This window comes from Apus apus, chromosome 1 (genome assembly GCF_020740795.1).
Source record: "Apus apus isolate bApuApu2 chromosome 1, bApuApu2.pri.cur, whole genome shotgun sequence".
NCBI lineage: Eukaryota > Metazoa > Chordata > Aves > Apodiformes > Apodidae > Apus > Apus apus.
In genome coordinates this window covers 198,480,558-198,696,040 of record NC_067282.1, presented here as the reverse complement: position 1 = coordinate 198,696,040, position 215,483 = coordinate 198,480,558, and the positions used below count along the sequence as shown (strand labels likewise).

At 42.8% G+C, this 215,483-nt stretch overlaps 5 protein-coding genes across 17 annotated transcripts; 3 read left to right on the top strand and 2 right to left on the bottom strand.

Annotated features, from left to right (window-relative positions):
* Positions 1-1,626: 1,626 nt before the first annotated feature.
* Positions 1,627-130,123, bottom strand: FAM107B (family with sequence similarity 107 member B). 4 transcript variants are annotated; one of them, XM_051644092.1, is made up of 5 exons: positions 130,079-130,123; positions 94,673-94,745; positions 9,842-10,025; positions 5,729-5,882; positions 1,627-3,106 (listed from the first exon to the last, which is right to left on the bottom strand). In XM_051644092.1, exons 3-5 carry the CDS (start codon positions 9,967-9,969, stop codon positions 2,990-2,992), a joined length of 399 nt encoding a protein of 132 aa, XP_051500052.1. In that variant the 5' UTR covers positions 9,970-10,025; positions 94,673-94,745; positions 130,079-130,123; the 3' UTR covers positions 1,627-2,989. The 4 variants fall into 4 exon arrangements, with proteins under 4 accessions (XP_051500052.1, XP_051500050.1, XP_051500049.1 ...); XM_051644090.1 differs by lacking the exons at positions 94,673-94,745; positions 130,079-130,123 and adding an exon at positions 61,651-61,809; XM_051644089.1 differs by lacking the exons at positions 94,673-94,745; positions 130,079-130,123 and adding an exon at positions 47,210-47,229.
* A 23,344-nt stretch (positions 130,124-153,467) lies between these two features.
* Positions 153,468-167,709, top strand: HSPA14 (heat shock protein family A (Hsp70) member 14). Of its 4 annotated transcripts, XM_051630214.1 has the most exons (14): positions 153,468-153,537; positions 153,705-153,785; positions 153,890-153,972; positions 154,985-155,033; positions 155,873-155,966; positions 156,080-156,170; positions 157,313-157,417; positions 158,215-158,376; positions 159,282-159,437; positions 160,696-160,798; positions 163,023-163,238; positions 163,597-163,770; positions 165,424-165,494; positions 167,025-167,709. In XM_051630214.1, the coding sequence occupies exons 1-14, from the start codon at positions 153,481-153,483 to the stop codon at positions 167,101-167,103; spliced, it is 1,521 nt and encodes a 506-aa protein (XP_051486174.1). In that variant the 5' UTR covers positions 153,468-153,480; the 3' UTR covers positions 167,104-167,709. The 4 variants fall into 4 exon arrangements, with proteins under 4 accessions (XP_051486174.1, XP_051486193.1, XP_051486183.1 ...); XM_051630233.1 differs by lacking the exon at positions 156,080-156,170 and having other exon boundaries at positions 157,372-157,417; XM_051630223.1 differs by lacking the exon at positions 157,313-157,417.
* A 1,078-nt stretch (positions 167,710-168,787) lies between these two features.
* SUV39H2 (SUV39H2 histone lysine methyltransferase) lies at positions 168,788-179,362 on the top strand. Its single transcript, XM_051639875.1, has 6 exons — positions 168,788-168,828; positions 170,002-170,147; positions 171,034-171,705; positions 173,134-173,280; positions 174,764-174,893; positions 176,249-179,362. The coding sequence occupies exons 1-6, from the start codon at positions 168,810-168,812 to the stop codon at positions 176,356-176,358; spliced, it is 1,224 nt and encodes a 407-aa protein (XP_051495835.1). The 5' UTR covers positions 168,788-168,809; the 3' UTR covers positions 176,359-179,362.
* Positions 179,363-179,655: 293 nt separating this feature from the next.
* Positions 179,656-196,559, bottom strand: DCLRE1C (DNA cross-link repair 1C). 7 transcript variants are annotated; one of them, XM_051634524.1, is made up of 14 exons: positions 196,425-196,559; positions 194,759-194,810; positions 192,746-192,830; positions 189,845-189,904; positions 189,155-189,210; positions 188,418-188,519; positions 188,099-188,171; positions 187,797-187,937; positions 186,833-186,934; positions 186,082-186,218; positions 185,845-185,899; positions 184,353-184,441; positions 183,468-183,568; positions 179,656-182,677 (listed from the first exon to the last, which is right to left on the bottom strand). In XM_051634524.1, the coding sequence occupies exons 2-14, from the start codon at positions 194,803-194,805 to the stop codon at positions 181,707-181,709; spliced, it is 2,019 nt and encodes a 672-aa protein (XP_051490484.1). In that variant the 5' UTR covers positions 194,806-194,810; positions 196,425-196,559; the 3' UTR covers positions 179,656-181,706. The 7 variants fall into 7 exon arrangements, with proteins under 7 accessions (XP_051490484.1, XP_051490457.1, XP_051490460.1 ...); XM_051634497.1 differs by lacking the exon at positions 196,425-196,559 and adding an exon at positions 194,916-195,032; XM_051634500.1 differs by lacking the exon at positions 196,425-196,559 and adding an exon at positions 194,916-195,032 and having other exon boundaries at positions 179,656-182,653.
* On the top strand, positions 195,320-203,278 carry MEIG1 (meiosis/spermiogenesis associated 1). Its single transcript, XM_051634557.1, has 3 exons — positions 195,320-195,339; positions 199,640-199,802; positions 202,832-203,278. The coding sequence occupies exons 2-3, from the start codon at positions 199,665-199,667 to the stop codon at positions 202,958-202,960; spliced, it is 267 nt and encodes an 88-aa protein (XP_051490517.1). The 5' UTR covers positions 195,320-195,339; positions 199,640-199,664; the 3' UTR covers positions 202,961-203,278.
* The last annotated feature ends 12,205 nt before the right edge of the window (positions 203,279-215,483 follow it).

Genomic DNA, 215,483 nt, shown 5'->3' with positions numbered 1-215,483 from the left:
ATACAAAAAATATTAAATTATGAAAACAAATCCATTAAGGCTCCCTTTTTATATTTATATATATTTATATATGTACACTCAAACAAGTGCAGATATTAACAGAAGGTTAAAGCCACAAAAATGCTAAAAAATTTCCAACTATACTATCAAAAGCAAGAGTTTTAAAAAAGTACAAAGTGGTAAGTGAGCCATTTTCAAATCACTGAAGTATTTGCCAGACTGCTTCAAAACCCATCTAGCCAAAGAGCAGACCAGGAATTGCTTATGCTTACTGGCAAGCAGTTTCTTACTGGAGTAGCCTCACAGGACACTTGTGGTGTTACTAGCTGGTCACCCATTGAAGGGTTACCCATTCTAGCCCAATCCTGACTTGAAAGACAAGCTTTTGCCTGTCAAATTGACATGAAGGTGGCTTGGATTCCTAGACTAAATCATCAGTAGAATTCAAAGATGTTCTAACACACACATTGATGGTCTGTTCACACAGAATGAATTCCAACTGAAAACAAAAAAACTGCTTCATGCTGTATGTACAAGGGATTTTTCTGGCCTGTGAAAGAGAAACTCTACCCTGAATCACAAACTAACATGGAGAGAAAGCAGAATGCCTTCAGCCTTGAACGGCCCAATCCATCACACTCACTGAAGTCAAAGAGTGGTCCTCATCCCCCACCAACTCCAGTACCATCTGGATTACACCAACTTCATTTCACTTTCCATTTCTTACTAACTATAGTATTACCTAGAAAGATTGGACCAGATGATCCCTGAGGTCCCTTCCAACCTGGCATTCTATGATTCACTGTGCATGTGTGGAAGCATTGCCATGCTCACTGAGGGGAAATGGCTGAGAAGAAATTGTCTGCTCAACCCAGGGGAGGGTTTCCTCACCAGGTTCTAGACATTTCCATACTGAGCAGGTTAATTGTGGAGTGGAAACCAAGAGGCATGAAATTTAGTGGGCTGGGAGCCACTAAGAAAGAACATGAGTGTGGTGTGGAAGGCTTGTATCTAGTGCTGTCTCAACACCATGAAACAAACTCAGACAGTGCAACTATTTGAATTACGTGCTGCCAGAAAGGAAGATCTCCTTCCAGAAGAAGGGAAGGAGAGAGGGAAGAACCTGCAGCATTCAGGGTGTACCTTTGTTGAGAAAATATAGGGAAGAGTCTTTATTTGGCTTTTGTCTTTAGCATGTCCATAATCTGAACAGTCTGGTAGCCATCTTCACATTTAATCTTCTAGACATGAGTCACACTGCAAGTCTAAATCAATAGCAATACACTTCTCGCAATTCAATTTACTCTCAATCTGATTATGTTCTCATAAAAATGCCTGGATCTTGACAAACTGAAGCCTGTATCTAGGAAACATTTCTAAATGTGAGCATTTTGTCCCAAGCACTATGCTGAAACTGTATTTCAATACTTACAGGAAAGGCAAAAGGAAGTAAAAAAACCCAACAAACCCTCCCCCGCCACCTTACAATTCAAACATGCCACTGTCGATATTAATAAAAAGTATTCTCAAACAGTTATGTCCAAAGTAATTACAAAGTAGAAATTATTTTGTTTAGCATCCTAAGGCAAAGACTAGGGTTAGATCCTCAGCTGATACAGATGCCAACCAAGGAGGAAGAGGATTTCTCCCCCAGCTTCGGAAGGGAAGATATCTGCACCCATTCACACCAAGTCAGAATCCAAATCTAGAATCCTACATGAGTAATCTGTTCCCCTCTCCTCATCCCAGGCTTTCCTGGATAAGTAGTAGTCATAAGCATGAAGGACCAAATTCTGTCATCCCTGTGCAAGCTGAGCATATTTTATTTAATGGCAAGTCATTGGAGCAACTTGTGGAAAGGCAGAATGTGACAGAACTGGACCCTAAGACTCAGTGGTAACACACTTCCTTCCTTTCTTGAGGCTAAAGGAAGGATGGGACAAAAATTAATTTCATTTTATGCCTCACTTTAGCAAAATAACCAAATGCATTTCAGTAGTTTGGAATGATCAGTTTGGTCTGCCTTAAACACTGCAACAAGTTCCTACAAGCAAAGAGCAGGAACTGATGGCAGATCAGACTCCTGATTTCAGTCCCAGCAAATAAGTTTAAACACTACCAAGCAATGTGTTAACACTGTACTCAGATGAGCATGTCCTTGGAGGAAAAAGGCCACAACAGCAAAGTAAGTAGGATTTCAAAAGACAAAAACTAGAAGACACGTCATTTTGCATTGAGGAGTAGATTCACAGGTAGCACTGCACAGGCCAGTACACAACAGTGGAAGTTCAGACAGAGATAAATCAGCTTTTCGACTCTCCCTGGTGAGAGGATCATCAGATTTCTACTCTTTCCATAGCCCAAATTCTGCCAAACAGGCAGAACTGGGCTTTAAGGCTGCTTACCTGTTCACTGCTGGTGAAATTTAAGCATTTTCAGTTTGCCCACACCTGCCTACCCTAGTGGGGATGGGCAGCAGTGATCAACAAAGCTTGTATCCTTCCAGATTTGCTAAAAATTCCAACATAAATTATTGTAGGATATACACAGGCTGTAGGTCTAGATGGAGGAAATTTACCTGCACAGCAAAGCTTCCTAAGAAAGCACAGGAGAATTTTTGTTCTGGTTTAAAGCAAAATATAATCTGTGTATCTCCACTAAACTAGGATCACAAGAGAGAAGAAAGCAGTGCAACAGTGAAGGAGTTTCTCTAGTATCCCTGGTTAAAATCTCTGAGTAAGCACGTCAGACTGGTCCATGACACTGAACTGACAAACAGACTCCTTAGCCATTGATCTCAGGACTGCATTTGGCAAGTCGATCACTTTAAGGTACTGTCTTTTTAATCCACACGTCCCAGGAGTTAAAAATGTCATCTTCATTAAGTGTCAGCTGGATGCTGCTGTCTTTCCTCTTGAGGGGCAAATCTGAGACAACTTGCAAAAGCCACTCTCTGCAAAAAAGCTGGGAGTCTTAGCAGGCACTGGCTCTAGGAGTCTGGTGCTTCTGTTGTTTCCTGGACCGTCCTCCTCAGGTTGCCCTTGACTTTGACAAATTCAGGTGCATTTTCCTGTTCTTCCTGTATCTTCTGTTGCTCCAGCTCCAGCTTAGAAGGGAATGACACATTTTAAAAAGTCTATGAAACAGTTTATTGAAATACAAGACAAAACAACTGCAGGTTTGAATAACTGGGCATGCAAATCTCTTTAAAGTTTCCTTTCTTTCTCTGGTGAAAAAGATAAAGTTGCATTTCTTTGGGAGTATTTGTTCCCATAAACAATACACCTTTTCAAATCCTTGGCTCTAGCTTGTTCCACACACCCACCTTTGCCAGATGGACAAGAACTCTGCAAGCCCAACTCAAGAACAACATGAAACATCTTTGTAGAAATTCCTGGACATCTTCATAAAAGGAACAAACTATTTCCCTTCACTGGCTTTTACAACAGGACAAGAACGAATGTGCCCTGTGGGAGCACACATGCAAACTACTGAGCACACTCACAGAATTCATTTCTGAGTGTCTGGGCATGGATTATTGCAAAGAACTTGAGCAGCTTTTGGTGTATCTGTTTCGTCTATCAGGGGGGAAAAAAAAAATAAACAATTTTCCTCCTTAGCCCTTATTTGTTAATTTTTTGACAGCCCATTCACTGACACATTTCATAGAATCATGGAATGGTTTGGGTTGGAAGTGACCTTAAAGATCATCAGGTTCCAACTCCCCTGTACCAGCAGGGACACCTCACACTAGACCAGGTTGCTCCAAGCCCCATCCAACCTGCCATTGAACACTTCCAGGAAGGAGGCAGCCACCACTTCCCCGGGCAACCTGTGCCAGTGTCTCACCACCCTCACTACTAAAGAATTTCATCCTGATGTCTAACCTAAATCACCCCTCTTCCAGCTTAAAACCACTCCCCCTCACCCTATCACTCTACCCCCTTGTAAAAAGTCCCTCCCCAGCTTTCCTCTAGCCCCTTCAGGTACTGGAAGGCCACTGTAAGGTCTCCTTGGAGCCTTTCCTTCTCAGATTGAACAACCCCAACTCTCTCAGCCTGTTACCACAGCAGAGATGCTCCAGCCCTCTGATCATCTTTGTGGCTTCCTCTGGACTTGCTCCAAGAGCTCTATGTCCTTCCTGTTTTGGGAGCTCCAGAACTGGACACAGTGTTCCAGGTGGGGTCTCACAAGAGTGGAGCAGATTTTTAACGTAGTATATATATTAATATTATTATTATATATATTATATATTATTTGTTGTATGTTATTAATAATTATTAATTATTAATTTTTAAACCCAGGATATCTAACCCAGATGGAGCTTCTGCCCATGCAGACACTCAGAATTACCACATGAGGTTTGATCTCTGCTCCAGGGAGCAAGGCTCTGCAGTGCCCATCCAGCACATGGGTTACACATTGCTCAGGACACAGATTGCTTAGCAGACCCCAGTAAAGGCAGGTAAGTCAGCAGAAAGGAAGAAACAACACTTCAGGAAACTAAGAAAAACTCCTGAAATGAGCTTTTTTGCTTTTTTTTTTTTTAAAAAAAAAAACAGATCAAGGTCTCCCTGATTAATGGGGGACCATGTATGGCTCTCCTAAATAACCACTCCTTTGTCTCTGGATCACTGGCAAGGGACATGCCTTGTTACAGTAAATCACGACAACATTCCTCCAGGAGTCATATTGTCAATTCATGCCATCCTGTGATGTTTACAGAGTCAGAACATTGTTTATGATGAGCAGGCTTTTCCTCTTCTAACAGAATTTTCTATTCTACATACAACCCTGTATGGCTCAGTGTCCAACATATTCCCACAAGCTGAACCATTTGAAGCTAGACCCTTAAGAGCAGAAAGGAAAAGTGACAGGATTATGCAAGTTAAAAATAAAACTGCTTTCTCCCTCCAAAAATATTTCTAAGCCTAATAAAAAACAAACAAAACTATAATAACCCCTCCAAAACCTAGATTATTATTGCATATACCTCATTTTCAATAGAATAGTTATTTGGCTTAATTGATTTCCATCAAGAAAAAAAGGAAATTCTGTTTTAAAGCATTCATTTATTTAAGAAAAAAAACCATAATGCTTGATGCACAGTGACTTGTTTGATGAGGTGCTTAACTGCAGAAGTGCCTTAAGAGGCACAGAGAAATTTGCTTGGCCCTGTGCCTAGCAGTAACCTTCACCACAATAAACTCCACCTCCAGATCACCTCCATGCTCAGGCTCTGAGGATCCTTCCTTCACTTGAAAACATCAATGGGTTTTAAGGCTACACAAGATCTTTTTAAAGTCACCTAGTTTCTTACATAACCCAGAAGAAAGAATCAATTGATTTTTTTTATTCATTAAGCATCAAGTTTTGGTGTAGTGCAGTCCAGCCATTCTTAGTGGATCATCTTTTAATAGTTCAACTAAAGAAACTGACCAATTCACCACAGTTTCAATGGTTAAATAAGGTCAGTGCTCCACACACATTCCTGCTGTCTGGTGCAGGATTCATTTGACCAAAGGCAGGCACCACAAACAGTTCCTCTACAGTAAATGACAACAAACACATAATTGTAGAGTGTGATTTAATTCATCCTAAAAAAGATGCCTGCATTTGATCAGATGAAATGTGCCAAAAAACATCTGCTGCTCTTTCCTGTCTACAAAGGGAGCCTCAGGTGAGTAGCTCAGATGTAGATGTGTAAAGGTGTTATTCCCCATCATACCTGCTCCAGCTTCTGCTGCCGTTTCAGTAGCTCTATTTCCAGGTCTGATTTCTTCTTTTGTGCTTCCTCTTCTTTTTGTTGTTTAATTACTTGATCTCGTTTCCTTTTTTCCATCACCTTCTGTAGCTCTGGTTTGTTCTGAGGTGCAAGACCCCTTTTACATCAAATGGGAGAAGGGGTTGTGGGGGAAACAGGGGAGAAAGAGATCAATTATAATTAGCAGAAATTCATACAGAATTGTAGGCAGGTTTTCTAAAGCCAAGCAGTTGTCTATTTAGACACACTGGAATATTAATAATTAAATAAAAAGCAAAAGGATGCAGACATTTTCCTGGTTTCTAACCAAAACCCTAAATTAGCATTTAAGCCGTATGATTACTGAGGATATTTCCCTTTAACATGCATGCTAAGATTTCTCCTGGATAATACAGTATCTTTACTTTCATCATTAGTCTTCCCTCTATTCTTTCAATTATCCATGAATGAATTAAAAAAAAAAAAAGAGTCACAAATCAAGACTTTAGCAGAGGTAGAAACAAATTTTGCAGAGACTTCCCTTGCCGGCTGATAACTGGGAGAGATTGTGTTCAGACCATCCTATGCAGGGTATGATGCCCAGAGAATTTTACATGGACAGAACTCAAAAGTAGCTTCCCTCTGGTTTTTGACACATTGCTGCTGGAAATTGTGGATTCTGTTCTTCCTTGAAAATGTGAGAGCTTTACCCACACTTGGCTGTGAAACTATTTTCAGGGAGAGCTCCCAGGCTACACTCAAAACTACCAAGAGGCTCAGACAACAAAAATCCAGAAAAAAAAAAAGGTTGCAGTCACCTTGGAGACCAGACAAAGGCTGGAGGATTCTCCCTCTTGTGTGACTTTAGGTACTATATTGACTGAATGTTTCAAGTCTGTTCAGAACAAATTGCTTTCCAAGCCAACTACTCTTAAGTGAGAATGCTTACTCTTTGGGAAGATGCATGATTTTATTTATACAGGTTCACAGATGCACACTCACTCCTCCTTGTCTCTGTGACACCAGGTATTTCTTTTATCTCTGTCACGCTACTTTCAAGATTTGTTATGATGAGATTCAAAGCTCCCTCCGTTATTCAGGCATTAGTGTCTTGTAAGTCAGAGCAGAAAGAGCCAAAAATTACCTTTTTTTGTTGTTTCTGTTGTCTTCAGTAACATTAACCATTTTTTTTTCTCAACTTGAAGAAATTCAATAATGTGAATAAGCTTCAGAGAGTGTGTTTCTACCCTCCCCTGCTTACTATATATCTGCAGTTGCGTAATTCTTCCATAATATACATATCTGACAGCATGTCCAATAATACATTAAAATGCCACTTTATGGTGACATCTATGAATGACTCCATATATTATGCAACACTCTAGGCCTGCATATACCCTGACAGCAAAATCAAATATTTAGCAACACCAAGTGCTGTTCTCTAGTTCTCATAATAGATCTCATGGCCTGAATGCAACAGAAGCTACAAGACTGTGTTAATATTTTATGTTTAATGCTATTTTAATTACATTTTAACACATAAAACTTAGGTCAGGCAGAGAAAAGCTGGAGTGATTTTTTTACTACTACTGTTACTGGGTCAGTGAGAGATGAATGAATGGAAACTTTGCATTGGCAATTAGCAATCCAGGCAGCCATGAACCAGAAGCAAGCTCCTAATTAACATTACTTGTTCCTGCTTTTTTAAGCAAGGTTGCACAGTTACAAAGCAGAAGCACAGGAGTTATTTGGATGTGCTGTAACTATAATAAAGGGGACCTGCAGAAGATACAAGTAAATAAAACCTCTCAGTCTAATCAAGTCGGGTTGGTAGCCAGATCTGTAACAGAACAACTGTAAAGTCAATCCTATTTTCACTCTTTTATGTAAGAAGGAAAAGCAACAAACAGGTGGCTACTGGATTCACTGGGAGTCTTGTCTCACCTCCCGGTAATTGTTCTGGTTAAATAAAAATCTTAAAAGCTCTGACACAGAGCAAGCAAAGTGTGATGTAACACAAGTTAGAGCTAATAAGGTTAAAAACTCTGTAAGGGACAGGACCTGTGCAGAACTGAGGCTGAGTCCTAGTAGACAAAACCAGTTTAATACAAATGACCAGTGCCTTGAGGTACCACTACTTGGATCTTTGTTTGCAACAAACAACTGCCATTTCTGCAAGTAAATAACTACATCAGTTCAAGACCCAACAGACACTGCTCACAGCAGGTATGGAGAGTGATCAGACCAGCACTGGCTGATACCTGCTAAGACCCAGAAAAGGTTGTTCAGAGTTGACTGGTCAAAAATTGAAGCTGCTGGTGCCTACAATGAGTCTTCACAATAAATAAGGTGCATGCTAAGCAGACTTTTGTAAGAGCACTAAAATTCCTCCATCAATATGGCAATGTGCAGTAACCAAGCAGAACACAAGCCTAGCATCCACATCACTGAAAAGCCTCATATCAGAGGCAGTACAGTGGCATGAAGCACAGAAGACTAACCCTGTTTTAAAAAAATACCAGATTTTCTGCTGGTGAAAACCCTCAAAGTATTTCATTTCTGCACCAATAAATAAGAATCTAAAATTAACAGCTGCAGCTAATCAAAATCACAATAAGAGAAGAGTGGGTATTGAGGGCTGCACAACTCCTCTGTGTAATAGGATATTCTCCTAGAAGAAAAGAACTCCATACTATTTAAAAGTGCTTTATGCTTTCAGAAACTTAAAAGAAAAAATAGCCTTAATTTATTGCAGCCTCCACATCCTTTAGAATAAGAACATAAGTCGGGAAACTTCAACTATCTTTTTTCAATTCCTATAAACTTCTTGGTGCTAGGAACTGTCTTTGATGTTTAATCCCATTAACAAAAAATGGGACAAACACCTATTTAGGCCAGTTTCTTCCAATTCACTTGGCATTCTGTAAAACATTTCTACTTCTTCATCACTAAGGAAATGCTGTATTGTGTATGTGGCTCATTTAGAATTAAGTATTTCAGCCTAGCATTTGAGAGGATTTTGCTATTACACATAGGAAAGACCCCTTCTCCCCTCAAAATACTACCCTGAAAGAGGGAAGGAAAAATAGAGAAACTTTCAGAATATAATTCTTTCTGCCAAATAGGCAAATCCAGTTGTGCTGGAGTAACCAAAACAATAGCTCCCTCCTCTAGTTTATCAAGGTCTTGGGTCTCAATAACTCTGAATGGCTGCTACCAGTGACTTTATTCTCAAATGCACTCTGAAACACTGCTCTTCTGTTTGGTGGGTGCCCACACCCTTGCCTTTGGAAAGCTCATTTTGGGTGGCTTCAACACACCAAATCACTAATTCATAGAATAATTAGTTTCTGTTTGTTTAAATGGAGAAGCCTCAACAGTCTTAATGGTTTTTCCTCAACCGTGTGGCCTGGTGGCGATCTTCTTACTATGTTTTCTAAATGCCTGTGTCTCTGAAGTTGATGAAATCAAGTTCCAGTTATTTACATCTTTAAAAACAATGTATAGAGCAACAGCTGTGCATCCTATCCCAGAACAGAGGAAGTAGCATTTGCATATTGTACAAAGAAACACTTGTGCAGCAGCAGAGCAGGCACCAGCCTATCACACTGCACTGCAAGAAAGGTCAAGTAAGCAGAGAACAGCTTCATATGAAATAAAATGTATGATTGATTTGATTTAAAAGTGACCCCATAAACTCAGTGCACTGGGAATGGTGAAAAGCCACAGATTTTATCATCCTGCTGGCAACAGTAGAATTTTGTCAAATACTTGATAAAGTTAAGAGCTGAATACATATCACAGTGCCCAGGTAACCAATATGAAATGTGATAGGGGAGAACTGAACTGCTTCCTCTTGAAATGGAACCTCTGAGTATTAACAAAGACAAAATTAGAAACCTTGTACAGCAAGCTTTTGTAGAGCAACTGAAATTCAAATAGAAATAAATGCCATGGTTAAGAATCAAGAGTTTTTTCATCTACAAGATCTGAATCAACAAAAAGAGTCTCCTGGGTTTCGGGTAAAACGTAATTTTGATGAAATTAAAGCTGTGTGCTTGTGGGGGAAGAGTGGCACAGTGATTTTTAGACTCTTACCTTTTCTGATTCATAAGTAGCTCTCTATGGAGATCTTGATGATTGCGGGATGATTTCACAGGATTAATTAATTTCTGAGGTCTAATTAATTCAGGATTGTCATCATCTATATAGTCTGGTTCCGCCATAATCTTTCTTGGAAGGGGATATGGATCTTTGGGTTCAGTGTCTTTATTAACAGTATCTGTAAAAGAGGGGAAAACCTGCAGTAAATCTATATTGAAAGGCCTTTTACAGATGTATTAAAACATAAAGGCAGTATATTACATTACATTGGTAATACTGAAGCTTTTCCTAGATTAGTTTTGTCTGTAGTAAGCAAAGGCTCTCAGAGCATCAGTAGCATCTTTTTAAACAGTCAGCAATTTCACAATAACATCCTCTCCAACATCCTTCATCCACTGACTTGAAGACACAGATTCCCATTCCTTTTAAGAACAACTAGACAAATAATAATAATTTAGGTTAAAGAGCACTGTTGATTTCAATAAGACTACTCAGATGAAGTGTTTTTAGATCAGCAATATGGAGAACCTAAAGACATTCTAAATACTAACTATATTAAATACTACAAATGTGCTCCAAACTTATGCAGAGCCTCATTTTCTGCCATCAGTATCAAGCCAGCTATGAGGAAAACACAGAGCAAAAGCTTCCATGTGGACACTGTCAGATCTGCAGTTGTTGGGATGGGGACAGATTTCTGAGTGGAAAGGTAGAGGAGGAAAAGTTGGGTGAGGTTGCTTCTTAAAGGTCATATTTCACTCAGTGAAATTCCAAAAAAATCCACTGATCTCAAGTCTTGATGATTTATAGCATCTGGAAATGTGGCATTTTCCTATCTTGCTATAGAAAACCTATCTATACACCAAATCACAACACTTTTAATCAACAGTTGACAAATAAATGACAGTTTACAAATAATTTATTTGTGGCAATTTATGCCCCCTTCCATTAAAATGCCTCAGCCACAAAGTTCAGCATCCACAACAAAGCACATTCAGAGCAGTTCTGCCTCCATTCACTGTTGTGGAAACCAACCCACAGTATCTGCAATTACCCGTTTGCTGGAGCACAGGCCCCTCAAACAGACCCCCAAAAAATAATCTCACAGCATGTGGGTTTACAGAAATGAATCAATGGGACATGAAAGAAAAGACCAGAGACCTCCCATTAGCCTGACTGGCAGAACAGCTGAATGCTGCACACTGCATGGTCTGGGGCTGGGAGACAAATCAGAGAATCACTGGGATTTGCTGCGAACTTTCCAGTAAAAGCTGAACATGTGCTTTAATTTAAATGCCACTGTTACCAGCCCTTTCCTCCCTCTCTCACTCCACAGGCTGTAAAACCTATCTGAATTCAGTCTCAGTTTAACCCCTAAACCACTTTCTTTCATTAGGAATCCCACCCTGTTGCTGAGGTCTGACTCAAAATCCACTTGATACAGTGGAGATTTCCACTAACACTTCAGTAGGTTACTATTGAACAGTGCCACCACCACCCTGCTTGGGCTGCATGTGCACTTACAGATGAAGATGTAACAAGACAGCACGAAGTTTTCAGCAGATGTAGGGAAGCCACTCTGGATTTGAATGTGTCCAGTGGATCTGGCACAACCCTTTCAACTTCTATGTTTGAACGGATGATGTGAATCGTGTTTTAATAGTATTACATCTCACACAGCAAGTTTCTGTGGAGCAAATCCAATGAGAAACAGCTTGCCAGAGTGAGCCACTCACACAGTGGCCCCTGCATTAGTTTTTCAAGGCAAGTTTACGTGCAGCATTTTTAAACTCTGTGGGGGTGCTAGTTCTCAAAGGGACCTCTGAAACTAATACAAAAATTGCCCACAGTTCACAACTATGTAAGTATATTGCTGTACATAAACCTGTTGATCATGCAACAGAAATACCTCTCCCAACACCCCTTCATAGTCCTTCTTGCTTCAATCAAGCAACCAGGTATTATCACATGTGTGAAATACACAGGACTATTGGAAAATTGAGGTCAGGAGAAACCTGGAAAATTTCCATTCCAATCTTCTGTTGAGAACAGATGTAACTCAAGTTAGTTGCTCAGGACTTTACCCAGTCTTCCAGTGCTGCACAGCCTCTCTGGGCAACCCTGCTCACCTGCCTTTATGGTGAAGTTTTCCCTTACACCCATACAAACCTCTTGTTTCAACTCACACCCATTGCCTCTCACCCTCCAGCCATGCACCATGGTGAAGAGCCTGGCTCCATCTTCTCAGTAAGTTGCTCCAGGCATGGGGGGCTGCTGTTAGGTTCCCCCAATCCTGCCTCTGCTCCAGGCTAACCCAGCCCAGATCCCTCAGCCTCCATCACAGCACCTGTGCCCCAGCCCCCAGTTCATCTTGGTGGCCCTTTGCTGAGATCTTATCTCAAATCCCTTGCTGTCTAATTGAACACCATTTAAAAAAAAACTCAAGCCCCATAAAAACCCAAACTGCACATACCAATTAGCACCTCACTGTGGATAAAAAGTATGTACAAGTCTATTCTCTTTACCATAGACAATGAATAAACTAGCTACAGTTATTGTGGGTTTGTTTTGTTTTGTTTTGTTTTTTTTATGAGGTCATAGAAATCCATTATTCCTCAGTGTTCACATCAGGCTTATCACAACTAAAACAACTCAAACACATCCAGCCTCCACCCAAAATAAACCTGCTCTGTCAATATTTGTTTTTCTGTAGTTCTCTATCAATTCTCTTGGTCTGCCAGGGCTGAGAGTCTTCTAGAAGGCATTTATCACTGGCAGCTCTCCATTAAAGTAAACCTGAAAAAATTACCTGCTGCTTCTTCAAGACAAGTCTTCTGTATGCTTAGGTGAAAATTTAAACCACAGAATTACCCTTCAACTGTCTGTCATAAACAATGTACAGTTTTTCTAACATGAACCCCTTAAAAACAATTAAATAATTTCTCAGAAAGTTTGATGTCATATTTGCAGCATGCAGGTTTGCTTCCAGCAAGCCCTTAAAATTAAGTCTATTTATTCTTCTTTCTTTTGTCCCATCTCTTATTTTAAAAGACCTATTCAACTCAAGAGGTCAGGAATCATGGTTTCCTAATGTAACATGAACTCTACTACCATCAAACTTGAATGAATAAAACTCCCTTGGGAACTGAAGACACTTTAGGTGGGTGATTAAGCAGTAAATTACTTCAGCTAGGATTTCCAAATGGAACCAGCAAAACAAGGCACCCAGTTTCCACTCAGTGAACCCTCTCACACCTTTTGCAAACCTCAGTCTGGCTGGAGGCCACCAACCCAGTCCTGCAAATTCATTGCATAATGCTAGCCACAAACAATACAATTGAGATAGTGTGATTTTTACCCACTCCCTTTCAAAGCAAACATTTACAAAAGCACAGGCAAGTTTCACACAAAAAGTAAACTGAGACACAAAAGGATCACCATGCAACGGCAGACAAAAACAGAGCTGGCAGTGTAGCCCCAGAGTTTCATTCTACGATTCAGGCTCACACCAATAAACCAGTCAAGCTCAATGATAGAATCCTTTAAAAGTCCTTAACCAAAGTTTAATCAATGTTCAAGCAGTAACAATTAAAACAATATTAATTCCACGAGTCTCTAGTGCTCATCACCACAAAAATTACAGCCCATAAAGCTGCTTTCAGATCATCACTAGGTGCAACAATGTGAAATGAATAATCCAAATAATCACTTAGCAGAAATGTGCTGCCTTAAGAGCATCTAAGAGGCTCCTTTCAACCATCTGCTGTTACATGAGCAACTGAGAATGCACAATCCATTTTTGTGTTACCCTGTTACCTTGCTCCAAAACAGGAAAGAGATTCAGATTTGGGGGATGTTTTAGCTGAGCTTGGCTCAAATTTAATACACCTACTAATTGGGCAGGTGTGTCCCCTGTGCATTTGCTGCACAGGCAACCCAGAAGCATTTATCTCCCCTATCTTGTCCTGCCTCAGTAACTTTCACAGACTTTGTCCATGACTTCTTATGTACATGCAGATTTCCATCCAAAAGAATAAATTTGGGATCCTGCACAGGAGAGGAAATTTATCTCCTCAAACAGAAAGGCAAAGCAATTTCAGTATCCCACTAGTCAAAGAAAATGCTTCTCTACAAAAATAAGTAAAGACCAAATAATAATAAAAATAAATAACAATTAAAAAGTATCCTCCCAGAAACAAGTTTAATGTTTTCAGATACAAAGATGCTCTTAAAGCAATCAAGGAGTACCATACTGGTACCTCAGCCTTGGAGAGCCAAGACGAAATGGTGACTTGCAAATACTTGCAGTTCTCCCATTTATTTTCCTTGGAGCACAAGTAAATTCAGGGAGAAAAGGAAAGACCCTGCAAGTTGACCACGCTGAACAGATACAATCAAACAGGGGTGTGGCAGAAACATAATAGTTACATTTGGGGGAACATTTCCAACAGACACATTTACTTCTAATGTTAATGTTAAGGGTTTTTTTTCAGCAAAAGTCCCTTAATGGTAGTAACACTGGAAACACGTGTGCAAAGAGGGCTACACAAAGCTACTAGTGTTTTTAACAGATTCAAAGTAGATCTTAACGTCAGGTTAAGGATTCAGCAGCTGGCAGAGCTTTTGCTACAACAGGGCTCCCATGGCTTCCTCAAGGGAGGGAAGTTCATGTGAAAAACCCCCTCATGTTTCTATGGTATTCAGGGAATTGCATTTATTTTCTATCTGGTATTCCTCATACCAAAAATCACCCTCTACACATGGAATCTGAATATAAAAATCAAATTCTGTGAGACACCATGTATTTATATTATTATACATATATACGGCATTTTCATCCTTCAAATGTTTCCCACAATTATTTCCAGCTGTGCAAGCAGAGGTAGAGTTGAAACCCCTTAAAAAGTAGATAAATAAATGCCTAAAAATACTGATGAACATAAACATAACAGACTAGCTCAGGATCCAAAAGATAAATTAGGGCTAAATTCACATTATTTCCCTTTTGCTTTAATAAATTCTTGAATTAATATCTTCCACAGAAGCATTACTCAAACACTGCATACCACTGCATGCTTCAACATCTGTTCTGAGCTGTTCCATAAACCATCAAAAGCTATTTTTTAAGACTTACATTTTCAGCTCTTTAAACTACTACGTAGAGTTGCAGTTTGTTACAAGTAACCCAGAGGCATTCTTGGAGAAGAAATATGGTTTTACTCTCCCCCTTTGGATTGTGAGAGGAATTGGAATAAGAATTCTTCAGCATGTTTCTGCTCAGATGTTACACGACCAGCACTGCCTCGTTCGGGTGGAAAGCTAAAGAGCTACTTAAATGCAGACTGTGCTTTCCAAGCACCATCTCAGCACTGTTTGCACATGAAAGCTCACCACTGCTATCATTTTTTATCTATATGCTCCTCAGTGCAAGAAGAGGCACTTGATGAGAAAAGTTTACTTGATTAATCCATTATTTCAGCCATCATTAACACCTTCCCTCAGTTCACCCTTTAATTCAAAGTAAGAGTACCTGAAAACAGAATACAAAATACTCTTCCCAACCAAGATGCTCAAGCCAGGTCCTGTCCGAGGAGTTTGGCTCTTACTCACACCACCTTTCATGGCTGAAAGGGATGATGGGGTTTGTATCATGACAAAATACGGTCAGACTGTCTGCAGAGGGAAAGGGAAGGACTGGAGGGGTCCTGGTGGATGCAGTTCCTCCCAGCTCCTCACACTTTGATCAAAAAGGCTGTCGCTTCCCAGCTATAAGTGTTTTGCTTCTAGGTGGAGAGTGTCTACACCTGCCTCAAAATCAAACATGTTTAAGGCAGGGTGTACCTCCTGTGCCATGGGGATCGCTCATCAAATATCATCCTCTTACCAGATTACTTACTACATTGCTACTCTTCAAACAAAATTAAGACCACTGGACTTTTAAACCCTTTGGCAGGCATCTGGCTTTTTTTATGGCTCCAGCCTTGCCTTGATTACCTAGGCAAGTTATTTCATCCCTGTGTGCCCCAGTCCATGCACATACAAGAGAAGAGCATCTTAGAAACCACCATGAGCTTCTGCAAGGCCAAGCTCCCTGCTTCTTGCCATGCACGTTAAAATCTTCAGATCCCAGCAGAAAAAAGAAAAAAAAATAGTAAGGATGAAAAACTTTTGTTCATTCTATGCCAGAACAGTTTAACTCACAGCACCTCCCTTACAACTGCGTATCATCAGTTCATGGCCTCATTTAGTTGCATGGCTGCCAAAAGACTGACAGACCATGTCGATTGCTACTGGAAACAAGGGTGATGCTCACCTACTGGAAACAAGGGTGTTACATCCCAGAGCTACCTCAGGGATGTCAAGGATCTGGAAAGAAGCAGGGCTTTCAGGCTACTGAACCTGCTCCTGTTGTCACTTCAGAGGATACTAAAATGAACTAAACCACTCAAAATCTCAAGGAAATACAGTTAATGCTCATTTTCTTCCCTTAAGTATTGCTGATAGCATAAAGTCAACAATGCACAGACAAAAGATCCACTAGATGTGAAACCAGAAGAAAAACAATAATTTTAAAGATGTTTGCATTGGCACTGGCACCTAAAGGGAGACAGAAAACCAGATCTGGGGCAGTGCTCCACACTGATACAATCCTCTCAAATGCAAAGAGCTGCTTACGGCTCTCATGCAATTCAAACACCACCAGGCAGCCTTTGTTCCTCTGCTTTGAAGTTCAATTTTTGGGTGCTAAGGGAAGAGCCTAGATCTCCCCCAGAGGCTGAGGGCTCAAGAGCAATGCTGATGAGGACAGAATGGCTGGTCTCTCTTGGTCTCTAAGCCTACTTGGAAAAGAGATGCAGAAAGATATAAATCTTGAGATAGCCTCATCTTCCACTAAAATCGCTAGGCCAAATGAACAGGACTTTGTATTAATCCAAAGGAATTTTCCCTCAGGTTGCAAGATCTGCAACGAAGCTCTCTGCTATCAGCTTTGAAAGCACCAGCTCTACATAGTTGCATTTCTTTTCCTGCTCACTTAAAATGCTGAAGAGGTATCAATGCAACTGTGCAATTATTAGAAGTGGAAGAAAAGAGAAAGACAATGCCTCTCCTTTCCTACTGAAACAGGAGGTCGCCACACAAGTGGTGGTGTAAGGGTACTGGGAGAGAAGGAGTAGATGGAGACCTTCATTCACCAACATAGGCAGTAATTAGACCCCCTTTTTGTCACATGCAGGAAAAACTCAGATACAGACTTTCCCTGCAACAGACTCCCTAGCATTTAAATTTTAATACAGGCACAGGAATAGACAGAATGACACAGGATGAAGAGTAGCTCACTGTGAACAGTGCCCATCCTCCCTCAAACCTGGTTGATGCTCAGCCCACTACGGATTCCAGTCTGAGACTAACAGCAAATACACCAGACTATGCATCTTACATAATTTCTCATCCCAGAAAGTCCTGCATGTTTATTAAGGACTCCATATTTTCCATACTAATTTTGCTCAGGACCTTGTGAATACTGAAATCCCTAGATAATGTTTGGGATGTGGAAAGCCATTCTGATGGCAAGGAGAAGACCCAGTGTTTTGGACACCTCTCATTGAAAAGGCCCACAGTAACTATATTGCTTTCTTCCTGCAGAACAAGAGCATGTGGTGTTCACACTCTCTCTCCCCTTCATCTCATTTAATAACATTGATTTGAAAGGAATAAATTGTGACTGGCAAAGGCATGCAACTGAATATATTCATGGCTTTCACCAATACATTACACAGATAATTATTACATTGCAGTAAACATGACTTTCAGGAGAAGATAACTGAAATTATGCCTCCTAGGAAATGCACTCCACAGCACAGTTTGAAACTAGATTAATCCCAAAAGGTAATTAGCAATTTATTAATACATGGGTCAACATGTGATTCTGAAATTGTGTGGGTTTTAAAGAGATTTTATGATTAGAAAAGGAAGTAAGATCAGTTTATACACCCTGAAGCTATAGTGCAGAAGTAGTGTTATAGACCAGTCAGTTTTGACCACTAAATTAAAAATCATGTCAGGTTTGGTTCAATCAAATTTAACTACAGGAAAATATGGGACTTCCTACAAAAACCCAGCCTCGATTCGAAATCAGAAGTCCAAAGAGCCAGAGGACAGTGTCTTCAGGGCTTCACTGTTGTAAATGTTAAGAACTATCAAACAGTGTCACCCAGTGGTAAAGGAGTTCATACAGACAGGAACAACAGAGTAGAAGGGATGAAGGAGGAAGACTGACCCAAATCTACGTTTATATACGAAACCACTAAACTTAAGAGCAAACAAACTAAATCCCACAACATTTTAGCAGAAAGTCTTACTTCTAAGTCATCCTATTTCTGAAAACATCAGCATTAGAGGATAGTGATTCTTCAAATACAAAAGGTTTAACACTAAAGAGGTGCATTTCTGAGGGAGAGGGGAAAATGCAGAACAGCCAGCAACACCTTACAAATCTGGAGAGTAAAAACAGAGCAAGAGCTTGACTTGAGATGCTTAAGAGGAGACAGGAGAACCCTGAACACTTTTAAACTCTAGTTTCTAAGACTTCACCAAGATTCTTCCAGGCAAGACAGAAATATGTCGATAGTGGTTCTTTCTGCACTTGTTTTGTATTTTGTTACCAAGATCAGGTGAGCAAGGTGAGAGAGTAAAGTGTGTCCCAGTGAGGCCAAGCAAGATCCAGGAACCAGAGTGCAGGTCACACTCCCTGAACAGAAATACGCTTCTGGATGCTATAATGCTAATAATGATGATGAAGGACTCTGGTAAATATTTAACCAGGCAGAAGTCTATGCCAGATACAAGCCAAAAAAGGGTAAAATTTCCTTTGATACATTTGACAAAATTTTAGAGCAAAAGAAGAGGCAGGTTACTTGGCATCCATATAAACATGACTGGCACAGCAAACACTGTTTTCCTATTTCTAAATAAAATAGGATGTGAAAAAGCAAATGGAAAGCAGTAACATCTAAGTACTGGAGAACATGCTCTATATTGAGACAGTCATAGAAGCTCAGTCCATTTTTAATTTTTTTTAAATGAGCAGCCTTACTGTCCTGTGAACAACAAACTTGACAATGATATGACAAGTTTCAGTTCCTAAAATAAGGTATATACTTTTAAAGCAAGGGGAAAACTAGATTTACTAAAAATATTTGTGGTAGGAAATCAGGAATGGTTCGATTGCACAGAGACCAAATTACAGGGTCATAATTATCCCTCTAATTTAAAAATGTATACCTCTATAAATGCAATTAGTAAGTGTTAAGGATTAAAACCTTTGCACCAATCAGGTAACTATGCATTCAGTAGCTAGAGAAAGCAAAGCTAGAGAAGCAAAAATACGGCCATGTGAGCTAAGCACTTCACATGCTGTCTAAGTTATACCATAGAATCACAGAATGGTTTGAGTTGGAAGGGACCTTAAAGATCATCTAGTTTCAAACCCCCTGCATGAGCAGGGACACCTTCCACTGGACCGGGTTGCTCAGGGCCCCATCCAACTTGAACACTCCCAGGGATGAGCCCTGTAACACCTCGAGTCTTGCCAAGCAGAGAATAGTGGGGCTGCTGAACCTTCAGATTTCACTTCTGCCTGTTCCTTAGGGCACAGCAGCATCCTGCCTGGAGTTCCTGCACAGCACGATCTGCTGAGCTGTCACGCCTCCCCTCCCCTCTGGGTGTAGCTGAATGACAACTTAAAAGGAATTCTACCACCCTTAAAAGCAGCCCATTTTCAGCAAATTTAACAACACAGACATAATGAAAAACACACAGTCCTGCAGCTTGCCAGCTTCCTAAATACATTCATAGGTAGATATGTAAAAGCTTCTTCAGACCAAGCAGACATGTATCAATTACCTGCCAACAACTCAAGTTCCCTTCATTTGTTAAGAAGAAACCCCTGCCCCTAGGCAGGAGGGGGAAAAAACACAAAACAAAACAAAACCAAAACACACACAGACAAAAAAATAACAACTACAAGAAAAAAATCTGTGCTAATAAAGATTGCTTTTTTGGTCTCTCTTTTGCAGCAAACAGCTCAGATCAAGCATCCAGCCTCTATTTTGATTTTTTAACACAAGGAGTATCTTAGGAACAGCGGGAAGGAAACAAAAATAAATAAGTTTCTTTAAAATATTGCTATAGCAAGCTAACACACTCCCAGCTTAGTCACACGAAAAATAAAACTTCACCTCAACGAGTTAGCCTTGGCTCGGGCAACTACATCCACATTCCAGCCTGCACTGTGTCCACAAAAAGACACCTTTCCTTGCCCAGACCTGTTTCATCCACTCTCAGCTGGCAGAGAGGTATTTTAGGTATGTGGCTCCTCATTGCAACTCAGTGGAAAAGGACACTACTACAAAGGCAAGGAAACGAGACCTGAAGGAAAAGGTAAAAATAAGGACACCAGTAACACTGACAACCTGATCTTCCAAAAGTGAGGTAGAGTAAAATTAAAGAGAAGGCTGTACCACACCCTACTCATGACCTTAACCAAAGGCACAATGGCCTAATGAGCTTAAAAGGAACAAGTGGGTGTAAGAATGTATGTCAGCCAAAACAAGCCTCCTGGAGATGTATGCTTACACGCAGGGCACATACCACATGGGTTTAGGAGAGGCAAGCTTGATATAAACGAAGCTTTTAAACTGCAACAGTGATTAACAAGAGCACTGCAAAGAACATGACGTCACAGGGTATTTAAAGGAACATCTTATTCTCACTGTTTGATGGAAGAAATGCTAGTACTGAAAAACAAGAATTTATAGAAAACAATATATTTTTGAAAGTTGGCATCAGGTCACACCTATCAAAGCTGGTGACTTTTTACATGCTCTTTATGAGCAGCTACAATCAGCAGCTTCTACGGCAACCTCATAAATCAGGAAGCTCTGACACCAGGGCAGGGCTGAGTATCAGTCAGTGCAGTGCACATAAAAGGGTAGCACAGCCTGCCTCGCTTCTCAGACGGAAGGGCATTGTTTTGTAAAGAAATATGCCTCCATCTGAACAGTATATTGATGTGTTGCTCACACAACCAAGTTGCCTTTGGCTTTTAGCCTCCCTGGAATTAAGAACTCAGAATGTCAACACCTAAAACAAAAGAAGTCACACAAGCTGAGCATGTATATAAGGGAAGTTTTAGCTTATACTCTGGCAGAACAAATTAAGGTGTGCATGGTGACACCAGACTGCTGCTGCTATGTTTTCTATGTCATCTTCTATTCTGGTTTTCTTAGAAAAGCTTGAAGAAGTTCAGGAAGGGAGAAACAGATCACCACTCCCTAGTCCCTCCAGAAAGGAACTGCTCAACAAATTCCAAGTAGTTAACAAAGAAAAATAAGAAACTAGAGGGATGACCCCAGTCTCTTCACAAAGGGATTGTTTGTTGAGCTTGTGAGCTGGTGGCAGGAAAGGAATTTCCTACAATTGTTACCTTTCTGCCTGACAGAGAACCTGGAGAAAAGTCTCAGACTGCCCTCCTCACAAGCACTCATGAAGGCCAGCCATGCCACCAGAGTGAGGAGGACCTCTCAGCTCTGCTCCTTGTATCCTTCTCTGGAGCTTTTGAGAGGACAGTTCACTTGCTTTTTATCATATAGAACTGAAACTGAACTGGACTTCAACTTGAAGAATTAAGTTGAACATGCAAAAATACGTCAGTATTCCTAAAAGATATTACAGGGATCTCCACCAAAACTGTTAAAACAAGCCACCTGCATCCCAAGCCACAGCTTGGCTGCTGCCAGTCAAGGTCCAAGAAAGCAACATGCAGAGCTTCCAGAAGAAAACACCATTTGTCATTCATATATTGACAACCAGAAAGCCACATCTTTGACAGAAGGTGCTGACAGTCTGAAGAGAAAAGAGTGAAAAAAAGCCTCCTTAGAAGCCCTGGAGACCTCTTATTGGCACCACTTCACAGGTGACTCAGCATACTTTACAACAGGCAGACTGAAAAGCTGTCCCCTAGCTCTGGTTTTAAAAACAGCAGCCTAATTAATACGATCACAGTATCATAGAATTATTAAGGTTAGAAGGGACCTTAAAGATCATCAAGTTCCAACCCTCCTGCCATGAACAGGAAACCCTACCACAAGACCAGGTGGCACAAAACCTCATCCAACCTGGCCTTAAAAACCTCCAGGGATGGGGCATCAACAACCTCCTCGGGCAACCCATTCCAGTTCCTCACCACCCTTATAGTGAAGAATTTCTTCCTAATATCTAACCTGAATCTCCTCTCTCTCAGTTTAAAACCATGACCCCTTGTCCTATCAATATCTTCTCTGATGAAAAGCCCCTCCCCAGCTTTCCTGTAGCCCCTTCAAGTACTGGAAGGTGCTGTAAGGTCTCCCTGGAGCCTTCTCTTCTCTAGGCTGAACAGCCCCAACTCTCTCAGCCTGTTTCCAGAGCAGAGCTGCTCCAGGCCTTTAATCATCTTGGTGGCCCTTCTCTGGACCCTCTTCAACAGGTCTGTATCTTTCTTGTGCTGAGGACACCAGAACTGTACAGAGTACTCCAGGTGGGGTCTCACCAGAGCAGAGTAGAGGGGCAGAATCACCTCCTTGGCCCTGCTGGCCACACTTCTTTTGATGCAGCCCAGGATGCAGTTGCTCTCTGGGCTCCAGCTCACACCAGTGGCTCATGTCAAGCTTCTCATCAACTATCACTCCCAAGTCCTTCTCCTCAGGACTGCTCTCCAGCCATTCTTCCCCCAGCCTGTATTTGTGCCTGGGGTTGCACCGACCCAGGTGCAGGACCCTGCACTTGGTCCTGTTGAACTTCATGAGGCTGGCATGGGCCCACCTCTCCAGCCTGTCAAGGTCCCTCTGGAGAGCATCCCTTCCCTCTTGGGTGTCAACCACACCACACAGCTTGGTATCATCAGCAGACCTGCTGAGAATACACTCAGTCCCACTGTCCATGTCTCCACAAAGATGTTAAACAGCACTGGTCCCAATACTGACCCCTGAGGGACACCACTCCTCACCTGTCTCCATTTGGACATTGAACCATTGACCACAACTCTCTGGGTGTGGCCATCCAGCCAATCTCTTATCCACTGAGTGGTCCATCTGTCAAATCCATGCCTTGTCAGTTTGGAGACCAGGATGTCACGTGGGACAGTGTCAAATGCCTTGCACAAATCCAGGTGAACAGGTGAATACCTATTGATACAGAACCATAACTGCCAATTGCCAGCTGCACCTCCTCACACCTGAAGCCAGCCCTGTCCTTTGTGCCTTTGCTGAACACAACTCGGGGGACTCACAGCACCTGCTGGGCCTTGTAACCAAAGAGGAAAACTTTCAGGCCAACAAACTTTATATGTTGACAATAAAGGACTCCTTAAAAATGTCACCATACTCTGTCCCTAACAGGATATCATCTTACTATCTCAGATGTTTGTAGAAGGAAGAAATGGCAAGTGGTGTTTCTACAAGCCCCTCTTCCTGATCTCCTTCAATAACTACATGGGCTATTGAAAAAAAAAACAACCCACAAATCCAGAAATATTGTAATTAAAATTCCAACAAGACTTCATGACCTCCATGCTTTTTAAGAAGCATACTTCTGGTTTACAATCAGAAGACACTACAAGTAACGGTCACAGGTGAATACTTGGCACTCCAGTGAACACAATGCACTGTGTCACATCCCAGTGAGCACTGCTCATTTTGTTTCCTATTAACTACATTAATTACTAGTTTTCTAACTAGTTTTCTCCATGACTGTGTAAACTACAAAGACGTTATGGACTTACTAGAAGGAAAGGAACTGTTTTTGCAATGAGGGTGAAAGGGAAATAGGTATCTGTGTAAGCATCTCATGCATTCTTGATTCCTCGGGTTGTGCCTCACTACAGGAATGTGGTGCCCAATTGTAAGCACCATTTTTATCAATAAAGAGAGACAGAAGCTCCTTTCCTTTAGTGTAAATTCTTGACCTGTTACTAGTCTTATAAATCTGTGTAAAACAAACCAGCCTTCCATAACACTTTCAAACATTTTAACCCAAATTGTTCAAGTTCCTACATCCATCACAGCTTGTCCATCATCTTACAACACAATCACTTTCTCAACCTGCTTACTTAACAAGTAGTGGAGAACTCTAGATTGTCAAAGCTGAAAATTAACATCTGCTTTTTTTTGTTTAATTAGACAGTACTGCTTTGCCGTATTTCCCAACTGATTATGTCTTAAAATTGCAAAATAAAAATGACTGAGTAAGGGGAATTCAGGAAAACATAAAGTGGGACCTGTTCATTATAAGGGGTTTGGTCACAACAGAGACTCATTCGTTCACTCAGCAGGAAAGCTGCTCAGTAATTACAGTGAGGAACTGAGTCACGACATAAGAGAGAGTCTGTATTCTTAGCTCTACCAAAAATTGAACTTGTGATGCTGAGCAAGTCACTGAGGCTTAAATTAATCTGGAATATGCTGTGGTTGTCAGCGCAAGACAACATGTAGGATACCAAATGCTGAGAGAGCAAGTCAAGCGTTTTTGGGTGAGCAGATCAGTAAGAAACATCATAAATTACAACAACACTCTGCTTTGTTCTATCATGGGCAGTGTTTTGTCAAAAGTTTCTGAGCTATTTCATGTTAAGCACTCTTTTCTTAGGACTGAACAAACGCTTGGTTTAGAATCAAGATGCAAAATCCAAATAGGCAATTTGCTGAATGAAGTTTAGAAAATTAAATTGAAATTGATTATGTTTAAAATAAGCTAAAAAGTTCCAGATTAACAGATATACCAAAGAAAACGTTGAAAAGATGTTAAGAGTTAGTAACACAGAGGCTGTGACTTCTTGATGTTATAAAAGAAATGCCACAGATTTACGAGTCTTATGCCTGAAGGACAGACACCAATTTCTCTCCAAGGGCCTATTTTTATTAATTTCTTCCTTCCCAAGTTTTTACCAAGGTCCCTAGTGTTTTCTTTTTTCTATTTGTCTATGGATTTATCATTTCAACAACAACAAAAAAGACACATTAAACACATGCTTTTGTAAGCTGCACTAGTAAACATGTTCTCAGCAATGACTTCAAGACTAAGATCCACACTGAAAAGCTCAAAATAAGAGCTGGGAGCCTGAGGGCTTTCCCATCCCACTGGTGAATACAGCACGTTCTGGAGCATGTTAGTAATAAGACAGAGACCCATTTATCAAAATCTATCCTCTTGAAAACAGCATGTACTCCTTAACAGTTTCAGTGCTCAGCAGGGTGCAAACACTGCATCTTCAGCCACTACATCAGCCTGAGTTTAGCATATACATTAGTGTTTAAGATTACAGCAAATGTTGGCTACAGTTAAGTTGGGTTTCATCAAGAGGATGTTAAGTCATCCTTTCATGTGAATGTTAACAAGTCAGCTATAGCTTTTTTTCATATCATTGACATATATGAGGTTATAGACACAGGATTTGTACCAACTACACTGAACCCAGCAGCCGGCGTGCACAGAGGATATTGGCCCACCTGCTTTAACAGTAATCCCAAAAAAGCAATTGGAAAAACTGCACAGAAGCACAACAAACACAACATTTCTACTGCCAGACAACAACCTTGAAAGCAAACAGGCTATCAAAAGTAATCCAGGAGCCTTCCCCTGCACAGATTTGTCATTAAAACTTCTTGTTCTCTCACCTATACCTTTCTGGCACTGCTGAGAGCAGCAACATCACAAGTACCAATGGCACAAAGCTACAATTGGTAAATGCTTTAACATGGTTCGAACATGATGTTAGCTCAACCACATGGTGTGTCTTAAGGATCTTCCCAGCAGACAATAGCTTGCTCCAGTCCCAAAACCAGCCATACTTGAGAAACTTTATAGCAGTGTTCAGCTCGTCCTGCCTCTGCCTGAGCAAAAGGGCCCTCCAAGGAAGTAAAACCCCCAGAAGAGACAGACAGAGTCAGCTGGGATCATGCCACTTGTGTCCGTGCAACATACTAGTGAAAATCAGCACACAACTCTATCTATGTCAGTTATCCAGCAATGTTATTCCAGAGTGGGAACAGCTGTGCCAGCATAAACATTGTAAGCCAGTGCAGAGAATCGTACCACTCCAACCCTACAGACTAAGCAGTAGAGCTTGTAGGAAAAGGTTAGAAACCTTAAAAACATTTTAAGATAAGACTAAAAAGTGCAGGTGGAAAAGTGAAATATCTCTATTGGGGATATATACTCTCAGAAAGAAAACCCCAGCTCCTTCATCTTTGTTAATATATGCAGACAATGGGGAAGGAGTTACAAAGGGCTGAAATTACAAGATTTTAATCATTATTATTTGAGTTTCATTAGACCTCATGCTATACATTTGTTTTACCAAAATAAGAGCAATGTCACTATCCACACACACTTGAGAGAGTCATTATGTGCCACAGGCTTGCAGTCTATGCAGCGGGCTGAATCATTATCCCCATGTAATATCCTATATCTTCCTTGGGGCTTACAGAATAGGAGAACTTTATGAAATTTTACCTTTTACCTCAGTCAATGCTGCATCCCTTCAAAGAGACATGATCCTCAGCTTGTCTTTCACACAAAGGTAGCATCCCACTTGTGTTTTAGGTAACTGTTTAGAACTTCCAGATAAAAAATATGGGAGTTGCCATCTTCATCTCCATCCTTACCAGCACTACTAACCTGTGTGCTGTAAAGTTGGGCTGCATGAGACGCAATATTGTGTGTCTTTGAGCAGGGTGACAAGTCAGGGAGTCCACCAACATGGCAGCATCTTGTGCAGAGCTAAGCTAACAACTCCACAGTTTTGGGTTAAACACCTCCTTTCAAGAGATATTTCCCTCTCACAAACACACCTAATTAAACACACATCTCAGGGTCTGGTTAAACAAACAATAAGTCTTTGTGGTTGTACAGGGGTGCAGACTTTTTTTCAGGAAGTATATGTCTGCAAATTAAGTTTTATCCGCATCCTACTGTGCTTGGTGTTTTCCTATGGCTGCTATTCAAAATAAACATTTACTACCACTCAAAACCCCAGGCTTCCAGGAAAACAATGTTTAGTTAAATTCACACAGCGATTAAAAAAAAAGACAATAAAACCATTAAAAGTTTGAAGGCAATGGATGAACTTTGCAAGTCAGCAGCAGTGGGTTTACAAGAGTGCATGCCAGCAAATGTGCCTGTCCACCATTAGAAAGTACCAGTCTCACGAGTAGGGAGATGAACAAATTTGTTAGTTGCTTCCAGTAGAGTAAAAATGGAAAAGTTTGTACAGGCTACAGCACAGGATCTTATTGGGGGGAAAGAGATTTATGTACCATTTTGGAGTTCTTTATCTCCTCCAGGGGGTATTTCTATGGCTAGAGGGTGCTGATATCCATTGTAGAGAAAGCCTTGAAATGTGTCTTTTAAATATCCCTTCCCAAGAAACTCCCATGGGACAGCTGCTTTACTTCAGCAAGTGACTTGAGAGGCAGAAGGAGGCAGTATGTTAAATTAGTATGGCAGACACATGGAAGGCCAAGGGAACAAGAACTTCATCCAGATTCTCAAGTCTTATTTTTCCCTTCTTTACATCAGATAAATCAATGTAGCTCAGCCATAAACACCTGCTATTAATCTTACTCAAGACCCCAGCCAAAACTGAAGACATCAGCCACTTGTCTCTGTCTCACTTAAGACTTTTATATATCCCACTCTAACTCTTGTTTATACCATTGTGATTATTATCTAATTATAAACAATGGCTTGATTTAAAATATATATTTATAGAAGCATTCATCTCACTTACCTTTAGGCTTTTAATTGCTGTAGCTAAAACGGGAAAGCAAGCTCGTTATAGCAGTAGCATGGTTACCCTGAGGGCAAATTGAAGCACCTATGCTGAACACTAATGTCAAATATCATAATTCTCAAACAGCTTCTAGAAACACTTGTCTTCTTCCAGTGGGGTTATCCAGGGAGCCTGGGCTCCCAAACTGCTTTGTAATACCAGTGGGAAAGGTGCCTTCAAAAATGAGAACAGTTAGAAATTCCAGCCCAAATTTTATAAACTACAGTAATATTGAACAAACCAAACCTGCCACTGCTTTCTGCAATATCTCCAGTATGCCAGTTACTTCTAGCTTCACATACTGTCTAACGCAGAGCCTTAGGAAAATAGGCAGTTTAATAATTTCCTGTATTATTCATTGCATTGTGTGCAATACCTTGTAGATTAATTATCTAGATAACAAAATGATTGCAAGTGCCATTAATGTTGTCACTATGACCTAATCATCTAAAGAATCAGAGGAATGTGATCCTGCAATCTACAGTGTGAAGGAAGCAGGACTGAGGAAGATCCTTTCCTGCCTGCTACATGCAGGTGAACAGCCCCCTTCCTCCTCATGAAGGAAGGTGACTAAACCATTATGCAAACTGTGGAAAGTCCCAATGACTGGGAATTCTGAAGAGCAGAAAGTGCTTTCACATCTGGAAGCCAAACTGTTAAAAAGAATGGAGGGAAGGGTCACAAAGTCTAACACATATGAGGCTTCATCTGAAATCCAATGAGGAGCAAGAATTTATCAATCACTATATGAACATACTAAGCAGTACATGCTACACAGTGAAAACTATTTTTTTAGTCCTGTATGTAGAATCCCAAAGAGTTGAGCAACACCATCAGTGGCTGAAGTCCCTGCAAAGCCCAGTGGATCTTCAGTACTGACTGCTCAGAGGATGCACGTGCCCCCCTTCTCCCCAGGAATTTAAACTGGGCCAGAAATGCTCACCTTCTGGCATGGAAGTGGCTAGCAGAACTCTGGGAGCAGGGCATGGCTGGAACAAAACCACAGTCACTAAGTGGGACAATCCATCTAGCAGTGACATGTAAAAGATATGCAACCAGGCTAAATGGGTCCTTCCGGATGGTCTAAGACAATCTAGGCTTTTTCTGTACTGAAAAAAGGGAACAGCACCTCTCGGAAATTACCTGTTGGGGCAGATCCAGAGGAGGACCATGACAATGATCAGAGGGCTGGAACACTTACCCTGTGAGGATAGGCTGAAGGAGTTGGGGTTGCTCATTCTGAGGAAGAGAAGGCTCCAGAGAGACCTTACTGAAACCTTTCAATACACAAAGGAGGCTTCTGAGAAAGATGGAGGAAGACTTTTTTACGAGGGCTTGTAGTGACAGGACAAGGGGAAACAGTTTTAAACTGTAAGAGGGTAGGTTTAGATTGGACATAAGGAAGAAGATCTTTACTGTGAGGGTGTTAAACACTGGGACGAGTTGCCCAGAGAAGAGTTCAAAGTCAGGTTGGATGGGGCATTGAGCAGCATGATCTAGTTAAAGATGTCCCTGCCCACTGCAGGTGTGTTGGACTAAAAGAACTTTAAAGTCTCCTTCCAATTCAAACCCTTCTGTGATTTTATGACTGATCACATTTCTATTCAGATGGGATAAACATGTGTTTGAGAGTGCTTAAACTGATCAACAAAAGCATTCAACATCCAGTGTCAAGAGAGATGCCACACCAAGGTGACAGATCCTTCCTGGATCCAAGACACCCACAGGAGTAAAGGAAGCCCTGGAGCAGAATTACTGCTCTCCCTAAGCTGAGACGTGGCCATGTACCACCACCAGGCTCAGCTTCCACAGCTGGAAATGTTGCATTTCTGTGTGTCCTGGTTAAGCAAGAGGCAGAGATTTCTGTTTGAAGGCACAATAAATTGCACCACTGGAAATACCAATGAAAGTATTTTTGTTATTTCCAGGCCACCAAACACAAGTAGCATTTACTAGTTCACTACTCTGGCTTTCAATTTGAGAAATGCCTTTAATGGAAGCACTTTCTTGAACATATACCAAATGCCACTGAACCTAAATTGTGTCTCTGAGAGAGCTCTGTTTTTAAATTAACTTTGAACATGTTCTAACCTAAAAACGAAGGGGGGAGGGAAGAAAATAAATAAGAAAAAAAACCACAAGGAGAAGAGGAAGAAGGTCTCTTTTGTGGTATTTTTTTGCATGAACACAGAAGGAAATAGGTGTTGGTACAATTAGAAAGGAAGACACATTTACATCTCCGTTTCAAAATAAAGTGCTTTCAGCAAAAAATATCAGATTATTGATGCAGAGAGCAAGGAAGTTGCAAAGCTGCTTAAGATTTCAAGAAGATGTGAGGCGTTTCACTCAGTGCTGTAGCTGGGGAAAGTAAAAATATTCTTTCAGTATGACTTCGTAACTCAATAAAAAAAGTCAAATGGATTAAATGCTGCATCTGCTGTTATAATTAAATTAACAAAGTACTGATAGAATCATGCATGTTTCCCTCTTGTGTACCATACTCCGGGCAAAGATGTGCTGTAGCTGTACATATTTCCTGTGTTATAAATTAAAACACAAGCCAAATTCACCCTTCCTGCAATGCTATTAAAAATCAAGGAAAATTACTCCAGGGATAAATCTGGCCCAGAGATGTTTTTCAACAGAGATGAGTTTCAGAATAAATTCTGCAAAAATAGGTCTGTGAGGAAATACTTGAAACGTTTTCACTGATGTTCCCAGAGCACTTGTTTAAAAATATATTGGAATGGATACTTCCCAGGATTAAATAGGTGGAAAATTTGAATACAATGTTTTAGAATACTCTGTTTCCAGGTGATCAACCTTATATTCTTGCAGTCTGGACTGGGGAGAGGGGGGAGGTTATCAGTATTGTTGTTTTTTTATTCTTTCATTTTGAGGGTTATTTTGGGGGAGTGTAGAGATTGGATTGTGGTCATTTTGGGAGGTTTTTTTGTGGTTATGTTTTGGTTTTTTTAAATACCTGTCTGTAGTCTTAAATAAAGGCCACTTTATATGCAGCTTAACGTGGATACCAAGAATTGAGGTGCACAGAAATTAGAGATATACTTAGAGAATCAGACCCCTGCATTCAAGCGATTAAAAATTTTTACATTGTGATCACACAATCAGATTAAATAAACTATAAGAAGCACCAGGTTAGAGTCTCAGCTGGCACAAGCTGGAGCTAGTCTACTAAACTCCATTAATCTTCCTCAACTTAACTGACTCACTTAGGGAATGTGTACGATTATTAATACTACAGTTCTCCATGGAGTGGCACATCCAGAAGTGCTGGCAAGGGCAATGGCCTCAGTTAACCTCCATACACAGTGGCATGATGCTGCAGACCTGCATGGATGTTCTTGCAACACTTCTCCCACGAAACAGTGCATCAACTGAGATGATTAAAACAGCCAGGAAACACACACAAGTTACTGAAAACAATTTATCTACAGTAATTTGCACAGCTAGCAACCATTGTAACCACGTTTTTGCAGAATCACAGAAAATGGGGCTGGAAGGAACTTCAAGAGGCCGCTCACCTCTTCCTTGCCCCAGAGCGAGCTGCAGCACACCTTACACACCCCTGACATCTCCTTCCTCAGAAGTTTTTGAACCAAAAATCTTTCATTCTTGTTCTTAGTCCAAAACAAGTGTTCATCTAGTTTTAAGCCCCAGGTGTTGGTCTTTACTGCTAATAAATATACAAAACATCTAACTGGCTGGCTAGCTCCTACATGGATACAGGGCTGAGCCTTTGCTGGTGAGGGGACAGCAGAAGACACAAACAGGTAGCATTTATGATTTTTTCTAGAGCAAGAGTCAAACATATGAGAAACAAAAAAATCTGTTCAACAGATCTCCATTAGGAGATATTTTTAGCACATCTGGAGGAGACCACAGAGGTCATGGGAAAATCTGCAGTGCTCTCATCAAGGCCATCCTTTCCATGACAGGCACTGGGAGACAGAGGGCATATGTACCCGCCTGCTGCCATACAGAAGAGGCCACTCTGTTCCCAGACAGCACTATTCTCTCCAGCCTTGCTCTGACCAAGCTTCTTTTCTTTCCATCCTCCAGCTTTTACAAGCTTGTGACAAAGTCCCCTTGCAATGGCAGGGGTGCAGGTACTAATTCTCCCCTCTCTGCTTTCCTGCCAGAAAGTCAAGGCTCAGAAGAGAGTCCCCCAGAGTAGAGAGCTCCCAGCTCTGCTGCCTCTCAAACCTCCCAGGGCACAAGTCCAGAGATGGAGTCTGTGGAGGGAGGAAAGGGGGGACTGGCAGGGAAAGTCATTAAACATGCCATTTTGCAAAAATAGTACTTGGACGATTCTCACCAACACAGAATGATTCAGAACTACCAGAACTACTGATGGTGTTTCTGTGGTAAGGTAAAGGGAGAAGGGTCTGGACATCAGATCCTAAATTATTAAAGCAAGGCATCAATTCTTGTAACGAGGCACTGCAGATTATTTAAAGAAAATAATGCACTAATAAGAACATTTGTTTCCTTCCACAGCTTCCAGACATACCATCATTAGGATCGGTTTGAAAATTTTTCCATTGCTTCTGCCACAGTCCTGAAAACAATCTTGTGCTTGTAAAGAGATGCAACCCAGTATCCTCATTGAAATTGTAAACCAGAATACATATTTCTTCTATTTTTTCCCCCCTCATAGTTCTCTGCATGCAATTATTCAGACAAATCATAAGCCTCAATCTCCTGGGACTCAGTTTACTCCAATAATTGAGAGGGCTTTTTTCTTCTCTGATGTTGTGTTTTTTTCAGCACAAGGTTATTTTTTTTGTGTGTATGATCCTTTTTCAATTATGCAAAACACAAGGCAAAAGTGTAATAAAAAAATGCAACAACTCTATTGCTTATTTTTGTGGTCTGACATTTTCATTTCATGTCATAATGAGTCTAATCAATCTATCCTGCATTACACACATATCACATTCCTAACCAGTAGCAATTAGAAACAGATATCCGATTTCTTTCTTCCAGAATTGTATGGAAATTAATGTCACTTGTCACAAAAAGCGTTCAGACTACAAAGAGCAACACACAAAACACTAAGTATTTTAATTTGACACCATTCTTCATGCAGTTCTCAAATCAAAAGCAACAATGTGAAATTCTATTATTAATACTCCTGCTTGGATCATCACTCTGAACAAAAGCATTAATGAGATGGAGATCTGCAAAGTGTTGTCTTAGAAGCCATGAAACATAAAACTAAAACTGAACAATTTGGCCCTCAGGATTAAGAATGCTCAGTACATCACATAATCAACAAGAAAAGGGTAAAACAGTGGACACAGAGCATCTGTAGTGGCTCTGTTCCTTTCTGTACAAGTGACAGAGAGACTATCTCTCATGTGACAAACACATGACTCTTCCCATGACCCATATTGGAGATGTTGTACCCATCATGTTCAGGGAGCCACGCTGGCAGCTTTCCATCCTGGGGCTCAAATTCTCACAGCTGCCTGCTCACAGGACTTCCCTTCTCTCCCTCAACACACTTGTCCTTATTTTCAGAGAGGCAATAAGCACAGTTGTCCCAGTTATGCAGGAGGTGTCCTGCACCAGTTCATGCCTTCCCAAACACCCAAAGAGTCTTGTGTTGGCAGCTGCACTAAAAACAACTGCTCCACTCTGGAAAGGAGAGGCCAGTTCCTGCAACAGACAGCTTTGCCCCAGCTGATGGAAGTGGGAAATGATGACGATTCTTCATATTGGTTACAGAAGTCTTGCCTTTAACTTCACTTGGAAACTCATCCCTATCTATAAGGTTTGTTCGCTTGGTGCATCAGCCACTTGTTCCTTAAGAAGTTCAGACAGGGCAAGAAAGGATGTAGAAGCTGGGGAGTAATGTTGAGCTCTTCTGTAGCTGTGGCTTCTGTATCTGTATCTCTAGATGTGGCTGTATCACATACACAATGTGTTGGCTTACCACCTCAGAAGTCAGAGGAGAGTCCCAGTTTCAGCTCCTAGCACTGCCCATCACTTGGTCATGTACCAACTGTCAATTACAGACTGCAACTAGAGCAGAGTTGGACAGAGTACCAAAAATTCCGTGATTCAGGCTCTACTCTCAACCATCTACTCAGATGTTACATCCACTGCATAAAAACAGACATTTGTTTGGTATCAGTATTAAAGGGAAGGGGAAAAAAAAAAGCATAGTCTTGCAGATGTGCAAAGCTCAGACAACAATAACAAAGATCACCAATCAGATAAACTCTCAGGAAGTATCCCCTGTAAATTTTGTTTCCTCTCAAGGTAACAACACAGACAGACAGTAATGCCTACTGCAAAACCATCTCACAAACAGTGAGTGAAACAATGAGGGAATCAGGACATTTGTATACAAATCCCATACAGCGTTTGCAGGAGTGGGAGTGCAAGAATTGCACAACTGTCTCCTTGCACATTACCTGAACCCTGTACAACATACTCATGACCAGCCGTCCTGGGATTTCCAGGGCAGACTTAGGAAAGTCTAACAGCTTACCAGCTGCTACTGAAACCTGTTCAACAAGAGGCTAAAAAATTACCAGGTGGTATCTTATTAGGTCCTGACTTACCATTGAACAAAGTAACAAGATAGGCAAGATACAAGGAGTCTCCTTTGTTCCAGGAATCCCCTCGAGGCACAGTCCCTCTAAGAGGGTCAGCAATTAAAAAGCTTTGGTAGTGAACCATTAGCCTCCGAGTTGCCAAAAAGCAGTTGTTTTATTTAGTACAATAATTTTTTTCATACCCTTCTAAATCTTTTATACAATCTGTGGTTCAGCAAGTGCAGATTACTGTTTTTATTTTCATACAGCAACCTAAATACAATCCTGGTATTTAAGAGTGAAATAAAGAAACAATTGCAGATTTTTAATACTGATGGTTATTCCCTCCCCCCTTATCCAAATGCTGAGTAAATCAAAACTAAGGGAGACACACACACTGTGGGCCAGATCTTTCAGCAGGTATAAATCAGCATGGTCTGAACAACTCTTCATACATAATTACGCTGCCAAATAGTTGATGAAAGTAATTGAGTGGATGTCAGCATATGCTTCATGTAAAAGAGTCAAGGGACCTTTGTCAGACAAGAATTAAATCAAGACTCACTACAGGAATTGTATCATCGAGTTTAAAAGAAAACCACACTACAAACACATGTGCAGGCCTGAAAACAGGGGTGAAAAGCACGAGAAATGTCAGCTGAGGTTTGCTCCTCACAAGGAAGGAAATTCAATGGCAAGGGATACTGTTGCCCATTGCATCCAGAAAACTGGTCTTGTAAGAACCAGCAGACCTGCTGCTCCAAAGCAGCCCCTTGAACATTAAGCTTGAAAGACAGAGTATTCCTTGCATTCTCTTTGCTGTGTCTTTTACCAAGCAGTGCCAAACAGCGACATGTTTCATCCAGGGCTGGGTGTTTCATCCAGGGCTGGCGTGCCTTCAGAGAGACTGGTAACAACTGCAAGTGCTTGATCCCACATGCTGCAGCACAGCCCACAGACCTGCACCCATGACAGAGGTCCTGGAAGCTGTCACTTGATTTTTGAGGATGTGGATCAGTATGTTCGGATCTGCAGGATTTTCAGTACTGGCTGTTTTGTTGCAAAGACAGCCCAAGAAGAAAGCAGTCAGTCAAAGACAGAAGCTTGTGAATTTAGGCGAGCAGCAAATGACTCATACAGTGAAAAGATGCACACAAGACTAGCCCATGCCAATCAGAGCTGGGTATTACAGATAATAACTCCCACAGCCTGCATTATATAGATGTGCAGCCTGCACATCTGTCAGTTTTCTTGCTAGATACTGAGAAACAGCATAAGTCTAATCACTCACCAGCAACAACCCCCTTTCCTGCTTCAGTCTTCTGTTACACAGTTTAATCTGATCCAAGAGACTTAAAATATATAAATTAACAACATCTGATAATTTGCTGAAACAGTGGAAAAAATAACTGTTACAGTGAAACTTAAAAAAAAGAGAGAATGAAAAAAATTAAAGTTCACCAACTGAACAAACTGTGACTTTACATGCAGAGACATGGGTTTTTACATGTTAAGCTAATGCTTCCAAGAACAACAGATGTGCTCAGCTTTCCTTTGAAAAGCCCATCATGCAAGAAGGTATCTAATAAATACATAACTGTAGTCTGACATAATTTCTAACATAAAACCTTGATGGCACTGAGGTGCTGAAACCACACATTTTAAAGGAAAGCTACCATAACTTTCCTAGCGTGAATATTTGATGTTTTGAGAGAAGCAAGAGAATCCTGAGTTTAGAAGCACTCTGTCAGAAGCACACACTGTTCTCTTAAATACTCTATTTTAAATTAGGGTTAATCAACTTGTAATCTTGCTCTCCAAAGCTCCAACCACTCAAGCAAAGCCAGAAGAACTCAATCAGTAAAGCTGTGGACAAAAGGGACTACCAGTCTGGCCTGCAAGTAAGACTAGCCTGCTAAAAACAGCAGAAACACATTTCCACCTGGAAAATTTTAAAATTATTATTACCAAATATAACATCTCAGATTTTTTCCTCTATTTCATATATAATAATACATATACACACCTCTCTGCTTATTCCATTAGATAACAGGTAGCAGAGCCAAAGTCACCTCCTTGTTCAAAGTTTCTTGGGATTTGACCACTGCTTCCCAGGCTCCCCTGGAGGGAAGCAGCAGTGCTGAAGCCACAGGAAAACAGGCAGGGGGGGAGAGGAACAGGAAATACCTGCATGTGGCTCTCAGACTCATCTTCATAGGCCTTGTCAAAATAACTGCAAGGTAGCCAAAACTCCCACACCAATCTGAATAGGGGAAGGGGGTGTGTATTGCTATCAATGTTCCAATTTGAAAGTGTTATTAAGAATTATGAGCCGATTACCTTGGGGTGGGGATAAAAACAAAAAAAAAATCAAGAGGATCCATTTGGTATGGCACCTAGATGGCAAAGAGAGAAGCAGTTATTCCACCACACTGAAATATTTTATATTCACAGTCATCGCCACAGGGTTGAATAAAAAGAAGGAAAGTGTTGCTGCTTGTTCCTTGTATCATTCTCTGCTACTGCACCCTCTGCCATCCAAATTCCCACTCCTTCTCACACCTTCACAAAATGTCAGTGCAGTGGCTTTCTAGGAACTTGGTCCAAGTTCAAGAATCCCCATCTGCTCCCACTGCAGAAGAATGAGATCAGACTGTAAATGCATGGCAGACTCCTAGCAAGGAAACATGAGCACAATTTGGACATGTATGAAAGTCAGTTCCAGCTTTCTTCATTCAAGTTAAAAACTTTAGACTTGTCTCTATCTTTCTGTAATTAAACATTCATATATTCAGCTCACCATCCATTTAGGTTAAGTGCATGTATAGGCAAGCACTGTCAAGACACTTCATTAATCTGCATTTATCTTAAAAGATGTTTAGAATTGTAGACATGCATGCACAAGATGATTTTTTCAAGACTTCTCAAGAACTAAATGCTTTTAAAAGTGGTTTTGGTATCACATGTTCTCACAGTCATTTAAATAAATTCAAATCAAATATATGTTTAAATCAGCACAAGACTTCTCAACAGACACTGGCATTTTTTCCAGTTTTAAGAGCTTTTTTGAAGTGTTGTGCACTGTGTGCTTAGAAGCAGGCACTTCTGCAGGTGGCCAGCTTGCAGGATGGTTCTCCTTGACAGAGCTATACACACACACCACAGGTTCACAAAGGAAATTTTTAACATTTTGTTGTTAAAGTTGATAGCACTACGGAAACATGCATACATAAGATGTGCCTCCTATCAAAACATCAGTCTTTCAAGTGACTTGCAGGAACAAACATCAGAAATACAGCCTGCAAATGAAGAGCAGAGCAGCATGACTACTCAGATCAAGTGGAGAAGCAAACCCGAGTCACTCCCAGACTGCTTGGAAGGAAGCACCCAGAACAGAAAAAGGCTGTAACAAGAGATAAGACAGAGAGAACACACCACAGCTTCTGGGCAACTCACATTCACTTCCTCATTTGTGCTCTAAAATGCATAAATCTTCAGTCCCCTTCTGGAGATGTTTCTCCCCTCCCCAACTGGTTATCACAGTAGCCCAGGGCTAAAGTTAGGAGCAAAAGCCTACATTCATCCCCTGAACACTTCCCACTTTATCTTCATAGCACTCTGCAGAGATGAGATCAAACTCCCTTAGATCCTAAGATGGGGAACCATAAAATGAAAATTTAAAAACCCCAACAAAACAGAAACAAGCAACTTGTCCAAAGCTGTAAAATAACTTACTTAGAACTGGAAACCTAAGGTGGACCATGCAAGTCTCAGTTGAGCACTGTAAGATGTGCCCTCTATATTTGACCATGTACTACACTTCCTGATCTGCAGTAACTCCAAATCCTGCCTACTTAAACTCTAACAGAAGAGTCCTAAATTTTTCATTGTTGGAAAAAGATGACCCTAACTCTGGCTAAGAAAATCAGACTTCCTTATAATCCCAAGTGTCTCTCTTACTTCCATCTATTTATTTTCCTTTTAACTCCATTTGTGGACTTAAAAGGAGAATAAATAGTCCATTTTGTGGCCAAATCCATTCCTTGGCCACAAATGTGGCTAAGAAAAAACAATGTGATTACATTCTGCATGTGGTTAAAGCCTGATGCCTGCTGTTTTAAAATATACATATAAGCATACAGATACATATGTACATAAATAGATACTCACACTACATGTAGTCTTTGTTAATAATCAAAACAGATCTTGATGAATCACGAGTATTTGTTTTTACAGTCATTCTTGTAAAAAGCAATGCCCAAATGTGCAAACTATTAAGAAAATAAGTGAAAAAGCAAAGTCTGATTGGCAGACTACAGTTGTAGGCTGAAAAAGACATAAGCCTGCTTAGTATTAATGCCAGAAGATCCCCTCTCACTCTAAAAATCTGACACACTGTTTGCTTCATTAGCTGTAAATCAACTATTCGTTTAATTTACATTAAAAATTGGATATAATAAATTAATGCAGACAATTTAGAACTGAAGTCATGCAAAGACAGCACTTTCTTTTTAATAGACTTTCAGTTGGGAAGTGAATATTACTGCACACTGGTGGATACCTATGTCACTCCACAAGGCCAGCACTAGAAGTCTGTCAATATAACCATTAAGAGTTCATTTACTGAGAGCTGATTAAAGTCAAGAGCTTCCTTTTTCACTAACTGAATACCACAAACTGACTCCAACTATTACGAGTTTAGATCTGAGTGTATAAGAATGACTACCTTATGCACCATATAAAATTACAATTGCGAACAAAAAAGATAGGCAAGATAGTGCTTCACCCTAGTCAAAATGTCACTGCAACTCAAATTAACTTAGATTTCATGAAACCTTAGTCAAGAAAGTAAAAGTGAAAGTCTGACCTTTAACAAGTACAGGCAGATGTTCCATTAATTTCCTCTTACATTTTTCTCAAGTACATGGTCCAAGGTCACCAGAAAGTCATCTACAAGTCACAAATATGCCAAGAGTTTCCCTTCCAAGCTAGAGACAATTACCAACAAAACAGCAGCACCAACCACTGCAGCACCAAGCCGCATAAAGGGAGCCAGAGCTCATCATCAGCAGTCCTATTTCCTATAGAAAAAGCTCTAGAGCCAGAGCCTGCAATTGGCACAACCCCTGGGAAACTGGGGCAGTGAACTCCAGCAGAAGAACATTCCATGCATTCATACCCCCTTCCTCACTGCAGGAGCCTTGCTAATGTTTGTGTCTGTTATTCTGGGGCATGCCAATAATCTCACAGTCCTCACCTACTGAAACATGCTGTCCCGCTCCACCTTTAAACTTCCCCACATTCCCACAGTGAGATGGACATGCCTCTTATTCCAAGCACCTTAAACTCCAGGTAAGCTCATTTTAATCACATACGTGGAGGTTTTCTTCCCTTCCAATATTTTCAGTGAACGTAACATTAGAAGAGGCTAACATTTTTTCCTTTCTTAACCCGGACAAAACCTTTTTCCGCTAAGTACTTCATCAGAGGGCTGCTGCACAGCACCATTACTGGAAACAAGGGTTTATAATGGAAATGCTGATGTAACCTCAAAACACAGCACCAGGCTGCATGAAAACCCTGTCATGCTCCTGAAAAGAAAATGCATTTAAAATCTAACAGGCTCTACCATCATCTTAAAATGCACACACTACTGCTGCATCCTGCTTCATTAAATGGGGCTGGGAAGAGCAGCAAAGAACCACAGTCTCCCCTGACTTTGTATAGTACGTGGGCTCTTTACTACCAGCACCTCTGACCATCTCCATGTTAACAAGGAAAGGGAAGATAAAAATCTGCACTGAATTACAATCCAGATTTGTAATCACAAAGAGAATAAGGGGACAAAATTGGTGTGAACAGAAGTCAGTGTTGGAGGGTTCCTCTCACTACCTGTCCATCATACGCTTACTTATACTTTGTCTGGCATTAACATCTACTCATTTCTCTAGATCAGTGATTGTCATCATCCTCCTTCCCTTGCTATTATCAAACTAGCCTTCTGGGGAAGGTTTATCAGCTTCAATGAACACTGCCCACTGTACTTCACAAAATTAAGACACTAAATCACCACTACTCTCTGCACACAAGAGAGAAGTCCAAGCCAGGTGTAACAAGGGTATAATGATGCCATTTTATTAAATCAACAAAAGAATACTGAAGAGATGTCAACAAAACTTGGCCTTAGTGATCATATGAAAGTTAATAACCCTAGTAAATAACCCCAATGAGGACTGCTGTTACAAAGACAAAGATCTCCAAGAATTTAACATGAGGTAAGTTTTATGATTATTAAAACTCTACTTACACCTAAAGTGTTCTGGATTATTTAAGATTTATATAAGCGAGAGCCACGAGACCTCATTCCATCAGGAATATTCTGTAATAGCTGCTGATTCAGAGGCCATTAATTTACTTTGTGTTCAGAGTATGTACAATATACCATAAAACAAAATAATAAAAAGAGGTAAAAGTAAAGAGCTGATATGGCAAAAGACCCAAGCAGAACAAGAAAAAAAAATAAAGGATGTTTTAAAGACAAATAGTTCTGAAATTATAACTCCCAACTTCCCTATCACATTACTCCCTGCACTGCAGCTGAAACAAAGCAACGGAGAATAACAGGACCATGTTGCCTCTTTTGAAAGGAAAACTCCACCATCATGGAGAACTAATAAAGAGAATAAAAGCAACAGGCAAGACTATGAAAGCAGAGAATGAAAAGTAACAGTATCGATTCGAGTAGTTCATCTTTTATTCATGGATATTCTTTCCAATGGATACCATAGAAGCATTTTATGTTTAATAGGTGCCAACACTGTGCAAATGAAACCTTTTCTAAAATAAAGAATGACTTACTTGTAAGTATAGTAAAAAACCCTTTACCAAGACATAAAGTGGCTTCATTCCCCCAACCAATGTCTGCACAGAAGGATGTATGTGAGGCAGCAGAAATACACTTAAGTCCTTTACAATAATGTCATCATAGGAAACAGCCATATCACAGAAGTCAATGACTAAAATGAAGCGTGTACCACGTACAACAGAAGAAAACTTAACCTTCGTGAAAGCTCTTTGATATTGAAACAGTTTAACAGAAAGTGTGTGCTACAGATGCTGAAATGTTCTGTTGCTTTAAAGTGCAAAGCAAATGAAAATATGTTTTCATTTGATAACCCTGGTTAATTTGTCAGTGAACCTTGACTGCTCAGAGGAGAAGGCATGTGTATTATTAACTACCCTTCAAAAAGCTTCCAACTAAAAACTTCAGTTGGATACACAAGTCTCAGAGCCTTACGGAGACCAAAGGCTTCCTACTTCTCTCCTTTCCTACTCCAGCTTCTCATTTAAATACTTGCAATACTTATGTTCTGAGTACTTATCCCCAATTCAGTCTATTCTGCTACTTTAACTATAAAACCCTAATTCAGCTAACATTAAATCCCATTGGTAAACTACAAATTTTCATCCATAATTCATATGCAAACCAAGGCCTCTTTTGGTACCTTTTGCTTCAATAGCTCTCCTCCTTCCCCAGTCTCCATGATAAAGAACATCACTTGCCATTATTGTGCTTCCTAATCTTATTAGCAGTCTCTTCTTCAGTCTCCCATCGGTTAGGTTTTGTATTTAGATAAATGGCTTCAGATACTGCCTGGCAACAATTACAGCAATCCTACTGAGTTGGAACTGAAATTGCTGTTTAATCTACTGTGATTTTGTTGATATTAAATATTCAGATTAATAATAAACGTAGTGGTGGGGAAACAGTTACAGCTTTGGAAGGATGCAATGTATTTGATACCTGTTTCCTTTATTTACTGAGCAAACATGCAAAGAATCATGTGTTTTCCTCCAGTAAGCCAAAAAGCCACAGTAACTGAACGAGGAGCTTGTGCAGAAGTAAGTCCCTTTCCTGCCTCTGTGTCTTCTGTGCACCCATGTGTGCACTGCAGGATGCTGCCTGGAGATCAACACAGGGAAGCACAGGCTCAAGGAAATATCCCTTCTGCTTCCCTCAGAGATGCCATCCTTCACTTTTGCTTGGCTGCCCTTGGGCAAGAAAGTATCAGTCTTCCCTACAGAAGGGAGTGAGGAAGCAGACCGTTAATGAAGCCTTTCAAATGGCACTTGAAAAGCCCACCGGGTACTGGAAAGAGGCATGGGGATAGGATTGCCCATGTCCTTTCAGAAACCAGAGCCTCACTGGTCCAGCTGACCTATGTCCTCCAACTCAGCACTGAAGAACTACCCAAAATATGCATAAATAACGGGTCCATATCAGATGAATCTACAACCGTCTCATGCTGGTGAGAACAAGTCATCTCCTCCCCTGTACTACTCTGTCAGTAGTCACAGATGCTAAATATGATCTCAAATTGCAGCTGTTTTAATTTGCCTGAGACCCTTTGCAGAGCAGGCTGTATCTTGCCAGAACCTAACATTGGATCACCATTTATTGACCCTGATGGTGGTGAGAAAACCAAAGTTTTAAATGACCAACATAACCTTCACCTTTGAAATCTAATTCAGAACAGTTTTAAGACTTCCTTCTCATGAATAATCCCCTTTACCAAGACATCTGTTTGATTTAAGAAAGAAATGATAGCAAGCTTCAGTTTCCATAGTCACTTTTACCCAAGGTAAGTCCTTCCTTAACAGACCACAAAGATTCTTCATGATCTGCACATCTAGATATCTTCTTGCATGGCCAGGTGCAACTTCTGCATATGGGAATCTTGCAGACTATGGCTTTCAGTGGTCTACATCAGAAGCAAAGTACACACATGCTCAAAAGCTCATGCCTCCATTTTTCACTTCAGCTAAAAAGGATTCAACAAGACACAACAGACCAGGAAACACTGGAGTGGATTTGTATTCTACAAACGAATAAATGCTAAAAATGAAAATTATTTAAGCAGAAATCTTGACTGTTAAGTATTTGTGGCATTTTCTACGTTTCAGCTATTCTCTGCAGAAGGGTTGCTGCAACATGAGCCTTTTTGTTTGAAGGGGCAGATAAATCACACCACTAATTAGTCACATGTAACACACTTATTCAAATTCTTTATTACACAAGGAAAGTGACTCTTCTAACTTTCTAAGTGAACACATTTTCAGGTGTTATTCCTACCAAGGGTGCATTAAAAGATGTAAGAGAAGGCAGAGTAAGTCCACAAAACCATCAAAGCAAAACTGATTTTATATACTTAGAAACAAATCAGTTGAAGCAAGCAAGGCACAAAGACATTTTGTTTACGGATCAGATTTGCAAAATGAATTATTATCTAAAGTTAGCTATTGATTATTTTTGGTTCTGATTCTAGAACTAGTAGAGTTATCCTTTTCTATCTCAGTCATATTCCTGGCTCTTCAACACTTTCTCAGCTTTGGAATAACTACTTACTGAATTGAAATAACCACCTATTCAATTCATTGAATGAAATTTTAAAAGTCTCTGAATTTGATGTCAAACCTACTGTCAAATTTTGCTTGTTTCTCAAAAAAAAAAAAAAAGTTCCAACTTCTTAACCAGTAAATTTTAACAGGCACAAATATACAGGGCCGGGGGAAAAGCCTTAAAAAGCTTATATCAGGTTAAGTTAGACTGAATATTTCATTATGGCTAAACTACACATCTATTTTAAATTTACTTGTAAATAAAGGTTTTTTTCCCCATTACTTTCATCTTTCATACTTTCTAATTGATTAATGTTTCAATGTACACAACCCTAAAGACCTACCCCTATAAACATTAAACAAAATACTCAAAGAAGCTCTTACAGTGGACAAACCGAAATAATGGGATATTCCATTCTGAAACAGGTCTTTGCCAATTCTGAATTTATGGTTAGTGTTTAGGTCTTCTATCTCCCATAGAGAATCTAAAGTACACTCCTCTGACCTCATTTGGACAAGACCCATTCCTGTGCCACACCACCAGTACGGTGCTTGTAAAATAAGACAAAGGCACAAATATAGGGATGCTTCCATACCTCACTGAGTTCCCAGTTAAATAGCAGAGCAATGAAGACCACAGCAGTGCTTCTTTACCACACACCAGACACCAAGAGCAGAATCAGATTCTTGTCAGACTTACGTCCAGCAGAAAGTCTTCAGGCTCTGCTCACCTCCATTACTCTTTCCTGGAGAAATGGAAAACGATTTTTCAAGAGGCACACTGCCCCAAGAGCTAAAGTCTTCCTTTCCTTCCTGCCACAGCCCAGCTACCTGCGTTTGAGCAATGGCTGCTGCAGACAGAGGATGACCCCTCTTTCCTGTCGACCTTCTCTCCTCACCTTTACTGGCAACAACAGAAACCACCTGGCTGCTGGATCAGATAGCAGAAGCTGTCCTAATCACCCTGCAGCAGCAGCTGCCCCCTGCTTTCCCCCTCCCCTCTCTTTTGCCACCTCCCCACCTCAGCCCTGCTCCGGGGGGCTGGCACAGGAGTCAGTAATTGCACAGGACCTGCAAGAGGCACGCAGCTCCAGCTTGGGAGGTTTGGGCATCTAGAGCAGTCCTGCACTGAGGTGGAACCACCTTGTAATCTCAGCCTCTGTTGACTAAAATATAGAAAGCAAACAGGGTATTGTGTGCTTTTGTGCACACATCAGAAAAAAAGGAGGCAGAGATGGTCAAAAAGATACTGCTGCGTAAGTGACTGTAGGAGCTTTGGGCGCAAATGCAGAAGTGCCAGGGGGACACACCAGGGGCTTGCAAAGACAGCAGACAAGCAGGCAAGACAGGCATGTTACAGTGAGAGCAAGGATAGCAGCACTGCAATGGAGAAACTTGAACTGGTTTAACTGGGTCCTTCTTATAAAATAGTTATAAAAAGAAATGTGAGACGAGAGCACCAGTTGAAACTGGTGTGCTAATAAAACACAGGAAACCACTGATCTCAATAATAGTCATTTACTAAATGTGTACAAAGAAGTGAGTCTGCAGGGCTATAATATCTTCTTATTTCTCATTAATTGTTTTTTAAACATATACAGGTTCTTGTAAAAGTCAAACACAGCAATTGGAGAGAATACATACCTAAATTATTCTGCAGAGATCATGGCTTCGCTGACATTCTGTAAGCAGAACATACAAAAGCTTTTCCTGCATAAATTCAAGGCTGACCATTTAAAAAACCTGACAAAATAACTCAGGTATCACACCAGCTTGGAAGACAGGCATAACATCAGGAGTTCAAAGAAAAAAAACTCAAACATATACAATTAATTTTTTTCTTCACATGAATGACTGTGCAACTGTGGTCCCTTTAAACTTGAGCATCACTAACAGATTAGCCAGTAGCAGAGAAAGCCAAAAAGCAGAACAAGAATGAAGAAGAGATGGAATTCACTTAATGAGGTCTACAATAGATTCTGGCACATCTTTGCCTCAGGAAAAAATAAAAATAACAAAATTGAAAAGACACTTACCACAGGATTTTGCAAATACTGGTTGATACTTGCATACCACTCAGCCTGACATGCAGTTGCAAAAATTCACTCTATCTCATGAGATCACATGCAGGCACCCTAAGTTAAAATTTATGCAAGCTTTTGTCAGAACCAGTCAGATGTTTCCCTTTATTTCCACAGCTGCTGAAAAGCATTGTCACATCCTTACTCTATCATGTCCAGATTTCCCTGGCTTTTGAAATGATCCACGTTTCCTACGTAAAGCTTAAGCTGGAATGGATATTTAAGTCATTTCACAAGGAGTTAGGTTATACATCTCCCTTTATGAACAATTTAAATTGTTTGGATACAAAGCACTGTCTTTTTACCCCAAGATGCTACTCCAGCAGCAGTTAAGTAAATAATATGAAACAAAAACAGGGAAAGGAATCAAAGTGGTTTGTAACAAACACATAAAGGGGTTTGGTTTGTTTTCATGAAGTTCAAACAGAAGAAGCTTTATGACTCAAGTAAAAATGAGTGCAAAAGGATTTGGAGAAGGAAGGTTTCCATTAAAGAGATCGGAACTGGTTCAAGAGTAATTTGAGCTCCACATGAGCTCACTTTTCTCTGTGCCACAGTCAGCAGCAAAGCAAAAACTTCTCAAAACACAGGAGGGAGCCGATGACAGATGAGAGGGCAAGAGGCAACGGTGGGGGCCATCTCTGAAATAATTGCTAGCACTGTATTTCAGTTTGCTACGAAAGAGCCTTCCCCACATTTTCAAAGCTGCAAACATAAACAGCACTTAAAAGTAAATTTAACTTGAGTGGTGAACCAAGCAATGAAAAAAATGGGCTAGAAGAAAATGATGGATTTTCCTGTGCTCCAAGGAGCACCCCTGTGAAGTCCTGGCTCTCAAGAGTTTCCCACTTCACGGTCACCAGGGCTCTCCATCTGTAGCAAGTGGGATATAAGGATGTTTCCTTTCCCCTCACCCTTTGCTGGCTGTCACAAGAGGCTGCTGTCAGCTGTGAAAAACCTGTCTCTGGGACATGGAGAAGTTGTAAGGCAGCTCAGGACAGCTAATATGCAGTAAGTTTCAACTGCTTTAGGGGTCCAGGAGAGAAACCCTGGCTTAGTGAGTCATCCACCACCTGCACTTCCTGTAAGTCAGTTTTGATTAACAGCAAGTTTGTTTCTTTTATTATTTTTTAATAGTGAGAAGCAGCTACTAAAAATGCCATCTTGCAACAACTACACCAATGAAGAGCCAAGCCAGGAGAGACTCTGACAGTGTCTGCAATTTCTGGGAAATGGCCAGCCAATGAGCAAGCTCAGATCAGGCTCAGCAGTGGGTAATGTTGCCTGGCGTTCATCCTTGGCTGCCACCATTCACATTGTGCAAGGGCAACCGAAGCTCAGTCCCACCTGCTCCTGCAGCAGGTAATGTGGGTGACCCTCTGGAGAGAGTGCCCCACAATCCCCCAGCAGTGACCCACGGGAGGATGCTCTGGGGAGAATCACACCAAACCTGCAGCTGACAGGAGTGAGGTGCCGGGGCCACAGTTCATGCCTGGGGTGGTGCTGCCCTCCTGCAGTATGGGATGGCACCGGGAACCGCTGCCACTTTGGCTCCGACGGCTGGACTCTGGAAGGACACAGTGACACATGATCCATGCCTGGAGGGGAGCTAACAAACAGGCTTCATCTCAGGCAGCACAACAAGTCTGACAGCTCAACCTTCCACCCGCAGATGTGCAAGTAATCAGCTCAGGGTTAGGATTTGCAGGTGAACATAATCAGCTGAGCCTGAAGATTAGAGATACAAAACCGGGACAAAAGGTGAAGCAAAGCAGCCTTGATTTGTTGTTTTCCTTCTCACTACTCACCACTGTAACTGCATCCCAAAGAACAGCCACCTGCAGGCGGCGCTGACAAGTCCTTCCTTCCCTTCTGGAGACCTGGGCAGGCAGTTACTGGTCTCCAGAAAGAAAGTTGAGAACTACCCAAAACTTCGCACAGGTTTGGAGCAGGAAGGTTCATTTCCCCTGAGGGAAGTAAGCCGAGCCTCCATCTGCGTTGGCAGCTCAGCTGCCCAATACCTGCTCATACAGTTTAAATCCTGACTGACTGGCTTGAGCAGCACTTGCAGAAGGACCTCACATTAGCAGGAACCATGGTAATGACACAGGAGGGGGCAAGGCACAGGCTTTGCTGAAGAGGAATTTCCCTCTCCAAGGAATTCTGCAGGTGGCATCCCACATATTGTGGTAAATCAAGACAACCCTGAGCAGACCTTACAGGCAAAGTCAATCAAAGTCCTCCTGCAAAGTCCATACATTGATTTTGTGTATGCAAAGGTGATACTAAACACAGATTGGCTTGACAAATGCAACTCTTTAAGACACCTGTGCAAACAGCAAATGTAGGGAACCATGTAACATGAATAACCAAGATTTATTTGGATACAGAGACTCACTAGCTAATTTATCTTCAGATTTACTGTGGGATGGAAATATAAATGGAAACATAAATATTTTTTATAACATGTAATAATGACTTAAGACAGCCTTTCTGATTTTTGTTTATGACATGGGTAAGAGGCCAGACACTGCATTTAGGTAATTAAAGTTATATTGATAGTAGTAAGTAGTACATTTCTGACATTCTTCTTCCCCCCACCCTGTACAATGTGGTCCTTAGCCTTCCTTTTATCACAGAATCACAGAATTGTGCCAGTTGGAAGGGACCTCTAGAGGTCATCTAGTCCAACTACTTAAAAGAGTCTGGCTCCATCCTCCTTGCACCCACCCTTTAGATACTATAGAATCATAGAACTATTCAGGTTGGAAAAGACCCTTGGGATCACCGAGTCCAACCATCATCCCTACTCTACAAAGCTCTCTCCTTAACCATACCCACCAACACCACATCCAGACGACCCTTAAAAACATCCAGGATTCCACTAGCCTTCTTGGCAACAAGGGCACTTTGCTGGTTCATGGATAATTTACTATCTACCCGGACTCCCAGGTCCTTCTCCTCAAAACGGCTTTCCAGCAGGTCCACCCCTAGCCTATATTGGTGCATAGGGTTCTTCCTCCTCAGATGCAGGACTCTACACTTGCCCTTGTTGAACCACATTAAGTTCTTCCCTGCCCAGCTCTCCAGCCTGTCCAGGTCACACTGGATGGCAGCACAGCCCTCTCAGCTTGGTATCATCAGTGAACTTTGAGGATATACTCTGTCCCCTTGTCCAGGTCATTGACAAATATGTTGAATAAAGACCAGACCCAGTATTGACCCCTGGAGGACACCAGTGGTTACAGGCCTCCAACTTGACCCTGCTCCATTAATTACAACCCTCTGAGTTCTGTCACACAGCCAGCTCTCAGTCCACCTCACTGTCCACTCATCTAGCCCACACATCCTGAGTTTCCTAATGAGGATGTTATGGGACACAGTGTCAAAAGCCTTGCTGAAGTCAAGGCAGATGACATCTGCTGCTCTCACCTCATCCAGACAACCAGTTCTGTACGATAACAGAAGAAAATTAAAAAAACAGCCCACACCAAAAACCCCATATATGACTTCCTTCCAGATCCAAATAAAAAAGCTACTAAAATAAATCAATAAAATATACCCCAAATTCGTAATTCAATATAGCAATCCCCATAGAAAGAATAACATGCAGATGAAACAGGCAAGAACCTTGCCTAGGCTGTTAAGGGAAAATGCTGTATTAAAAGGTAAGTTTTAAATAGAGACTGGAGGCAGGAAAAAAAAAAAAAAAAAAAATCCTTATACTCTGAATGCTGGCCAAATGTATCAACCCTTGTTATATTTGTTTTTCATGTGTTACTCACTATGAATGTTCCTGCACTGGGAAGAACACCAGATAAAACATGTGGTTATTGGCCAGCAGACATAATATAGCTAGAACACAAGCTCAGATCTGCAGCAGCTTTCCTCAGTAAGTATTTCCTATTTAAGCAAAGATTGATCCTACATGATGTGATAAGCCACAGATACAAAGAAATTGCTTTACAGTATGATCCTTGACTGTAAAAAACACGAACAACCCCAAAACCAGCCAACATCTATTAATTGTGGGCTTACTGAGTTTCATACTACCATTTCCATTTCATGTAAAACTAACTCTAATCTTTCTGGGATACAACCCAGCAGTATGTTGAATTCAATGCCTAGCCTACCAAATCAAAGGCCTGAAGCCAATGTACAAATACATAACAATTTGAAATAAAAATGTTCCTATCCATTCTAATTTTCAAGACTTTGCAGTTCACATGCCACTGACTTGCAGGAATAGTTCATTCAGTTACAAAAAGCTTCTAGAAGGAAGTGCTAAATGAACATTACACCTTTATAGCTGTATAACCAAATAAGGGGACTGAAATACATAGGGTTTTTTCCCCCCATCTTTAGCTTCAAAAAAATTTTCATGTGGTTCACTGGTCAGAAAGTTAGCAAGAATGAAAGTGTACCAACAATTCCTCATCTCAGCTACCCACCAAATGACAGTTAAACAGAGCTGAAGGAAATCGATGCGGTTTGCTTACACAAGAGGCTTTCCAAATAGGTAGCAACCATATTTAGACATGTTAAGCAATCAGACAAGAAAAAGACAGAATCTAGGACACTATTCTGATACCCCCACCTTATTTAAAACAGCAAAACCAGACTGCAAGAGCTGGGCTACGAGAGCAACCACAGGGAGTTCCCTCTGTGCAAAGTTATACTGCAAAAACAAATCCAGAGAGACTGCTTCATGACCAAGAGGCAAATACAGGATTAAGTCAGCTATTTAACTTAAATGACTCTCTTAGATTTCTTATATGATAACTTAAATGTGCACCTGTACCCCACCTCATCAGACTTGGCTGGTTTCAGCCAAGTTTTTAAAAGGTTTCAAGCCTAAAAATTAAAAAACTGCCCTAAATTTCCTGTGAACTGGTGGCTGACTAATGAAATACTCCAGCCAGGAGTCCAGGCTCTGACAGGGCTCGTTCCAGTGTTGCTAGAGGGTAACAGCTGCAAGTAACAGCCCTTGGAAGCATGTTAAAAAAACCCAAACAAACATGGAAGGCAAAATTGCAGGATCCCCACTTGGACTACATGTCACCTGGATGACAACAGGGATTTAGTTACGCAGCACAGAAGAGTTCAAGCTTGTGATGCCGGTGTGAAAGATTCTTGCAGGTCAGCTAGAAAGTTTACAGCTTCAGTTTGTAGCAGAAATACAGATGATACAAAGAGATGCATGACAATGATTTTCTTCAGTTATCTAGCATTTAATTTTCCATGCAGTCGGACTCATTTTCTTCCCCAATCAAGAGACTAGATCAAATTTTATCTAATATGATGATGTAAAGGTCAAGTCTAATGTACCTACCTGCCTGTAAAAGTAAAAAAAAAAAAAAAAAGAAAAAGAAAAAAGCCCCCAGAACCCAAACTATTCCAGCTGTAAGTACAAAGACCTCTGCTATTAGGAAAAACTTTAGAATAAACATCACTGTGATGAGCATGATAAAAATTTCAGATTCTTGCAAGAACCATTTTTGGTCATTTTACAAAGTTCATGTCATTTTCCAATGACACAACTGACACCTGTAATCTAAAGCATCTTTAGATTTGCAGGGGAGAAAAAAAAATAAACAAAAACCAAATAAAACAAAACACACACAAAAAAAATTTTAACAAATTGTCATATATGGGATAATGGAACAACAACCCTGCTGCAGTGATAATAAACCCAGTTTAATCCCATGCCAGTTACTGAGTTGAGGACAAGTCCTAAGTCTGAAAGTCTTTCCAGTTACTGTCTACTTCACTTTTGCTTGTTTTGTTCATGCTTAGAGCAGAATCAGGCACAGACCCAGCTGCAGTCCAGTATCATCATTTGGCTCTGGAAAACACAGCCTGTACAATGCCATGAAGCTTTGCTTTGTGCTTTATGCCTATGAAAAGCAACACATGAAGTCCAGAAAAGGGCTGGGGAGAAGCCTAATGCCACCACGAGTAACATCTGCAACTCAGCCTGCTTTTACTGAGTGCACACACAGGTGTACACCTTAGCCTGATTTCAGCCTTTAACTTCTGAAGTTACGTTTTCAGTTTCAAAGCAGCTGGCCCTTAATAAAAAGTTTTATACAATTAAGAAACACGGCTCAGGCAAAAGGGGGGAAGAATTGCACTGTAAATTCAAGATGTAGAAGCTATTTCCACCAGAAAACAAATTAAAAAAATTCACAGTAGAGACTAAAATGTTAGAGTTGAGAGGAAGATAACAGAAAAAGTTGATTGTTTAAGCTGACCACCCTACATTTGAATAGTATGTTGATATTGCCACTCCAATGCCAAACCAACTCTGTAAACTTCAAGCCTTACACTCAATTATAAACCCTAGGCAAAGATAAAGAAAGCCCTTTTAAAATTCTCTTCTATTCTCCTGCCATTAAAGACTTCAAAGTAATAACACTTAAATCTAGTCTAGGCTTTAAATGTCCCAAACTTTAATGATTCAAGCTTTTAAACTTTCATTCATCCACTCTTCATTCAACAACTGGTTTACACAGAGATTTCTAAGTTGCTTTAAAGAGCACCATGGCTCACTGTAAGACCTTTTGGTTCTCTAGCATGCACTATCACTTATTTACATTAGGTTTTCCTTTAGTCAAGTGCTAGCTAGTTCACATTCACACCAAATGCAAGTAAACAAGACAGTTAAGGCAAAGGAACCCAATTTAAACAACATTTAGTACAGCAGACATTTAGAATATCAGACAACCAAGAGAAGTTTGCTTTGGTTTTCAACTTACCATGTTTACAAACAGAGTTATCATTAAGAAAGTCTGCAATTGCTTAAACTTATACAGAAATGCCACAAAAAACCCTCTCTCGATTTTCATCAGTGACACAAAGGCAGTGACTGAAACCCTGGGTACTGCAATTAACTATTTCCAAATGTATCCCCAGAAAAGGGTGGGGGAGGAAGGCATCTCAAACCCTGTTACAGGATCACACTGTTCTCTACCATGCAAAAACACTAAAGTGATTCAGTAACTGCCAGAGTGCTACTACCCCTCCAGGGGCAATTTAGATGCTGCCACCCCTCCAGTGGGCAACTCAGAGAAGCAAGCAAGCATTGAGCTTTAAGATGCATCATCCTTTCCATTAAAACATAAGATAAAGGTCATGACCCGTGTCATCCAGAGAATTTACCAAAAGCAAAGAAATGTTAATTCTATGCTCAGCCCAAATTGTAAAGAAAATTAGCATTTGACCAGGACAGCAGGAAAACTGCAATTTAATGAAACTGCAGTTAGTGACATCCCATAAAATTATGCCAATCACTTGTCTTCGAGTCAGCTCCATTTCTACGTTTAGTACAACTGCTTCAGGTGACTCACACCAATATCACCCTGGGAGATAAGTAACAGAAATCTCTAGCATGATTTTGCTGCAGCTTTTCAAGATGAAATGTAATTTACCTGATGCTCCTCATTTGAACTTCAATGATTTGAAAATTTAATTTGCATTCCAATTTGTCTTTAGGAATTTTCTCAGAAGGTTATTGGGGTAATGTAAGATACACAAAACTGACAAGTACGGTAATGATCATGGTCTAACCAGACCCTGTTTTCACGAAGAAGCAGCTTTTCAGGCTGCCTAAAGGCTACTTGCCTAAAGGCTTTTATGGACAGATGATTTCTATATTGGGGTAGTGAGTTTATTCTTGACATACAAAGTTTATATAATCTTTTCATTATGTTTCCTTTTGCAGTGTTTCATCCTGTTTGTTTTTCTCTTTTTTCAAAGTCTCAAGTCCAAATTCTATCCTTGTACTAATTAGTTATAGCTGCAGGCAAGTCAACTCAGCCTTTGTTTCCTACTCTGTAAAAGAAAAGAGAATAATAAATATTTATCTACATTAAATAGATATTGGAAGGATTTGTTTACCCTGACACAGTTTGTTTTTCAAATACAAGACTCTACAAAATCCTAAGCAGAAAATACCTCATTTAGCCACATTAACTGGAATGATTGTGGTTTTTGCAAATGGCTTGTTGAGCTTTCCTATTCTCTCTTTTCTAAAGGATACCATTTCCTACAGCACACTTCTAAGTTTCCCATTTAGCAAACCATGGTAGTCTAAGCTGAGTTTGTAACATCTTAACTATGGCAGTTGTTTTGTTGTTGGGTTTTTTTTTGTTTGGTTGGGTTTTTTTAAAGAAGCAGTACATTGATTACAAAGAGAATTAACCTTGGGAATCTGAATGGCTGCATTTAGAGTACAGAATTTTTTTCCAACACCCTTCCTGAGTGAAAATACCCAGTAGGGATGGTGGCACGAACTCCTTATTTCACTGCTTTTGTAGTAATGAGCAATCTTTGATATTCAATGTTTTGTTGACTCATATATGTAAGCTGGTGTCATCTAAATCCTATCTTTGCCTGACTTCATAGCACTCTAAACATCTGCACATAGACAGTAAAGTAACTCTATCTCTGGGCTGTTTCAGCAGTCAATTCATAGGATTCCCGTTAGAAACAAAAAATACCCTAAACCAAAGTATGATTCTTGAGATAAAATAAAGATGAATCTCATCCTGTGAAGCATCAAACCTGAACAAGACATCAGCAGAGGTTTCTTCATCATTAAAGATAAAAAAAGGAATAAATTAACCCACCAGTGGCTCAAACTTTAATACTTAATTCTCCTAGCCCTGATATTTCTCATAATAAAGAGATTAACATCCAAGACTAAAATGGAAGGAAGAGTTTGAAATGATCCTACAGAGCAGTCATTTGATGAAGCACCTTTTTATCGATGTTCAATTTGATGGAACTCCTCATTAGTTCAGTTTCAGTCAATGTTGGAAGGAACAGGGTCTTTGATAGTACACACTCCTCTACCTTAAAGTGAATTCTAAACTCTTGCCCTTCAATGTACAGAACAGGCATTAGTAATGCAGCCTTCTCCCTGTATGCTACCAGATGATGGCAGTCAAAAGAATTAAGCATTAAAACTTTCCATAACTACAGAAAATAAACACAGCAAACTAAAACAGGTGACAGCATTGTGCCTCAGCACTGCTAGAGAGCCCTTTTCCTGTCAAAATTCTGAGGGAGAAAAGAAGAAGAAAAATAAAAAGGGTCCAAAAACCAGTTTTACTGAAATGGGGATGCTTCAGCAATTAAGAATTTTGTACAGAAGACATCAAGGCCTTCATTAGCAGAGCATTATAAAACCTGGGCATCCTTCTGGGTGCAAAGCTAAGCACATCACTGAGTGAGCTCGCACAACCTCAGCACTGCAGAAACAAGAGCCTTGCCCATGCAGAGGCACTCAGGCCACTGGAAAACAAAACAATAGTTGACATACTTATTTTCTAACCTGATCTGCTAACTTGTCCTCACATCCTCCAGCAAGGAAAATTTATTTTAATCTTATTACATGCTACATTGCAAAAAAAATTTAAAAATCAATCAAAGTCATTACAAATGCAGTAAACTTCTGGGTTTACAAAAAACTTTGAGTGCACAGAATGTTTGTACAATTAGGAAAAGGATATAGCATATAACACAGTCAATTGATGACTCCAACATCTCCCTCTTTTTCCTCAGTTTCATCAGTCACTAACTACAGAGAAAGTAAGACAGGACCAAGAAACCAGATTTGAGCTTCTCCAAAAGTGACTGTTCTGATACAATGGCATCTGTAACACTTGCTTCAGCCTTTTAAAGTAAATCCTTCACCTGAGACTGATTGGACATTCAGAAACTACAGTGTTCATAACAAGCTCCAAGGCTGGCCTTCTAGTTGCTGGAACTTCAGAAAAATATTTCTGTAAATCTTTTTGATAGGATATAGCTTCTCACCAGGAGATACACGCTTTCTGCTTTCCAGAGACATTGAATTTCTTGGAATTCTAAAGCTAGCTTTTAAGGTATTTCCTGAAAAAGTAAGAATACATCGCTTGTATTTTGCATAAGTATTTTATGACTCGTTCAACCTTCTTGTACTTAAAAGAAGAAATAAGAGTAATAAGTGTGTTTAGACTGTTTTTGGAGAGCCACTCTGCTCCCTACAGCTGCTATCATGGTAACAAATAGCACACACAGGAAAACCCCATGCACAGCCAGGGCTTCCTTCCAGAATACTCAGGACACCTGAGTATTTCTGATCAGTAAACACCTCACTGCACTGCTCACTATGACAAAGGACATAGGAGAAAGGTGGGAGAGCAGCATGACAAGCTGTGCTTGCTGCTCCTCCCTACCCTAGCAGCCACCTGCTCAAAGTCATCTCTTCACCTGGCAAAACCTTCTGCCAGCACTGCTGGGAAGTCAGGTACAATCCACAGCGCTGCTGTTTGCTTCTGCACGTTACACAGGAGGGCCTCAAAGGTACTTCTGAGGCTTGGAAGAAATTGTTGGTTTACTTTTAGAAATACAAAAAAAAAACCGCCTCCCACCCCAAGAAAATCCCAAAATCATAGTGACTCTTTCCTCATTCTTTCCTCCATCCTCTTAAGACACTTAAACCTGGCTATAAATTTCTGCCCGGCTGTTTTCAGAGAGCAGCAGTGATGTGCCAGGTATCGCACAAGTTAGTAATACACATGTGTTCTGATCCCCATCCTTAAGTGCTCTGTTCAGCTACAGGTACACTCCACCCGTCTGACAGCATAAACTCCAGCTCCCCTGGAATCTTTTCAGCTTGTTTAGAAGCATCCAGCACAGGCACTGGCCTAGATCAGGAGTACAGTTATCCACACAAGAATGGTTTTGACCCACTTCTCATCACATCATCTTGGCTGCTCAGAGCTGTGAATTCTGTTTTATTATTAGCAGCAGAACAAAAGCCTGTGTATATACATGAGGTCTTATGAATGCCCATTCACTGTACAGGCAAGGAATGAAAAGAATCGTTCTATTATTTCCCATCATCTTCCTCCTCTTGCCAACCCACCAAAAGACCCACTAAATGCCATTGCTGTAGAAATACCTTTGACTGGCAGTGTTTGGCTCCCATTCAGAGCAGACACCACAGGACCTGGCAAGTTCCTTAGTACCAGTGGGCACAAGCACAGTGAACCGAACAACCTTTTAAGATGGACACAAGAACTGTTAATATTCAAGTAAGTTTCTCTTGACACAATAAAAAACAATTTCAAGACAGTTTTCCCGTCCTAAAATATACTATACTACAAGGTGAGGGACTGCTTCAACCCAAGTCAAACATAAAGGCCCCTTCAGAAGCATTTGCAGGTTTTGGATCTGCAGCTTACAGGAAAGATTAATAAATCCTGGGTACAAGGTAAAAAATAAGATCCATCCCACTACAAGAAGCAGTAAGGTTGCTGTCCAGGCCATTAAAGCACACCTTATAGCAAGAACATATGTCATGTTTCACCACTGCAAATAAAGTTCTCTACAGGACTCTAATGCAGCTCATACAGAGGGTAGCAAATGCAAGAGACTAAGACTTGCTGAAGGACAACAGAGAGGTCCTGCAAGCACATACATTGCCTGAAATTGCAGTAAAAATGTAAAAATAAAGAAATCGATCTCATAGAAAATAAAGTTGTCCCACTGTTCCTAAAAGACTATGCTATTCCTCTCTCTGAAGAAGAGCAGGTATTTGCACAAAATGCAATCTTCTGGCTTCACGTTGCCAGAGAAATTTAAAAAATGTAAGCAAATCCAGGAGTTTTGCTCTAGGATAAATAAAGCTAAATAAGGCAAAGGTTATTGCCTTTCTCCTCCCTGCTGTCATCATGATACTAGGATCCTTGTCCCACCTAAACTGATGATCTGCTGAAGACTCAATTAACTCCAAGCCAGACTGGATCTATACTAGAAAGCAACCTGTGTGAAGTCACCACAAAACCTGCCCTTTAGCTATAGACCCTCACTAAAAAACTAGACTAACTACTCCTTTCAAATGTTACTTTGAAATGTGATACAGATCAGTGGACAGAGCATTGTACACAATTGCTCCAAAATCTTTGTGGCTTATTCTTCTATAGACACAACTTGGAAACGCTTCTCTCCCACCTGTGAGTTTCCTGCCCTTCATTGCACAAAACCTGTAGCATTGGTCTAAACACAATAAGTAGGCTGCCAGCTCGAAATATGTTTTGAAACTCAAAACTATGACAGTTTGCAATTACAAAGTCAACTACCAAACACAGTGCTGCAAGGAAAAGTGTCACTTCAGACTGCAGTTTTTCCCAGTGTGACAGGACACAGAGGTAGCAGGTATCCTCTGCTAGTTTTGAGTTATATAGAAACGGGAAGAAAAGGTTCTGTTTGACCACATCCTTCCCCTTCTTGCAGATGTCAGTGTTCCCTGCTCACAGAATCCCTGTAAGATTTCTGCCACATGACAATTGCCACACTCACCTCCCCACTGTCATGCAACACACACAGCCCTTTGCCCCAACATCCTGAAGCAGAAGAGTCTTTGCAGAGCAGAAGATCAGCTGCCCCTTTAGAAATAACCTTCAAAAAGAAGCAGGACCCTGGTTTGTCAGGCTGGGGATCTGCACTTGAAACATCTCAACTAGCTTCTGGGGTCACAAAGAGGCAGTCCTGGTGTTGCCACGACCCTCCTGGCTCCATAAAGCCTTTACTTCCCTTCCATTGCTGACAGACGAAGCAGGTGACCAGTAATTGCATCACAGTCAGGTAACCAAAATTATTTTCATACCATACCTTGAGGACCATGCCTCTTACCTTCGTTCTTCTCTTTTCCCTTCCTTCATCTGGGAGAAGTTATTTCACTTCAACACTAGCCAATAGTTCAGGAGACATGAGTTCAAGTTCTTGCACCACTACATAGATCCTGTGTAGTCACGGCCAACCTATTTACTTTCTTGTGCTTTTATTCCCCAGCTTCAAAGGGAAGGTGTCTTCCCCACAGTGGGAAGATGCAGCACCTTTCTACTTCATCGTAGTTTTGAGAGGATTAATATAAATGAAGCACACACAGAGTTAACCCTGACAAGAACACACAAGATGTGGAAATAAGAAATATCACTGAGAAATGTAGTTCTAGCCACATAATTTACATTTTTCCTAAAAAATAAAACACTATTCCAGTCACATTTGCAGCTCTGTGTTCAGGCTAGCATGTTTGCACCTATGTTAAGCTGCAAACAATACTTCCACTGATACTCATAAACCAGAATAAACTTTATACTAGTCACTGCACTGAAAAAGCAATAAGCACTTATTCCCCTCCAAAGTCATACAATCTGTGGATCTTGCACTTTGATGCTTGCTTTTTGTGGAAGTGTCAGAACTGAATCAGCTGTGAGTTGTGTCTGGCGTGTTCTTTTTATGTACTTGTGAGATGCAAATAGATCCAAAGCTGTACAGCTCAAAGATGTCAGATACAAGAATGGCTCAGCAGAGACTCTGCAAAGCTGAGCACTGAAACTCCTTCTGTTTAAAACTACCACAGTGCCAGAACAGCCTTATAGTTGGCCACGTGTATTTAATACTACTAACTGCATCTACAGATAAGATAGGTCTGTTCAATAAAACCTTTTTTTTTTTCCCCAAACTTAGATGAAGCTGAAGTTCTACTAAAGCTGGTTAAACTGGTTAAACCGTTCCATTCTTCTTCCCACGAATAGTAATCAAGAATATTTAATTTTTTCTCCCTTTTCCTTCTGCTCTTCATTTTTAGATTATTTTCCTGCCCCTACTGATACTATGAAGGGTTGTACTCAAAATCAGTTGTTTCTCAATGTCACAAGTATGGCACTACGTAAAAGCTCAGTCAGCCCCAAACCCCAGTCTGCTCACTTAGTCTCTCTCAAGCCCTGCTGTTCCCATGTCACTGTCGGACAATCTGCCACTTCAGCAAATGCACCGACCAGAGCCACCACACAACCCAGCTTGTGAAGAAGAGGCCAGTGCATGTGCGAGAAAGGTCTCCCAGCTGCAGCTGCCACACAGCCCCTCACTTACCTACTCGTGCAGTGGTGGTGTAGGGCAGTTCAATAGTTAGTCTCACAACCTTTAAATGCTCAAGGGTGACTTGGAGTTCAGAGAAACTTCTTAATTTCAAAGGTAGGGGGGGAAAAAAAAAAAAAAAAAAAGATGCCAAGACTGAAAAAGAAGGAAATGAGTAAATTAAGGGATACAAGACCTGAAGCAGAAAGGAGAAAGCAAGTGAAAAAGTATTTACAGGACCTGATGAGATGACCCTCCCACCTCTGTGCCTTTCTTTCAGGAAGCATTGGCATACCATTTCAATTAACAATACTTAAGTGCTGGAGGCAAAATAGCAACATTACTTTCGAGCATTTTTGACTTTGAAAAACACAAGTGACACTTCACCTGCCAAAATCATCCCTGGCAAAACTCCACTGACAGTGGAACTACATCAAGCATGAAACTGGCCCATAGTTGCTTTAAAACAAGAAAGGGTTTGTTTAAGGAGATATGGGGCATTTGTGGTTCCTCTTAATAAAGCATATCAAACAATTGTTTATTGTCCCTGAGCAAATATTGCTGACAGCGTGCAAGCAGCTAGCACATTCATAGTATATGCTGTCTGTCGATATATTGCTAGGAAAACAACCATCAGTAAAGCAAGAGATTCTGAGTCCTGTTCACAAAGAAATTAAAGACCGTTTAAATGCCTCCGAACTGCCTACAAGATCCAAAAGCAATTATTTCCATTTTTAACAACATTCTTCCATGCTCCTGGAATCCTGAAAGTTAAATATCCTCACTGGGGCTACAGGAATTAGCACACGTATAGATGTACCACAACACAGAACAACACCAGTGCCAGAGAGTTATTCAACAATACTCCCACAGACTATACACAGCGACCACATTATGCTCACACAGAAACATCTTTTCCTCCTTTTGTTGCATTTTTGTTTGACTATGAAAATTCTCGACGAAACCCAAAAGCTTCCCATGATCCTGCCTCTCTCGAGTTTGCTACAAGCATTGCCATGAACTTAAGAGAACCAGACTCTGCTCCAACGTCAGCCACAGCCAACACCGCACTTGGGCAGTATTGATACATGCCAGAACTCATTAAACTAAGAAGAAAAAAAAAAAAAAATCCAACGGAAGAAGCAAACAAGTAGTTAAGTTACACAGAGCTCCTGCCTTGCATCCCTTCCCCTGGTGAACCCCCAAAAGACATTCATCCATGCAGCTACCCTGTCCAGCTGTACCTTTCCAGCAAAGGAAAATCTGGACATTTGGACTCTCAGAGCCCTTCAAGGAAACTTTGACAGAACTGCACGGGGAAGGGATGATTAGCTTTTTACTTTTTTTTTTAAAAGATTTCTCAGGAAACAGTCACCCTCCACATCTGAAGCTCGGCTGCTCTGGTTCCCTATTTAATAGGACAGGACATATAGGAAATAAAATATGTATGTTTTTTGTTCGTTTTCCTTTTCCACTTCTTCTTCCTACCCAACATCGCACACACACCCCCTACCAGGGGCAGGGGCCGCAGGGCCGCGGGGGTGCCCCGACCGAAGTCAGAAAGTCACCGGAGAACAAAAGTTGCCCCCCCCGGGACAAGCCGAAAGGCCCCACCGGCTCCACAGCCCCGCACACGGCTCAGCCGCGGGGCCACCCGGCAGCTCCACCGGCTACGTTTCCACTTTTGGTTGTTGTGGGGTGGGTTTTGGTTTTTTTTGGCATTAACTCCCGCAGTTTCCCTTCAGGAATGAAGGGAGACGGGGCGCTCCCGCGGGGCGGGGGCGCGGTGACGGGATCCCCCCCCCACATACATACATATATACGTATATACACACACACACAGACCCCCCCCCTACTTCTACCCCCCTCACGCCGCGGACCCCCGCGGGCAGCCGCCTTCCCTCGGCCACTCACCCCGGCTGCCCCGTCCCACCCCGCCAGCGCCGCGCCTTTGTGTCAGGAGGACACACAAAAACCTACCTCGCTCCCCGCCCGGCAGCGCGAAGGGACGAGGGGCGGGGGTTCCCGAGGGTCCCGGCGGGAGGAGGGAAGGAGAGAAGCCGGCAGGCGCCCGGTCGCTGCCCTGCCCTGCCTTGCCTTGCCTGGCCCTGCCTCGCCTGGCCCCGCCACCCGCGCGAAGCCGGCCCGGCCTCGCCTGAGCGGGGCGGTGGGGCGGGCCGGGGGCGGGCCCGCCGCTGAGTCACCGCCCGGCCGCTTCCTTTGTTGTCAGGCGTGGAAAAAAATCCGGGGTGGCTGTCTGGAAACCCCGAGAGAAACGGGGGGAGGCGGGCGCCGGGGAGCGCTGGGCTCCTCGGGGCGCGGGGAGAGCGGCGGGGGCTGCAGCCGCGGCCAGGCTGCCCTCCCGGGGAAGGACGGGACGCGTGGGGAGCCCACGGGCGGCTTCCAAACGCCCTGCCGAGCCCGTCGGTCCTCTGGAGCGGCCCCACTCACCTGCCGGAGCCAGCCCTCTCCCGGGGATAGAGGAATCTCCCCAGCTGTGCCTTCCCTGAGCTTTTCCACGCGTGGTTTTTTTTCTCCCCCTCCAAAGCCCGAAGCTCGGTTCCCCGTGGGTATTTCCAGCGGTCGCTCCGTAGGAATCACGGTCCCCACTCTGTGAGCGGCCCCATCCAAGTGAGAGGCCAAGAAACCATGGCTAGTCAGCCAAAACATGCCTCAGCATGCCCCAAAATCTGTTTCCTGCTGAGTGATGAAGACAAGACAGAGCCTGAGGTACAACCTCACATGCACAGTCCTTGGGAACGAACCCAAAAAAAGACAAGACCTCTGGAGTGGAATTGTGTATTTATACATTGGGGTACATACTTGGATTGAACAGTTTTCTTGTGTATGTTTATCACATGGGACTATTTTGCATTTCTTCAGGGCAGATGACTTGAGTCACAGCAAAGGGATAGAACCAGCTTGAGTCACCCCAGGGTTAGAAAGCTTCAGACGGATTGGGGGGGGGGCTCAGTAATTTGAGGAGCTGAGAATTCAACGTCACTTGGGCTGTGGAGAAAGACCTTTCCCCTCCAAGAAACCCCAGCCCCATGAAGTCCCTGCAGGAAGGGTCTTGGTGCTCAGCAGATGGTGCTGTTTCCACCCAATCTGCCCTAAATAACCCACCACCCCAAAATGATAAGGGGAGCAAGTGGGTAAGCAGAAATATGTTTTCTATGGGGCAGGGCTGAAATCCACCCTGGATTTCACTGCTGGTAGGTACTTAAAGACAGCTCAGGTCTTTGTGTGTGGCTGTTCTTTTACTAGGGAGAAAAAAAAAAAAGGCAGCCTGGGCAAAGCCTTACAAATGGATGAAATCCAGAGCATGGGTGGCCACTCAGTTCTGCTTCAATTTGAGTCTGTTGCTGAGCACCAACACAGGCAATCAAAGTTATGCTGTGAACAAATGAAACGTTATAAAATACTGCATGGACCTCAAAAACGTCACTATCAACATCACAAGCTGTGCATCCATTTGCATTGTCCATGCCCACAGTGTCAGCCCTTGTTATGGGCAGCTTTATTTCCCAGATGTCTTTTTCTTCTCAGGAGTGTTGTGATATGTATTTGTTCTGTATGTGGAGTCCACAGATACTGTATGGAAGGAAACCTCATAAAAATTGATATTTTTTTTTAATTAAATGCAGTAAAATGATGTGCTTAGATGAATGAGGGAGAATAAATATTGAATAGTTCCCTGTTCTGTCAGCAATCCTCCATCTGAAGGACAGGAGGGGGAAATGGTGTATGACCAGGGAACTGCATACAGAAAAAAACCAAACTTTTGCATTCTTGACCTTATGGACCTCTCTGTATCATTTCTGTATGTAAGCATTAACAATTTGCATTCTCAAGACAGTTTGTAGTCCTGATCAAGTTTTTATCTGTGTTGCCTGAGACACTGCACAGGCAGCTGTGCCTGCTCTGAAACCTGACACTTTACATCGGTGTTTCCCAACCCTTTGTCAATTCAGACAGTTATTTTGCTGCAATTTGTACTGTCTCCCCAGCAGATCCTGCACATCCACACCTTCAAATGGAATGTAACACTTTGCTGAAGCTACCAAAAATTTCTGGGTAGCTTGCCACAACTTGTCAAAAGGAGCACAGACATTTTTTATAGTGATGGCTACTTTGTTCTGGTCTTACATTAAGTTTAAGTGTGTGGTTATGTGGACTTGAAAACTATTGCTGGACATAAGTGAGAAAGATTTGGGAAAGGCAGAAGGTTGAAAGGACTCACCAAGAAACCATCTGAGGACCAGCAATGGCTGAGATCAACCTGTTATCCTAGAGTCTTACTTCGTCACTCAGTGCTTTGTACAAGCCAGTGGTCAAATGGTAGCTCTGAGTCAAACATCTCACAAGTAATTTAAAGGATAGCCCGTGTCATCTGTAAGCCACTCAAGTTCCTGGTTGTCAGGGTTTAATGCTTCCCTCCCTTCTTTAAGGGACATCGTTTGTCCCTTGTGGCTCTTCACCACATGAAAATTATAGTTTATATTTCGTGCGATGCAGAAATTGGGTCACAACTGCATTATACATCCTGACAAACCTTCTTCCTCCAGCACTGTGGGTACTGAAACTCCAGAAAGAGCTCAAGAAGGCCTTGGGGATCTTTCTAGATGAATGATATAAATGTATTTATTTAAAATGAAAAGAAATCCAAACCATGAATAAACCAGCTGCACTTCAGAACAACTCTCAGACAGAATGATGCACTGGAAATAATTAACAAGATAATATTATAGCCAAAAGTATATAGTCATTTCATTGTATAAGTGTCATGGGACATACGTAGTTTTGACATTTTGGTAATTTATTAGTCAAGTATTATGTATTTTAATTGCCTGTTAGTGTTTACATTTCTTTTCAGTCAAACTGCAGAATTAAAGGCAAAATCATCCTTTGATTACTTGAGTTGTCTGCTTTGTGGGGTAGGGAACTGCATTTTACTCCATGCCTGCACCATACCTGGCCTTTAAGTGGTACCATAATTTAACCTTAAATAATGCTAATAAGGATGTTACTGTGGCAGAAACAAAGTGGTAGACAGAGTGAGCAGCTGTGGGATTCCCCTTGCTTAATTTTAGCTGTCTGAAGGCAGACGTCTGGTCTAAGCAGGTCATGGAGGCTGAGGAAGAGGTAGGTACCTCCAGAGGGAGATTCATGCCTCCTACCTGAGTTGTCTGTATTAGAACTGGATTAATTGCTTCTGGAAGTGCTTCTGCTGGTTATACAAGGCAGCGGCCTGGAAAGCTTCAGCTAGATGCCTTCCTCAGAAGTTCTTTAGCTGTGTGTTGTGCCTTTACCCCAAGTGGCAAAATATCTGCCCGTTACCTGCTTCCATTTACATACAAGAGATGAACACTGCCTGTATGCCAGTATTTTTATTCCACATAACATGGAGAAGCACTGACTTACATCAAAGGAGAGTGTTTTTCTTTATTCCAACGCATCCACTTTAAATGTTTGGGGCTTTTTTTTCTAGATTTTAATTTAATCCAAGTAAATCAACTGGAATGCAGTTTGCTATGAACATTTTCCATACCATAATTCTGCAGAAACATCAGTTAAGTATCTGAAGAAACATCTGCCATGCACATAGATGTATAAATACAGAGAGAGGCTGAACAATATGACTTTTGATTTTGCAGGGGTTTCTTTACACAAAGTCAGGGGCATAAAAGGGATTTCCTCCAAGTTTTCCTGTGTATTAATGAAGATCAGGATGCCACCTTTGTTTCCTTCCCTTCTGAACATACAGTGAAAGGAAATGGTTCTGGATCGAATCACAAAGAGCAGTGGAAAAAAAACAGACTACACTCCATGCTGGCACTCAGAAGTTTAATTATCCAGCAGGCTGCATCTTCATGGAAGAAGGAGACAGATAAATCCCATATGTTAATAGTTGGCCCCCTGTGGCTGACCTCTGGCTCAAATATTCTATATTGTGATTAATGTTGCACAGTTGGATCCAAAATATGCTCATTCCCCAGGCTGCAGAAAATAAGGGGATTTAATTTACCTTCCAACAACAGAATTTCATTTGATCACTCCTTTGGAGACTGATTTTATCCCTGCCTGTAGGTTGGTCTCTGAAGAGCTGTTCTGTGTTTCTGAACAAGGACTCTTAAGATCCAGCTTCTTGTACTGGCTGTGCTACTGGCTGTCTGGACAACCTGAAATAAGTAATTTTGCCTCAGTTTCTGGTCTAGTAGAACAGCAAAAATAACTGTGACTTCCTTGCTGACACAGTTTGAAATTTTCAGATAGAAGACAGTAAACAAGGTTCATCTTCAGACAAAATTAGATATTGACATCTAGAATCTAAAGGTTTCACAAGATGAAGTCAGAAAATCAAATCTGTGCTTGGATCATGGTTTTTGGGGCAGCTTCTGTCCCTGTTTTGTGGTTCTTATCTGTCCATAGATTGTGTTTGCTTTCTTCACTGTAGTAACCTTACATCATTCTAATACCATAAACTGTACCATTGGCCCTGGCATAGAGAAGCAAGCATCAACATTTCTGAACCAGTGTGACAGTTTGTTCCTGAAAGACACAGGACCTGTGGACACACATGTCCCCTGTGTTGCAAACACACAGTGCATAGCACTCCATGGCACTTCTCTGGGGAGACGAGGTCCTCAAACATTGGGCAATAGGTGGGCTCAGAATGGAAATGCAGAACTTTTTAACAGATTCAAGCAGCATGTCACTGACATCTGCTGTAGACTTAAAGCCTTGAGGTGCTGAGACTAATAATTCCACAATTCCTCCCCATCTGACTTCTCCAGAGTCATGTCTGACACAGAAAGCTTCATCCATAGCTAATTAAAGGCATTGCTAAAATTGCCACAGCCCTCAAGTGAGTTTAGACTGAGCCCTCATTTCTGCCTTCCTCCTAGATGAGATGAAGCAGCAAACCCTGATGAAGGCTTGGAAACTGCTCCCACTCCTGTGGAGATCACAAGGAATTTTGCTTGGACAGGGCTTATAAAGACATGCCCAGCTGTCTTCCCAGGGATGACACAGAAGACTCTACAAAAATACAGCTGTAATAGTTGGAGACAGAGAAAAACGTGAGACAAAGCCCCTGAGGAGGTCTGTCCCTACCTCCAACCAGGACACATCTGGACTGTTGCACAGGCTGGGCAAATTTTTCCATTTCCAAACTGTTTTATTTACCAAAGATGACAGGCTCTTAGGAGACTGTACTCAGGGTGGCCTTATGGCAACTGGAGCAGACAATCTCATCTCATTTCCCTCTAAAGCAAATAACAAAGTGTTCTTTCCCCCATTGAAAGGAAAGACAGACAGATATGCTTTGTGGTCTGAACCATAAAATAATGCGAATTGCAAGTGGGAAGTGACTCTTTTTCTGTCTTTTGTGTAGTAATGACTGCACTCCAAAGACTTTCCTTCGGCCACACACACACTTGCAGCAGAACATGCACGAGGATCAAGACTCTACAGCATCTTCCATCACAGGATCTCAAAGTACCTCCCTAGGCAACCTGTTCCAGTGCCTTACTACCCTCATGGTGAAGAATTTCTTCCTGATGTCTAACCTAAATCTCCCCTCTTTTAGTTTAAAACCATTACCCCTTGTCCTATCACTGCCCTCTCTGGTGAAAAACCCCTCCCCAGCTTTCCTATAGGCCCCCTTATATATAAGGATGTCTCATTTTGAGATTAAAAACGACAGTTTTTCATTTTACAAGAACTGCCAACCCTAGATGAAGTTAATGGCAGCCTTAGAGACCACTACAACAGAAAATAAAGTGAAAAAAAATGAAAACAAAAAAACGGTCATCATACCTGCTGGAATTTGACATCTTAAAGCGGAAAGTTTTACCTCTAGCAGCTGAGTTCCCTGAATTGCAATGTGGGACATTCTATGCAGAAATCTATGAACGTGGGTCATGCTGTGCAGAGCAAGTCTTGTGCAATCTCAAAGTCTCAGACCTTCTGTGTAAGCCCTGCAAAATCAGTGGGTACAGGCACAGAATGCCCAAAGAGTTTTGAGTGTGTCCAGATGTCATGGTCAGATTAGGCCTGCTTATCCAACTACAGCAGTTGCTGACCACCTAGAAACCCTTAATATTAGCCAAGCTGCTCTGGTTTTCCATGTAGTGGTAGGACAAGGGGGAATGGTTTCAAACTGGAAGAGGGTAGATTTAGATTGAATATTAGGAAGAAAGTCTTTACTGTGAGGTGAGACACTGGCACAGGTTGCCCAGGTAAGTTGTGGCTGCCCCCTCTCTGGCAGTGTTCAAGGCCAGGTTGGATGGGGCTTGGAGCAACCTGGTTTAGTGGGAGGTGTCCCTGTCCATGCAGGAGGGTTGGAACTAGATGATCTTTAGTGTCCCTTCCAACGCTAAGTATTCTATGATTCTGTAAATTCCTAAAGGAACAGAAAAAGCCACAGGATTGCAGATGACTTAAGAGAACTGGTAGAGTTGATAGAGACAGGCAAGTCAACACACTGGACTAGTAACAATTCTGGGAACAGAAGGTAGAGCTCCTGGTTCTTACCATCCCAGTATTAGGTAGGTTGCACGGTGGCATCTCCATCCCAGAACTGGTTCAGGTGTGTGATCTGCACATGACATCTCTGACACTATGGGCAGTCTCCCCATGAAATTCTGCCTGCATTATCTCAGGCTCTGAATGCTACTAAGACTTCCGGGGTCATTCTTCCTGGGGAAGTTGTGCTAAAATAAGTTCAAAGTCTCTCTGATCCTTTCTCAGTGAGTCATTAATCACGGGGGTGCTTGTCTTGGACTTCTACACACAGGGGGAAAACTGTGGGAAGAAACTTAAGAGACAAAGTACATGAGTTCACTTCCCAGGGGATGGCAAAGCCGTAGCCTGCACTTCCAACCATGGTTTCAAAGCCTGGTGACACTGCATTGTGTATATCAAGAAAGAAAATATGGGGAATATGGTATCAGAGCCTGCAACTGTGGTAGTGAAGGCACAATGTGAGCACAACAGACCTATTTCAGCCTAATTAGCTCATGACCTCAGCTGAGTCTCTAGTCACCAACTCTAACACACATAATAACAATAGGTAATGACAGCAACATGACCAATTAACAGAAATAGGTTTTCAACTTTTCTCCTGGTTTCCCACTTGAAACAAATCATTATTCTGTCCCTAAATCTTCATTTTTATTGTCTACCTCCCCTGGCTTAGTAACCAGCTGGCATTCCTTATAAAGAAATCAGCAGGTTGATTGAGACTGTGGCTACCCTAAAGTCCTCTGAGGCTTTCTTATTGACTGACCATATCTTAGATAAGGTTGCCAGTAAATTATAGCTCTGCTTAAGAGCATCTGCCTCAGGGCTGCTCTCTCCTCATTATAAAACCTGATCTAATTCTGCATGTCTCTTCAATTATTGGAGAGTACAATTCAAGAAGTGGCTTCCCCAGTGAATGTGAAATGAGATGAGCTGTTCCTAAGTAGTGTAAACAAGAATACTCAAGAGTGAAGCTAAGCATTTCCAGGCCAGTCTCCTGACTTCCGTGTGGTTTCCGATGGAATAACATATCACCACTCAGGTTAATGTTGACTGATATTACACCACAATAAAGAATAGTTAGAAACTGGATGTCCATACATCTGTAAGTAGAACTGCTTGTGACTGTTTCTGTCTGCAAGAACCTCTTGTGTGACAATTCAGGTGACAACCCTAGGAAATGTACTGGGTAAGTCACTTGCTTTAGACTCCCCAGTCTGCCTGAGGAGATGCTTCATCTCCATGCCAAGGTAGGGGAAAGACATTTCATTTATGAGATCAATGAATGTCAGAGAACAAATGGAAAAGGAACAAGCTTACCTTAACATTTTTGTGAATTAGATAGATAAATTATGTCCTGGATTGCAGCATGAGTTCAACACATCAGTGCTGATGAAGATGATTTAGTTCAGTTTATAGGTCCATGAAGGAAAATATCTCATACTGTGGAAGCATCCTACTGTACTGAAGAAAAGGTGAATAAAGGAGCTTGCTAGTGCTCCTGTTGGGTCAGTACCTGATGCAAGTTTCAGCAGCTGAAATAAAAGCCACTGCTTTCTGTGGCCTTCCACACACATCATAACACCAATGTCCAGCTTTGCAGGCCCTGCCTGAGCTCTGGCATTTCTTGAACCTCACCTTTTGTGAGCACCCTTTCACTGGAGACAGCATGAAGTTGTACATTGTCTTTATACAAATCCAACAAGTAGGTAGCTGACTTTTATTTACAGCTTTGTATTTTCATTTGGATAAACAGGAAGAAAACAGAAGGATTTATTTCATTCAGGAGCAAAGTGCATCTAACAACTAATGTAATCTGTAAGCCCAAGCCAAGGTTATATGGCAGTTTGACTCAATGTAATGTTAATGACTTACTCTAATTGTGCATTAAAACCCCAGGTTATTGTTTATTCTACATTATTTCTTTCTGTCTAAGGGGAGATTATTACTCACCCAGCTTCAAATACAGAGTGAATTTTGCCATCTCTGGTAGAACGTGAAAAAGCTTTCTCATTGCTGCCATCATCTACTTATGCTGTTCATTAGATCAATAATTTGTGCCTAGGATGATATCAGATGATAGAAGGAGGAGCACCCATCTGAGAACACGGTGGAACTACAAGTAGATCACCCTTCCTCACCCTCAGCCTGTGTCTCCGGTTGGAGGAAGCACTGTCTGTCCTGTGCGAGGGCCTCATAGGATCCTCTTGGGAACCTCTTTTCTTGCACTTGCTTCTGATCAGTCATAATATAAAGACATAAAAAGACTGTAAGAGTGGCTGTAGAGTTCAGATTACAAATCTGTCCAGGCCCATTTCTGTCAGTGAACAAAACTAGATGACCAGGGAATACTATGAGAAACAGGCAGACATAAAAGATAACCCAGTCACAGCCTCCAGCCACCCACAGCTTCCTGAGCTAATTTCTACAAATAGATGTAGATTTCTATGAATAACTCTCCATAAGTCTTTTTCCCTTGAACCTGTCCCTTAAAGTAAGATTTGGCAATATCTTGGCAAGAAATTGCAAAGCTCCACAGTCTTCTCATGGGAGAGGACGCTGTGCTACCACTAGTTAGTTAGAAATATGTTTTGCAAATGCTGATCACTAGCACTTAATAAAATCTTATAGGAAAGATGGTCCTACAATCAATGAAGGCAAACTTCTACAGGCTTCTCTGGTGCTGAATCTCAGCCATATGGTCTAACCCAAGCCCCCTCAAAATCAGCAGGAGATTATTAATTTTTTAGCTAGGGCCACAGGTCCTAACTGCCAGAAAAAATTATTCAAAATTACAACTTGGTCAACATGAGGTTTAACCTCTCCTAAGTAGCCAGTATCATCTAAAGCAGTTCTGGCTTTGTAACAATGCTTTTCCAGCAGATTGCATCAAAACCTTGATTTCTTTTCAACAAAGCTACAGAGTGTCTCTTAAGGCAAGATGAAAGGATGAATGCTAATGAATGGTGAGGGGTGCTGCCCATTACAAACAATTATGGAAAAAAATAGGTCAAATAAAAAGCTGTCTCTTACATGGCTACAGCACTCATCTAGATAAATTGTGGGCCCTTTTATCAAGGGATTTAAATCCAGATGATCTACATGTAATTCCTTTAATTTATGCCATTTGTATTCTGGTTTTGATCAGCTGTTTTCTGCTGTGCTATTAACTAAGGCAGAAGTACCCTATAAATACAGTATAGTGGACTCCCTTATTTTTGTAGCTATAGATAACTTCAATATTTCCCCAAACCAGACATGCCACCATGACCCATCTAGTCAATATGTGTTGCATTTGCATTCTTTTATAATGCAAGTCAGTTGTAGAGCTACATACAAATATACCTCAGGGGGCCCTGGCCTCCCAGCTGTATTAAATAAATCCCCATAAGCACAAAAGAGGAAGAAAAGGAAACAAAAAGCTTCCTGCTAGCTTTTCCTGGAAGCACAGAAGTGAAATAATTCACTTTAGGGTCCTGTGGAAATAAAGGGTAGTTAGATCACGTGAGAAATGAATCTTTACAAATATACAGCCCTAGAAGTGAAATAGTAAACATCTTGCCTGGAGAGAAGAATGGAGTTTTCCCAGAGCATTTGCTCACCATCACAGCCCTGAAGAAAGCAATTGGCCCCTAATCTTTACTCAGACTAAATGTCCTTGCATTGTGGAAAACACAAGAGGGAAAATGCACCACTTGGATGGACATAGTTAGAGGCTGGGATTTGGGCAGCAATTTCTATAAACTCCCCTGCCTTGTTTTACTGAGATGCAAATTTTTTTATTTATTTATACTCAAGCTGACTCTGATCTGATAAAAGGAGCTGTTTGGTCATATTTTCTGTTTTTCTACCAAAATATTTAAATGAAAACTTAAAACCAATTTTATTTCTGTTTAAAATCAATTTTTCAAAGTTTGTTCATGTATTAACCAAAAAAAACACATGCCCCCCTAAAACTTCTGACAAATATTTCCATTTAGTCTGAAACCCCCTTTTCTGGAAAAGGGTTCTCTTTTGGAAATTCCAGTTCTTCTAGAAGAGCTGATGTCAGACTTCTGGCAATCCTGGGCACACCCTGTGATGTGGGAGATTCTCAGCTCACGGGCAGTTTACAGAGTCCTCTTAAACCTTAAGCCCTGGGCAAGTGGTATGTCTGTTGCCTTTAACATCAAGACCTTCCCTTTGTGAATCTCACTGTCTGTTTACCCTGGATTTAATGGCCAGTCTTGGGATATTTCATTCATCTCCTATGATAAGCACTGTTTTTCCATATATCCCTTCCGAGAAAATGGCAGAATGGAAAATTCTGTGGGATTTTTTGTTTGTATATGTGTTACAAGATGGATTGTGGAGGAGGAAGCTCAGTAGTGTTTAGTCATGGCCCTTTCGTTTTGTCCTCTGATTTCATTGTCCTGGTCTCAGAGCATCCAGTTGAAAAGCACATTTTGTTAGTAATTAAGTGAATGAGAAAAAAAGCTGGCAAAATTTTGGCCCATGGCACATTTCATTTCACAGACCTTATGATGAAGGGATCAGAGAGAGCAAGCTGGAGCTTGCCATGTGTCATCAGGACCTGCTGTGTCTTGCATACAAACATAATTTTACCCATTTGGGCACCAAATCTGAAGACCTGTTTGCATATGGCAGCGTATGCCAGGTGAGTTTTGTTTTGCAAAATCCAAAATAAGAATGACTGGGATGTAATCAAAAGTCTTTGGCTGGGAAGCATTAGATAAATGGTTCTGCTTTCAATCCATCTCCTTTGTTAATCTCATTATTCAGTGACTGCATAGAGCCATCCCATGCTCATTTAAGCTGAATACATAACCCAATTAAAACAATCCTGAGCTATTTAGATCTACAAAAGCAGACTAAATTTCAGTCCTTCTGACATTTTAGATCGTCCAGATCTGCAGAGCATGAATATCTGTATTGCCCCTGTGTCTTCTTTCATCTGAACTGTCATTAATAAATTGCACATATGGGTTAGTAGGTTGTCAAATTTCATAGATGATGCAAAAGTTCCAGCCAATTTCCTTAACAAACCAGCACCTACAGAATTTACTGGATATTGAGATCCCTTGGTATGGCTCTATGTCCGACTACAGGATACAGGACTTAGGTCTGCAAATCCACTTGGGTCTCTGGGATCATGGGAATGTACTGAAGTGATGTCAAGAAAGGACAGAAGAAGGGTGGAGTTGGAAGTATTTGGTCCATCAGCACAACAGCTTTCCTAGCAGAGCTGGAGCTTTACCAAAGGCCTGATGGGTCTTTTGCTGTAGGAAATAATCTGCTACCTGGAGAGTTCACAGAGGAAGGAAACAAGGAGAAGGGGGTAGTTAGACTGAAACAATGAAATGCTTTTCTCATCAACTGTACTTAGACCCAGCTGCAAGTTGATCTGTTTGCTAGGAACCAGCAAGCAAGGTCTTTCCAGGGGATTCTCACAAAGTTGCAATTAAAACAAGGAATGCTCAAGAAATTAAAGTGAGAACTTAACTAAAACATGGGCAGGAAACTCATGGCAAATTCAGAGCTCGGCAAATAACTCCAAGCATATAATTTCTTCCATAGATTTTTATCCGTGACAATTTTGTACCATTTAAGTTCACAAACTATTCATGAAGAGATTGCAAAATTAAAACATGGAAGCAAATGAGAAAATGTATTCGTTACTGGAATAACTGATACACAATATGTTATGTATTAGAGATAATTCTTGGTCTCCAAATTGTATCAGCCAGGATTGTGTGACTGTCATAATTTGCACAGTGTAACTTTGTCACATGAGTCAGATGGCTCTGCAGGACTTAAAACGAATGCAATTCATCTCAGCAGTGAACCAAAAGCTTTGATGTATCAAAGACAGTGGAGGACTTAGTGGAGCTGGAGAAGGTACAGAAAAGGCAGCTGAAGTCAAGGGGATGGAGCAGCTGCCTTACAAGAAGAGATGGAAAAGAGGGAGACTCTTCAGTTTGGAGAAAAGGCAGCTGAGAAGGGATATGACTGAGGCCTGTCAGCTTACAAAGGTGGTAAGGTCAAAAAACAAAGTTATTCACCCATCCTTCCACACTATAAGATGTGCAGCACCTCAAGAGCTACAACTGCTTCAACAGCACCAGGGAAAGCAAACAGGCCTCCCAGATAAAACACTGGCTGTGGCCAGAAGGTGACAGACATGCAACCAGACTATTGATCTGAGCATTTGAGCATTTCTTATGTCCTAAATCCCTTTGGTGTGGGGTGCCTGTGACACAGGATCTGTTAACAAAATGAGTCCCAGTTGTGTAAATAAAATGAGTCCCAGTTGTGTAAACAAAATGACTCCCAGTTGTATAAAATTGCACAAGTGTGGAAGAATGTGTGAATGACACCATCATAGATTTGCCGACTATGATTTTGGTGTGAACAGTTCAAGTCAGATTCCACATCCCTGCTCATGTGCTTGGACATGGATTCCTTGCTAGGCATGCAGGAGCTGAGCTTCCAGCATCAGAAATGCTATGAATAAAAAGTGGAAGAATGATCAGAATTCTATTGCTTTCATTAGTAAAAAAGACAGTAAATCTGATTTAACTGCTCTATGCACAAAAGCTCAGGTACAGGACATTCTTGTTGTGCCCATTCTCTTTGGTCAGAAGAAGACGTAAAGGGTGAGGAGTTCATTAACCAGCAGGAGCCCTCCACACTGTGTTTTATCTTCTCAGTTTGTTTTCTTGCTTTTCTGACATGACTTTAAATTCCTCAGAGTACTGAGGAAGCTACTTCTGATTCTCACCCACACCTCCTTTCCCCCATGCCCTTTCATGCTCTTAATGCGCACCTGAACACAGCAGACATGGGTCCCTGCTCTGTGACAGGGCTTTGATGTTTTATTCTTCCTTTTAATTTTTTTTTTCTTCTTTTGCACCTGCAGATGGCTGTGGGTGTGATTTGCTGTCATCAGTCATACAGGAGTATAATTTGTGCTTCAGAGGGTTTAGCAAAACTGCAGGCTCTGCTTCTTTTGTACCCAGCTCTGGAAAACAAAACGCACCTGCAATCACGTATCCCTGGGTGCAAAATATATTAGACAAGATTGAGAATTTGGCAGCAAAGTGGCTTTTTGCTGGGATACAAAGAAAACAAAACTGAACTACCTGATTTGGGGTTTTTTTTTGTGGGGATGTTTACAACAGTTTCAACAATGATGGCGTTTCTGGGAACAACCACGCAAAATAGTAACAGCTTTTCCAACCTCAGAAGAGCAAGAAATGAGAATTTAGATCATTTACTGAAGATGTAGGTGTCAATGCAAATCTCACTGTGCTTCTTTCAGAGTAAGTTGTGAGGTCTGATATCCCTCCCTGCCTATGAGGTTACCAGTGAGTCCTTCCCACTGTCTTAGAGTGAAGTTGTCTCATCTAAAATACTGAGTCAACTCTAGGAAGTCTGGCTGACTCTGCCTGAGGACTCATAGGACTTATTAGGACTGAGAGTCATAGCTGGGTCTTCACTTAGACAGGGCCAAGTCCCATGTGGTGCACATTCAAACCTTTCTGACAAACCATCAATGACTGAGTTGAGGTTCCAGGTGACTTGCCTCCCTGCAAATATTGGCTTAGTATTTGGAGGGGTTCACACTGAGCAAAGAAGCTCCCAGTAGTCTTCACACCTTGTGGAGTTACCTAAAAACATATTACCTTCAGGCAAATCCTGGAGACATGACTTAAGAAGAAAACCATTAGACTGAAAATGGAATAAAACTTTTTAAACCCTAAACACATTATGCATCATCCCATGCATCCCACCTTCTTGAGAAGGAGCAAAATAAAGCATTGCTAGTGTTGATTTCTTAAAATACCTGTTAATAACTACAGATGACCTTGAAATTCAGGCAGGCTTAGTTCAAATGGATCTAGGAACTCCATGGGGATGCTGTGGGCCATATCTGCCTGTTGTAGTTTTTTTCAGTAGAACACACGCACGCATTTTTCTCCATGAGAGAAAACAATGCACATCTTTTGCAAGCCATTTCCTTCTACCTAGAAGACTGTAAGCACATGAGAAGAAACCAGCTGATCTAGCCTCCAACAAATAGCCCTGGCCAGGTGTAGCTGAAGGAAACCTAGTAGTAAAGCCATATGAAGAAGTGTCTGTGTATCCATTCTGAGCTTCTGCTTCCCTTTCCATGCTGCAGCACAACTGAAGTGTGGAGATGAGGCCAAGGCAGGGAGTGAGACATGTCTCTCAGAAAGTTTTGCTGATGCAGGTCCTTCATCATGGATGTCCTTTCTTAGATTCAAGACTGCTACTCCACAGCCAGGGTCAGATACCAGAGCACTTTCCCCCACTGAAGCTGTGGACGAGTGCTGACCTATTGACAATTATGGTGAAGAAAACCTTTGTTGAAAAGAATGGGGAGATTGGAAGGACTTTTTTTTTTTGGGGGGGGGGATTGTGGTTGTTTGTTTGTTTGTTTGTGTTTTGGGTTTTTTTTTTTGTTTTTTTGTGTTAAGAGCCTCTTAATTCTAAAGAATTAATCTGAACAGGATGAGTCTTAATTCAGCCACGGCTGAGTCCTCTGGGTTTCATTGCTCAGTGACAGATGATATTTCTCCTCCAGCCTTGTTGAGAACAGCACTAAATTGAAGCTCAATCTCATCCTGCTTCATTAGAACATAATGAGGCAAAATTAAAGGGTTTGCTGGCACTCAGCAATTCAACACCATGATTGTCCTCAAAGCCAGCAAAGTATGAGAGCCACCAGCCCTTCCTGCAGCACCTGGCACTGGCTCAGGGTCAGTGCAGAAGATCCACTAAGGCTTTTCTGAGGGCTCTGCCATCACAATAGCATCTGGCACACTAACAAAATCAGAACTAGCCCCAAAGGGACCAGGAGCAAACAGGGCAGATGTAGCAGCTGAAAGACACAGGAGCAGAGTCGCTCCAGCATTGCCATTCCTAGGGGCTGCAAGGGGCGTTAATGGGCCCCATGTGCTACAGGAATGCAAAGCTCTGCGTGGGCAGGGAGATTTATACTCTTGACATTGGGGGAACTTCCTGACTAAGAGCTAATTGCTTTGGACTGTGAGTGTGTCTGCTCCAAATTACAGTAACTTCATTGACACTAAGGGAGCCACAAAGCCAAAGGCAGACAGTCGTCCTGTGTAGGATGCCACTGGTTTAGCCTCCCATTTCTGAGGGTGTAGGGCATGCAGTATTCTTGTTTAATGAAGTTCATATTTAGTTATGATGTAAGTTTCACAAAAAGATGAGACTGGTCTCATTATGGCTGTTTTCTAATTTACATCTTCAACAAGGGCCAAAAGTGAAGGTGTGTGGAAGAACAGAAGAGCAATTCTCAACAAGATATGGCACGTGTTGAGCTGCAAATGGTGTCTTTGTGTGTTAGTAACCCTGTCATTTCACTGATTTTTAAAAATTTGTCCATTAATAAACTCATGTAGACTCCTGGCAGCCCAAATATCCCACAGCTTAACCAAACATTCTATCTCCTTTTGCTTGTTTTGTACTTGTGGTTTGCCAATCATTGCATGATGCCAATCACTACTTCCTACATGATATTTAGGTGATTCTCTTCTTTTAGGTGAGGGTTGTAGTGTAGTTTCACTCATTAATTATATACTTGGGGAGAACAGAATTATATATTTGAGACCAGACTCAGAGATCCAACTGTCTCAGTTTTTGTTCATCTCAGAGTGCTGACCATAAATCTGAAGTTGAGCTCCCCGTGAGGAACAAATCAATGCGTTTGAAGGATCTGCTTGAAGTGAGAACACCCAGAGACATGGACAGTCAATCACAAGCTGAACGGCCCAAGATTTTTTCTTTTATCTGTGTAACCCACTCAACAGAGGTTTGGATGTGCAAACAGTGAGAGGATACCTGAAAGCAGGTAGAAGAACATACTGCAGAAGGAGAGAAAATCAGCTCTGCTAGGGGGAAAGTGAGTAGCTCTAAAAAGATCTGGAGAAGACACATACACGGGGGTACAGTGATAGACAGAGATGTTAATGTGATGTAGGGAAAAAAAACCAAACCACAATGTTCAGTGATTTAGGTTGGTCTGTGCTCAGGTTGCAATAGTTTGATATGAATGTGTACACAGAATTAAGAAAATCATAGACCATAAGAATGACAAAAACTGAGGAAAACAAGGTCCCCATGAAGGGACCCTACCTCTTGCACCTACATGGTTAACAGAACCTTTATTCCCCAGACTCTTATTAACACAGAACTGTCAGGCTCCACTGCAAAGCTTGAATACTTCTAACTCATTCCTGTGGGTCTCTGAGCATCCAAAATTTAGTCTGTTAACTTATTTAGGAAGGCCTTCTCCTCTTTCCTGTACTGCTCACATTGCAGTATATTGCTGGCATTGTTTAAAGGATTACTGGCAGATAATGTTGCTTTGTGCATTATAAATAGAAATCAGGCAGCAAATGAAATTAAATGTGGACTGAAAAGCACAAATTCCTGAGCAAAACAATCTCTGTGTCTGACAGGAAATAGAAAAACTTTGTTAAGTTTGCTCATGACCAGTCTAATTTGATCTTGGATTTTTATATTTTTTTTAATGTGGTATTACATGTCTGCAAAGTGTAACAGCTTCTTGAAATCAGAAAAAAAACCACCAATGTAAGATCTCTCCAGGGCACCGCACATGATTTAAAGCTGAATTTGTTTGAATTCTGCTTTTCTGGTGTTCCTATGCAACAGGTAACCTTAAGCAGTAGGTTAAAAACATAAACCAGAAGGGTGATATGAGAAAAAAGTAACAGCAGACATCTGTACGGGACAGGTTAGCAACAAATCCCTGCTTCGGTTATAAATGCCTTTAATCCAAAAGAAAGATTGGAGTGACATTCCAATCCTTAAACAATGTAAAACATCAACTGTGCTGCAATCCAAGATGCCCTGCAGTGAGCTGGCAGGGAACGTACCCATCTTTAAGGATTTTCACTTGCCACTAGGTTCTGTATTACTTGGGTATCTTCCACATAAAACATAAAGCAGATGTAAAAGTCCTCACTGAACTTCTCAGACTCTTCAACTCAGTTTTCTATACGTCGATTCATTTAATGGATTTTTTTTTAGTCTGCTTCCAGTTGTAACTTTGACAAGAACATTGTGGACATTTTTGGTGGCAATTAGAGTGAAGAATGTTGAGTTTCCAACAGCGCCTGTCATTTTCTGCTGGGGTAACGAGACCTTTTAGAAGATTAAGATTAATCTTCCCTTCTTCCTGGCTTCTAAAGATAGCATCCAGGCTCTCCTCTAACTGCACTGCAAGCTCATTTCACAGCTAAAAGCTCCCCGTTATCAGTGATCTGTTCATACCCCTCCAACACTTCTTCCTAAGCTTGCTTCCTCTTTGGCATTTTAGAGAAGAATTTAGCCACCTGACAATTTCCATACCAATACACAACATGAGCTGCAAGAATCCAGCCTGGTAATTCCTAACTGGATGTTTCCTCTACGGGCATTTTTGGGGCTTTTTGTAAACCCAATGAATAAAAAAAACAGTTGAGTTTAAATCAGATCATTTTCAGTTCTGTATTGCAAACCTGGTAATGGTTTCATTTTTTCCATGAGATTTTACATCAGAAATATAAAATATATTGGAAAATATATTTCCCCTGAAAACACATTTTGGTTTTGGAGAAGGCCAGCTTTTCTCTCCAGAACTGCTGGAAAAGCAGGAGAAGCCCATGTTAGTTTTGCTGTGCTGGAAAAAGCTATTGCCAACTCTGCTAGAGGACGAAGGGCTGCATGTATCCCCCAAGCACAAGAAGAGTTATGTAGAGATTTGAGCTCTTCTTTAATTTGGCCGGACATGAAACCGCCCTGATCTGAAAGCCAAGTGGCTGAGCATTCCTTATCTCCTTGTCTTTGCAAGTCAAGTGCTCCTTTTTTCCCACTTTGTGTAGCAAAGGAAGAGGCATTGGATGGTAGACACCCAGCATGGGTGCGGGATTGAGGCACAGAAATTAGAAAACAAGGAGTGAATTATGTTTAGGGCTGTGCTGGAGTCAAAGAGGATTCTGTGCAGACCCAGAGACCTGGAGCTTATTTCATGATCAGTGAAAGATCAGGAGGCCCAGATCAGTGTGCATGATCCTGCACGTATGGCAAAGCTCCCATTGGTCTTCATTCTGTAGGATGAGGGCATGGATGAGCTGAGGCTGAGGAAACAATGCACAAGAGAGCTTTATGAGTATTTTAATTACAATCCCTTGCTTTAAAAATACAACCATAATCTACAGTGGTAATTTATACTGCAGATTTGTAGTAAAAGCATTGCACAGCCAGTGTGATATTGCAAATGGGAGTTTAATAATTGTTGATCAGAAATGTTGTCTCGTAAAAAAGACAGAAATAAGTGATAATCAAGAGTGAAGGGATTAGTGCTGTTGATTTAAAAGCTTGTTGGGGCAAATTCAAAATCCCAAAGCTAGAGCATTTGTTTTAGCACATAAAAATGCAAAGAAGAACAGGCTGGTGGAGTCTTTGTTCAAACAAATGCCAGACAAGTAGCAATAAATCATAAAAAACCCCACATTTCCTAAATGTTCCCTTTTATTAAATTATATGTTTGTAAAATAGCTTGAGAGAACATGTTAATACAGAACTGCTAGCTAGGTAACGAGCCAAATCCATCTCTGTATTTCAGCTGAGTTGCACCAGGGATGAATTTGGCTCTGCCTCTCTATAAACATGAATCAAGCTGTTTGCATTTTGTCATTACACTATCCCTGACCCAAGAGGATACACTTCCTTGACAACAACAATTAAGAGCCTGACAAAAACACCACACATAAATTGTGCTATCCCACCCCTGCCCCTCCCTAAATAAAGAAGATTAAGGGGCCCATTCAGTTTCCTGTGACATAAAGATAAAACTTCCACTGGTTTTGATAGCTACAGCAGAGCTTTCTTCATTTTGCAATTATATATTGGGCTGGTAGGCTGGGCCAGGCAGCAGTCCCAGCTCCCCTGACTCTGGTGCTTGCATTTTGGCTTGTAGTACCTCTGTCCATGGCAAAAGTGAAGAGAAGTAGAAGGCAGCTGCACCAGTGATGAGCTGGGAGCCTTCTGGTTTCCAGGTGTTGGCAGGGGCGGGGGGCATAACAGCAACTTCCAGGGACTTCTTAGGAAATTCACCAAAAATAAGAACTTCTTGGGTATTCTGGGATCTTGCATATGTATTTAACCAAGAGACTCACAATATGTGTCAAGGCTTTCCTGCAACCAAAGATTTGATTGAGTGGATCCTGGCTATGTACAAGTGACTCCTCTGGCTGTGCAAACCAGCTGGCCCAGGTTTTGGGTCCTGCTTCCTTAGATGCTCCCTTAATGCAAGATACTCGTGTATCTCATAGGCATTGCATGGAGGAATGTTACATTTGTGGATGTCTCCGAATGAATTTGCTATTCAGAAAATGGGGTGACTCCTTTTTCCTTTTACAAGACAGTGGGATCTTTAGGATCATCTCCTGCAGAGCTTGGATCCTGGCTAGCCCAGGCTAGCCCTTCAGGAGCAGCTGGAATCTTCACCACCATCCTTCTAGCATGACAAACAGAGAAAAACAGTATATATTGCCCCCATGTTTTTACTCTCTATAAAATATTTTTATGAATGTAAAACCTCTCCCAAACCCTTACCAGACTTGTGTTCCTGATCCAATACAAACCAAGATTAAATATAATAAATAAATAAATATGATAGCTAATAATTGCAGGAATTTGCATCATGGCTTTTCCCAGCTCAATATTACAGATCAGGATGAGAGGAACAGTTGTAAAATACTATTTAATGAGCACAGCAAACCTCTACTCAGAGCTGTACAGATTGCCATCCCAGTCTTTAAGGAATTTTTAATGCAAAAAAAGCTTAGTCCCATCAAATTCATCATCAGAGGAAACCTCAATGAGTGTTTCAAGGTTTATGCACCCAGGCTTTGGGCAATCACTGCATCTGTAAGCCATGTATTTGTTCCCTTCCAGTGAGCTGAGCTGTTGCCAAAGCAGACTGACTGCAATGAATGCTCACCTCTGCTGGAGATAAAAGCTGCTTCTCTTCACTTGAGGTGGGTGAACCTAGCTCACAGCCTTGCAGCTGTCACTGCAAGGAGCCAGGAGACAAGGAGCAGTCATCACATCCAGCCACTGCAGTCAGTGGTGCAAGAGAACACTATTTCCACTGACTGCACCTAAGAAAGCCACCGAGGTGCCCGCTGAAGGTTTCGCCCATCTGATGGTAAGCCAGGAAAATAACAAGAGACCAAACCAAAATCTGTTTCCCTCCTCCCTCGCTTGTTTGCATGGCAACATGATAACCCCACTATCAGGATCAGCAGCCTTTTTCCGTCAGCAAAACCAAGCAGTCGTTACCACCACGCTGAGTAAAAGCCTGAATCTGCGTTTTGCTGCTTTTAAGCTATAGACTGGGGGGGATTTCCCACATCTGTTTCCTCCATTCGCCTCCCGCTCGCTGCCGCGGGGCAGGAAACGCATCGTTCCGTGCAGCAGCCGCTGACCCCCCGGGAGGCAGCCTGGGAGCAGGGCTGGGAGTCCTTCACCCTTCATCTCATGGAGCTTTGGAAACAAGGACTGCTGCTAAACCCAGCCCAGGTTGCTGGGTCAAGGCAGGAGTCTGAACAGAGAGTGCGTTTACTTTGGGTGTAGCAAAGAAAAAAGGAAAGGAAAAGTAAAAAAAAATCAGTGAAGGGAAGAAACAAAACCCCACTGGCCTCACTAGGAAGGTTTCAATTGCTGTGCATGTCAGCGTGAGGAGCTGGCTCCTTTGTGGGGATGCCCTGGTTCTTCATCCACACTGCACTGCAGATCAGTGCCGCCAACAGTTCCCTTGTTGCCCACCTCTGTCTGCTTCATAAACCTACCGATGTCCCCTCTGCAGGAGGAGATGTGTTTGAGTCTTTCCTGCTATGGATGGGTCCCTGAAAGGTCCATCACCTGGGTGGGATGACTTCGCCACCTTCCCTATCACACTCCAAGCAAGCTTGGCCCCTTTCAGCCGTCTCCCTCTGACTCCCATGAAGTTCTCCTTCAACCTTTACTTGCTTTGGGGTGCCACCAGCCAGTGTTAGCCCCACAACATGACCTGCCAAGAAACCCTCACACTTACTCCAGTGCTTCCTTACTGCAATGTAGCTGGTGTATCTTGCAACCGTGTTTGTCATAGCAAGGATGTGTCTTTTTTTCAAAGGTTTCAATGCACAGAAAAACATGTTGTTCTTCCCTACCCATCCCCTCCTGCCAAAGAATGCTTATGAGCAATAAAAGGTAAACACTTGTCATTCAAAATTTCTTTCCCTAGTAGCATAGAGGCATCTGGCCTCTCTCTCTTACTGCAAAGCCTGGTAAGTTCCCTTCCTGATTTCATCCAGGTCCTTTTCACACTTTCCAAAACTTGAAACTTGCATGCTGCCGAGCCCTTGAGACTCATTAAAAATAGCCTGTGTCAAGCAAAAATACTAGCCAGGTCTCCCCTGGGCAGCAGCCTGTCCCAGAATCTCACACAGCACCTTGCTTAACCATATTTTGGTGGAGGTGGGGGTGTCATTTCAGAGGTCAGCTCTTGGGTCTCCTAGCGCAGCTCATGGAGGGGCCAACTGAAGGCTGACTCCCCTCATCAGCAACAGAGAGAAACGGGGAAAGAAGCTGTAATTTTAGAAGATTCTAGCTTCTACAGCAGCAAAGAGAAGGAAATGTTGAATTGCATCCATGAAGGACCCAATGGCTTCATCTGCAAGGCAGGCAGAGTGTGCAGAGAGACCATTAAGGTCTTTTTGGCAGAGTTGTGCACTTCTGCAGACAGCAGAGCACGTGCAGATGCTTTCTTCTGGGTAGGAGAGGAGGGCATGCAAGGTGAGCAGGAGAACAAGAGATGAAGAGTTGTAGCAGAGCAAGGATGCAAGATTAGATAACATCATGACTCCTTTCAAAATCTGTCACTTCATAAGCAAAAAACAGTATGAGACAATATTGTTTATCAACTTCCGCAAAGGATGTGCTTTCATCTTCTCCTCACCCTGATCTATTAATCCCCAATGGTTTCCATAAAAAGAGTGCTCTCAATGCCTCGCAAAGATGACCACAAACGAACCCCCACTGTGCAGAGATCAGGGCTTAGTGTGGGGTGTTCACTAGAGCTCTAGGATTATGTACAATTAGACTCTCTAGACCACATTCAGAGGACAGGTGGATGGAGTGAGAATTACTGGCTTGGAAATCAGATATTCAGTGAGAGGGTGGGGAGCTGGGTTGGGGTGAGAGAAGAAGCCAACTGGAAATCTAAGAAAGCACCAGATAAATTGCCACAGGTCTGAATTTATTGCACACCCTCAGCTTCCTTACATTAGCTATGTCTTGTCCTCCTGCTGCAACATGAGCCATTTGCAGTCTTGCATGTCTTCGTCCTTCCACATCCCTGTTGGCAAGGAAATGACATTGCCTTCCATTAACGCCGGGCCACTGAGACATAGATTGGGTGGTGATGTTCAGGTATGCTGAGCTTCATCTCCCATTTGCCTTCTGTATGTGTCCTGGTGCTTTGGAGACACCAAACATGGATGTCTCTTGGACACAAAAGCATGTGGTCCTTGATATGCACCCGTTTTGTCCTCTTGGTCCATAGAGAGAGTCTGTGGCAGACCAAAACTTGAACCCAGGTCCCCAGGCTGGTCTTCTGCTCCTTGGACCATGCTCCCACCCATGGTCCTTTCCTTCGAATGGTCTCAGATGTTCACCTTATTGCCAGGTGTAGGAGTATGCCTATAGAAATCAGTACCCAGTCACAATGTATTTGACATGCCATGGCGAGTACTTCTTGCACTGAAAACACAAAAATGTCCCATTTGGTTCCTCTTGATGCTCCTTGCAGGCAACTGGGCCCAGATCTACCCCTGCCCCAGTTCTGTTGAAAGAGACACAGGGGATTTGTCCCTTCATGGCCTGAGGTTCATGGTAAAGAGACTGATTTTCCTGTAGCACTGAGTGTTATTCTTACTTGTATCCTGAGCTTTAATACCCTAAATTTACCCTAGATGAAATGACTTCTCCTTCTCTTATGCGCCCCTGGGGTATTATCCAGGGAAGTAGGTGCGGATGTGCTTTGTGGACATCTTAAATGAGTTCTGCTTCAGTGTGGTGGTCACAGACCACCCTTGCTGGATCACTCCTGTTCTTGCTCTTTCATGTTGAACTGTGCTTTGCCTGGCACCAGTGTTTTGGAGCCAGATGGTCCTGCAACTTGTTGCTTCTTGCAGTTGGGGCCTGCCAGCCTGAGCAGACAGATTGGAGGGGCCTTGTTGAGAGCAGGAAACCATTTTTGCTGAAGCATGGGAGCTATTTTAAACACACCAGTAAAGTCTAGCACGGAGAAGACCCTGCTGCCTCAGAAGCATACTTAGCCAATCTGATACTGAAATCTGATGATATTTTACAGAGCATATAATTTATCCTGCTCCAGGCAGGGCCTGGGGCTTGGAAGCTTCATGCAATTCCAGCCATTAGCAAGGAGAGACCTTTCTCCAGCAGGCAGTTGAGAAAAAACACATTTTTCACTGCATGAGCTGGAAAAACAAACACCTAAGTCTACTACTTCTTTATTTACTCTTCCCTCAGTGCTGTTGGGTGACCTGCAGGCACCTCTTGGCATTAACTTTTGTCCTCTCCCACTCTCCTGACTGAAATAGGACAGAAGGTTGGGGGAAAAAATAAAAATGTTTTGCAGACTTGTTGAACCTGTCCACACTAACCCCTGTGGGCAGCAGCTCTGCATGTAGATGTCCTGCCTGCACTAGGAGCCTTCTTCCCTGTCTGGGCTAACTAACCAGCCCTAAGATCAAGGCACACTTTGGAGCCAGGGAGTGGCAGAAAATACAGAAACTCATCTCTCTCTGCTCTCCTCAGTCCTTACATTGCAGCTATCACACCACCTCTGACTCTTCTTAGTTTCCAGCGTTGCTCCTGGAACATCTCAGTGGTTTTCAGTGTCTCCTCTGGGCCGTGAGAAGAGCTGTGCTGCTGCTCTCTGACACCCTGCTTTCTGCAGGGTGGATGCAGGAAATACTCTACTAATCTTTTTGGCACTCTGGAAGCACTTTCCGAACAAACCCAGGGAGATTTGGGGGTTTTATTCTCACCACATGACAAGCAGCAGGCGTCATAGGTGTGGGGTGTTTGGGATGTATCCCACTGCTCCACAGCTGGCAAAACAAATCTTTCCACCAAGTTTTCACCACCTGTCCAGCTTCCTCCCTGCAGGGAATCCAGCCTCCCCCACTCCTGGAAACAATAACTGGAGCTTTGTTTGCAGCTCCCCTTTCACAAATATAACCAGCACTGACTTGTAAACAGGCTGCTACCACACATGAAAAGCAATACTCCAAGCTTGGAAGATAATGATGTTTTCACAGAATGCCACACGGAATCACAGAATGGTAGGGATTGGAAGGGACCTGTGGAGATCACCTAGTCCAACCCCCCTGCCAGAGTAGGTTTAGCCAGAGTAGGTTGCACAGGATGGCATCCAGGTGAGTTTTGAATGTCTCCAGAGACAGAGCCTGCACAACCTCTCTGGGCAGCCTGTTCCAGTGCTGTCACTCTCACAGTAAAGAATTTTTTCCTTACATTTAACTTGAACCTTCTATGCTCCAGCTTGTGCCTGTTACCCCTTCTGTGCTTGGACACTGCAGAAAACAGACAGGACCCACCCTCCTTTAGATATTTATAAGCCTTGATGAGATCCCCCATCAGTCTTCTCTTCTTCAGGCTAAACAGCCCCAGCTCTCTCAGCCTTCCCTTGTATGGTAGATGCTCTATTCCTCTAATCATCTTTGTGGCCCTGTGCTGAACCCTTTCCAGTAGTTCCTTGCCCTTCGTGAACTGGAGAGCCCAGAATTGGGCGTAGTATTCCTGATAGGAATATTCCAGAGTAGAGGGGCAGGATAACCTCCCTCGACCTGCTGGGCACAGTCAGTTTTCTGTTGACTTGGGTAAGAGGGGCTCCTGAATCCTTGGACTGTGTACAAGTTGCTTCTTGTTACTGGAAGCACGCTTAAGCCCCAGCTGGGACTGGGGTCAGCTCCAGACCTGCTCTGCAGAGCATCCACAGGCTCTGCTTCTTATGCACCCAGTTCAGGGACTGGTACTGTAAGAGAAGAGAGGCAGGACCAGATCCAACACAAGTACAAACCTGACTCATCAGGAGGAGTTTAGCTGGAGAGAGTGTGGCGTGCTAATGGAAAGAAGGAATGTGAGAATCACTACACTTAATGTGATATGAAGTCCAGTTAGCTCAGTATCAAATCTAAAAATAAGGCTGAAACCAGTGGCTTCAAGAGCAGATAAGTATATCCCTTCAGCCATGCAGATTATACTTCTCTTCTAGAAGTTCTGGTAACTTAAAAATCCTTAAATTTGGTCTTTTTATATCTCTCCTGCCCCAACTGGCCACATACCAGCCCTATATCTCTCAATTTGAAAGAAAAAAAAAAAAAGGGCCTCAAGACTGAAGAATTTGAGAAATGTTAACCTTATATGAACCTTAATTTACCTCCTCAATGTACAGTACTTATCATCTTGAGTTAAAAGAAAGGAGACCGTAGGAGGAAGAAATAAAAGACTGCTACCAGGTATTGGTAGGGCTGTAAGGGAACAAAGAAAAGTGTTTGCTGGGATGTGGCTATTGCTGAGTGCAGCCCCTTGCAGACAGACACAAAGAATATGCCAAAAGCCCTGCTCTGCTGGAGGGGCAACCCCCCACCTTACACAAGTAGACTCAGAAAAGGGAAGCTCATCTGGACTATGCACAAAGATTTTCCTGAAGTATGGCATGGCATGCAATATTTTTAACACAAAATTTCCATTAAAAGAAAAAGAAAAATATGTCTTTTTCCAAGAACTCTGTTAGCTTGGAGCTGCTGGAGAACATACAATGAGGAATAGGTCCCTGGACCAAGTCCATAGAGGCAAGGAGGCTGATCTCCCCACTGAGCACAGGGGAAGACCTAGTTCTGGAGAGGAAAAATCTGTGGGGTACAAAAGGCTGGAGGAAAACTGCTTGGAAGAGCTTCCAGAAGAGGTTTTCTATCTAGTAGGTCTGCCAAAGGTTCAGTACTATCTAGAGGCCATGCCAACAACAGATTGCTCCTCTGGAATTTGCCTTCGGAAACAACTTTTTAATTAAAAGCAAAAATTTTAAATGGTCAGGATTTTTGTTGACTGTGTTTTGTGGATACTGGTATTTTAACTTGGAGCCTAAGATTCTCCAGTAAGACATTTTTGATGGCTAGGGATTTGTGGATTTTAAATGGAATTTAAAAATAAGTGATTTACATTTTCTATAAAAAAAAGCAGGAGGTGAGGAAAGCTTCACAGAGCACAATGAAAGAGCTCTGGATTTATATGGAATAAAATAATAACCAGGCTAAACTGCCAAACCCCTTAATGACCATGTTTCTTTTCCAGAAATGGAAAAAGAAGGACTAGCACCTTTTTTTTTTTTTTTTTTTAACCTTGCATTTCCAGGAATCTCTTTTCTTTGTTTTTCACATCAGGATTAGAAGAGGTAGGGTTAAGATATCCAGATAAAGGTCATCCTTGAGTATATTTAGTCTGACTGCAAGTAGGAAATACCAGAAATCCCTCCAGACTCCCAGCTCCACTTGGTCATTTCAAGAAACACAGATAAATCCCCCCATATCTGCTTACTTATCAGCCACACTGAAGGCAAACTGCAAACCATCTGCTTTTTGAGAAGTGATACCTGATGCAATTTACTTCTGTGTTGGCTGGTGCTTCATGCCCTGTACCTTCTCCATGACAGCGAGGGCAGGGGAAGGGACTGTGCAAAGGGACATCCCCAGCTCCTTGGTGGAGCTGCCAAGGAAACCCCTGCCACAGTCTAGTCACCTTCAGATGAGCTGTAACACAGGCTCCTGCTCTCAGGATGGCCAGGTCAGGGGATATATCTGCAAACAACATGAAGGGATCTGCTTTCTGAGCCCTGACATGTTGCGTGGAGTTTGTATTTTGGATCAAGTCACATGTGCCATGGGTTGCTATTTTAAATTGCATTCAAGGTGTGTGATGTATATTTGCATCCTGTGCTGCAGGAAGGGATTTTTTACCTTTTTTTTTTTTTTTAATCTCAATGTAAACAAACCAGCCATAGCTTGGAAGGGTGTCTGTGATGCTGCCAATGCTTTAAGCAAAGAAATACTCCATTTTGTTACTGGAGGGTAAGGCACGTTGAGGGTGTTCCTTGTAATAAAGCCTACATACACCCTGTGCCCTTTCCCCATCTTTATTTCCACCATCCCCTGTGATTTTTTCAGGTTTCCATTTGCATGTGCCATTGCAAAGAGAAACACACACGGACCCTAAGATGTGGGTGCTGTGTTACAGGGGTGGAAACAGAATCCAGACCTTCTTGCCCACAGCCTCACACTTCTGTTGCAAGGTCATGGCTGGCTTTGCCACTAGTTGCACTCACAAGGAAAAAAGCACACATGCCTGGAAGAAGTGGAAGGAGAGTAAACTGGAAAAGTGGGGTCTTTTCTGGCTTGCAAGACCCAAATCCAATTCAGGTTGAGCTCTGCTTGGCACCAGTGGGTTACTTCAGCAAAACACTTTTTAGACCCTGTTCTGTATGACATTTTTTAACCTGCTGCTCCTCTTCTGCTCAAGCAACTGTTTTGCCAAGGATATAAATATCTTGGCCAGTTTAGGCTTTTGTCATGTAAGCTGCTATCTCAGGAAAGGAAACAGTTCCAGATGACACAATATTTCATTCTCCAGTAGCTGAAGAAGGAAGTTGCAGCTTAACGGAGAAGTCCCGGGAGCAGCAGAAAGGCAGAAGCAGAGGACAGACTTGCTGAACCAGGAAAACTGTGTCCGTTGTGCAGCTGAGCAACAATGTAGTTGCTTCAGTGCTGGTTAAAAATACCTGTGACCTGATCCAGCCCCAAGGAAAGGAAGTCTGGCCTGGGTTAAGGAAGGTATTTTTAAAAATCATTTTGCAGCAGCGCAGATGTTGGCTGTCGGGCCACCAGCAGCACAGGCTGGCCTGAAAGGCAGCAGAAATGGACACATGCCCATGTCCTGCTGGGCAGCTCACCATTCCCTGTTGGCACTTCCGTCTTCTTTGTCACTATAATTTAAGCACCTTTGTTCTTAAGAAACAGTAACCTCTGATAGATGAGCAGCACTTCCAGAAGGAGTCCTCAGTATTTTAAACTTCTGCAGCTACATCCACTTGCCAGTTACCTGCCAACCCTCTGCTTTCTGCTTTGCTTGGATCACAGCCACTTCGCTTGTGGCACGGCCTGTAACCACACCATGGCAGCAAGAAGAGAGGAACCACCCTGTGGGTTTTCTTTAGCAAGAAGCCAGAATGTTGTTTTTACTTCATTGCCCTTGGTTTCCTCCTTTGGCTTTGCTTTCAAGATTTGTGGAGGAGGGAGGGGTGGTTTTTGGCTGGTCTGTGGAGTTTACCTTTCCCTGGGCACCGTGTCCCTGTGGCATTGAGAGCTGGTGCTGGGATTGCTCCTGGCATCTGTCCTGGGAGAAGTGCTGGATGATGGAGCTTGTGAAGATGCAGCTGTAAAGTGTGGTGAGAATGCTGCCGAAACTTGCTGTTTGCATTGCGTGGGGCTTACACCAAATCCATTTGCATGGATCCCTGTGCCACCAGGTGGTTCAGCTATGGCCCAAGGCTGAGGAGGGACCTGTCACTGAAGCGCAAGAGGAGGAACAGTGTGACAGCCTGCTCAAGCCCTGCAAGTACAGGTGGAGCAGGCCTTCTGCAGCTGGGTTAGAAGACACTAAAGCAAAGAATCTGTGGCTGAGCTTCCCCTCCCCTTGCTGCCCCAGGCAGTGAAATACCCACAAAACTTCCTCTAAGCTCTGCCTGGGTGTGCAGTGGACCCCAACTGCTCCCTCTTCCACTGCTTCCTCCTCTCCTCCAAGCTTGCTGGGACCTGAATTTCCAGCAGTGGGGTCCACAGCACTATACGGGTACTGCTTGGAGGCAGAATTAGCTCCTCATTGCCACTAACAGGTCATGGGCAACCACAGCAGTAGAAGGTACTCATCCAGTCCTTGCCCAGAGTGAAGTCTAAGGAAGTACAAAGGGGAAAACTCCCTCTGCCTTGGCCTGGAGAGCCCAGAAAGCAGCTTCACAGCCACCCAGCACATCTCCTGCCAGCTACACATGCATCATGTTCAGTCTTGGAGGGGTCTGGGTGGGGAATGGTTGTTGTGTGCTGCAGTCATCTGCAGACAGATGTGGATGGCAGCAGGACATCAAAGTGGTTCCCAGACTCTCAGTCTTTCCTCTCCATTCCCTTGGAATCTTGGTGATCCTGAAATGGGTTTTGCTCAGATATTTATGAAAACCAACCCTTTTGTTATTTTTTTAGAGTGTTTTCTTCACAAACTTTTATTTCTTTTGGCACTGCCCTGGTTTTAAGCCAGAAAAATATGTGGTTTTTCATTTTTAAAAATGACACATTCCTGTGAGAGATGTTAAAAAACAGTAACAAAATAATGTCTGAACTTTTCAGACTTTACTTGGAAAAAATATTTTCTATTCTTCTGTCCAGAAAATTATGTAACTCTTGCTCAGGTTCTCTCTTTAGTAGAATTCAGATAAATCACAATTCAGAGGGCAACTCTACAGCTCAGTATTGATCTCCAGCTGACTCTTCAGACACCAGCCCAAGAGCTATCTGCTACCCAGAGCATCTCTGCTCCTTAATTTGTCTGTTAGATTGCAAATGCAAGAGCTGGAGGTTTGCTTTCATTTCTCTGCCACAAAAAATAAAAGCAGCCTTGCAACTGATTCCAACTGACAAAGGGTAAAAGCTACATCAGTAAAAACGTTCCATTTCATTGCTGCTTTCTTACAATTCTGCCTCCAGGTTGTGGCACAGACATTGCACATGAAACCCCCTGCACCACGGCTGGACAGATTCAGGGCTGACATGAGTGGGAATGATGGGAGAGCTTTCTTTCTTATGTTTGTTTGTTTTTTTTCCCCTTACACTTTCTGCATGGCTGCCTCAGTGCAAATGCCATCCTGCAGTTTTGTCTCGCTGCACTTCCCCTCTGCAGAGCCAGCATCCCAAGTCTCGGCATCTGCCACTGGTAACAACCACTTACACAAGGTCTATCTAATATCTAATATCTAAACTGGGCTTCAAAGTTAGAGCTCACATATGTTCCAGAACTGGTTATTACTATGAAATAAATTAATTTGTCCATAACATTTTAAACCATCTAAATAGATGCCCAGGCAGCTTTTTCCAGGACCCTTTTCCAGCTCTGATCTCTTGCTTGCTGCCTGGGTGGGCTCATGGTAAATGGTGGCCCCATTTAATCTATAACTGCTGATTTGCTGAGAATGTTTTATTTTATTGCTCTGCCCACAGCAAACCAGGCAGGGAGGGAAAGGCAGAGGAGACCCTACACAGCTGAAACCTCTGCTGGCCTCTGCTTTGCCTTATCTAGAAAGCCACATGGTTAAGATATAATAACTCTGGGTCCAACCTCACACTTGAAGCTCCCATGGCACTGTTGTGTGCTCAGCACATGTAGAGATTATGGGACTCAGTGATAACAAGGATCCATGCAAGAAATATGGATGTTCAGAGCTGTACCCACCTGGGATCACACTTATCTAGGATCTCATACCTCTCGCTGCTGGCAGTTGGAGCTCATGTCTCAGAAGATGAGAGCATTTCACTGAGGCCTCCCTCCAGTCAGCTAGCTGCTACATCCAGTGTGACTAACAGAATTTATACAGTTTTACCATATCACTCCTAAATTTAAAAAGAGTTTGGTCACAGGACCAAATTAACCACCCCTCTGAGTTTGGAGTCTTCAAAGCAGATGCAGCAGCCAGACCTTAGAAGTGACAGTAATATCAATGATTGATGTTCTCTTAGCAGGCCTAAAGACTTCTCTTTTTAGGGAATATCTGTTGTTCACACACCCCAACATATTTCTGGGAGCAGGAGGTGCATGAGGCTCCCAAAAAATAAGTCTGAGCAGGCAAGAGTAGGAGAAGGAGGAGATTCCCACCAAAACAGGCTCAATGTACCAGGGAACAGATACTGCTGGATACCTTTTTAACAGATGTTTTGAAAAACTGCAAATTATTTCAACAGCCAGCTCAACCAAACCAAAGTGAACAACCTTCAGCCTGACTGTGAGTCACATCCAAAACTTTCTAGAGAGATTTCATGGCCCAACAATTCTTGTTAGAGAGAGACATAATCATGTTCTCATGAAGTTCAACAAGGCCAAGTGCAAAGTCCTGCACATGGGTCAGGGCAATCCCAAACATGGATACAGGCTGAGTGATGAGTGGATTGAGAGCAGACCTGTGGAGAAGGACTCAGGGGTGCTGGTGGACAAAAACTGACATGAGCTGGCAATGTGTGCTTGCAGCCCAGAAAGCCATCCATGTCCTGGGCTGCATCACAAGAAGCATGGCCAGCAGGTCAAGCGAGGTGATTCTCCTCTTCCACTCCTTTCTCATGAGACCCCACCTGGAACCTTGTGTCCAGTTCTGGAGCTCCCAACACAGGAAAAATATGGATCCCTTAGAGCAAGTCCAGAGAAGGACCACAAAGATGATCAAAGGCCTGGAGCACCTCTACTATGAAGACAGGCTGAGACAGTTGGGGCTGTTCAGCCTGGAGAAGAGAAGGCTCTGAGAAGACCTCATATCGGCGTTCCAGTGCCTGAAGGGGCTATAGGAAAGCTTGCAAAGGACTTTTTACATGTAGCAATAGGACAAGAGATAATGATTTTAAGATGAAAGAGGGTAGATTTAGGTTGAATGTTAGGAAGAAATTCTTTCCTGTGAGGGTGGTGAGACATTGGCACAAGTTGTCCAGGGAAGCTGTGGAAGCCCCATCCCTGGAAGTGTTCAAGGCCAGGTTGGATGGAACTTTGAGCAACCTGGTCTAGTGAGAGGTGCAGGGAGGTTGGAACTAGATGATCTTTAAAGATCGTTCCAACTGAAACTATCCTGTGATTCTATTATTCCAAATTCCTCTTCATTCCCACTGCAAGGACATGCCTCTGCAGTGTATGGACTGCAGGAGAGAACAAATACTGCATGTACCCTTAGTCACTGTCTTTTGCAACGGATAAGGTCAAAGACATCTTTAATTGCATTAGCTGCAATTACCTGTCCTGTTGTTATACAGGCACAGAACCACTGTGTTAACAAACTGAAATAAAATCTGGAGACATTACGCAGGCTACAATAGACATGCAACAATTTCCAAGTCTGTTATCACAGACATCTCTCTTTTTCAGTTGCCATGATCTGAATGTCATCACATTATCATTCTGCCTCAGGCCAATTTAGAAGACAGGTTTTAATTTGCACCACAGAGAGAAAGCAAGCTCCACCCATCACTTATACCTGGTAAGGGCTCATTCTCTAGGACTGGCAAATCCAGCTCCTTCTGTGACTCCTCCTCTTCTTCGTCTTCTTCCTTTTATAGTGTGTTTCCCAAGAGAAAGCAGAACAAAAAGAAAGGAAATGCAAATCATTAAACTGTTTGTCAAAAAGAGATAGGAAATTCTGAATGGGGCTAATATCAAATAGAAACATGAATTACACCAAAAACCATCTTCCATCAAGCAGTCTTGTAATCCGTGCTTGGCGTGAAAGCAAACATCCTGACAGCCTTGTGTCAGACATCACTTCTCCATGAAGTCTGAGACAGCTGGGACTCTTTAGCCTGGAGAAGAGGAGGCTGAGGGGAGGCCTTATTAATGCCCAGAAGTATCTAAAGGGTGGGTGCAAGGAGGATGGAGCCAAACTCTTTTCAGTAGCTTCCTGCGACAGGACAACGGGGCACAAGCTGACACACAGGCAGTTGCATTTAAATATGAGGGGAGAAGCTGTTTATGGTGAGGGTGACAGAGCCCTGGAGCAGGCTGCCCAGGGATGCTGTGGAGTCCCCTTCTCTGGAGATACTCAAACCCTGCCTGGATGCAGTCCTGAGACATGTGCTCTGGGTGATCCTGCTTTAGCAGGGGAGTTGGACTAGATGATCTCTAGAGGTCCCTTCCAGCTCTGACAATTCCCTGATTGGAGAATGTGAAGCTCAGAAATTATGTGAAACCTCACAAAACCCACCCAGCATTTGAATGGTGGAGCTGGTTGGATATGAAAATCCAAGATTTAATCTTGGTGCTAAAACCCAGTGTTGCCTGCCTTACGCTCCAGCTGAAGGCATTAAACTTCTCTGTCCATTTCAGAAGAGAAAAAAGTTTTACTAGATTTATTCAGCTTTTCCTTATTAAAATACTAACTCCATTCATTTGAAAATCACATTGATGCCAAATGCAGAACAAAGAAAATGGCACAATTGTTTTTTCTTCTGAGGTTTTTGCCCCTTGGGAAGTGAATGTCTTCAGCATTCAGAGGAAAAATCTGGCCCCAGCTAAATTTCTGACTTGCTATCTCCCAAAGTTTAGTTCAGGAGAAGCAACCAAGGATTTCCCATAAATAGGTTTGGTAATGGTGCAACCAATTGGCCTCCTGCTTATGTTTCCATCTCTCCATGCCTTAGTTTTCCACTCACAAGCAAAAAAACCAACAGTCTTCCTGCAGGTTCTCCACCATGGGTATTAGGCATATTCACAGTGAGCCAGCCATGGACTTGAGGTGAGCAATGCAGCCTGGAAGACTTGGTGCTGGCAAAGACAAGATGCCACCCAGCTGCTGGCAAGTGAGGGAGGAGCCACCAGTGCATAAAGCAGGCAGGAGATCATATTAGTTTGTCAGAGTAGTATTTCCAGATTAAATATAAGAGGGAAGCTCAGAGAGGTCAGAGGCTGAGATTGACTTTCAGAACGACGCCTTTGATGTCCAAAGAGGGAGGAGAGGATCATTAAAAATGCAGTGTGGATTGCAAATCTGTCACACACCCAAGCTACCATGCAGAGCAGGAGGATGGATGAAGTGGTTATGGAGAACCTGTTGACAACAATAGCCTCTCAAGTGACGGGTGGGTGAATGGTTTGCTGCTGTACAGCATTGTTTTGACAGAAACTACATAAAGCAACTGTACGTTCAAGTCCGCTTGGAGGTTTGTTTATAATCTTGCAGTGGGGAAATATGATGATGAATGACAGCTGAGCCCTGCCTTTGGTCAGGAAAAACGGTTCAGTGAGGTGGAACTGGGAGAGGAGAGAAGCAAGGTGGGGAATTGTGGGGGTGGAGTGGAGGAGATGACGGTGATGTGGAGGAAGAGCAGCAGGTGATGCTGCTGGAACACACTGGGTGAAGGCTCCACCAGCTTCTGCTGTCTCCCTGGCTTTCCACTGCTGTGTCTGCTCTGGAGCACACTGGGTTTCTCCTGCTGTACCACCTCTTGGCCACAACGACTTCAGTAGGCAAAAGCTAATGCACAAAGCAAATGACAGGCAGGGAGCCACACTATCTGCAGGCAAAGGTCATACATGGTCTTCACTGTTTCATCCCCCCCATCTTTCATCCCCACCAGCTGCCTGACAGCAGTCTCACCACCTTGACAACATCACCATTAACTTGCTGCAGTTTGACTCTTCTCTACAGAAGGATCCTCAATGAAATTTTTTTTGTGATTGGTGAAAATGAAAAACCCACCAGTATTCATCAGACATTGAAGGCAGTGGCAACGGCTCTGGAAATGTTGCCAAGATGCTTCATGGGCATTTAGTTTGGATTTGAGCTTATAGATGAGTGGGTTATGCCATAAATGCTCTGTTGTCATCTTACAAGTGATGCTTCTCATCCAGAACCATCTCCCTTTCTCAGGAAGTGGACATTTCAGCCAGAGAAGCACCCAGGGAGATAGAGACCAGATATCCTGGAAGATACAGATCAGGATGCAGTGGGGAGCTGAGGTAAGGGAACTATATTCCATGATTCTTCACTGTAGCATGCCAAGATTTTTTGTAAGGGAGGCATTTATTGTAGTTGCAAGATGTGAGATTCTGTATCAGAAGTAGATGTAAGATCTAGGCATCCAAAATATTGTGGCTGACCACTAAATGCAGACATCATTGCCTCCTGGCAAAGTCTAGTCAGACTCAAGTATCTCAGACCAGTGGAGTGTTTCCTTTTTATCAGGGAACTGAAGAACATTTCCATTTTATATACTTATAACAGGTTTGGGAAAAGTTCAGTGAAGGGCAATAGGAAGGATCCAAAGGCTGTGTGGCTCCACGTGGGGCAAATAGACAAATACACAGGAGACAAGCTTGTTGAGAGTTCCTGAATAGGCAGAAACTGCCTCCAGCTCAGACCATCCCTGAGCTGACTGCAGCACGTGGGGATGCTCCACATGCACCTTCCTGTTCTCACTGTGAGTAAAAATTTCAATTTACACTGCACCACAGAAATAAAATCTGAGAAGAGCCAGATGCAGTGTCCAGCAGCAAAGTGTCTGAAGCAGAGCAGTAACCAAGGAAGCCAATAGCATTTACTGGTCCTGTTATTCCTCCACTAAAATTAGCACTTAGTACCTGCTGTGCACTAGACTGATGCTGCACCAGACACCAGCCTCTGCATGTACCCCAGCTGGTTGTGTCAGGCCATCACAAGGAAAGAGAATCCCCCCTCTAGGTTGTGTGTAGGATCATTAAGAGCATACCATGTTGGTAGCTTGCAGCAAAAAGTTAATTGCAAAGCATACCTTTGCTCTTTCTGCTAATACATACATATATATATAGAGAGAAGTAGTTGGAGGTGCAGCTTTAACATCTAAAATAATGATTCATTCCCAGTAAAGCTGGTCACAATCAAGTACACATCTAGGCATTTGAAACAGAAAAGCTATTGCGAAATGTTTTTAGGACTCAGCAGCCTGGTCTTGCCTGACTTTCTCTGTGCACCTCCTGGGATCTCAGACAGAGTGACCCAGTCCTAATGTGTTGCTCTCCTGGGAAGACCTTTTCTCTTGCTTATTTTCTATGGGTGCTTCATGTGTCACTTGTCTTCCACTGTCAGAAGGATCATTGTGGTGGTGGGAGTTAAGAGCTGTGCAGGACTTATTAGGCAGGAGCTGCTGGGGGGATCCAAGGGGAGACTGTCACTTTTCTGATTTTTGCAGAATAAATGCATATTTATATCTATCAGAAAAGCAGCCACCCCAGGCAGTACGGGGAAGCTAGGAGAGAAACTGCATGGAGTAACATACTCTCTGTCCTGTGAGTGCTGTGAATGTCTTCTCAATGCCAGCTATGAGTCTGGTCCAAGGACCCTTTGGAAAGAGAGGAGGATGCTCATGACCCTGGTGTATATGCTGAATAGAAGTTTATCCTGGCTTGGGTCCCAGATAAACTTTCCCAATGAAGCAAAGACTCTGGAGGCTGCAAGCAGTAAATCCCGTGTCTCTCCTCGCGGAGAGGGTGATGAGTCCAATCCAAAACCAGAGTCATGCACCCATCCCAAATGGCTTGGAAAATGAAGGGGGACCAGCAGTACAGGAGTGCTCCTCCCTGTTGGGAGTGAGCTGATAAGAAGGGATGGCTAATGACATGCCAAGGGGATGAAATAATGTCTTGAGTGAAAGCATAGAGATAGTCCAGAGCCATATTTATGGGTGTACAGGGCAAGTAACATTTCATACATATTTCAGCACTTCCAAGATGAAAAGAAAAGGTTTTCTTACGGGCCTTCTGGGATAGATAAGAGGATTTATAATAGCTACATTGCTGGCTCATAATCCTTAGAAATGTGTGTATTTGCTTTGCATGCCAACCATGACATAGAGACGAGCTGCATGAGCAGCTTATTCCATTGTGTAATTTGGGCTGTAATAGTTATAGCTGATCTTCCTGTGCTTCTCCTTGGCCCAGCAGAGCGTGCAGCTGTACCGCCCTGCAGAGAAGTCATCGTACAGCTGAATGGACCATCATTCTGGCAGTGGGGGGCATGTCTATCACACCAGGATTTGGTCATGTGGCTCTCCCCTCTCCTGACCCACCTCATCCAGTAAGTTATCTCTGGCTTCTCACCACCACAACTGGTTTAAAATCAGTGGCACCATTCTCATATGAGAGTTATTTGGGGATCTATTCAACAAGCACTCATCATCTCCATCCCTCTCCTGCAGCACAGCTGCTACCCATTGAAAATCTGGGCAGAGGTTTGAGGCAAGGGGAGAGCCCCAGGGAGCAGAGCCCTCAGCTCTGCATGAGTTGGCCCCATGGAGAGACAATGGCTGGAAGGGGAGAAGCATCTTCAGCTGCCCCTTATAACCATGAGCTAAATCCAAACCTGCAGTCAAGGCAGACCTTCTAGTGACAGACCGAGGATCATGCCTGGACAGAGGCTTCCTTCATTTTTGTTATCAACAGTTTATTTGAGCCTGAGATGTGAGGTAGGTGCTCCCTTCCCTGTGCATTAGTGTGAGGGTGTTGTATTGATATGGAGCACGGAGCTAGAGAGGTTATAAGGTAAATAAACCTTCTCACAGCTTTCCTGCTTCAGACCTGCTGGAGCCCATGTGATGGTACCTGTGAACACAGCAGGACAAGTTGTGCACTGAAATGTGTAGATGAACATGCTCTGTTTTTTCAGAAGCAAAAAAATAAATCTTGCCTTAGCATCTCTGGGAAGGGCAGCTTGGCAAAAATGTCTTCCCTGACAAGACTGGAGTTCCTGCAACAGCATCTAGGGCAATGCTTGGCAGCATTGGCACAGCCCTCCTTGAAGACTTTAGTCAAGCAATGCTGAGGAAAATAGGTATCTCATCCTCAGCTGCACACATTGTGCAAGGGCTGATGGGGTCTGTAGATTTATAGGACCAGATGATGCTGCCTCTTGACCATATTTCTAAGATGACTCTTGGGGTCATCCTGTCTTAGGTCTTTCTGTGCCTACTCTCAAGTAGGATGTGAAAAAAAGGGTGAAAAATGTTCTGGAAACAAACCTGGGGTATAAAACTTATGATTTTTGGGTCTGTCCAATTAAAAGATGGAGAGGTGACTGGTCAGAGAGAGAAATGCCTGGGAAAAATAGGGTCTGCACAGAGTTTACTGGGTGGGGAGCATTAGAGAGGTTTATTTCTCTTCCCAGAGGCATTGGGTTGCTACTTGGTCCTGTGGGATGTGGTAACACCATCCACTCTTCTGTCTGTGGGATGAGGGATGTGCCCCTCTCCCTGGATCAGATTTGAGGGTGTTTCAGGGTCATGGACAAAGACCTGGTAAGATTCAGAGGATGGAAGCTGGGACTGGATAAATTCAGCCTTGCAGTCACAACTTATGCCCTGGCAGTGCTCACTGGAGAGGTGCTACTCAGATCAAATAAGAGGTATTTTTGTAAAAGCCCTGGGCCTATCCTATGGGTCACAGCAGAGGATCTCAACCTGGTCACCCCTGGACATCTCCCTGTGATAAAGGACTACATCTTGTATGCCAGGACATGCATGTCCAGGGCGTTCCTGAGCTGTGGTCCAACTCTGGAAGGGACACCTCACCCAGGTCACATGTGTTGAAAAGGGAGTCCAAGAGTGTGGTAAAAGGCAGATGAGACACCATCCCCTGAACTTGAACAAAGGATCACTAGACCTTCCTGATTCACCTCTCCAAGCCCAGGTCAAGGGGAAGCAGACATGATGTGAGGACTGTGGTTCTAGCTGAGCTTCTTTCTGAGGTGCTACCATTGCTCAGAGACAGGCCACAGCAGTTTTCTCTCAGAAGAAAATCTGCTGACATCGTGTCTTTTTGGTTCCTGACACAGAGCAAAACCCACCCAGTCTCCAGGAATAAAAGTAAAGCTTGGAGAAATCTATGGGATCCTGAAAAAAAAATTGATAATGGAATACATAGGAAGGCTGGAGGATGGGTGTTCACATATATGTGCTGTCTGCCATATCTTTTAACTACCCACCAGGCCAGCAGTGAGCACTTGATCTGACAGATGGTTTTCTTTATCCTGGACAAGCCATGGGGGACATCACACCCACACACACTTCCCAGCTTCTGCTCCCAGACTCTCCTAAATCCCAGCAAGGAATCCCTTTCACACAAATGCCTGGAGAATAGCAGCTGCCCTCAAAATATCCACATCCTCTTCTGAGAACTGCCAAAATTAGTTCTCCACAAAGAAGGGGTGGGAAGATGAAGAGATGGGTAGGAAACCTAGCCAGATCTAGTAGTTTTCTGGGTTTTCTGCATCATTTTGATAACATCTAGAGAACCACAGTGCTCCAGTCTGGATATGGGTTTCATGACAGCCTACTGAACTGATGGAACCATGGATCACCAAAATGCAGATGCCCTGTTGGAGTTCACTGTTGGTTGGTGTCACTGTAGTTGAGCTTCAAGTCTGTAAGGGCCAGCACCTGAAAAAGCTTGGACTTAACCTACCAAATTAATAGGAAATGCCTATAAACATGTGGGAATGTGCTGTTCAAGGTGGCACAGATGGACAAAAGTTAGAGGAACAGTCTTGTTCTGGGTGTCAGTTGTAATCTCCCACCTTCAAACTGATGGAAAGTTCATTATCTCTAATCCATTCAGATTGGTACTCTGTGGGATTTGACCTTGATAAACTCATATGTAGGAATTTTGTTTGAGCAGGGCTACAACTGGCTTTGCAGGCAATTGCTGTCAGAGCCTAATAATAACTTGTCAATTGATTCCCTGATCCATCATAATCAACTTTCTTTTCCCCTGGCAAGGAGGTGAGAGGTGTCAGAACATGCAGAGGAGTGGAGCTGGTGGTGTAGCCTGCAGGAGGGCCAGACTGTGCCCATCAGAAGTGGGCACTGGGCTATCCAGACATTGGTCTTTGTAGGCTTGAGGATGCCTAGATCAGGCATTCACTTCATGTTGAGGGCAGCTTATTAACACATGTGCTCTGAAGATCATCATATCTGCATGACATGACCTCCTCTCTTGCTCAGTTCAGAGTATAGCTTTTTTGGCTGGAAGTTATGGGCATAAATGAACAACACACTCTTCTCAACCTGGTGAGATTGGATTTACTGGGCTAGGCATAAGTGAGTTTATTTCTATGCATATAAAATTTGATCTAAACTAAAACTCACCTGTTTCCTTCAACAAAAAAAGTCTTGAAAACGTTTAGGAAATACTCTCCACTTTGACCTGATACCAAGAAAGCTAATGAGCCTGGACAACTGAGTTGGACAAACCCTCAAACATGCAGAAAGGGGGATGGAGAAATATGTTGAGAAGAGACACAGTGACTGTTGTTCATTAGCTTATGAGAAGTTAATACCATCAGTACACACATCTGTCAGCCATCCTTGCAAGGTTTTGCACCCCCAATAGTAACTGAGGACTATGCTGAAGACTGACAAAAAAATATGGACTTCAGAGTGCACAGGCAGGCTCTGAAATGAACCTGACTTTAGGAGTCCTGAGCTACTGACTCTCTCCCAGCCATGTCATCTGGCTCCTTTCCTTCTTTTGCCAAGTGCCTAAGGACCACACACGGACTTGTTATGATATCCACCAATATCACCAGCTGTCTCAAACAAGAATGAACACTAGTCTGCCTGGTCACCCACCTCCTCCTCTCAGAGGTCTCTAGTCCATTTTGGAGTAAGAGAAGTCCTGTGGTATGGCTTGACCTTGACTTTTCTGTAGGACCACTTTGGTGCCAGCAGCAACACCTCCTTACACATCTTGTTTTTATGGGACTTTTTGTCTTATCATCTGAGACCCACATGGCCTTCTTCATCCTTACATTCAGCCTTTGTGTGCTGCTGGCCATGCAGTCTTGTGGTGGGACAAATTGCTCTGAAGGCACTATATATACTGCCTGCCCCCAACACTGACTCCCATGTGCTGTCCTCTCCAAAGGCTCCAGCTTCTCCTCAAGTTCAGAAAATATCTACTGGGCCACAGGGCCATCCACCCTTCCCCCAGGTCAGAGGTGGTTAGGAAGCAGAGATTCCCCTTCTCTTTAATTTAGGGTGCAGGTCTAAGGCAGACACATTTTTCTTTAAACAATGTAAGTCATGCAGCCCCAAAGCATGTGGGAGCCAGAGGTTGTCCTTGGCTCAGGTTTTCCAGTGGTAGAAGCTTCCAGATGTGTGATGAGTGGTATGTACACTGCTCATTCCTGTGGGATCTGAGCTCTTTCTGCATAAAATCAAGAGCAAGTCACTGGGGAATTTCCAGGACATTTATTTATTTTTTTTAAATACCCAAATATGTATGTAGAAATAAACCATGTTTATTCTGTTTATCAGAATTCTATTTGGAGAAAGATTTTTTATTTTGAAAGGATTCACTTTTCACCTCATTTCTTTTTTTGGCTGGCAGAGTTATGAGGTTAGCAGCAATGCCAGCATTGCAAAGTGTCATCTTCATGGTAGAAAGGCTTTTGACAAAGACAGGAGAGATTTTCCAGAGGGTTAAAAGCTGGTCAAACTGGTCTTGCCTGATCTCTTCCTGTAGTTTGCTCCCTCTTGCTGGTTTTCCTCAAGCAATAATGCTTTGCCACTAGCTCTCTCCAGCCTTGCCCTGGGCTTTGTGATCAAATACTGAAACCCATATAAACAGCTTTTGTACTTTCTGCCTGGAAAACCTCTTTGACTCCTTAAAGAAGCATTTTCTCACATTTTCTTTGGGCAAAACCCACTTTCCAGTTGAAATAAAAGCCTCACTTTGGCTGTCTCTAAACCTCTTGACTGTGTTAAAAGGCACTGGATGCATCAATGCATTTTTATTCCACCTAAAGATAAAAAAGGCCTGTCAAACAACTCTAAATTCTCATATTGGGATCATATTCCAGTCTCCATCTTGTTTTTGTCAAAAATAGAGAATTATTCCTGGTCTTTCACCCTCTAGGTCTCAAAGGTGGCCCTCACAGTAGGATTGGTTTTTGTGCATTTCTAAACTGAGAAAGAGTTTCCCAATACAAACTGAATGAGGGAGAGGAGGGAAGATGTCTGGTCTTACAATAAATAAAGAAAAAAAAGAAGCACAACTTTGCTGGAGATCTGGCATTTTATAGGTTTCTTTCAGGATGCAGAATATTTGTGCAAAATTTTGAAAGCTCTTGCTTTTGGACCAGTTTGGGGTCAAATAAAATTTTGCTTCTTTTTATCTCCCAGGAAAGAATAACCACCAGAAAGACTGTGATTTTCAGACAGCTCTTGTAGAACCAGCTCACCGTTATAACTCAGTACATTCCCTGGCTCAATTTATTGATTTCTCTGTTTTTTACTGTCCTGGTTTCTGCCCTTCCTAAAATATTTGCTTCTGTGCTTGCAAAAAGACACGCACAAACTGCTGGCTATGGGCTGATTCCACTCCCCAAAGACACAATTTCCTGAAATTGCCTGGAAGAGCCATGATTTGCATAGTGACAGAATGGCCAAAGCAGTGAAGAGAGTAGAAGTATTTGGAGGGATTAAAGCTACGTGTCATTACTTTGGGAAGTTAGGAAGACAGGAGGCTGAGATGGAAAGTATTGCTCAATATTTGTGTGCAGGAGAAATCGCTTTATATCCCTTTTCTAAGATATTTACAGCACTATGATGAGTTTTCCTCAAATCAGAAAGGGAGGATAAAGCTCACAAAAATCAATAGTGAGTCAGTCCAGTGCCAGAATGGAGACAGTAACCCACTGAGTTACTTGTGACAAACAGCCCAAGCAACATGGGGCCAGATTTTTGTCACTGAGGAGCCTGGTAGCAGCTTTCTCACCATGAAGCAGTAGATCATGGCAGAGTAGAGTAGAGATCTATTTGAAAACTGGCTGCAAAATGTCAACACAGCAGTTACACCAGAGCTTCTGGGCAGAGGAAAGGAGAAATGTAAGATGGGAGCTGGACATAGGCTGAGGGATGGTAGACATGTATACTTTTCTATGTAGAGGACACAAAAATACATCATGTTTATCACAGTATTTGCACAGATTTTTCATAAATAACGTCATGCAGGTTCCCTCCACATCCCAAGGCACCTATTCCCACTTCACATTAAAAAAGCCTACAGATAGCCATTATAAATGGATATATCTTCTTATAAATATCTTATCTATCCCCAAATGTTTACACTTCTCTGCTTGGAGAGAAGATAAATTCATCTTTTTAGGAAACACACTGGGGGTCACTGGGAAGTATTTGGACATAAATTGCCAATTTGAACACATTCTCTTTTCCCATCCCTATTAAAGAAGTACCCCAGGGTTGATCAAGTCTTGTTCTTCTGCTGAATAGACCTTCATTTGGTTTGGAGAGGTTCCATAGCCTACATTAGCCACTTGCCCAAATTAGGGTAGAATAGTGTCACAGGCTGTGAGGTAGCAAAGCTGGTTCAGCTGCTTGCCATGTGTCCATTCGTGGAGCTCTGTCCAAGAAGCAAACCACTAGAGAAGGTTGTGCTCTATTTCTGTAAGGCTAAACCACAACACAAGCTGGTCTTCCCACCTAGTGCTGAGTGAAGATCTTTACTCTCTTGAAGAACAATAAGGGCTTGCTACCTGTTATCATTTCTTTGACTCTCAGAATGCAAAATTCAAAATATTAAAGTTTTTTTCTTTCAGTATATCTATCTCTTTTATGCAATATCTGCAATATCTCCATTGCGTTATTTTTTACTTCGACTTAAAGCCTTATCCTTAGGATGTGAGGTTTCTAGGGGACAGTTTCCTTCAACTTCCATTGCATTCCACACGACTTCTGGTCATCTCACCAGTGCGTGGCTATATTTGAAAGACTGGATATGTATTGAGCACAGCCTAGAACATTATTTACTTAGATAAATATATTACCCCCTCTCCTCACCCTTGCTGCATGTGAGTACCCTCAGCTTTGGTGCTCAGGGAAGATGCTGTTGGATGCTACTATTGCCCAGCCATGCTTGGCACAGCCACCTGGCCGGCTGAGACGACCCTTCACTACCTTGCCATGTTTATATTCTTCATATATTTGCAGCTGAGATCATCTGTAGAGGAAGGGCCAATGTGCAAGATACTGTTTCTGTGCTGGCATCTCACACATGCCAAGATGTGTGGAACTGGATTTGCTGGATGTACTTAGACACGGTACTAAGACTTAGAACGGGTCAGGAGAGCTCACAGACTTCAGGGGTGAAGCAGCTTTCAAAAAGCCTTTAATTGGGCATCAACAGAAAATGAAATTCAGCCTCAGCCACAGCAAACAATCATGGTAGCCTAAGGAGGACAGGTTGTCATTATATCTGCTACAGTTAAAGGACACCATTATGTGGGAGGTGTCCCTGCCCATGCAGGGGGGTTGGAACTAGATGATCTTTGAAGTCCATTTCAACCCAAACCATTCTATGATTCTGTGTCCTGTAGCTACCAAGAACAGGCAAGTGAGTTTATCTAAGGCAAGCAGTAGAGTTGAAACCAAAGGGGGAAGAGGAAGAGGGAAAGAAAGGACACCCTCATCAAATCCCCTTTTAGATATTGCACTTCATGCAGCAATACTGCAGGATGACTAAGACCTGAGGCCAAGTTGTGCAATCCTGCAAAGGGCTTTGCAATAAAAATTGAAAAACCAAAAGCTACTAGTTTCTGTGGTTGAAGCCACTGCCAAACACCCAGGACTGGAAAAGGTCCCACATCAAGGACATTCCTGCCTCAGCTCAGGCCTCTGACATCCCAGCATATATTGCAGGTGATTCTTCAAGCTCACAGGAGAGACTTACAGGATCTTTTGGGAATCCTCCCTCTTCCCTGAGAGTGGGTTGTGCTCCAGGACACCCCCAGACCCAGACTTGTTCCTTTTTCTTCCCTAAAAGCCCCTTTTGCCCCTGCTGCTGCCCCTGGGCTTTTGCAGGGGTCAGAGTTCCTGTATCAGCTGCAAACCAGTGAATCCACCACATAAACTGCACTGAAGAAGCAGAGGAACATGAAAGATGTGGAGGAACATGAAAGATGTGGAGGAATATGAAAGATGCAGAAAAAGAGGGATACATGTTCTGTGTCACAGAAGGGAAGGGACAACACCATGATACAGTAAATGACCACCAATGGGCAGCAAACTGCCCTCACCCTGGTTGCACAAATGGATTTAGAGGATTAGCAGAGCTTGGTATTTGGGTAAGAGAGGTCCCTTCCAGCAAACTGATGGAACAGGGGAAAGGGGGAATGGCAAAAATGCCATCCTCTCTTCTTCTTAATTGAAGTCCATTTTCAAAGGAAATGTTTGCTCATGCATTCTCTCTTCTCCTTCCAGCCCTTCATGTCACTATTAAAAAGGTGGAAATGGGTGGGGGGAGCAATGTTTCACTTTTCACTTTAATGGAGAACTTGGATGCTTACAGGTGACTGTGGGGGAAACACTTTCTAGTCAAACCAGTCATTTTTCCATTGCCAGGAACTAAGGTGTTAGAAGACTCCCTGACCTACAGGTCACCCATGGACAAGTGTCCATCTCAAGGCCAGGTGTGTGTGGCTGCCTGACACAACCCAGTTACTGTGCTTCTGTTGCCTTTGCTAGAGAAATCCCGCAGATCATCAGATTATAAAAGCAAAGCCTGGAGTCAGCAGCACTGTCTTTCCCCCTGACTGCCTCATTATGGCTTTGAGAGTGCTGGGGAATGTTTATCATTTCCCAGTAAGTCCTTTTCTAGAAGGTAGAAGCTAAACCCACTTGCAGTTGTTCTCATGCTCCCACACAGCAGGGGAACAGACGACATATATTTTTTTTCTTCTCATTTTTCCCTTTGTAACACTCAGCTGATCTCCCTGGGGGCTACAGCAGTGGAAGTAAATAATGCTGCCCTGGGATGGCAGAGGATGCTACGTGCACATGTCCTGTGAGTGGAGCCACGAAGGGGCAGGGAAGCTCCGTGCTGCTGGGTCCCCGTGCGCCCTCATCCAGCCTCCTGTCAAGGTTTAAAGTTGGGCCAGCAATTAAGTGAATTACAGATGCTCTTGATTAACTCCTCTTCCTTCCCAGCAAGGGAAAGGAAAGAGAACAAGGGAGAGAGGCTTATGGGTTGGAAACTAAGCTACACAGCTTTAATGAAAACAATAATGATGACAAAGGAAATAATTAAGTATGTAGGAATATGTACAAGTATATAGAAAACCAGTATCACCCAGTAATGCTCATGTCACCACTGAGGCTGCAAGACAGACCCTGGGAGAGTCCTGGATTGGACTTCTGGACTCAGTGGCAGGCAGGAACTGGATTCAGAAATGCATGGATTGGGATCAAAGGCAGAAGAATGGATGGAGTCCTCCCAGGACGCCAGCCACGGACAAAGGGAGTTTGACGCTTGTGACCCCTCAGCTTTATACCAAGTCTGACACGTATGGGATGGAATACTTCATTTGGTCAGTTTTGGTCAACTGCCCAGTCTGCTCCTCCCCAAAGGAGGGTCAGAGGTGTCATCCCTCTTCCTCTCTTTTGTTTCTGGTGCATAATAGGTTGTGACCACATAATGAGCAGTGTCCTTGGTTCTGCACAGCATTCCCCAGCAGTAACTACAAACATCTGAGTGTTATCAGTCCTAGAAGCAGACACTGGCTGAAAAACATGCTGGTAGTTTCCAAAAGTGCAGTTACTTAGAAGAAACTTGACTGAAAGTAAAATTGCTGAAAAGAAAACTGGTTCTGTCCTGGCTCAAACCAGGACACCTTGTGTGACCCTTTGCCTAGGAAGCCTCAGGATGAGCCAGCTGGGATGTGGGATGAGTGGCCCACTAAGCTCACTGTTCCATCATGCCCTGTCACCCTCTGTCCCATGGGGTGGGAAGGATCCTAACAGCATCACCTGGGACTTGCAAGGGATCACAGCAGCTCCCAAGGGAAATCCAGAACAGCCCAAAGGCTCATCCAAATCAACCTTAAGCACAGACTTGGATGCGAGTGTGGGCATACATTGCCTGGTAGGCTGCAAAGAGAGGGAGAAGCCTGCCCTGTGAATACATGAGCAATACAAGGAAGGCCAAAAGTAAATGCCAGAGCCAAATGTAACTTATTAGAAAATGTTTCCAGCCTGAATCTTTATAATTTTCTGGACCTTTCACCTGGCACACTAGAAGTCTCATCAGACACAGCAACCCAGATGTCACTCACATCAAAAGGCATTGCAGCAATATCTGCAGAACAGCCAACAAGGACAGTACATCACAGGACATGAACTACTTGAGTTTCCTCACTTTGCAGTACAGACTGTGTGTAGTCACCACTAGAGCACCACCAAGCAGAACTGCCTTTTTAGAAATGGGTTCTCCAGCACCCTTGGTGACTTTGGGGCTTTTCCAAGTAAGCTCAGACAGAGCAGATGGTGGGGAGCAAACATTCCTGCCCAGCCCTGTTGTGTGGGCTACAGCTCCTCGTCCTACTTTGCATTTCCCCTGTGAAATTCAAATGTACCACATGTACAAGCCCACCAGCCTCCTACATGGCTGTCACCTCCAGTCTCTTCTTCCAGGTTTCCCAACAGCTTCACTCACACAGTCACATGACATCCCTCCTGCCTTAGCATCTGGGGTTTGGGCTGCAAAACTCAAAGCAAAAACATCTTTGCCTCCTGCTTCTCATACCTCTACAATACCCCATCTCCCTTCTCTCCAGCACAAACCTCCCCCACTGAAGTCCCCTAGTAAACACCTTCTTCTTGGCCCTGAGGATACCCTGGGTCTCTTAGGTGTTCCTCAGTGGGTTTCTCAACCCCCCATACTCTAGTTTCAAGTGTACTCCTTCACCACTGCAGACCCTTGGAGAGCCTCTGCCATCCATTTGTCTCAGCCCCATCCAGTCCCAGCATCATATCCAGTGATGTACTATTCTTAGAATGATTTAAAAGAAAACAGAGCAAGAGACCTTTAAAAGTCTTTGGGTACTTTTGTTTCAGAGTCCAGTGATTCGGATTCTTCTGCTTCTCACAAAACTATCTGTGAACTAAAAATATGTGACCTTTACAAGGGGAAATACATAAATCTGCCTAACCTCCACAAGGCACCAAACTTTCAGGGTAAAGAGCATTCTGCAGTCTCTGGTTTATTCTTCACCTTCACTCCTTCAATCATAAATGTCTATTAATGCTGAAAAACTGAAATTGAACTGCACTTCAGAAAAAGTACAGCCTGCTACAAATTAGACTCAGATTAATGTACAATTTGGTCTCCTCAAAACTGAAAATTATCAATGCTATGTTAAAACATTCAGACAAATATCCCAGAAAGGCAAAAATATTTCTTTTATGACAGGCACTTGGCTATTAATAAAGTGATCAGAGCAATAACTAGGTTCTTAGCTATTAAGTAGCACTGAGGAAGGGGTCACTCTACTCTTGTTCCAAAAGCAACTTGCTTTAAGTCTGTTATAATCTTATGGATAAAGACTTCTCCAATTTCCTGTGTTCTTCTTGTAAAAGTTTGGCTGCTACCAAATCAACACCATTCCCTACAGAGCATTCACTCCACTGCCAGCTCTGGTTGCTGACCAAGCACAGAAGATGTGCTGAGGTCCATGGGTACCCAAGCCTGCAGAGCCTGACAAAGCCCAGCTCAGCCTTGGTCATGAAAAGTGCAGTGAGATGTCAGCCCTGTAGAAAACCCTATTATTTCCTTAAAGTTGGGAAGGCACAGGCTGGTAATCTTGTGTAGTCAGATGTGGGCTGGAAAAAGACCTGCCAGACTATGTCTCTGCGTGTGACAGTGACACGTAGGTAAGCCAGGCTGAAAAGACCCTTCTGTGTCATGAAGCAATGACCCCCAAACCCTCCCAGCCATCCTACACTAAGACATGGGCCAGCCAGGACGGAAATGGCAGCAGTCTCTATGCTCTTATTTCTGCTGGAGCTTGGTAGCACTTTTGGGGGGAGGGATGAGAACCTTATCAGCGAAGTAGCTTTAACAATTCTAACAAGAAATACGTTGTCTGGTTGAAAAGTCCTATGGGCAGTGTGCAGAAGAGACTTTTGAACAGGATAGGGGAAAGACAACGGGGGGTCCAATCAGAACGAGGTTTGGGTTGGATTCAGAAGAATAGTAAGTGTGTGAAAGGGGCCTGAACTCACTCACTAGAAACTTGAACTGCCATCATTTTACTGAAAAAAAAGTGGAGTTTTTGAAGCACTGTTCAGCATAAAAGCACTGAAATTGGCTGCCATGGGGTGTCTTACTGTTTGGGCCATTGCTCATCCCCTCCCCACAAGCAATCAGAGCTGCACAGTAAATGTAGTCAGGCCACTCAGCAGGAGAGCTGGGGACAGCCAAGAGCAATGCTGGTGCCTGCAACTCAGAACAGTGCAGGGCAAGGGCAACATCTGGGTCCTGCATGATCTTCTGAGCCACAAAACAGTGATCCTCACAACCTGGGGGAAGAGGGAGGGCTCCAGAGAGGAACAGCTTAAAGGTAAGATGGATGTACTCTTTCCCCCTAAACCAGCACCAGCACTGACAGCAATGAGGGGAGCTTCAGAGCAGCAGGCCATGCTGGGGCTAAGCTTTTCTCCTCTGTGGTCAGAATGCCAGTGTTACAGCCCTCTAACAGTTTGCCATCCCTGATACATGCACCAGGCTTCATGCCAGCACAAGGATGGCAATGAGAAGAAGGAAGGGGAGAGGATGGACAGCCATTTTTGGTGTCATGCTGCTCTGTGACAATACATTTAATCTTAAATTCATGCTGTGGGAGGAAGGATGGTTTCTCAGCTTCAACCACTCTGCCTGTTCCTTTGTCTTCTTATAACCCTGTCTCTAGAGCTCTGGCCAGCCCAGGACTGGGGATCTCACATTTCTATCTGGGAATTTCCAAGTGGAAAACTCCTTGTTATGGTTTAGGATGCTGCAGCAGTGGTGGCTTGGACTCTCTGGACACCCAACACCCAGACCAGAAAGGCTGCACTTCTCTGCTGGCACTAGACAGCAGAGGCAAAGAGCCTTGAAAAACTCATCTCTAATCATCAGCTGTGTTGGTAGAAATATGATCTAAAAATGTTCTGCTTTCACAAGATGCAAACAACATGCACAGCCCTACAACATCTTACCACAGAGGTTTGTCACGTCCACCCTTTATGGGCACGTTCCTTCTTAGAGATTTATCCCCAATTTTGCTCCAACCCCCTTCTGTGCAGGTGGCCTGTGGAGGGGCTGAGCTATACATCAGCTGCAGAGCTGGAGGCCAAGTACAGGATGCACCACAGAGTGAAGCATGCAAAAATGCAGACCACAGAAATGATAGCTGGAGAAAGACATCCCCATGCTGGGGTTGTATTAAAGCCAGGAACAGCATGTTGGGGGAGGACACAGCTGCAGTGGGAACAGCACTGTTAACATTGCATGACTCATTAACTGCATGTTACGCTGGGTAGTAGCAATGGGGAGAAGGTTACCACCTCCTTTATTGCCCCAGGGAATCCATCTTTGGTACCTGTGTGCAGGAATACAGGGAGCTCATGAGAACAAAGGGTTTGGGGACACCCTGTGTCACTTCCTGTAACTCCTTGCTGCCTGTCCACAGGAAAGACACCAGCACCACCTCTTGAGTGGGCTATCATGTGCATTTACAACTTTATAGCAGCATGAATACAAAGGGTTAGGATTTTACAAACCAGCTTATGGCCATGAGAAGCCTTAGCAGTGTAGAGCTGGTGACGTGCTCTTGCACTTGGGCACTGACCAGGTTGCCGAGTTTGGGTCCCATCACACTTAACCCACATTCTCCATGTTCTGGTTGCAGTCAAAACCAGCCTTTCTCTTGACCAATGTCGAGAGTTTTTCTGGTCTGTCCTTATAAAACTCTCTGAGAGAAGTGGGACCTCTCTGTCCTAGACCAGTACCAACACTAGTGTGTCCCTTCAGCTACACCCATGGTTCACAATCAGTTTAAGCCAATCTAAGACCACATTGTCACCCAAACGTGTCATTCTGCCTACTCCCGACCCTGGCCACAAGTTCCTGCTTGCTCCCTTGTGTCAGCACAACTTGTCATGCAGCTACCAGCAGGTGGGATCACTTTGATGGGTCATTTTTTCAGCCAGATTAACAGGTTGACACACCTCACCAAGTGGTTTCACAACTGCTAGCTGGGCACAGTGGTGGTGGCAAGAATGCCTGGCCGGGGATGGGGTGGGATGGGGAGGGAGGAGATGGAGAAGTAGGACTGCCCCTTTTGGCAGCCAGACAGAGCTGGATTGGCTTGAACTGCTCATGAAAACCAGCTTTTAATTTTCCCTTTGGTAAATACGAATAATTCCCTTTTAATGGGGAAGTTGTGAGGCCCCATTGTGTTTCAGCAGCACTCTAACCACAGCATCTTTCTGCAGATCATAACTGACTTAAGTGTGTTGAGCAAATAATATTTCAGCTGCTAACAGTTGAGTCAACAGCAGGGTGATCACGATTTAATCTTCTATTTCACAGGGGGAGACCACGCTGCTATTTTACAAAGCCTTTTTCTTCACAATGGGATTCCCTGAATCAAAGCCTCACAGGTGTGATTTTTGGCTGGGATCAAACTATTTAATTCCTATCAAATGTATTCTGCTTTCCAAGCACAAATGACCTCACCATTCAAGATAATTGCTTTCCGGAAAAGGAAGGTGTTGCCTTCCTGTGAGTTCAAAGGCCCACCAGGAATGATGCTGCTAACAAAGCATCCTTCATTACCAGGGAACAATTCCTAGTAGTTAACCAAGCAAAAATACCCACAGGAGGCTAAAACCAGCAGAATTTGGAGAAGGAAGAAAAGTAAATTCAGCCATCAGCAATGAGAAGAAGGCTGCCTCTCCTTTTCTCCCTTTCTTTATGTTGCAGTAGCTGAATAAAACCCCCACGTTTCTAAGCTCTAAGCAATGTCCCTTTCAAAACCGATGGAGTAAAACAGACGTCTCTTTCAAAGAGAAGCTGAAGTGCTGCTGAGTTTCCTTGTTGATCTTTGTTGGGATATTACTCTGTAATGCAGTGCTCTTTGGGAAGGTGGATTCGATGTGCATAAGGATTCCTTCTGCCCTCTCAGGCCATTGGTTTTGGCGTATTGGCTTCTTTCAAAGTGCCTTATTTTCATTATGTCAAAATTCTGAAGAGAGACAGTGATTTCTAATTCTTTAGAGGACTTTACATGGCCATACCTGCAGAAATGAGCAATTTTATCCCACAGGAATACAGGAGGGCTATAAATGAGAGGCTCCCAATGTGCAAGATGGAAAGTAGTTCCTTTCCCAGGAATGTGAAGTGGGCAAAGCTTTAATAATCAACTACGGTCAGATTTCAAATGCCTCATGAGAGATCAAAGCGATATGCTGCAAAAATTCATTTCTTGGGTGTTTTGGTATTGACAGACTTCCTTGCTGAATTTATGTGAGCAGTCAATAGAGACCAATGGGATGATCTGAGCCTGCAGACTGCCTGCAGGGCCATATCCTGGATTAAGGCAGGGAGGCGGAAATAAAAGGATGGACTGGTCCTCCCTTGTGGGTGAGATTCATCTCTAATTCACCACTGATGCAATGATGCTCTGGAGTGAAGTCATTCACCCCAACTCTTCCAGGACAGTTTCTTATTGTTAGGATGTGCTGGGGATGCCCTTAGGAGACACAAGGTTCAAGATGAGGGGACTGAGTGGGTCATGGAGCCAGTATCTCATCAGCTACTGCTGACCACGGTGAACCTGGGCATTTGCAGAGGGTGGAGCCCTGTTGTAACCTGGCACCAGCTGTTTGGGTTATTGTGGGGAATGTCCCCTGCCTCACCCAACCTGCTACAAAGCTCCTCCATCCCATGCTGTGCCAGGAAATCTGAGATATGGGGAGCAGAGTGGACAAGCAGAGGGGGCAGGAGTTCAGACAGGGGCAAGGTTGAGCCAAGGAAAATGTGCAGGCCAAAGCTGGGAGGAGAAACCAGTACTCCCTTCCAACCCAAACCATTCTATGATTCTACGATAGGAAGGATCAGCTTAGGCAGTACCTCACAAGCTGGGGGCACTGAAGTTGTAGGTGCAAAGGGACTCTATAGAGGACCTTTTTGTAAATACAAGGCAGAAGACTTGGTTTGTAAGAATCTCCCGGAAGTCAGAAGAAGGACAATCTGCTTAGGACACGCTCAATAAGTTGAAAACATAGCACAGTGCTCTCTCCTGCATCTGTTTTGCTTAGAGAGTAGAATAAACCAAGGAGAAGCCACTAGCAGAGCTGTAGCAATTTGGGGGTGCAGCTAGCAGAACCACCATATAAAACACTGTGACAGAGTAGGAAGGGGGACAAAGGAGGAGAAGGGGAAAGGGAAATGAGCTGCCTGAGGGGAAAGCAGCCTCTATTTGCTTCACTCAGCAAGGCAGGGCTTAATGCCTTCTGCAGGCAAGGAAACAGCCTTCCACTGCTGCCCCTTCCCAGCCCACGCTCCTGGCAGATAGCTGAGTAATAAATCTGTCTGTCCCTCAGCAGAGAGATGCCTCCCCTCTGCATTCCTCTGCAAACCTGCAAAGGATTATTAGCTAAATATCTCCTTTGGAAATCAAAGCTAAACTTCCAGATCTCCTAATCTGACCCTGGCAGCTTGTCAAGCTGTAGAGCTACACAAGCCTCCCAGTCGTAAGAGATCCACTATGATATCATATGCAGTAAAGAAAAATATGCATCAGCTCCCTCCATCCCAGTTACCCAGGGGACTCCTTCCCAAACATCCCCACCCTTATTTTCTAAGCCAGTTGAAGGACAAGCATTAAAAGAGGTTAAACAGGAAAGTGCAATATCTCACCTCTAATTTATTCCTGAAAAAAGTTTACCTTGCTGTATTAGATTACCCGTGTCCCCTGAAAGACCCAGAACATTAATCCCATATGCTCACCACACTCCCCTTAGGTAAGAAGAAAGCTGATGTGATGCCAAATTCCTGTATCAGCTCAGTAACTCTGCTAAGCTGCTCCTTATTATTCCACTTATGACTCAACTTGCAGTGCAACTCTTCTGGGTACTTGTCCCCCACCTCCACCTGCAGAGAGTAGGCTGGCAGGATGGGTGAAGCACAGCATTGGAAAATATATACCCATTATCTTATTACCCTTCGTCATTGCCAGAAATCCATACTGACCGAGGGCCAAAACACATTAAGAGCCTTTGAACTCATCATTTACAGAAAATCACCAGCATCATTGTTCTTGTGTTATTTCTAGAGGTCAGCAGGTGTCACATCTTTGTGAGAGGGGAGCTGAAATACCCACACAGGTATGAAACAGCAACACTTCAAGAAGCTGTACTATGAAAGCAGAGTTTTCTAACGTACAGACATGGTGAATATTAATACACTCATTAGATCTGATCCAAGTTTTCCATCTTGGCTTTTTGCTTTGTTTTCTTTGCCGAAAATCACCACCAACGATTTATTTAGCAGAATAATGTCAGGCATGATGGACTGGGGGAAATGAATAAAAAGTGAGGTGATAAAATACATTTTCAGGTCTCCATACTGCTCCTGTTCAAACCTCACTGACCTTGGGAGTAACAGGAGGGGAAGCAGGACTGGGACAGGTTTCAGTCACCTCCCAAAACTTGCCTCAATTCCAGATTTTCAGCATCAGAGCAGTTTCTCTTTCCCTCCCATCTCTGCCTTCCCACTGGCCACACTCTGGCTGCCATTTCTCAGGTGACAGGCTGGATTAGGGACTCACATCCATCTGCATTTACTTCTCAACCTTTTCCTTCCTTCAAGCGCCCACCACCCCTATGGCTGAGCTTAAGCCAACTGCACTGGGTCTAAAGCTGTGAGCAAAAAGACCTCATGGAGCTCATCAGCCCCAAAACCTGCATTATTTGACTTGTTTGGGAGGGGGTGGGAAGGAAGGGGGAGATGATGAAGCCCCCAACAAGCCCCTCAGCATTTCACCTTGTAAAGCAGAGGATTGGTAGCACATCTTCTCTGGTTACATGCCCATGTGGGCTGAGTGAGACACCACCTTGTCATGTCAATGTGAACTACTAAAATGATGGTAGTTTTGTCTAGCACTCAAAGTAAGTCTCCTAGGAACAGCATTAAACCAAGCTGGGGTCCAGATGCTTCTTTATTTCTGAATATATGCATTCCTTCCTCTTGGGCTTTAAGACCCAAATAAGCTTTGCTTATTCCTTCTCCCTGTCCTGGCCACAAAGGTTGAACCCCTGAAATGAAATAGCACAGCATGGACACACTGCAGGGCAATATAACAACCAACACACTCAATCCATACTTTCTCATTTATCTGCCTGCTGTCCAGAGCTGAGCAAAGCTTGAGCTCATATCTTGCCAGGCCTGAGCAGCTACTCCTAGGGCATTCCACTTGTGATGGTGTTTATTTTCTTGCTTCATAAGGCAGTCAGGGCTGCTAATGAGCTGGTAAGTGGGAGAGAAGACCAGGAGAGTTGCTGACTTGGGAGGAGAGGAGTAAGCATCCTTCTCTCATCCCTGCCCTCCCTTCCTCCAGAACCATGCCACTGTGATGCCTCTGATTTCCAAGTCTCCCACTTCAGTCCTCTTCAGACAGTAGCTGTCTTTTGGGGTTTGGTTTTGTTTGGGTTTTTTGTTTGTTTTAATTTTATTTTATTGACAAATAATGCCTCTAACCAGGCAGATCTTAGTGAGATATTGTGCCTGTTCTCTGTGTGTGCATTTTTGCTGATTTTGTTGGAAAACAAAGCTCCTTCCTGTAGCTGGTAGCATTTGTTCTTAGGCTGAGGAATGATGGCTGAAGGGAGCAGCAACAATAGGGTTCAATGAGTATTTGTGTTCAGGGGTGTTTCTCTCCAAGGCAAATGTGTGAGCGAAACTAATGATGATGAAAAATGACGTAAGTGTTAATATTATCTCTGAGAAGAAGTTAAATTACACTAGCCTGGGGAGCTAAAAGAATGGTTTAATTAAAATCTGCTTGTGTCAGCCTTCTTCCCTACGTATATAAGCAAAGCCTGCCAGGAAAATCCTCCTACAGCAAAGACAAATCCTTCTGAAAACTGAAGAATCACCCAAAAAAAAATTAAAGCCAGAAAAGTAAGAGCAAGCAGTTGCTTAAGGCTACCAGCTCCAGCCAGGGCTCCAGAAACTGGTTCCAGCCCCTGCTGTCCCTGGAATTACACTGGAGCTGGGGCACCAGGAACTTCCCAGCCCTCCTGGGTCTCCCCTCTCCCTTTCTTGGGGGGCTCAAGATGCAACCAACCTCCTTCTCTTTCTGGGACACCTTTATACACTGCTCCTTGTGTGTGCATGTATGCATGACTCCAGGGATGCTCCACTCAAAAGCCAGGCACGCTCAGAAAGAATGCTTTGATACTAATTTATTTGCTTTTTCCAGTCCAAGGGTGTTCTTGCTTTTCTTAGTATCCATAAGGACTCAGAATATGTTCTGTTTTTTAAAAGATGACAGGAACTACCATCTAACATTGGGTGAAGGGCAAGCATGAGGGGATGAGATTGGGAGGGAAGAGACAAGATGTGCCCAGAAAAAACCCTGCAGAGATGGTGGTGAAGGAAGACAGAGTGGGCCTGCCATGTCCTGTTGCAAGAGGTAACAGCTTTTATTGAATGTGCTGCAGTGCATGGGAGGAGAGCACACAAGCTTTGAGATGCATAAGCCTTCTCCTGTGCCTACCTATCATGGTTGAAGCTCTTGTTTCAGCCCATTGAGGACAGGCTGAAGAAAAGCACCAGCAAATCATGGTCATCAAAGATGGACCAATGAAACCTGGTATTTTTCATCTATGATTATTCCCTCTGGGCCAAATCATATAAGGAAAAAAGCAATCCTGAGATAAAAAGGAGGAGCAGAACAGGCTATGGGAGCAATTAGTTGCTCTCAGTTGGTCTCCAAGAAGCCACAGCATGAGGAACCCAGCCCACATCAGCCTCTGCCCAGGGCTGGGAGAAGCACAGACCTGAAGGATATTAGAGCCCCAAGCAACAAAGATGAACCTGAAAGGCTGTTACATCCACAAGGTGATTGCTTGATCCTCCATTGGCTTCTCAGCAGGAGCAGTTTCATTTGACTGGGGAGACTAGAAAGGCCAGAGTTGAACGTGAAAAGAGTCTGAGAAATGCCCCAACACATCACAATAATGAGTGACTTCTGCTGTTGAGTTTGGGCCAGCTAAACCTTGGCAAGGTGAGAACCAAGGGAAGGTGACACTGCTTTGTTTTGTACCCCTTTGCTGAGCTAGAGCAAGATTCCTGGAAATGCCCATCTCCAGCAAACAGCAATCATGTCAAGAAGTATAGTGGCAGGGACTGTGATTCCAGAGAGGAACTTATAGACACAGAAATTCTCTTCTCCTGCTCTTCTACCTCACCTATACCACTACCATCATGTATCATTTAATGACCAATTTTAAATACTTCTATTTTTCACTGTTCTGAGTTACACATGAAAAGACCCCATCCTACTAGTGAGATTCTTCAGCCAGTTGGTAATGACTCACAGTAAATAATTTTAATTTACTGGTTCAGCTTGTTGTTTGAACTTCCTGAAAGATGGGACTGCCACTCTTTCCTTTCAGAAGCTGTGCATGATTTCAGACCAGAGTGTCTCAAGATCTGGGACTTGATTTCACACACTTTTCTGTTAAACAAAGTTGTAATACTAGATGATACACTGCTGAGTTCTTCTGCAACAAAAACAAACGTGTCTTGAAAAGATGAGATTGCAACATTTGAAATTATGTACATTATTATCTTTAGCTGAAACAAGAAATCTATTCTGGTGGGGTTTTTTTTAATTATTCATTTACAAACGTCACAATTAAGAAAAGCTGCAAAGAGTGGAGACTGTGTATAATGGGAAATGTATAGTAATAGGATAATGAATATTAGATGCTTCTGCCAAAGGGTCGTATCTGATTGAATACTAGCAGAGGAATTGGAAGAAAAATGATTGTGTACCTCCTCCAGAGAGTGGAGAAAAGCACAACATGAAGGACTGAAGTTCACTCAGGTTTGGAAGCTGAGTAGAGAGGAATAGGACTGAAACGGATGTTTTTGTTGCAAGATAGGTTTCCTTTTAGCCTCTAGAAGGTTGTCTTCTCAGCAAGGAGACAGCTCGGACTGAGAAATTTTGGCATACAAAAGGAGGGGTCTGGCAAGGTTTGGCAAGTCCACAGAAGAGGCTGGCAGCAAACAGGAGAGCTTTTAGACAGGTTTGTGGAAGCAGAGGAAGACTTGGGCTTAATGTTAGAGGAGGAGTTGCCCATGGAGACATCCAGAGAAGCTGAACATGTGTTACTGTGGTCCTCATTGGGAAGAGAGCAAAATTTCACAAACACAGATAAGTTTGTCTGAAAAATAACCCACTGGTGGAAGATGGACCTTCTGTACAGGTATTGATGCTTATCTGGGTCACTTGAGCACTTGCTCTTCCTAGTGATGACACCAGTCAGTCAGCAAGAAATTGTATCAGCCATTTGAAATCTCATTGAGCTGAATCCTGGGCAGCAGAGTGATGCTGCATTTAGTTACTCTTTCTTTGTTCTTCAGAAGGGTCTAGATAACACAGCTGGGCTGTGGAAGATTTAGGTCTACCACAGAAACAAGGTCCTCTACTATTACTACTTTTTGATGCCCAGCTTTGGTTAGCTGGAGTTGGTTGCTACAGACACTGAGTGAAGAGCTCACGTTCCTTGGCAGCAAGAAATATCTGTCACTTTAGGCACCTAAAACTGAGTTTAATCTTTTGATACCCAGCAACTGTTTTCATAATATTCCAAAGGACAGACACAAATTCTTTTACCAAACAGGTCCATTAGATCTTTTTACTCATCCTCACCATTACAATCTGAAATTGCAGACCAAAGAACATGTTTTACAGTATGTGGGTCTAGATATTATTCAACAATTTCACTTGCTGAAATGTTTGTTGCCTCTGTTACACACCTCTGCTTAGCTTCTCTTCTTGGAGCCAGCACAACAGTAGGGCTGGAAGCAGCTATGAATGTGTATAGGTGAAAAGACTGTCCTATCACATGATTCTGTGATTCTGTCCCCAGAGAAGGTATCATCTTGTTAGCCATGGCATATGTTTGCTTTGTGTCAGGGCAGGAAAGCTAAGGGTCCCTTCTGCTACTGCTGTGGCATTCTCCTGCTTCATTAAAGAGTTACAAAAAAGCACTCATTTAAACGGAGCAGCTGGAGAGCCACAACTGCTGGTGTATGGAGAAAAGGTGTGGAAAAGAGAATAGGGCTACATTCAAAATCTGTAGCTGCCCCCAAATTACAGGAGTCTGACATTATTTTTGAAGGGGTTTTAATCTCTGCATAGTCCTTACCCAAAACAAACCTCCATGTGCACGTTCTGAAGCCTGCAAAGCTCAAAGAACATCATTTTGCATCTGATGCTCAGGCCCTGAAATCAATGACAGTCTCTCTTGGGATGAACCCACCACATCAAACACTTAGGTCTGGCTGTGCCCAGTTGTTTCATTAGGGAAGATAATGGCCTAGATTATTTGTTTTGCACCACTGTTGGCACACTTACTTGTGGTCTAAATGCTTCCATTAAAAATAACCCAAGAAATAAGACCTTTCTTCTTCAGGTTTAGATAGGACTTTTCTAAAGGTCAGTATTTAGGCACGTTGGTTGGGAAGTGGCTGAACACTTGAATTATGGTATACTTAAACAAGCCATTGCCTTGCAGATATATATATTGTGTTACCACCTTGTCCCAATGTCTTTAGTATTATAAAATCCCTAGGTACAACAGTCCTCAATCTATCAGTGTGGGACAAAAAAGAAAAGCAGAAGAAATAAAGATAAACGTTGTCATGCCAGAAGCATGTGATGCCATAGGGAATGGAGTCTGAAGATCCCAAAATAGCCATATACAATCTATTGTATCTGAATATAATGCTATCTTTATTATGATACACATAGTATATGTGTGTGTGTATATTTATATATCTAATACATATATAAAAATATATATGATCTATAAAGTTTTTGATTTCTTGAGCTCCGTGTCTCTGGGCTAATATACAGTCATGTTCATGTAGGACTTGGTCTGGTGTCTCACCACCCTCACTGTAAAGAACTTCTTCCCTATGTCCAATCTAAACTTACCCTCTTTCAGTTTAAAAACATTACCACTTGTCCTGTCACTACAGCCCCTACTAAAAAGTCTGTCCCCCTCTTTCATAAAAGAACCCTTTAAGTATTGAAAGGACACAGTAAGGTCTCCCTGGAGCCTTCTCTTCTTCAGGATGAACAACCTCATCTGTCTCAGCCTGTCTTCATAGCAGAAGTGCTCCAGCCCTCTGATCATCTTCACGGCCCTCCTCTGGACTTGCTCCAGCAGGCCCATGTCTGTCCCCTGCTGGGTACCCCAGAACTGGACACAGCGCTGCAGGTGAGATCTCACCAGGGCATAGTAGAGGGGGAGAATCACCTCCCTTGACCTGCTGGCCATTATTCTTCTGATGCAGCCCAGGACAAAGTTGGCTTTCTGGGCTTTGATTGCACATTGAGGCTTGTGTCCAGCTTTTTATCCACCAGTGCCCTCAAGTCCTTCTCTGTAGGTCTGTTCTCTCCATTCCCCAGCCTGTATGGATACTGCCAACTGCCCTGACCCAGGTGCAGGTGCACTTGGCTTTGTTGAACTTCATGAGGCTTCACATGTGCCCACTCCTCAAGCCTGTCAAGGCCCCCCTGGATGGCATCTCTTCCGTCCCTCAAAGCATCTGCACCACTCAGCTTGGTGTCACCTCCAAACTTGCTGAGGATGCACTCAATCCCACTGAAGATATTAAATTGTATCGGTCTTAATAAAGACCCATGAGGGTCACCACTCATTACTGGTTTCCACTTGGACATTGAGCCATTGGGGGAACAAATCAAAGGCCTTCCAAAAGTCCAGGTAGATGTCATCAGTAGTTCCTTCCTTGTCCACTCATGCAGTCACTCCATTTCTACGGCCACCTAGTCAGGCACGATTTGCCCTAACTGAAGCCATATAAACCTTTCTCTTCTGCTTATACTGCAGGAAAAGGGGTGGCTGTGACTGTATCAGATGGGAAGACTGATGGGCAGCGAGGCCTGGATCAGTAAAAATCTAGACATAATCTAGTTGGAGGTCTGTGACTAGTGGAGTCCCTCAGGGGTCGGTTCTGGGACCGGTGCTGTTCAAAATTTTCATCAATGACCTGGATGAGGGAACAGAGTGTGCCCCCAGCAAGTTTGCTGATGACACTAAGCTGGGAGGAGTGGCTGACACACCAGAAGGCTGTGCTGCCATTCAGAGAGACCTGGACAGGCTGGAAAGTTGGGCAGGGAAAAACTTGATGAAATTCAACAAGGGCAAGTGTAGAGTCTTGCATCTGGGGAAGAACAACCCCATGGACCAGTACAGGCTGGGGACTGACCTGCTGGAGAGCAGGGTAGGAGAAAGGGACATGGGGGTCCTGGTGGACAGGAGGATGACCATGAGCCAGCAATGTGCTCTTGTGGCCAAGAAGGCCAATGGCATCCTGGGGTGTATTAGAAAGGGTGTGGTTAGTAGGTCAAGAGAGGTTCTTCTCCCCCTCTATTCTGCCTTGGTGAGGCCACATCTGGAATACTGTGTCCAGCTCTAGGCCCCACAGTTCAAGAAGGACAGGGAACTGCTTGAAAGAGTCCAGTGCAGAGCCACGAAGATGATGAAGGGAGTGGAACATCTCCCTGATGAGGAAAGGCTTAGGGAGCTGGGTCTCTTGAGCTTGGAGGAGACTGAGGGGCAACCTCATCAATGTTTACAAATACGTTAAGGGTGAGCATCAGGAGGACGGAGCCAGGCTTTTTTCAGTGATGTCTAGTGATAGGACAAGGGGCAATGGGTGCAAACTGGAGCATAGGAAGTTCCATGTAAACATCAGAAAAAACTTATTTCCTGTGAGAGTGACAGAGCCCTGGAACAGGCTGCCCAGAGAGGTTGTGGAGTCTTCTTCCCTGGAGACATTCAAAACCCACCTGGACGCATTCCTGTGTGATGTGCTCTGGGTGATCCTGCTCTGGCAGGGGAGTTGGACTAGATGATCTTTCAAGGTCCCTTCCAAGCCCTAAGATTCTGTGATTCTGTGATTCCGTGTGAGTAAGAAGACACAACATTCACAGAGTTTGCTTTAGCAATGACATCAAGGCTGCTGAGCCACAAAACAGCAGAGCTGCGATGTGTCAAGTCATAAATAACTCATCATGAGGAAAGTGTGCACCATCTGGGCATGGAGCCATAGCACTCATCCTTAGATACGCATTCAAATCAGCTCCATTAGTATCATATTATTCTGTAATTACTCCATTGATTCAAACTGCATCTTATCTCTCCCTGCAAGCTGCAAACACCCTTTAATTTACTGAAAGGAAGAAGGAAAGAGAATGATAATGTAACATCCACACTGTTCAGAGCAAGGCTATGGAGAACATGCAAATGGGGCTTGAAAGTCTGCAAAGGCTGAACACCACCAGTTCTGCAGGTGCTGAAGTCAGCAAAAGCATAAATATGAATGCTAATGGGATGCCAGTGTTTATTTAAGCAGCAGCATCTCAGTACCCTCGTGCTCGCCCTAAGCGTAGAAGGGGTATGAACTCTTCAGTGACCCTGAGCTGTTCTGTTCATCTGTTGGTGATGAAACCCAAAGCCTGTCAAGTTTCATGTGGTTTCCAATTTCCTAGTGGAGGTTTCAAAGTGCTCTTGTTACAATATCTTGTTTTCATGAAGTACTTTTCATGAAACTTTACAAATTATCCTCCTTAATCCCCTTGAAATGAGGGTCTTGTGACTTCCAAGAACTCCTTGAAAGCTTTACTATTTCTGTTATTATTGTTGGCACACAGGAGGTTTATTACTACCAAGAGCTGTTGGAATAGGTTTCAGGGTGAGAGAGGGCATGAAGAAAACTCTTAGGCTGTCCCTCATCACTCTGCTGTGCAAGGACCTGTTGAAGAACAGCAGCTGAAAGCTGCATGACCCCTCTGCAAAAAGTACCCCAGCTGATACAAGCTGAGAAATGAAGGGGCAGGAGCTAGATGTAGAAAAAGAAAAATAAGAGCTTCTTATCAAATAGAGGAAATTGCACCATTTTGGTCAAGGTCACATCTGGAGTAGTTCTGTATCAACTAAAGCAATGCCCTGCCAAAACTAAGAGGGAAGGATGCTGGATGGGGAATCCTGCAGGCAGGAGAGGGGTGGTGGTGCTTGTCACACTGTGCAGAGACGTGCCAGCCTAGAGCTACCAACGCTGTTGAGCACCAGCCCAGGGGCTGTTTGATCAGAGCTTGCTACTTTTGCTACTAGGATGGATTTTATTTTGCATATGTGCAGAGCACGGAAGTAAATGAGTTGTGAGTTGGCCAGGATGAAAGGCTCTGTGCTGTGCAGGCCATTACCTCTCTGTTTATATGGGAGTGGAAAGCAAAGAAAAAATGTAATGAGAAAGTCTGGTTTCACTTAGGTGCTGTTTATACTGAGAAACAAGAACTCCTGGCCCACACACACTCTCCCCAGACAGCTGCCAGCTAAAAAGTCAAGATTAAGAGGAAGCAATGAAGGGAAAACACTACAGTAGTATAAGCTACTAAGAGAGGTTTTGGTGGTAAAGCACAAGGAAGCAGAGCTAAAAAAAACCAACTTGTCCTGTCCAAGGAATGTCTCAAGTTACTTGGAGCACTCTGGCCAAGTCACCAAGGCCACAATTTCCCAGCTGAATTTGCCAAAGTGTTAAAAGGTAAATGTAATTTAAATAAATGACAACATTTTATTTGAGGTGCTAAGCTCCTGCAAGTGCTGGAGGAGCCAAGGGTGTTAATGTTTCTCTGGTAACCACAGCACATAGTTGAGTGCCTAGCTTGAGCACTTTGAAGTGATGGGTTTTACCCTCTGGGTTTAATTTGCTTTAAATTAAAGCAAATTTCCACCAGAGTAAGTTTGGAGACAATAAAGGTAGTTTTTGCTTGTTTTGCTGGAGAAAAGACTGTCCCAAATTTCCACAGTTGCACTGATGAAATGACTGCATTCCTCTTCTGCTGAGGGGTGGAGTGAAACCTTTGCAAAGGTAAGCAAACGGTTCAGTATCAACTAGCTGCCCTTCACCAAGTAATGATGTTCATTTCCTGCTAATTTTTAGCTATTAACTAGTCATCAAAATACTTAACGAGTCCCAAAATGTGCTTGAAATGCTTCCTTCAGCAGTTGGACACTCAGGCCCACGGGGTCATCCTGCACTCGGGAGGAGTTGAACACAACCATTCTGGTCTGTTTTCCCAGGAGAGCATGAGCAGTGCCAGGAATTCTCCCAAGACTTCTGTCCCTAGGAGCTGGTTCTACAAAACCACGACTATGTCTGAGTTTGACTGTGAGAAGTTCCGTTATTTTCACTGGACTGTTCATGTTTTCCATGCAGTTTACTTATGGGGTTTAACTTTAGTGTGGGGCTTCATCTAGGCAGATACTGCTATGTTTCCTCCATCTCAAGTATCCTCATCTCATCCAGTCCTGTATCTCCATTAAACAAGCACTTTCCTCTCCTGTGAATGTGTGACAAGTCACGATCAGGCTGTTCTACAGTTGATCTGCATGGGTATAAACAATGGTGCAAAGTGTCAAGGGGGAAGGAATTAAGCTCTCAAATCCTTGATGCAATGCACTATTCAAACCCCTTACATATAAACCAGACCTACAAACTAGCCAGATCCAAAGAACAAAATTAGGATGATAATAGAAATTTATCTTCTGTGTGGGAAGGGGTATTCATGGCGTTTCTTTTTAATTTCCCAGACAGCTGCAATTACACCTTTGAATCTGGGAGTCTGTCATTATTATTTTTCCACTCAGATCAGATCTGGTCCAAAGCCTGATAAAGTCATTGTAAGTCAATATGGTACTTGAGCTTGTTTGTTGATGTCCAGAGACTTGAAAATGAACTTCACTGGGTTAAATTCACTCTCTAGCTTCTCTAGCCAAACAGTTAACCTAGGTATGGAAAAGTGCAGGTGAAAAAGAGACAAAGTTATGCATTTGAGGTTTGAAATTAGCTGTGAAGTGCTCTAAAGAGGTCTATGTACCAAAAGTTATGACAGACACTGTAAATAGGAAATCACAGGTGAGATTGATTTCAATGAGGCTCCCCAGGTGCAACGGAAGCACAGCTTCCTTCAGAAAACCTAAAATTCCTAGGATCTCTCAGTTAAGGTCTCAGTTTCTGATTTTCTGGTGTCTCAAAGAGCTTGAAAGGGAAGAAATTATTCCGTGATACATTAGATGATGTTTGGATTTCTTTTATTTCAGAAAAAAACCCAAGCTGAACCCTGAAGGTCAGCAGAGTTCAAGTCAGGTGAATGATACTGCTCATAGAAAGGGTCACTAATATGCTTTTGTCAACATGAAACATTTATTGGAGTTATAGCACAGTTGTTGGTTCAGAACAATAAGGCTTTCTCCCAAGTTTCCAGCTCAGAGTTTATCAGTGGCTAAAACTGGACTTGGAAATGAAAGATGGGAAAATTTTTGATGTTGTAGCTGAGGTTGAAAGACTGAGCAAGGAGCTTTCAGTGTCTAGTTCTGAACAGCTTTGATTCATGGCCTTGTAAAGTCTGATACAGACCCTCCAGGCAGCATATAAAATACAAAAGAATTAATTCTTTACATGTCAGGACAAAAATGCTAGACATAGAGAACTTCACTGACATTTAATCATGCTTTATTACTGAGACAACCTCTAAATATGAAAACGATGGTCAGTTATTTACAAGCACGTTGCTGCCACAGTGATTTGTGACCAAACAAGTCCAACTCAGTCTCTTTGGTGATTATAGTCAAATCTAGTTTTTGTTTGGAACATGTTTATATTGAATTTAAGGTTGGCTCCATCTGGATTAAATGCAGTCTTCTCATAAAAGGAATAATTGATCAAATTCTGGATTTGGTTCCATGCATGCAACTCCATTGTAATCCAAAATATGTGACTACGTGTCCCAGTGGAGAGGGTCAGCTGGAAGATCTTGTTAATTAGTGTATTATGTGCTCAAATTAGAATTTTATGCTGCTATTAGTGAAAAATGGACGATCCTGTGCTTGAAAAGGATTATGCTGACAGGTAGACAGCAGGTCTCTTGGTGCTAGAAGTCCTCAGCATATTTGGTTTTAGCCCCTTGCTGATGTCATGTTGAAAATGAAAGACAGAAAAGATTATGAGCATTTCTCTGGCATTGCTTCAGCTTTTGTTGAAGAATTTGATGCAAGAACATGAATTGAAAGTCTCCTGCATAAGACTGTGAGATTCCTGTGTTGACATAGCACGCCTGCCTCTTGCCACTTAGCAGGTATATGTTATTTTAATTTCTAGATCTCACCATGATTGCATAGGAAAGAGGACAGAGAAGAGCAGCAGAGGAGCAAAGGCAGGGTGAGGTGGTTGGAAGGGAGCAGACAGGATCAGAAAGAGGGGAGAAATTGTCACGAAAGTGTTGTAAAGCCAAGAGCACCACCAGCGGATCCCACTTCCTTGTGCTTCTAAGCAGTATACATGCAAAATACATATGTCACATAACCACAGAAACACTGACTGGAAAGAGCCTCCTGAGGTCTCTTGTCCGCCCTTCTGGCTCAAAACAGGACCACTGCCAACACTATGTCAGTTCAGCTGTGGCTTGATCCAGCAAACTCGTGAAATCCTCCAAGCACATCACCCCCATCTCTTCTGGGTGACCTCTTCTCATTCTCCATTACCCTCCAGGTGAGAAAGCCTTTCCTAAAATCCAACTTGAATGTGTCAGTGAGGGAGACCTTGACAACATCTGGTTTGGCTTCTTGAATGACAGCTGGACTCAAAAGACTTACTCCATCCAGACAATGGTCAGCTAGCCCTTCTTCAAAATCTGACATGAAAGAGAGATCCCAGCACCTCCATAGCCAGCCTTTCCTCTTACACTGAAGCAAATGATATTATTGGTCTTAGGCAGCTCTAGTTGTTCCCTATATTCTACACAGGGACTGTGGTTGATGGCAATGGGACTGAAATGGTGGTCTACAGAGTCCCCAACTCTGGTAATAGCAGCATAACCCAACTGGAAACCCTGATTCTGACAATTTTCTTAATTCCAGTAGATATATCTCATATTAAACTTTTTTCTAACACTTCTTCTACAAGAAGGACAGATATCTTTACCAAACAGAGTATTATCTGATTGTGAAGTGAGGAGAGGCACTCTTGAATATATGTGATTTGGCAGGGAAATTAACAGAGGAATAGACTAGTAAATAAAAGCTGTGGTATAAAAGTTGAGTCACACACATGTGGCTTCTATTCCTCTATGCTTATCAGGGAGAAAAAAAAAGTGTGTGATCTCCAGTTACCTAACCAAGAGAAAATGAGAACAGTGCTATTTGCCCATTACTATTCATTATTGCAGTAGTACCAACAGCAAAATACTCAACTTTGTGATCTTCATATTCAGACAAACAAATTGAATTAACCAAAACTGTACTCAGAACTTTACTATTGCCTCCAAGTACACACAGACTAAAAACAAAGTGGAAAAAGGATTCATTGGTGCCACAGCCTTAAGCCACCTGCCTGAGGTGGTAAAAATGCAGTATTCAGTCAGGTCAGTGGAAAGAAAAAAGCCTGTTCATTTCAATGAATTTTGGATCAGGTCCAGAATAAGTGAGGATCACCAAAAGAGAGGAAGATGACTGAACAAAATATACTGTAAAAGCACCTGGTATTATTACAAATATCCCCTAAGCCTTCTGATAATAATTCAGGAAAGCTATAGCTATGATGCTGTACGATTTTAGTAAGAACAGCCATTAGTCCCTTCTTGTCTGTGTGCCAATCAATACAAGAAAAACAGTCCTATGCATTTTTGATTCTCCCTTCTTACACTTTGTTAAAGTGAACCAATTCTCTTACCTCCTTGCACAGTGGCTTGTAGAACACTCACCTTTGGCACGTGGATGATGGATGGTCTGGGGATGTGAGTACAGAGTGCAATAACTTCATGGCTTAGCTCATTTGCAGCAAACACTGATGACTCCAAGGGAGCAGACACTGCCTGAGCAGCAATGTGGTTGCTAGAATTGCTGCTTTTGTGGCTCTGTTTTGCAGAGCATCTGCTGGCTTTGAACATCTCCTCGCTGTCCTTCTCTCCTCCGCACTTGACGCTGCTGGCTGCTGTGGCAGATGGCTGCAGGCACACTGCTGGGCTTGTCTCTGTTTTCTCCTCCTCCATGGCTAGAGGGCTTGCATTGGGCTGGTCAAACGGAATGTTTTCGTGTGTGTTTCCAAAGCAGGTGAGCAGGGCTGAGCAAGGGAAAGGATGCATCTTGGATGACAGGTTATCGGATCCGCTTAGCCTGCTTTCCACATCCGCATAATCAACAGGCTGCATTCACATCCAGGAGAGCACCCAAAATGAAAGCCCAGGCATAATACCATTCCAGCCTTCCTCAGAGACAGCACCCTCTTTTCTGCTGTCAGGAGCATTCAGAAGCAGGGTCCTGCACCTCCTGCTCTATCCTCCACCGAAGTCAGCCCAGTCTCTCCTTGCCCTATTGTCTGCAAGGCAAAGAAGTCCAGACACAATAAAAATGTTTGCAACCCCTGCATGCTCTTCCTCAGAGCTGTCAGCAGCTAAACAAAGCCCTCACAATAGCCCCCTGGCCCTGGCAGGCTATGGTTACAGGAGAGGACACTACAGCACCAGGCAGTCCTCAATTAATAGTGCTGAGGCCTCAAGTTACCTGGCGAAAGAGGCAAAATGATAACGTAGCCCAAGCTCTGCAGCCATAACAGCATCACCACATGTATCAGTGTCATCATCACAATAGTGTAACTGCCTCTGGTTACACTGCTCAGATATTTACCAGTGATAAAACCTCAAATCCTTCCTCTATCACTGACTTAGATCAAACATGTGCTTTCAGGTTCTGGCTGGGCTACTCATTGTTCAGAAAGAAAAATGAGTGGCTGCTTTGGTCAAGGAGGAGATGATGTGGTGCTGTGTGGGCACCCCAGGTCCTGTCCAGGTAGGATCCATCCCTGCAGCTCCTCCTCTGTCCTCAAAGCATCGCCTCTCCCAGCTCCTCTCAAAGGCACCCACTGCTCCTCCTGCACCCCTCCATTCCCTGGGGAAAACCAGGGAAGCATCCTACTAGAACTCATCTGCCGTCAGCATAAGGGGAGACGTTTTCTTTTTCAGTGTGCACTGGCTCATCCCTGGCTGCTACAACAAAAATATGTGGGAACCAATGGAAGGAGGAAGAGTTTGTAGTTAGAGCAACTGCCTCCAGAAAATCCCAGTTCCTTCTTTATTGTGCTGCTGCAGGCTTCCTGTGAGATAGCAGGGATGTTATTTTATCTCTATCTCCATCTGTAAAAAGGAGGAGAGTAATAACTTGCTTTTTTCCACCCACTACGCATATCCTGTCTCTTTGTAAAAGGTTATAAACTCTTCAGGGCAGCAGTTTGCTTTTAAGCTGCTGGTACAAAAGATCTCCAGATGCAAACATGGCATCTACCTGCTAATAACATCTAAAGAGAAACGCTGGGTTCCAGTGTTTCCCAACAAAGCCATACTCTTTCATTTCCTTTTCTAGCCTGGTTTGTTGTTAGATGTTGTTAGATGCTTGTCATACCCTCCCTGTAACTGTGCCTTTTATCTTACTCTAAGGTTTGACATTGAGCAAAAATACGATATATTAAGAGAAATTCATGTTTCCAGTAGTTCATCTGGAACCAAAGTGCAGAAGGTTGAGGGTTAAATTTCCATTGTGTCAACAGGCAGTGCCTGAAGCAAAACAATCATCTCAGGCCCCTCATTAACCTCTTTGTACCCCTTTGGAAATATGTCTTGCACATCAGCTTGTCTCGATGGCTTGTGTTGGGTTTTAGAAAGATCCACAGTGGCCTCCAGCTTGAGAAGCAATGCAATTTGAGCAGAATGGGCCCTTGCTGTCCTGTATTCCTCCCTGGTTTGTAAATACTGCTGGGGAGGGTGAAGACCATGCAGCTCCTGGAGTGACAAAGATGCACCTGGCAACCCCAAAAAGCTTGAAAAATGTTAGGAGAGGATCTGATAGTGGAGAAAGCAAACACAGAGGGGGAAAAATGTGCGAAAAAACTGTAAATTCTTTAAGCATTATCTGTGTTACAGTCATGGAAGAGGATGATTTTGGTTCGTGGTCCATCTTGCTTCACTTCTAGGGTGAAAGCACCAGCACCAAGCTCAGTATTCCCCTTCAGCAAGTGCCAGGAGACTTCAGTTCCCAGTTCTAAGAGGTTTTTCTGTGTTATCTTCTAAACTCAGCTCTACATTTTTAACTGTTTATGTATTATATGATGAGCAGGCTAGATATAGTACCTCTGGGGTACTTGATGTCTTAGCACATTCAAATATCATAGAATAATAGAACTATTCAGGTTGGAAAAGACCCTTGGGATCACTGAGTCCAACCATCATCCCTACTCTACGAAGTTATCCTCTAAACCCTAAACCATATCTACCAATAAAGTCATTTCACCATGACTGTATTGAACAAGGGAGCTTGGCTGCCCTCAGCATGTCCAGAAAACCCTGGATATTGGTTGCAAAAAGTCTTTGTAGGCCACAGTGGCTGGGACTTTGGTTGTGGATAGACACCAGGCCAGGTACAGACCCATGTATGTGGGCCAATCGAGCAGTATAGATGGCGCTGACACCACCAGCACACACCAGGCAGATTTATCATAGAATCATAGAATCATAGAATCCTAGGGGTTGGAAGGGACCTCGAAAGATCATCTAGTCCAACCCCCCTGCCAGAGCAGGGTCACCTAGAGTACATCACACAGGAAGGCATCCAGGCGGGTTTTGAATGTCTCCAGCGAAGGAGACTCCACAACCTCTCTGGGCAGCCTGTTCCAGTGCTCTGTCACTCTTACAGTAAAAAAATTTTTCCTGATATTCCTCTTAAACCTCCTATGCTCCAACTTGTATCCATTACTCCTTGTCCTATCACTGGTCTTCACTGAAAAAAGCTTAACTCCATCGTCTTGACACTCACCCTTTACATATTTGTAAACATTGATGAGGTCCCCCCTCAGTCTCCTTTTCTCCAAACTAAAGAGACCCAGCTCCCTCAGCCTTTCCTCATAAGGGAGATGTTCCACTCCCTTAATCATCCTTGTGGCTCTGCGCTGGACTCTTTCAAGCACTTCCCTGTCCTTCTTGAACTGAGGGGCCCAGAACTGGACACAATATTCCAGATGTGGCCTCACCAATGCAGAATAGAGGGGGAGGAGAACCTCTCTTGACCTACTAACCACACCCTTTCTAATACACCCCAGGATGCCATTGGCCTTCTTAGCCACAAGGGCACACTGCTGACTCATGGTCATCCTCCTGTCTACCATGACCCCCAGGTCCCTTTCACCTACACTGCTCTCCAGCAGGTCAGCCCCCAACCTGTACTGGTGCATGGCGTTTTTCTTCCCCAAATGCAAAACTCTACACTTGCTCTTGTTAAACTTCATCAGGTTTTTCCCCGCCCAAGTCTCCAGCCTGTCTAAGTCTCTCTGAATGGCAGCACAGCCTTCTGGTGTGTCAGCCACTCCTCCCAGCTTGGTGTCATCAGCAAACTTGCTGAGGGTACATTCTGTGCCCTCATCCAGGTCGTTGATGAAGATATTGAACAACACCGGTCCCAGTACCGACCCCTGAGGGACTCCACTAGTCACAGGCCTCCAACTAGATTCTGCCCCATTGACTACAACTCTCTGACTTCTTCCTTTCAGCCAGTTCTTGATCCACCTCACTGCCTGATCATCAAACCCATACTTGATCAACTTATCTACAAGGATGCTGTGGGAGACGGTGTCAAATGCTTTACTGAAATCAAGATAGACCACATCTACCGCTCTACCATCATCTATCCACCTAGTAATTTCCTCATAGAAGGCTATGAGGTTAGTCAAACATGACTTACCCTTGGTAAAACCATGTTGACTGCTCTTGATGACCCCCATCTCCTTGATATGTCTAGAAATAGTGCCAAGGACAAGTTGTTCCATTACCTTTCCAGGGATGGAGGTGAGGCTGACCAGTCTATAGTTACCCGGGTCCTCCTTCTTGCCCTTCTTGTAGACTGGAGTGACGTTTGCTTTCCTCCAGTCCTCAGGCACCTCTCCTGTTACCCATGACTTACCGAAGATGATGGAGAGTGGCCTAGCAATGACCTCCGCCAGCTCCCTCAGCACCCTTGGATGCATTTCATCCGGACCCATCGATTTATGGATGTCCAGATTATGCAACTGATCCCTAACCCAATCCTCATCTACTATGTCCTCACCTATCTTGACTACTTCTGGGGTTATATGAATCTGGGGCTCATGGGAAAAGCCTGCAGGAGTAAAGACAGAGGCAAAGAAGGCATTCAGCACCTCTGCCTTCTTCATATCCTCTGTCACCAGGGCACCCACCTCAGACTGAGGTACCGACCCCTGAGGGACTCCACTAGTCACAGGCCTCCAACTAGATTCTGTCCCATTGACCACAACTCTCTGACTTCTTCCTTTCAACTAGTTCATGATCCACCTCACTACCTGACCACCACACATGGTGACATTTCTTTAGATGTGTTCCAGCTGGGCAGGTTGCTTCCATCAGGGGAAGTTGGGGAAATCTGAAGGCTGCTTTATATAGTTCTTTTATAATGAGTGCTACTAGTTTCTGAGGTGGATTTAGAGCCTTGTTCTTACAGCTGGCTTAACAGGAATTGAAATAAAACTTCTCTCTGAGCACAAGTTGTCCTTGAGCCAGGAGTACAATCTCTTCTGCTTCTACTTTAAAGGATTCAAGATTAAAAACCACATTATAGTTCTAAAATGTCCTTTCATACATTAATGACACTTGAAGCTTATGAGCCAGAAGAACATTTTAATATAATTGACACTTTGTAACTGATCAGCTTCATTTACTTTCTGCTCTTTTTGCAATTAAACAACCAGCCCTCACAAGTTCATACATTTAGAGCAACTTTCCATTTTTCACTCTCACCCACTGATAATAACATGGCGTGACTGTGAGCATTATGTAAAACAAAAGGGCAATGACAAAATACTCCCTTAGCTTCAATGGGTTTACTTCAGAGACAGATTTCTTTTGAATTTACAAACAAGCACTGTAGCCTCTGTGCAGCCTTTCTAAAATAACACAGACCTGCCCAATGGCCGATTTTTAGGAATCACCCTAAAAGGCAGGTCACCTTCAAGGAACAGAATAAATGGGATTATCTTCTTTGTAGCTTAAAATCATAGAATGGTTTGAGTTGGAAGGGTCTCTTAAAGTTCATTTAATTCAACAGCCCTGCAATGAGCAAGGACATTTGCAACTAGGCCAGCTTGCTCAGAGCCACATACAACCTGCCCTTGAATGTTTCCAGGGATGGGGATCTACCACCTCTCTGGGCAACCTTTGCCAGTGTTTCACCACCCTCATCATAAAAAAGTTTATTCTGTATATTTAGTCTAAATTTACCCTCCTTGACTTTAAAATCATTCCCCCTTCTCCTGTCACCACAGACCCTACTAAAAAGTCTGTCCCCATCTGGGAACAGGCTGCTCAGGGAAGTGGTCAAGTCACCATCTCTGGAGATTTTTAAAACACATGTAGATGTGGTGCTTAGGGTTTAGTGGTGGCCTTGGCAGTGTTAGGTTAGTGGCAGAACTCAGTTTTAAAGGTCTTTTCCACCCAAAACAATTGATGATGTTTGTTATGGGCCCCTTTAAATATTGAAAGGCCACAACAAGGTCTCCCTGGAGCCTTCTCTTCTCCAGGCTGAACAACTCCAAGGCCCCTCATAGAAGAGATGCTCCAGCTCCCTGATCATTTTTGTGGCCCTCCTCTGCACTCACTCCAGCAGCTCCATATCTTTCCTGTGCTGGGTACCCCAGAGCTGGACACAGCACTGCAGGTGGGATATCACCAGAGCAGAGTAGAGGGGTAGAATCACCTCTCTCGACCTGCTGGTCATGCTTCTTCACACTGGAAACTTATCTTAGATGCATCAGATTCATTTCTGGACCCTCATGGCCTGATCCAGTGTCCTGGAACATGCTGATGGCTGGCTGTAGGACAACTGCTCTGCTTGCACAGGTTGGCACACAGATGCAGCAGATTGCCAGATGCCCTTTTGGAAATGAGCTGAAGGCCATTTTCCCAGTGGGGATTTTCTCAAACAACTCTGATTTTTCCAGCTTCTCCATAACGGGTGTGGGAAAGGAGAGGGTGTCTCAGCCTGCCCTTCGGTGGTCTGCAGCTGTGTTTCTCCTCCCCACAGCAAGGGGCAGGCTCTGCTCTAGGCTAAAGAGAAATGCTGGTCAAGCCCAGCTTGGGGAAATCATTCTCTGGCTGCCCCTTTCCTGCTCCACTGGCTGAGCCAAACCCCCTTCCTCTTGCACACCACAGATGGCTAATTAGGATCATGGAGAGAGGAAACCTGCTCTGTGGCCTTCTGTGCCAGGAAATAGGCTCTTCGTTATGCAAATGAGACCCATTGCTGCCTAATTCTGCCTTTGCAGCCTGCAAATACAGGCAAAGGGAGGGAGCCTGCAGGTTGCACCCAGAAGACTGCACAGCACCCTTGGAGGACAGCACAGCACCCTTGGAAGATGGCACAGCCCTGCTCTGGGGGACTGGGAATCTGATTTGGCATATGGATAAAGAGGGGCATCACAAAGAAGGGAATTATGTTTAGAAGGAAAGATGGATTTTGAAGTTCTTTTCATGCCCACTGAGACCTTCTTTGAATCCTCCCCATACTGACTTTAAAATATCATTATTATTGTTTAACTTCAAGGCACTGTCATTACCTCTCACCCTTAAAATTGCCTCTTGCTGCTTGACTGTCCTAATTGCAACGTGAGTTACCTCTCAGCATAAATTCACCCAATTCCTTTGACTCTGCGAGTCCTTAAAAATCTGTGGCTAACAGAAGGATCCACAGATCTGAGAGCCCTGAGGAACCATGCCAGATACCCTGTGTCACACACAGGCCACAAAATCTCACTCTGAAATTTCTGATACAAGGAAAAATACTGGTATTTCCTTCTTTACTAACAAGAGCCTTTAAATACATCATTATATAGGATTTCAGCTGTTTATTGTTCTTTCTGTTCTTTCTGCTTGCTGAACAAAACCTGGTCTTCATCTCAGTGCAGCAGTGATTTGCAAGTAATAAAACCAGAATCAATTTAGAAGGGCAACAGAAGGAGTTATTTTTAAATTGTATAACTGCATTTTGGTTTGTACTTCCCTGTAAACCTTGGGGTGTTTTGTAGAAACACTTCAAAATTGTTAACATTTCATCTACATGAAAAACTTTTTGCTCTGTATAAATAAGTAACCTTCTTGCTAAGAGTATTTTTATGGAAAAAAAGAACCTACCAAAGCAATTGCCCTCTCATGAAATTTTTACTTTGGTAGATGATCTTTCTTTTTAGAGAGCCTCTAAATAAAACCTGCACTTGCAGTGACCTTGACCAGAACTAGGTGATTAATATAAATAGGGTCCTTAACCATTTTGGTACTTTCAATTTAATTTTGGCAATGTCTGCACACCACTTGGCATAGTTTACTCTGCAGCCTTCCTGCTTGATGTTTGGGAAAATGGACAGTCTTGCCTGTGGCCAAGATCCTGTATTTAATCAAGAAATAAGATCAGAGTATCATAGGAAGATTGAGGTTGGAAGGGACCTATGGAGGTCATCTGGTCAAACTGCCTGCTCAAGCAAGGCCACCCAGAGCTGGCTGCTCAGAACTGTGTCCAGACAGCTTTTCAATATCTCCAAGGACAGAGAATATACAACCTCCCTGGGCAACCTGTGTGAGTGCTCAGCCATCCCCATAGTTAAAAGTGTTTCCTGATGTTTAGAGGGAACCTCCTGTGTTTCAGTTTGCATCCACTGCCTTTTGTCCTGTCTCTGGGCACCACTGAAAAGAGCCTGGTTCTGGCCCCTTTGCACCCTTCCTTTAGGTATTTGTATACATTTATAAGATCCCCCTGAGCCTTCTCTTCTCCAGGTTGAACAGTCCCAGCTTTTTCAGCATTTCCTCATAGGAGAGATGTTCCAGACCCTTAATCATTTTCATGGTCTTTCACTGGACTCTCTCCAGTATGTCCATGTGCCTCTTGTACTGAAGAGCCCAGAACTGGATACAGTACTCCAGGTGGGATCTCAGGTGAGAAGAGTAAAGGGAAAGGATCAACTCCCTCAACCTGCTGGTTACACTACCTCTTACACAGCCCAGGATACCATTTGCCTTCTTTGCTCCAAGTGCACTGTGTGGGTTCATGTTCAACTTGGTGTCCACCAAGGTCCTTTTCTGCCAAGCTGCTTTCCAGCTGGTGGCCCTCAGCATATACTGGTGCTTGGGGTTGTGCAGGACTTGTACTTCTCCTTGTTGAACTTCATGAGGTTCCTGTTGGCCCATTTCTCCTGCCTGTTGAATTCTGGATGGCAGCATGGCCCTTCGGCATATCAGCCACTCCTCCCTTGTTTAGTGTCATCCAGTTTATGACTGCATAAAATCCATTTTAGGTAGCAGTGGGTGGCTTAACAAACTTCATTCATTAAGTCCAGGAACCACAGCAAATAACTCTAATATTGACAGGCTTGGGTCCAACAGCAAAAGCTGGGTACCCACTGCCTGACCTGAATCAGCGTGGGCAGCCGGTGGAGGGGGCTGTCCTTCAACATTGGGCTGCCTGCCTGCCTGCATATGCAATACAGGCAGTTCCCAACCAACAGGATGAAATATGTGTGTGTGTTGATGCAATGCACTTGTTTAATGTTTGCTTACAGTGCCTGAGCTAAACACAGATGGCAGGGTTTGCTACTGCCTTTGCAGCAGGGCCCTGCAGGCATCGCACTGCCTCAGCTCCTTGCTCAGCCCTCACAGGCAACCATCCAAAGGCACCACTGTAACATCCTTGAAGTTAATTATCCAGAACTTCAGGCAGTGGGAATGGTAACCCAGCTACAGAAGTTTTTAACACGGGGTTGTCCTTTTTACAGAATTTCCTAAGCACAGATGGCTCCTCACCACGATACACTGAGCCCTCTCTCAGCTGAGCCTGCAAGACGGTCCATGATGGAGCAATTGCTGTTTAACCTCCAGCCAGCTTCCACACTTCAGGTTTGATTTGTTTGATCGAGTCTTTAAACTTCTTTTTTTCATTCCCAACCCCACACCAGGCACACACACAGCTCACAGGTGCAGCTTTCCAATGCTTGACTTGCCCGGGTTGGTTTTGCCAGCTGCAGCTGGATGCCTGATTAAACAGGCAGGAATCCCCATCTCAGGGCCCACAATGCATCCAACAGCTGTCTTGCTCTCTCAGAATGCTCTGATTTCGATGAAAATGGTTTAAAATAGCTGCTTCCCTCTCACACCCACCCTTTGACTTCATGGTGATATAATCAGGTCACGATAAACCACAGCATGGCTGTGCTCAACTCTGCCTTTAAGAACAAATATTTGGCAAGGACAAAAGTTGCAGGCATGTTCAATGTCCTTCAGGCTTGGAAAATCTGGCCATTTAATTCAGATGTCTCAAATATTAAATTAACAGCCAAATTTAAACAAACTTCAACACTGAAAATCTTATTGTAGCAAAATATCTTCTGAAGATGGAAAGTCATGGCAATCCAGAGTGTGATTTGGGTGTGAAAAAGCTGAGTCAAGCAGTTGTAGGTTTGTTTGAGGCTGGATGAAGGGGTCAGTACTACTGTGGTTAAAACTCCTGGTTCCCAGAGGCATGTGAAAATGCCAGAATTGCAGATTCCACTTTAAAGAGTCCTTGGGCTTGTAAAAGTCTGAAAACTTACCCTGGGAGTAACTAGTAATTCACTAACATGTGCCTATGGCCCTGTTCAGCTTCTAGAAGGGAGGAGACAAAGAGTGCCCTTTAGCAGGAAGGGAACAGATCCTTCAGGATCTGCTATCAAGTCAGTGTCCCACACTTCACTCCTCTTCTGCTCTGCACTCTTTGTAGCGGACGCAGAGAATTATCCCATCAGTGTCCCACCAGATCAAGCTGCATCAATCATGGGCAGCTGGGGGGGGAGAGGAGCAGTGGAGGCTGCTGGGCTCTGGAGGTGACCAATGCAACACATCTCCTGTGCCCAAAGGCACCTCATCCTGCTGCTCCGACACCCTGGAGCTGATGTTACACAAAGAGAGAGAGCAGGAACAAGCAGGGAATATTAAAGAGGTAGATTTTTAGCTAATAAAAGAAAGATGCCAAATTTGGCTGACCTGAAAGCATCCTCCTGCTCTTGCCCCCCTCCTCCAGGATATTATTTGAGACAGCTACCAATTTCATAGCTGCATTTTGAGATCCATGGCAATTATCCAATGGTAGAAATCCCTCAGTGGAAAGACTGAGGAGAAGCATTGTCCATGTTTCTGACACCGACCCGGATCTCTGCCCCGGCACTAACAATGGCACTAACAATGCTGTTAACTTCCAAGGAGCTCTTGGCTCTGCCCAGCAGGCAGCCTGCCTCCAGTGCTCCCTACAAGTGACAGCTTCACCTATATACAGTAGCCATGAGCACAGAAAGGGGGGTCAGATCCCAGCCTGTGTCCTTTTTGCAGAGCCCTCCTTTACGGCTCACTTGCCAGCAACAGTAACTAGTGTTCACAACTTCCTTCTCTGCCACTAGCTCTATTGTAGGCAGACAAAAGGCTTTCTCTTGGCATGTGATGTTGGGAGACAGAAGGCACCACTTTTGCCAGAGTCTATGAAACAGTGGTCTCAGCAGTAGGGAAAAAAATAGCTTTTCAGGCTGCTGAGTTTGCTGGCATCAGCAAATGTTGACTTACAGAACGAGACGGCTCCAGAACGCTGTGGGCTGATGGCAGCGATTTCTGCATCAGTTGATTGGGTGCAGGAGTCCCACCTGGTACACAAAACATTTCCATCCCCGTGTCTTGTCCAGGGTGAATATTTTCCTTCCTAATTTTAAAACTGCTATTTATGCATGGATGTGTCTTGAGTGCTTTTCCCTCTACATAATTTTGCAACCCTGAGTCTATCCTTACATGTGCACCTGGTGCCATGATCACTGCACTGGCAAGTAAGTCATAGCTGAGCAGACATGAGGTCTTGAACAAGGATCAGAATATCTATATCCACCTATATCTATGAAAAATATATATTCTTGGCCACAGGGAGAACTCCAGTACCTTGCAAACTTTACACAACACAATTTAATCCATTTGTTGAAATGCTTTGGCAGTTAAATGCAAATTTGTGTATTTTGTGCACAGTTTTATACCTCACTGCAAAATGTTACAGTTGTTTTTGATAGAAAATGCAGAATATCTTATCCAGATGTATCTGGGAGGAAAATAAAGGTAGACAGGAAGGTTTCAAGTAAGGTGTGTTTGGCCACATCCCCAGAGATAATGCTTTGCTCTTTTATGAAGTGCTAGAAATTCTTAACAAGGTGGAAGTTGAGGAACATGGACTTAACTTCTGCAACACAGCATATCTGAAAGTAACATTAGCTCTAAAGCAAGTCCTTGGTTCATTACTGATGCATAAGGAACAATTCTTCTCCCAAGTTATCTTTACAAGCATGAAGACTGAATTACATGGTTTGGCTAATAATGAATTTCTACTCTCACCCCCTCCAAAATGTGGCTATTAGAAGACATGGGGTTGTCCTGTCATTGTCCTGGAGGTAGTGAACAGCAGAAAGCTCACGTAGTAGCTAATTGAGCACCATCTCAGGGCTGTCTTTGGCACAACACCTCCAGATCTGGCCAGGCCACCAGCATTTGGCCTGCTGTGAGATGGAGATCTCAGCTCTGAGATCCAGCCATCACATCTGAAAGTGGAGGAAGATCTTATCAGGAAGATGGCTGAAATAATAACTGATAATTAGGAAACAAAGAGAAGAAACTCGATGCCCTTTGGTAATTCTATCTCACTTTGTTTTACTCGAGACTACCTAGAAAGGAAAGTTTTGTGTTACATGAAAGATTGCTTCCATAGTCCCTTCACAGGGAGGAGAAAACTGCATTTTTAAGTTCTTTTCAGTTCAATATGGTTGTGATATTTTCTAGGCCCAGGTCAGCTTGGGAGATCTGAAAAGACCTGAAGACAGCAGAAGACTCCTACCCAGAAGAATAACCAACTGGAGATTTCAATTGCTCGGCTAGAACAGATAAATGAGTTGCTCACAGACCAACAGAATATCAATAGAGATTATAGTGTCAAGGGTCTGGATTTTCTGATGGCAAACAATAATGTAACTCCTGACATCTGTGAACTTCCTCTCCCATCTGCAAGACCAAAGTGCTGTCCCTAAAAATGCAACATTTTTCTCCCTCAAACAAGAACTGCAGTGGTGGCAGATGGACTCAAGCCTTCTGACTAAAGATAAGCCAACTGATTTGTAATATAGCGCACTAGTGTAAAATCTATTGAGAGTCTTTACCTGCTCATCAGAGCATTTCAACCACATTTGACATTATTTTCACGTAGTTCTCCACTTCCTTTTTTAAAGCAGGTGTACCCAAATAACTTACAAATACATATACATATACATATACATATATACACACAGTTATCCATCCATTTTTCTATCTACCTATGTTTGTGACAGGAAATAATGAAAATTCACTGCAAAATCAAAGAAGACAGGCTCAAGTCACTGATGCTAGCACAGGTATCTAGAGTAATTTCAGACTCTCTTGGCTGAGATAAGCACTGTGGGCAGATGTGACACTGGACCTTCAGGAGATGTACATCCTTTCAGCCCATCTGGGAATCACCCAGGTCATTGCAAATGGCACTAGAGTTGTATGCTCAGTCAAGTGATTCAAGTCCAAGTTCTCCAGACAGGATGAAGCTGTCAAGGTTCACCTGTGAACTTTTAGGCATCTATTAATTAGTAACATATTAGAAGTTTATTTTTTACCATTTTTACCATTGCATTTAACCAACTGCAATCTGAGTCTTTTTTCTCCTGGTGTTTGATGAGCTACAGAAATAACAGCATATTTTAAGGCCTTCCAATGCATGAACTAGCTTCTTTCCCAAATACTGCATCCTGTTTTAATTTGCACTTCCAGCTAGTAGAAAGTAGGTCTTGCTTTTTCCAGGATGGGTCAAGTTACCAGAGGGAAGGTTTCTTCCCGCCGCTAAGAGACCTGCTGCCAGTCTCAGGCTTTGGGACCAGCTCAGATACTGCCTGTCAAGGCTGAAGCTGGTCACTCAAGACTGAGTATGCCATAACTGCTGCCACCCACATCTTTCATGGTATGAGGGTGCCTGGGCAGCACAACCCAGAATGGGAGACAGTATGTTCCTTCCTGGTGGGGCTGGAAGGGATTCTGCTCACTCCCACAGAGAAAAAGAGGTGTTTTTTTGAGAAAGAAAATGGACAAGGCCTCTGCTCTCCTTTTATGATTTTCCAGTGCATTAATTTTCTGTACTTAAAATTAAGTTCATAGGTTCTACTTGAATACATGTCAAATATTTCCTTTAAACAAGCAGAATGTCCTGGAGTAGTGGAATTTCCTGGTTGTGTTGCCATCCATTGTATAAATCCCTAATTGCAAGGGATTTGAGGAACACCAAAACAAGAGAGCTGAGACCTCAAATTCTATTTAAATCCACTGAAAACTTCAGTTTAGCAGAGTAAAATGACGTGACAAAGGCCTTGGATATCTATAGATTTTGGCAAAGCTCAAGAGATGTATTTAAAGTAAGTCTAAAGAACTTAAGTTTTTATTTATAATAGCTTCAAGTGCACTAGACTGCATATTGGTGACAAACTGCTATAACAACAACAAGCAAAGAAAATGCAGGTTTATTCAAGAGTTATCCCCAAACAGCAAAGATCTACAGATTACAGGAGAATCCTCACAAGGGAACATCTATATCCATATATTCCATACTGACTCTCCAATCCATTATAAAAGGTGCAAGAGAAAATGCTTTAGTATTTTTCTTTTGTGCCCTACTCTATCAGACTGGGTTGTTTTTTTTTTGCAGGAGTCTTTCTTATTCAGATATGTGCAATGGACAGCTACAGGGACTCTGCCTCCTTGCTTCACTGCTAAGATGAAAGGCAAAAGCCTTGCAGAAAAGCCAAGATGGAATTGTGGCCAAGGAGTTGCTTGTGGAAGTTGCAGCTGGAGCCAAATAGCTTCGTATGAGATTATAGGGTGGTGTGATTTCTGGCTGCTGCTGATCAGTGTTAGCAGCTAATGCTAAGACTGCAACTTCTGCTGGTCAGTGTTCTCCTTGTCCTGCCTGGGCCAAGATGACAGCACTCCTGTATTGCTGATGGCTCTGCAGGCAGAGCCTCTTTCCACCCCTGAGAGCAGCATGACATGCTTTAAAATAAACTCACCTGAAAACATACCTCATAAAAAGAAGAAAAAAACCCACGCAATTTTTGCTAAAATTCAGTTTTCTGATAGAACTGCACTGGGAAGCAAACACATTGTGTTTTATCAGGAGACCTCATGTACCAACAACAATCATCAGACTGGGAATGCACCACTGGAAACCCCTCTCCAACTCTAAGCCTAAACCTTAGCAGAGCTCAGATGCAGCTTGTGCAATGTGGCCAGAGAGATTGAAAGTTGCCTCACATAAATATATCTTGTGCTTGTAAATTACAAACTCTACTGGTGTTAGGCACGCTTAAAATCAATGGGGAACCTAATCTCTGCTCCAGTTTGGTATTGAATAACAACATTGACTTAAATTCAAATACAGTAAATCAATAGAGCTCCCTAGCACTGACATAAAAACACAGGTTAAAGGTACTTCTATCAGTGTAGCCTGTCCTAAGAACAATAATTTTAGCAGGATTAATTTATTTTTGCCCAGGTTTCCCTCTGGGTATGGCTGGACAGTCCCAAGCAGGCAGGTTAGTTCCTTAAGTCATATAGGAAAGGAAGAAACCTGAAGGAGAGGCTGGAAAAGCAGAAGGCAGTACACACTGCTGTGTCCTGCAAAGCTCAGCTGTCCCTCTGTGCATAACTGGGCAAGAGAATTCTGACACTTTTCTACTCGGTTAAAACGAATTAACTGGAGCCACTTGCACCAGCAGTCTGAGGTTAAATTAAACCATCGTGGGACCTGGAGCGGACGGGATTCTGTCACAGCTTATAGTGGAAATTTCTTATTGGGTCTGAGGCAAAGAATATTAGTAAGAAAAGCAGAAAAGTGGATGCATACAAATGGTAGCAAGGCATAGTAAGAGGCAGCTTGTTTCCTAGCAACGCAGGCTTTAAGGTGGTTAGTTTTGGTTAGCATTTTCTGACTAACAGCTGCAATTTTTATCTGTACTGCTGCTCACTTGCCTACCTGTGGTGAAAGACAAAGAAGAAATAGAGAATATATGATAGGATCTATCTGTGCTAGACTATGTCTTAAAGTCAGAACTGAGGAGGGAGGACTTGCCACTGCCCCAGAAAACAATGGGCTGAAATCACCTCTAAGAATGCCCAGTTCTGCCATCTGTGAACTAGCTCAGACCTGGACCCTGTGCTTCAGGTAGCATAAAAGTTCCACCTCCATGGTATTCTGGAACTTACCTCCATTCCACAGCACCATGTGACCCAGGAATGCTAATTCTGCTCTCAGTATCATCAGCAAGAGACCCCTGAATTTAATGGTAATAGAACAGAGTCCATACATTTTATTTATTTATGGATTTCTCTGTGGGTTTATTTTATACCATGGCCTTTGAGAATAATGTAGGAAACTAGCTTCTCTACCTCCGTGTGAGTATGTCCAGGTCTTGGCATATTGGGACCCCTGATCACCTACTGCAAGGTAAATAATTAATGATTGTACATCTGCTAGAGTCTTTTTCTGAAGGTGTTTGAAAAATGCCTTGCACTGCTAAGGGGCTACAAAAGCAATTCCTAATAAACTCCCCAACTATCATCTTTTTAGACAGTATCTGTGACCAATATGGGCTTGATACTGGTGTAAACTAAAGGTCTGATCTGAGGTTTCTACATGTATGCTTTGGGAACAGCTCCATATTCAGGCTCACAAGTTCTGCTTTCTCCATACAGACCCGGCTCACTTCTCCCCAGCCTGTCAGTACATCCAGAGCTCAGCCTGTCTCATTCTCCTGGAGAGCTCCACAAATTTTAAGTCCAGTTTCCTTTTTGCAAGAGGAAAGAATGTGAGAGATGCTTTAGAGAGCACGTAAGTTCTCACATTGTCCTTAACTCCTCTGTGGTGCTGGAGAGGAAAAAATCACCCAATTCAGATGAATGCTGCAGAGTGATTGCTGTAATGCAGAGGGTGGTGGAGTCAGGGAGAGCAGCTGCTGCACCCAGATGACATGAGCTTGCAGTCCCATGCTCTCCAGTGATCTGTCTGCAGTTCCACATAGTTAAAGTCAAGGATCAGGGCTTTGCCAGTCCATAGCATCCCTAGAGGTGGTGGCACCATTCCTTCTGTCTCACTTCCTCCCCGAGGGCTTGAGATCTCCTCAGCCTTCCCCTCCCCAAGAGAAAGGCTGTAGAATAAATCTTACTGGACACCAGAGAAATCAGACAGGAGAATGAATCAGAAGTGTCAAGCCACAAGAAAAGCTTATGCCAACCCTTGCACTTTACTAGGACAAAAGCAGCTGATCCACAAGAGCCACTGGAAACTGAGGATTCATTCAGTCCATGGGACTGGTTGTTTATGTCCCACACTCAGTTTTTATGTGCCATGAAAAGCTGTCTGGGTAAGAGGAAAGCAAGCAGGTTTTTGACATATGAATAAAGCAAGGCCTGATTAACTGAATAGGAAGAAGAGATTTCATTTATTAGAGTTATTTAAAACTCCACAGCCTTTGTAACAGCTGCTCAACTTGAACAAGCAACCTCTCTCTGAAGGAGTCAGCACTGCTCCTTCTTCACAGCAGAGCTGGGAAAGTGCCCATCCACATGCATGAGTCACCCAGAGAGGCCTCCAACAAAGACTGCTCTGGCTGGGATGAAAGTGTAAGTCCCAAACTCTTTAATTCTCCTGACCTAAGCTGTAAGTAGATGAGAAGTAGGAGGGAGGGAGAGAAGGAGTACAGAATTATTTCCTTCCCTTTTCTGGTTTGGTTTAGAAAGGCTAAAGAACAGAGTTTCCAGGCAGGGACCCAGAGGGATAAATGAATGTGACCAGACAATGATACTCCAAAGACCAGCAATTTGTTTTAAAGGTCAATCTACCTTATCTGAGCTCACCAAGATGAATATCTGATGTCTTACAACTCTCACAGATCTTCTGAAGGGGCACATGGGCACCCACCATGCAAGGATTTTTGTGAGTATCTTACTGGTGGCTCCAAAGTAACAGCACTGAAAAACACAGGACAGGGACTCCATGGGAAGGAACAAAGAGAGGGGATGCTGCAAAGTGGGCAATGTTTTCAACACCCCCAGAAGTTCATGGGAGTAGAAAGCACCCTCAAGTCAGGTGTTTTGACTGCCACAAGCCACTTGCTAAGATCATGGGACTCCCTCTTGCATGGCAAAACACATGGCAAAGCAAAGGGCACAGAAGTGTCAGACCTGCTGCTAAAGAATGTTGATAAAGTGCAAGTAATTGATTTTCAGGATGATAATGAATGATGTTATCACTATTTGGCAACACTGTGTTTAATTGTGTACCTATAATAAATCCTGATGGTGAGCCTTGGATTGTGTCTGTCCGTCACAAGTAAACGTAATGAATGGGCAATTAAATGAATTAATGAGTAAGGCGATACACCAATGAAGCACTCCTCTCTCATGGTAGAATGCATCCCATGGAAAGCAGCTGGATTCTCCTACTTGCTTTTACAGCACAGAGAAGGCAAACAGACCACCTGTGGCTTTAAATCAAGGATGGGAGTCTTCCACCTCCATTCATCCAATCTGTCCCATCAGGACCCATGGTAGATAAACTCTTCAGCCAGGAGGAGGAGGCTGATCTGCTGAAACCTCTGCGTATCTTCTGGCCAGACTGACTCACTGTTTCTCCTCACTCCAGGGAATTCCTGTTGGTTTGGCTCATTTCTTCACTTTTAACTTTCATTATGACTGTAAGATCTTCAGGCAGATCTTGTCTTTTTGCTCTGTGGCTGAACAGCTCTCAGAGGAATAACCTCTGGGCACGAGAACAGGCCAGGAAAATCCCCAAGTTGTAATTTTGGAAAATCCAGAGCTGAAAATCCAGCATACACCTTTCTTCAAAGGGTCCATGGGAGAGATTGGAGCTGCAGGTGTGTCTGCTGTGTTAAGGCTATGCTGAAGCTGGCCTAAAACTGCTTCTTGGTGGAGTGAGACTTGTCCCTTGTGAGCTACCAGCAGGCTCAGTGTGTGTTCTGCAGCAGCTCTTCTGTAAACACCTCAGGATTCCCCTCTATCTGCCAGAGACGTGAGGAGTCCCAGCAGCACGACTGATCAACATCAGCACCTGAAGAGATTGCACAGAACCAACCACCTGATTGCAGAAAGCTCCCATGATAGGATCAGTCAATGCAACATGTCCCAACTTCCTGGATTCCAGGTCTGCCCTGAACGGGGAATCTTTCAGCCTCCATAAACACATGTAGTGTTCCACAAAAAGGATTACTGTTCTTTCAGAGATAGCTATCTGGACCCAGGTCATTAAAACCAGAACATGACATACTAAAAAATACTGGGTGGCTGAAGTACCTCTGGATTCCTAAGGCTGGCAGCAAGGAGGAACAGTGTGGCTGTTCATCAGCAGTGCTGCCTCCCTCCTCTGCACCCCTGGCCCTTCCCGGTTTTGGTCTGGAAAGGTGGAAGGGGATTTCAGTGCACACATTCAGTCATCAGTTGACGAGTTGCCAACAGCTATGTTAATTTTCCCCTGTTGTAAGAGGCCGTTTAGGGCCACAGCCAATGACCAGTGAAGCTGCTGGAAAGAATCCCACTGATTTCAGTGGCTGTCCAAACACATGCAGACAGAAATGCTGAAAATTAAACACAAGTCCTCCAAATTCACTCCACACAGGCCATGGGACTGTTCTCTCTTCCTCGAAATTATCATTATTATTGTCAGTACTGGATTTGAATTAATGCCCGTGAGTGCAGATGGTCAGAGATTTTTATCAAACAGAAATTCTGTCATTTAACTAGGACTTCCTCAGATCTTAAAACAAAGGAGAACAGTTCCAGATGCTGTTCTTTTCCTTTTGCATCCCCACAGCTGCTGACCAGCTATGGTGTCCACAGCAAAATCTGAGTGTCTTTTAAGTGAATTGTAAAAATCTGACAAAAAATTCTTTATATCCAGCAACAAGGAAATGAAAAGCTTAAGCTAAGCAGCAGAAATTGGTGAAGTTGCCAAAGGAATGTCAGCAAGTTAGCTAAAGACAGGGATGATTAACACTTAAATAAAAAAAGAAAAGATGACTGCTCTATAGTTTAAAAAAGAACTCTAATTTCATCTTTTAGCTTTATAGATAACAGTGGTTTTGTGGGAAAGAAAATTGTTTTGTCAGCTCTGCATGGATCCCATTAACACTTCTTTAATAAAAGGAACTCAGAATCTATCACCACTTTGATCTCAGTTCAATAAAGCTAATCTTAGCATTGGTATTAATAGGGACATTTAATTGTGTTTAATCACCTTCTGCAAAAATCAATTTGGTTGACATGACACTGACCAGGACTGGGCAGCAGAGATAATGAAGAGCTGTGTTCCAGCTACTCCATCCTGTTACACTCACCTCTAACCAGGCTACTAATTAAGGTAGTTATCCTCATAACACCCTTGAGAGAAAGGGAAAATGCCACTCTTGTTTGTTGAGGTGTTTTTTTCATATGAAGAACTCAAAAAACAGTAAAGCTACGTTACTTCCCCAAGGTGACATAGTAAACCCCTGACTGTACAGAATTAACTTCTTGTTTCAAGCTGGCACCCTCACTCCTAAATCAGTTGCCTAAAATTAAGACATCTGTCACTAACTGACCTGATGCTGACCACGACCTATTCTGCCAGTTGGCTCTTCTTAAATCGCTGTTTTAGATTCTGCTCAGTCTTGCACTGAACTTGCCCTGAGTATAAACTTCATGCCAGTGTTCAATGAACACAAGATATTCCACCCAGAGCACAAAAATGAATTTCAGGCATATTTTACAGTGGAGCTTGCTTGGAAAGCTCTGGGATTGCCTCATGGCATCTTTGTAATTCATGTCATAACTTAGGGCTGCATTATTAACGGTAACACTTCCTATCTATTATTAAAACCTTTCAACATTCCTGGAAAGTGAATTTGACATTGTGTAGGAGATGGAAAAACTGGGACATGGAAAGGAGAAAGCCCAAAAAATTCAGAGGAAGTTATTTAAAGATTTTTCTGTTTTTTTCCTTGGGGGATGGAGAGGGAATAAAATTGTATATATGTTTAAAAGATTCAGATCTTCAGGAAAATGTTGCCTTTTTGACAAACTTGTTAAGCTGAAGTCATTGGTAGATTCCCTTGGGATACTTCAGCATGGGTTAGCAGCTCATCCAGTGAGCACTGATTAACATCCCAGGCTCAGGTTGGAGGTTTGGTTGCTTTGGGTTGTAAGAAAAACAAATTTTTCCCTCTTGGTGACTGAAGTTTGTGATGCGGAGTGGAATAAAAGAGGGTTTATTTTGCAGGCATTCAAAGCTTTTTCAAGAGAAGAGAGAAAGAAAACTAATATTATTGACTTACAAGCAAAATCAAATAGATGCTGAATACACTTTATGTCTTCTAATAGAAAAAAATCTGTATATATTCTCTAGTAAGCACTCTAGTGTAAATTAAAAAAAAAAAAAAAAAATCCAGCTTCAGCTGTACTGCAAATCTACTGAGCTGCCAAACAGACTAAAGGTTGCAGATGAGTTGTGGCATTGCAATTTCATGCTGCATTTATGCCACCTACAGGCACTAACAGCAGCCTTTCAACAGGTTTGCTTGCCAAGCTTTCTTCATCCTTTTTTGGGCAGCTGTGGGAAGACTCCACAGAAGTCAGCCATGACCTTTGGCCCATTAAAAAAATCTGGTCAGTTTATTAAAAATTAACACAAGTGTTTAATCTGATCTGCTAAATGAACTTGCTTCTTCCCTGTCACTTAGATACAGTGACTATGAAGCCACCAGGATACAGAAATCAGCTTTATCAAGTGTCTTTTTTCATGGGTGACAAATGTCACAGCAAACCCAGAAACAAGCTACAGGCTCCACCGAAACCCAGCAGCTCTGGGGGTGGTGATACACAGACACCTCCCAAAAGCAGGTATTCCCCTGCTCAAAATCAGCAGTGCAGTATTTGGGGGTATTTAGGTAATGAGTTTAAGAAGCTTCTTTTTATGCAAACAAACAAACAAGCAAATCTCCTGGATGCTTTTCTGAAGGCAAGTGATGGGGATGGAAGTTTTCCATCAGTAGGACGTCAGCATCTCCAGGAGCACTGTAAAGTCTCACGCTGTTGTCTTGGGGAAGAGGCTGTTTTTAAAGCAAGGGGGGGAAGTGCCATCTGAAGGACCACATTCCAGGTTCCCCTGCAGCCAGGCTCTCCCACAGCTCTCCTGGGAATGGACTCCACTGACCCTCTGTCACACCCCCAGGCCACAGATGATCACAGGCCATGGTCTTGCAGCTGCCATCTCTAGCCTCCACAGAGCTTGATTTCCTGAGCATTAACTCAGAACACGCACTGGATAATTAAAAGAAGCTCTCTCATCCTACTTCTCTCACCCCAAGGGACATTTTAGAAGATATACTACTTACCAGCCACGAAACAGTCTGAGACACTTGCTCCCACTTTAAACTCAGCAGAGGTTACTGCTTTTTTTGCCATACTCTGTGTTTTTCCTGAAGCCAGTCTGCTATGGGCAGTGCCAGGGGATCCCTTTTTGCATTCAAGCCTCTCAGGCTGCCTGTGAGCTCCCAGTACACAGGAGACTGGGCAAGCTCACTTCATACTGTGCTAGCAGCTGGGCTGAGGGTGGCTGATCTGCTTTTTGGGTGCCTGTGGGACTTGACACACACTGGGAGAGAAGGAGCAGCTCTGATGTTGTGAAGGCGCCACTGGTTTGTCAGCTGGGAAATAACCCTAAGAGGTTTTAGCAGAGCACTGGGCTGAATCAGAGGTGAGTTTGTTGCAGGGAGATCACGGTGGGCTTGTTTGAGGTAGGCACCAGGAGATGTGCAGGATTTTTCTCCTCCTTCGGACGAAGAGGGATAGCTCTCCTGGAGGTGCAAAAGGTTAACTTCTCTTGCATCCTGAATCCAAGCGGCTGCTCAGATCAGTGTTTTAACCTTTAATGAAGCAGCAGCAACGCAAGGCAGCCGGAAGGCTGCGCCGTGCCCATCACGGGGCCACATCAAACCTGAGGAGCCTCCAGCGCAGCAGCGGCTCTGGCCAGAACGAAGTGAATTCTGCGTGAATGACGTTAAATTCCCCCGGGATTGAGTAAATTTATTTATTTTTCCTGTGGCAATGCCAAGATCACAGAATCACAGAATCCTAGGGGTTGGAAGGGACCTTGAAAGATCATCTAGTCCAACCCCCCTGCCAGAGCAGGATCACCCAGAGCACATCACACAGGAAGGCGTCCAGGTGGGTTTTGAATGTCTCCAGGGAAGAAGACTCCACAACCTCTCTGGGCAGCCTGTTCCAGGGCTCTGTCACTCTCACAGGAAAGAAGTTTTTTCTGATGTTTACATGGAACTTCTATGCTCCAGTTTGCACCTGTTAAAAATTACTCGTTAAATTGACTGAGTAATATTCAGGGTTTTATTGATCCATTGCCCCTTGTCCTATCACTGGACATCACTGAAAAAAGCCTGGCTCTGTCCTCCTGACACTTGCCCTTAACATATTTGTAAACACTGATGAGGTCACCCCTCAGTCTCCTCTTCTCCAAACTCAAGAGACCCAGCTCCCTCAGCCTTTCCTCATCAGGGAGATGTTCCACTCCCTTCATCATCTTCGTGGCTCTGCGCTGGACTCTTTCAAGCAGTTCCCTGTCCTTCTGGAACTGAGGGGCCCAGGTGGAGGAGAGGGGCAATGGCAGCGCAACCTGACGCAGCCCCGGCCTCCCCCTCACACACCCGCCATGGCCGCCGCCCCGCGCGCGCGCTCTGCCCCGTTGCCATGCTCGGTGACGTCACTCTCCCCACGTTTTTTTCCGATTGGCTGCTCCCCGAGGACGGCGCTTCCCAAGTGCGCCTCCCCGCGCTGGGTCTGCGGCGCGGGCTCTGATTGGCCGCCAGGGAAGCGAAGGGGAGTTGGGATTGGCTGGGAGCGGGGAGCCGCGCGGTGCGTTGTGGGGCGGAGGGGGAGTGATGGCGGCCATCGGGGTGCACCTCGGAGCCACCTGTGCCTGCGCTGCCGTCTACAAGGTGAGGGGCTGCGGGGCTGCTCCCCCCCCGCCCCGGGGCGGCCCGGGGGCAGCGTGGTCGCTCGGGGGTCTTGGGGGAGGGCGGGGAGTGCGGTGATCTCGGTCCCCTCACGGCGCTTGCGTGGGGGAGGCCGGAGGGGCTGCTCACGGTGGGGCCTGTGTCCGCAGGATGGCCGCGCAGATGTGGTCGCCAACGATGCCGGGGACAGGGTCACTCCTGCAGTCGTCGCTTTCTCCGAAAGCGAGGAGGTGAGGCTTGCCGGTTTGCCTTCTGCGGTTGTGGGGTCGGGAGGGGAGAGAGCTTTGCTTGTTGCTCACGTTTTGGGTTTGTTGTTTTTTTTTTGTTTGTTCAGGTTGTTGGTTTAGCTGCAAAGCAAAGTAGAATAAGGAACATTTCAAACACTGTAGTGAAAGTAAAGCAGATCCTTGGGCGAAGGTAAGATGGCAAACGTGAAAGGGAAGGTGAGAAGTTCGGTTTTGCTCGTGAAAGCTGCTTAGTGAAACGTAGTCTCAGCCCTGATGTTGAAGGCGTTGTAATGGAGTGTGAGAGTAGTTAAGTTAACCTGGAGTTGATAGGAGCACGTGTCACAGCTTAAACATTAATTTTGTTAGGAACTTACTGCTTTGCATTTCATTCCAAGAGTAAAAAGATGCATACTACATTATTTTGTCTGTGAAAAGCAAATTGTGAAGTTTACTAACAAGTTGCATGCATGCTTTTGATCTGTACTTAAGTTCCCTAACTAAAATATTTGGTTGTTACCTGGGTGTTTTCCTGTGGCTGGAAGCCACTGTGTATTGCCACCTGTGTGTTGCCTTTCATTACAATAGTGAAGCACATTGACCTAATGCCTGTTGGGACCCTTCAGTTAGTGGAGCTGTGATGGTTTATTCTGGCAATTGCAGTGACACTAGAACTAAACTGGTTGGTTTAGATCTCATGTCAGAGGTGCCACAAAGCTTTTCAGTGATAGCCTAGTTATGTGATACAGCTCTTCCACTGAAAGGAGCTGACAAGATGATGTCCATGCTGATGTATTTCACAGCACTTTTCAGATGCTTAAGTTCATAGACTTAGTGAAGGACTGAGGATAGTCAGCTTATTGCTGTCATGTTATTTCTGTCAATGCAAAGAAAGTGGCACTGAAATATTTTTAAATGGTTATTTGGGATAGCAGGTTAAAACAACGTGTTGGCTTTGTTTTCCTTTTTCAAGCAGTAGCAGGTATTTTTTCTGTTATTAGTTTGGGGAAAGGGGATTGAGATAAAACAGCAGCCAGAAATGTTGGGTTTTTCTTATCCTGTGTCAGTGTTTGCATAGAGTGGAAACAGGAATTTTGGTTTGAAGTATAGCTTCATAGACATTGTAAGGAATATCAGCAAGATAAATTTGTGCATTTACCCTTGAACATACGTTTTATCTTGTTATTTTGAATTTGTCTTGACAGCTCTGGTGACCCACAGGCAGAGAAGTACATTGCAGAGAGCAAATGTTCAGTGAGTATGATCTAGGGGATTTTTTGTTTGTTTTTCTCAGAATAACTTGTATCATTTTATACTTGTTCTTGGCATTGTTTGTGCCACACCATGTTCTGTAGGGATCAGCTCTCAATATGTGAGGTCCATTTGCTGCTGTATAGAGTGTTCCTCATTTTATATAGTAGGAAACTTCACTGTGTTCTGAGATCTGCCATTTTAATATAGTCCAACAGAAAACTTAAAAATATCTCAGCCATTCTCAAAAGGGGTTATTCTTTCTATGTTTGAGTAACAGTGTTTTCATGGTTTTTTTAGTGCTGGTAAAAGATGCTCAGGTTACAGCATCTTGTGATAAAAATGCTTAGCCTCTTGATTTAATCTCAGCATTTAATTTGGATAACACTGTGCTTATTACTAGAAACCTTTTATGCAAAACAAGAGAATAATTATCCTGGAAAACAAGTTCCTAAAGAGATGTGTTTTTTTTGCAGTTCAACTGTTCTTATTGATATGCTTATATAAATAGTTGTTGCTTTTTCTTATGCAATATAAGCAGGCAAGTGCTTTTGTTGTAAACATTTCTTTTGTACTAAGGAAAACTTCTTAATAGAAGAACAAAGTTTGGAGTCTTTAACTCCACATGAATGTCACTGTCTTGTCTGTTGGATAATACTAGTGGGTTTTATGATACTTGGTAAGCATCTTGAAAGCATTTATTCTCTTGTAGTGGAGGACTGATACAGAAAGTATTTACACAGTCCAGCACTTCTTAGTTTGAACAGAAACAAAAATAAACCTCACTTTTTGTTGATAACCAAATTAGGTAGCTAACAAAGGTGTGTTTGCTTTGCTTACAGGTGATTGAGAAGAATGGAAAACTTCAGTTTGAAATAGATAATAAGTTTATTAACCCAGAAGATGTGGCAAAATTGATTTTCAGTAAAATGAAAGGTACATCATTAGTAAAACCATAACATTTTTTTTTAAGCTGTTGTAATATTTTTAAGATGGATATTGTGGTTTTTTGCATTTAATTAACATGTTCTGGATATGTTTATAAACAGAAACTGCTCAGTCTGCTTTGGGTTCTGATGTAAACGACGTTGTCATCACAGTACCATTTGATTTTGAAGAGAATCAGAAAAATGCCCTTGGGTAAGAGGATCAAGATTTTACTGTTACTTAACGTGTCTGAAGGTGGCAATTGGCAATAGGAATTCTCCTGCTGGACTTCAGCTTGTGACTATCAGGATATTGGAAAGTTGTTTGAATTGGGAGAATGTGAAAGTAGGAGATGAACATCCTGACTTTATACAGGGATTCACTGTTGTCACCAAAATTAAATTCTGAATCAACTGAATTAAGAGGGAATTTAGGTATCATTGAGGATAGAATGTCACTTCAGATGTGTTATTTCCAGTCGATCTTCAGTGTCAGCTTTGAAATGCCAGTCTCCTGAGCCCTATTCCATAATTTCCCAGCCCTTCATACAACAGTACTCAGCAAACCAAATGGTGTTGCACGACTTTACTGTGGAGTGTTTTGTAGGAGAGCAGGTACAGAATACAAACTAGTGTTCTGCTTGGAAGTTCTACTTGGAAGTGTAACTGTAAAAGTTCTTCCATGTGAAAAAATAAAGCAAGTGGTGAATAATTGGCAGCATCTATTTCTGTTTTCTGGTATGTGGAAGCCCTTGTGTTGAACTGTCCTGAAATACTTGGGCACACTTGAAGTTGGTCATAAAACTTTGCTGGCTGAATATTTGCAGTATGTATACTGAAACCTTCTAGTACTTTGGCATACTAGTTTCAGCATAGCTTCAAAAGTGAAGGAAGCAACTTGCAGGGTAGTCCCAGAGTTACTGAAGTTTCTGGAAAACTTGTAAAGAAAATGTTAGGAAGTGAGGTGCAGGAACTTGATTAGGAAAGAAAAGCATTGTCTCTCCCATGGTAACTGGTGAAATAAGGTGCCAAGACTTTTTAGTGCCACACCTGAAGATAAGTTACTGATTTTGATTGAGGGTGGGGTTGTTAATCTTGTAGTTGATAGGTTTTGTTGGGTTTTATGGGGTATGTAGGGTGACACATCAGTGTTTTCTTTGGCAATAAGCAGATCCAGCTATTGGAAGAACACAGTAGCAACTGATACCTTTCTTTTCCAGTCACTGCCTTGTTAATACCATGCTGTAACCAAGTTCTGAGTTGGTGGCATTTGTAGTTCAGATGAAACCTTAACAGGGTGCGTGACTGCAGTGAAATCATGAAAGTGAAAAGAAATGCTGTTATGCCTTATCACAGGGAAGCAGCTGCAGCTGCTGGATTTAATGTTATGAGATTAATTCATGAACCCTCTGCAGCTCTCCTGGCTTATGGAATTGGCCAAGATTCACCCACTGGGAAAAGGTAAAATCCTAGTATTTTACTTCTTAAATTTAAGCTGCTGTTCTTAAATCCTGAGAAATCATAAATGAGGGAATGTTGTGTTGTCTTCACAGTCAGTACAAGACTAATGATTTGAGGCTTGTTTTTTCTTTTTTCTCTAGATAAAGCAAGTAACAGTCTAGAAGTTGTAAATCCATCGTGTTTTAAATCCCTTTGTTCTGGTTTTTATTTTTTTTACAGTTGTCTTTAAAAATGTGTCCCCAGATTGTCTTGTTTTTTAATGAGCTGATTGGCTTGAATTAAAATGCACCTCTTCTTAAACAGAATTTGGCATAACTTTTTTAATTGTAGGATGTGAGGTCATTTTATGTACAGTAGAAGAAATAAAGCCAAGTGCCTGGGTTCAGCATGTGCATTTGGTTTCCCTTATGAATATTCAGATAATTCAGAAGATTTTCAAAATAGCAAAGACTGCTGTCAATGCAAACAGATGTCTTGTTTGTTATCTTCTTTGTTGGCATATTTTGCCATTCTCACATAATTCCTGCCTATAATCTTGAATGTAATGTTCAAGTCTCAGTTGTGTTGTAGGCAGAACTTTGGCTACTATCACTATTTGAAATAGACTGATTTTGTTCTTTAGGGAGCACTGTCAAGTAAGTGGTTCTAAGATGCATTAAAATACAAGCAAGTCAAATTATCTTGACAAAACTGATAACCTGCAATGCATTATATGGTGGTCATATTTTCAGAAAGCATGTCTAAGAAAATATAATTTGAGATGGTTTATTAATATTACTTTCTCTTTAACACAACAGCAACGTGTTGGTTTATAAACTTGGTGGGACATCACTTTCTATCACAGTCATAGAAGTGAACAGTGGAATATACCGTGTGCTTGCTACAAACACAGATGATAGCATTGGTGGAGTTTGCTTCACAGAAGCTCTAGCACAACACTTAGCTTCTGAATTTCAGAGGTAGGTTTTGCATTCCAGGCATGTTCTGTTAGGACAGGAACTTTGTTATCTGGTGTTTGCTTTAAAAAAAAATAAAAATGTATTGATGTAGCAGACTGTCTGCATGTGAAATGGCTGAAGTAATGTTATTCAAGGAACAGTCAGCTGTTGGGGGCTAAGGAGGAAGGCTGGAAAATACTTAGCTTTGGGTAGATGTTGCCTGAAGTCGGTGTTAAACTTTTATGGGCTCAGCCATGAACTGTCCTGTGTTTCCAGAGATGTGTGTGACTACAGACTGCTTACATCCTTTGTCACAAGCTTTTGGGCTGGCAGGGAATTCAACTGTGTGGATTTTGACTGTTTTTCTTGTTGGCATGAAGGAACGTGGTGGGGCTTGGGTCCTCTGAGTGAAGTCTCTGTGGCACGTCACCCTGTGAGGAGCAAAGATGAACAGATGCATTTCCCTTAGCTCTCATGATCTTCAGGTGGTAGTTGTGAGCTATCACAGGAGGAGACTTTTTTGCCTGGAACATACTATTCTGTTGGCATGTCTAATGTTCAGTGTTCTGTTTCTTCTTAATCTAGTAACAATTGGTTAACTTTCAGGCCTTTTCTTGCTGTTCCTTGCAGTCACTTAGAGGATTTGTTCGGCTGAAGTGCTGTTCAGAAAGACTTAAATCTGTATGATATGCACTGATACCCAGGTTCAGGTTGCTTCTACACAGTGTCCTTCAGTTGAAATTGAAAGAGATATTTATGAGACTTCAGAAGAGACATTGTAGATAATACTGAAATGTCTACAGAAGAAAGCTCAATAGCTTTAACCTGTTTTTCCTTTCAGAAGGTTAGCATTATCACTCTAATGCCTGCCTTTCTAAACTGATATGAATTGACACATCTTTTTGTTTGTTTGTTTTTAAATGTAGGTCTTGTAAACATGATATTAGAGGAAATCCCAGAGCCATGATGAAGTTAATGAACAGCGCTGATGTTGCTAAACACTCGTTGTCGACCCTGGGAAGTGCAAACTGTTTTGTAGATTCATTGTATGATGGATTGGATTTTGATTGTAATGTGTCCAGGTGAAATAAATCTTGAAACTATAAACATTGTATACACGAAACTTGTATATAAAACTGGTTGAAATAGTTCTAGGTATTTAGGATGTTCAGTAAGCTTTGATTTTTGGTGATACAAATTTAAGAAACAGAAGCTTGAATACTAACTTGTGTGCTTTTTTCATATTGAGGACTCTGTTATGATGAGATTTGTAGTAGTTGGGTAGTAAACTAACAATGTTGCCTTAATGGTTAGAAAATACTAGTGGGAAAGGCACAGAGAGACCCCATCTTCAGAGTCTGGTTGTTGATGAAAGGAGAAAAGATACTCAAGCTGTTTCCATCCCTCACCCCTTACTGCTTTTGTTGTTGGATTTCTCTTAAAAGAAGGGGTTTGGGCTCATTCATCTAAATGAGCTCCAGAATTACAGGAATCGTGAAAATCTTGATGTTGCCTCTTTTTGACAGCTGGAACAGAAATATGTTTTCTTTTTTTCATACTGCTATATCCTACTCTTAAGTCTTTTTCTCTCTTGGGGTGATTTCTTATTGAGATTAGCAGATTTGATTGCTCTTCGAGTCAGCAGCAGCTTTAGTAAAATGAAAAACTTTTCCATTCCAGAACCATTTACCCACTGGTGTAGCAGTTGGATCTGGTAAAATAAGGCACAATATTTTTGCAAGTGTGAGAAGCAGTGCTGTGTAAGTTGTCTGGATCGGTTTAGGATAAGGTGGTAGTCCCCTGGACTGATGTTGCAGAATGTTACTTGCTGCATTCATACAGAATAAAATTCCTCTTCAGGCTTGAAAGAGCCCAAAGCAAACACAAGCTTGTTTTTCATTTTGCTTAAGGACCCACTCCTTGTTGCAAATAAAGGCACAGTTTGATTTATCTCTGAACATTCAAGAGGCCCATTTGAGTCTTTGTCTCCATTTCAAAGATGTTAAAGCAGTTCCAGGATTTTTGTGTTGGTTTTTTTTTTCACATGAGTCAAGAGAACAATACTGATTTTTCTCTGGAATACACTGAAGAAGAATGTGCATTCCATGTAGGTGTTAATGGTGGAACCAACAACACAGATCTTTTCACACCACCACCTAAGTCTCTTCTTTAGAATTAATAATTGGGAAATAAGATTTAAAAAATAAAATCCCTTAGTATCAGGTATAGTGAGAGAACCAAAGTATGTTCTAAAAATTGTTCTTCCATTTCAGGTATTTTTCTCTAATGGATGTAATTACACTTACTGATTTTTTTCTTTTTTTTTTTTTTCCTCTCTAGGGCCAGGTTTGAACTTATCTGTTCTTCACTTTTTAGTAAATGTGTAGAAGCAATTAAAAAGCTCTTGCAGCAAGTCGGATTTACAGCAGATGATATTAATAAGGTAAAAGTCACTTGTCTGTAATATGTTTTATAACTCCATGAGAAGAGTATTTATGGGGCCTATTTGCCTTGCAGACTGAGATTATTTCATGATGTACTAAAGCATTTTTGGCTCAAACCCAGCAAAGGATCTTTAGAGTTGCTGTCTTGGCTTTGTTTTCTGTTACCTGATGTGTAAGTCAGAGTTAGAAGCAATGTGCTTCTAACTGGTGCTTGTTAAGGCAGTAGTAGAGGATTTGTCTCCATTTGGTGTGTTTGTGTAACTCTTGGTAAAGCCAAGAAGTACCTTGTTTGACTCCATAGACGTTCTTCTATTCTTGCTGAGCTTTGGCTGGGATTTGGTAACACTTCTGAAGAAAGCCCAAGTTTCAACTGTTTTTGTCTGAGTTGAAAAAAATCACTTGGGGTCTACTTGGTGCCTGTGTTCTTTCTTGTTAGCTTAAAAAACTTAGCAGTGCATTAAATGCCAAGCCATAAAGTGCTCGAATACCAAATATGGTGAGTAAATAAGAAATGTTGCTAGTTCTGTTCAGATGTCTTTTTTGCTTTAATGGAAGGGTAACTTCATCTCCACCCCTGTGCACCTGTGTGTGGCAAATTGTGCTGCATTTGTTGCTGATGGAATTGGCAGATAATTTCTGCAGCAAAGATGAGGCTTTTAATGATACTTGGTGCTGTTTCAGACTCTTTGTTAGTGTTTGCTGTGTCACATCAGAGTTTCAATAATAGGATAATGAAATACCCTAGGCCGTTATACTTCCAGGTGGCAGTAGTTTTTCAGTAGCCCAGTGTGCTCTCCTCTTGGCCCTTAATGCTTGGGGGTGGGGGACTTTAAATGTAAAATAAATGAACCTAATTTACAACTTATGTTTTACATGAATAAAAGTGAGAATTAGCTTTGTTTCCAGATCTGGTTGATCTCAACAAACTTACTGTAGTAAGAGAAGGGTTTTAAAGAGTTTTTTCTTGCACATGATCAGTCGGTGGTGATTGGTCGACAGGATTTGATACTGGGGCTGGTAATGTTCAATGTTTCCTAATAACACAGGTGATGGGATAGCATTTGCTCTCAGCAAGTTTGCAGACAATGCCAAAATGAGAGGAACAATCAGTACCACTGTAGGTCAAGGCTGTTGTTCAGAGGAGTTGAAAAAGGTGAAAGAAATGTATATACAATAAAATATTTCAATTGGAAGGGACCTACAGTGATCATCGAGTCCAGTGGAGAAAAACATTGTGAAGATGAACAGAGGCAAATGCAGAGTCTGGGATGGAATAATCCTGTGCAGCAGGACAGGCAAGGGGTTGCTAGAAAACAGCTTTGCAGGAAAAGAATGGGGGTGCTAGTAGACAGCAAGTTTGACAGCAGGCAGCAGTGTGTGTCTGCAGCACAGCCTGCCACTCACATGCTGGGCTGTAATAGCAGGGGTGTAGCCATGGGTGTAGGGATGTGCTTGATTCCCTCTTTGGCGCTTGGACAAGAGTGTCCAGATACAGTCTCATAATTTTTGGGCTTCACAAGAGAGGAAAGATACTGGCTTACTGGAGCCAGTCCAGTTGGAGGGTTGCCAAGATGGTTTGGGGTTGGAGCAAATGATGTACAGAGGCCAAGAGAGCTGGGCTTGCTCGCCCATAAGAAGAGAAGGCTGAGGGGAGACTAGTGCTGCCTACAGTTACCTAATGGGAGGGTGTACACGAGACAAAACCTGATTTACTCCTTCCTGCAAGTTCCTGGCGGGAGGGTGGGTGGCAAGCGGCACAAGTTGCAACATGGGGAAATTGTATATGCCAAGAAAAGAATTTGTAGTGCTAGGGTGATCCAACACGGAAACAAGGGCCCACAGAGCGTGGGGAGTCTGTTTCTGAGATACTGTCCTGAGCAGCCTGTTATAACTGGACCTTCTCTGGGCAGGAGGTTGGACTAGATGACCTCTGGAGGTCCTTTCCAATGTGACATTGTTTTATGATTAATTCCTCAATTTTTAATATGTTACTTCATCTAGCTGATGCTTACTGTAACAGACACTTTTTCAAGATACCATTTCAATTTTGCAGGTTATTTCCTTGAATTTCAAATACAGAAGTAACAGAAGTCAAAGATGGTATCAATTTTTCATTAAACAACTACAGATGATAAAATATCCCAGAGCAGTTTGCATTTCTGTACTGCAGGTTGTGACCTGTCTGTCAGAAGAAATTTGAAATAATTAAGACATGTTTTCCAGGTAGTCCTGTGTGGTGGGTCTGCTCGAATCCCAAAGCTACAGCAGCTGATCAAAGACATTTTCCCAACGGTGGAATTACTGAATTCAATTCCTCCAGATGAAGTTATTCCCATTGGTGCAGCCATAGAGGCAGGAATTCTGCTAGGAAAAGAAAATCCTCTGTTAGAAGAAGAAGCACTCTTTATTGAGTGTTCTGCTAAAGATATTCTTCTGAAGGTAAGGCTGAAATTACGAACTTATAAAATTTTGCTGCTGTAATGAATATGTAGCACTACTTACACATGATTGATGTTAGAACTGTTTTATTGTTTGTTCTGCACATTGGCTATAGATCAGAAGTAGAAGTGGTACTGACAAAAAGAGTCAAGAAAAACTGCTTGGTTTTAAGGGGAGATAGATTGTATCTTTGCTGTGTTTTTCATTTATTTATAGGAACATCTTTTTGTGTGCTGTTATCGTAATGTGGCAAAGTGAATGAAACTTGGATTTCTTTGCTGATGGAGCACTGTTGTAATGATTCCAACTCACTAAAGTACTTAGAGAAAGGCATGAACTTTTTTTTTTCTTTTTGAAGGGAGTAGATGAGTCAGGGGCTGACAGATTCACAGTGCTGTTTCCATCAGGGACACCATTACCAGCTCGAAGGCAGCACACCCTGCATGCTCCTGGAAATGCTGCTTCTGTGTGCCTTGAACTATACGAGTCGCTGGGGAAAGGTCCCATGAATGAAGAAAGTAAATTTGCACAGGTGAGTATATACACATTCATGTGCACTTCTGATATTAACTACTTGGACATTAAATGGATCTGAAAAAAATACTAATAAAAATTGTAAAGCAATCCCACCCCTATGAGAGTTTCTTGTTATTAAATTAGAATGACAGGCATCTCTTTGGGTATGGTCTCAAGTGTTCCTCTATAAATGTGCTATGATGTATTGAAGCACTTTTTAGAAAAAGATTTTTTTAAAAGAAATCCAAGCTTCCCTTTTGAATTTCTGAATGGCTGGCTGGGTTTGACTGTAGTAAGCTGACCTGGGATGAGAGATCATAACAGTCATTCCAGTACTGTGCAGATCTTCAACATTTTAGAAATTAAACTGCTGGGAATAGTGATGTAGCTAGTGTATGTACTATTGATTACTTTTTGATCTTCCTAGATTGGACGGGATCTTGGTATTAAATACACATCTGATTTTTCACAGTGGTAAGGTGATATGAATAAATTCTCACCTGATACAAAGATACCACTCAGGAGTCACAGAATCACAGAATGTTAGGGGTTGGAAGGGACCTGCAAAGATCATCAAGTCCAATCCCCCTGCCAGAGCAGGACCAAAAACTAGCACAGATCACTCAGAAAGGCATCCAGACAGGTCTTGGAAGTCTCCAGAGAAGGAGACTCCACAGCCTCTCTGGGGAGCCTGTTCCAGTGCTCTGTTACCCTCACAGTAAAGAAGTTCTTCATGTTGAGGTGGAATTGCCTGTGCTCAAGTTTGAATCCATTGCCCCTTGTCCTGTCACAGGGCACAAGTGAAAAGAGCTTGTCCCTGCCTTCTTGATGCCCTCATGTATTTGTAGACATTAATTATATCCCCCCCTCAGTCTTCTCTCTAGACTGAAAAGCCCCAGGTCTCTCAGCCTTTGCTTGTAAAGGCAGATGTTCCAGTCCCTTAATCATCCTTGTAGCCTCCGTTTGACTCTCTCAAGTAGATCCCTGTCCCTCTTGAACTGGGGAGCCCAGAACTGGACACATTACCCCAAGTGAGGTCTCACCAGGGCCAAGTAGAGTGGAAGGAGAACCTCCCTCATTCTGCTGGAGACACTCCTCTTAATGCACCCCAAGATACCATTTGCCTTCTTGGCCACAAGGGCACATTTTTGTCCCATGGATAACTTGTTGTCTACCAGTCAACCTGTTGAGAGGACACAACTTGTTTGAAACAGTAGTGATGTGCTGACCTTGGCTTCAGTGCACTTTAAGCACCAGGGAGGGGGCAGATGTGGCTGAAATGGATGGAATACTTGAAAAAAAAAGTTGCTCCACTTTAGTCCTGCACAAAGATCTTTAAGGGGATAAGACAAGACTGTTAGGTAATAATTACAGGACTGATTATAAGTAAAGGGACGTTCTCAGCTTTTAGTGTTGTCTGGGGGATCTGCAGCTATTTTGGTGATAGACTCTGAAACAAAACCACAGAAACCCTAGTTCAAACAGCTAAAAGTACCCAGATCTGTACTATAAATTAATGAAGCCCACTGGGGCATGCTTTGATGTTGAATGATTAGCATGAGATGCTAACAGAATGAATTGCATACCTTAGGTATTGTATCACTTCCATTAAATTGCTGTGCAAGCATTTAGAGAACCTGATTGTAACTACTTTTTTTTTTTTTAATAGATTGTACTCCAGGATTTAGATAAAAAGGAAGATGGGCTACATGATATACTAACTGTTCTCACAATGAAAAGGTATACAAAATACTTACTGATCTGCTGTTTCATTTGCTTTGTCACACTCCTGACAAGCAGTCTCTTCTCCCTTTACAGAATGTTTAATTTTGTGTTGAAAAATTTCAGTGTTTCATTGCTGACATGGCTGTGTCCTAGTGAGGGGTATATTCTCTAGGATTGTGGGTTTCATTCAGTACCTTCTGTGCTTTCATTGTTTGATTTCTAAAGAAACAGAACTTAACACAGTTGTATAGATTGTGAGCTATTGATCAGTTTAATCATGTGTAAGATCAGTCAGGATCTCAAATTTCCTGTAGAGGAGGGTCAGGGAGTTCTGTTGAATACCCACACTCTTAGGAAAAACTGAAGTAGCAGTTGTCTTTGTTAGTAAGGAAACTGTGAAGGACTTCCATATGCAGCATTTGTGAGGAAAACCGGTGGCTCTATCCTTTCAGAGACAAGGAAGCATTAGAAACTGCCACAGGAAATCAGGCTTCATAAATCTACTTCTTACTGATCTACCTTCTTATTATGGGAAAATACAAAGTATCTTGAGGTGGGGTGGGGAGTGGGGATGACATGATACCAAGAAAGTTTTCTTTCTTAGGTGTTAATGGGAGTGCTTGGGCTATGTTGAAATAGTCTAAATAGTTTGTAAAGATATCAGAAGGTGGACTTGGAAGTAGTCAAATCATGTTTGTCTTCTGAGGACTGTCCTGTAGTTCATGCTGCTTTTCTAAATTGTATGAAGCCTATCTAGATGTTGCTGAAAAATTAAATCCTTACTTGCTATTTGAGAGAAAAATACTTCATTTTCTTATGTTAACTAACTGGTGTATTAATACTCTATTAAAAGACTTCACCTAAAATACCTCACTAGTTATACAGGGACTTGCAGTTATTGATAAGAAAAGCATCCTAGGGATTATTTATGTTACTGTGTAATGCATAAAACCTGCATTGTTTTAAAGGTGTTAGTAATATTTAGGTGAAAAAGGGAAAGGACACGCTAGGACATCTATTTCTATCTAAATAGTAAGTGTGGCTGTTCTATGTCTAGTTGGAGTGCGATTCAGATTCAGTATTTTCTGTAATCCTTGGATTTTGAAAATTAAGGTTTTCCTTGTTGAAGGAGATCCTTGGTATTTAAAGACTAATGCTTTCTAAAAGTCAAGTTCCCATGCTTTGAGAAGACAGGCTTATCTGTTGGTTGCTGTTACTCAGGATGAATATTTTGCATAATATTACTGCATATTACAAACCTGGACTAGATAAACTTAGTTGCAGTATTTAAACATGTTTCTGAATCTGTTCCACCATATATAGAGAAGATAGATGCTTTAGTGGAGAACAAGAAGTGTGTATCTAATACTCAAACTAAACTTATTTTCATAAATCAATTTCATCTGTGTTGAAGCACATTCTTCTCTGGATTTTTTTCTTTTTTTTTTTGTCTGCATGAAGACTGTTTATCCTCTCTGGAACCTGCAGTAACATACTAGGTGTTGTGTTGAGGGAGTCCTAAATGTACCTTTCTCTCTTACCTAGGGATGGGTCCTTGCATGTTACCTGCACAGATCAAGACACTGGGAAGTGTGAAATCATCACTGTCGAAGTGGCATCATAGTCTCATTTGAAAGGCAACATTTTTCTAAGTTGATTTTTTTTGTTTCTTACTGGCCTTTCTGCCAAAGTGGTGACTCTCTCTGAGATGTCTTTAATGATTCTTAAGATTACTGTAATAAACTGAAGTAAAACATGAATTTGCCACCAAGTCTGTCTGGAGTGGAAAGCGTGGTGCAAAATGTTAATCAAGACATCGAGACAGTGGAGCACTGATTTATCAGCACCTGACTTAAAATATGCAAAGGGCAAATCCTTGTGCCTGTGGTTCAGCAAGAAGTGTGTTTCATAGTCTAAAGGTTTTTCCTTGTACTGATGGGGTCATGCACACGCTCAGCCAGTTTATCTGTGGCTTCAACAGAAAAGGACTGAACCAGTGAGAGTTAAACTGCTGAAAACCCGCTCTTAACTGCACCAAGTTGTACTGAAGTCCTGATGTTGCCTTAAACTGTGGAGGTGATGCCTGTTCACATTGGCCTCTTGTGCAGGATCTCTTTTTTTTTTTTCTTTCTTTTCTGGAGTTACTGTAAGTTTCCTGAAAAAAATGTATGTAAGGGTTATATGTGCTTATTTATGTCTTATTAATAAAATACATTTTTTTTATGTGGTATGTGCCAGATCCTGGCATCCTTCTTTCTCTGTGGCACTGTTCAAATGTTTGTGTTGTCATATACTTGTTGGGGTATAAGCTGACAGCTTTTTTCATTCTAGGTAGGGGAGCATTAAGAAGATGGAGCAGGCACGTGTAGTTACAGCATTTGAGTGTCTCAGCCTAATGTGCAGTTAAGGGACAACACTTCAGCCCCGAGGGCCAGATGTTACATTTTAAAACCCTCAAAAGTGACACATTAGAGCCTCAACATCAGAGACAGAAACTAGATAAAGGGATACCTGTCTGCATTTTAAGAGACCTGTGTTCGATTCCCTGTTTTTCAACAGGCTCCCCAAACTGTGTTTGCAGAATCTGTGTTTCTGTTTTCTTCCTGCTTCACAAAAGAAACACATCCTGCATGTGAGATACAAATCTTACAGATATCCCAAACGAACGTGTATTGCGTGGCTGACCGTGCTGGACACGGGGGCTGAACGTGTGAGGGGCTGAAATGCTGGGAAAGTTCTGTTCCCTTAACCCCGGATCTTTGATTTCTGGAAAATCAGTAAATTCTCCGACAGTTCCTGTGTGAAAACCTCTAGAAAAAGGGTCTGGGAAAACCCGAAGTCTGGTTCTGTTGGTGCAGTGTAGTCCCCTAGTCCTTATACATGCAAGTAAGGAAGTGCTTAAGCACTAGCAAGTGGCCAGATATCTTTAAGGGATATTTTGTCGTGTGCAGTAATACCGGGGTGGGGGAGGTAGGGGGTTTGGGAATAACTTGAAAGATGTATTACTAGGAAGCGCCTCTTCTGGGACGTGTGCTGTGAGGAGAGCCGAGCGGCTTTTCTGAGCGCCTGAAACCTTTCTGGGCGGGTCACTTCCCGCTCGGGAACTGGCAGAGCCCTGCCCCGGCGCCCCTCAGCCCGTGCCCTGACAGAAGGGCCCCCTCGGGCCGTTCCGAGCCCGGCGGCTCCGCCTCGGGGGCCGCCCCCGGGAGCGCCCGTTGCCGCCAAAACGCGTGAGGTGGGGAGGGGCGGGGGGGGGCCGGGCCGCCCTGCGCGCGCTGCCGCTCCCGGCCCCTTCCGGCAGGGGGCGGAGCCGCGCGGGCCCTCCCCAAGATGGAGGGCTGGCGAGGAGGTGAGAGCGGCGGCTCGGGCCGGGGCCGGGGCCGGCGGCAGCGCCTGGCTCGGGCTTCCCCCGCCTTCTCCTGTGCGCTGGGGTTGGGCGGAGAGGGAGGGCGCAGGGAAAGCCTCCCTTTTCCATTCCCGGGAGTCGCCGGCTTCTTCTTCCCCCTTTTCGCGACTCCGCCGCCGCACACGTTCCCGCCCGCCCCGCTCTCAACCACCCGGCGGGGCGGGGAGGGCTGGGCTGGGGGCCCCGCTCCGCTTCCTCGTGGGGTGTGTGTGGGGTGGGGGGATTCTGCCTGCTGCCCGGGGGAGGCCGTGGGGGGGTGCGGGGAGGTGCCTGGCGGGGGGTGGCTGGGAGAGGCTCCGGGGGGGGGGCCCGGGGCGACCGCGGGAAACGCGTCCGCCGCCCCCTCCCCGCCTCCCCGAAACTTCTGGCGGAGCGGCCCGGAGGTGGAATTCTCCGGGGGTGGCCCCGTGCCCGGCTGGGGCTGGGAGCCGGGACGGGAGGGCCCCGCGGAGCCCGGGAGGAGGAGGAGGAGGAGGAAGGCTCGGCCCGCGCGGCTCCCGCTCTGCATCTCCTCCCACCCCCCTTTCCCGGCTCCGGCGGCGTTTCCCGGGCTGTGGCCGGGAGCTGGCAGCCTTGCCGTGCCGCTCTGCCCAGGGTCGCGTCCCTTTAAAACCCGCCTCGCTGACAAGGCACCCGCGATCCTTCTGGAAGAGCCGCTGTGGAGCTTTCTTGCCTCATCCAGTCACCATGGTTGCATCGCAAGTGCTCGATTCCACTTGACTAACTCTAGATGTTTGGCGGTCTTATTCAAGCATGGAGGCTTCCTTGTCGCCGTGGTTCAGTTACGGGATGCTTTAACTGTAGGGAAATCACTCGGTTCTTAACTGCAGCTTTCACGTGTGGAAGTCTCTGCACTCCAGAATATTTATTGTTGTGTTTTATTTGTTGATAAACATACGTACCATACAGAATCACAGTGCAGGAAGGGAGTCGTTAACGTGTTTCACTTTACCCGTGAGAGGAGGGTTGAGTTGGACTCCATGAGGTGCTGTAGTCGTACAAGAGACTCGTGGACTGCAATCAGAAATGATAATGTGGGGACTCTGGGATAAGGCATAATGACTTCCATTTAGCTGAGACATTAAATAGGATTCTTTACCAATTTTCTTATTGTAGCTTGGTATGTGCCATGTCTAGCTTCAATTGAGACCCTCCAAGAATTATGTAGGAAGGAAAATCTCAGATGTAAATCCATTGGAATCACCAACAAGAGTCTAAAGAGATATGAGGTGGAATATTTGTGTGACTACAAGGTAGAAGAGGTAAGAGAAACACAGACCAATTTGGTCACTCTTTCAGCTGAAATTTGGAAGCGAGCCAAAGGTAGCTTTGCTCATAATATAAAGTAGCAGGATGTGAGGACTAAGCTCTTGCTGTTATTGAATGAAATACCTTTTAAACTTTGAAATGTAAGCAGCAGGATAAATACTGCTGTCAATATGTTGCAGGAAGGTCTTTTTCTGAAATACGGAGATAACAGAATATGAAATGTTTTGCCTTTGCATATGTAGAAGTAAAGCAAAATGCTGCTGCTTTTTGGTTGTAGCTTTGGTGTGTGTTATGATGCTTCTCCTTTATTTGCAGGTAACAGTCTGTATTTCCCTCCTGACTGCTGTAGTCTGTTTAATGAAGAGTTAGGGCCACGTGCTGCAGCTGGATTCCTGTGGCTTGATCATGCCAGTGAAATTCAGTTTCAGGATTTGGCCTTGTTACAGTTCTTTGGCCTTTTAAAAATAAGTAAAAAACATATGCTTGTTGATTATAAGTACAAAATCCTGTGTTTTGAATTTGAGTACTCCTTTGAGAGGATGGTTGATATGACAAATAGTGGGTTCTGTGTTTTTTTTCAGTGAGTTTAGAATAATTTTTTTGTTCTCTATGATATACAACTACATTCTGCTTATGCATAAGAGTAATACAACTAGTTAGTTTAACTTACTGAACAGGCTTAACAAACTAGCCTCCTTCAGGTATAATAACATTAGGAATCATCCCAGCTGTTTATTTGCTATGGGGACATCAAGACGCTCTGCTCTAGATGCCATTTCTTAACTCCAGAGCTCTTTTGTGTTTGTCTGTGTGCTCTGTGATGCTGAATTTCAGCAAGATGAAACGTGGCTAAATCTCTATCTGTTTCTGTATTTCAAGGGCACAAAATACTATCTTGTGAAATGGAAAGGATGGCCAGAATCTTCAAATACTTGGGAACCTCAGAAAAATCTGAATTGCCCATTGCTTCTTCAGAACTTTCTTAGTGACAGGGATGAATACCTGTCTCGATTGAGAGAAGGCAAAGCACTGAAATTAAGAAACCACCTTAAAGCTTTGAAACCAGCAGTTACAGATTACATTGTAAAGAAAGCTAAGCAAAGAATAGCTCTGAAGAGATGGAAAGAAGAACTCAACAGGAAAAAGAACCATAAAGCAATGATTCTGGTAGAAAACACTGTGGATCTTGAAGGCCCTCCTATAGACTTCTACTACATTAATGAGTATAAACCAGCTCCAGGAATAAATGTAATAAATGGAATAACGACTGGCTGTGAATGTGCTGACTGCCCTGCTGAAAAGTGCTGTCCGAAGGAGGCTGGATTTATTTTGGCTTACAATAAACATAAGAAGTTGAAAATCCAGCCTGGCTTGCCCATCTATGAATGCAATTCATTTTGTAGGTGTGGGCCTGACTGCCCTAATAGGATAGTACAGAAAGGTACACCATATTCTCTTTGCATCTTCAGAACTAACAATGGCCGTGGTTGGGGTGTAAAAACCCTCCAGACAATTAAAACCAACAGTTTTGTGATGGAGTATGTTGGAGAGGTATGTATTTATCTCATGTAGATGAATAATTTACAGTAAAGGAAATGTTGGGGGAAATCTTGATGAGCTTTCTCTCAGTATTAACACTTCTTGACTTCTCTTATATAAGAGACAATTCTGCTTTTGTGTAGAGGAATAATAGACAATGAATAGACATTCTAGATGACAGAAAAATTATATTGTCCAGAATATTCTATATTCCAAAGCAGTTGTAAAAGGTTGAATGTAAAGAGAATACTTATCCTGTGTAGTTGTAATAATAATGATAATAATCCTGAAGAATTATTTTAGGTAAGTGTCATAATAGTATTTTTAAAGGCAAATCTTTCTTCCATCAATAGCTCCTGGTAGCCTCTCTGATCCAGTCTGTTGTATTTCTGCCACAAATCTGCCTTGCTACTAACTGACTTAAAATAATTCCTTCTGTCCCTTCATACAAATGTTTTATGTATGTATTGTTTTTCCTCCATCCTTCCTGTCCCAAATCTGCTAATGTTGGTATCTTTCTTGTAAACATACCAGAGGTCAGTCACTTGTGTCTCTGTTAAGGAGCTACTGCAGAAGATCATGCAATTTTGTTGCTTAAAGGAAAGAGTGTGTATTTACTCCCTCATCTCAGTTTGCTTATTCCCTGCTGCTGAATAAGTTCTCAGACCTGATCTGTCAAATTTTAAGGGGTTTTTTTGTCCAGTTCCACGACATTTCATATCCGTCTGGTGGCCAGATTCTGATTGCTGAGTCAGCACAACAGAATGCATTTAACCTAACGGGCTGCAGTGAAGTTTAGCTGTTGCTTCTGTCAAAACTGACTTTCTTCTCTTCCGTTGGGGATTTTGTGGATTTCTATCTCATTTTGATACACGCTAGCCTAATTGCATAGGTTCAGCTTTGTGAAATTGATGTGTCTGTCTAAGTTGCCTTTCATTGCAGTTAAAAATAGCAGGAAGAGGTGCTTCTAGGGAGGGAGGAGATGAATACTTCTCTGTAGATGTGTTTGTAAAGGTTGTAAAGGCCTGTTGATCTTCATCTTTCTAAAGAGAGGAAGTTGAAATTTTATTTTACATGAAGTAAACAAGGCTCTCTGGGTCTAATGGAAAAATTGTGTGTATAGAAACTTCAAATAGAGACCGTTGATTGTATCTATCATCGTCAAAACTCTTAATATAAGATGCTGATGTTTTTTTTCCTGAGATGAGGTTGTGCTCTGGGTTGGCTATAGAGAAATTGCATCCAGAGAAGCCTCAGTCACTAATTAGTTTAGCTGTATGTTTTTATTAGAGATGGAATGTTATTTCAACATCGAAACATGAACATGGTATTTTTTACTAGGTGAAATGTTTTTTTTTCCTAACTTGATTGTGATTTTTTATTTTCGTTTAGTAATAGTTAATAATATGATGCAGGTTTCTTTTTTCTCTGTTTTTTTAGGTGATTACAAGTGAGGAAGCAGAGAGACGAGGTCAGCTATATGACAACCAGGGAAATACATACTTGTTTGATTTGGACTATGATTCAGATGAATTTACAGTAGATGCAGCTCGATATGGAAACGTGTCCCACTTTGTGAATCACAGTGTAAGACCTTGTTTTGTATACTAAGAGTTTGGAGAATTATCCTAATTGTGCCAGAAATACCTTCTCCTACTGTCAGCATTTTCTTAGCATATTCACAGTTTTTTCTGGAGCAGTTTGTTTCATGCCAGCACAATCCAGTCAATTAGATGACACTATACATGGAGTGGAATACCTAGCCTTACTTGGAGTAGAACTGATTAAAAAAAGCTGGGAATGAGATGCTGCCCAGTGGGCATCTGGTAGGACTGGGGCTGTCACTGAATCTGCACGTTCTAGACAACCCAAAAAGGGTGGTTTGGGTGTGATTTTTTCCAAGTTACTAAAAGACCTAGCATCTGAGGAAGTATTTAACAGAATCAGTAAGGAGTCAAAGACAGTAGGAGTTGGTGCGTTGTTTTGTAGGAGGACAGGCTATGAGGAATATCATCCTTCAGACTATTGGTAGAGAAAAAAAGAAAATTCCTGTGCTTTTTTGGTATTTCTCCTCTGCAGATAATTTTTTCTCTCCTCATTTCAAATCTAAACTTGCCAAAAAACTTGAAAGTAAATTTTAAACAGGAAATTTTTGTAGTGTTTTCTTTCCTGATCAACTGAAGTACCTAAAACAAGAAGGCTGAACTGCATTTTTGAAAATTCCTGAACTAAAAATTATTATTTCTTACTGATGTAATCTTTGTGAGGTGTGCAGTCAGTGTTCTCCAAATACAGTAAATTCAGGTCTGATCTGTGAGCTGAAGACATTTGTATTTCAGGTAGGCTTGCCAGAGAGAAGGAGGAGAAAGAGTTTTAGCCACAGCAAATTGCTTTTCACTTTTGGAAATGGGAGTGAAGTATTCACACTTTCATATAAAGTTAAATGTCTGACTTCACTTCTGATACCTTAACTTGGGATATATTTTACTGTTAAAGAACAAAAAAGCATGCAGCATTCCTTATTAGTGTCCTAGACATTCCTGCCATCCAGCCCATAGCAGATAATTCAGAAGTCAGGCAGGTTAACAACTGAAAATTAAAATTTATTCACAGTATGAAAACACTATTTCTGGCCTGGAAGCAGGGCTTGAACCTGAATGCACAACAGTGAGTGTGGCTTGAAACACTAGGTTGTTTTTACTTCATTTGTGGTTCTTTTTGGTGGTTTTGTAAGTAAATCTTAACCCCTGAACATGGCTTTAATTACTTTGACATATTTTTTGTGTCATCTTTTGGAAGTGCTGTATTTTTTTAATAGATTGTTACATTTTAGTGTAGTCTGCATACTGTGCAAAGGTTGTCTTGGACAGACTCAAGGGTAGGAGTGTTCTCATTTAATGCTATTTCAAGTATGTAGTTTGTTGACTTCTGAAGATAACTTAATTTCACTACTTCTGTCACTGAGAGAATGACTTCTTCCCTTCCTGTGACCTTGGTTTACTTGAACACTTCAGTGAACCATATTGTGCATTTTTCCTAACAGCAGCTGCATCAATTTTTTGCTTTACAGTGTGATCCAAATCTTCAAGTCTTCAACGTCTTCATTGATAACCTCGACTTGCGTCTTCCTCGAATAGCACTGTTTTCTACACGAACCATCAAGGCTGGAGAAGAGCTCACTTTTGACTATCAGATGAAAGGTCTGCAGATTTTGATGCTGTTCTGTGGGAGGTTTGGGGCACTGGTGGGTTCTGTTGCAACCTGGTGGATGATGGGATTTCAGGTCAGACACTGCATCTCCCTAACACAGCTCTGTGGATTCTAGAGCAGACGTTGCACAGACACGTTGCACCAGATGCTTTTACCTGCACCTCTGGTGTGTTACCTCCTTCAGTGCTCCTAGCTCACAGCAAGGGGTTGTGGTTGGAACATCTGACAAGGCAAATTTTGAAGATTTGTCACAAGAATGCTCAAAAGAATGGTCAGGCTATCATAAGAAAGGTTTCATATGTTCAAATTAGTATTTCAGGCAAACTACTTCCTAAGTAATCTGCTAGTGATAAAGACAATTGTAACAGCTGAATGGTTGCAAGCACTGTAGGTTTGTCTTTCGATTCTGGTGTCTGTAGGCCTCAGTTGTGGATGTAGGTCCTATGGTACAGATGTTTAGGTTGGAAGAAGGATGGTCCAAAGTTTTTTTTACACTGAGAGCTTTCATTCACTGAACAGCGTCTCCAGGAAGTTGGTGAAGTCCCTGTTACTGAAGCATTTCAAGATGCTGTTGGACAGGGTGCAAGATAATCTCATCTAGGCTCCCTTTCCCATGAAAGGTTGGACCAGATGATCCTTTGAGGTCACTTCCATCCTGGACTGTTCAGCTGTTCTTTGGTAACTGATCATATTGATCAATTGATGAATTGATCACTCAGTGTGCAAGGTCAGGTTGGATGGTGTTTGGAGCAACTTGATCTATTGAAAGATGTCCCTGCCTTTGACAGGGGGATTGGACTCGGTGATCTGTAAAGGTCCCTTCCAACTCAAACCATTCTATGACAACATTTTTTTCCAATACAATAAAAAATCCTTGAGGTTTGCTGGCAGGAGTGGTGTGTGGGTGTGGGGGTGTGTGTGTGAGAGTGTGAGAAACATTACGTGCAAACTGTTTGCCCACACCACCATTGCATTGTCTGCCCTGCTATTTAGTTTTCAGAGAATCATCTTGATTCTCCAGAGCTGTACCTCATTCTTGTATAAGCTCTCTTAGTGCTGACAAATTCAAATCCTTAAAACTCCTCTTTTTCATGGTGTCTGTGACATTCAAGGCAGGCTGTAGCCTCCACTGACCGGTATAGATACAGACCACTGAGCTTTGGATCTGAGATGTCTGCTGGGTGATGTGTACTTGTAATGTGAGTGTTGGTAGGATTTAAGTGCAGCTTCACATACAGTTCTTTTTAAGAGTTGGGGTGGTCGAAGGCTTTTGAAACCAATGTTACCTAGCACAGTTTCAGTCTGTCTTTTAAAACTTCTTTATTTGTATTTCTCTGTGTCACAGGTTCAATAGATCTGACTTCAGACTCTGCTGATGGTCTTAGCCCATCCAAAAAGAGGATCAGAACTGTCTGTAAATGTGGAGCTGTGTGTTGCAGAGGTTATCTCAACTGAGTTTCAGTATCCAAAGTCACAAATACTTCGTTCTCTTCTGAATGTGTTTTAAGAAGACTCCTCTTTCACACATATATCCAAGTATTCTTACATCTAATGTAAATAAGTACAGTGAAAACAAGGCATTGCATTTGTAATCAAAATGGCATTGGCCAAAGAGAGAGATGTAGTGTTTCAGGCAAATACAAAACTGATAACGGGGATTAAAAATTGATTTTTAGAACTGTTATTTAGGAAGCAGGAAAATGTATGCTAAGAAAGCTCTGTAAAATGTACCTTGATTTGAATATTTGAATGGCAGTTTAGAGCTGTTGGCCTTTTGCACTGATTTCAGTGGTATGAAGTGTTGTTACGTATTTTCTATACCTTGAAAAAGTCTGGAGGCATTTGAGTTTTATATCATAGCTGACAGTTCTTTTGCCTTTCTGTTTTATCAAGAAAAGCATCAGGAGATTAGCAATAACATTTATGGCACTGGGGTGGAGGATTAAGGACAGGGCATCAAACTGCATCTAAATGGAGGTTCACAGAACACAAACCCTGAGATGCCCATTGAGCTCCACGCAAGTAAAACAAGTGGTTTTAGCAGGTTCCAGATGTAAGATCAACATATTGAGTATTTTCAGCTCACGTTACATTATTTAGAAGTTAAGTAGAAGATTTTTCAGTTGTGTTCTGATTTTTTGGTTAGGATGTTATAGGAGGCCTGCACTTCTACAGAAAATGTGTAAATATAAGATGATCAGTAGTGACATGTTTTGTTTGCTTTCATTGCAGAAATTTGGCAGCAATTGCTGAAATTAGTTACTGGCTACCATTTGGAAATAGATAACAAGAGAATAGGGGGAACAGCCCATTGTCTGACAGAGGTGTTGGGTGCAAAAATGCCCTGGGAACTGATTTGTATCGACAGCTGGTTTTGATTCAGTTTTTACATACTGTGACTTTTTTACCTAGCGACAGTCTTTCAGGATACTAGGCCTGTTTTTTCTTGTTGCAAAAATGTTAACTTCAGTGAAGTTAGACGAGGGCTGAGTTCACCCATTTGCTGTAGACATTTGTAAGATGTGCTTGAATGTAAAGGCTGAGAGATGTACTGTTGTTCAGCTGCTTGAGTCTTCTTTTTTTTTTTTCTAATTGTCTTAAAAGTTGTCTCAGTCTGTTCATAATGTATGCTAAGTTTTGCTTGGCTTCAAAAACACTGAAGGGCAATTTGAGGTAGGTTATGAGTGGAGTTACAGCCAAGGTCCATGCTCCGGGGATGATTGAAGTGCTTTATTCTCATGAATTGAAAGCTTGTAAAACTTGCATATTGCTTGCAAATAATGTAAATGTTGATAGGGTCAGGCAGAATAATGGTGCTCCATAAATGGATGCTCCATAAATGGATGCTCGCTATGTATCATAGGTCAGCTAGTTACCTTTATAAGGTGCACAGCTGTTGGCTCAGGTGAATGAAGTCGAGTACCCAGCTTATAACCGTTTACTTAATTTGTTAGAAAATGCCTTAAATTTCCTGTTAATTACCAGCACTCCAAAAAAAGAAGTGTGTTTCAAAGGATAATACAGGTTGATTGTTCACCAACAAGCACAGTTGCATCTGCTCTGAAGATCCGTCTCTTTGGCAGGAAGTGAAATTTTTCTCTGCTACAGCCCAAATTGGTTTCATGGTTGGGGTGACAAGTCTGGGCCACTGAAAGTGCTCTGTAAGGTTTGTAATCTACCAGGTGAAGAGATCCATGTTGAAATAGATACCTTATATTGTTTAATGAATACGAGAAAGTTTGCTTAGATTTACAAGTATTTGGTATTGCCACCCTCCCCTGTACCCGTGCACTTGGATAAATCCTGAATAGTTAAATTTTTATCATGTCACACCTTTTTTGTTTGTTTTAATGATTTTGTTTGTTTTAATATAAAGTTGAAGTGGAATGTGGAGCTTTAATGTTAGCAAACTCTAAATGATCCTTGCATCATTTGGAGTCACTAGTGCTTTCTCTTGCATGTAGCCTCAGGCAGCGATGCATTCCATGTGGGTGGAATCTCCAGCTCCTTAATCCACTGCAGTCTGCAGCCCTCCCTGTTGGTACAGGATGGCAAGAGTGGCTTAGAAACAGATTCCTTACTAAATCAGTGTCTCTGGCCTCTCCTGTGCAAGATGACACAGGGCTGGTTTGACATGCTTTTTTTCTACCTATAGCCATGCCCAGTCTGATTTAAAAATTACAAGTAAATGTATTCTAAGGATGTCTTGCTAGTTTTACTTGAGTTTTAGTGTCTGCCTTTTTGTTCAGAGCAGTAAATGTTACCACCAGCACTGGAATAACACTGCAATTCTTTTAAGGATATGTGTGTTGCCTCTTGTGCGGTAAATAAAGGATCATTAATTGATGTTCTGGGAGGTAACAGTACTTTGTATTTATTCAAAGTAAACCCATGCATCCAATTTCGAGCCTTGAACAGTATTTTCTATTTATGTACTCACAGTGCATTTGCATTGCAGACAGCAAATGAGCTTCCTGGGACACTGTGTCACTTTGAAAACTCCTTTTGCTGTTTTTATGTGTTCGGGGAAAAAACTGCCCAATTGGAAAAGGAGAAAAAGCTATTTTCAGTTTCTTAAGGACCCTAAACCAGCCTAGCTTCTGCTTTTGTTTTGCTTTGTGGTCTGTTAGCATCATCATGGCTACCAGGTTCAGTTGTGTATAAGCACTTCTTAGGGACTGGTAACATGTAATCTGTCCTTTACCTGTTCTCTTTGGTTGGGTTGAATTTTACTTTCTTTTTTTCTTGGTAGCAAAACTAAAGATGCAAGATCACCTATAAGAAAAGCTATTGTCTATTTATTTAATCTCAAAGGTTAAGTCAATCTTTTGGTTATTTCTAATGTATGTTTTAGGAATATGCAGTTTGTAAGCTCAGGAACATTTTCTTTTCATAAAGTGTGATCTCTAGTGTTGCTATCTTCCTATAGTTTTTGATAAAATAAATGAAATTTAGTTTTTCTCTTGTTGTTGTCATTCTTAAAAAAAAAAAAAATTCAGCCTGTGAAAATTAGCTGGAGCAGTAGAGTTGAAGACTGCAACCTCTTAATTCCTCTTTCCTAGCACTATATGGATTGTAGTGGAGCAACTCTGAGGAAGTCATGTGTTTCCTACTCAGTTTATGGCTGATAAGGCATAAATTTACACTGTCAACTTGCCTAAAGCAGACAGTTCCTGTATATTTAAACACACTGTAAATGCAGCCCTGAACTGCCATACATAGTAGAGTTAAGGAAACAAGGCAACAGAGAAATTCTGATCTGTATAACTTTATTTGCAGAGGTAGTTAAAACAGCAGTTTCACTCACTCAAAGCTTGCTGAAAAAAACCCCACAACAGTTGACCAGGTTTAGAAATTATGTTGACAAATCCCAAGGATGGTGGAGAAACACATAGACTTGAATATCCTTAAAACCATAGATTACAGCAATTTTTCTTTCGTTTCCTCCCCGCCATTAGTGTTCCAAACAGCAGAACCCGGGCTGGTCTGATAGTCACATATTGCTAAAGATGGCAGAAAGACGGAAGACACACTCAGAGAGCTGTCACTACAAATCTGTTTAATTCTTTGGGACTTGGGACCATATGGATGGGAAACCTCATGGATATTTGGATGACTGATTCTGCTGTTCAGGCATTTTTGTAGGCACTGCAGTGAATTACTTTTCTGCTTTAGTATCTAAGAATTTGGTAAAAGAGTTTATAGCGCATGTGTGTGGAGCATCTATTACAGAATCTCAGAATCACTTAGGCTGGAAAAGACTTTCAAGATCATCAAGTCCAACTATTAACCCTACCAAGTCCAGCACAAAGCCATATCCTCAAGCTCCACAACTAGATGACTTTCACACACATCAGGGATGGTGACTCAACCACCCCCCGGGCAACATGTTCCAATGTTTGACAACCCTTTCAGTGAAAAAGTTCTTCCTAATATCTAGTCTAAACCTCCCCTGGCACAGCTTGAGGCCATTTCCTCTTGGTCTATTACCAGTTACTTGTGAGAAGAGACCAGCACCTACCTCTTCACAACCTCCTTTCAGGTAGTTGTAGAGGGTGATGAGGTCTCCTCTCAGCCGCATTTTCTTCAGACTAAACAGCCCTGGTTACCTCAACCACTCCTCCTAAGACTTGTTCTCAAGACTTCATCACCGACTTCATCACCAGCTTCATCTCCCTTTGGACACGCTCCAGCACCTTGATGTCCTTTCTGTGGCCTCACCAATGCTGAGTACAGAGGGATGATCACCTCGCTGGTCCTCCTTCCCACACTATTTCTAGTACAGGTCAGGATGCCATTTGCCTTCTTGGCCACCTGAGCACACTGTTGGCTCCTATTCAGCCACATGTCAATCAGAGCCCTATTGTCTTTATTTAAAAAAAAAGAAATGTAAACATCTGAATTCAGTGAAGTCAACAGAACATTTCAGAGGAGGTGACACTTGGTAACAAGTCTTGAGAAACATAACCTGTCCAGGGCAACAGGTTAGCTTCTGGTGCTGCAAGTTCACCTTCAGAGCAGGCTACTGCTGGTGGCTCTGGAACCACATGCTACAGGACTTTATTTTTAAGCTGTTCTGAAAAACAATTCAGACCAAACAAAATCATGGAGGAGCTGATGACAAGTTGTTTGCAAGGAGTTAAATTTAAACCACAGGCAATGGTGCCTCATTTGGGAGTTAAAAATCTGATGACAACACTTGCTCAGTGTAAAGAGACTGCCTGAAAAGAGTGATTTCTTTCTTCGTTTTGATTTTGGTTTTTTTGCTTTTTGTTTTTTTTAAAAAATAAGAACTTCTCATTAATACTCTAATCTGCTCTACAGTTGTTTTTAAAAAAATAACAGCAGTGGAAATTCAGCATTAAAGTGCAACTATTGCATTGTTTGCATGGTTGGCCCTGAAAGATGTTGTGTTCCTCCATTTGGTATTTTCTTAAAACCTGAGATCACATAGATATCAAAGGCAAACTTGTAGAGCTCACAATGAAGAGAACACTAAATGAAATCTAGTGTTCTACCCTTAATATTGTCTGGTCTGGTTTTTGTCTACTTACAGTCCTGGAGAACTGAATCTCAGGAGGCAGAAGGCTTTTACATTCCCTCCTAGAAATCCTTCCTTTTCAGTATTTCATGGAGGGAACAATAAAGTTACACAGGCTGCAAATCCCTAGTACTGACAGGAAGATATTTCTGCAAGAAACTGCATGAATTAGCATAGCTGCAGACAGTATTTGGCATTAAAAAGAATTCAGAGTTTAATAAACATTCCAGTATACTGTGATGTCCATCAGTTCTACCCGTCTTTAGGAGCCCTTTTTTTCACCGAGTATGCATTCTCCTGCTGCTAGCTTCTGATACAAACAGTACAGCTTATCTGGCTTAGGTGCTTCAGCACCAGGAGTCATGGGAATTTCAAAGTCAGAGGAGCTCTGGGAGTCTCTCCTCAGTTCCGGATCAGGAGACCTGGGGTTGTCACTTACTTCCACCAGCACATCCTGAATGTCACCAGTGCCAGTTTCTGCATCTTTCTCACAGTCTTTGCTTTTCAAGTCACACACAACATCATGGGCACAAAGTCTGTTTTGATCCAATGGCTTCCACCTACTGCTGTCAGGTTGACTGTCCTTGGCAGTCTCCTGCAATGCAGAAACAACTGTTCTGCTCCCACCTTTGCTGAAGCAGCTCACATCCAAGGCATTTCTCTCCTGGGAGGTAATGAGTACTGTGTCCATTTGACTATCCCAGCCCTGGCTCCCCTGCTCTGAGATGTGAGTTGACTGAGAAGAATTTTGGGAGGAGATGTGTGTTGAGTCGCTTACTCCATCTGAATCACTGAAGAGTGATTGGGACCCACCAGCATCTGCTGAAGATGGGAAGTTGTCCTCATTTTCAGAGCTTTCTTCTAGTTTGTTACACTTAAAAAATGCATCCCAGCGAGGGATGTTGTCATTTGATTCCTGTTGGTCACTAGTTCCTCCGTTAAAATTTGATGTGGAAGTGGCATCTGGCTCAGGGGAAAGAACTTGAACTGTATTTTTTTCAGATTCTTCATCATCATCTTCATCATCATCATCATTTGATTCCTCACAGTCCATGAAGTCTACCTTCAGGGACGTGTAAGCTGTGGTTGCTTTGTAACTTTCTCTGCTCTCATTAATGTGTCCTTCAGCATTTTCAGCTTGTCCTGTGCTGGAGGGCCTGCTCTCTTCCCTCTGCTGTTTTGGAATTTTAGACCTTGCAGAAGCTGATTCTGTATCAAAAAGGTCATCTTCATCTGTCAAGAGCATAAAAAAAGCCCACCCCAAAACCAACACTTAGAAAGTTCAGATCTCTGATAAAATTCTGTTGAGAGCAAAGTTTTCATAAAAATTCGTTTAGAATGAAGAGTGGAAAAAGTCCTTTAACCCAGATGAAGACTTATGGGTGTTACTGACAGCCTTTGCCTTGTTCAGCACAGCACCTTACCAGGCAAGCTGCCAGTTGCCATCCTCCAAATGAGCAGGTCAGTGTAGCCCTGGCAGACACATATTCAGATGTGTTTTGCCAGGACTACATCACCCTAGAGTACTTGGCACTTCAGAAACAGCCAAAGAGAATGCAGCAGGCACAAAGTTGTCTTCTAGGTCCCAAGTGGCTTTCCAGATGCTATCTATGTATAGCTTCCCGTTACCACTGAAAATTTAAAAAGCTACTGGATGCTAAAAAGCAGTGGGAGATAAGAGGAACAATTCCACTGGTGCAGCACTTCATCCTCCCCAACATTAGAGGTGATAAAAGTAAAGTTCTGTTAGAGAAACAGCTTTATCAGGGATGGTCTAGGACTGTGGGATGGAAGTCTTCCAGAAATTTAAAAGGCTGTTAAGCATTAAGTGTCATTTAAGATCACAAACAAGTGCAATTTTACATAATTAATGCTCTCTCACCCTCCTAAAACCTAAGTTCACTTAACTAATATTTCAGCTGTTGCTCTAAACACAGACTATGGTGCACACCGTGGCCTTTGGCACCTCTGCTTAGTCTCAGACTTTCATTTTAAGGCACAGTAGCACCAGCAGAACCTTTACCTGTATCAGATGAGTCTCTCTTGTGGACTCTCTTCAGTGTTCCTAAGGGCTTGTACCTGGGTTCCATGTTTCTCCTGTAGGACCTGCATAATGGCTTTAAACTGAGGTGAATGAGAAAAGCCATTAATATTTAGAACTTGGCAGATCCTCTCTTTTTACTTAAATGCACTGCTTGGTGCCTTTCACAGGAACTGTCACAAAAGGGTTAAAGCACAGGCAGCTTTAGGGAAAAGTTCTCAATTCATTAGTAAGCTTAAGCAGCTTAAAGGTAGACAACAATCTTTCTATGTATTTACTTTACACCATGTACACCATTTGGAAATGATCTTTTAGTGCCTTGCTTATTCCATACTTGCAAAGCATCTCCTTTCTTACTGAGGAGGAAAAGAAAAAGGAACAAAGAAACAAGTCCTCATTTTGTTCAGGCTGAGGGACATGGGTGCTCTCCTGCTCCCTAAGAGCCAGCATCTGTAGCAGCACATGAGATCAGGCCTCAGTGGTGCTGCACAGAGGGCAGGAGGTTCAAGTCCTCAGAGAAATTCTCTTCAAAAGAAACTTCCAAGAAGTAGCAATGACAAATAGAAATAGGAGTCACCAGATAACGTGATATGAACGTGTGTTCAGATTCCACCCAAAAAGCGTTTAACAGCAGAAAAGACTCTAGATGCAGATATAAGCTGGGTGTGGAACACAAACTCTCAGACTTAACACAACAGACAACTGCTCTTCAGAAAGCTGAAGTTTGCAGGACTAATGCAGAAAAACATATCTATCTGAATTATGAGACAACTACAGCAAAAGACAGTGGCTTGCTTGAGAGGCTGAAGTTGTCCTTACTAGAACAGCAAGGAAATCAGCTCCATTCAGCAGCCACTTGTTACTTACATTTCCATAACTTTGTCTTCTGTCCCACCCAGTGGCAGTACATTGGGATACACATTCATAGGACAGATATAGCTCACAAAATCCTTAATCTAAATGGAAGAAAATTAGAAGTAGTTTAACAAGTTACATCAAGAGTTCATAATTTCACTCGAGGACAGCACTATTTAAAGTTCACCCACAAGAAGTACTACCAGCTCTCTCATGTAAAGACAAACACAATCCATGGACCAAAGTGGATGGCGGTGAAAACAGATCTGAATGGATGCTGAGAACTCAGTCTCATCTAACCACCTCACAGCAATTATCAACTACTACACAGACCATCACTAGCTCTGAAAGAGAAGGCTGGATATACCTTTTCTAGGGAATGTGATCAGTGCTTCTCTGTCTTTACTGCTGTATTTTTCTTACTGGACTCCAAGTCCCTAGTGGTGCAGCTCAGTTATTAACTTCCTCAAAGACTTTTCCTAAAGTCTCCCTTCAGCTCACAATAAAAGCCCATTATGACAAACCACATTTTTCCAAGCCTTACTCTGTTGACTTTTAGATCCTCTCCAGACAGTCAATTTCTTGAAGAATTGTGTCCAGTTTGGGGCACTCCACTCTAGCTGAGGCTTTATCAGTGCTGAGCACTGAGGCACTGAAAACACTTGCCATTTTTCAGATTACACTCCTATCTATACAGACCACTAGGACCCATTTATTTTTGCAAATGGAGATATGAGTCTGCTACAATACCCTACCCCCATGTCATGCCAGCAAAGATGCCATGTTGTATCTACTACACTAGCACCTTCATTGAAAATTCTGCATGGCAGAACAAATTAAAACTTAACCAGGATCTTAAAAATAGGACTGTCTTCCTAGGGCTCTGAATAATCTCCATTTTGTACATACAAGGCTTTGTGACAGGTTAATTGTTAGCACTGATCCAGCTTCAGTTCAGTTTCTTAGGAAATAAGTTATTTTAAGAACTGGATTGAGTCATATTAAATGAAAGTGTGTGATTGTGGTGAGGATGCTAAAATTTCATTTTAGTCTTTAACACAGAAAGAGAAGCAACAGGGGCACCTACAATTTGAGAAAATTCTGTTTAAACATGGGGGCAGGGAGAAGGCAAACCCACCCAAAAGTGAGTCACAGCAGATAATGTATTGAAAGCCAAAATGCCACGCTTTAAGCATTTCATAGTTAGGCAATAATCTAAAATAGAAAGGCAGTCAAAACAATTGTAGCAGTGACCAACACTTCAAGAAGAGAGAACAAAAAAATAGGCTCATAATCCTGCTCTCCCTTAAGAAGTTCTTCTGCAGCTATATTAAAACAAACTTCTTCTTCAGGATCCAAAACTTCCTATCCCCTTATGTCTTATTACTGAAAAGGTATTTTTTTAAATTATGATAAGTCATGTCATCCACTCCAAAATAATGAAAAAAACCCCTTTGCTGTTTTTTTTAAATCAATGTATACTCAGTACTACAAGTACACAAACCTCACTGTATGAAGAGTGGAAAGAGAAACAAGCTCTGTATGTACTCTCCCCAGTCCTAAAAAAAAAAAAAAAAAAAAAAAAAAAAAAGAGGGAAAAAAGTAAGTAACTGCTCCTCATCCTTCAATAGAGACAAGTATAGTCTAGTTTTTAAAAAGTCCATTTTGAGGTTCAGTTGTAGAAGCATCAGGCAACATATGCACCTGAAGCAACAGGTTTCTGCATGGCCCAAATGCTCACCTCACTATTACACTGGTTTTCTTGTTCCTTTCTCCAAACCACATAGTGGAGGGTTTGATGCTGATTATGTGCAAGGGAGTTCCATTTTGGCAAGTCATCCCACAGGGCAGTCTGTTCCCTCGAAAACATTCATCATCCTGTCAAACACAATATAAAGTGCAATCCTGACCTTCCCCCCCCCCAGAAATTCAGCCATGTAGTGTCTAGCAAGACCAAGTTTTCCTCTCACTTCCAACTCCTTTGAAACACTCTTTGCTCTTGCATTGTGCTTCCACAGTGCAGCTGACAAAGGAAATCCATCAGAGAGACCAATGCCCCAACATACCATCCCCAGTTCTACCTGTACTCTTCCAATTTGGAGCCTTCAGCTCGACAGACATCCTGGAAAGGGAAGGCCACACACCACAAGCACAGCATGTGGCTGCAGGAGACACTAGATGAGCTGCTTTTGATATATTTACATGGATAATACCTGACTGATGTGATCTACTGCTTGTCTTACTTCATTTAAAAATGTACTTTTCAAGTTTCAAATACAATTAAACTATCTCTAGCATTGACTATGACATTTTCCCCTTTTTTCTTTTTAACAATGTCCACCCACTAACTGAAGTTCCCACTGTCATCAAGCCAGCATTTGGCCTGAGTCTTCATTAGCACAACAGGACCAAACCATCAGCACCAAACCACCAGCACCTACAACCAGTGTTTCCCAGCCAGGCTGGCAGAGGCTTTGTGAGACGGTACACACCCGAGGATGTCGACAGGCGTGAATCTGAGTGTGTCGATCTGTAGTGACATGGTAGAGGATTTCTGGCATGTTTCTAAACATATCAAGTTTGTTCACATGCACCTAGAGAAAAGCAGAGTTTACTCTTAGTTAGCTCAATGTGTTTGCCAATCGGCAGCTGGAGGGACTATGCAGACATGGTTCTGCTCTCAACAAATGCTGGTAGGCATTTCAACTACTAAATTAGTTTACAAATATGTAAAGGGTGAGTGTTGGGAGGATGGAGCCAGGCTCTTTTCAGTGATGACCAGTAATAGGACAAAGGGTAATGGATGCAAACTGCAGCATAGGAGGTTCCATGTGAATATCAGGAAGAACTTCTTTACTGTGAGAGTGACAGAGCCCTGGAACAGGCTGCCCAGAGAGGTTGTGGAGTCTCCACTGGAGACATTCAAAACCCGCCTGGACAAGTTCCTGTGTGATGTGCTCTGGGTGATCCTGCTCTGGCAGGGGGGGTTGGACTAGATGATCTTTCAAGGTCCCGTCCAACCCCTAGGATTCTGTGATTCTGTGATTACCACCCATCATTATGGGGGAAGTGTTGCCAAGTCGCTTGGATATCTAGAACTAGCAGAACATTGCTCCTATGCTGAGGAGGGATGAATATTCATCAAAGAAAGTAAGACTATATCTGCTAACAATGGCATATGTAAATGAGAAGGCTTTTATCATTCATGAGATAAAAGGGAGAGAGGTAAACACTGAACTTGAAAACCATTGATTAACTTCTCCCTGGAGTGCCCAGATGTTCCAGACAAAAATCAACTAGTTAATTAATTTTGAGCACAACTGTAGTTTTTTAAGTTAATAAAAGCATGAGTATCTTTCACACACAGCAGTCCTCTGAACAGCCGTTTCCAGCCTGATGACTGGCCACACTCATTCCTGAGGATCTGTTCTAAAGCTACAATTACAGAAACATTACCCTGAATCCCAGTTCCTCACTGAGGTTTATGAATAAATATTCATATCCATAAGCAGCTTTGCAATTCAGCCACACCACGTGATAGCGACTCAGTGAGGTCCAGCTTCGCACCAACTCCAAGATCCCACTTAAACATTCCTCCTGAAAAGTTTAGAAAATGTCGTGAATCCTCTTTCAAGATCCTTGCAACTTGCTGTGACTTGGTAATGCAAAATGGCATTGCCTTTCAAGATTAACCACAAGGAGGTGTTAATTAATTAGTGGCTTTAGGACCTTTCCTCTCACAGCTTATTTACACTTACCCGGCTTGGGATATGATAATATTTGGGATCACAGAAAGTGGTGTCCAAATACACACTCTGGATGTCTTTTACTCTGAAAGAGAGATGTTATACCAGAGTGAGCAGTTCATCACAGAACTAAGACATTCCACTTCCTCTCTTCAAAAGCAGGCAATTCTTCCTCTTTATTACAAAGACCAAGTCAAAAGGGGCTTGTAACTTTAGTATTGCCTGACTGTCCAGAATAAAAAATGAGGAACAAGAGTACATTGTTTCAGAATTGTCCATACCAGTGTGATCTTTCATTCTTTCTAAACCCCACGAGCAGCTGAAGCCTCACCTAGTCCCTGAATGCAAAAGCTCCATCCTGGCTGCTTCTCCTTTTGCAAGCCTGAAATCCCCTGTATACAGCACAGTGCCATTTTCACCTTCAAACAAAAACCTACAAGTAGAAACACTACGGTCACACTCAACAATAAAAAGCATTAAATACCAGATGTCAATTTGTTACCTTGCTCAAAGCCGCCTACAGGACTGTATGATGTAATGGAAATACTGGGCTCCATTTGGTTCTCTAGTAATTTCAGTTACACCAAATAATCCAGACTGAAAGAAACCTGTGCCTGGGCTGGTCACAGTTGAAGACAAAAGCCTTACTTGTTCTGTGAGAGTAGCCCAGATGTCTGTGGCAGCCAAAGGAATCTACTAGGCATTTGTACCAGGAAGCTGGGCACCTTCTTTTTAAAGTCATATTTCAGAAATGGAGGATTTATTTTTGACTAGGGTTTTGTATGTAATTTTTAAGTAGAGCTGAAATCCAGAAAGTTGTTATTTATAGGCATGGGGAAAACTAATCTGCTCCACCAAAGTAACAACTTCTGTCTGGAGAGATCCCAAATAGTACAGTGGTTTTTCAACCTTGACCAAAGCTGGTGAGCCCTGCCACAACAGTATTATCTCCAAGGACAAATTTTATATTCACTAGCTTTCTCTAGTTGAAAAAAAACCCAGTACTTAGTGAGAACTCTAGAGAACAAATTTCTCAGCAGAGACATTTAGAGTATGGAAAGGACGTACATGACTGATCCTGGACAGTGACCAGCTGGTAGAAGTGTGACCTCTAGATCTTCTTTCTAGAAGAGATAGGTTAGCATTACTTTCACACTTTTACTACGTACTACCAGTACTTTCATTGACACAGTGAAAGCAATGTGTTACTCCCCACAGCCTCTTGCAACATTTAACACTGCTTTTGAACAAAGAGAAAGTCTCTTCCCATTCCAAAGAGCCCTGAAGAGCAATGACCATCCTTTCATGCCAGAAGAGATGACTGAATATTGTTTGGTGTTCAAGAAAGCCCCTCATCCAGAAGAATGTTCTACTTCCTTGGTTCTTCATGAACAAGCGTAAGAGAAATATCTTGGGTTACACTTTGCCTGGAGATGCTCTACCAGACTTTTAAGTCCTGCACCTAAAACTCATTAAAATACACCATGAAACACAAAGTGAAAGAAATCACAAGAGAGGTAGGTAAGCTGGAGATCACTAATACCCTGGAAAGACATCACCAAATAAACACTATGATAATAAGGACAAAGCAGGGAATAATTCATGTGGCTGCACATCTTGGAGAGAAAGGGGAACATACATTTTAAAAATAGCTTGTCCACTTGGGATGTTACAGGCAAGATCTGCTTCCCATGCTCATTTAAACAGTATTAGTGCCTGTTACAAATATATTAATTTTATTTTATTTTTGTTACTTACCTCACCAGTTGTTTCATCTAATAAAGAAATCTGAGTTGGAGTTTCAACTTCCAATGCAACCTGTAACAAAATCAATAAATGTATTAAAAGGTTTACTGAACATTTAGTGTGATGCTTATGGTCAAGTATTCATTTGGTAGACATCTTCAGCACCCACTATGGCTCATGCTAAGCCTGTAAAATTGAGCTCGTTTTCCTACAATTAAGTAATGAATTTCCATTTCCAGAGGAAAAGAAGTTTTCTGAAAGTTGAAATGGAGATACCTCAATCAAGGTGTGCATGCTTAGAAAAGTTAGAACATATTGGACTTCTAAACAGCAACAGCTCTGGCTTCTCTGCCTGGACCACTAGCCTTATTTTTGGATGACTGCAAAGCCCAAGACATCCCAGCTCCAGAAGACAGGAGAGGATTTTGCTAGGACAGACCTCTGTGCTGCAGCCCTTCTCCTCACTGTTCCCTATTACCAGAAGCAGAACCCACAAATCACATGCAGGACACATTTCTGTGTTCATTTAGAGGTGATTAATCTCCAGAACACACTTAATCCCGTTTTGCCATATCCTCTACCAAAGGAGTCCTGCAACACACATGCTCTGTGGCCACCTGCAAGCTTAGCATTGCTATGCAGGCTCCTCTCCCATCCTCCTGTTGTTTATTTTTAATTTCAGATAATATTCGTATATAATTCTCCTGCCCAAGAAAGCCAAAGTGAAAGGGAAGCCTCCTGTCATTATTCTCCTCCACCTCCTCCAGGTATAACCTCCAGCTTCTCAGCTGAGCAGTCTCCTCAGCACCTTGGGTTTCACAGCATTAGATGAATTCACAAGACATCTTGACACGTATTTCTGGGCAGCTTCCTGAGATCCATTCAGCTGGTACTCACACAAAGCTGCTAACACTGGGCTTCTCCACCAGAAACCACAACACCAATCAAACTCAGAGGTTGCTTCAAAATAGAGATATGTGTGTCAAAAGCTATTTTATATTCAGAATTCAAGAAACTAGAAAGAGCTGATTTTTTAAACATGAATACTAATTTTTTCATTTACAATTTCTGAAGCAGAACAAGTTGAAGAGGCTGATCTAAATTCTGCATGCTCACTTTTCTCAGTAATTCTCTAATTTCCTACTGCAGTGAAACAATTGTCAAGTTTTAGATCTAAGAATCTGAAGAATTCTTCACTGACAGCCACAGTTTAGCTTTATATCCATAAGTGATAATATCTCCAGCACTGTTCTCCCCTCATATTTAATAGTTTAAAGGTTGAAGCCAGCAGCAGATTCAAAGAGCCTCTTATGCTGTAAGTACAAGACTGATAATCATAAAAATATTTGTCTGGAAGCTGACATTTTGATTGCTTTTTTCAGTCTGGTGGATATCAAATCAGCTGTTAATTCATTTCCAAGTCATGCTACAAGTAGAAAGCTTATTTATTGTAAGACAAAAGCTTGTGAACAAGACACCCAATGGCTGTTATGGGATTTAAGGCCTGTGCAGCTCATGCCATTCCCAGCAGTCACTCCTGGGAGCTGCAGCTGCAAACATCTATGCATGTTTTAAATTGTGTTGATTTGTGCAATTGTGCTTCATCTTAGTACCAGGAGTACTTCTGGTATCTCTTCTCAGATTAAGATTTTCCTAAACAGGGATGTAAGGACCAGCACTGCCTACTTTCCTTTTACAGACTCCTAACAGCTTACAGACATCTCCCTGCAAGCAACCTCTTCTCCTAGGTTAAACTTCAATGGATACTGGAAGCAAACACACACAAGCTTAGAAACAAAAAATTTTTAAAAACCAACAACCCACACCAACAAAATAGCCACCACAAACCCACCTCATTTTATTTCTGCTAGTCCAAGAAGTTGACAGGCTTAGAAACACTGTTACCTACACAGATTGTGCTCCTTCACATATCAAACATGCCTAAGGGGTGTTCAGTCTTTTTTTACAGAGCCTGGATCACGCTCATGCTCCAAATCACTAAATCTTTCCGTTTCTCAAGGCTTCATATAAAGCTAGTTATTTGCTCCCTCAGCTTCACAATTAAACTAGGACATTGAACAGAGAAGTCCCCTACTTCTCCTTTTTCTCTTACCCAGAGTTACCTCCCAGGTCCCACCCACATGAGCTTCTTTGGATATGACTCACACTTACAAGCTATTCAAAGAAACTCTTGAGCTTTAACTCCCCCAAGGAAACGAATTTCACCTTGTCTGAAGTTCTTCTTGACCTTTGACTTGACTAGAAAACTCTCCTGTCCTTGACTGGGACAGGAGATTGTAACATCCTTACACTATTTGATTATGTACATACACACAGTAAGATGTAAAAAGAAACGTGCAATCTCAAAGCTCACACCTGCAAAGGGAAGGAAATAAGTAACTACAAGTCATGCATGTACATGACCACTGATCCCTGGAATTTTGACACTAAACAGTGGAAATCAAGTAAATTAAGGAAGTTCTTTCATGTTAGAGATAGTCCATATTCCAAAAAGCTAAAGGAAAATGATATATCCAAAGATTATACATACTCCAAGCAATATAAGACTTTAAATGGCACAAAAGGGAAATGAAATAAGGACAGGAGCAAAGAGACATGAGCAGGCAAGGAAATGAAGGAGTGATACAAATGACCAATGTACAGATGGAGGATGTTTAAAGCTGAAGTAAAGAGAAAAGGATAAATTTTGTGGAGGGAAAAATAAGATCAAACATAAACAACAATAAACCAATCCCACAGAGCAAGCAGCAAGGAAAGGCACAGGAGGCAGGTACTTAAGCCCTGAAACACTGCATCAACACCAACACTTAAGACATTACTGAGGAGGGAAAACTCCATCTTCCCTAGAATACTGTTTGGAAACTGATAATTGAAAAATAAACTAAAACTTACAATGTGATTCTCCCAAAACTTGTATTTCCAGCTAGTCAGCAGCAGTTCCTTAGTTACTGGTGAGCAATATAATTTAACTTTCAAGCTGTGAGGAGACAAAAAAACAGATGAGTGTGTTTCAAAGCAGAGGCAGGGAACAATCTAACGACACATCAGCACCTGGCACCTGCTACATCAAAACATCTGCTCAGACTTCTCTCTTATCTGAAGAGACCTACAGAGCAGTCAGCCTGCAGGAGCACTTTTGCGCCAGCCTGCAGTGGCATCCAAATGAATCACTCCACCTTGTTCAGATACATTTTCCTCAACACAGCAAACCCAAAGACTAACCCATGTGGGCCTGTGACTTCATATTTTTTTGGGCAGAAATAAAGTGTGTGGTTTGTGGTCACATGTACACAGATCTTTGTTGCTTCCATACCCACCAAGGTCTGTTTCAGATTTGCATGCTTTCCCTGGAATGGGCATCTGGGACAGTCAGCATTCAGCAGACCACAGAGTACTTCCTATAAAGCTCTAGCTTTTGCAGAGTGCACTGAGACCTGACAAGCAAAGAGAGATGCTCTGATCACATTTGAGGAGATGCAATATCTACTTTAATAGTGTATGGCCCACAGCCTCTCCCAGCCCATTCCCCTGTCTGACCCCCCGCATGATGAAAAAGAAAAGGTGTCCCTTGCCCTTTTGTGATGCACCTGCAAGAAGTCTGGCTCCATCTTACCTACTGCTACCTGCAAACAGTGGTACACAGTTGTGTCCTACTCTTGAGGATGAAGACATTCAGCTCTCAGCTGCTTCTCATACATCACGTGCTCCAGCCCCAGACCAGCTTTGCGGTCCTGGTCCAAAATACCAACATTGCTTTTTGCCCGGGAGAGCCCAGGGCTGGACTCAGTACTCCAGACAAAGCCCTGACCACAGAGGGAATAACTGTCTCCCTGAAACTGCCAGCTACCTGGTTGCTCATACACCTTTTAGTGCAGCTGCCCTCCTCCACAGCACAGCCCAGCACTATCTCCAGGCACCAACACACTCTGAGGGAATACCAGCAACAAGGATCCTTGTGAAGTTCATACACCTCATGAAGTTCAACAAGCCACATGCACTTGAGATGGGGCAATCTGCAATACCAACTTAGACTGTGGGTTGAAGGGACTGGGAGCAGAGGACTCAGGGGTACTGGTGAGTGAAAAGCTGGACATGACATGCACTTGCTGCCCAGAAAGCCAACTGCTTCCAGGGCTACATCACAAGAAGCATGGCCAGCAGGTCAAGGGAAGGAATCTGCTCCTCTACTCCAGTCTGGTGGAACCCCACCTGGAGCACTGTGGTCTGGGGTCCCCAGTACAAGATAGACATGGAGCTGTTGGAGTAAAGCCCAGAGGAAGCCACAAAGATGATCTGAGGATTGCAACACCTCTCCTATAAAGGCAAGCTGAGAGAGCTGGGGTTGTTCAGCCTGGAGAAGGCTCCAGGGAAACCTTCCGGGACTTCAAGGAGGACTCTATGGAAAAAGGGGACAGACTTTTTACAGGGCCTACAGCGACATGTCATGGGGTAATGGCTTCAAACTGGAAGTGGGTAGATTTAGATGGGACATCAGGGAGAAATTCTTTCCTGTAAGGGTGCTGAGACACTGGCACAGGCTGCGCAGGGAAGCTGCGAGTGCCTCCTCCCTGGTGCTGTTTCAAGGGTTGGATGGGGCTCTGAGCAACCCGGTCCAGCGGGAGGTGTCCCTGCCCACGGCAGGGGGGTTGGAACGAGATGATCTTTCAGGTAGGTCCCTTCCAATCCCAACCAGTCTGTGACTCTATGATCCACAGCAGTTTCCTCACCCTGTTTTCCTCACGCTTTGCTCTCAAACCAGCCGCCCCCTCCTCAGCGCCCCTGGCCCTGCGTGCTGCGGCCGGGCCGGGCAAACAGCCGCGGGGGCCGCACCGGGGCAGCCCCAGCAGAGCCGGGCCGGGCCGGGCCGCCCCCTCTCCCCCTCAGCAGCCCCTCAGCAGCCCCTACCTGCCCTCCAGCCTCCTCTTCATGGCGGGCGCCCGCAGCCCCTTCATGTGATCTGGGGAGACAGGGCAGGGCCGTCACTCGGGGCCGGGGAGAGGAGGGGGGGGGGGGGGGGAGAAGAATGGGGGGGTTCGGTTGCCATGGGGACGGGCGGGCTCACCCTTGTGGCAGTGCGACAGGAAGTAGGCGCGCGCCCGCAGGTTGCCGCGGTCGAAGCGGTCGATGGACACCCCGGGGTACTCGCGCACGCGACCCCCGAACCGGCTCATGGCGGCCAGCAACGCGGCGCTTCCGCCCCCGCGCGCCCCTCCCACCCCGCCCCCCCGAGGCCCCGCCTCCCGGGCCCTCAGCCAATCGCCAGCCGGCCCTGCCTCCCGCCGGCCTATCAGACGCGGGGAGGGGGGAAAGGCGGGAACGGCTCCTTAAAGGGGCGCCGGGGGGGCGGTTGCCTAGCAACGCCGGCCGTTGGCGGCGGTTGGTCCTGTCAGGCAGCGCCGCCATCGCCGCCGCCGCGCTCCGGTGGCCGCTCCGCGCCGCGCCGGCCGAGCTGGGAGGAGGCCACGTTTTGCGACCCTTTCGCCGAGGTGGGTCGTCTAAGGGCTGGGCGGTCGGGTCGTGGCTATGGCGGTGGGAGCAGGGTGGGGTTGCCTCAACGCGGTGACTCAGGCGAGGGCCTAGACGTCTTTCTGAACGCTTTGGTGAATCCAGGAAGCTCCCATGTAGAGTCTGGAAGTAATTGGAAAGCTCTTCCTGAGTCTTCCAGGATCCCAAATATATTCTGTGAATGCTGGCTTGTTTAACACAAGAAGTGTCATCTAAGAAGTGCTGCCGCCTCTTCCAGCCACTCTGGCCCCTGGAGCCCGGCCTGGTGGGTCTCTGCCCGGGCTGAGGGATGCGGCTGCTGCTTTCCAGTTTGCAGTCCCAACGAGTGACAAAGCTGAGCACGTAACACAGACACGGCTGGCCACACGGACTGCCACAGATGAGGTGTTCAACAGCACCTACATACAGGACTCGTCGAACATAAACAAGTCCCTCTCCTCCTCTGGTAGCAGTAAAAGTTCACTTGTTGCAGGCACACACATGCCACCCTCTGGGCTCACAAGCACGTGCAGTTTTGTGGATCCCTTGAGCAGTACATCTCATGTCTGCCCAGCACCCGTGCACAGATCCCAGGCTCCTGCTTCGTGGATCCCGCTACTCCAGCTTGATGCTCAGTAGCAAACACCCGTTGATAACACTTGTCCCTCAGGTGCTCCACATTCACAAGTCCCCTTGGGTGTACCAGCAAGGCACCTCCCTGTGTCTGATGCCCTGGCCTGGGCCCGAGGTCCCCCTGCTCAGCAGCTAGTCCAGCTAAAATTTTGCTAGTGAATATGGGTACACACCACACATACCCAGATTTGAGAAGATACAGACACTGGCCCCTCCTCCCTAACAGCTGGCCCCAGGCACGCAGGCTGTGACCCAAAGTCCTGTTCCAACCACTGGGTGGGAACCCCTCTGTCATGCCAGCCTCCACCCAGGAGCTGATATTTTGGGGCACACACTATTCCTGCTCCAGTGGCTGGAAGTTAAAGACCCCTGTTTGCTCCAGCAGCTGACACCACAGGCCAGGGGTGCCCATACCACCTGTCTAACTCCAGAGATGGTACCAGTTTTCACTCACATGCACAGGTCTCACCAGCAGTTGCCAGTTAGTCCTTGCAGCACACACAGACACGGGATGGAGAGTGAGATGATGCAGAGAGATAGTTAAGAAAAGATGTAATAAGAAGATACAAAAAGGTAGGACAGACTGATGATCAGGTGCAGAGCTCAGTCTGGCCCTGTTTTATACAAGGCCAGGCTCTTTCATGCTCCTCTCTGTCTATTCCCATCCTTGTCCCTCTCTGCTCCCCTTCCCCTGCACATCCCTCACGGGTCTGTATAGCTCTGATTCCTGCACCCCTCCAAGTCAGGGGAGGGTCCCTCTTTTACAGTTGGTCTTCCTGGAAGTGGTGCCTGTAGTAGCTCAGTAGCCTATGTGTTAGTGTGAGTGGTGAGGTTTATTTCTTATCATGGTCTCTATGTTTGTTTTGTCAGGTTTGTGTCTGTATATTTTCTTTCTGGTTTCCCCTTTTTTCCCCTTAGTTTCCCAATTCACAAGGTCCTTACCAGATAACCTTGCTGGAATAAACATTTTCAGACTCCCACATGCTCCCATCAATTAGTGTGACTGATCAGGTTTGGTTCTTATCACCACCTCCCTCCTAGTTCACTGTTCAAGTTTCTGTCCCCATATGTTCTCATTTTATGGCTTCCTCCCTTTCTTATTATCCCTTTCTTGTTGAATTGAAGGTCCTTGACCAGATGCCTTTAAAGGAGCAGACACACTCTCCTCCTACACACCCTTACAACCTGTATAAGCATTAAGGGAACTCCTATGCGAGCCCAGGCTAGTTAGGATTCCATAGAAATTGTGCAATGATTGATGTTTAAAACCTGTTTTTCTAAAGCCAAAACAGAGGTCTATGAAATCTCACCAATTCCACTAAATTAAGAGCAGGCAAATGTTGCTGTCTTAGCAAAGCCCACTTCACTGTTCAACAGTTCCCTTCCTATGAAAAGTGTTAGTATTAGGCTGAATATTTTCTTACCAATATTCTCTCACGTTCCTTCTTTTGCCTGTATCTCTCTTCTGTCTTTTATCTCTTCCCTGAATTGCAGCTGGCTGTAGTACAGCTCATCTTGTGCTTTGGTACAATGAAACCAGCTCTATGCCTGGAACTGAAATACACAACAATAGACAAAGAGAACAATTTTTAAAGGGCTTAAATAGCAGCCTAAAAATATCAGGATGACGCTTTTGTTATTTGAAGTCACCAAGCTGGTACTTCAGATGGATGACCTTGTGATGCATTTTTTTGGAGCAGGACATCTGAACTCAGGAAGTGCCACACATACCTACATGTCTTGAAGAAGCACCTTCATCAGATGAATTCAGTACAACCTGTAAAGAAGTACTTAAGACTAGTAACATATAAATTATAATAAATCACTTAAATTAATTTTAGTTTAGCATTTATTAAGATCTAATATTATTGCTAATAATATTGACTGTATAAAGTCCCAGATTTACAACACCCATGAGCATATTCAGGGTGTGAAAAATTCTGTAGTGGCTACAAAGGAGCCCTTTGCAGCAAGGGAGGAAAAAAGATGTTGAGATAGAGATCCCAAAGACTACACTAAAGCTTTAGAATAAGGTTGCATACTTACCTTACTTTGTATGTGACACCTTATACTGAGTGGGGAAATTACTTTTTTATTAGTTAATGGCTGTCTTCAGTTCCAAAATGCTGCATGGTAAGAGCATGTTTGGAGTGCTGAATTGCAAGAAATAGTTTAGCATTGCCAGAAAATAGCCCTTGACCATATTTTTATTGATCCTTAATAAAGTGCATGCAATAAGAGATGAAAGACCCTTTCTTTGTGTGCTAATGGCTCTCATACAGTTAGATGAGGGACATGCAAGCTTCTGCTATTTCTGCATTAGGAAAACAATAATTCTTGATATCATTTTCCTACAGATTTGTATGCTGTAGTTGAGATGTTTTTTCCTTTTTTGCCTTTCTAACAGACTGAGGGAATTTGTGCATTTGTTAAGACATCAGCCTTCAACTTTTCAAGCTCTCAGTTGATACAGGAACTTAGGAAGGAAGAAAATTTTGGTCTGTGTGCTGGATTTGGAAGCAGTTACTACCCACAGGGGCTGAGATTGTGTTCATCCTCTCACTACAAGATCCAGAAGCTTTTTCTCCTTCTTTGGAGATACCTTCCTAATGATGAAGCTGAAGCTTGGTGACATTACAAAACCAGGAAAAGACTAATTTCTGACCATATCTTCTAGACAGGATAGTGTTCTGTGTGTTTTGCTTGCAGAATCATCAGAAAGTTCTATATTAGTAGCACAAGAAGATACACTCAAGAAAGCAAATGCAGTAAAATTCAGAAATAAGGTAGAAGTCAAATGATTTTTTTATTATTTTTTTTTTTAATATAGCTCAAATCCATCCCTGGTGAGTTTCCCCTGCTTTGCAATTTTTTTAATTGTTTATTTTATTATCTTTTTTTACTTTTCAGTTTGAGTTTCGTCTTGTCCTAGTTCTGCTCTGTTCAGGTGTAGCAGTCGATTAACCTGTTTAGATTCTCAGCAGATTGAACAGATGGATTCTGTGTGAGGAGGAAGTCAGTGGCAGTCAGTCAGTGCAGATTTTGATGGGGCAAGGGTAGAATAGGATGAATTTTGGCAGCTTGTGTGCCCTGCTTCTTTATCCCATCCACTTTAATTCTTCAGACCTCTTCTTTGTTACCTCCACTGTGGCCATGGGCAGTCCATTTCTCCTTTCCCCTCCTCTCCCACCCTGAGTGTTTGCTGTCCTTCACTAACAGCCCAGCTCCTCATTTTGTGGTCTCCAGTTTGGTTGTTCCTTCAGTAGGAAGAAAGAAAAATCTGACAAGCCACCTGTTCCAAGGGGGCAGTGACTGCACAAATGTGAAATTAAAATTATTACTGTATTTTAATTTATTTTTAAATGAGCCAACATGCACACATAAATTTTAGGCAGCACTGTTAAGTCAAGGTGGGAAAAATGCAATTTTAATAGTTTCCTAGATACAGAAGCATAGGTGAGTTGGGGTTTGAGATCAAGTAGTACATTTAATTTGATTCCCAACTGCTTATAACATTTTTCTTTTTCAGCTTCAGACTTTGATGGAAAGCTAATATGGTACTGTCTGTAATTCCTTTATTTTTCAATTTTGTTCTACCCATTTCAAGATGTCCTTAACAAAATCACTTGCTTCTGTTGTCTCTATTTCATTTTTAAAAATTAATTTCAGGAAAAAGTCTGAAGTTTCTGAAGTCATGGCTAAAGGTGACATCAAACCAAAATCTGTACATTATGCCCAAAAATGGTCAGATGATGTAGAGAACTTATACAGATTTCAGCTAGCTGGATACAGAGATGAGGTTGAATATAAACAAGTAAAACAAGTGGACATGGTAAGATTCAGAACTCAGCAAGGGTTATTACTTTAAACTTCTGTCTCTTGTTAAACAATTACATAAAAATCAAGGTGCCCCTTGTTTCCTTTCATTTAGGCTAGTTCCTGTACAGCTTTTTCTCCCAGGTATGACTTGGATTCTTGGGCTGTTATTAACTGTGCAGAATAACTTATTTCACAGAACTGTAACAGAAACATTGCCCAGCCTGTGATTTTGTTCCCTTTCTCTTATACATTAAGAAACATACTAGTTTTCTTTGATTAGATGTAGCTGCTATCTTAAAGAATAGTTTGGTTTTGAGAAAAGGAATTTGCCAAACTCAGTTCTTTGTGAAATTTTCCCATTGCTCTGCCAATAGACCTGCTGGGAAACTCCTTCATTGTCCAGGAAGCCAGTGCTATGTCATTGCTTCCCACTTCAGTTTTACAGGTTAATTGAGTGGTAGCATAATCAGACCTCATGCACACTCAAAACTTGGCTTCTATTGAAACTATCCATGATACAAATATTTGATGCCAATTCTGTTAAAGGCAGTTGTGACAGGCATTTTTCAACTGAGAATGTCAAGGACCAAGTCCTTGATGTTGATGGCAGTGATGGCAATGTTGGCTATGATGGTTGATGCTCCCTGGCACATCAAATGAGCTAATAAGCCAGATATTCAGTGCCTACCTGAGATTCAAAATAGCAACCAAGTGGTTAATACAGCAAACAACATATTATCTTTATAAGATCTCTGTGACTTATCTTCCAAAGCAGCATATATAGTATGAAATATCCACTTTTAAAATATTTTAATCTCCTGTGCACAGAAGTGCAGAATGTTCCTAAGAAAGTCACTCCTCATCCAGTTAACTGAAAATATGGCAAAACATTGATGTACATAATGAGATGCTGTTTATTTATTTTTTTTTGCATGGGCTCAGATAACCCTGTAAAGGCTGTGTTGTGAATTCATGTAACTGTGCAAAAGGAAATCCCATAATCAGTGTGGTAGGATCAATTTGTTTAATATTTATGACAGGGCATAACCATAAACAATTAAACCCTGATAAAAGTTAGAGAACACTGGTTGCTCAGTGTAAAATGAACATGCATTCTATTGAGTCTTGCCAAGATCTGGCAGTGGTTCTTTTTCAATTTACACATTTTGAAATGTCTTTTTTCCTCCACATTATGTTTCCATAATGTAGTTGGTTTTAATCATGCAATTATAATGTAGGTGGAATGGATATTAAAGCTTTTATGTTTAGACAGAGAATACAAGTAACTCAGCTATGTCTCAAGTAAGAAGGTGTGCTGATTTTGGCTGGGATAGAATTAGTTTTCTTCATAGTTGCTAGTATGGGGCCACAGTACCTGCTCTGGTGTGGACTTATCCACAGCCACAGACGCTTTGGGGTGTCCCACTCCCACATGGACTCATCCACAGGTCACAGTCCCTTCAACTCGAGTTCACACTGGAGTTCCAGCCTGCCCAGCACAGCAGCACAGAAACAGCAGTGATGCTCTGGCCATCTGCCAGCCCTTCATTGCTATTACCAGTGTCCCCAGGCGCAGCAGAGTAGGATGATAAGCACTGCAGCAGTTCAGCAAGCAGTGAAAGCAAAAAGCAGCCACTAATGAGCAGCAGACTGCAATTTGCACTGAGGTGAGGAAGCCCCATGGCAAGCACGGGAACCTGCCAATTGATAGCTAGCCAGCAGTAACAGCTATAAATTTGATCTGGCACATTCCAGTCAAGCCTGTAGTTACCTTGAATGCTTTGAGCCCCATGTTGGGTGCCAAAAAGGACTGTTGTGGCTTAACCCCAGCCAGCAACTAAGCCCCACACAACCTCTTGCTCACTCCCCTGAGTGGGAAAGAATCAGAAGCGTAAAAGTGAGGTTGGGTTGAGAAACAGACAATTTAATAGATAAAGCAAAAGCTTCACACACAAGCAAAGCAAAACAAGGAATTCACTCACTAAGTCACAGGTGTTCAGGCCAGCCGGTGTTCAGCCATCTCCAGGAAAGCAGGGCTCCATCACATATAATGGTGACTTGGGGACATCCCAAGTGATCATTCTGAACTTCCTCCCTTCCTTCTTCCCCCTGCCAAGCTTTTCTACTGCTGGGCATGATGTCATATGGTATAGTAGCCCATTAGTCACTTGGGGTCAGCTGTCCCAGCTGTGTCCCCTCCAACCTCCTTGTGCACCCCCAGCCTACTTGCTGATGGGGTGGTGTGTGAAGCAAAAAAGGCCCTGACTCTGTGTGAGCACTGGTCAGCAATAAGGAAAACATCTCTGCATTATCAACACTGCTTCCAGCACAGTTCCAAAACATGAAAAAAATTAACTCCATCCCAGCCAAAATCAGCATGGAATATAAATGATGAAACTGCCACTTCTGGGACTTTCTGATTAGAGAATACTTTGATTTGACATCTACTACTGGACCCGTAAAGCTGGTGAGCATTCACATGCTCAAGCCTTTAAAGCTTTACATTGTGGAATACTGAACAGCAGCATGATGCTGCAGGACTGATCCTGCTGTCTTTGAGACTATGATACTCATAGGTCAGTTGATTTTTTTGAGACTGCTAATGAAAAGCACATTTTTTAATGGTCAGAAGGATCCAAAAGAAAACCCTTAAGTGTGTGTCAGTCTTACAGAAGTGAAATCTTTCAGTTTCTCAGTTTACTGAATAACTGAATAGCATCAATATTTTATTCCTAAACAAGGTATTTTTAAAGCTTTGACTACTCCACTTTTTAAGTTACCTTAGTCTATCAAATATTCTTAGAACCTTATTTCTAGACTTTTCTGATCACATAATTATTTTTATTAGACAAGAGTCCTGGTTTCTTACATCTTACTCTGAATCTTTTTAAAAGCTAAGCACATGAATAGCAAAGCAAGGTTTAGATGCAAATGAGGTTTTCCCATGGCATTATACCCCATATTCTTTGCCATATAATGCACAAACATCATTTAATGTGTGCATGTTCAGATGAATATATATCCTTTGTATTCTATTCATAGGTGGAATATTGGCCAGAAACTGGATTTGTTAAGAAGCTCCAAAGAAGGGACAACACATTCTATTATTACAATAAGCAAAGAGAATGTGAAGATGAAGAAGTCCATAAAGTGAAAGTTTATGTGTATTAGTTTTGTTGTTGTTCTGATTTGTGTTTGTTAGAATCTGATAGTTAAATTATATTTGTGTAATCTGACTTACCTTAGGTATTGGTGTCATTCTTGGATAGAAGGGGGGATACTGGAAATGCAGAGAAGCCTTGAATTACAGACATAGGAAATACTTTTTTTTCCTGCTGTAACCAAAAGTCTTGTTATCCCTCATTTTCTTAGTTACAAATGTTTTGATGTCAAAAGATAAAAAACTGATAAATGGGTATCACATACTTGATTTATCTCTGTGCAAAGTCCAATATAAGTAACAGCATCAGTCTATATTCAAAACAATAAAATCTTGTTGACACTGGCTCATTTCAGCCTCAGTCTCTTGGTATAGCTACAGGTTATGAGACTACAAAGGGCCACAGTAAGGCCAAAAAGCTGAAGTTCCTTTGGAGAACTGCAGGAATAACAAGCAGGGAGTTTAGTGAAGGACAGTGAACAAACAAGTAGTAAGGACAAGTGCTAAGCTGCAGATTTAAAAGCTAGGTATTGTGATAGAAACAGTCACAACAAAAATGTCTTCCTGAGCAATAGATAAAGCATCCCCATAGCATTTTTGTCAGGTGCAAATATTAAACATTTGAAAAGGAAGCATTACTTGACCTGGTAGCATATGCCTTTTTATGGAGGGGAAAAAAAGATGGTGGATTAACAGTGGGTTCAGCTAGTACAAACCTGCAGGTGGAACATGAAATGGTGACGAGTAATGTTTATGGTTAGATAACTTATGCAGAAGATATGTGGGATTTCTGGGCAGAATTAATCTCATCTAATTTCAAATACCATTGTCAACATCTGCACCTGATCTTGTCACTTGGACACCCTTTGTCCTGAGCAGAGGGAAGTTGGGTCTTCTGGCACAGTGCATTTCTTCTAAATGTAGGTGTGGAACCCTGGCTTTGAACATGTTGCTGTGCCATCAGCTCTGCACAAGCTGTCCACACACGTGCTCCTACTCTGAGACATCTGGTAACAGCCAGGTATCATACTTGACTTCACTCATTAAGGAATTTAAGTAAAATTCTTCAAGATGCCAAAACTCTTTAGATAATTGACCTCTAGGACAGATTATTATCTACACCAGTGGGTATGTTCTGGTGATTACACAAAAATGTTATTAAGATCTCCTGCCTGTAAAAAGCAAAGGGATATCTAAGTTTTAGGCATGGATTAGCAGTGTACACTAGACCATCTGTCTCATGGATATTCTTCATTTGAACCCAAGATGGTAGCCAGCTTCGGATTTGAAACAGAGGATTTACAGCTCCAACTCAAGATAAGTGGTATAGGTGCAATATTCAAAAGATCTACTTGGCAGTAGGTGACAAGGATCTAGTCACCCTGTTTAGACTTCTTGGAAATTTTTTGCTTCATTTTCTCTGAGCTTTGCTAGAGAAATGACTGGAAGGTACTCATAAACAACTGTGAAGCTTTTTTATTCCAGGAAGGTTTTAATGGCATATAGAGTGATTGCAATGATAGAAATAAAGGATTGCTACAGTAAACTTCACTTCAGATCTTCGTTATGGTTTCTTTTTCCTTGCTCTAGATGTACTTTTTAAGAGAGGACTTTTTGCATACTTTGCCATCAAATAGTGTAAATGGATGTGAGCAGAACAGCAGCATGATCCATCTGTTTTGTCTCTTTGATAACTTCAGCTTCCTAAAAATAGAAATCTGCCAGTGGACGTGAAAAAAAGCCTTAAAAAAATCACAAAACCAAACGTATTGTATAGTCAGCTCAAATTTAATGGCAGAAATTATTGTTTTCAGCAAACACAGAATAAGATGTTTGGAACAGCCATTTTCTCAGTCTATAAAAAAGACAGAGTTGGGTATTATCCAGAACAGGAATTAAAGCTGCAGGTACACTTCTACAACTGAACTTTTAAAATGAAGACTTTTAGAAATGAAAACAAATGTAAAATATTATTCTGGGCTTCCCTCATTTTACCTGACTACTCCTTAATGTTTTTGCAATACTGGTGGATGCTTTTTCTCTTGTATTATATTTTAAAACAATGAGTGTGTATTTCCTACAACCCACTGGAGTTACTTTTCATTTCAGAAAAATAGCATGGGAATTCATGTTCCACTTCTGAAATACTGATTGCATGTAAGTTGGCAGATAGTTCTTGCTTTGAGAGAGCAAATCACCTAGATTTTGTTATTAACGTTTTTCAGCATTGTCAGTGGGCTAAAAGGTTGAATCTCACTGTAATATTTAAAAGATTAGTGGGATGAAGAAATAGTGAGAAAAACCTTATAATTAGTGCTGGAGACCAGTTTCCAGACATAGCCTTTTCAGCCCTAATGCTGTGTTTGGCAGTTTGCTCACTTTGTTAGCAAAAAAGCAGGTTTTGTATTGTCAGTGCCAGTGCCTGTTATAACTGTCCTTTGACATCCAGTTCATATCCATATTTCACTCCAGTTCCTGATAAACTTAAGGTTACTTAAAACAACTCCCTTTTTTTTTTAAGACCATAGCTGTGCAATGACCTTAGCTATGAAACCAAAGACATTCCTCTCTAAAAAGAAACCAATACAGGGGTTCTTGCCTGAGTCCAAGGTTGTCTGTCATTACAAGATAACAGTAATCTAGTATAAGGACATTTGATTGAGTTAATTCTTAGAATCACATAGTGGTTCTATGGAAGGGGCCTTAAAGATCATCTAGTTCCAACCCCCCTGTCATGGGCAGCGACATTCCCACTAGACCAGGTGGCTCCAAGCCCCATCCAACCTGGCCTTGAACACTTCCAGGGAGAGGGCAGCCACAGCTTCCTTGGGCAACCTATGCCTTCCTGTGAGGGCAACCACCCTCACAGGAAAGAATTTATTCCTGATGTCTAACCTAAATCTACCTTCTTCCAGTTTGAAACCATTACCCCTTGTCCTGTTGCTACAGGCCCTGCTAGAAAATCTGTCCCTGTCTTTTTTATAGGCCCCCTTTGAGTACTGAAAGGACACTATAATGTCTTCCTGAAGTCTTTTCCAGGCTGAACAACCCCAGCTCCCTCAGCCTGTCTTTATAGGAGAGGTGCTCCAGCCCTCTGATCATCTCTGGCTGGATGTGGCACTTAGTGCCATGGTCTAGCCGATGTGGTGGTGTTGGTCATAGGCTGGACTTTATGATCTTAAAGGTCTTTTCCAGCCTTGATAATTCTGTGATTCTGTGATTCTGTGGTTGTGACCTCCTCTGGACCTGCTCCAACAGCTCCATGTCTTTCCTGTGCTGAGGACTCCAGAGCTGGACACAGCACTCCAGGTAGGGTCTCAGAAGAGTGGAGCAGATGGAGAATCACCTTCAACAACCTGCTGGTCATGCTTCTTTTCCTGCAGCCCAGGATATGATTGGCTTTCTGGGCTGCAGGTGCATAATTGCCAGATTATGTCCAGTTACTCGTCCATTGCCAGATTATGTCCAGTTACTCATCCATCAGTACCACCAGGTCCTTCTCCTCAGGGCTGTTCTCAATCAACTCTACCAGCCCGTATTGATACTGGGGGTTGCCCAGGACCTTGCACTGGACCTTGTTGACCCTCACCAGGCTCCCATAGACCCGCATGTCCAGCCTGTCAGAGTTATTGCTGTAGTGGCTTTGCTATTCTGCTGTGCTTGTTGAGCATGAAGCTGACACTCAAGAATAACAAGTTTTTCTCTGCTGCTCTTCTGCTGGGTGTATCTCTTTCAGTCAAAAGAGCTGTCAAAAGAATTTAATATGTTGGTATTTTCTGTTCTTTGATAAATCTGTAGCTAAAATGTCTGTTACCTCAGTTCTAAGCATGTTGAGAGCTGCCAGTTTCCTTCTGTCTTCATTTAAGGTCACTAGGTTGTGAAAAAGTATCAGAAGTTACCAATCTGAGGAAGCTCTGCTTCATTTTAGGGGTGACCCAACAGTTCATAGCAAGGTAAATAACTTATTCCTGAATGCCATTATGAGACATTTTTTTAATTGAACTTTAGACATTTTAAAGAGATAGAGATAAAATCACCTCGCTCCATTTTATTGCCTAGAAATGAAAATATGTGCTATTTTGCTGATTTGAGTCTTATAAAAAAAGTAATTCTGTGAAAATCCTTTCCAAGGTACTTTTCTTATCTGTTGATATCACTCTTATCAGGGAATATTGCAGTGCTGTCAGTGACCATTTGCAGCAGCTCAGCAAAGGGGTGATGGCAAAGCTCCTGGTGAGCAAGTGCTTCCCAGCTGCCCAAGTCTGATGTACTCAGTCTAATTCTAATTCACTTCATGGCTTTGTACAAGACAAGAATAAACGCCTTCTGTGCCTGTTGAAGCTCATAAAAGGAGGTAAAACAAATGTTTCCAAGACCTACTTTTCAGGCTTTGTGTTTGACAGTTACAAGTGAAATGGTGAGGGTGCAACCTCACTGAATTCATCCAGTTACTTTGGGGAAATAAAGGCTGTATTTGTGTTTTCCAGGCTGGTTTTCTGTGTTTTCAGCCTCTACTTAAATTCATTATGGAACAATATTGTCTGAAAGTGGTACTACATGGCACGAGCCCATATTGGGGGGCTAGTTATGGTCTTCACAGGTTCTCTTCTATTATCCTGGTTCCAATGGATTTATATTTATTTGTAGGAGCTGCTTTCTTAGTAGCCTGCCTGTGCTGAGCACCTCTTGGCAAGTTGTAGTTAATGAAACACATTTTCTTTCTTGTTGCAGCTGAGACTTTGCATTTACTTCAAGTGTGAAGCTGAGCACACTCACAAACAGCATTTGGGAGAGTGACTGGTGACTATGTGCCAGGGGCTGGCACACAGGATAGACAGTGAGATGACACAAAAAAGGTATTTAAGGATGGGATTTAAAGAGAAGACAGGCCAGACTGCAGGGAACAAGTCTGGCCTCTCCATCCTCCCTCTTCATCTGCTTCCCCTACTTGTTCCACCCTGATCCTTCCCTTTTTGTGTCTGTGGTCCTTCCCTGTGACATCCCATAGTAAATTTTGTGCAGTTCCTCAAACCCCCTTGAGTATCCCTTAATATTAATGCTAACCATGCTTCCCTCTACAAAATCAAGGCTGAACCTCTCCAAGGCTGGAGTTAATAGCCCATCCATCAGTGCCTGGCAGGCTCTGGCCTCCACTCATCACCTGTTCATTAATGTTTGTGTGTCTGTCTGTTACAGTTTATCATTTTCCTCATTATTTGTTATTTCTTGGTGTGGAAGAGTCCCTAACCAAATTACTTACTGAACCAGATGCTCTCATATTTCACGTCCTCCTGCCAACTTCCTCAAGGCAGGCAGCTTGGCTGTCGTGTGAAGGACATAGAGGCACCTACTCATTCCTCTGTCCTGCTGCTGCAGGTAGCCAGGCAGGTGGCAGCTGTAAGGACATGGAGACAAAGGGCAGGGAATGTCTACAGACAGCAGGAGGAGGATGGGAGAGGGGGTGAAAAAGGCACATGAGTTTAGGGAAGGATGAGTGTGTGCAGGGAGTCAGGCATGCAGATGCATCAGCATTTTGCCAGGGATCTTCTACCCACAGAAACCTCCTCCCTCACTGGCAGCACCTCAGTTCTTGTTGGCTGGAAAAGCAGGATGTGGTCCCAGAATCTCACTGCAGATATCCATCCCGCCTTGCCAGGAGCAAGGGGAAGGTGTCCTGCTCAGGTGGATAAGCTGCTGGCAGCTGCTTGGTTTTGCAAGGGGGATGGAGCAAAAAGCAGGCTGACTGGACATGTGGCAGGTTCTTAATTTTTGCCTGGGGTGTCTAGAGGATGCCTGCTGCACTGTGCTGCCCTGGGGGACCTGCTTGTGCCAAATACACAATGGTTTTGAGGAACAGCCAACGCTGGGATGTGAGGGGGTAGAACCAGAGCAGGAGGGCTGTGGGCACTAGGAGATGGGTGTCAGGATGCTGTGCATAGAGGGATGGGCTGGAGCTGGGCATGCCTGGTACAGAGACAGGCTAGGCAGGTTTTCTGGAGGAAAGGCTGTGATGGCCATGCAGTTCTACCTCTTCCCATGGCTGTGGTATCCTGAAGCTACAGACAGCAGAGCTCTTGCTTTGTAGCCCTGTTCTGCAGCTGCAGGGGGTAAAGCCTTTTGACTCCTAAACTCCCCAATGGATCCATCTCCATCTTGTTCAGAAGAAATTTGAGTCACAACTCCATCAACTCTTCAAAAAGGAGGCAGCCTGTATACCGAGGGCTGCAAGATCAGTGTTTCAAGGAGATACTAATTAAAAACATGAAATATCTCTTTGATAGCCTATCAAAACTTTGATCTCAACAAATGAGAGATCACTACGCTTGCAACTACAAAGACAGAGATTTATTTAAAATCTCACTGGATAAGTATTTTGTCAGACCAGAGCAATATTTCAACAGAGAGATATTTATGTATCTGAAGGTTGAGTTCAGAAGAGGTGTTTAGAAGAGATACTAATTGGTGGGATGTATATTGCAAGCAGATTATTGAGAATGCAGGGCAAAAGAAACAGAAGAAATACAAAAGATCAAGTATGCTACAACAGTAAGAGGACATACAGCTTCTTTGTTACTTACAGTTTTACAATTTGCGTACATCAGATTAAAAAAAATAAATCACCAAATATTCATAATTCCTGCTTTACTATCAGAGCAAATCATAGAATCATAGCATGGTTAAGGTTGGAAGGGACCTTTAAGACCATCAGGTCCCACCCCCTACTATGAGCAGGGACACCTCCCACCAGACCAGGCTGCACAAGCCTCATTCAACCTGGCCTTGAACACCTACAGGGAGGGGGCTTCCACAACCTCCCTGGGCAACCTGTTCCAGTGCCTTCCTACCCTCATGGTGAAGAATTTCTTCCTGATGTCTAACCTAAATCCCCCCTCTTTTCATTTTAAAACCCTTGTCCAAAGTAGGGGTATTCATTCACACCAGAGGAAATAATTTACCATCTGTAACCAAGGAGGATGTGAAACATCACCAGTTAAATATAAACACTTTCATTTGAGAAGTCTGGGCTCATGTACACTCCCATGTACAGTCCCAGTCTTAAGACCAGTAGCTCAGGACTCTCACTAATTTTAGATCTTAACAGACTTTGAAAAGCTGGAGAGATGGCAGAGGACTGATGGAGGGTCAACATGATTCAGTACTTAATGACAATGATACTAGACTGGGTAAGCAGACTCTTAATCAGGGATAAATTAATTAAGTGGTTACACTGGGACTCTGTCCCAATGAAGAAAAAGAAGAAAGTGTTTTCCTCTGTGCTCAGCTGATCAGATGTATCTTGTATTATTTGAAGGATCAGTGATGAGCCACAGGAAAGATGAAGAAACAGGCATTTCAGAGGTTTTGTTTCTGGAACATCTTATTTTACTGCCTGAGGACCAACACAGTTTCTAACCACTATCATCAGTCTCAGCCCAGAGTTAAATAAGTAAAAGCAGTGGCTGGTGCTGTGCAAGACCCCGAGATAAGAGGTCCTCACCTTTCCCATGAGAACGAACCCTCTGCCCTCAGACTCTGAAATCCATAAACTTTTAGTAAGATAACAGCTCCCCTGTGCAAATAGGATTTCAAAGGAACTCACTTTACAATTCAGAGGCTGTAGCTGCTGTGGGTTTTGAACTGCACAGCCCACAGAGAGGAAAAATCCTGTGGTTGCTGGCAGTGCCAGCTGGAAATGCTTCAGCACAGGAGGCAGCAGTCTGGATTTCAGGCAGGTGTTTTAGTTATCCCATGGCAAACCATGATTTAATGGAGCATGTACCTCAGGGACACTGAATATGGGGAAAGAAACCTCCTTCTCCTAGATGTGCTTGACTGCCAGGTAGCCTTGAAGTGACTTGGGAAGTTGCAGGAGTCATGCAGACCCTGGCTGCTGGTGGAATGACCTCTCCTGACATGGCAAAATGTGCTTGCTGCAGGGTGAGGAATGTCTTTGATCTCACCTCTCCATACCTCAGGGACACGGTGGTGCCAAGGGGACCATGTGCACATAACGAAGAAGGACAAGGAGGGGAGAATTTTCTTTTCTATTGTTGCTGCTGTGGAAAGCTTAAGTGACAAGACAGAAAAGCTGCAGAATCAGGAGGTGGTACTGTTGTTCTGTGTCCTTTTGTCATTTATTACAAATAGTTTTTTTTCCTCTTGAAAATACAGTAAGAATCTAGACTTCCCTGTGATGTTACTGCCACCCTCCCTGGGCTGACTGATGTCTGATTTGCAAATGCAGAGGCTGAGAGGGCTGGTTTCACCCTCCAGTGGGTGCACAGGCTCTAAATACAGACACAACCAGTGTCACTTTGAGTGTCTTTCCTCTGCTCTTCAAGGGGATGTTCTGAAGCAGGCTCACAGGTGCTAGCCCACATAAAGTCTGCCACCAGCCTGAAAGAAGAACTGGGTGTTGCTAGATTGCTTTTGCATGTGTAAGAGGCTCAGAAGGGAAATTTTCATGATACATATATGTATATATTAATGAAACATCTCTCTTTTTGGAGAGAATTTTTCTCAAAAAAACCCCACATATTGAAAATATATTTTCTCTAAGTCTTCTATCAAAAGTTGTGACTCTCATTTGAGGTTTTGCATCATGAAGGAGCAGATGGGAAAGCTTCTGTAATACATTAAATAAGATAATGTAAGAGGGAGAATCCACAATCCTCATGAAACTCAAATTGCTTGAAAATCCAAAGGAGAGGGGAGATTATAATGAATAATTTGGATGACACATTTTCCAACTCTGAATATTCCCACTTCTTCATTGGTTTAACCTCTCATCCGATCTACAAGAACTAAATGTAAATGGGAAAAAAGTAAAATGAAATAGTTCTGCAGCATCATTCCAAGCCTGCTGCCTGTACTTCCCAGCTTGGAGGGATGCCACAGGGTGAGACTGGCACTGAATCTGTGAGCTCATGCCTCCCTCTGCTGCCTTTTCCAAACCTCTCCTTGATTGCCAATGATTAAAGGCTATGGTTGTTTTTCTCCTCCTGTTGGGCTGGATATTCCTCCCTATGTCCCAGGCAATGTCTCTAACATCCAGGGAGCTGGTGGATTTGGGCTGCTCATGTCACTGAGCATTGGTGGTCATTCCAGCCATGCCATGTTCCCCAGTGTGGCATCTGCCCCTTGGGTCCCATTGCCACTGGAATTTTCCTTTAATGCTAAAACAACATGTGAATCCCTGCTTATGGGAAATTCTCCAAGAAATGTAAGGAAGGTGCTCAAAGGAAGTTGCTATAAGCCAAGAGAAGCAAGCAAGGACCTTTGGCTAGACCATTAGATTACAGCTGGAGCATGCTAGAAATATTTTTTGCTGAGTTTTGATTTTTATTTTTTTTTGCAGTTTGAAAATCTCTTTAACTCCAGTATCAGTTTAAAAACCTCTTGATCCTTACAGGAAACTGCAAAGTAAAACCAACCGTGGGAACTGGAAAACATAAAGGTTTTGGTTTCTCTTCTCTTTTGACAAACAACCTGCAGAAACCCCATGTCCTTGCAGGAGACATGTCCCCCTGGCACATGCAAAGGCAAGAAATGTACAACCTCAGCATTGCAGGATTAATTGGAAAAAATCATTCCCCTTGCTCTGGGGTAGAGGAGCAATGCTGGAAGTCCTCAAGATGGTTTTCCCATTGATTGGATGATCAGATTGGATGATCAAAGGGTTCGGAGATGAACACAACTCTTCTGGCATGACAAAGAGGGATCTCAGTTTGTAAACATTGTGTCTATTTTTATCTCTTCCAGAGCATTTACTCAGGTTGGGAGTTGTTGGATGATGGATTAGGACAGAGATGAGTTCTAAGTCATCATAACGAAGGACATTTGTTAATCAGGTTCCCTGTGGTCTTAGAAACACGTAAAAATAGCTCCTGGGTCCTCCAGGAATTTTTGGGTTGTGGAAGTTTTGTTAGAAAGCTCCAAAGAAAATTGTGTCCTTTCAAAATAAAGCGTGTCAAATAAGCCAGCCCAAGGGCCATGGTGCTGCGGGCTGAAGGTTGATTTAATGGTGCAAACACCAGTGACCAGGCTGTGATCACCAGTAGCTGCACTGGGAGGCTGAAATCGCTACAGGGAAGGAGACAGGAGAGCAGTGGCTGCTGTTGCTGGAGCTACAACTAAGACAAATTGCAGCAGAAGGCCCGTGCTAACAAAGGGTTATGGAATAAATGGATGCAGTAGAAAACTCAGTACATGAGATCACTTGAAAGGACACACAAAGCATCAGAGAGCTGGATCAGTGAAGAGCTAAAGGCAGCGTTGCCTGCACAGATGAGTTTCTCACCTCCACCCTGGGACTCAGCCAGCTGATGAGTTATAGAGGTGGCAGCAGCAGCAATGATAGATAATTAGCCTTGGGAGGTGTTAAAATTTTCATATATGTGCTGAATTAAATCTTCAGCCAGAGTACAGGAAAAAACACATCATGGCCTTTTGAACAAATCAAATATTAGACAGGAGACAGCACATATTTTTTATGACTCTATAGTGCTGATATTCTGAAGGAACTCCAAAGCTCTCTGCAATTTGGGGGCCAAATTACATCAGCCTCTGCTGCTGGATATCATACAACCAACACCAAAAAGCTTTCTCCTCCTTTCCAGTTCCTGATGGAAAATCCCAGCTGAGGGCAGAAATTCCCATTTGTTCCTAAGTGACCCCTGAGTCTTGATACATCTGCACCACCCCTCGCTGCTGTTATTCTTGTAGAGTCTCCAATAAATGATTTCTCAAAGAAACTTTTCAATCTTAGCTTGTTTCTTCCCTTCTCCAAGGACTACTGCTACAAAGAGTTATTCATTCCCAGGCTCCAAAGGAATTCAGCTGCATCTTGCACTGACAGAGAGAACGGAACTCATGGACAGGGCCACGTGCATGAGCAGCATCTTTGCTGAGGTCCTTGTTGCTGGGGAGCATCATCCCTCAGATGAAGCAGACTGGCTGCCATGGGACACTTCTACCTAATGATCCAAGTGTGTCTCCTATTGAGAAAGAGGATCCAGCTCCATGAGATACACCACGTGCTGAACAAGTGTTGTCATCCACTGGGAGGGACATCGTTTTTCAAACTATTTGTGTGATGAAAACAGATGCTTGGCAGAGTCAGCTGCTACATCTGCTGCATTATCTGTTGGGTCTGTTATGTTAATGGCTCAAACAGATCATCACTCATCAAACTAGAGATGCTGGCTATTAACTGCACGTGTCACCCAGAGAGGCATTTTGACTCACAAGCAAGTGGTCCAGGCAGGAGATGCAGATTGATTAAGTGGAGAATCATAGAATGGTTTGGGTTGGAACAGATCTTAAAGATCATCTAGATCCAACACCTCTATATGCGCAGGGACACCTCCCATTAGACCAGGTTGCTCAGAGCCCCATCCAACCTGGCCTTGAACACTTCCAGGGATGGGGCATCCACCGCTTCCCTGGGCAACCTGTTCCAGTGTCCCATCACTCACACACTAAATAATTTCTTCCTAATATCTAACCTAAATCTCCCCTCTTCCAGTTTTAATCCATCACCCCTTGTCCTGTCAGTACAAGCCTTTGTAAAAAGTCCCTCCCCAGCTTTCCTGTAGCCCCTCAGGTACTGGAAGGCTGATAGAAGGTCTCCCTGGAGTCTTCTCCAGGCTGAACCACCCCAACTCTCACAGCCTGTCTTCACAGGAGAGGTGCTCCAGCCCTCTGATCATCTTCATGGCCCTCCTCTAGGCTCTCTCCGAGAGTTCCATGTCCTTCTTATGCTGGGGGCTCCAGAACTGAACACAGTACTCCAGGTGGGCAAAGCAGGGGCTGAGTAACTCCCCTGCTCTGATCTCAGCATAGACACCTGAGCACTTTGGCCCCTTCAAGGTGTGTTTGGCTTGTCTCAGGGCCACAAGACAGCCCACAGGAGCTATGTCTGTCTCACACTACCACCAAGGTCCAGCTGTGATTTCAGTGCTGCCATGGCAGCTGTTCACTGGGGCTGCGACCCATCTCTGAAGACCACAGGCTGCTGCATCCTGGTGGACAAGCTATTATTCAGTGACATTTGATAAAACAAAACACTGTTCTAGGTATCTAAGGTTGAAGTCTGGTCTTCTTACTCCTGAGCAGTCTAAGAGAAACCTTTCACACCAAAATCTTAAGAGTTTCAAGTGTTGGAGGTGCCAATGGTGAGGAAGGAAGCAATAGAAAGGGAGATTTTGTCAGTTTATGTCCTAAAGAGATGGAGAGAAGCACAACCCCCTTGGCCAAAAATGTGAAAGAAACCTTGAAATGAGCTACACAAGGAAAACCAGTTATGTCCATTTGTCCCATTGAACCATAACTCCAAGAATAAAAGCAGCATGTAACGCAGGGACAGCTGCTCCCCTCCAGCAACCCATTCCTTCCCTACCCCCAGCCAGACCCTACGGAACCTTGGGTGTTTAATCTGGGAAGAGCCAGAGACTGCTCAGGAAGATAAATGCTGAAACATGGGCATAAAACCAACTGTAAGGTTTCTGTAGGTTAACAGCACTTGTGTGTCAG

Coding starts and splice junctions, on each gene's coding strand:
- HSPA14 (XM_051630214.1), top strand. CDS start 153,481: ATGGCGGCCATCGGGGTGCACCTCGGAGCCACCTGTGCCTGCGCTGCC. Junction 153,786..153,889: donor CTTTCTCCGAAAGCGAGGAG/GTGAGGCTTGCC, acceptor TTGTTTGTTCAG/GTTGTTGGTTTAGCTGCAAA. Junction 156,171..157,312: donor AATCAGAAAAATGCCCTTGG/GTAAGAGGATCA, acceptor GCCTTATCACAG/GGAAGCAGCTGCAGCTGCTG.
- FAM107B (XM_051644092.1), bottom strand. CDS start 9,969: ATGGCGGAACCAGACTATATAGATGATGACAATCCTGAATTAATTAGA. Junction 5,883..9,841: donor CTACTTATGAATCAGAAAAG/GTAAGAGTCTAA, acceptor TTGATGTAAAAG/GGGTCTTGCACCTCAGAACA. Junction 3,107..5,728: donor GGCAGCAGAAGCTGGAGCAG/GTATGATGGGGA, acceptor TTCCCTTCTAAG/CTGGAGCTGGAGCAACAGAA.
- MEIG1 (XM_051634557.1), top strand. CDS start 199,665: ATGGCTAAAGGTGACATCAAACCAAAATCTGTACATTATGCCCAAAAA. Junction 199,803..202,831: donor AAGTAAAACAAGTGGACATG/GTAAGATTCAGA, acceptor TTCTATTCATAG/GTGGAATATTGGCCAGAAAC.
- SUV39H2 (XM_051639875.1), top strand. Junction 171,706..173,133: donor TGATGGAGTATGTTGGAGAG/GTATGTATTTAT, acceptor CTGTTTTTTTAG/GTGATTACAAGTGAGGAAGC. Junction 173,281..174,763: donor CCCACTTTGTGAATCACAGT/GTAAGACCTTGT, acceptor TTTGCTTTACAG/TGTGATCCAAATCTTCAAGT.
- DCLRE1C (XM_051634497.1), bottom strand. CDS start 195,024: ATGAGCCGGTTCGGGGGTCGCGTGCGCGAGTACCCCGGGGTGTCCATC. Junction 185,900..186,081: donor AAAACCAGTGTAATAGTGAG/GTGAGCATTTGG, acceptor TTTTTTTTTTAG/GACTGGGGAGAGTACATACA. Junction 184,442..185,844: donor TCCACTCTTCATACAGTGAG/GTTTGTGTACTT, acceptor TCTTCCATTTAG/ATTAAGGATTTTGTGAGCTA.